This window comes from Manacus candei, unplaced genomic scaffold (genome assembly GCF_025592945.1).
Source record: "Manacus candei isolate 608988 ecotype Guabito, Panama unplaced genomic scaffold, ASM2559294v1 h1tg000021l, whole genome shotgun sequence".
NCBI classification, from domain to species: Eukaryota; Metazoa; Chordata; class Aves; order Passeriformes; family Pipridae; genus Manacus; species Manacus candei.
The window spans coordinates 3,454,601-3,687,795 of NW_026138069.1; the positions used below are offsets into that span (position 1 = coordinate 3,454,601).

The window sequence follows — 233,195 nt, forward strand, 5'->3', positions numbered from 1 at the left end:
CCAACAAGAGTCTGTTCAGCCCTTTTTCCAGATTTAGAGCAAATGTGAAGGGTTATTTTGTTGAAGCTTGTTGAAATGGATGAAAGGTAATAAATATCAGGAAGGGATGCATGCTTGTATTATCATGCCTTTGTTCAATAAAGCTGTTCAGGAGAAAAAAAAATAAATCAGATTAATTGGACTGGGTAGTGTGATAGAAGGAGAGGGGTGAAAGAAAGAGGGAGCAAAAAATGTGCGTATCCTAGTAAATACTTGTAAGCATTCGGTGAAGCTCTGCTATGTGGAGCAGTAGGACATCATAAAAGTTAAATGTAATCGAGAACTCTGTGTCTATTTTCCAAATCCTTTCCAATGCAAGTTTGATCTTTCTTGCACATTAATTGTTTTCATGACCATTTTAGTTTAAAATATCCAAGCAATGGGTACTTAATTTCTTAAAAGACTTCAGAGTATTAATTGATTCCAGCAGTTAAAGGGCTTTGTATCTTTTTCTCAGTTCTTTTTCGAATGCCTTTGTCATACAAAAGTGCTGAGAATGGGAATAGGATAGAGAAGTAAGCCAAACACTTGTGAATACTTGATATTTTTGATTTCATGTCTGGATATGAAAGGTTTTTTGGGTGTTGTTAGGGATTATCAAAACAATAAAAAATACAGTGGTTCAGACCAAAGCTTATTCTTGGCTGTTTTTTCCTCCCTCTTAAATGAAATATAACTACATTTCAAAATGAACAATTAGAATGGAAATTTGAAAATAATTATCTTTAATTATCAAATAACACTTTTTAACCACAGAGATTTAGTCAAATACAATGTGACTTGTTTTTCTAGTAATGAGGAGAGAGAAGATTATTGTCTTTCAAGTACTCTGCCAAAAATCCCTTTTCAGGTTTACAGAATCGTTTAGAGCTATCATTCTATAAAAAAATTACAGCTGAATCTGAAAATCAACCAAGTTTGAGCTGACATTTTACAAAACAAATGGAAGTGCTTTATTTACATTACCTGAAATGCACCAGCAATGTGTTTCTAGCCCAAGACAGGTGAGAGGTGTATTATTCTGTTAGCAGAAGTGGAATTGGACTGGGATACTTGCAGTGGAGAAGCAGCCAGTATGTGTGATGATGGCAATTTGTGAGCCATAATAATCTCATTACCAGAAAGATCTTTTTTCTATTGAGAAAGACAGTATTTTCCATTTTCCTAGTTTTAACTGAATCTGCTGAGACTTCAAGCACCAGGTTGAAGAGAGAGAAACATGCAAATGGATTTACAGTTCTAAGAGATTTTTTGTTTAGCTAATTGAATGAACCTTCAAAGAACCAAATGATGTGACTTTATACCACAGAAAAAAAAAAGATGGTTAAAAAACCTGAAAATCTCCCATGTTTTAAAAGCAGCTCAGACTTTGAAATTGGATGTAAGTTGCTAACTCTGTAATAACTTTTCAGATTACTTAAAGACCTTTGGTGGATTTAAACAACTGTTTGTGGGTACACCACTGGTGTGTGCAAGATGGTGCAGAGAACTCAAAGTGGCAGCAGTTGAAGCTATGAAGTCTAGGCACAGTGAACTTCCTACCATGGTCTTGAAGGAACTTCCTTGCAAGCACAGCCCCGCAGAAATACAGACATGCTTCTTCCAGATTTCAGTTAGCTTCTACTCAAGCCACATACAGCAGCAACGAATGCCCCACACTTTAACACCACTTTGTGGGTTAGGTCTGCTCCGGACTCATAAATGCAGATGATGTCTGATCTTGTTCTGAATACCTCAATTACCCAAAAACTGTCTTATGGAAGCTCCTTGGATCAATCACATGCGGTAAGATATTATGGCTTTGTATCAAAGTTTTAGCACAATTTTGTTGCTGAAAACAGGTATGGATAAAGGCTTTTGAACTACAACTTGGGGTTTTGTTTTATCTTCTTTGGTTTATATCTGTCTGCAGACTAAGTCTCCTACCAGTCAAACTATATTGTATAGCTAAGACTATACCTTTTAACTGATGGACAAAATCAAGTCCTAAGATTGTGATTTGCCCAAACTTGGCACTTGGTGGTAGAGTGAAATGTGATGAAACTTAGTCAAGTTTATTTCTCTTTATTAATTCCTGTTATGAAATAGTGGCTAATCACATTTCATGGCTTGTCAATGAATCCTGCTTCTGGTGGGTAATAACATATTTTTTGAGCCACCACAATTTTGATATTGTATATGTCCAGAGTCAACCAGTCTGATGTTCTGTTGTTGGTGTGTCGCTGAGACAGACACATAAATGTACTCAGGAAATCTACACAGAAAATATAATTGACTGTAAAAAGAGTGATGCTTAAGAGTTTAATTTTCAGCATGATAGATGATAAGAATTCTTTTTTCTGCTGTTTGCAGTACAAGGCCATAGCTTATTTCAGGGTTTCTTTCTTTATGACTGTTGGGTTTTTATGTTTTTGTTTACTATGGCTTCAGATATTGTTTTCAGATTTATTTTGACAATTGCAGTTCAAGAGGTATGCGTAAAATATTACCATTGCAAGCTGATTGAATTTATTAAACCACACGCTGGAAGCAGATTGGGAATTTAATTAAGTGCTTATCTTTTCTTGACTTTTCATTGGATCCAAAAGTAGTCATAAAAAAGGAGCACAAGAAGAGACTCTATACCTATATCTTTCCACTACAGGCCAAATTTCAAGGTAGTTTATGTATCCCACTTTCTTAAGTGAAGGCTCTGACTGCTGCAATAATATTATTTGTACAAATAAAGAAAAAAGCACTATTAGGACATGCACTCTTAGTAGCTATGAGGAAACATAGTTATATAAGTAAGGGAAAAAACGTCAGCTTGAGCCTTCGTTTAGAATTTCCTGGCTTCAGTCAGTTGATGTCTCTTGGGTGAGCTTGTATTTAATAGAGTACATGCAGTATTTAAGATCAGCTACAAGATTCAAGAAATTTTAGAGAGTAATGTTTAACCAATTATGTACCGTAATTTAATACCATTATGTAATGTGTGTGGATTGAAAGGGAAAATTCTGTACACAACCTGATGTCTATATTCATTTAAAAAAGGCAATATAGCAGATAACTGGCAGTAACTGGCACAGGGCTTCAGTGGTGATGGACACAGTTACCTCAGATTCATAACGACTCCATGGAGCTCATTTGCTTTTATATATTTCTTTCCACTTTAATTTTAAGCTCATAGTCTTTTGGCATCATTTACAGCTGAAAGCTGCAGTGTAGGAATCAATTTCAATGTAATTTAAGGCCCCTGGCTGTTAATCAGGGCCTCCATATGGCATAATAAGAGGTTATCAGAGTCATCTGTACAAACTGCAAGTATATTAGCAGTTTCTCAGACCTTTATTACTTCTGTCCAAGTCATGCATGAAGATGTGCTAGCTACCGTCCCTTTTCTGGTACCTGAACCGTAATGACTCCTATCTGCAGAGTTTGGTGAAAGTTTACTTTCATTCAGTTGAAGACTATCACCTGGACAGTAGACTTGGTTAGGTTCACCAAACAGAGAAGACCCCAAAGAGATTTGTAGATGAAGAGTTTGTTAAATAGTAGCTGTAGTAGGAAATAATCATAGTTCCCTTTTCTTGCCAGTGCTTTTCTGTAGACGAACTCCAAAGATTTTAAAAGAAAGTTTTGAAATAGGGCACAAAAGAAATTTGTACTGGCCACCTTGTATCATAGCCCCAGTAAGCCTTTTGGTATTAGGTTCAGGTTCACTACTAAATGTGCTGTGACAACCTGGTTCTGTTCTTTTTTTTATATCATTCATCCCTTGAATGCCTTATATGATAACTTCTTCCAACCCTTGTGACCCTGACTCCTTCCCCTAATAGGATTCACAAAAAAGAACAAATATGTGATTCTTCAAAGAAGAATTGAAAAATATAATTTTTAGAATTTTTCCTAAATAAGTTTCAAGAATGTGATCCAGGACATTAAATAATAATTAAAATGCCCCTAGTTCTGTTCAGAGGACTCCTTGACTGGAACAATGTGTATTGGCACATTCCTGTTCTTTTCATAAATGATTTTGGGTTTTTTTTTGTAATTTGTGAACGAAAAAGTTTAGAAATTTTTACGTATTACATTTTTATCTATTAAAGTTATATACTAGAATTTAAATATTCAATTCCGATGTCAAACAAAATAATGTTACTAGTTCACAGAATGACTTCTCTCTCTCCAGAGAGAGACAAAATTTGGACTAAGTACCTTTCTGCTAATTTTGAAAATTTAGCATCCATTACAAGAAAACTTGTAAAATGTTATTTTTCATTCATGACAAACAAGTTTGAGATTTACTAATCTTTTAAGTAAACATCACAATAATTGATTTCTGCAGGAACTTTCTTGCCTTATAATCACACAGTAATATGAGATTTGTATTACAAAAGTATGCTCCAAAACCATGCGAAGCAATGAATGTGGCAAATATCTATATAAGCGGTTCACTATTTAGGGACAGATTCTCATCCTTAGTGTCCCCATGAACACATAGACACTGTATATGTAACTTATGTTTGCTTACAGACTTCAGGGTTTTTAGAAATATGCCTATTCTGAATGCTTACCACATTATTTGCCATGAAAGTCACATGCACAGCTGAGAAAATATTGAAATGGACATTTGCCCAAATTAAAAATGTATCTTGAAAAGTGTGCTTAGAAAAATTCTATGAAATTACCACAGAAATGCATTTTTGAAGAGTAAAAACTACCAGAGGAGAATAAAAGCCCCAAAATTTGGAATTACAACACACTGTAAATAATTTTGTACACATATTTCTATAATTCTCATCTATTCATTGGAACTGTGGAAATAAAATACACAACCTTTTTCTTTCATAAGCAATACTAAGTAAAACATAGAGCTGTCACTTCTCTAATTTTAGCATATTTGTGTGACAATTGGTGACAATGCTATGAAGAGATCTCAGGATTTTTGCAAGGAAGAAGTAAAGATTCTTCTAAGGCAGCAAAGGAGCTCATCTGAAGCCTATAGATGGGAATGGAAAGATTACGATTGATTTCACCAGGATTTGGATTTAGCCCAAAGTATACACAGAAGTTCATACAAATCAGTGAACAGTCCAAGATTAAGACATTAGCCAATAATTTCCAAAGTGACTGTTGCCTTTGTGCCTCTGTTATGACACATGGTATGCTGATTTCAACAAAGTTTTGAGTACGCAGTGAAAATTAGGACCACTTTATGGAAATGTGAGTTGAGAACCCCATATTATGGGGTTATGAAAGTTTTGTTCTTGGTTCTAACAGGAGTCTTATAATATGGGATCTGTATAGCTGGCAAATCACCGTATTATGTTATTAAATAATATGTTTTGTAACCAATATAAAAGAAACTTACTATACTGCTTTTTTCTGCAATTTGTGGTATTAGTAGATAAGAAAAATAAAGTGCATTATGTAGAGGTAGGTCTGAACAGATGTTCCTGAATGGTGCAGGGGGGTAGGGGTGTCAAGGAAGGTAAAACTTTCCTTCCACTCAGATGTCTGTCTTGAATTTCTCACAGTTTTTGCAGACAGTTTGGCTCGCTTCCAACATACATCGTTGCCTGTCTGGTATGAAAAATGCCATCTGTGGTGTATGGAAGTTCTTTCTTTAAAAGTGGCCTGCTAATTATTCTTCAGGCAGGTGTTACTAAAGTGAAGTCAGGTGTCAAGCATGGCATAAATGTCAAATTGACTAAAATTACCCTATTCTTTCATGCTGTTCTTTTCCAAAAGAATAGAACGAATATTAGAGAGAATTGAAACACTGGTTGATACAGGATTGAGATGACTCGTACAGCAGTATATATTGTGGTGACACTCAAAAACTGAAAGTTAAAGGATGTGGGTTGAATAAAGTGTATAAATTTTCCCAAACAAATATCCTTCTGATTCTTACAAAGTGACCTTCCATTCCTTTACGTTTGCACTGCCGTCTAGCAAAATGTTAAGGGTCCTGGTGCTCTCAGAAATTTCAGACAGGGTAAAAGGTACTGGAAAGAATTTCCTTCTGTGCTCTGAAAGACCAGGAAAGCTGTTTGTTGAAAAGAGTGTGGAAGATGGCTGTTTTGTGTGAATGACACCTGCAAATTCTCACCTATATTCACTCTCCAAACCACTCATGCCTTAAAGCTTTTTGAAGATTAATAGGATGTTTAATGGGCCAGAATCAACACATGAGGGCTGCAGGCAGCCATTCAGCTGATCCATGAGCCCCAGCTCCCAGGACAAGCACTGCTGCTGCCTCTCATTTACAGCAGTTAGTGTGCTGCTCTGTTCCTTACATGACATCAGCCCTCCCAACAGAAGATGAAAACTCACCACACTGAGCCAGATGTTACAACACTTCTCTCTCCCTAACAGATGAGTGTTGTTAGGAGGTGAGGGATTACCAGTATAAATGCAAGGCTTCCTATTTCCTATGCCGTTTCCAGGAGGTTTTTTGCATAAACAATCTTTTACTCTTTGTAATCTTGGTGTTGAGAATGACTGACATTGTTAGCGGTTCAAAAAATGAGGATGAGGAAAGCACAGGCACATTCACTCCTTTTGAGAGTAAGACTTGGCATTGTTTGCTTTATCAGTGGTGAAAGTAATCCAACTTTCTCTCCAGCCTTAAGCAGACCCTTGACAAAATATTTACAGTAGACTGATATGATGTTGAGATAAAGAGCAGTCCTGCAAGTAACTGAATATCTAGTGCTGTTAAATTTTTGATCAACCCTGAGACATCTGGATGATTTTGAACTACCAGTCTTCTACTACGGACAGTTTTATTTTCATAAGGACTTCCTCTTGTGTTTTCAATATCATGCGTAGCCTCTAACAGCCTTAGCATATTGTGATAATGAGATGTACACAAAGCACTGGTATGCAGCATTATTGAGATGATTTCCTTTTTGGCTCAGCCAGATTCCTGTTAAAAGTCATACGGACTCTTTAGAGACTAACAAAAGAAGAATTAAAGATCCAGCAATGGCATGAAGATAAGCCTGATGAAGCTGGAGTTAGACTCTTGTGAAACTAAAAGCAGATTTTGTATAAATACATTTATGAAATATACCATTGCAATTTCATTACACAACGAAACCACAAAACCCTAAACCCCTTTTTGGCTCAGGTTGAATACCTATCAAAATCCCAGTATTTACTTTGTAGAGTGGGTTCTTCATTAATTTGCAGAATATAGGCTTGGATAAACACATTATGATTAGAAATAAATGAAAACAAAACTGAAATCTGCACCATAATTGTTTTTGTGCTGTATTGCTTTAATGGCTAAAACCTCTCCCATGCCTGCTCACATTATGGATTAAATGAGGACGAAGCCTATAAGTTTGTGACCAAGTCCATCCTACAGTGGCATTTTGAATGACTTTTTGAATAGAACATTTGACAGTTCAGTAGAGAAACTTATTGTCATTCTAGCAGGAGACTATAATCTCCTAATATATTTGCAACTATGTGCAAACACATTCCACTGCCTCAGAATAGCATAAAATCACAATGGTTTAAAAAAAGGCTTCTTCACTGAACACTCTTTATGGTGTCAACTCAGATGAGTCTGATAAGACTCTGATGACCAAGGAAGATAGGGGTTTCTTAGAAATTTTGTCAGTAAAAATTATCCTGATATTTAAATTGGCATCTAAAGAATCATGCTGAAAGTTATATGCAGCTTTAAGCAAACCATAAGCACCTACTATCCCTATTTTTGCCTATCACTGCTGTGCAGCTGTCTTTCTGAGACAAAATTTCACAGCTGTACAACAATTCAGAAAATGGCAACAGAAGAAGTGAACGTGAATAATGATACATCTAACCACAACTGCAGTTACTTAAGTAGCACTGCTTTGCTTACTGCAATTACACAAACTAGATTTTGTCTGGGACACTTGGTTTCACTCCTCTGTTTTTTAATTTCTCCTATCTGGAAAGAAAACAATAGGTGAATCTTTGTTACTTTTATTTTTTTAACACATGAATTGAAGAAACCAAATATGACTGCAGTAAATTTTATATCAAATACAATTTGTGATTTTTAGTAACTATGAATTGGCAGATATGTCTCACATATCAGCTGAATAATGGCAAATTCCACAGACTAGCATCAATAAAATCATGCCTGGGCATGGTATCTCTAAAATGAAAAGAAAGGATGACAATTTATAGAAAAAAATTTGTCAGCTCAGTTCCCACACTGATCTTCTCCAATTCAAGTACAAGGGTGTCTGAACCTGGTCTGGCATAAAACATGAAACTGCATTCTACAAGTGATGCTGTGATGCTCAAGGCAACAAAGAGATCTTATTTTTAAGGACATTAAAGATTTTTCTTGTGTGTGTTTGTGAGATACAAAATCCAGGGAAGACTTACTGATTAGTCTGAGATGAAGTCAAACCAGTCCTCTGAATTTAATTTAACTGATTTGAACTCTTTATAGATTCTATCTATGATATCTACAATATATCTGTGTTCACAGAGAACTCAATCTGAGAACCTTTTTGAAAATGTAATTCTTGTTCTCTGGAAAACTTTTATTTGAAATTAATTTTCACCCCAAATCAAGTTACAAAGTGAACCTGATCATAACAAAATCATCAACAAATAAGACATTGACAAGGCAAAACTGGAGCTTGTAGAGAACATATATATATATATATAATGTTAGAATGCTACTTGCACATTTAATTTTGTTTCAAATAGGAAGTTGGTAAAATTTTGGTCTGTCTCCACACTATAGCAGAGGCTAAGGCATCCTGCATAAGTGTGATTCAGAAAAACAAAATTAGATTAAGTACTTATGTGACAAATGGAGAGAATTTCAGTTGTCCAAAATAGCCAAGAAAAATATTGTTGAGATCATTGCCCTTCTCATTTGAAAAAATAAAATGAAAACTCTCAGCTTCTGAAATGCCAGTTGGCACAAGGTCAAAGACATTATTAATATGATAGCATCAGTACAACAAGATGCCTGTGGAGGAAGTTGAATGTGCCTCACTGGAAGCAGTGTGACTGGATGTGATGGATATCAACATTTTACATGCTATTTGCCTGGTAGTTTACACACTGTATACCTAGTAGTTTGCAATTACACTCTAAATGTCTCACTGCAAATCCCAGTGTCAGCTACAGTATTATAATGTAAGAGCAAATACAGATCTGTATGTAACCATTACATCTAGGGTCTAGCACAGAAAAAAAAAATGGAAAAAAAACACAGAAAAAAAGGGATTTATTTCTTTATGAAGTGTTTATATAGACGGTTTTCTTTGCTCACTATATTAGAGTTAAAAAAGATGAAAAATTATAAAAGCAAAAAAGTATTGGGGACTAAATCAGAGATATAGATCTACATGTTTCAAATTTCTTTAGCTTTGTGACAACACCTGGACTCCAAAGATACACCCATATTCAGTGGAACTTTCAAAATGAGACTGATGTGAATATTAACTTTCTTCTTTGAATTCTGAAGAGTTGATACAGGTAAGCCTGTATTAATTCTTGGTTTCCCCACTTCCCATCCTATTGCTTCTGCTTGCTGCATTCCAAATTCAAATATATAACTGTCCGTGGTCCAAAGGAAAGGGCTAACAATGTTACAAAAATGGCCTAAATATGTGAACAATAATTTTATTGACTGAGAGTCATGGTCTAAAATCTTCACCAATTTACAAGTAACTATAGAGAAATATGAGATCGATATACATTCTTTTTAATTGAAAAATACAAGACAATGTATTTTAAAAATTGATTGATTCAGTTTGAATATTTAGGTTGCGAAAGATTTCATAGTCTTTTAACAATGAACATACATTCCCCAGGTAGCTCATCAGTCTCTTAAAAGCTAGAGAGATAGTTCATGTCAAAATTACGGAGCTGATTCATTGCAAACCCACCCTAAGCAGACAGAACTGACCTTGAGAGTTGCATCTGGACTCTTGCAAATCTTTTTCTAATTTTCCACTATTTTGTCTTCCACTATCTTGAAAAATTGCCACAAAAGAACCACAAACCCTTAAGCGTTCCCCAAAACACTACACACACAAATCTTACTATTCTGATTGGGCTTTGGCTCAGACATTAAAACAGTAAGTGTTTCAGAACAGGTAAACAGCACAGCAAAGAAAACCTTACAGACATCTTGATCACAGCTGCTGTGTAAGTTACTCTGTAACACTGGAAGGATTCCCCACAACTTAATATCAGGGAATACATTCCATACTTATGACATACAAATTTGAAGCCTATTTCATTCCCGAACATAAAAAGAGATTAGAAACATTCATGAATATGTGGGGAACAAGAAAGAAGGAGGAAAAAGTAGGCACTTCCTAAGTGGATTTTGTAGTGGATAGTCTTTTTTTCCCTCAAAGTAACGTGCATGCATAAATGAAATTTCATATTGTTTTCGCTTACATTCATCATATAAAAAAGAGGACAGAAAAAGTGAAAAAAAGAGTTTTTCTTTGGTAAAATATGATATATATATTACTTGTAATTTGATTGATCATACTAATTTCAATCACTTGTTTTATCAAATAACTTTTAGAGTTATTCTTGCTTTTCATATTGTATTAAAAAATGTGCAGCATGAAATGAACCGCAGGTTTGAAAAATGAAATGCACTCAAACATTGAAAACATTTATCTTCAAGTTTAACAGACATGTCCAGCACTTATGGATTACAGTAGTCTTTAGTTACCTCATCATATGCTACCTGGTGCTGGGACCTCTAAATAGATTACTGTTCTAGATTTTATATATGATTTTATATATGAATTTTCACTTACTTGCTTTCCTGTAAGTTTTTTTTTGTCTTATCTTTTTTTCCCTCTAACAGTTATTTTCATATTTTGTTGTATTTATTAATTAGTTTTTGTTCTGGTTTTAATTTTTCTTCAGTTCAAATTTCAGCATTTAGTTGTTTCTGTTATCTTCCAGGGCCTTCTGGAGCTACAGCTTCATCCAGTTACCTTCTGAAAGGAATGCGGTTGATTTTAAAAATGGCCTGCAATTTCTGTTTTTATCTAATTGCTGATTAGAAAAGAATGTAGGACTTCAGTCAGTAGGACTTCAGCTAGTAGGTATTTTGAAAACTAAAGAGCCAGCTGAGATGTGAAGAGCATGCTGGAACGTCTCCAGGTAGCATGAGATTGCACAATATTGTAAGGTTTGGTTCTGAACATGTTACAGATAAATTACTTGGAGTGTATCAAAAGAATTGGAACAAAGAAGGATGCCCTCATGCAGGTTTGGGCTGCAGGGAGCACTTGGTACTTCTCTCTGGGGTGGTTTCAAGGTGGGAGGTGTGCTTTGGCAGAGGTACTTAGGCACTGGGTTAAGGGAGTAGTGAGAGGATTTGTGTGACTGTAAGAGGAAGTGTCTAATTTCAAGGATAACAGGCAGGTGATGGGCAGTGTCTTCACAGAGCCCCTGGAGCAGTTTAAGCATCAGCTGCAACATACAACAAGCAAAGGAAAGTGAGAGGTTATTTGTGGATGAGTGGTGGATGGAGACTCCCTGGGTGGAGGAGGCTGCCAGCTTGTGATTCTGGGCAGCAGAAGAAAGGCTCTTTCTTTGCCCTCAGACATGAATTTGCAGTATTGATGCACTGGCTTAAAGGCAAGGAAGGGGAGCAAAATCTGCAAAGGGCGAGCACAGAGGCAGCTGGACCAGAAGTGAGCACTCACTCTGAAGTGGTAGGGACAGTAGTTGTAGAGTCCTTTTGACTGGTGGAGAGTTGACAGTGTTCATCTCCTAACATGCTTACTAGCATAGGAGGCTTGTTGCCTGCCAGAGGCCCAGGTAACTTATTCATTGGAAGAAAAGAAAAAGGGGATTTCCACCTTTCCAAAAGTGTTTCACCCCTTTTGGTACCTAAGCTTTTTCCTCTTTTTATTTTATTCAAACACATTAATTGCACTCAGGAGTTATAACTCACTGTAGTTTATTCAAGGGAGTAATACACAGAAAATAATCTCTCCCTCAAGGACTAGGGATTTGCATGCTAGATAGAAACAGAAACTATGTGGTTTTCCCAGGAAAGAGAAATTATTCCCCATTTCTCATGATAAAGAAAAATAGTTGATTTAAGGCCAAATGATTCTTCAAGATCTTAAGTTTTAAAATATTACAGTGATTTTTATCAAGTGCATCTGCTGCTGGTGCTAGAATACATCTTTAAAAATATGTTCAGTGTTAACTTCTGACAACTGCCTTTTTGTTGAATTTCACATATATGGGAATAATCTTTAAAATTCTCTGACTGTTCTTTATTATAAAAAAAATCAGTGTTTTGATTAGTCTTGCTTGAAACGTTGTACTTCACATTCTTCCACTCAGAAATGACTCAAACAATGTCTGCTTGTGCACATGGAGTAAAGTGGTAGCATGTGCTATTATCTTATGTGTGTATCTCATATCATGAGATGTTTCAGAATTCTGGATATTCATCCATTTGGATATTTGTTGATATTCATCTGCTCCTAATTAAAAAACATCAGAGACTGTTCTGGTAATAACAAATAGTTATAATCACGGGTCAGACAGCACAAAGACCTATTAAATAGGTTATAGCATGTCTGATCAAATGATCTTGATGTATAAAGCGATCTATACTGAATCTGAGATTCTAAGCCATATAATGCTGACCTATCATGTAGGCTACAGCACAAAGCAACCTGAATCCTAGTGTTCCTAATAAACTAAACTAAGATTCTCAGAAATAAAAGTGCAAGAAATTGCACAGCAGAGCATGCCAAATAAAATTTGGAAAAATACTCGCAACAGGTGGGCAGGCTGTTCTTCTAAAGTTACTTGGTAGGCCTGCCTTGAAGATGGAATTTATTTTTCCAGTAACTCCCATCCCATCCCCTCTCCCACCAAAAAAAAACCAAAAACCCCACCACATTTTTTCCTCAGTAAGAACAAAAGGTTTAAGTATTTCAAATGCATAAAAGGATGGAAAATGTTACAAAAATACTCCAAAATGGTGTCTGCCTTATTCTTCAGCTTGCCTGAGTACCCTGATGACTGCTCCCTGACTCATTAGACAACTGGGTTGTCTGCATCAGAGCTGGGCACAAACAAGTCAGCTGGTGTAGGGCCGCTCATGGCTTAAAAGCAGTTTCTTGGAGCTGATTCAGGTTGTGCAGAGATAAGAAAACTTCAGGGAGTGTCAATAACTTCCCTAATTAAGGATTCACCTCTTTAGCAGATTGGTAGCTGAACACCCAATAGATGGGGCATACGAGGAGCCCAGCCGACAAAGGATTAGCAGTCATTTATTTAGACCGCATGCTGGTTTATTGACAAATCTTTCTACAGAGCTCAGACATGAGATGGATAAGGTTGAAGTTCCCAAGCTTTCCTCAGAAGGGTAGAATCTAGACTACCATGTTGCCCTGATCATCCTTTCTGTTGTGAATCTCTGTCTTGTCTTCAGACCAGAACAACTCAAGCCGGTTTTAGTGCTTTGTTGGGCCATTTTTTCTGTTGATGTTAAAATGGCTCAGTGCAGTGTCTAATGACTACCAGGGTTTGCACAGAGGAAGCACCAAGAGTCCACAACATGCAGCTAGAAGGGGGGGGGTGGTGGGCTGAAACCACTACTTAGGCTCTCTTTGGAACTTCTTGCCATTACGGCACTCTTCAAGAAGGCTAATAAGTAAACATGTTAGAGGACTTTCTGCTTGGGATTTAGTTTTCAAAATCAGTCAGAGCTTCAGGATGTATCTCCTCATCTGTCTTCCCAGACAGCAGAGCAATAACACTGAAAGGATTTTCCCCCTAACACTGTTTTACTACAATAGAAAAACTTAAACTGAAGTAGCTTCTAAAACAGAGAACACTGAGCTTTTTGCTGAGCACTAATAAAAATACAGAGCATGAATACCAATTCCTGCTACTCACTGTATCCTAATAGGGTTAGCCATTACTTCCAGTATATGTCTCAGCCTGTAATCTCAGCTGCTTTTCTGCAGCAACCTCTGTAAAGCTCCTCTGTCTCCAGGATAACCTCCCTCCTGTGGCTCTGGGCCACTCTTGTCCTCTTTCTGATCAGGTCTCTGCCTCCTCATCTCATGGTACATCTTTCATCTGCTACACCCCTTGAACTATCCCCTCGTGGCTTCCTTGTAGACCAATGGTCCCTTGTGGATCCCACGGAGAGCACCATTCTCCTGTCCTTCCAGAAGATGTCGCATGACCCCATCCACGTGTGGCAACTAGAAGATGAAGTACCAGGGAACTTTCCTGTCCAACCAATACCAACCCATAATATGCAGTATATACAGCACAGGCAAATAAAAGAAAAAGATTCCATCCTGGTAGAGATTGACTTTCCAGAGGAAAAAAAAAAAAAAGGAAACTTTGAAACAAAGGTACTGAAGTGCTGATGTGAAGGAAGCATCAACTGTTTGGATGTAGTTCCCTGCTGACATATGATAGCCTGCCAAAGCCATATTTTTGACATATGCACAGGAGACAGTGACTCCATGAACTGTTCAGTTGCTGCTGCTGAAATGAAGAAGTCCTCTTTCCACTTCATTCTCCCATCTCAGTTTTGTAGCTGTGTGTTCTTGCACTTTCTCCTGTGGTTTCATGCCAACTCCTTCACTCTGTGGACACTCTCTTTAGCCACTTAGTTCACTAGAGCAGTGGAGAAATATAAAACTGGTTTTTTTCTGGCTTGATTTCTTGCTATGTGAGTTTGTGAAATAAACTCATGGAGCAATCCTGTCAGTCTCAGTGCTAGGGCAAACTAAATGATGGAGGAATTAAAAACAGAGAAGTAGAAAACAGTGCTACCCACACATGTTCTAGGAGAAAATCAGCATCTGGTTCAGCTAAGGGGGGAACAGAGTCTAAGGTGCAAATGATTCCCAAGGTCAATACATTAGGTGACAAAAGAAGGAAGATAAGGAATTTTAGAAATAAAAAAAATTAAAAAATATTTTCTCCATAAGAGAAAGAAGATAGCAGATCTACAGAAGATAGATCTACCACTGTGTTGAAAAAAACCCCAACAAACCACCAACAAAAAACCAACCAAAAAACCTCTAAACAAAAAAACTCAAGAAAAACAAAGTAATGAACAATAACCTACTATAGGATCAGGAATAGATGCTATAACAAACATAAGAGGATAAAATTGTGAGACTAGTACGTACATTTATCACCAACAGACTCACTAAAGGGTGTATTATTTTTGCTGGACGTCTTGGCAACCCTTGAATAAATTGATTTTGCTAACAAGTTGAACTGAATTAAATAATTTAGAATGATCATATAGGAACACTCTTCTGTCATTACCAGTTCTGTGCAGAAGAAATGGAAAGTTAGCAGTAAGTGGCCGAGTGCATAGCATGATGTTGATTAATACTCAAAACATCCTTGTCTTCAGGTCTTTGGAGTCAGTAGTATGCTATTATTAAGAATTGTGCATTAATACATATTGCTTATAATATCCACAAATTAAACACGACTATTTTTTTTTAAATGGTACTGTATGATGTAGGGTTTATCACTGACAAAGACAGCATTGCAAATATTCTGTAATACCAGTTTTATAATAATGCTGATGCATTTAGTGCTCCCCTAATGTCATCCACTGCCAAGCATAGGTGCTGTAGAAGCGGAATGGTGATACAAAATTATTCTGACAGCTGCTTGTCACAGTGTACTCATCATACAAAGTATTTCTATATTCAAAGATACTATCACATAAACAGAGCATACTAAGCCCAGCTCCACTCTGGATGTGATTCAGTTTGCAGTGAATGACTGCCAAGGCAGACTATATGGCCCATCCCAATTTCAACCTGCCCTAATTCCCTTTATGACTTTATTATTTAGTGCTGCTTTAGTGCTTAGAGAGACCCAAACAGGAAGACTCTGGGCGTTCTCTGTTCATGGAGTGGGTGGGATGGAGCTCTTTAGAGAAAACAAAATATGATCCACCTACAGATCATGTTAGGCCAACTTCCCAATTTCCTCTAAGTAGAACAGAGGCCTTTGTTGCCTTAGTTATTGGAATGATCTACTAGTCAACAGCAGAAGCCCAGCCTCCAGACAGAACATCCCTCTGCATTTTTGATGGCAGTATAGGATGGGAAATATCAGCTTTTCTATTCTTTTGTTGCGGTGAAGAGGAAAAAAAGTAGATTAACTCTTTGCAGGAAATAAAATAATTAAAAAAAGTAACTCTCACAAAAAAATTCTGCAAGGTCACTGAATGGAGGTAGCATTGTCTGGGAAAGGATTAATGCCTCCAACAAAGGAACATTCCCGGGTGCTTTATTTTCTTTTTCTTCTTTAGCAGCAAAAAGAATGAGCACTGAAAACTGCATGCTAAGTTTCAGGCATAAGTAGACAAAGCAGCTACACTTGTCAAGCCAGACTACTGAAGCCTATCAAACACTCATAGATGCTCCAGATAAGATTTAAAATTGTTCTTCTCCTCACCAGAGGTGTAGCTATTGTAGTGCTATCAGCTATTTTTCCTTGGATACAAGCTGGAAAACACAACCCATCTTTTTCCCCTGTGAAACATGATCAAGTCCAAATTCCTTCCTTTGGTTTTGAAAGCAAGAGCTTCAGTGCAGTGATATTGGGATGACAACTTACAGTGAAATGAGGGTCCAAATAATAATTTTTAAGAAAGTAGAAAGTCCTAAAAACTTGATGGATTATCTTATTTCCCAGAATGGTGTGATACGATGTACTGGTTCCATGGTACCTGAAATGCATCTCGGCTTGTGTGGCTCCCTTTCCCTATCTTGAGTGGTCCCCCAATACAGTTCACTGATAACAATTTTTATGGGATTAAGTTTAGGCCATTTTTAACTCTGTGAGCTGATGGTGAAGCAAGATGAACATCAGTACCAGAACAATGAAGGGCTCAGGAGAGCCTGCTGAGAGGGTGTGACTGAGGTTATGGTGAGTTAAAGGAGCTTGAATGTGAGAGTAATGTCATAGAAATACTAAAGCTAATTTAAATGAACAGGAAAATGTTTTCTACCACTGCTTGCAATGAAGATCTAGTCAGAATGCTGTTGATTTGTGTGATTTTGAGTAAATTTTGAATTTTCATTTAGATTGATATTTTAGAAGTTAATAACTAGAGTTCTAGAAGAACCTGAGATTATCATAAATCAGTGAAGTTGAGAATATTAGGATGCAATTTTAAAGCATTTAAATTTTATTTTTTTTCCCCTCATATCATAATACTAGTATAAACTATATATATTGAGAGAGTGCCCAACTTTATTTCATCATCAATGCCACTTTACAATACTTGTGCCTTACTCAGTTTAAAGAAAAATATTTTATTGGTATGTCCAATGACTTTCTGATATCCCTGCTTTACTTCAGCTGAAATTATCTGGCATAGTTCCTTTCCAAAATTAAGGGTTGATTCAAAGTAAAATGTTTTTCTTAATATAATTACTGCCAGAATTTAAATCGTGGTAAAATCCTTAACAGCAGGATCTACAGTCCATTTCTTTGGCTGACTGTAAGCAGAACCGAACATCTGAGATGAAGGATTTGTTGGGACATTTCATTTTTATTTCTGACTAATCTATCACAAAGCTTATTATTTGTACTAACACTAAACATCAAGTGTGATTGACAAACACTTGACATGCTCCTTAGCTTCAGATTGAAAGCGTTGAATGTAAAAACCTGTCCTTATTCCCATTTCTAAAAGTAATTTTCTATAAGGATCTATTGTTTTCACTGTTTCTTTGTATTTCCCTAGTTTTAATTTCTTTGTAAATGAGAGCAGGATTGATGGCTTCTAGAGGCTACCTTCAGTGTAGTCACGTTAATTGAACTGCATAAAACTGAGCTGTGATAAGCCCTATTACAAAATAAAATGTTTTAGCGTGAAGAATGCTGGACTGGCCCATACAGCTGAACAAAGGAGCCAACAAAGCACACCACGGCCTTTTTCTCAAAATGCTTAACATTTTACTTTTATGCAGAAGTCAAAACCTGAGCAGTATTTTTTATTTTTCTGTGTGGAAATCTGTGTAAAATTGAGAAAGGATAGCTTGAGCTCTGCTGTTTTTTGAGGTTCTGACATTTTTGAGGGTACAAAGGGAGCTGGGGTGTGCAGTGGGCAGGGAAGGTGTGTGCGGGGCTTTCTCAACTTCCAGAAGCGGGCCAGGTAGTGATGACACATACAAAAAAGGACGCCAATGCCAAGCAAACCTCCAAAACAGCACGATGCAGAGAAATAAGAAACGGGAGGCTTTCCCCACAGAAGCCCTTAAGCCCGCAGCTCCACGGGGTGAGGAGGCGAGGCCGCGGGGCCGAGCGCTGCGGTGCTGTGGGTGGGCGGGCGGTCGGTCCGTCCGTCTGTCGGTCGGCCCGCGCTGTGCGCACCCGCGGAGCGGAGCGGGGGCAGCGCGGCCGGGCCATGGCCGCGGGCAGCGAGGCGGGCGGACCGCGGGACCCCGCGCCGGGCCAGCAGCTCCGCGCCCTCTTCTACGCGCTGCCGCCCGGCGAGAGCTCCTTCCGCTCGCTGGAGGAGGTGCCCAACTACGTGGAGAAGGTAAGAGTCCCCTCCTCTCCCACCCCCGGCAGCACTCCTCGCCCTCCTCCCCTCCGCCCACCTCCGCCTCTGTAAGAAACCACAGCCGGCCCAAAGAAACGATGTCCGCGAAAGGGCACCTAAGTGAAAATTAAAAACCTCGTGTTTCTCTGGCGGCTTTCACTCCTGGGCTTTCTGCCTATAAGCTGCCAGAGTAACCGTGCCCCTTATCTTCATGTATTTTAAATGAAGGCTCAGATGCTTTCTCCTGATACCAGGAGCTAAAGTTTTCAGAGAAGCACCCCAAATATCGGAGGGTTGATATTAATGTTATATCCATCAGCACTGACAAGCTGAACAGTGACAGCAAAGTGAAATGAGTAAACCAGAAAACATGATACTATGTTTGGCTGTTACTGTTCTTATAGCAAGCAAAAAGTCAGGTCTCTTTGAGCGCTTAAGGCAAGTAGTACAAGCTCAGTCAAAAAAAGAAAAATAAAAAGTTTCTATTTAAAATAAAAAATAAAGATTGTTTAAGAGAATTTAGAACAAATATTTGTGCTGGAACAGTGCTGTGTCCTAAAGCTCCAATGCAAGAGTACAGAGGTCAGGGGTGAGAACTCCCTTGTCAGCAGGCAGCAGCATATCTCTCCCTCTGCTCCTGCCCTGCAAGTTTATCCACTTCCAAGAAGGTACCTTTGCTCTGTTCTGTCGTGTCTGTTGTACGTATCTTGACAGTCAGCTCCTGCTGAACCCAGATCGATGTCAGCTGTTCACAGAAACCGCAGATAAACACTATTTTGCACTTGACAAAGAAAATTTAGCCCAGCTTCACTGAAGATCTGAACTTTTTACATGGGTCTTTGTAGTTCTGTCTAGCTTCTCTGCCAGGTGTACCTTGGACTGCTGTGCAGCAGCTGCTGTCAGGCTGCAATGGGGGTGTCATGGGTTTTGTGGGGTTGGGCAGTGTAACACCATCAGCAGCTTTCTTGGAATTGTAGTATGCAGCAGCCCCTCACTGATGGACGTTATCAGCAAAGGTTGCCCTTTTGCATAGGGTAAGCAGACAGCTGCTGCAAGCTCAGCATGTGCGTGCAGTGTCTGGTCGATGGACTGCTGTCCTCAGAGGTGTTTTGCAACTATCTATAGCATCATGGTCAAGGAAGACTCTAGAGCTGGATGGTTTTACCTTGTCAGCTGATATCTCCCTCCAGCTCTTATCTGCTATCTCAGTCCCTTTTACTGCTCCCACATTTCCAAAATAGTATCATTCACTCTCTGGTCAGCAGCATTCCTTAACATCCCTGGGCTTTCCTCTCCTCGGTGAAATATTAAGCTCAGACCTTGGCCAAACATGGAATTTCTTATACTGGGCACATACCTGTAAGTTTGTGTAAGGATTCTTAATACTCGTTTGAATTATAAAAGTGCCTGCAGACTTATGCTGTTGTAGAGCACTGTTGTGATACATTTTAAAGGAGTATCTCACCAAAAACTGCACTAAAAACGGGTTTCTCATTACAGTTATACTTTCGTATAATTCCTATCTTGAGTTAGCTGTACTAGATTTCCCTCCTGGCCAGTGTGTTTGTTACTAGAACAGATATTTTGAAGCTTGGTCATGTGGTTGTATGGAAGTAATTTAGGGATATAACTGTTTTGACTCTATGGCTTTGGTTTGAGCTTAGACAGTACTCATCCTTCCTCTTCTGGCCATGTTTGTGGGCCAGAAGTCCTTCTCTAGCTGCTTTTCTTGGACTGTTTAAGGAACAATTGAAAGAGCAGCATATCCATTGGAATCATCAGGAATAGATTTAATAGTGAACCGATGAGCCTTTCAAGGAGGGCTTGGAGTGATAACCCCTTGAGTTGGTAAAGATGGAGGTTGGTACAAGTGGATGTTTGAGATCAACCCTACACAGAAGAAAAAAAACAATTCTAGTGTAGACCTGATATTAAATGAAGACCTCAGCTCAATTAATTCACACTTTTTTAAAATAACAATCATGATGATGCATGTGTGAAACAAACTACTGATTACGTTTGCATCTCCTAAGTAGTGTGTGGGTTTTTGTTTGTTTTTTTTTTTTTTATTTTCCTGAGACACTGTATAGAAGATGGATTTGCATCTTGGATCTGTGATCTGTCATGTATATTAGACAGATAAGAGTATTTCTAGTACAGTAGATCACATGGCTACAACTGTGGGGGGTTGCACCTTCCAAAAATAGACAGGTGGCAGAACCTGCTAGTTCACTCAAATATTCATGGGTTTAGTGATCTGCAAAACTGAGCACTTGGGAGGTTTAGGAAATATATGCACTTTGTCGGAGTGGCTGCTTAGAGCTAGAGTTTAGTCTGTGCTGTTATAACTAGGCAGGGAATGACAGCAGTGGGTGAAGCAGCTCTGACTTTGGGAACACAATGGTTTGGTTAGCTTAACTTATGCAGTGTACTTTCTGTCTGTGGTTATATTACTTCCATTTTCAGAGGCAGGACAGCTCCTGGTCCCTACATCGTGCTCTGTATGTTGGCAGAGTTGAATGTGAAGGCCCCAAGTCCTGTTTCAAACAGGAGCAGATCAGCTGCTACCAGCGACAAGTAGAAAAGCTCTGCAGCAGCACCCAGGGAAAAGTCACCCTTTCTTCAAAATTAGTCACCCTAATCTTCAAAATTCTGGGAAAAGGGGTCTGAATCTTGGATTATCATCATAGAATTTATTTTTATGTGAGTTTTTGTCACATAAATATGACAAAATGTGAATGTAGAATTCAAACCCCTCGATTTTCCCTTATTTCTGAGAAGAGAGAGTATATTGATTTTTCTTCTGCAGGGCAGAACATTCTGACTTATAAATCTATACTGATGCTTGCCCTTCCCTTTTAAGAACACCCTTTTTTGTATGGGTATAAGATTAGACTCTGCTCTGTTGATTGTTTTTTATTTTATTTTTTTTTAATTTTCTCATAATCTACAGATAGGCATAAGGAATGCTGCTTTTTTGCCAAATATAGTTTTCATGAACCATGCATTCATAATTTTCATAATTTCAACCCCAAAATGAAATTAATTTCAATTTAATAATATTTTTTTTCTTTTCTATTTACTCTCTTGAGAGCCTAAAGACTAAGTTCACATTTAAACTCAATTCACATTTTAGGGTTTGCTTCTAAATAATGAGGCACAGAACCTTCATATTTAGTTTTACTTGAAAGTTGAGAATCTTATAAGAATCTGGGACTTTAAGAAAATAGAAACTGTTTCAAGAAAAGCAATAAAACTATGAATGTATGCTGCGTTTCAACTTAGAATATTATTTTTTTTGCAACAGTATAAAGCAGAAACTGATTTAAAATGGTCATTTGCATTCTGAACCCCTCTTACTAAGTGCTCAGAGTAAGGCTTTCAAGTTATGGATCAGTCATTCAAGTAAGCCATAACCTAGTGCAAATCTCCATTGAGTATTTCTGGTGATGGGAGAAGAAAAAAAAACCCAACAACTGGAAACAAAGAGAGAGTAAAACATAGACCAGAAGATGCAAAAAGTCTCTGGTATCTCTGACCTGGGATGCCAACAGTGGCTATTTCTTAACTTTGTGCCATTTTGTTTGTAGGGACAACTGTTGAAAACTGTTGCAAAGCTACCCATCCTAACAGGTTCTTAAATGTCTTCACTACCATTTTAATTTGAAGCAAAAAAAAAAGTAGTGATTGGGCTGGTCAGAGTATTTTTTCTCTTACTGTCTCCTTTTTTCCTGAATTACTTGCAGTATCCTTCTGTTGTATTACCTCTTATCCTTACGCAGTAGGCTCTCTGGGACAGGGAATGCCTTTTCATTCTGTTTGTGCTGCTTCTAACACAGTATGATCCTGCTTAATGACAATAGATGTTATGGTCACATAAATAATACATACTAGCCTTGACGTAGTTCATCCCTTTGATCTGCTTTGGGCAAGGCTTAATGCAGTGTATGGTAGACAGGTAGTCATTTCTTAGATAGTAAGGGGTATGCCATAAGTCTTTCCTTTTGCAAACTCCTTGATGGGCAGGAGGTTAAGGCTGTCTGAATGTTTCTTTATCCTCCTTGCTATGACACTTCCTATTTGTGAGTCAAAAAGTGCTGTCAAATGCTTGGCTGTTTCACAACTTCACAGCGGGAAGAAAATATTTAATGAAGTCAATGAGAAAGGAGTTATAATAATGTGTATTAGTATAAAATCAAGTGTTTTAACTGTTTCAGAGATTGCTGGGGAAAGTGAATCATCGCATAGAATACAGACATTGTACATTTCCCATTAACTGTTTTCATTTTGTGAAAAAAGCATCCCACTTTTTCTGTCCTGAGCCCATTCCATTTGCTGTGCAGCTTCTGCTGTTTCATACCTTCAAACTGTTTGTAGTCTGTGTTAGACCTGGCTCCTAATACTGTGGTCAAGTGTTTCTTAGTTTTTCTTATTAAATATTTTTTTTCTCTGATGGAATGTACAGCTGTGGTGATCAGTCTTTTTTGATAAATTAGGAATCTGTTCTTTGATGATATCAATTAAGAAAAGTACATTAAAAATCTTTTCTACTCTGAAATGAAGTAACTAGATAGAGCAAAACAAAGAAGTATTTATATTTTCCTAGAATGCTTAATTGATTTCAAATGGAAGGTAATGGAGTTTCTTTTTATTTCTTTCCTTATTACTGATTTCAAATATTGAAAGATTTACCACATTGGTTTTCTTGGGTGTTGTTTAGGTTTTATGCATAGGTCTTCCTTTGCTTTCTGAGTTTTTTATACCATCAGTTAGTACATACCACAAACAGGCTTTTATACGCCTAAAATGCTGTAACAGAGCAAGCTAGGCACTTAAATTAAAAAGTGTCATGTTGATATTAATCTCTGTTCATCTGTTATTGTAACCTAACCCTGTGCTGCTGAAGTTTATGAACTTTCACATTTCCTAGACGCCATAAATCTCTTGCTGCTTGCATGGTTTGAATCATCCAATTCTTCTTTGACTGAGCAATCTGGTCTATATCCATCTTAGTCTCTTTAGTGTCCCAGCCTGGTAGGAATTCCCAGATCATATCTCACTTGGCAACAAAAAATGAGCACCCTCCAAAATGCAATGGCATTTGCACAGGCAATATGCTTCTTCCATTAAAATGTTGTATAGGCACTAGCAGTCTCTCTCCTACAGCAGTGCAGTTTGGAGGGTTTCAGTCAGTGAAGCTGGATGTGTTTGCAGGTCATTTGAAGAGGGCAAAAGCAGCAGGAGAGTAATAGGTCAAGTTTGGCAATGTGGTGCCTCCCACAGAGGTGCAGAACATCTCACTGGTCTTGCATTTCTCTTGCCCTACAAAACATGGTGGGAATTTTTTGCCTTAATATAGTGAAAAAGCAATTGTCTGAGTGTTTCAAAGGTCACCTAAGAACTTTCTACAGAGCGAGGGAGGCAGTTGAAGGAACATTCGCAGACATGGAGATCTGATAACTCCTTTCTGTTTTCTTTGCCACAGGCCTTCTAGATTTTGGTGGCAGTGGCTAATATGCTGCCACTACCTTGTCATTCCTTCCACACATGAAGTACAAGGACTGTTAGGACTCCATTGTTAGTAAAAAGAGTATATGCTCTACCAATTACTGTTACTCAAGGCTTTTTTGTTTTTGTTGCCTGTGATGATGAAAATTTGAGAACAGGTCTAAGAGTCTTTCTCTGCTGGTAAAAAACGATGTCACTAAAATGTTACCAGTGCTACTACTAGTCATAACCACACTTTTCACTACTGGGTGCTGCTGTTGTGCATTTTCAACTTGCCAGTTGGTTGGGGGTGCAAGATGGACAGTGAGAATTGAATCCTCAACTAAAACAGTTTTGAATGAGAGATGTTTAAGTCTTGCTCATCATTATACTTTGTTCAGAAAGCCAGAAAATTATTTTATAGTCAGTACAATCCAAAAAAAAAAGGGGAACATTATATTGTTGCTACTTGGTCTGGAAAGAAGACATGTTGTATTGCACAAATTGGAATGGGCTGCATAGTAACTGGGTTCTCTGATGAAAACATATGGAAGGAAGAGCTGCTGCTGTTTGAAGGAAAAAGCATGGCAACAGAAATGCTGAGTAGAAATAAACTCACTTTACTATGCCTTTCAGATAATAATGTTGGATGCCAAGTTCAGAGGCTGAACACATTCAGAAAACTTTGTACATATCAAATAAAAACCAGATTCTGTTCTACCTTGTGGTTAGAGAAGCCCACAAACGTTGCTGCCCTTGTTGATTCACTTGAATATGAGAAATATGAGTTTGGAAAGACTTTTGTGTTTTGTTATGATACCTTTTAACAGTTCATGTGCAGAATATACAAAAGAAAACTATGTGGTTGGAGGTTACTGCAATGAATTTATGCTGGTGTTATGGATTAAATGGAAGCTTTGGTTGTTCTGATTTATAAGAGCTTTATCACAGTAGTAGCTAGTAAGGTGCCAGCCAATCTGAGAAGCATCTGGCTGCATAAACTGCTGCTGGAAAGGTGTAACTAATTTTATTTGTGTTGTGACTTCTTTTGTTTCAAACTTTTTTTTCAGAGTATTCCATTCTTCATTACTTTTATTGGGCTGGAATTTGCTGTCAGCTGGATTCAGAAGCGTAAACTGTCGGGTCGGATTAATGATGGCATAAGTTCTCTTTCCTTAGGTATCCTGTCTCGACTGCCAGAGTAAGTATATGTATACAATCTTGAGATTGCTTTTTAATCACTAAGAAGGAAGAAAAGAGAATTATATATTGAAGTTGTTATTGATTACCCAAAATGATTAAACAAGGCATCTGGATCTTTCTTTATGCAACTTCATTTTAGCAAAGTGTGTAAAGCCTTTCTAATCTGTAAGGCTAAATATGATACTTGCAGAATATTGTTCAGCTCTGATTCTGTTCATCTGGCTGTCACCTTTTGCCAGTTTTGGAATTTCAGCTGACTTGACCATATCTTATGTTAGACTATATATTTAAATCTGAGTTTTCTTTCATTGAAATACAGAAAGAAGATAATAAAACAAAACTGACAAACCAGGTCTATTATTTTCATTACCCTTTAAAAAAAAAATTCTATGCATATAACCAGATTGATAGAATTGTGAATATGCATGTGATCCAAAGTTCTTTGAATGCCGTCATAATCATGTGTTTGACTTCAATGGAATTGAAGAATTGTTGGAAACATGACCATCCAATCTACTCTCCGATATAAATGCTCTAAGATTTACCTGAATTAGTTCACAGTGAACAGATTTGTATTTTAAACAAACAGCCACTGTGGGTTAACTGTGGATTCCAGTAAGAGGGAATACAGCAAATTCTTTATATAAATACCCCCAAGTGTTTTTCAGAAGCTCTAATTACTTGTAAGGAATATCATGTTTGAGATCTGCCTTTGCATGATATGAGCTTCCAGATGATAGATTTTATTACATCTTTTTGGATGAGATTACATTTCTATTCCCCATGTATGAATTCGCAGATGACCATCAAATTGTATACAATCTCTTCATTATATGAAGAAAAGTTTTTATTATTTGAGCTTGACTATATGGTGTATTTGCAAGTCTTTTAATTATTCCTGCAGTTCTTTTTCTGAATTCTCTGTGGTTTTTCAGCCTTCTTAGTGTTGATGTCTCAAGTGCACTCCATATTTCAGAAATTACATCAGTGCCAAATAATGAAGTCATTTGTTCTCTATTTCTGCTGGTTGTTCTTCTCTTTATATATCCCAGATCCTTTAGCCATTCTTCATCCCTGAATACTTTTTTGGATTCTGAGGCTTACATTCCTCATTCATAGGCACTATGTTCTTATATTTGGCCATATAGAAATACATGGATTATACATTTGGTCCTCCTGAAATAGCCTGAATCCATGAAATGTTGTCTTTGTTACTTAGAGATCCCTGGTTTTTGTCATTGCAAATTTTACTAGAAATCTTTTCCTTCAATCCAGATTCTTGATAAAAATACATTAAAAGAGCACAGTTAATTTTTTTAAGCTTTCTAATGAATAAAAATTTTGACAAGGTCCATTCGGTACAAAGACAATTTCTGATGGTTATGAAATAGTTCAAATGTTGCTTCTTCAACTTAATCCAAATTTTCTACACTTGATGGGTTTACCATGCTAAATACTTACCTTTTTTTTCTGAAATATTCATAACTAAATTAAAGGGACTGAGATACCTGTAAAGAAAGTTTGAATGGTTTTGCAAGGCCTTTCGGCTTTAAGAATACTAAAACACTTCAGATACACTCTTTCCTAGAAGAAATGCTTGCTAAGAAAACTAGCATTGTGTGTGTGGAATGCAGCTTTGCAAGGTGCTGAGTACTTTTATTATTTTGGCACTCAGTACTTTGCAGAATTTGGCTGGCAGGCTATGCAGTTTTCTTTTGCAAGGTTGTTTCAACTGAGTGTACAGAATGATCTTTAAGGACTCAAAGTTTGCAGGATCAGGCGAATCTGCAAGATCAGTACACTTATTTATTGCTACACCAGCAGAAGTCTCTTCCAGGTTGCTTGCGCAGTTCTCATGTCTGGAAATACAAGACCCTCCTCAGTTCATTCCAAAAAAGAGACCTGTAAAACTTTTAGCTTTTTGGCTGAATGTGAAAGAAGCTGGCAAAATACAGACTTCCTAAATTATTTAATCTCATGTTAATATCGCAATTCTAATGGTGACTGGTTAGTGTAACACCTCTTTTGTAAGAAAGAGGAGCTGTGAATAACTGACTGGCTAAAAAAGCTTGAACTGAAAAAACCAGAACAGTTTAGCATTCTGTCTTCTGCTTCCATGGTGTGAAAGAACTGGGTCAGAAAAAAAGGGGAAAAAATAGCACAGGCAAAATCTGTTGCTAAGACTTTCACTTCAGTCTTTCCCTTTCAGGCAGAAAAAAGGTAGGGAAAGCTGACAGTAACTGCTAAAACAATATTTCAGCAGAACCCACAGCATCAGGGGAAATAGTAGTGCAAATCATTAACAGCTGAAGGTTAGATTAACACACCATTGATTGTATCCTCTCCTAGGGACTAATTTTCATTTTCTCAACTAGCAGCAATGGTTTGCCACTTCCTTAAAAAAATCTGTGGTTGAGTCTAAAATGGTGGGCTTCAGTCTATTAGTTAAAATGAAGCTTCAAATGTGTCATTGCAAAGAGGTCTTTACATTTAATGAAAAAATTAGGAGTCACAAACCAGATTCAGCCTCTAAGTATTTTTTTTCCATTTCATAGTCTGTATAACAGAAGTATTGTGTATCTTGAGGGAAAACAGTATTTATTTAGTGTTTCGTACCTTGTTGTTGAGAAAGTGCAAATCATAAATTGTTGATATTTGTATGCCAAATATTAAAAATGTAGGTGCAAGAGGAAAAGTCTAATCATCCAAGGCAATGTGTTTTGTTTTCAGGCTTATTAGACTCAACAGCATGTAGTAAGTTGAATTGCTTTGTATGTACACATCATCTCTTATAAAATAGCCCATACGTTTCTTGAATATAATTTTCTCTGCCTTAATGCATACTATGCATTCCTCTGCATGTATGAATACTAAATGTTAAATGCAATGAAAAGTAATTTGGGGGAAAGGGAGAAACTTGAATTAGTAAGCTTATTCCCAGTATCCTAAATGTTGGTGGTTAAAAAATTTCTGAGAACTTTTATTCTAAATAAATAAATAACTTTTGTAGCTAACCATTGCCAGGAGACTTTAAATGCTGCTGTAAAAATATTCTCCCAAGAGAAAGTTTATTTTGGGTATAAATATCTACTATACAAGTATGTGCATTATTTCATATTGACCCATTTTTTCTTTTAAAGCAGCAGAACATAAATCAAATCAAAAAAAGTGTTTGGGGGATAACTGAGGTAGGTACATTTTCAAACTAGTTGGGAAAGTCTCCATTCTTTATGTTCATGCTCAGTTGCCTATTTTTAGTGTTCAGCTCTGCAATACAATTCAACAGGGTATGAGTGTTCATATATATAATGTCTAACACAGTTTGGTCAATCAAGTCTGCAATGAGCTTCTTAATTTCTAAAGAGAACATTACTTTGATTTTTGAGACAGAGGAAGTTAGATTTCTCTGAAGTGTTGACCATGAGAATGGAATGAGGAAATGCTTTTTGATTGGTTATTACTATTGTGTATCTTAAGATATCTACACATCAGCAATAACTGAATCAAAGCAGTATAAATCCTCTTTCTCCTGTAGACCAATGTATTCAGTTTTTTACATCATCTGGATTTTAAATAATCTTTTTTTCAGAAGCTGGTTTGAAGAGGCAGTTTTATGTAGATTTTAGACCAGCAATGCTGCCAAATGAAGCACCTTTGACTGGCTGATACTTCTGGTTGCTCGTTCCTCCCTTTGTACCTTTGCTCCCCTTTTGCCAGCATCAGCATTTGTGTTGCCCTGTGGTGAAGGGGCCTAGGAAACAGGTCCAGAACCTCCCCATCAGAGTGGGGGAGGCTGCATCAATTCTAACTGTGTCTTTGCAAAATCTTGTGCTAGGACAAGAAATGGGCTTGGAAAAATGCAGCCAGGGTCACAGGACAAGAAATTCTCAATGTGTTTGTAGCATTACTGAGTTATCTGCTTTATAGCATATGTAAAATTGCAGTCTGAAACCAAAGGTTTTCAATTTTTATTAGTAACAACATGCAGAGCTGATTAGCATACCCTCAGTTCAAGTTGGTGCAAGCTGTTCACAACCCTGTGGAGCCAGCAGTGTCCTGACAGAACAAAAAATAATTGCTTGCATGGATTTGTCCATTTAAAGTATGTGCTGGTTTCCTGAAGTATCTACTAGATACTTTGTGTGTGACTATGGAAAATTATAATCTCATAAATTAGTGATTGTATTTCGTAGAAGAAAATTTGATACATGCAGTTTCCCATAAATTATATTTTCACTTCCAGACTTATTAGGTACATTTTTTTCTCCACATCTGTTTGACTAAGGCTTTGGACAGATGTTTGTTTAGAGCATGGTCAGATGTGTTGCTTCTGATCCAGCTGCCCCCTCAGATCTGCCAACATAGCTGCGCATTTAATTGCTCCCTAACCTAGTCCTGACACGCTAAAAGCAGAAACAAAAGCCCCCCAAGAACTATAAAAGAGGTGTTTAAGCTCAGCTGCATTCATTTTGACAGAGCCAGGTCAGGGAGCAGCTATGCATGCAATTATGCTGGCAGGTCTGAAGGCTGGTAACCACCATACTTAGGGCAGTGATGAGCAGATGGGGCCAAACTGGAAAGGTAATCACTTAACCTGGTTAAATGGGGAGTAAAGCTGCTGCACCGTGCCCTTAAACCGACCAAACTTCTGACAATTCTATCTTTCCTGTACTCACTTACATAGTCCTCCCTTTCTCTTGTGTTGGTTCAGCTGCTCATCTGATCCCAAATGGAATTATTTTGGTTCACTGTGTGAGCAAAAAGGTATTTGCTTAAGGCAGAGAGACAAGCAAACTGTCTAGGGGTGGGAATGGGGCAGCCAAGAGCTGCTAGGCTGTAAGTTCAGTCTCTATGGAACCTGCAGTCATGATCATGCCTGTGGCAGCTAGCTATGGCAATTTAATACACTATGTGTCAATAGATGTTTCAAAAAAATAGAATTTTTAATAGGTAACAAGCCTGAAGAGACAGAATCTACTCACCTCCCCACTCCACCCACTCTACAAGTAGCACTAGGTAGTTATATATTTCATGAGAGCACCCTCCTGGCCTCACTGTCCCATATACACTGTTAATTGTTCCCACATTTTGCCAAAGGTCACAGCCCTCACAGCTTTGTCAGAGGAACAGGTTTTGAAATAACTCAGTAATCTTCTGTAGGTAAAGCAGTCAGAGTAGGACAAACAAATTGAGTAAGAGGGCAGCGCTGTGCAGCAGAATCTGGTAGGATTTTCAGCAGGCGAACCTGACCCTGGAAGGAGACTTTCAAAGTTTGTTCAGTTAAGCTCATGGCAGTAACTGTCTTACCTGAACAGTTATTGTTTGTTCTAATTAGTTGTTTGGGGTTTTTTTAATCTGGTTTGCATTGGTGAATTGAGTAGAACTGAATCAGCAAGTTAGTAACTCCTGTGTGGATTAAATATCCTATCTTCTTATTGCATCAATTTAACACAGTTTTATAAATTTGGTGTAAATCATGCTGTATCCTCCAGCAAGTCCAAATCCAGCTGTGTGCAGTAAGATGCGAGTGCGTCCTATCTGCTGTCTGGTGCACATCACCACCTCCCTAATCTCCTTTTACCGTCTGCACTTCAGTGGTGAATCCTTCCCAAACACACTAGTTTAAATCTCTTCAGAGATTTAAATCTCTTCAGAGATTTAAACTATAGAATTTTGGTACTCTGGTTCCATTTGTTTGAAGCAGGGTGGAGAGCGCAGACGTGGACATGGCTGCTGGCAGGGCACAGGAGTACCAGTGAGCAGCTCTAAACAGTGCTACTTTGTGGTGATAACTAAAGAAAGCTCTGAGCCATAATTTAAAACTCTGGGCTTTCTAATAAAATAGCATATAAACTACCTTACATTAAAAGTAAGGATTTGGGAAAGTTGGGATGTTCTCAAACTAATTTACTGAAATGACTGATAGTCTGTACCTACCATAATGTTCTAGAGGTTGCTGTATTTCACACAAACCTGTCAGGGATCCAATTACTCTTCTAAGTTGTAACTTCTTATACAGAATGCATGTTCGTCTGCATCCTTAGTATTGCATCATTGCCTTTTTTCTGTACAGTGGGGCGAATAAATGGCTTGGTGATTGGCCATTCTTAATGTCAGAGCCCAGCTTTGCACCTGCAACATCTTTAGAACAAAGAGAAGCTGTCGGAGTTAATTTTCAAATATACTTGTGCTTTTCTGTGAAAGCATATACTGTGAACTAAATTTACCCTTATTGAAAATATGTTCTTAATTAGGTTCAGTAGTCTCTGTAACTCACAAAATATACCAGTTTCTCAAATCCCATAAAGATTTTTCATTCCATGTTTCTGTATTTTGATTGAAGATAAATTGTGTCAGTTTTCACACATTTTGAAAAAAACTCGAAGAAACTGCTTCTGTATAGAGTAGCTTTCTGACTGAAGCACATCTCTGTTAAAAGATGAATTAAGCTTAAATCAGGATTCCACTAGATGGAGCACAGGAGTAGCATTTTTATAGCTGGCCAACCTAGTTTCTTGGGTCAATACTTAGAAGTTATGGAAATGGGGGAAAAATGTCTCAATGATTCTGTAAATCAGAATCTGAATCAGATCTGAAAAGAATAGACTTTCTTCACCACTGGGTTTCATGGACAAAAGCACACTGTCTTTTTAAATGTTCAGAAGTATGACCAAGGGAGTTCAATATAAATTCTCATGTAAATGTTTTTCCTCTTTTCATCATCTGATATGCTATGATGTCTCACTGAAGCTATTTCATTGTACTTTTACAGACCATAGGAACTGTTACCGGTTCCTTTAGTTCTTCTGAATCCATCTAGGACAATCCGAGTTCAACAGAATACTCTTTTCTCATTACTTGTTTATATGTGACCTTTGAGAATATTATAGGCTTGTTCCCAATTTAACTTAAACTTTAATGCAAATTTTCTCACTTCAAATCAAAATCAAACCTCGAATGGAAAGAAGTTCTAACCAAGTGGTTGTATTACCCTCATATGGTGATATTTGTACAAATATTGAAAAAATCAGGTCCATTGCCTTTCAGGAGATGACATTGTAGGATCTTCCAATATTGTGTATCCTGAAGTTACTGGAACAGAATTGACTGCCCAATATGCTGGTATAAAGAAATATAACTTCCATTCTCATAAAAGAGGAGGAGAAAGCTGCAATGCCAGAAGCTCAGATGTACTGAAGGTTTTAAACTAGGATTTTTAATCTTGAAAGATAAAATGACATTAGAAGTACCTAAAGAGATTGCATAACCTTAAGGCATAATGTGTTACTGTGGATTGTGTCACTAAAGGCAGCGGAACTTCTCATGAAAATACTTAAGTTGTGCTGAATTTTTAATTGATTGCTTATTTATGTATGAATTAACAAAGATAAACAAGTGACTTGAATTATGTAGCAAGATTTGGACTTAGGAATAAAAAAATGTATGACTGACTTTTGTTATTTTTCTTCCAAAACCTGTAATTTCATGTTTTATTCCACCTACTACTGTAAATGAATATTAGTGTCATAAATTAAAGGATATAAAGTCAAGTGCAACAGGAATAATTTTGGTGAATGAAAGGTCAGCTTGGTCAGGCAAAATACAACTAATAGGGATACCTGAGTCACCTGCATTTGACTTCATTTTTCATTTGATATTTTCTTTTCTACTTGAGGGAAACTGGAGGTTTGTATTGTTTAGGCTAAAATACTGGAAAAGAAAGCCATACTAAGGAAGACGAGAAGCTTTGATTCAGCTTTTGTGTCTGGTGGGAACATTTTCTCAAAATGTAGGTGCTATTTCCTGTAATCAAGGGCTTTCCAGAGCCTGATAATAATTTCCCAGCTGTATCATTTTGGTGAATTATTTTTTAGCCTTGGGTTATTTCATGACTGGTTTTGCATATTCGGAATGGGAGAAGAGATCGTATTCATCTTGATGATAGAAAACAGGGAATAGAACTCCCACAGCTCCCTCTCCCTTTCCCTCCACCTTGTGGAAAGTTTGGCTTTGTGCTAAAGCGTGAAAAAAGCCTTGACTGCAGTGTGTCAGGCATATTTCAGCTCGATTTGTGTCAACCCTAATAAGTCAACTGACAAAGTAATAAATTGAGTGTCTGTTCAAGACCTGGCACCTGTACAGGAAATAAAAGGGGATTTCAGTTGCAGGAGATTTTCTTTATTTTGCAAATGGACCTTTTCTCGAGGCTTCTCTACCTCCTTCCCCCCTTCTTCTCTTTACTGAAATCATGTTATCAAAATGTTTATTTCAATTTTGACTGGAGTCAGTTTTTCATCTGGAAAAGAAAGCTCTATGAGTATCCTTGGAAATGGAAATCCTTATGCTTTCCACTCTGAAACAAAGACTTACAGAGCATTTAATTATTCGTGTATCCTGCTGTTACATAAATGGTCTGAATAATTTCAAATTATTGAGAAACTGCCTTTGTTCAACATTTTGAAACTTTACATTCATATAGTTCAAATCAGGCTAGGAAAACAGAATTTATTTAACCCAGGGAAACTGTATTAGTAATCTCTCACTATTTTTCATGATAATATAACCTTGTGACCAGGGTGTCTTAACATGTTTCCCTCTGTGTCTGACCTCCAAGGATGCAAGTCTGTTACAGCCCTTGAGAGCAGAACCTTTGTAGGTCCAGCTGTAGGGTTGTGTTTTTAGCTCAGGGGCACCAGGTCAGTTCCCAGTGTGACGTGAGGTGGTGACTGCAAAAGTGGTAAGAGCTGAGGCAGTTTCCTTGGGGTATTCACTTTAGGTACACAGATCTTCCTCTGTTCTTAGAAGAGAGACAACAGCTCCTGTCTCTGCCCCTTTTCCTTTTTTGTGACTGTCCTGGGCACCACGGAAGAAATTTTCTAAAGGTGTGGTTTCAGGCTCTATGGCTGATCTGTGAGTTGGAGGAAGCAAAAGAGGACCTTGTATTCTTTGAAATGGGCAGCTTTCTTTTTTTCCAATTGAATTTCCTCCACCTTTTCCCTCCTTCATTATCCCATAGGGATTTACCATAAGTAGATCTTTATTTCCACATGGAGAGTTCATCTCCCAGAATTTCCTTCTTGGACTTTTTTAATTAGAGGAAGTGATAATCTGACCCAGTGGAAGGTGAAGGGGGAAATGATTTATTAAAAACAAGTATTACCGCCGTTAAGTAAAGTACGTATGAACTTTGGAAACAAGGAGATGAGAACTGTCTCTCAGAGTCAAAACAGTTGTCTAAGAAAATTTTCAGCAGCAATGTTCAAAATCCAAGAAAATAAATCTATGGAATGTATATAATAAGGTTTTATATACAGTCTGTTTTAGGATTTATTACTCCTTATGCAGAGGATTGGACTAGATGAAAAAAGTCTTACCTATCCACTTCTGGCACATTTATGGTTATAACATGTAAATGAAGAAAAAAATTTCTTAAGTTCTCTTCAGTATTTTCAAGAAGCGAAAAAGGAACTTAAGGGAGAAAAAAGAGGGAATATAAACCTTTAAAACTCCAAGTGAACTTCCAGAATTGTAATTGAATGCAAGCTCTGGCCTTTCCTATCTATCACACTGTAAATTTTTTAAAAATACTTAGCTAAGCAACTCTTCTTTCTCCAGAATTACATAGTAATATGATAAACTACTTTAAATTAATTATGGTAATCAGCTAACGTTATGTGCTGTAGAGTTGTGATTCAAGCATGAAGGAAAGAATGTGCAGCAAATTATATATATAGAAAAATGTGTTGCAGGGTTAGCTCAAGTGTTACACCTTGGCCTCAGCCTGTGGAAAAAAAAAAAAGGACTCAAGGGTGAAATACTGAAAGCTGATCAAAAATGGAGGAAATGTTCCAGGTCACATATCTTTGGATGTACTGCAAAGGCATTATGTGTTAATAAAAGCAAAAGAATAAAGTAAGAAAACAGTACCTAATAATAACTGATACTCTATGTTGCAAGAGGTGTTTCAAATTTCCTGGTCATTGAAAATATGTTAAGAAATGCCCGTTTCTTTGTGTTTGAATATCAGCTCCCTTCTGACCTGTTGTGAAATGGATTGAGAATTTATACTGAACTTTACAGATTCCTCATGAGGTGAATTGCAAAAATCTGGTTGGACACATATAATCTTCTTTAAAAATATTTATAGAACACAGCTCTTATGAAAATTAAACATGTTCCAGGTGTGTCTGGTCCACTTTCTGGGCATAGCCAATTTGTTTTTGAAGTTGCAGATACACCTGTCCTTGCTAGTCAAGAGATGTTCTTCATGGGTGTGAGCTGCTGAATTGAAATTCCACCATTTTTTATTATATTTATCCAAGAGAAAAACGGATATGATTATAGGAAAGGTAGGAATGAGTTGCAGGTAAGAGATGAGCCTGGCTGTGGAAAAGACATTAGCTCTCTTCTTCCTGAGCAACAACAACTTGTAATGCTTCAGCTCTCAGGATAAAGTGGTGGATGTGATGCTATTATGCTTGCAGGCTAGTATTGAGAGTTTGGAATTTTCAGATGACTTTGTTCCTCCTTAATAGAGAAGGTAGCACCACAGAAGCTCAAGGTGTTTTCTTCTAGCCTTATTCAAAACACTTATGGGAAGAGGTGCTAATGCTGGAAGTATAAAAGCTCTGAATGGGTGTCTCTGCAAAAAGATGGAGGTGACTGCAAAGTTCAGTTATGGCAGAGGGGGTGGCTTGCAAGCTGAAACAACCGTATTTGCTGAGGTTCCCTTGTGTTTCAGTGCAGCTGCCTAAAAGGACAGGGCATGGTCAGACTATTTTCAGGGATCTTTTTCAGATGCGTGAAACAAAGCTTTAGAGGTGAAGGAGTATATTTCCTTTTTAAGTTTTCAGATTCAAATATTTTTGTGGCTATGCTGTAAACTATATGAAAAATAATCTAGCCAAAAAAAAAAAAAAGGAAAAAAGAAAAAAAAGACAGGGTTTTGGGGAGAAATACCATTGAGAAGTGGTACTGAAACAAGAATGAGCAACATGGACAGAGATGCATGGATAATCTTTTAGCTGATTTCAATGTAAGGTGAAGTTCCAGATGAGTCTAAAGGGAAAGAGAGATGTTGGTCTGTCTTTCAGCTGAGACTTTGCAAGGCTGGGACACCTATGTGCAATTTGTTACCACCTCTATTCAAGTACTGTCTTGCAGGTATGCCGTCTGTAATGTCCTTTGGAAGCTCCCCGAATTTGAATCCCTTAGTCTTCCTTCAACCATGAATATATTTTATAGATTTTTAAAGTCTTGCTCAACTTTGTACAAAGGTGTTGCTGATAATTCTTCCACTTCCCCCCAAAAAAATACCAACAGCAAAACATCTGAGAACTAAATTATTTTTTTGTGTGTAGAGGATGGTGATAATGATTATCATATTTTTAGCTCTTAGGCTCTAAACTCAGGTGCAGTTAATTCATTGATATATAGAAAAGGATACGTGTGGCTTTCCCACAATTAGTATCTTTTACCTACTTTTTTTTCTGCTTACTGCTTTTCAGACACTGATGCAGTTCAGTTCACCGCTGTTTCACTACATTTTCAGCAACACCACAAAGGAGAGTAGCAGGAGGAAATGTGAGGAAGCTGCTGCAAATCCTGCTGTTTCTTCTAGGAAAATGGCAGTTTAAATATATATCAGTCTGCAGTTGAGGCACCATTTCACAGCTACCTAAGCCAGTTGTCACCTGGGCTACCCCAGTGCCTACAGCTTCTCAGCTCTCATTTGCTGTGTTTAATGCTTCCTGATCCATCCAGAAACTCACCCTGTAAAATCAAAGTAATTTGTTGGAGATGGCTCAGGCTCCCAATTGGTGAAATGAGATGGCGGGGTACTGAGGAAAGGGTGTGACACTGGCAACTAAAATTTGTATTATCCTGAACATCTGTGGAGAGTTGCCACTGGGTTTGGACTGCCCATCCCAGAGCTCCTTTCTTTCTCCTTCTGGTCTTACCTCTGTGCTGTGTTAGGTCAGGGGTAGCTACTCAATCCCTGTAGTCCAGGAGCTCAGAAGGAACAAATCTGCTGTTTGTGGGCTTTCCTGTCTTTGCAAATTCATGATTTCTCCTGTCTCTTTCTGGCAACCCTGCCATTTCTCTCTTCTTTTCCAAAGGCACTGGGCTTTAGCTCCTCCTGCTGAATTTAGCCTTTTTTAAAGTGAAGTGATATGCTGAGCAGATTGAATATTTCACTGCTCCCAAAAGTCCTGTCCTCTTCCCTGTCCTTCCTCATAATGTCTTACATTAGTATTTGAGCATAATTGCTGCTACACTTCAGTCACTTCTAACCTGTGAGTTAGCAAGGATGGGTTTCTTTCAGATTTGGGAAAACAGGAACACCATAGCACCTGCAGAGCACAGGAGTGCTTCAGCCCTTGAGCATGCCTAATGGGTGGTGAGTGGGAGAAAGTTGGATTTAGAAACCTTGTAGATGTTAAGGCAAGGTTCCGCTGAAGTAAACAGTAGTATTACTTGACAAGATTGCAGAATGGGGACTCTGTTTTTGTGTGTTACAAAAAGACTCCCAGCTGAAAAATACTCGATATATAGTAAAAAGGTTCTGAAATTAAAATTGACAAAATTATTGATAAAACATTTTTTATCTCTATTTCAGTGTTTTATTCAGAAGTGTTGATTTAATTAGTTACATCTATGTATGGAATAACTACAGACTCTTTGAACTGCCCTGGGACTCGCCATGGACGTGGTATTTGACACTTCTGGGAGTGGACTTTGCATACTACTGCTTTCATCGCATAAGCCATGGTAAGATTTCACAAGTTTTTTCATGTTTTTAAATACAAAATATATGAATTGTCTATTAATAAAATGAGGTATTTGTTTTTGTTTCTATAAGTATTCTACTCTGAGCATATATAGCTGCTCTTCTTCTCAAAGGTTAGCAATGACACGCTTCTACTTTGAGCATGGAGAACAGTTTACACATCATACTCAATATAGTAAACATGATTTTGTGAAAGAAAGGAGTATCATTTTGAAAGTACCACAGTACTTCAGAAGGTACCACTTCACAGAAAGTGAAGTATCATAAAAAAAATAGTAAGGAAAAAATAGTAAGTACACAAAAATTAAAATAGAGAGCAGTAAAAAGCAAAGTAGCCAAAATAATGGAGCCCATGTAAATCACACCAGTTGTTTCTGTACATATATATGGTGAAGATGTAATAGGATTAATCCCTGTGTATCTGTCTTGTTACATATTTCTGTTTTGTAATGACAAGGTATTTTTGCTCTAGCCTTTTATACCCTATCGGAAAATGCAACAACACTTTCAATCATTCCTAATTGTGGGCCTGATTGAAAGTCTGTAGCAATGAAATAAGAATCTTCTTGTTCTTTAAAAGACTTTGGACTGGGCTTCTCAAAGCAGAGCGCCCACTGCTCACAGAAGCTGTGAGATCTGGTAATGGTACTTTATGTAGTGTGCTTTCAGAAAGGGAAAATGCTTTGATGCCAGTAGGTCAGTGGAATATATGGAAGTAGGTGAGAAAGGAGCCTGAGCTGCTGCTGCAAGGAGTGGGAGGGAGGAAGGGTCCCTCCCAGGTGGAGATGGCAGGCGAGCATGAGAACAATGCAGGGTGGGTGTAGGGGGACAACAATGGGGGGGGACAGGGAGGGAGGCGAGGAAGCAGGGGGAGCTGGAACAATGCATTGGGGGGGACATCACGGCTGGGAGCTGGGAGCTCCGCGTGGGTGTACGCAAGACTGGGAATATGCTTGACAAACAATGACATTAACAGTGCTGGCAGGGCTACAGCCTCAGGCTGAGAACTGGACCAGAGCAAGAGGCTATTCCTGAATTTTAAAATAAAAATAATTGTCTACAAGTGTTAGAAAATCGCTAGCTTGGCTGTGCCTTCGCTGGAGTCAGTGGTAAAATTCCCACTGGCAGAGAAGGGAACAGCGTCATCTCTGGGCTCCCTAAAGCAATTGGATGTATTTCTGTTCCTGCAACAACTTTACACTTACTCTTCTCTGTTTTTCTATGTTTTGAGGGGATTGCACACTTTGAAGTGAATCTTAATAGGTTTTAGAATTAAAATACAAACCAATTCTATATATAATGGAGTTGAGGAAACTGTAAGAAAATGCTCTTCTCTTAAGAAGGTCAGTGGTGAGCTATTCTATAAAAATTTACTCTTTTTTGGATTACAGAAATATTGTTCACTGCTACTCAGCAGGGAACTGATACAGCATTGTAGAAAATCACTCTAAATGGAGATTTTAGTTTAACCAACACTCTTTTCTCTGGTCAAACAATGATGAAATCTGTAGCACGGCAACACAGCTGTGAAAGTCAGCTGCATTGGAAGTTGCTGAGGAAATTTAAGTGTAGGAGATGGTCTTAAAAATCCTGAAAAATACCTTGGCATGTTGAGAAGGACACTGGAAAAGCCTCTGGTACAAGCAGACAAAACACACCCTTGTATTAGAAAGTGTGACAGGGCCTGGTGATTCAGGCTTGGATCCTAGAGCAAAGTTAAAAATTAATAGCACATGTATATCCCAGGAAATTCAAGCTATGTGGGTTTATGTGTGGGGATATAAATAATAGCGCTAATTGTTTCAAACTGAAAACCTAAAATTCAGATACATTTTTCTGTTGTTTCTTAATACTTGATATCATTTTTATACAAAGAATTATCATCATTATGTAGCTTTTCCTAGGTGCAAGCAATAATTTAGTAACTCAGTCCCCTGACCTTTTTACTACCTTATTTCATGTTGTCCGTGCAATAATTGGATTTTTCATTCTACTATTTCACAAATAGTCTGAATCATTATAGATTTTAAAGTTTCTTCTGTAGAAGAAACTCTGCTATGCAATATCAAATTTTTACCCGGGATTTGGTGAGATATTTTTTCCTCTTCACTATATGCATGTAATAGCTATTATCACAAACTGAAGTTCTACAGCAACAAAAGGAAGTATTTTTAGGTGTGATCTCATTTTGCGAAGGATAGAGTTATTCTAAGTATGTGCTTGTATTTTCCATTGTTTGCAGTAGCCCCTAAAAGGGTAGAAAATAAAATGTTTCAGCACTTATTCCAATGTTCTTCTGGGTCTGATCCAAAAACCATGGCGGTCAACGGACTACTTAGCCACTGCCTTTTTTTTGTGGCATTGAAATAAATTTATAAATCAATGTAACTTTTCCCTTTGCTTCAGTAAAACCACCCATTTTTAGGCTGTACTACTAAAAAAAGTAAGCTGTAAAATCACAGGTTTTATTTTAAACAATTTTTTTTTAGGGAAGGATATGTGTGGGTTTGAAGGATTTTTTACCAGATATTTTAATCTAGCATATATGGATTACTCCTCAAGTTTCCTCTCCAGGTGTGGAGTCCTTGCGGAGTTATTCCTGCTAGTAAGGGGGATTTGGTGGTCCCAGAGCAGTGCCGAGCCCCAGCCGTGGCCCAGCACACTCTTCCCCGCGCCCTGGCCTCACAGATACTCCTGTTGCAGACATGACAACGGCAGTAAGGAATTTGGAGGCTCTGTAAACTAATTTCTTCAGCAACCACACCTTTTAATCAGGGGAGGAAATCTAGAGAATTCCAGATCCATGCAAAAACAAGAGAGACAGCGCTGGTGTGGAGCCCAGGTCCCGGCTGCAGGATAGTGGGGTATCTGGTGGTGGATTCTAGTGTGGGGGGCTCTGCCGGGTCCTGGGGCACCCCTGGCCAGAGCAGGTCCCTGTGGACTCAACCCTATGCTCCTGTGGGGAATAGTGGGGAGCTGTAAAGCTCTGGCCCTCTTAAAGGGAGTAGTTTTTAATCTATGCTTCGTAAGGGATTGTGTCCTGAAGAACAGAGTGGGTTTGTATCAGCCAGAGGACCCTCCTCTCCTCTTTCAGGCCCTGGAAGAAGCTGTCCAAATCTGGCAGCCAGCGGGTTTAGAGAGAGAGCCTGTCTCTTTTTAACAGCAGCTTCCAACACCTCTTCTTTTGTTCTCCTTTACTGCTGGGGAATTTCCATTGCTTCAGTGTCCCTCCCTTTAGACAACCTGGGAGAAGCGAGTTTCCTTCAACAGGGCCAACCTCCGCAGCAGCTGCATTGTTCTGCCTGGGCCCCTGTGGCCGATGTCAGCCGCTCGCCCCATTGTCCGCTGGTGGCTTCCAGCCGCCCTGCGGGATACGTGACACGGTCCCTGTCAGCGAAAGGCCGAGCCAATATGAACTGATGGTTTGAGTTACATCAGAGGTCATAAAATAGACCTCAAATGATGAGGATATTCTCAGCAGATTCCCCAGCTGCTACATAAAATTTTTAGTTAATGGTGTGTCTCTTAGTAATTCTGAGTTTATTTATGGTGGATGAGAAATGAGCCTTCTGCACCAGGTGTATTCTAGAGCAATAAAGTCCAGGCTTCTCAGATTCCCCTATCCAAAAGGAGTGACCTTTTGGCCAAGGCCAGCTTCTGGAGGGGCAGAGGACAAACAAAGAAATCCTGAAAACTCACTTCAGCGTTGTCCTTGAAAAGACCATGCCTCAGACTGTGGCAAAATGTCTCAACTGAAGATGTTGAGGATTTTCCTTTCTAAGATTTCCAATAATTGGAAGTTTGATGAACTTTTCATGCTCTGTTTTATAGATTTATTTTTTTTTTTTAAAAAAGGGTGTTTCTCTTAGCTATGAGAAACATTGCTTCTGCCTCTTCTCCCAGTGAGCAGCTTTTGTTACAGTTCCTTCAGCAGCAGAGCTGACTTCACAAGTTTCTGGCTGCTCTTTCCTACACCATGCTGCACTTCGCAGCCCACTCAGTCCTGAAAAAAATATCGTGCATGGAGACTCTGTGCATAAGATCACTGAAATAGTCCATGTTAAAAAAACAAGGTTGTGTTGCATTTCTTTCCTAACAATTCAACTAGTCCAGTAGTCATAGGGGTCAGCTTAACCATGGAGCAGGACATAAGCAAGACTTACTAGCAGAGAATCTATGGGATAAGTCGAGACTTGCGAGAGAGCAGACAGAATTTTCTTAGGAGTTCACAGACAGGTAACTCATTACTTTATGAGGAACCAGAGTGGATAAATTGGGATGGGTGTCTCAAGATTTGTGCCATTAAAATGACTGGAATGTGCAATAGTAAAACCCAGTCCTATTCTTTCTGATAATGATATATGTATTGTGTAATAATAATCCTAATCTGTTATCACTTTTGACAGCAGTGCAATACCGTGTTTACTGTTGCACGAGGAGATGAGTTTAAACTTCTTAGAGGAAAAGACAGCAAGACTCAGAGTCTCTTCACCATCTACATTTGCTGATAATTTTTGGAGGGTGTATTGAAATCATATGATTGTGCTATATTTATCTGACCCATTCCTACCTTTGAAGTGCTCTTTTAATCTGCATTTTATAATGTACTTGTCTGAACTCGGTATATTAGAATGGACTTGTTAAGTAGATTTTGGGTTTAAAGTGTTTCAGATTTATGGGAAATTCATTATAATAAGATGATGTCTGACTTTTTTTATTGGAAACGTGGTCAGAGACACACCTTTTTTATTTTTTCAGGAAAATCTGTATTACCCTACAAATATAGTAAATTGCAATGTTCTTTTACGTGCCAAAGGGGTCAGGGGAAGAGATGTGGATGGTGGTGGGTTTTTTTAGGCTTGTTTTTGCTTGTGGGAAAATGTCATTGTTTACCTGACTAGAAATTCAGTACCATATTGGTTATCCAACATGAAATAAATTTAATTTCACCCTAGTGAAAGATAGAAAATATTGGGAACTGTCAAGTGACTAGATGAGGCTCTGCTCTTTTTCTTGTCACAGCTTGTGTTGATTGCAAAGGGAATTGATACCCAATGATTAAGAGAAAAATATCCTCTTCTTGTGAATTTTACAGAAAACATTTTTTAGTATTCTGTCAGTCAGTTGTTTTTCTTATTTTTTAAACAGAGTTGGGAGAGCAGGATATTAAAATGCCCCTTTACTTGCCTTACAAAAATAGCAAAAGCAATAGCTGGTTGTTGTACTTTCTGTTCCATCTTCTGATTGATTCTAGTCTAAAATCTGCAGACAACATAACATGAATTGAAAATAAATAGATAGTTCATGTGATTATGACTCATTCCTTGCCTTCCAAGTTGACTGTAAATAAACTAGATGATTTGTTATTTCTATATCCTTGTTTTTATAACTATCTTTTACCCTTCTCTTACTTTTTAGCAGTAAGAAGTGCTCCTTCACTATGTGTCTTTTAATTTCCTGGGTGAATACTGAATTTGTAGAAGACCAAAGTCAATCTTAGCAAACCAAGATGTTGCTATTCCTTCTTGTATTTAAATGTATATTTTGCTGAGAAAGTTCACCTGAAAACACCTCAGCTGTAATGACGCTTCCTGATATGGAATGTCTAGGGTCCCATAAAATTGTAGGAGCCTGCTTGTATTGTTTTCAGTTTGTTATTGTTCATAATAAGTTCCTGTTGTTTGAAAGACTGATTTCTTGTATACTGGCAAGAATAATGTCCTGATATGAGGTGAGGTTGACTCATTTAGTCTGTTAATTTTATTGTGGCACATGCAGATAGCACAAGCCCCTTCCTGTTTTACTTTAGATGGGGTGAGATAATAATTGACTTTCTGAAAAATATTCGTAACCTGAAGAACTCAGAAGATGGAAATAAGAGGGAAACCCCTAGGGAGTTTTTACTTAATTTCTGACTATCCAAAAGACATTTCCGGGTGAATGGATTTTCTAAATATGTGAAATGTCAGAGGTAATTAAAATGATGGCAATAACAAATCTGCCAGCAGGTTGGAGGTCAGACAATGATTGGCCGTGAATTTTTGGCTCTTTAGATGTGCTGTAGGATGTGCTCCTGAGTGGAAATACAATATAGTGGAGGGTAGGACATGGCTCATTGCAATAGGTGAGGAATTAAACTCCATGGTCTGGGTTCAACACTATATGCTTGCTTGACTCTTGTAGGTTTTCTGTAAATATCTGGTAATTGCTTTTCTTTCCCCAGGATTCTGGGAGAGACAGATCTCTGACTGTTATGAATTAGGCCTTGATACAAGCATAAAAGCAATCTTTTTTATTTTTATTTTTATGATGCTAGAGGCAATGTATTTTTTTAAATATAATGAAATATGTATTAGTGAAAGCGTGAGCTGACACTATTGAGACACAACTTTTATGCCAAAATTCAGGTTGTAATTCCATCTCTTTTCAGCACTGTTTATCTTTTCTCAAGCTCTCACCATGAACAGATAGGGCAAACTTCCCAGTACAAAATGAAAAAGAAACTATTCCTCCATTTTCCTTGTTTGTCATTTTATGGTTGGGAAAGTGGCAGCACAAGGTTAATACTCCTCTAAGTGTCACTTATTACCCTGCTTTAAGGATTTACATAATACGTTTCCATTTCTGAGGCTTTCTATATATAGACATGCATTAGTTAGACATGCATATGGGTGTCTGGAGGGTGGAATTTCATCTTTTTCCTACCTACAGTGCCTGGGTTTTTCCTGAGTACACAGATTAGGGAAAAAACTCTGGATATGCTTTGCACAAAAACAAGTTTGCAGCCTGCTTATTTAGTAAAACATTAGAAAATATGATGAAGTGGAAGAAGAAAGTTTGTTATAAATTAGCATGGTTTGACCATTCAAAAAGTCAGCTGTCTTCACACGTCCATATCCTTGGCTAGTGCTGCCCTCTAGTCTGCACCTGCCTTTTAAACAGGGAAAAAAATAATCCCTTTTTAGTCTGAGTGGAGACATAAGTATGAAAGCATCCAACTCGCTGTGCAGAGAAACAGTTCATTTGACATACTTTTTCAAGTGTGCTGCTGAAAACCATTGAAATGGTTCATAACACTTCTATTTTTTTAAGGTGTTATAGAACATAAAGTAAAACGTGAATTATCAAAGTTAGTGAGCGTAGAAGAGGAGAAACTAGTTCTTTTGCAATAGTTTGAAGAGTTTCTTTTTATGGAGTTTTACCTGAAACAAATTCTTTGAAATATTTCTGTTTTACAATATTTGGCCTCCTAATGTTATAGAACCACCTTCAATCAGGTGACTTCATAAGTTAAAGAGAAGGGACTGTATGTTTGCAAGTCCGACTACTCAAGGAAAGCAGTCCAGCTATGTCTGTCTTATCTTCCTTTTTCTTTTTTTTTTTTTTTGTCTTTTGAATATGTATCATACTGGAAACTTGTATTTTGAGTAAGTGAAGAACCCACCTGAGAATATATATTCCTGTTTCCCTTGACTTAATTTTAAGCCATGATTTCAGCTAAAGGCTTCTTGCTTAATTAGAGAGAAATGTAAAAATGCTCACTAATATCTGTTTCCTGTAGAAGATGCACAAAAATCACTTCATCTAGGCTCATTTTTAACCCATCTTTTTCCAAAACCAATTGTGGTGACTTTGGAGATGCTACCTCAGTTTGTGATACAGCAGCTGTGCACACTCTCTTGCTGGAGGGCTTTGTCTGAACTGGCAGGATGTTTGAAGAGGGGCAGGGTTCGTTTTTATGTCACTTCCATCTTTTACCAATCTGTTGAAATCAGCAGATCAGCAATAAAAGGTACCAAATGCAACAACTGGTTTTAATCTGCGATATGAAACTATGATTGTAAGGAATTAGATTTAGAGTAAAAGCACACACCATATAATTCATCAAACAGCAGCAGTGGTAACTATTTTTTGTCACTAAGTTTTAAAGTAGAAGCAGAGGCCTAGAGAAATAAAAGGCATTGTTGAAACAGATGACCCATTGAGATGCTTGTGCTTTCTCTGTGACAAAAAGAAGTTGTTTTTCTCCTCCTGCGCTAGTAAAAATTTCCTGGTCACTATTGCTCTGTTTGTCAGTCTGTATAGTTCTAGCATGGAGAAAAAAAATGAACAGAATGCTATTGCTCTGCACCCCTACTCGAAAGCAGCTCTTTAGCTAACACACACTTTGAAGACCTATGGTATTTGCCATTTCAAATAGCTCTTTTGAAATTTCTTTCTGTGCAGAATTTAGCTTTGGGGCCCCTTGACAGTCTACCTGAAGGGAAAGGTAAGGGTGTTGCTGTGGCATGTATGTGGTTGTGTGGCTGGGGGATGCGGAGTGGGGGCACAGACCCCACTCTCCTCCTGGGGAGATAAGCTACTCTGAAAGGCTCCGACTCTTCTCTTCTTCAGCAGGACATTGCTAAAATATCCCATTTCTGCGGTATTAGGACCAAGGACATACCAGAAATATCATAGAACAGTTTGGGTTGGAAGGGACTTTTAAAGGTCATCTAGTCCAACCCCCCTGCAGTGAGCAGGGACATCTTCAACCTAGATCAGGTTGCTTAGAGCCTCATCCAACCTTGAAAGTTTCCAGGGATGGGGCATCCACCACCTCTCTGGGCAACCACTGTTTTATCAACCTTACTGAAAAACACCTCTTTCTTATATTTAAATTGACCCTACTTCAGTTTAAAATCATTCCTTCTTGTCCTATCACTACAGACCCTATCATTGCTATTTTCATTTCTTCCATTCTCTTTGTGCAGTTTTTTTCTGTAATTTAAATACAGTTTTCCAGTGTGTATCCATGAATATGTGTATTTTATGCATGCATGCATATAAGGTTTTTAATTATATTTGTTATCAGGTTATGTGACTGACTGAAATATTCAGAACTAGCTAAAATCAAAAAAAGGAAAGAAAAAAGCTTCTCCATTTCTAATTGCACCCTCAGTTTTACTGACTGATGTGCACACCTTCTTGCAAAGAATACTGCATGATTATATTCAAATTTGAAAAGGATATTTTTTTTTTGCTAAGAATGAGAAATTTAGAACGACTTTTTAATGCAGAATAAAAGTTTATTCCACTCCAACCCCCAAATAGCAAGCTGTTCCTTTCAGGATATTACTCAGATTTCTAGAAGCTGGATGTCTGTAATAGTTTTCTTTGCTTGCTAAAATCTAGCTAGGCCATCACCATTTAAAATACTTCATTTTACATTTCAAGATGGGCAATTAACATTTAAAGTGCGTTTTGAGCAGACAAAACATTATTCTATCTGGACAATGTTCTTTGCATGTAAGTTTCCCTCAATGCATCTTTATTGCCTTAATTAAAGTATTTAAGCTGCCAAAATTGATTTTTAAGTGTAGGAAGGGCAATCTTTTCCATGCTGTATTCTGTCTAAATTGATAGCATGCTGGTGGAAGATGCAAATTAATAAAAATTACTAACCAGATTTTTTTTTTCTTTTTTTTTGATGACTAAAATAATCAGTAAATCCCATTTTGGTATAACTTTTCTTTTTTTCCCCACCAAAGATATTTATGTAACCTACAGTATTTCTCAATAATCGGTGGACATCAAATCTGAATAAATTCATCAACAGTAATTGTTTTAAAAATAAAATTACTTTTAAATTTAGATGAAGACATGCTCTAAATAGAACGTAAACATACTGTTGCGAGAAGATACCTACAATGTTCTTATGTATAAAGCTGTATGAAAGGCAGATATCCTAAATAGCAGTCACTCAGCTATTTTACAGTCTCCATAGTTGGATTATGTAAAGGATTATGTTGGATTATGGACTTGGATTTGTGTACTCGATGTTGGCCTCTGGGCTGCTTATTTTGAGGGCTACATGGGAACAGAAAATTTCTGTTTGTTACTGGGAAAAAAAAATTGTGACTAATCAAATCGTATTGCTACGTATGCATGAGGAAGTACAAGGTTTTGTAGGGTCCAGGAGGAGGATTCTTGATTCTATCTAGCTATTAATTTTCCAGAAATGTTTACAAATGTTTTTCTGAAAAAAACTGTAACCATACTCAGTCCTGATGAGGACATTATGCAGACTGTCAGTAAAATGGTGTGGGCATTGCTTCAGACAGTGCAGTGCAACCTGGACATGTGACCTTTTAAAACATGGGCAAGATTCCCCCTTGCTACTTTTAACTTTAAAATTAGATGAATTCCTTTCCATTTAACATATATCATAAATATAACTGTCATTCTAAGTATACCTCACCATTTTATTTCTATAAATTCAGGAGTGGCAAAACTCTTGCTAAGTATAAAAAGGGAAGTGCAGACTCTCAGCCTGTAATAACACTATGGCATGTAACATGTTTTCACAAGAAATCATTTCAGAAATCAATGACATTATGTTCATGCCTTCCATCACCTGGAAACGAGCCTATTAAATTGAGACAAGAAGGTAGGATTTTATTGATTGTATAGCACAGTGGTGTAAGGAAAGTACATGCTTTATATGTGCATCATATATTTTACATCCTTCTATGCTTTCTTTTAATTTCTTATAAATTTTCATCACTATTAACACATATGGATGCTGAGATCCTAAAGGGTTTGTAGTTATAAAAATAAAATCTTATATTTTTTAAGACAAGGTAGCCTATACTTTGTTACAGAAATAAAAATAAAAGGAGTTCTTCACCAAAAGCTGTCTTTGACTTTAATGTACTTCTGACTGCAGATTAAGGGAACTTTTCCAAGTTGTTTGTTGGCTAGAATTGAAGTGAGGCAGGAACAAGCAAACCTGTCAAAGCCAATGCTAAAGTCCTTCCCCCATTTGCAGCTTTGCTCTTCTCCTCATGTCTCTTATCCACTCATCGAAATGTGATTTTTTTTATTATTATAAATGTTGTTTTGGTACTAAAACATATATATTTTTTTTGATGTAAAGTTGAAAAATAAATCTAAAAATATGGAGAAATGCAGTTAAGTATGTAAGCTTATTATATCGTAAGCAGCTTCCCTTGGACCATATTGTTAAAATGAATCTGAGTCATGAACACTTTGTAGCATTCCTATGGGACAAAGGACAGAGTGCAAAGTGCCCTCAGTGCACATAGAAAATAAGTTAAGACTAAATGATAGAATATTAAGAAGCCATAATGTTAATTTTTGCTGTTTTGTTTTTAAATACTGGTATGATTTTTAAATTAACATCTCTTGTAAAAGCACTTCAACTTCACCAAGCAGAGTTAAGTTGGAAAGCATGAAGCTGGTTCAAAAAAATTACTAAGGAGAACTACATGCAACCTTTGTTTGAAGTATTTTATTTCTTGTCTAAAAAATGTTGCTAAGCAATTTCAGATTAGATATCAGGATAGAGATGTGGAAAATTTAAAGTCAGCATATCTTAAAATTACTGACCAATAAGAAAAATTAAACTCATAATTAGATAGATTAAGAAATTATTCACCTTTTCCTTTGCTCAATATGTATCTTTTATAATAACAATCGAGTCTCTTAGAGTACTTTTTTTCATAGTTAAACTGCAAAGTGCATTGCAATGGGAATGAGTTTCATTATTGTCCTCTGTAAAATAGGGGAAGGACAGCACAGACAGATTATAAGACTTTCCTAGTACAGTGGCAGAGCAAGGGACAAACTCAGGAATGAGTTCTGCAAGTGAATTTTTTTAAGAGAATGAATGATACATTTCCTGTTTTGTGACTATCTGAAGTTTAATTGGCATAAGTTTTGCTATATAGTTGATTCACAAATCAGTCTGTATTCTTACTTGTGATTTGAGTAGTTTCTTCTGAAAGTATGTAATAAATATATATATATGCACGTATAGCCTGTTTAAAGACGTAGGATATTTTGCAGGCATTGCAGATATGACTGTGTAATTAATTCAACTGCATATGTATGCTCTCTGTGACTACAGTGGTACATATTCACAGAATAAAAACTACAGTCAAAGGAATCCAGACTGCTTATTTTTATACTTACTGATATCCCAGGGAAAAAGGTAAAAAGCAGTTTATAAAACCTGGACAAAAGAAGGATGTAACTTTTTTTTGTACTCCCTTGGGCTGAATCTCAGCTGAAATAACGGACAGTTTTTGGACTTACTGAAGGAAATGATGAGTGAAGATAAATATCCAGATGTTTGCTGGCCAGATGTGTAAGGTTACATTTTGGAAAGCATAAAAGTTCTACCTGTGTCTTCTGAAAAGGAAGTTGTAAATAGTAAACATGCTAGATTTTTATTTCTACAATTTGGGGCGAAAAGGGGTTCAAAGTAAAACTTTGTTTTGCCTTCAATCTAGAGTCTTAAGAACAGATGCAGGTTGAACATGCAGATTTGCACAGCATGCAAGTGGGATTTTTTTTAATGGCCATTGTGTCTGCATGGCTAACTTAGCACCCTTTGTGCATTGTTTTTAGTTCAGGGGAGATGCAGCTTATGGAACTATCTTAATTTTCCAGCAGTAGGAAATAGGTGTGTCAAGTCGTTGAAAGTTTCCTATTTTTTGTTCCCATGTTTCAAATTGCTTATTTATGACAACAAAAAATTTAAACCTTGACTTTTTCCCCTCTTTTCCCCGCCTACGCCGAGTCTCTCCCTTCCCACCTAACATGCATATCTGCTTCTTTTCAAATAAATAGTTGGAAGCGGCTGCCTGCTCATACAGCAGCACAGCTCATCTCAGCTTGTGGCTTGCTCTCAAACTCGGGAAGAGGAAAGAAAAGTCTTGTTAAAGTCAAGTAAATAACCTAGCTGCTAGGCAGTAGGAAAAATATTGGATTTGATTGTGTATTATTCCCATATGGGTGAGATATATTTAAAATTGAAAAGGAAGCCAACTCCCTTAAAACTTAAAGTGACAGGTTTTCAAAAATTGGCAGCCAATTTTCACCTCTAATTGTACTTAATGTGAAAGGGATTTTCCTCTGCTGATGAGGGATAAGAGGGTCTTGCCACCATACTAGCAGTGGGGCAGAGGAGGCCCCTTCCAGCATAGATCTTGCTGGCCAGGTCTTTCTCTGCTTACTTGGGCTAAAGATCTCCCATGGCCTGCAGGGCCCTGGAGAGGCAGACGAGGGCTGGAGCTTGCCCCAGTGCATGGGAGGTGATGAACTGATTTATGGGAACTCCCCACTCCTTTAGGAGCTTCAAAACAAGCATACCAAGAGTGAAACCTTTCTTTTAAAAAAACAAGAAAAAAAAAAGGAAAAAACCAAAACCCACCACAAAAACCAAACTCAGCTTCTAAACAGGATTATCCTCCTCCTGGGCAGGCAGTGTTGCAGTATGTTGCAGCATGTTCTAGCCCTGCAAACTCCTTTCAATGGCATTGCCTGTAGTTTTAAATGCAAAATGCCTTGAATGGTTTTCTTGTGCTTCTGTAGACTTGTTTTATGTGTTCCCATCCTGCTAGTGTGTAAACATTAGAAAATATATAGCCATAAAATTACAGAAGTCCATTCTTTTTCTCCTTAGAAAAAATAAAGAGCTTTCAGAAATCCTTGTCTCAAAGACACCATCTGTCAACACCAAATTTCTTCAATTATTCTACTGATTTCTTCTCAGCCATGTATGAGAAAAAATAGGCTCTGGAGCCTGACCTGAAGATGGCCATTGCAAGGATGCAGAAGTTGCTTGTCTCAATTACCATGTGATGCCCAAAACATTGCTTGGAAGTGTCATGTGCTCAGAACAAGGAAAGACATTAATGGTGCAAAGAAAGTGTGAAAGTATCACCAGTTGCAATACTTGCTGTCATGAGTCTTTGCATATAGAGAGGGAGGGGGAGCTGTTTAGAAGAGAGAACAGGAGGAATGGAGAGTGACCATGAAGAAAAAGTGACTAAGTCAAGAAAGAACAAATTGCTAGTCTCTGGGAAAAAACCCTTCAGCTAAAGGCTGAGTAACCAGGTGGCCATTGGAAGCTGCCCCAGCCCATCAGTTACAGTGGCAACACAACTCCCAGGGAAGGCATTGGCTCTGGACTCCTCCACCCACTTGTGGCTGCAGTTTCCTTACGGAGGGATAGGAGAATGGGCTGACAAAATGATAGTTCAGATTTGCTAGTCAAACTAGTTGTTTCTCAAGCGTGTCATGATGACTTATCTGCATGTGTTACCAGGTCTTGCAATATTAGCCTGTCTCAAGAATTTTTTTGTGGTGTTGGTTTTAAAATAATTCTGAGATTATTTCTCCTTGGTTTTGATTTTTGTGCCTATAGGAGACATTTTTCTTTTTTTTTCCTGTTTCTTGGAGGAGGAAAATAATTTTTATAATAGTGGAAAGGGTCTAAACTACAGCAGTTGAAACACTAGGAGAAATTTTAAATATCACAAAAATGACTACAGAAGGAGAAAGCTGGGGCAGGCAAAGTGGGGTACCTTCGCATTGGAAAATGCTATGTCTGTCTGAGTGGGATATGAAAGCATTACCAGATGTGGGGAAGAGCATGGGGAGGGTTGGATGGAGCAGGGGAATGTGACAGAAAGCAGTAGGCATTGGGATGGTGTGGAGGAATATACTCAGTCAGGACGAGTTTAGGAGGAGTGATGATGGATAGATTTATGGCTACTGCATGTCAAAGTTGAGGGATAAAGCCCTGTCCTATACAAACTGTTAGAAGGCTTGCTGTTAATTGCAAAATGAGAGTTTGCACCAAAAATGAAGGAAAGCACTCTTTTTATATTAGGCACTAAGAAATCTTGTATTTTTTTTTTATATAACTAAGATGCAATTTTCCCGTAAAGTTGGGTAACGCTGTTTGGTCTTCTGAAAATACTCTAGTCTCTTCCCAATTAGATATGCCTCAAAGTTTACAATTGTCAAGAAAATATAATGATTTTCCAATGTGCAGAACTGGCAATAGTAGTTTTTACTAGATGAGTTGGGTGAAATTGTCCTCTACACGGTTAGCATGTGCCATTGCCTTTTCCTTTTCAAAAAACTATACTTTTATGTATACTTTGTATATTATTATTGTATACTTTTTACATCTTAGGAGAGAGTTAAGATTTTTCATATGCTCATGTTCAGTAAAAGGCTGAATTAATATTTTTTAGGTACGTACAGATTTATATCTATTAGTCAAGTAATACAAGCATCCCTTGAGAGGTGGGCTACTGAGTGTTAATATAATTGCTGAAAAGTTTCACACATTTTTTAGTTGGGAATAATATCCAATATGTAGTGGGTTTTTCTGTGAGGTGATAGCACAACATTTTACATATTAATCAAAATAACTCACAGAGCTTACTTCATCTTCCACTTTAGTAGGATATGGTTACTACACAAATAACTTTCGGACAGGAAGTAAGAATAATACTGTAATTAACTGAAATTGCAGGAGAACTTAGGTAGTCAGAATGTAATTATGCAAGGCAGAACTCAGTCAGGAAACAGGATTAACTTTCCTGTTCTTTTGAAAAATGCTAGATGATTGCTAATATTTATAAATGGTTTTTACACATCAGCTGAGTGATGATGCCTGTGACAGAGGAGCTGCCTTTAAAATTATGCTAAGCAGTTGGTTCCTCTGACTCAGTGATAAAGATGCTTCCTCCAGAAGCAGCTGTTGAATTTCCTCCTTGCAAGACAGATTTCCTTAATGGTGTCACATCCTAAGATCAGCCCAATCTCTACTAGTTTGTCAGGACTGTTTTGATTGCAGTATAGCCAAAGTAAAGTCAAATTGAAAATGACTGAGTAAAACTGTTTTATTTTAGACAAAAAAACCCCAGAAGTGCATATGTTATGTCTACGTTATGTCAGACACTGACATAGGAAAGTTAAGTATGGCAGAAACTGGATCAATAGTGAAATGCACAGTTATCTCTAACTTTCAAAGGTTTACTAGACTTCTGCTTACTTTAGTAGAAATAGTTTATATAACCTGTATCATGGCTGAAAGTGTTTGCCATGTGGTTCAGAAGTAGCACAATAGAGGTAAAATCAGAAATAAACTGTGCCAGAAGAAATAGAAAACAGGAGTAGCTAAGTAAGTATTGTCAATTAAAATCCAAATGCAGGGAATGATACCTAGTTCAGGAAGAAATTCACTGTATCTGTGATTTGTTCCAAAGAGAGCTTTGGAATGCTAATTGAAACCAAAGTATTGCAGCCCCTAAGTCTGACTCAGGTGAATGCTGTATTGGCAGCAGCTTTGAATGTTAAATATTAACATGGTCAAATGAGCTAGAGTGTAGTCCTAGTGTTTACTATTGATTCCTATACACAAACCACAGCAACTTTAATTGTAAGTCTGATGTTATTCTCAAGTCATGAATTTCACCTTTGATTGTTTTATTTATTTTCCTATTATTTATAAAATTGTGTTTGCAACACTTTTAAGGATTCAAAAATTAAATTGTGGACTACTATGTTAAAATTTGAAACAGGTTACAGTTGTGAGCTATTTTGAGACTGGTACTTATTTTAAAGTAAGAATTAATTTTTGTCTTCTGAATTTCTCTACTATCCATAATGGAGAGTAACTCTATGAATTCTCTATAGTCTACTACGTTGATACACTACATTTATGATATGATGACCATTAAATATGTTAGTTTGCGAAAGAGGGTATGATGTTATACTGATTACAGTTTAGTATGAAATACTTATACTGTAATTTGACACTTCAAGAATAATATTTGCATTGCAAATAAAAATTGTTACTTCTACACCTAATTTTACCACATTGATTGAGTTAGTCTACAAGGGAAAATCCCCAAAAATCCTTTGCCCTCTTAATGATCTTGAGGGATTTGTTCTGCTTTTGGCACGTATATTTTTATGAAACCTATTTGAGTAAACAGTATTGCTTGCATTAGATGCCTAAGGGCCAGTCTTTCTAATTAGTTAGCATCCTGAGCTAAAGGTCTGAGGTGTGATTTTTTTTTTAAGAAAAATCTAGCTGAAAGGTTATTTCAGCCTTTTTGGATTCTCTACAGATCAGCAAAGAGATACAAAATGTTAATCCTTCATACTAAAGTATATCTGACATCATGAGTGGTATTTCTTGGGGAAGTACTTGCCAAAACTGTAAAGAAAATGTTTTTACAGGGAACCTTACTTTGTCCTGACATCTATGCAAAGACACAATTCGCCATGAACCTTTTAATCTTCCTTTTCCTTCAGAGAATAATGAAAGGAGCCTATTCATCCTGGTCTCTTGGTGTTTTTGTGGAAAAATAATAGTTCAACTTCACAGGCCCACTCCTCATCTGAAATATGAGTAAGCCCTGGAGCTGAAGCAATCTGTGCCCACTACATATTTCTACCAGGATGCTGGACCACTGCCATTGTTAATAAGGTTGAACCTAAACCCAGCATCCACAAATGAAAGAAATAGATAAAAATACATATCAAAGATCAATGTTTATGGTATAAATGTATCAAAGATCATGTTAAAAAATATCTGTCGTGTAACTGTTGGTTATTACATTAGATTTTAAGACATTTACACTGAGAAATCGCTCCCTACTAATTTCGTAGTTGGGGAATATTCCTTTGGGAGCAATGGCAGGAAGTTTTCTGTTAATCTCATCTATTTTATTTTAACTAGAAAAGGAAAAACTTTTTTAGCCAATTTTTCTTTTTTTTTTTTTTTTTTCCTTTTTCCCTGTAACTAGGTAATAAACTTGTATCTAAAAAACCACTTGCTAGAAAGTGCTGTTATCTGTTTAAAATTTACGGAAACGCTGTGTTTTAATGGTACAATAACTAATGCTCAATTATAAAGGAATTCCTCCGGAAGAACAAGTCATGACTGCAAGTGCCAAATAAATCTAGTGGTGTGACATGGATAGTAAAATTTCATAACAATAGTAATCTGAGGGCTATGTTTTCAAAGCAGATTGTGTTGATAGTACTACAACTGGCCTTGCCATGTTTGGTTTGGTGTGTATGTGAGTTATAATGTTGCTAAACTATTGAGGATTAAACAGGATGACCCACTGTATATGAGGTGAAGACTCATGAAGTTATGTTTGGATTAGGTACTTAAAAGAAAAAATAATATCATGGCTATATGATGGTACCTCAGATTGGTACCCCGCACTGCAGTGTTGTAACCCAAATGCATGACTATCAAAATAAAGCAAAACACTTTTGTAATGCTATATAAGAAGAAATATTTAAAAACTGAAGGTGAGAGACCAATGAGGAGAAACCTTTTCAAAATAGGAATAGTATCATATAGAATTAGTTTAAAAACTGAATTGCCACAGGATTTCTCCTTGTAGGAGAAGAATTGCAACTCCACTGCTACTGTAAGTTGCAATACTGCTTGCTTTTTAGATTCAAAATTCCCTCCCTGTCCTTTTATCTTGCTGTTTTTTACCCTGAAGAGTCTTAAATCTTAAAAAGTGGATGATATTGTTTTCAGATAAGGTGTCTATGTACTTATATTTTTACTATACCATTAAATAGAACAAAGTATTAGTTTATTCTTGTAGATAGTTTAAAAATAATTTCTTTTTCTGAAAGTTCTGAATAAAAATCTGCAACAAAGTTTAATGCTCTTATTTTATTACGTATTTGCTTTTAAGTTTTGAGAAAAAATATTCCAAAATATTTTTTTGTTGTGATTCCCCCCTCCCCCCATCCCAGATATTCTGGTAAAAATGCACAGCTGACTTCTAAAGGAAGTCCATTCCTCATTTCCATTATGGAAATACAATGTATTAAACAACCAAAGTTTTCTTAAAATTTCAGATTTTCGATTAAATGAGACAGTCCTGGCAATAGAAGACATATTTTTTAGTGAAATAAGATTAATTGCTTTTAGGAATATAAGGGTTTTAGATGAGAGGTTTTTCATTCCTTTCATTTGATAAGTGAATCAGAAATTTTAATTTTCTTGTTGACTGAAGCAATGTCAGGTTTTGTAGGAGCATGATTTGCAGTGGCATAAATTCCATACAGGATGCATAAAATAAGATTGTTTTTCATCTTTAAGAAGCTGAAGAAATGAAGGACTGGGTAAATCACTTCACACTTCTTTACTGAATATAGGTGATATAAGAAGCATAAATAAAAATAGTATCTCAGAAGTAACTTATCATTTGGTTGCTGTAAGTATTAATTCCATAGCACAGCACAGGTAGTAATTACTGCAGCAAGTGGTTATTTATCAGTGTCTTGGATATGGTGATGGCACTGACATTTTAAAAGAACATTTATAGAATTCAAATTTGGTTTAACAGAATGTAGTTAATGTTCAATAATATATTAATTTTAAAATAGTAAGTATTCACTCTATAACAAATACCAAATGCTAGATTTTAAAATTCGAGGTGTCAAAATTAATTATCAAGGCATATAAGTCTATGGAAATAGCATAATTTTGAGAGGAGACTGCAAAAGCTGATATTTAACTATTTCTGGTTTTGCTGTGTATGTGTCTCAATGTGTTGGCAAGGATTGCAATTCATGTCTATTTGACAGCTGAGTACTTTAAGACTATAGGGGAATAACTCTCCACTAGTTCTATGGATCAAGTGAAAAACCCTTCCATTGTTTGGAGTTTCAGTCACTTTGGACATTTGAAAATCAGGTGGCCTGAGAAAAAGTACAAACATAGCTGACCCCGTGGTGGAGAAAGAAACAGGCATGGCAAAGAGAAGATGTTTCTAGTTTGCCTAAGTTCGTTGGACAAGAGACTGTGAACTGTTACAAGGTAAGGACTGAGGAGTGTTGCTGCTGTTGCATGAGGAATCAGAGGGTCATTTGAGTTGGAGCCTCCTTTACATGTGGAAAAGGTCAACGGAAGTGTTACTGGCGATGTGCTGAGGCTGGCTTAGGAAGGCCTTTCCCTCCTTGCCCTGTGACTTGTAATGTACTTTACGTCCAACTGTAGTGGAGGAAGTATGGAAAAGTCATCTTTGCAGGAAGAAATGTTTTTGAACCTGTACACATTTAATAGATGGCTATTTTTATATGTTTGTTACATTATAAATATATGGAATATTTTCTATTATAAAATGTCTACTTGAGACAAATGAAAACCTTTAGACATTACGAGGAGTGAGGCCAGTAGGGTAACAAAATTGCTTCTTGAAAATACATCTTTAAAGTTGAGTCATGCAATTGTTGAATGAAAAACAACTTCTGATAGTCAGTGTCCTGAAAAAGTGAGAGCATCCCTGTGATACATGTTTGATCTGAGCAACAATTTCTATTTTTTAAAAAGCTTGCATTTAAGGGAGAACAGTACTACTTTCTCATGTTTGAAAGGAGCAACTTAAAGAATACTTTTTTCCCTTGAGAGGCTGAAGAACCTTATCTCTTACAGAATAACTGTGTTCTGTACTAATTGCTCTTGTGGAATTAACTGCTGCTTATGAAGGCATCCTTTATCTAGCTGGTTTGTTTCTGATAGCCATTGAAAAACAGCTTATTACGAGCTCTAAGACTCTGAAGAGGCAGGATAGCTTGTGTTAAATTTTCTTGCCCTGGTTTGCAGTATGCAAAAGAACTAGTTGCCAGTTAGCTTGGGTAATTCTACACAACCTGTGGTCACCTAGGAAAGTCTTCACACTTGGTGACTGTTACATCGCTTTAATCAAGAATTAGTCTATTCTCCAAGGAAACATAGAATGTATACCCCCTGAAAGCATCCTGTGCTGGCTGCTGTTTCACTGCTTCTGGAAGAGTTTGACTATGGATTAGGAGAATGTACTTTAAAGCAAACTTCAGAAGTTGTGTTGCACAGAACCATGATTAAGTTTTTGAGAATGGTTTTAATTAATAAAAGCTGGTACATAATTGCTGATATTCTTTTTGTAAAGGTAAGCTTATTCAAAAATTTTTGGTTTTATAAAACCATTTTCGTATGTGTGACATAGGTCAAAGGAGAGAAAAATTTGTTTTTTTACAACATGAATGTTTTTTTACGACTGCCAGGTTCTTCCTTGATAGCAACACATGCATGTATTTCTGAATGAAAGACTTTTCCAATTGCTCAATGATCTGGATGAGTTTATTATGAAATATTAAAGTACCATTAATGTCTTCTGAGCAAAAGAACAGCTTTTGTGGGGGTCAGTGTTAATTCAGCTTGTTTCCTCACTGTTAAAATTGTCCATCATGTGAAGGATTTGTTTCATTGATCTACTCTTGCACTGGCCAAAAAAAAAAAAAAAACACAAACCCAAAGAAACCCAACCAGCAAATTCTAATTTAAGACAGGTTATCCCCCATTTCTGTACATAGTAAATGGATGTGGCAGGGACAAAATCTTCATTCCTTCTGTCTTATTAAACTTCAGAAGCAGTAGTCTTTAGTTTAATAAAGGCTCTGTCCTCCAGCTGGATTTGTGAAAGGAAATGCTCCCACACAGAGCTGATTGAAACTAATGATTCTTTTATGTGAACATGTTATACCCATCTAGATCTTATGGCACTTGTTGCAGTGAATACAGTCTACTAGTCATCAGTATTTTATAAAAGTGAACAGTATAATCTGTGATGTCTCAATACCTGTCATATTACAGACTTCTATTTATCATTTAAATAATTTGTACTGTATAGTGCTTGAGGTTTCTTTATGTTGTTGATTTCTATATTCACTTTGAAACTTAATTTAAATTCCTTATGCCTTTTGCAGTAAATGACCAACAAATGCTTCTTGCACTTTGTGCACTTTAGAGTAAAGAATATTCCTTTTTTTATTGGTAATTGCACAGTATATTATTTTGTGGTGAAAAAAATCCATTCTTTTCCTAAGGCAGAAACCCAAGTTCCTGTCTGTTTTGCGGATGTTAAAAATCCCTTGACACTCAAAGAAGAAGAGTGGGAGTATTAACTCTCAGGAACCCTTGGCTGAATATCCATGAAAAGAGTCTTCCTCCTCCCAGCACAGGGGACTAAACTTGTTAGGAATGCTTACTGTGAAAGAAACACTTTATGTAATCTTAATAAATAAAATAAATTTAAGAGCATTTTCTTAAGCAGGAGGGGAGGATTGGGAACCAGTTCAACTTTTTATTTTATTAAGAAACATACAGAGGAGGACAGATTATCTGAGGATTTGTCCAAGCTTCTAAGCACAAACTACTTTGGGAAAAACGACTGTAAAAAGAATTTTCCCGACCTATTATTAATATTTTCAAATACTTTTAATATTTGATAACTGCAGTGGAAAAAAAAAAAAGTCGTTTTTCTCTCTCTTCCAAATACTATTTGCAATGAATAGTGAAAGCACTTACACTCTAAAAATCATAATATCCTTGGAAGTAGCTTTTAACATGTTAGCAAAGAATCTCTTAATTACTAGAAATGATGGGAGTTTTTCAGTCAGGGTGACCACTCTATATAATGAAATAATATTAGTGACTGGCACATAAGAATAAAGGGTCTTGCACTGTAATTCAGTATAATCAGAGCCTCTATAGTGCTTTTATTAGTCTACATTACAAACTTTTACGGATTTTGTAGATTTGCAAACTTTTCCGAATATTCAAACATATAACCCCACTGGCTCCAAGAGTTGAGACTTTATAAATCTGAAGTGGTTCTTGGAGGTGTGGGTTATCTCAGCTGACACAGGCCTGGCAGGTAGCAGGAGATGGGGCTACTGTGCCTATGGGAATTGCTGGCCGCCCTCACTAGAGCCGAGGGCTTTGTGTGTGCCTGTTGTTAAGACAAACAGGGAAAGCGAGTGCCAAGAGAGACCGCCCTGCCTAGCTGTGGATAGATGTTATTATTTTTAAGAAGAAGCTCTCTGGTGATATAACAGGGCTGACCCTGTTAGCGGAGGCTTCATAAATCTTTCTCAAGTGAAAGTTCCTGGCTGTGCAGGTTGGAGGGCAGACAAAAGAATCAAAAGAGCCAGGATGTGAAGTCTCTGTACTGTACATGTGAGGGTTGCCTATGGGACTCTGCAATAATACAACAATAGCCAAGATTGCAAGGCACAGCTTCAGTTCACTGCCTGCTTTCAACTGCTTCTAATAACAGTTTTAATTTTAGATTCCTCATGGCGTTCTGCATAAAATCTTAAAACTGTAATTATTCTTTACCAAGAAAAAAAAGAATTAAATACCATTGAGATCTCAGCTTAGAAAATTCTCTCATTTATGTCATAGCAAATATAGTAACAATTAAAGATAGTGATTAACATAGAAAATACAAAAAAAATAGAATGACTACAATATGAATATGTTTGATTCACTTTGACTTTCCACATATTTGCTGTGCAGTGATGAAAAGATCTTTATATAATGTATTACCTGTCAACCTACAGGAGACCTTTTTAGTCTTGTTATCATCTATTAATCATTTGAGTTAGCTGGTTTGCAGTACAGGACCTTCTCAAAGCTGACTGAAGAAGCCTCCTTGGAGCATACTGATGACATGCCAATCTCATAGTCCAGAATGAAACTGAGAAACTTTCTTTGTGGTTAATACTTGCACCTGTTCAAACATGATATATGTCTATGGAATATACATAGCCTCTCTTACTCTATCAATACTGAAGCCATAGATCTTGGTGTTTGCCAGCTGTGTACTGGTGACCCTGAAAATGGAATAAATACTTTTCAGGTCCAAAAATCACAAGACTTCAGCTATTTGAGCTAACTGGGCTTACAGTTGCATTTAAGTGGTTTACATTGCAGCAGGTATTAGAGATGACCTAATCCCTAAGTCTGGGCTGTGCCTGAAGCTTTTCTTTTATCCCTCTGTGCAGTTGTGCATAAACAGAAATTACTTGTGTTACCCTGGAATCCATACTTCTTGTGCAAGAAGAAAGGGAGCACGGAGAAGTGAAAGTGTAATATTTAGACAAGTATGCAGGGCCAGTTTGAAAGCCATTCAGATTTAATAGGGAGACTTTTACATTTTTCTACTTGGAGTTGGGACAGGAACAGAATGTATGTTGGTAAAGTTTACGTGCTGTGGTATTTTTAGGGCAAATTCTCCTTTCTTTATTTGCTATTTTAATATTTCAGCATACTATCATTCCCCCAAGTGGAAAATTTACATGCGGTGAAACATGAAAACAAACGAGCAAGTCTTGATTGGCTTTGTGATTTACTTAAAATGTTGGCAAGAGCTTTGATTAAGAGTTTAAATTCACACAGGCTTAATCAAAAAGAAATTGAAATCCTATAGAAAGGCTGCTTAGCATTCTCTTACAGAAACCAGAATTGTCATCAAGAGCTAATTTTGTGTGTTTTTATCAAGAATAGGAGAAAGGAATGGAAAATAGAGCATAATGGACAGTTGAAATGTAATTAATACATGTCTGTCAGTGCACTCACAAAAAATAGGAAAAATGCTAAATAGGAAAAATGCTACATGCTGTAGATCTGTGAGCTTGGAGCAGTACTGGCCAGTGGAAGACCCAGTCTGATATGATTGACAGTTATCACCCTTGTGGGTGTAGCCTCATGACATAAGCTGGAAATTAATGAGGACAACCCTAGCAACTGATAATGGGGGTACTTAATGTTCCTGCACAGTAGGACTTTATTTGCTTATGTTACAACCTATGCTCTTCTGTTAAGTAGTTCAGAACATTCTTACTGTACATGTTGGAATTTTAAGGCAACACATTAAACCTAAACAAAATCAGACTATATTGTTCTCCTTATGACTGACTTTCATTATCAAGAATGGAAGTTCTACATTGCAGTGCACTTTAATTACATACTAGACAACAAATGGAAAAGTAGTCTAACAAGTGCTGATTGGAAGAAAAAAATGGGAAAAATAGGAAAAATTTGACTCTGCATTGAAATATTCTCTGCATTAAAAATTTAGTCAATCACACTCTTTTACACAGTCTTTTGCAGGTTAGCACACAAGAGAAATATGATTTTTAAAGATAGCGTTTCAGGAAAAGAACTTCATTATTTCGTAAGGGAAGATGGAATTATTTATGCTAGTCATTGTTGGTATTTTATTTTTGTGGCCTGAGCCACCCATTTTATAGCAAAGTTCACAGATATATAGATCTGAAAATAATTTAGCCCCATAAGTCTCATTATAGATTCCCTGACGCTCCCATGCTTTCAAGTCTGTATCGAATTTAACAAATCTAGTTTCTAATGTTTGAATTTAATTATGGAATATTTAAATGGAAAAAAACCCCAATAATTTCTCTAGGAGGATGTTATTACTGGCATAGCTAATTTTAACTTGTAAGGGTGTCAGCCTTAAATGTGTTTGTTTTGTGTTTTTGGAGGGTATTTCACAATTGTAATTAAATTTGAAATATGCCAAAAGTATGATCCTAATGGACTCTGTGCAGACAATAGCTTATAGCAATTAGGAAAAAATCAAGGTCCTCCATATTAGTATGTATGTTGCTGCCATACTAGGAGATCTTTATTTTATCCAGCTACAAACCTCTTGTATTATGGGGAGTGTAATCAATAAATTGTGTGCTAGTAAAAACTGTTCCGTGTATCACATCATATTTCAGTATTTCAGTTCCCAACAGGGGTAGAAGGTCCCCATGTTTTACTATACTGAACTGTACCTGTTCACTTCTCAAAGCCAGGTTAGGAGGAGTTGTGTTCCAATTCATAGTAATTGCAGTGACAAAAAAACCCATCAGCTTCCTTTTGAACAAAGCAAAGCATTGAATAGAAAAATCCATTTACCTAATGTTGTCATTTCCTCAGTGTCTGTGGCCCTACTATGGAATTGCAAACTGTACAAAATAAACTACATTCCTTTTAAGAAATCTTCATGAGTAAACTACTCAGATGATAGTCATAGTCCCTTAAAAAAGTCAAAGGTGGTTTTGACAATAACAGTTTAGATGCTTTGACATTGGGGCCTCAAATATGTAGACTGATTTACCAGGAAACCATTTCTAAATACAGTTGCCCCTGGTTTATATTGTAGGCTGTAGATACCATGTATGAATGCATATACTGTGCATGCGATTCTGCAAAATACATTAACTCTTTAAATCCTGTGAAAACTGGGCATGGCCCATCACCAGGTTTCAAGTATATATATATTTAGTAAGTGTTCAGAAAATACCAGGTATGTTAAGTCCTGCATTGGTAAGAAGTTTCTTGGAGTTGCTCTATACATTGTTTATGACTAAAATCATGAAGTTAGAAGGAAGAACCATAACAAAACGCAGAATGAAATGGCTTTGATATGCTTTCTGTCCAACCTTTAGGTAGTCAGGCTTAAGAGTTGAATGAAGAAAGAGATCATCTTGAGTTAATCAAGGTAATTGCTAGACATTTAAATACTGTTGCACACAAGTAATTTTTTATTAAAACTGATTTGAGAGAGTCTGCATTTAATATAAAAAGCAGGCTTTTCTACTGGCATGGGAGTGAGAACAGCAGCGTGATCTATGATGGTGGCACGTGACATGTCCAGTGTCCTAGGATCCAGTGCTTGTTTTTCTTGGCCAGTGTCACACAGCAAATTCCATAGGATTTTGTACCCCATTAACTGGGCTGGTGACAAGATCTGAAGTCACTCAGCAGACAGAAAATCAACAGCTATTCAGCATATTGCTTGCATGTGCTTGACTCTACTGTTTTCTGTAAGGTTTATTAGCTGCTTTCATTATTTTTTTGTAGTAAGTATTGCTCTTTCTGATCCAGAACAAGTTTAGACAGCAATAAAAAGAGATTTTGTGCTGCTTTGTATGGTTTTAACTGTGTTTAAAAGTAGAAGCACATGACTGTTTATTGAGTTGCATTGATTTTAATGAGTTTTCAACAGCTCATCTTGGGTATTTTTTTAAAAAGGTTTAAAAAAGGTTGCAATTCCAGAGTGAAATTTCCTCCCTAAACCATCTAAGTGAATTGGTCAGATTACACTGTAAAATAAGAGATTTCCTTTTTCTTCTTTACTGGCAAAAGTTGGCCTACTGTTTGTTTCTCAGTATTTGAAAAAATTGCTCAAATACCCATGTTGGTTTGAAAGAAGTTCCAGTTGTGTGTACTGAATTTTCTGTGTCTGCACCTGTGGAAAAGAGACAGAGAACTGCACTTGAGTTCTCACCCATTAGTGAACAAAATTCCATTTTGAGCTGTACAGTGCTTCATGTGTAATGTTTTTGTATGACCCTTACAACTAGAATATCTTATTACCTCACAAATGATATTAAATATTTCCACCCATGGGGACATTTTCTTTTTACAGTACCTTTTGCAAATATAAGTGTAAAAAGAAAATTATATATATTTAAATACATCTTTCATTTCAGTGTTTGTTGAAAGAATTTTAACAGGCAAAACAAATTTCATTATATATCCTGTCTTCATTAACAATTGGTCTGCTCCTAGGAAACTGAGAAGCATTTTAAAGTACCATTTCATGGGTGACTTTGTCTCCACTGAACTGATCCTTAATTTATATGTAAAAAGCTGCTGTCAAGAGAGGGCATGTATATACCAGATAGGTCAAAGTTGGGGGGTTTTTAGTAAGCAATAATTCAGGAATGCCAGTTAAAATGAGCAGCTTAACTTTGCAATGACAAAGAACGTCAAGAGTTTTCTTCTCGTGAAAGGCCCAGGCATTGTTTTCATGCTGCATGTTTTGGTGCTAAATGTTATCAGTAGTGAAAGGAAGATGCCTTTTCTCATAGCATCCTTACTATCCATGGTAGGAAGCAGCAAACAAGTGCTGGGAGTTAATCTACTCCTCCCACTCATCTCTTCTCCAACCACAAAAAAGTCCACATGCATGTAAGCCTATCCATTGCCAGCAGGTCAAAGGAGGAGATTCTCTCCCTCTACTCTGCTCTGGTGAGACCCCACCTGGAGTGCTGCATCCAGCTCTGGGGCCCTCAGCACAAGAAAGACATGAACCTGTTGGATTGAGTCCAGAAGAGGGACACCAAGTTGATTAAAGGAAGCCTACAAGGAAAGGCTGAGCGAATTGGCAGTTTTCAGCCTAGAGGAGAGAAGGTTCCAAGGTGACCTATTGCAGCCTTTCAGTACCTGAAGGGAGCCTACAAGAAAGATGGAGAGGGGCTGTGTCCAAGGGCATGTAGTAAGAGGACAAAGGGGGAATGGTTTCAAACTGAAATAGAGTTTAGATTAGATATTAAGAAGAAATTCTTTACTGTGAGGCTGTGGTGAGGCACTGGAAGAGATTGTCCAGAGAAGCTGTAGATGCCTGTCATGGGGTGAGATTGCCCCCCTCGGGAGCCAGGGGTCTCAGAGGTGATGAGTTTCCAGGGCAGTGTTCCCTGGGGGGCCAATCATTGCTCGTCTTGTTCACTCCTGCTGAGAAATCATATATACACAGTCTCCAGAAGTTGTTGGCAATCGGTCTGTGTCTGCTGCTGTGTGAGGGTGTAGAAGGCCAAGGAGTGGCAGAGTCTCCTTCTTTCCCCCTTCGGGGGGAAAAGGGTGGCCCTGCGGCCCCACAACTCTGCCTAAGTCAGGTTTGGAGACAGCATTGGAGTGAGTGTGTGTTGTGAAGGAAGGGATTCACAACACCTGAGGTAAGAGGGAGAGGCAAGCCCCTTGTGAGGAGGCCAGGCCCTCTTCCCCCCCTGCAGCTGGGCTGCGGGGCGCCTGGGACAGTGTATAACTGGACCGAGCTGCCTGTGCCCATGGCTAGGGGGCTGTTTTCCCTCTCACAATCAGAGAGGAGAGGGAAGGCTCAGCATTGAAGCAGAGCCAAGTGGACGGGCTGAATACAGCTCGGTGCCAAAGAGATAACCCAGGTGAAATTAGAGACGGACCGGAGAAAGGCCCGGAAGATGTCTTCACAGTAATTTAAATGAAGGACAACCGAAAACCCGGAGGAGGAATCAACATTCCAGGACGCATATGTATGATAAGCTGACTGAACTACAACAGCCTACAGAACCGAGGTATGAGATATGAGAGAGAACCACACAACAGAGATGGCATAGAACCAAGGAGAAAGGACTCAGAGCTATCTTCTTGGACTTAATGAGGAAGAAAGGATTTCAGCAAACGGCTGGAGTTTGGGGGGGGGGGAGTGTTCAGGTTCCCTGAACACTCCCATGAGAGAGAGACTGGGTACCTATCAGCCTAAAGAGTTTTTTCCTGGACTGAATTGAGGGAGAAAGCTTAAAGGGACTGATAGAAGTGTAATATATATATATATATAGTTGCTTTTAGCTTGTATAGTATTTATTTGTGTAAATGAAATGTATATACTTCCCCTTTCCTGTACAGAAGCCTCTTGCCTGAAAGTTTTCTCTTCGGTGTTGAGATAAAATTGTGGGAAGGGGTGGGGGAAGCCTGGAAATTGGATTTTGGATTTCTAATGTGGCTTAAACTGCCACAATGCCTCATCCCTGGAAGTGTTTAAAGCCAGGTTGGATGGGGCTGTGAGTAACCTCACCTAGTAGGTGTCCCTGCCTGTGACAGGGGTGTTGGAAGTTAGATGATCTTTAGGGTCCTTTCCAACTCAAACCATTCTATGATTATATGATTTCTTTCATCCCCTCTTCTACTGATTTTTTTTGGTGTCTAGGTTGATTTTTAACAGTCTGAAGCTTTGTACAGATGATAAATGAGCTGAGAGTGGTCACCAAAGGACAGATATGTGCATAAACAAATATGTGTTCAAAGAATTGAAAAAAAAGCTAAAAGCATGCCAAGGAGCAGGGTACCTTTAGTGTGCATATGTATACACATATCTCAATTTTTTCTTGGTGATTTTCAGTAAAACAACCTATCTTTCTATCTCCTTTGTACAAGATCCTTGGCTGCACTTCTGTAATGAGTTTCAAGAGATGGTTCTATTATTTTTTGGTTGGTCTTTAAGTGTGCAAAATGGTAAAATTATTAGTTCTTCTATAATGACAAGTAATTAAAATCTTGAGTTGCGTTTTGGAGGAAGTCTGGATTCACAGTCCAATCCAAGACTGTTACTGTTTGTACTGTAACCAACACCTCTTGCCATCACACCAGAGAAGAAAGAGCAGGTCAGCTGTCTGTATCCAACAGAATGACTTAAGTGCTTTAGGCGGTGGCTTTCAGGTGAGGCATCCTCCTTTCTCATCTAAGGTACAGATCTTGAGACTGTAGGGAAAGGATATAGCATAAAATAGAATTTGAAAACTGCTTGTTTGAGGTATACTTTTAGTTGTCTTAAGTTGAGAACACTATCTGACCTTGTGGGCATCCACACCTTTCCCTATGAACGTGCTGATGGGTAAAAGCACTCTCTGAACTTCATGCCTGACTTTTAGGTGTTTCTGTGCTCACTATTGTTAGGACTGTATTTTTATAACTGGGTCTAAATGCTATCCATGCTGGAAAAAGCAGGGGTTAAAAGGAAAACTAAACAGATGACAGAGCCAAGGATGACAGTCCACTTCTCTTGTTTTACAATCCCATCCAAAAACTAACCCATGGAGCTGAATTACCCTGCTGAGTGTTGTGAGTGCCAGAGTGAGCCGGCTTGTGTGTGTGGGTGTTCAGGAGGACAGAGGGGAAGAGCAGTCGAAGAGGGACTTGTGATCATTGCTTTGGTTAGAGCAAACAACCCAGATGGGCTTTGCCGTGTGGTCTGACTTCTCCCTGGAGCTCAGCTCCCCTTCCCACAGAAAACATTTCCTTTCCATGCCTCCAGATGCAAGCTGAAGCAGGACTTTCCGCTTCGGGTGAATCCAGCACAGCCAGGGTGGCACAAGGGGAATCCCTATGGGGCTGGAATTGGCAGACTTGCTTGTCCCTCTGTAAATACTCACATATCCATTATTTTTGGTGGACACACATCAACACTGCCAGGAGAATCACCAGGTCTGCAGAGAGAGCTCTTGGCTTTCCATTGCTGCAACAGGCAAGTGCTATCCCCAGGTACTACTGGCAGAGATGAAGCATCTCCACCTCCTTTCGGGGCTTTGGAGGAGGCAAGGTCAGAAGAAAATCTGTCTCAGAGTTTTGTGAGGTGCAAGTCTGTAGCTGAACCAAAGCTGCTGATTGAAGAGAAACAGCTGCCAATTCACAGGGCTGGTAGAAAGAGGGGATGACAGTAGGGGCTGGAAGAAGCAGTAGGAGAGTTCCAGATACACAAGTGTCTTTCTGTTTTTCTCCTGTTTCCCATTTCTTCCAAGATACAGTTTCACTGATTGCCACAGGATTTCATTGGGTTTTTATATTATTTTGCTTTTGTGTGAAGAAGAAAGGGGTGGATTTAGTTTTTTGTTTGCTTTTTTGTTTTGTGGGGTTTTTTTTGGTTTTGTTTTGGTTTTTTTGGGGGGGAGCGGTTCTGTTTGTTTTCTGTCATAAAAAAGCTTCAGTGATTGTCCTGTTACTCCGTCAAAAATGTGCACTGAAGCTTTAATTCCCTGGCATCGTACCAGAGGGGAAGAGAGATGAATTCAGAATAAAAACTCCATTGATAAGTGGCAACTCTGATAGTGTGTTACCATTTTCTCTTAGTATGCTGCTGCAGAGTCAGGGGTTTTAATGATGTTTGACTTTGTTACATTCATGTAAAACTTTTGGACAAGATGATTTCTAATACATCAACTACATAAAATGTGTTAAAGTTGTTTTTCTGTGCTGGCTTAAAATCACTTTTAGTTTAAAAACACTCTGTGCTAGTCTGATCCAACACTTTTTTAGGAGTGTACGTGAATCTGAAATAGAATTACAGAGCATGACACCCTGGAATGACAGCTTGTCCTAGATAACAAGAGGGGGATGTGGAGTGTAGCTACAAGATTGTCTTCTGTGAGAAGATGCTGGAAGCTTTGCCCATGTCTGACAGGGCCAATGCCAGCCGGCTCCAAGATGAACTCACTGCTATCCAAGGATGAGCCAGTCAGCTACAGAGGTAGTGCCTCTGGGATAGCAGATTTAAGAAGGGGGAAAAATAGGTGTGAGGGAAATTGCTCCAGGATTTAGTTTTTATTTCTCATTACCCTACTCTCATTTTGATTTTTAATAAAATTAAACTAAGTGGCCTGAGCTGAGTCTGGTTTGCCCATGACAGTGATTGATCTCTCCCTGTCCATGTCTTGACCCATGAGCCGTTTGTTATATTTTCTCTTCTCTGTCCAGATGAAGAGGGGAGTGACAGAGTGGCTTTGGTGGGCGCATGCCATCCAGCTAGTGTCAGCACAACCCACAAACAAATCCTTCTAATTCTGTAGGGGACAGAATGTTGACTTGTCAATCTAAAGTTTCAAGAGTATAAGGAACAGCTTCTGGCCAGGTCCAGGAAACATCAGCAGATTTTACCCTTACACATTCTTACCATTTCGTTTTCTAAAATTATTTTCTGCTTTACCTCTCAGTGGAACAGAAGCACTTAGTTTGTTTGCTGAATATTTGTATTTAAAATTCTTGATGTAAAATTAAGCTTAGCAGAATGCAGAAAGTAACCTCAAACAGGGCTCAGGAGATGTGTAAGCAGCCACAATTATTTCACATTTAAAATATATCACTGAAGAATTAGAGAGTTGTGAAATAACCCTTTTTTCCAGCAGATTTGGGTTAAAAAGAACCCCAGTCATTCAAGCACAATAAGTATTTAACTTTAGATTTCTAGTATGTGCTGTTATTACGTTCATTCCCACAACATATGAGAAAAACCTCCTCATAAACTTATAATGTGTACTTCTAGTGGCCCAGCAGGATAGAATAACTGTATCTGTTTTTTGTTAGCAATGTATCTACTAGCTGTTTGAAAAAATTCATAACGTAAAGACACTCAGAAGGGAAATAAATATTTTATTTTATCTCTTTTTTTCTAATATAAAGTTGAAAAGGAAAGTGCATCTTCTTCTGTGTGTAATAAATTCAGATTTCCTAGAAAGACACACAGATTTCTTTGCACTTATCTTTCAATTTTGTATTCAATAACTCTTTCAAAACACAATACATCATAAAATATTATTTATACAGAACATAATAAAAACCTTTCCTTTACAACCAGGTATTTGTTATTTCTGAGTAGTCCAAAAGCAGAGACATGAGGAATATCCTTCCTAGGAAGATAGGATCTCTGGTATTGCCATTTGTAAGAATGGAAAGGTTTTCTGTTTCAAGCCTCTGCTTGCTTTTATATCACTCCAATCTCCTCTGCTAAAGTCACAAAATAATGAACTTTATTTAGTGCTGACTGGTGGGTTTTGGAGACATTTGGAGACAAAATGCTGGAGACAGCATTTTGGAGAATGCTGTGATCCTTAGAGGACATAATGAACCATCAGACTAGAGAAAATCTTGCAAAAAGCTGTTTGAGTGGTTCAGATTTGAGAAGGAAGTTGACACAGGGTTTTCTTACATCGGACAGCAGAGCTGGCCTGTGCCATCTCCAAAACTGTGGCCATTCAGATGATACACAAAGTGTCTTCTCTTCAAAGCTGCATGAAATTCCAGTTTGTCATATTTGTACTCCCAGCTGTTATGATCCTGTTTTTAAAATTATTAGAAATGCCACTGCTCGAATTAAGGTACAAAAGAGACAAATGCCAAAGGCAATAGAATGGGTTTTATTTAATGGTAAATGTGAGACAGAGAAAGATAGAAAGAAATAGGGAAAAGGAGGGGATGGGGGAGAAAAAAGAGCGTGATGGAGACAGATTAAAATAGAAAAAGTATCACCACTCCATGTACCCTGGAGGCGTCCTGTTGGTCCAGTTCTGGTCTTCTTGGTGGTGAGGGTTTCCCAGAAAACATAGAGTCCAATGGATTAATATACATTCAGGAGATGCTTGGCACTTCCCCTTGGGGTGTGTGTGTGGGAAACTTTGCAGTCTCTTGTATCAAATTTGTTGCCTCACTTGGATTATGTGCAGTCTTCTGGTGGTGGAAGGCCTCATGAATGAATTAGGGGGTCACTTTGGGGATCTTTGGTGGCTTATGACCCCTTCTCAGCTGCCTCTCATGTGAATGTCCCGTGCATATGTGGTCTTCTCAGGGTGGGGGGCAGGGGTTACTCCTTTGGTTTGCTGTGGAGAGATTTCACCATCGTACACCCGAAACCCTTCTCCCCCACTACCCTCTGGGTCCATCTAGGGCTGATTCTTAACACAGATACCTTCTTCTTTCCTGAGCCTTGTTTACTTCTTCTCAACTTAAGATGATTAGACAATGGTCTTATCTCAATTTCCCAGCCATAGTCCAAACTCCAGTCTGGAGACACTGGGAGGAGAGGGGTGCTTCGGTGGCCACAAACAGACTGTTGCATCCTTGCAGTTTGACAAAAAGTCTTTCTATGATATTGACAATGTTTAAGACATTACCAACATTTTAGTCCATCATACCAGCAAAACAACCAAGTGTTTAGTTATTAATCAAGACTGGTTTTACTCTTCCACAGCAGATATCCTGGCTATTTTTGCCAGCCTGTGAAACACCTGTTGTGTTTCGGCAGAGAAAGTCTGTACTGCACAATCTGTCAAGACAGAAAGCTAAAAAGGTCCATCTCCTTTCATTTTCCTGGGAGTCTCTGGGTTTGCATGGGTCTTGACAGAAGGGCTGGAGGATTTGGCGAGAAATCCCACCACTGTGGAAAGATTCTGGACGAACAGGCTCTGAAGACAAGAAGGGTCTCCTGGGGATGGCAACATTGGCCCCTCTGGGCTCAGAGGACTTTTCCCATTGCCCAGGGTACCCGTTTGGAAAAGCCCATCTTCCAAAGTGTGTTCCCACTTGAACTAGAGTATAAACTGTTCATCTGTTGCCTGATTAGGGGAAAGGCTGCAACAGGAGATTAAAAAAGAAATTCAGACTTCATTCCATATGCAGCAGATTATCTGTGACTTTGGTGAGGACAGTGCTTGCGCAGCCCTGTTTCCAGGGTGTTTCCAGCCACACCACATACTTTCTAGAGAAGCCCCAGGAGCACAGTATTGTGCAGGAACAGGATGAATTTATTTGCCAATGTGTGGATTTAGAGACTGATCACATTGGAAAATCTTGGTCTTGACCTTGGGTTACATAGATACAATTTCTGTGTGCATCCACACTATATCTATCTATCTATCTATCTATCTGTCTCTCTCTCTCTCTCTCTCTACACATTCATGTTAGCTGTGTACATATAACATGTACACTTCCTGTGAGTTGCATGTACCTAGTTCGGGATAAGAAAGACAACACCAAGCCAATGTCAGTATTTTTCTCTTACACAAGACTTAAAATTTTAATAGTACTGCTTCATTGAATCCAGCTATAGCCAATTTTGCAAATAAAAAGTAAGTTTTTCCAGTTTTTTAGGCAAGCCCATAGAAACAATGTTGAGAAAGGAAATTGTTTCTGGCAAGTTAAAGCAGCCTGGATTGCTATTCTCTACTTCGCTACAACATACACCCACACAAACTTTGAGCTCCATTGCATCCTAAATTCCTGCTGGCTGCCTTTCCAAAGATTCAAATTATTTCTAATAAACGAAGTAATCAGCCAGCTTTTCCCTCTGAATTCTGAAATAAATGGTGTGACCTTTAGTTACCAGTTTCCAAAATTAATGGATGAATCATAAGAAGGCATACTTCATTTTTGTTTATAATTTGAAAATGTTGGCCCTTGTGTTTAGGATCTTCTTTTATTATTATTATTTTATTTTCATTATTCACAATTTTATTGTTATAAATGTGGGAAAAGTTCCTAGTGGGAAAAGAATGCTGCACACACACACACAGATCCCAAAGCCAACCCCCGCATTGAAATTTTCCTATTGCCTCACATCTGGAATGTTTAACTTGCAATCTCGACCATAACAAGAATTATTGAACAAGTTGAGCAAGTTAAAATTTTGCATTTGATAGAAGAAAGAAGTTTACCCTGATAAGGACTTTTTTTTCCCTTTACATGAAGCCACATTTTTTTTCTTAAGGGAAAAGAAAAAGATGTGCTAAGTTTTAGCCTAACTCAGGAAGTTAAACCCTGCTAATGAGAGCTCAAGCTCACACAGCTGGCTTGTAATCAGGACTGACTGTACTCCACATTGTCTTGCACATATATCCAGTTTTTTTCTTCTTCTTTTAAACAATCTGTACATTGGAGCTGGAACATCATGATTTTTCCAGTTCATAGCTCATATGTAGTGAATACCATAGAGAAGGGTAAGTTGAAAAAGTGGGTTTTGGATTGGAGATTTTGACTTTTATCTTCCATTAGACATAATTCAGAATTTCTGTACTAATATTTGGATGGAGTAAAATAAGACCAAAATAAAAATAACTCACCTAAAATGGTTATATATTTCAAAGTATGCTAAAATCAGCAGCATAAAAAATAACAAATTTAATCTGTCCCTGGCATAACTCGTCTGGATTCAGTAAATGTAGCGCTTAGATGATTTTCTGGTCCTGTGCAGGGGCAAGAGCTGGCCTCGATGATCCTTGTGGGTCCCTTCTAACTTGGCATATTTTGTGATTCTGTGATTCTCCTTTCATAATTTCTAGTTGGACAATTAAGAGTTATTATACTTGTGGAAACCTTTGCCAACCTGATATGTCTGAAATTCTGTTTATAGATTTTTGTGCAAATTGACAAAATGTAGTTCATTACAGGTGTTTCAATGTGAATTCATGTGTCCATGAGCTATGCAAGAATGTATAAAAAGTGTGAATTTACAGTTGAACAGTAATTTTTTTATATTCTTTAACTTGCTTTAATAACTAAACTGTCTAATAGAGCATTCATTACAGGATGACCTGAGCCTGATCCAACGATCTTACAGTCTTTGTAAAAAAGATTAAATTGATTCAATTTCCATTTTCCGTGGTCAAATTATAGATGGAAAAACTACACAAAAATTCCGTGAGATCATAACCACGAAGTTATATGTTTTCAAGGTTGATACTACCAAGCAGAGATTTGAGTCTTGCCAAAGGTAAACTCCATCCTGCATGAGTAAAGAAATGGAAGATCAACAGGCTGACAAGAAAGGAAAGCATGTCAGCAAGAGTCAATAAACCCACAAAGATCTACTGCATTTCTAAATAATATAAACTGGGAAGGCATTAACTGAAAGGTTTGATTACATAAATATAGCAATGGTGATTATAAGCAAGAAGTAGAATCAAGAAAAAGAAGACATGGATCATTATCAAGGCACATTGAACACTGAGGGCTACAGAGGCATAGCTTTATGACCTCACTAATGCTGAAGTTGAATAAATTATTACCAATAAGTAAATTATTACAGAGAAGATGTCCACAGCTACAGAATAGTCTTTCTATTAACTGCTGATGAATTTGAATGAGTTGTTTTGTTAAAAACCAGAAAGGTTCCTGACTACTACAGCTAGATGTATAACATGTGTTAAGCACCAGTGTTTCAGATGTGCGCAATGAAAGCATCATTCATGGAATAACTCCCAAAAAAGAGTATACTATCCTGAGAGCTTAAATCCTCCCACTCCCATAGTGATCAGATAAGTATGAAGAATGATTGAACCATTCTCCCTATGTGCTCCCATTGCCAATCTGTAAAAGAACGCTGTAAAATATTGGTGGACATATGATTAGCATATCAAATGCACACTGGAATTTTCTCATCGTCTGAAGTTCAAAACATCAGGCGTTCAGGATAAAGATGTTCGCAGCAAATGACTCTCTTTGGTGAGAAACACAGTATCTTTTTCAAAATAAGTTGAGCTCACTAGCAACCTCCTAAAGATATGCAATATATTATATTAACCTGTCTGTCACTTCAGTAGCTCAGTTTCGAGATTTTTTCATCTCATACAAATTCACTGATTTTTTGTATTTGATGTCGGTCTGATGGTGGTTTTTTTCCCCCTAGTTTAACTACACAGAGGCAGCTAAATAATTTAACAAACACAATATTGGCTGTGCAATAAACTTGACCAAAATGAATGTCATTGCACCTATGGATACCTAAAATGATTGGCTGCAAAGCAGGCATCTGTGAATGGTACAAATTTCAAGTCCCTTGATTTCCAGGTATTGAGTCTGACTCTTGATATCTAAATATATCTATAGTAACTATAAGCAAGATGGTGAAATGAAGGCATTTCCCTTTTCACCAGCTTTCCTTTTCATGACTTTCAGTCAGGTTGGTTGTCTTTTAGAAATCTGAAACTGGTTTGTGCTGACAAAGAGGTTGAAACCCATTAATTAGACAATAAAAATATTTTGATGTTGGTTTTAGAAGAATAAGTGTCCTTCCATTTTTTCTTATCCTTAAAAAAAATGTTTTACTTTCTAGTCCTAGCAACAACAGAAGCTTAATACTAAAGACCTTTAGACCTTACAGTTTTTCCACACATGCATTCCAATCTAAAGATTTTTTACAAAATAATGTTTTAAGTAGAGAGGGTTTTTTTTCAAATTTAAATATAAAAATTAGCTGTGAAAATGAAACTGATGCAATCAACTACTTTCTTGAAAAATGTAAAAGATGTCTGTCAGTCACTAGAACAAAGACTTCATCTGTGTAAGGATTAATTTGTTGTTGTCATGGTTGCTGGGAAAGAAATCTAAGTGGAAGGTAGAAAATAAGTCCCATTTCTTTTTCAGTGCATCTTTAAATACATCGGTAGAATCTCAACATCAGTTTGATCTCTAAAATCGAAATTGGGTTCAGTAGAGTACAGTGAAGTGAGACTTTCAAAGCAGCAATAAAAGCAGATGTTGAATCTCCAGCATAAGTGTAGTAAAGTGATGTCTCTAAACATGTTAAGGCTGATTGAAGAACAGACCATAAAGTTACTTTTCTTGTGCAAACTTTGGTGCTACCACGGCTTAGGTACACTTTTGCCTTTCAGTCTGAAAGATCCTTTCCAACCTAAATGATTCTGTGCCATCTATACTGATGTGGTGTGAAGTCAGGTGAGTAATTCAGTTTCTAGAAGAGAGGCACTGTCTCTTTGTTCTTGCTTCACTTGTCTAATCACTTCAAGTCCCACTGAGAACTGTCTCTGAAGGGAGCAGCCCTGATCTGGCACTCCCTGTCACCCTGCACCCATTGCTTTGTCCACTATGGAGGCTACCAGTTGAATTACAGAAATTCAGAAGCACAGTCCTCTGCCATACCACCATTCTCATCCATTCACAACCTCCTCTGGTGTTTTCTTCCAAGTCCAGCTGCCATCTCACCCTGACTGTTTTGTTGCTTGGGTGTGCATCATCCTTGAGCTGATCCAGTATACTAATCCACTATACTGCCAGAGAAAGGGATATTTTTAATTTTTCATAGGGCTAATATCCAGAGATATGGGAAATCTTGAACTACAGGTAATATTATAGTTACCTTTATTAACATCTCTGGATCATCTCATCCAGCTAAAACTGTAATAACCTTCAACACCCTTGTAGGAAATAAATGAAAGATTTTTTACTTTAATTTTGATATCCATTGCATTTTATTATCCTTTTTATGAAATGAACAGAGAACAAGATTTCAATTAAAGATTATTAACTAGAACAAAGTCAAAACATGTCTATTATAAATTTCATTTTTATGGAAGAAGGATTAATACTTTTTTAAAGTGATAAATGACCATTTAATCTGTATACATATAATGTTAAAAATTTGAGGCCCTTATGTATGCTTTAGTAGCTATTGTAAATTTGCACAATCCTACAGAATACCATTCACTGGAGTGATTCATGCTAGCAAGGTAATTTACACTCTTTATTTAATCCTGCTGTCCATGTGCAAACATGGTTGATCAGCTGGTTACCAGAATAGCTTGTTAATATATATGTGGTTAATCAGCTTATAAGTGCTTTTTACTTTTAACGATTTCTTTGTTCTTAAGTTACATCCCCTAGCCTCTTTCCTTCATGGCTCCCTAGCAGTACTGAGGCCAGACATAGCAAGTACATAGCTGATGCTTATTTATAAAGAATTTGACCTATCCCTTCTGCTTGCCCCTTGAAACTTCTCTCTTATGACCTCAACATTTCACTCAGTCAAGTCCTATAAAATTCTTTTTGTGGGAAGAACTTTTTATGAGGGAATGTAGTATCATTTTCCTTGTTTTTTGGTCATTGCCTTCACAATTGCTATGGTAGATTTGGTTGCACAGATGTTGTATTTTGAGCTGAGAATTTTTCATGGCAGTTATGTAAGACTGCCTTAATCACAACTGGCTTCCTCAGCTGTCCCTTGGCTGTGACCTATGACATCTTCCCTCCTTTGCTTCTAAATCCATTTCCTAATAGAACCCAGCAGATCTTATCTATGATAAATTGTAATTCTGGGTTGCAGCTGGAGATTTCATCAGATATGCAGTGTGTTCTGGGGCTCATTCATTAATCCAAAATAGTGGCCACAAGCAAATCCCTACATGAGCGCTTCCAATTTTAAAGTTCAATTGTGGTGGAAACTGGTCTAGTAAAATAGGTTATGAGTAGGATCCATGTTCACAGTCAGTCACCTCTGTCTGTATACCAATGGGTGACTACTGCAGAGGGGATGTTATTAGGTAACATATAGCAACATACTTATGTGGAAGTACATGGAGTATGGCATGTTTATGAATGCTCTAATTTCTTTATTTTACATTTGTATAATTTTACCTTCGAATATGACATCTTGTTAAGAGCTCAAACTTACAATCTTATTGTGAGTTGTATGTAGTCTGCTATTTCTTCTGTGTTTTAAGTGATTTTGCTGAAGAAGTATCAAATCCATCTTGACATGCAAAGTGATACAGTGAATGGCTGACGGGCAGAGGACCGTTCTTGTTCTTTGTCAAGAGCTTTACTAGTCAGTAAAAGATGGCCATGAATACAAGGTGGTGCTTTTTGACTGTGCTGTGACTGTCATAAGTATCGTTTGGGGTCATAGCAACTGGCCTACATCTAAACCAGAGTTTTCCATGAGGATGTTGTTGAGGTAGGGCAAAGCCATATCAGTGTGGCCAGCAGGACCAGGGAAGTGATTCTTCCCCTGTACTCAGCACTGGTGAGGCCACACCTGGAGTACTGTGTCCAGCTCTGGGCCCCTCAGTTCAGGAAGGATATTGAGGTGCTGGAGCAGGTCCAGAGAAGAGCAACAAGGCTGGTGTAGGGACTCGAGCACAACTCCTATGAGGAGAGGCTGAGGGAGATGGGGTTGTTAAGCCTGGAGAAGAGGAGGCTCAGGGGAGACCTCCTCACTCTCTACAACTCCCTGAAAGGAGGTTGGTCTCTTCTCCCAGGCAGCTATCAGTAAGACAAGAGGGCGCAAGCTTAAGCTCTACCAGGGGAGGTTTAGGTTGGATATTAGGCAGAAATTTTTTACAGAGAGAGGAATTAGGCATTGGAATGGGCTGCCCTGGGAAGTGGTGCATTCACCGTCCCTGGAGGTTTTTAAGATGAGACTGGATGTGGCACTTAGTGCCATAGTCTAGTAACCACGGCAGTGTTGAATCAAGGGTTGGACTTGATAATCTCAGAGGTCTTTTGCAACCTGGTTGATTCTATGATTCTGTGGGAAATCAACAGCTGTATGAACTGAAGCTGGTGAGTTGCTCTCATAGGCCCTGGTTCTGTAGTTTGGCCAGTTGAAAGACCTGGTTGACAGCTGCAGATCAAAACATTAGGCATCACACTGAAAGGATTAACTTGTATAGATTCGGATAAATGTTTGGGGGGAAACAAAAACCAGAAATTTCAGGGCAGAGCAGATATATTTCTCCATAATAATCTCATTCATCTTTTCTAGTACAAATGGAGATTAGTTAGTAGGTTAATTTTTCTTGTCAAGACTTCCTCCAGTATTTTGATGTATAACAAAAAGTTATGAGGAAAACCAATTTTTTTTAGTACTCTGCCATCAGCAGTTTTTTTTTTCTATCCAGAAATACAGAATTCATGTAGAATGTTTCTGAAAGTGACTAGGAACAATCTTCTGGATCTTTATGGTTGGTGATAATCTTGATTTATTTGAGAATGTAATGCAGATGTTTGTCATTTGTGGTTCACTCTTCAAGATGCAAGAAAACCACCCCAACTGTAGATTTCATGGTGCAGGAGATCATAAACTGTGTACTCCTTGGGTCATGAGGTTGGTAATTTATATGTAAGCTCCTAATATCCATAGGACGCCAAAGATGTGAAATTTTTCTGGAGTTTTAGTCCAAGAAAGTTGACTTACAGTCTCTAGAGAGTTGCATTGTTTCACAGGCTTTATTATCTCTTGTTGTTCAAGTCTAGGACTGCAGATCAAGAGAAGATTGTCACAGCATACATACAGTATGTACGCAGTGCTGAGGCCTCTGCACCTTGCAGGATTAAGCCCTGTCTGAAATAGCTGCTTTTCTGATCTGGTTTGATAGAGCAGATTATGATAAGAATACTTAAACTATCTCCAAACTACTAAAGTAATATAAGGCAAAATACAGAAATACATGGTATAATAGTAAATCAGATCACTTTCTGAGTTTTTGTAATTTTTATTAAAAAATCATAATTATAAAAAAAATAATTTCTTTTTATCATTAAACTGGATTAAAATGAAAGCTTCTAAGTAATTTTAATAAAAAGAAACTGTCCAGGAATCTTTGAACATGTAAAAAAATTACCAGTTCTCACATCAAAACCACTCACATATTTTCTTTAAACAGATCTTTGTCCCTGGTTAGGCTCATGAAACTGTGGGGTCTGACTTCATCTTTTTACTTGATTTCTCTACTGTGAGATAAGAGAGTTGAATGAAATGTGAACAGAAAGTTGTAACCATGCTCTTTATTTAGTGTTTTTGAGAATTCTCTAAGAAATGTGCTTGCTATGCTTCCAATTTTGAGTATGTTCATCTATTAACCTGTGAGTCAAGTAGAATATGAAAATATGAAAATATGCTAGAAGAGTGAAAGAAAAGACTGTGATGGCTGCCATAGAGTATAATGGTTTTTTCTTTGATTCTATGATTCCATTTTTAAGTGTCCTTCCGATATTCAGACTGATGATGTATGACCATTCTGCTCTTTGCTGCATTAAAACTGGGGGGGAGTAAGTAATAAATATCTTCATTAAATTATGCAAAGGCAGAATAACATCTGCATAACTGAACATCTGTAAATACAGTACACTAACATAATATTCAGTGAGATGATCACACATGGATTGTGGCTGTGGCCTCCAGGAGAAACTCCCCTAAACTACCTCTCAATATATTTTGCTGCACAATAAGCTCTTTCAGCTCAATTTTTTGCATTAATGCTTATTATATTGTACTGAAGTAATGAGGCTGGCATAAAGTGATGCAATACATGAATAAATGCTAAGTTGTTTCAGTTGTTCAGTTACTTTTACAAAGGCTATCAAGACTGTACACGGTGCAAAGTAAAACCAACATTTTTAAATCTCTGTGGTCCTGATTGAGCAAAACACTTAAACCACACAAATTGTCACATCTCTGTGTGATCAGGTTCCAAATTAATGAGACCCTTGAGATACAGCTGCTCATCTGACTTTCCTTGAAATGTGAGAAGGCTGGAATATAATGAAGGCTTCCAAGCTCTGAAGTTCTGCCTTTCCACAACAGTGGATACATGTATAAACTAGAACAAGAAAAATCTTTGAATACAGATACCCAAAAACTTTGAAATGTGTAAAAAACCATGTATTGCCTGCCCATCGTGTCATTCCAGAGAGAGATGCAACTCTGAGAAACTTATAGTGAAATCCTGATTTGAATATTACCACTCAAGGGGTTTCCTTCTATCCTACTAGGAAAGTCTCCTTCTTTCCACTGACTTTAGCTATGCTCACTCCACTTGTCATTCCACTGACAGGCCAGCCTAGTACATTTAAAGAAAATGTGCTGTGTGCAGTCACTATAACTGGTAAACGAACCAGCTAAAACCCCATACCATGTGTAAATGAAAATGTTTGCATGCCTGCAGGATCAGGATCAAGAAAAGTTGTGAAGTATGTTGTTAAAGCTATTCCTGAAATATGATCTATACTGGGAGCCATAGTATATTTTGAATTTCATACTCCTCCTCCAGAATTCCTCTTAAATAATTACAAGGAAATGAAGCAGCAATCAAAAACTATGAAAATCAGTAGCTGAGAGTTGTTCTAAACCTGCTTTAGTAAAGATATATGAAGAAGAGGTATAAATAGTTTATACATTTTTGTAATTTCTCCTAAGGCTCCTGGTAGATCTGAACTGGAATTTAGCAGTTCTTCGTGTGGCCTCATGTTCCTGCACCTGTAGTCCTTGAAGAGCTCAGACTCTATTTGAACAAGATGACATGTAAAAGTAAATAGACATAAATTCAGAATAATTTCTGAAGTTTTATAAAGTGTATTATAGGCACAGTTTCTCTGTCTTGAATATTATTATGTATGATAACAAATTGCAGTGGAGAGAGTGCTATTTTGGAAAGTATAGATAGGTGTTGAATGGATTGCTCTGAAGTCTGGTCATAATACTGTAAATCTTGTCACTCTGTTAGCTTTTTCACTAGATTATTAGAATCTTTACAGCATCAGAGGATACCCCCCAACTGGTAATATTCACATTGTTAAAAGTAATTTAGATCTGCTGGCATCCAAAAGTCACTCTCATATTAGTCCAAATTTCAAAATAAGTTGTAGTCACATGTGAAAATTGCTAGTATAGTTTTGAAATAAATTAGTGCAAATTGGGAGCTTAGAGACGTTAATTTTTTTCTTGCACCTGTGAAATACCTTTCTGAATTTATATTTATAGACTCTGAACTGTGACCCATGTTAGATGAAGGAGAGATTTAGATGTGTTTGGTGCAATTGTAGATTAATGTGTCATGCAATCTGTGTGACTATGTGTTAGTCATGCCCATTAGTTTTCCTTCAAAATTTCATCTTTTAGTGCAGGAAATATGGTTTGACTTTAGATTTTGTTTGTATCTAGTAGCACTTAATCCTCTAGATTAAGTTTTTGGGGCTTTGCTTGATTTTTTTCTTTCCCTTTTTATATGGTTTGCTATGTAATTGGTGTTGTAAAAGGCAAAACTTCTTCTGTTACACCTACCAGTTTCTCCTCTGGGTAGGCAGCATTGTAAATTATTAAATAGAACCACAGACAGTGTCATGATAAGTTTTAATGTGACAGTGAAGTGAGAGCATTGATCTTATGTAATTTGAGTCAGAAAAATCTGAACAGGTAAACTATTTGTAACTTCTTACAGCTGAATAGGAACATAAGTAATATTAGTAACAGAAAAAAGGCCATCTGGTCCAGCTTGCCTGAGTTTGTTTGACTGGTTGATCATAATCTCAACCACCTGCTTTTCCACTGAGCTCTACTTCACGAGCCCTATCCTATTCTGGTAACAAATGTATCTGTCTCTTGTACACCTTTATAAATCTTTCCTCATAACTTTGAATATTTAGACCTTATGTGGTCTTATGGCACAGGAGATCTGCAAAGCCTCAGAAGAGTTCAGAGTTGGTAGATTCTGTAAGCTCAACAGATGCACAGAAAGAAGAGCTTCTGATCTAACAGTTTGTCATCTAGTTTCAGCGAAAATATGTGGATGATTAGAAGAGTGTCGTGATAGATGAACATCTATATAGTGATATGATTGCCTCAGCCAGTTACAAAATGCAAATGTTTGTCTTGCTTTTAGATTCGAAAACAGACACCTTTACTGTACTGACATCCTGCTAGAACTATTATTATTTCATTCAAGTTTTGTTAAGGCACTACTGTGTTTCTTGTAATTTGTGGGAGGAGGGAATAAGGAGAGTATTTATTACTCGTAAACTACAGTTCTTTCTGCTAGTAGCAGAGGGAAGTAAACAACAGTCCTGTGAAGTAAAAGTTTTGTTCTATAAACTAAAGAACAAAGAAATTTACTCTTGTGCCCATGTCTTTCAATTCCCACTTGCTCTTTATCAAACATGCTGATTCTCTATGGCAGTGGTTAAATAATTGGGAATGTGATTTAAATGGATTAAAATTACCTTAACAGTCACTTAAATAATGGTTTGATCTCTTTCTGCAAAATCATGTCAACCTTTATATCCTTCAAGTTCTTTATAAACATATGTGAATTTACTGTCCTGTTGTGTTTCAGTAACTAAATCTAAATAAGGTTTGCCTGTGTTTTTACAATCCTCCCCCACCGCTTTTTTTTTTTTTTTCTATTTAATTCTTCTTCTCCCTTCTCTCAGCCTGGAGGTGAAATAAAGAAGGTTCATGTGCTATAACCACTGTCTTAGATGTTGTGATACTGGACCCTGTAGGTTATACTTGTTTGATTATCTAGGTCCTGATTCCCTAGCTCCTAGCATTTCCTCCAGGGTTTTGGCTAAAGAATTTTCTTATCTGGACTTGCACAGTTGTGCTCTGCCTCCCTCTGGCCATTGTTTCGCTAACACTGAGTGTGTCTTGGCTGGGAAGCTGAAAAAAAGCCTTCATCCATTTCTGGGGCCTGCTACTAAAGACTGTAAGTTAGTGCTGGGATGAATATGGGATAGTTGTTTAACTTACAAGTTTTGAAAGCTCCCATGCTGGGTATAGAGGTAATGGGTACTGTCATGAATATAAAATATCATATGAAATTATACATAGCTACTTACTGTTCTATATGTCTTAACAGACTGTAAAACTTTTTGCTTACAAGTATGTTTTCCATAAAAAAATCAACACTTTTCAGATAAGAGAAAGATTCTCTGTCTCCCTCTCCTCCCCTGCTAATAGTAGGAGGAGATTAGCTGTGGAGTAACAGGATTTTTTTGTAGACTAGAGTTACATTTGGCACAATCTGCCTAAAGAAGCCAATAGCACACTCATTTTGGGTCGGTTCTTAGCAATGGATTTTAACCAGAAATCTCAAAGCAGCAAAAACCCTCCTATTTTTATATTGAAAATAAAATCCCCTATCCTTGCCAGATAATAATGACAATTTATAAAGTAGAGGAGCCTACTTTTCTTAGGCAGATCTGTTTCCTATATACAATTTTAGTGGTTGAGGTAAGTCTGCAGTCTAGTATCCTTCACTTCATAGCTTTAATGCTGATTTTTGTGTGTTTGGAAAGTGGAAAGTACAAAGTACAACAGATGCATCCAGCATTGAGCCTTCAGTCTTAGCTTGTTTTATATCTTAGAGCAAACAGACAAAGGATAAAAAATAATTAATTTACAGTGGGATGTGTTAAAATGTCATTATTAATCAGTTAAATATCATTCTTTTCCATACTTGTTATTTTCTGTCTCTGAAATCCTTTCCTTTCTGTTAGCTCTGGTACTAATTATCCAGCCACTAGCTGTTGGCCTTTAAAGTCAGAAAATGCAATATCATTCAGGAGACATGTGGCTGCAAAACCCAGTGAGCATGTAGGAGGAGTGCCTTTACAGGTCAAGTGCTATAGCTGCTCTTTGACAAATCAGTCTGAATTAGCATCACAGGCGCCTGTTGGTATTCCTGCTCTCCTGCACCTCTGGCTTCATCTGTTAGCTGCTGGTGTTGCCAGCCATCGTTTTGCACTTCCAGACCTGCAATATGTTTCAGTGTTTGCTGGTAGTGCTGGAGTACCTTTGGCCCCCAAAACATCACTAGCAGAATTTATGGCACACATTGAAATGAGCTCTGTACCTGAAACTCTACCGTGTGTGGCTTCACCTGTCTTCAACTAGTAATCATTTATCAATATTTTGTGGAAAAAGGAAATGGAGTGTAAAGTAACTCCTCTGACTGATGGTTGAAGTTCAAGAGTTAGCACTAGCAGCAATGGGCATTCAAATAAAAGGCTTTCTTAGAGGCTGTTTCATGCCTTCTACCTAAATGTGATCATGCTGCTAGTACCTGGATCCCTGTGGATGGTTCCAATGTAAACACCTACTTGTGCAGTCCTAGTTGAGGCATATGTCTGTTCCCTGCTGAAGAGACAGGGTAGGGAGTGGTGGGAGAGAAAACTCTGAAGATAGCATCCATGTGCTAGAGGCATCCTCTAGATAATCCTAGCTGACACATTTGGGGGTGGGCTCTACCAGATGGGTCCCAGCCTGGTGGGGTGTAGAGGCAAGCTAATATGCCCCCTTTCTTCTTCACATTTAAATTGAGGTTGCCTGCTTTGACAGTTACCTGTGTTCTGCTCTCTTTATCTAATCTGTCTGTCTAAATGGCTTCCATGTCCTTCTTGTTAGAATGATAAATGGAAAAGGCTGTTAAAGTTTCAGCATGCTTAATAATGTCCAGAGCCAATTTCTTTGTATGACAGATGCAGGAATAGGTAATTACTTGATGGACACAGAGGATCTATGGTCAACTATGTGCTTTTAGGAATGGGAGTGCAGAATAAGTATTGACAACACAGGTCCAAAGGTAATTTATGGAAGTATCACATATGCAATAAATAAACTGCATGGCTACCAAATACAATGGAACTATCACTACTTAATAAGTGGTATCCATAACTATATTGGTTCTTTTTATTTCTGTGAGAAATATTTTGACACTTGTAAAACAAATGTATAAATAAATACGTGTGGCTAAACTCACTACATACCTGAACGTGACTTCAAAGGCTTAAGTGTCCTTTGTTTTGAGTTGAATACTATGTAATGAACTTGCTTAAAAATATGTTAAAGTATGATGGATATTTTTCAACTCAATTCACTAAGTTTTGGATCAGGTCCGTAGAGAGTACAAAATTCATGTGCATTGCCTAAAGTGTTTGCCTGTCTTTTTTGTGGTTTGCAAATCAATGAAGGATTGGGACAAAAGTCAGGTGTAAATGTTTTTTTTCCTAAAATATTTTAAAAGTTTATTTAAGGGAGGTGGTGTGCCTTGATGTCCCCCAGGCTTTACCAATATCTCTGTAAATTTCAATAGATTCATTTGCAAATCTAGTCTGCATTTCCACACATCTATCATTCAGGAACTTGGCTTAATAAATCATCTAGAACACTCTGGAGGAGAGGAGAGCTAATTCCTCTTTTATACCAGAATAACTCTGTTGACTTATCAGTGTTAATTCTTACTGATGATGAATCAAATAAATGAATGCAGGAATTCAACCTAAAAGGTAAAAAAGTTACATGAAGGGACCATGAATATTTTCTTTTAAGAAGTGTGTTTATGCTTTCAGGTTGGAAGACTTCAATTCATTCGAGTTCATCGTTTTTTGTTTTTTTTTTTCCTCCCGAGTATGTTTATTTCCCTAGCATTCTTTGAATGTATTGTTCTGAGGGGCAAAAAAGTAAGATTAATGTGTGTATGGGTTAGCATCAGTTATTGTTTTCTTCCTAATATCCTGCAGCTTTATGTTGCTTTAACGTATGCGCATTCAGAGTTTTGAACATTGTGGGAAAAGGTTTCACTGGTATCCATTCTTGCCATTAAAGTGCTTCCCATCTGAATATTGCCTGCCAAAGTATGTGGTATCCTGCAGAGCAAGAGGATGAGGACATAGATTGCAATGAAGCTGAACAGTTTGCACTTCCTAACGGTGACACCAACCATCAATCTTTTGTAAAGACAGCCCAGAATACAGGAGAATGAGAACTCTCACCCCCACTCCCCCACACAAAAAAAAAAACAAAAGGAGAATTATCTTTTCTTTTTTTTTTTCCATTTCATTGCAGCAATTTCCTTCTAAGATCCTCCAAGATGAATACGTTCTCAAATTGCATAAGCTGACATTTCAGTGGCTGAGACACTTTTGGGGAAGGAAAAATAATAAAAGAAAAGAACTGAAGTAAAATTTATTTATTTTTTAGGTTTTCTGAAGTACCTTTTTTTTTTCAAAAAGAATTTATTTAATTTAATCTCAGTTCTCTTTTTATCATCAGGCTAATGAATACAGTGCTAATTCTATAACAGTTAATGCATTTCACACATTTATACCACAGTTTGACATCAATATTCAGTAACACTAAGTTATATTATACAGGTTGGCAAAAGCTCAGAACTAAAGATTGCCAGTGCTGTAATCAGCCATATTTAGAGAGGCTTCAGTCAAGTCTGCAGCTTGTATAAAGTGGCACAGATCTGTAGAAATCACTTTGCCCCAGCTGCTGGGGATCTTCTCCTTTACACAGAAATTTGTTGCAGGTTTTATTTTAATATATAAACCTAATTTCACCAACAGGATGATTTATAGTTGTGAAATTAATGAGCCATATGCTCCTCTTTGTAGTAAAAAAAGGTGCAGAAAGAGAGAAGTGCTGCAAAAAGTTTCTATATCAATGAGTTGCAGAAGTTAACATATACTGTGTCACTCAGTCAAGAGGCTGTGAGGGTAGAGGGTGGATAAACCAGTAGGAACCCTTACTAAAGAAAGGGTAGTTGGGAAAAACTTGAGGTCAACATTGGTGGGAAATGTTTGACAGGGCTTGGGACTGGGTTCACAAATAGGATTTTATGCTATGGTTTAGTTATCCTTGAAATTGCCATGGCACCAATTTTTTTTTTTTTTTTGGTACAAATCAGAGCTATTTTAACACTGTTACACCTAAAGAATCTGCTATGAAAGCCTCAACAACTGGAAAACAGGATACCCAAATCAAGCCTCATACACAAATGAAGGAGACAAGTGAAAGTGTAAGAGCTGCTGCCGTCGTGTTTCGTCACAATCTAGAGACTCATATTTTTGCTAAAGAGGTCATCCAGAGCTCAGGCAAATAAAGCTTTAACTAGCTGCAGAGCTGCTCCAAACAACTAGAGCACTTGAAATTGGAAGATGTGAAAAACAGGTTGGTCAGGCAAGTTGGTGTAGCAGAATTTGTGTGAGATACCTGCTGTGGACTGAAAGACTTGCTAAATTCCACTATTTTCAGAGTTTACAGATAAACACAGTACTAAAACTTCATTCCTTCTGTGTTTTTCTTCTTCTTATGAATTTTTCCTGTTTGTGGGAGTGTCCAAATCCAACATTTGCATGCTAAAATTGCTTTGGTTCCTTTCTCTTCTCAATATCTTTTCACACAAAGGAATTCACATTCATTTTCTGACAGAACTATGAGTGAATTAAGAGATTGAGTCACTGTTAATTAATTTCTGAATTTTACCTGATAACCTTTATTCCTTTATGGTTTTGCCTGGTGTATATTGAGAGAGACTGTTCAGTTCCTGGAAACTGTATGAAAAGCCCACAGGCCATGGGTTAGGACTGCCCTAATGTAATTAACTGAGATTTTTACTTTGGTTTACATGGATATAACTATGCTACATGAAGTTTGGTCTGTGCAGCTTAGCTTCCAAGAGAACTGCTCCTACTGGAAGAGTCTTTGGGAATGCTGTGGCTTTTTCTAGCCTTTCCATTGATGTCCCTTGCTTATGAGGATGCCAGGAAAAAACATAGGGCTTGTACAGGTTGAAAGGACTGTTATTTTTCACATGGCCAAGCTCTGCTTTCCTAACCACATGACATCTTAAATATTTTACAGATTCAGAAGTGTATCTAAGTATAATTCACAGCCCCCCAGATTCTTGCTAAGAGGGGATATGATCTGGTCTGTTGTTTGTTCTGGGTAGCATATGTAATACTTTGGCTTATCTTGATTCTTCCCACGTTTCCCTAGCCCATTCTGGAACTTAAGTTTTGCAGATCTTATTGTGGATTTTTTTTGTGTGGGAGCAGATTTGTGTTTTCAAATGGTATGGCAGCAGATCAAGCAGGAGGTTTTGGCTTGTGCATAGACCTGGAGAGGGGTTTTGTAGAAGGTTTCTCCAAATTTTGGCTTTTAAGACATGGGAGCATATACCATGTATTACTTGATTACAAGTTAGCCCACTCATAGTTTGCTGACTGCATACAGTAACGTAAGAAGAGGGCTGAAAAACAGAGATAGTCCTGAACAAAGCTCAGAAAATCACGTCTTGGAGCACAGATGAATCCCATGCTGAATGCCAAGAGAAATCTCCTAATTAAGCTGCTGGATTATGATTATGTAGGATGCCGAGTGTCTCATGGTAGCATTATTTTCTCCTTAGCACTGGCTTTGTGACATGCTGTATTATTGCCTATCCTGGCATTACCTGGGTAGTGCAATATATATTTCATTGCAAAATGACCAAAGAAGACTAGATAATACTGAGGCTTAAAAGATGCTTCTGAGTTGTTCATTTCTCCTGACACACCAATTGCTCTGTGAGCAATGGCTAATGTATTTCAAACAGTGGTGGAACTTCTACTTCTGAAATTTTGAGAACTGGTCTCTGTCAAGGACATGCACTGATACGTGCTTCTCAGTAAAAAGAAGAAGAAAGTTAAGACAACTGTTGGAAGGTCTATAGTGAATCAAATTTAATTCACCACTTGTACTCAGATCTCCTTACAGCCAGTCTTTTGATTTACATATGTGATCGTCTTGAGAATACAAACTGCTAACACTCACTTTAGCCAACGCCACAATGTAAGGAAAATGTGTCTTATTAAAAAAAAACACACAAAAAACCAAAACAAAGCAAAAAAAGATGTACATTTCCCTGTATACATGCTTCTTAGTGTGTGGTATATAACAGAGCCTTCCAGATAAATTCCTTGGATCTAATCCTGGTCTCATTAAACCTGCACAGCTCTACTAACGTAACTGAGGAAAGAATTTTTCCTAAAGAATTATATTTCTAATAAGCAGGAAGCAAAGCCTTCTGGCAAACCACCTCTCCTGCAACTCTGACTGAACAACACTAAAACAAAAAACATAAAGCAAAATTGTCTCAGAAGACTCACAAAAGAGGGGCTACACCACAACAGACTGAACAGGAGGGTTGCATACAGATCATATCTACTTCTGTTGAGGAGATTATAAGTAATTTGTGTAGGTAGATTTCTGTTTTTACTGCGAGGTAGAACAGAATCTAGGGTTACTTCGGAATTTTAATAAAGGCATCCACTCTGGGTCCCAAAATACAGTTTTTAGCCAACTTTTATTAAAAAAAAATCTGATAATTGTCCTTTCCAGTAACAAAGTTTAGATGGTGCTCTATCTCAGTGTTTGTTCACCCAGTGCAAGTGTAGAATCCATCAGGGAATGAGATTCTGTGAAAAAGCTCTACATGAGAAGAGATTTATTCAAATTCTTAAAAAGCATCAACTGAACACTAAATTTGGAGAAGCTGTTGACTCCCTCGAAGGCAGATAGGCCCTGCAGAGAGACCTAGACAAGTTAGAGGGCTTGGCAATCACCACACACATGAAGTTAAACAAAGACGAGTGCCGGATTCTGCACCTGGAACTGAACAACCTTGGATGTATGTACAGACTGGGTAATAAGAAGCTGGAAATGGATCTGGGGCTCCTGGTCAACAGCAAGCTGAACATGAGTCTGAAGTGCCCTGGCAACCAGGAGGGCAACTGTGTTCTAGGGTGCATCAGGCAAAGCATCACCAGCTGGTTGAGGGAGGTGATTGTCCCACTCTGCTCTGCACTGGGGTGGCTTCACTTTGAATATTGTGTGCAGTTTGGTCACTGCAGTGTAAGAAAGATATTAAGCTATCAGAAAGTGTCCAAAGGAGGGCTTCAAAGATAGTAAACAGCCTAGAGGGGAAACCATATGAGGAGCTGAGGTCACTTGGCTTGTTCAGCCTGGAGAAGAGGAGGTTTAAGGGAGACATCACAGTCTACAAATTCCTCATGAGGGGAAGAGGAGGGGCAGGCACTGATCCCTTCTCTGTGGTGAGATCAGTGACAGGACCTGAGGGAATGGTATGAAGCTGTGTCAGGGAAGGTTTAGATTGGCTACTAGGAAAGCTGCTTCACCCAGAGGGTGGTTGGGTGGAGGCTCCCCAGGGAAGTGGTCACAGCACCAAGCCTGACGGAGTTCAAGAAGCATTTGAACGATGCTCTCAGGCACATGGTGTGACTCTGGGGGCTGTTCTGTGCAGGACCAGGAATTGGACTTGATGATCCTTGTGGGTCCCTTCCAATTCAGGGAATTCAGTGATTCTATGAACAAATCAATTAGAACAAGGCAGGAGGGTTGTGAGTAATCACGCGGAGTTTTTTGTGGATAAGAAAAGCCAATAGCTTAGCAGATAAATTATTTAAATACTATGTATTTTTCACTGTTTTATCTTTATAGGAACAGTTGAAATGCATAGAAAAGGAATGACTGAAAAATTTACCTTCTACGCCATTTTCCTTTCCTTGGTTGTCCTGGGGTTTCTACTAATTCTGACTGGAGAGAAGTTGACCCATGAGATGATCTCTTTTTTGCTTCTGAAACCCTACAGGTTACAGCTGCTGTAAGAAGCAGCAGATTAGGTCAGTGGGGACCACACCATGGACAAGGGGGTTCTTTGCCATATGCTTGGCTTTGTGGACTTCATTGTAATGTGGTAATCCATAGCTTAGTAAATGTAATTTTGCTGTCTTTTAAGTTTCTGGCTAGATAAATTGTAGTTCCATTCCTCACTGAATGCTAAAGGTATCTAGTCTTGTAAAAGATAGCAAGCATAGCAAAACTGAAGGCTCTGTTTAAATTTAAGTAGGTACCGAAGGGAAACTTTCACCTGTTCCCCTAGGTACAGTCAGTATTGACTGAAAGAGAATGGAAACTTTACATAATTCATCTGTATTTTTTTCCATATTACTTTAGTGCCAGGTCTTATAAGGCTGTATGCAGAGAAACCACATATTTTAATTAAAAGGTCTTATCTAATCTTTTTTATTCACTCAAGATCCATCCAACCTTTACCATTTTACTGATTTTTGAGGATTTTGTAAAATGGCTGTTTTCATTGACATCACTCTTTGAAATGACTACAGGGTTTCTTTGGCATACATTTTCTCTCTTGTTAACCAAAATGTATTGGGCTGTTCAAATTACTTATAATTACAGAAATTAACCAAAAAAAAAGTCTCATTTTGACCTCTCTCTACTATGCATTCTTAAAGAGGAATCTTATGTGCATGATGACCATTTTCTACTACCACGAAGGAAATACTTCAGAAGTAGTGAAGTATGGCCCAGGCATTGGATCTGTATTGGAGACTCATAGAAAGGGACTTGAGAAGTAATGAAAAAGTAATTTGAAATAAATAAAAAAAAAAGGCTAAGTAAAATCATAGGTTGCCTTACCACTGTGATTGTAAAAGTGTGGGAAACATTACATTTTATTTATTAGTTAGGAGGAGGAGGGAAGGAAGAAAAAGGAGACTAACATCAATAATCTACCTTCATTTAGGAAAACTCAGAAAAGAAAAGTGGGACTGCTCCAAAAAACCTGGCTCAAGCTTCTTGATAGCCAGTGCTACAAGGCTACTGTTAAGTTCCCTCAAAACCTCTGCTTCTTCAGACCACTTCCCTCAGCTACTTATTTTCTTTCCTATAACAACAGAATTCATATACTGAACTAACTCTAAAATGACAAATCTTCTTTTCCTTTTAGAATTAGTTTAAAGATACAAATCTCTCAGCTGCTTGGAGCCCACTGATTTTACCAACTGCCTGTCTGACTCTGAGACAACTTCATAGAGACTGAAAAGGCTGGGGTAAAAACTGAGGGCCTGTCCATCATCGAGAAATTTCTCTGTAGCACCAATTTTCTTTCCTTCCTCACCAAGCTACATGGCCTCATTTATTCTCTGTTGTGATTACATACTAATTCTTTTACACTTTAAATTGGATGATGAAAAAAACACTACAATGGTAATAATAATAATGTACGAAACAACAATTAACTCCAGTAGCAAGATGCAAATAGTTCGTCAGGTCTCCATCTGTTAACAGGAATCTGGGGAGCACCACACAAGGAAAGGAGGTCCTCGCTGTGCTAGGTTATGATTTGTATAACTTTCCTCACAACTACATGAAAAGGAAATGCCACTTTTATCTTCAGTTATAGTTCTTCATAACAGCAGAAGATGCAGAAGTTTTCCGAGACCATCTGGGTGTAGTACTCAGGAACTTAAAGCTGATCCTGTTGTGAGCAGGAGGTTGGACTAGAGACCTCCTGTGTTTCTCTCTAGCCCGAATTATCCTATGATTCTGTGATGTTCACTCTCCTGAATTAAAAATAGGAGGTTTGTGCATAACTGTATTGTGGTTATCTGTTTTTTAAATTGTATTTACCAATCAAGTTTGAATCATGAAACAACAAAAATTCGATTAAAGATTGTCTTGGTGGCTTCTCTAATTCCATCACCTAATTTTTTTCTGTGGCCTCACAGTAGAATTTGACTGGAGAGTTCTATAAAATTCAGTAATACTTCCTATTTTCTACATTGATTTTTTTAAATCTGTTTTGGAATTGTCTGTCTCTATCTTGATCTCTTTATTGGTCATTATGTAATAATACATATGAGAAAGTGCATGTGAGGGAGTCTTTTATGATTTCATCATCCTTCAAATAATTTTTATCATTTTCTTTCAAGTTATCATCATTAGGTATGAAAAAGTGAAACCACAGCTCTTCTACAGACATATAAAATTTCATTTCTGTTGTGGGTAGTTGGTGAGCAGTCAGTGGTATTCCCTGAAGAATGCTTGGTCTGTTTCTTGCATTTGAGAGATGTCTTCTAGGCATTATGATTGTAATATTTTTAATGTGCTAATGGTTACAGACTGAGTTTTGGGGTGATCTATTTCACACTTTTTCATGATGTTATTCTTTTGCTTCAAATAAAAAGTTATTGGTGATCAGTTTATTCAGATAAATTTTTAATACAAAAATCATTTCCAATCATCAATTTTGCCTATTTTGAAAAGGAATTTTACGTAGTCTGTGCCATTGGTGTCATCAAGAATAGGATTAAGAAGCAAGATTTAATTCACTTAGCTGTAACAGAAGAAGTCAGAAATAGCTTTAGCAGTTAAATTACTTGTGGCAGAATTGTTTGTTTATGTCCCTAATATTCCTGTGGTATATTTTTGAATGATAGATCATTTAAGCTGACTCACACATCTGAAAGGCTAACATTTTACCAATATTCAGTTACCTTATTCCATATACTTGTTAGTGTAAGAGGCAGTTTAACTGAAAAATGAATCCTAATAAAATGCCTTTTTAGTAATTCATTTTGAAAACCATTTGACCTTAACTACAATGAAAGTAGACTGTAAAAATCATCATAGATTCCCTTCCTTGAACTTCTCATAATGCTGAAAAATGACTGAGGGAAAGGAGAAAGATCCAGTTACTGTACCCTGTTTGAACAGCTGTACTTCATTGAGTGGAGGCTTGTGTTACACACAGTTTGTGATAGGAAGTAAATGCTTTTAAAACAACTAAGGAGACAGGTCTTTAACCTCCACCTTTTCAGATGCTTTGTTCACTCATTTAGCTTCTGTTGAAGTCTTGGGAAACATTTCAAATACAAATTATTATTGAATACTGAAGCTCACCTGAATAATTAATTTCCTAATGAACTTATTAGGCACTGAGATGATGTTGGAGTTTTTTTTGGAGAGATATCATTAATTCTTGATATACTGAACACTTCTTCCTTCAGGAACAAATACATTTAAAGAAGAAAGAATTCTCAGATTCAGTGTTAAGTGTTTTGTGATAGTTGAAATTACAGATTTATTTCAGCAATTGTAAGTATTTTCAAGGACTTAGAGGACATTCAAAAATGTTTTCATGTAAATTAGTAATTTGTCAAAATTAATTAGATTTAAAATTCTCAGTTTCTAGCAGAGCACAAGACTCTTACCTCCTGTGACAAGACTATTTAGTCCCCTGAAATGGTGAAGATACCTTGCGATTCATTAAGTGGACTTTTTGGCATTACTTCACATTGCAAGTGCATGTTAATTGCCAGACCTATACTATTTGATGTAAACTTGGCACCAGACAATTTCAGGACTTTTAAATACACATTATAAGATCGTTCTGTGAGTGTGATTCTAATATCCTCCAAAGGCTCTAATGGCTCTGGTGAAACAAGTCAGTGGCAATGGGAGTGTCCAACTGGCAGACAGCCAGTCCATTGTAATTTCTGTAATCAAGCTTTGTGTATACTTCATCCCTTGAAATACATGAGATCTTAAAGGTAGGTTTATGCTAAATAGGCACTATTTGGGCTACGTTGACTACACATCTCTTTCTCTTTTCCTATGATCAAGGTACACTCTGATGGCCATGAATATTTTTGTCCTAATGTCTGTCTGTCTTGCCACTTCAGACTGACCAGATATCACTATACTTACACTATACAGTGCAGAGGGGTCAACCAGATCTGCACTTAAATGAGAAAATGCCTTGAAATATAATCAGGATTTTGAAGTATTCTTCACTTCAGCACATTATAAATGTCATGCCTTCAGAAGACAGGGCTAACACTGGTTTTGCCCTTATTCTAGCAATCTTTTTTTTTTACTGTAACAATAGAACCACTTCTCTCTTTTGGCTGGGTCAAGGGTTCCCAGCACCATCTGCTTGTTTTTCCATCTGTCACTAGTGTTTTGTGGTCTGTGGTACAAGTGGGTTGAAGATTCATGCATTCCAGAAAAATGTCAGCATAAAATCTGACACCAGTTAATTTGTTTAAATTTGATGCAGAAGATTTTTAGAACATTTTGTGTCCCCTTCTAGTCTTGAAATATAACAAATGTGGTCATGAGAGCATCCTCAGTCCTTGTCTCTCTGAATCCCATAACACAGCTCCTATTGATTCGTGTTATCAGGACTCAGCTCAGGCTTTCTTGCTATTTAATTCTCATCTCACACATCCTTCTGCTCTGCCTGCAATGATTTTAGTTCCTGTCACAGCCTCATCTTCCTCAGCATGAAATTCACGCTGACTTGTGTCCACTGACAGACAAATAACCCAGCTTACCCAAACTCAGCTTTGAGTGTTAGGTTTTATTATCTGCTATAATATGGTAAAATAGCAAAGTGTAAATTGGGGGCTTAGTTGCTTTTAGCTTAAGAAAACAGGCCTTGGGAAACAAATGTTGCTTTTTTTCTCTAGTACAAACCTCATTAGAAATTATTTGTTTTGCAGAGGTTAATATAATATGGGCTGCGCACCAAGTACACCATAGTTCTGAAGATTACAACTTATTCACAGCCTTGAGACAATCTGTACTGCAGAAATACACCTCCTGGGTAAGTTGCAGAATATTTGTCAGACAGTATCAACAATATTTAGTAAAGGTGAAAGCATACTGTTTATTTTCCTTCAAAGAAAAACATAATTTAAAGATGTTTGACAATCAAAGCACAGAAGGTGAAACTGAAGAATTTGAAAATCATAAGCTTTAAAATATATCCACTAATGTTTGTACAAAAAACTTGAAAACTTCTACAGTACTTAAGTTAAAGAAGGCTAATTATATAAAATATATTTTCATAACTTTATGAGTAGAATGGGGAATTTTTTTCATTCAGTTATTCGTGTATAAGTAAGGAAAAGAAAAGAGTATAATGTAACTACTTGAGAATACGTCTGTATAACTGAAAGAATCAGGGAGAGAAATAATTGTATGAAATTGATTTGGACATGCAAATGTATTTATTTGTCCCTGCTCATTCTTGTCATGTCAGTACTCTATTTAAGTATTTAAGGGCAGTATGTCACTACTTTTACCTAGTGTTATTTCAGATATAACGTATTTGAAATGGTGAGCTGTGTACACATGCAATATAAACTGAGTATTCATTTACAGATTCAAAAATATGTATTTCCAAATGCATTCATAAATGTAACATAATATTTAGGGTTTAGTTCTGGGCCCAGGATAACTGCTGATTTCCTCAGTTGCGCTCTCATGTTCTCTTTCGACTGTTTTTTTTTTCAGATTGTATTTTGTCTGGTTGTTGTTTATTTAAAAAGAATAACTTCAAATTTTGAATTTTCAGAATTAGCGTTCAAAAGGAATATTGTGTATTTGCATATATAAATATATGCCTATAATTATATATTTACATGTATATACTCACCGATGAGGCATAATATGGGTGGTGAAGGAAACCCACAGTCCTCTGGCAATCTCTACATCCAGCATGTGAGCAAATGACTCAAAGTCAAGAATGTGTGCTCACACATGCAAATCCAGTATAACTCCTTTAACTTCAGTAAAATTAGTCTGGATTTATGCTTACATAACTGAACATGGACTTAGCCTGTTTCGGTAACTGTTTTCAGCGCGTATCATTAAATTATTTAAATGTACTAGGTTACAAGAAAATGGCTAGTTCTTCTGAAAATCATGAAGCAGTACTATTTTTTAGATTTGTTTCTTAAACTCTTTTATATAAATCCTTGTTGTTTATTTATTTAGTAAATAATCATCTGATGTTAGTGAGAGTACCTAAAATTTAAATTACTGTAATGAACAAGAGTGGAAGGGATGCATCTTTGTGACAACTCTGCTTCCTCTTTAAATACTGCTATGTTAAAGATTTAACCTTTGGCCATTTACCATTTGGGACCATATGTGCAAATGCTTAACAAAAACAGTAATTCAAAAAAAGACAAAAGGCCTTGTGTACATATGGATGGGTGCATGAGCACTTTGTCTGCCTGCATGATTTTGAGGATGATAGCTCAGAAAGCATAAAATATTCAGGAAGACCAAGATGTCTGGCCACCTTGGATTCCAAAGACCGTCCTCAGGACCACACTGGTGGCACTTGGCAAATAATATATGTGCACTGAAAACTCATTTGCTTTGTGCTAAGGAAATAAGCCTGGGAATACATTGTACTTTTGTGTGCAGTGTTTTTTTCACCAAATATTTCGTATTAGCCAAAACATGTGGTTAGTGTAAATACTGTTTTTCCTGCTCCCAGAACTTTTGAGACATATGCCAGTTTTCTTCCTGCAAAACCTTACTGTGCATGATCACAGTTCTTGCTAATTCTTACCGAACTGCTATTTTTGGATTGCCAGACTTGTCCAATACCATGAATGGATCTGCCTTGAAGCTGAAACTCAGCAAAGCCTTTAGTTACTCTCTGAGAGTGATCTAGTTGTTGAATATGTATTGTACTATGTTGTTGAATGCAGTTTGACATTCAGTTTTGTGGAGGCTGTGAGAAAGTTGTGGTGGAGGGTGTGGGATTGTGGGACTGTTCTACTGCCAGCTCTGTAGTGTTTTAAGTTGAACATTGTAAGATAAATAAATCAGCATATTAATCTACGTGGGTTGTGCTCAAACTGATAGAAAAGATGTGAAGTGAAAGAGAATTGCAAAATGTGCTTGACAATCAGTGGTGTGAGATGTACTCCTGAATTAGGAACCAAATGTGCAGTGCTTCATTTTGCATACACAGTGTTTCTTTTTCTCCAGTGGAGGGGCTATAGAGAAGCAAATCTACTGTGAAGATTAAAAGATTGTGTTGAAGCCCATTTTGTGGGAAAAAGACATAGAAAATATATATATTAGTTTTTAAGAAGAAAATAGCAAGCTAATGCAAGATAATGCTATATAAATGAATATATAAATGATGAAGCAGCCAAAGTGCGGTTGTGAAGGGAGAGATTTGCACGTGCACCTTGAAAACTCTGATTTAATGCTCTGAGTACCAGTTCTCAACTTTCCTTCAAGGGTAAGATTTAATTGCACGTATTAGATCCATAATAATTTGATAGCTTTAGACTATACATTTAGAAAAAGAGTTGAGTAATGCCTTGGTATAAAAGCAGGGGAAACATCTATATATAAATCTGGAAAGGGAAGAGGTAACGCAGTTCTTTTCAGCAGTCAGAAGTTCACTTGTCTACTGAGGAGTCTGTCAGGACTGCAAAGGATGTGGGGTTTTTTTTATCCTTACCTTTAACTCCTGCAGATTCCTCACACAAGTTCATGCCCACAAAAACTAGTTCTTGGCAGAGGTCCTGCACCACCCCCCCCCACCCTGCAGACCCTCCATCGGCAGGTGGCCCCAGAGACCCAGCGTGGAAGTGGAGGGGCTTGGCGCAGGAAGCTCAGCGATCCTGCTAAACCTCAGGAGTTTCAATTCTTTCCCTTTCTGTAGTGGAAGCATTTATAAGCTTTTACTTACAAATAAAAGGGAGAAAGGTAGAGATGCCCCCACCGGAGAGTGTGCAGTGGACATTCACTCTTCCAAAGGGGCAATGCCTTCGGCGTGGAGGCAGAGCTGCAGTGCGGCAGTTCCATATGAAAAATTCCTCTCCACTCTCACTGGGTGCCTTTCCTGTCAACTATTGTGGCACTTTCTCAATGTCTGCTGCTGAATCCGCAACTTGGAAAAGATCTGTGAGTGTAATAAACGTTTTTCTGCAGTTTTGACCCAAAATTCCATCTTGGAGCCAGGAAAGCTTTTCCTCTACAGATTAGTGAAAGTGTGTATATTCTCATGAAATGGGTGATTTGGTGAATTGGCATTTCCAGGGAAAAACTATTTAATGATTTCTTTTTTTCTGACATTGATCTTGTTTCAGTGGAACCACAAATAGTAGAAATGAATCTTTGTATGGTTTTCATTCCTCCCTAAGGGTTGCACTTCTGTAAATGATCTTTGTAATCCGTTCTGTGAAAAATAAAGCTTACATTGCAAAGAAATGTGAGGCAGCTAGGAAAGCATACTCCTTTGTCAATCTCAAATTTACCTGTAGATTTACATAAAATTTCCTTCATCTCATGACTTAGCAGGGAAATTCTAGTGAAAAGCAGGTTAGAAAATAAATATGAAGATGATCCTACCTTCTCCTCTGAATCATCTGCAAATACCACCAAATTGCCTCTGATATTTTTAGGGGAAAAGTGCATAGTTTTTTAACCCTGCTTTCAATTCTGCAACCACTTCCATGAATAATCTAAAAAACACATGGGTTTTCTCTGTGTGTGTGTGGTTTTTTTTTTCCTTTTTTAATCAATGTCCTCTCCATTCCTTTAAAAAAAATTCCTGCTGTTATCATGCCATTACACTGGTACAATCAATAATAGGAGAAAACTGAAGTAGCTTTACAAAAATGTGGCTGTGTGTCCTGCTGTGTTGTCTTCTATGTAAGATAACCTTTGAGAAAAAAATATGCCAACCCTCTGATTGTTGTGGGACAAATATCTCTCAGTGTTTTGGGGTTTTTTATGTCTTTTAGCAATTAATTACTGAGGTGGTCCAGGTTAGAGGAAGAAGGAAGAAGGAACTCAGAAAAGAGATTGACTTCATACCAGTGTTTAGAGCATTTCTTTTGAAGTATTGGGAAGCTTGCACTACATTTCTGTTTAAGGGCATGGAGATTTGTGGATTTTAAAGTCACTCTTCTGTTTAGTAGTCTTCTGCGCAAGCCAATCTGATCTTTGTTTTTTAATTCTTATATGCGTCTTATGCTGACCTCTACTCCAGAATTTCATGCCTAAATGCCCCCCCCCCGATGGCATTTAGCAGCTCCCACCCTAGATAAGAGTTGCTGTGGGTTTTTTTGTGAGTTTGCTTAGGCTGAGTGATTCTTATGGATTGAATGCCCAAATTTCATTTTCCAAGTATAGTTTTCTTCCTTTTTTGTTTTATAAATGCTAGGCAAATAAATCAGCCTTTGAGGATCAGAGTGATTGAAACAAAATAACTGTTTACTTCGTTTCTCCTAAGTTCCAGAAGCTCAGTATTCTTCTATTACCTTTTAATTCCTTTAAGTCTTGGAAAGCAACTTCCAAGACATTCAGCCAGAAACACCCCATGTGTCATTTGTGGGGCAGCTGTGATCCATGAAGTCTTTGAGTGTAGTTTTTGAAATCACAGCTGTCCCAACCCTGCCAGATGATCCTGCAAAGTCTGTAGGGTTTTGTCCTAATGCTTCAGCCCTTGTCTGGTGTTGAAGCCAGCAGACTAAGCTGAGATTTGAGGGCCTTAGTCCTTTTTGGTTCATCACAGTGAGATATGACTGTGGTGACTTCCTTGAGAGCATCAGTTACATCACAGGGATGGGGTGCTGTTGTTTCAGAGACTCAGTGGGACATCTACCTATTGAGTAGACCTATCAACTAAAACTGAGAGAATATTGTCTTTAAATGCTATGTCCAGACCTACACTAAAGGAATTCCTGGTTCAGGAGCCTGTCATGGCTATCAGACTGCTTTCGCTGATGTTTAAAGTTTTGATTTTAGTGAAAAGGGCAATAGGAATTTGGAAACAGATTTTGCTAATTTTGCCATGTTTTACATGGATCTCTTATCTGCTACAAAGATTTTCCCTGAGTGTTAAAGAGATTTAAAGTTTTAAAGATACTTCTGCTACTGTTTGATTTAGGAAAAATCTCTGGTATAGAGAAGAATTTAATTTTAATTGCAGGTGATACAATACAATGTCAGGTACAAGGGAAAAGAAAAATATAAGCCTTTTTCTGAAGGAAGCAGATTGACTTTTAATGTATGGGGGTCTCGGAAGTTTTATTCTATTGCTCAGCTAGTTAAACAATTAATTGTGGAATTCCTGTGACTTACTCTGTATGTAAGATACCAGAGTGTTTCCTAAGTAAGAAGTTTTCTGATACTGTTTGCATGCTAGCATATTTTAGGACTCAGACTTTAATGGAGATGCTGTAGGAAAGTTAGGGTGAGAATTTATAATTAACTTGGAAAGCCAAGTAAGTAGCCTTAGCCTTATGGTGCTCATATAGGGAGTTCGGATGTTAAAACTATGGTGTTATAAATTCACACCTTGCTTACTCTATGATAATTCTCCCCTTTAAGTGAACCCTTCATGTCAAGGATATGATGCTGTCTGCTCCATGTAATACACAAGATAAACATCTAATATCAGGATTTATGAGTTCTTGTCTTGATTTTTCTACTTGTTCAGTATGACTTTTGGGAAACCACTTTTGGATCAATTTATGTCTCATTTGCTGTAGCACATCTAATAGTATAATGATCAGTATCTATGTATGCTGTGTAATTTCTACATTAAGGACCTATTAGAAGAAGCAAGTATATCATGCAGTGCTTTGCGCTCCTGAGGTAGTACTTCATTATGTTATCATGAGTTTATCTAATGTATGATTTTTTTCTCCTTTTTCAGATGTTCAACTTGCCCATGGCTCTTTTCATTCCCCCTTCGGTGTTTGCTGTTCATTTACAGTTTAATCTACTTTACCAGTTTTGGATACACACAGAGGTAAACCAGGTTTTTAAGCCATACCTAAACAGTTAGCCTGGAGCAGTGTCCTGGAAATCCACTAGCAGCTGATTTATTGTGTAAGAAAAATCTTTGTCTGATTTCTTTAAGGAGAAACATCTGTTCATTTTTATTTCTTTTTCTGAATATATATTGCTAAGTTTATAAGAAGCAATGAGGCCAGTTGGTCCCAATTAGATTTAAAAGTAACTGTGAGGAATCAAAACTTTTTGCTATTTTAATAGTATATTTTCCTATCTTGCAGCTTATTAAACATTTTTGGCAGATACTGAAACTGATTTCAATTTCTAAGATAAATATTTTAGGGAAAAATATCCAAATGCCAGTGCTTCTTAAAGATCATTTAGAGCTGCAACTAAAGTCAGATATTTTTTCTTTCTTAGCACTAGTAATTCTCAGATGAAAAATGCTCTTTGATCATTTGATGGCTATTTGTTTATGACTCTACCACTTTATTTGTGTTTTGTGAGTGTGTAGACCATATCTAGTCTAAGCACATATACAGTTAATAACCCGCTGTAATTAATAGGTAGTTCCCAGACTTCTCAGGTAGTTCAACAGCCTTTGCCTTCTTCCTTGCATTACATTAGAGGTGTTTAAAGGTATTCCATGTTATAGGTCAGTAGCGTATTTCTCAGTAGCCCCGAGTGGGCTGCGGGCTAATTATTTTTACAACACTTACTTCTTTGATTATTCTGCCCATACAGAACCTTTTCCCCCTCTAGTTTCGTGATGTGATTTGTAGGACAGTTCTTTAGGAAAGCAATTTTATTTTCTTTATCTGCTATTTTAGGTGATTGTGTTGTTTAAATTGCAGTTTTTTCTTTTATACTTTCTGTCTGTTACCTTAAAAAAAAGGATTAATCAAAAAAATAAAAAAAGACAGTTTTAGTGAACCAGTAACAAACTTTGGTTGATGACATTTCACTTCTGTTGGACACATTTCTAAAATCATTAACATGTCTGATGCTCTGCAATACCAATTGAATAGGGCAGGCTTACGATAAAATTTCACAATCACCAGAACTGGCATAAACTCAAGCAATATACAGTTAAGCTTTTTAAAATGTTTTGAACAAATTCAAGCAATTTTGAAACTACTAGTATGAATCACATGGTAGTAAAGTTTCTTTGCTCATACTTTAGGTTTCACAAATTGCTTTAGTGTGTTTTGCCACTGAGAAAAATGTAATATACCTCATCTATGTCTTTGCTGTTTGAAGCCATCTCTTCCTTGGCTATGAGGTTTCTAACATTCTGCTGCACAACAGTAACTCAGTGACTCTCAGCACTGGTGCCACAGTGGACGTCTAAAGTTTCTAAAGTGAATTTCAGATGCTTATAAATTGCCTACATCCCTCTAAAGCGCTAAATCCTTCATAGGGCTTAAAAGGAATTTCCATAGCATACGTGCAATGTGCCAAGTTTAGACACTAGTCTAAACAAGAATGAATTTCAGTCTCAATGAAAAGATAAGCACTCCTTACTATTAAATTATTGTGCCAGTAGAAAAACAATGGATCTTTTGTACTGATCCAGTTGATCCACTCATAGGACTTTGCTTAATGTTGATATTGTTGATTTTTTAGCGCAGCTGAAATGAGTTGAAATATGTTGAAGTCATGCTGTAAGGTCAAATATGATGTCAAAATAGAAATAGGGTTACACCATGTATTAGCAGATTTCCTGCTCTCAAGGGCAAGGGATTGACAGAAAAGAGTAAGGAAAAGAAGGGAAATGGTAGCAGCCATGCAGGTTTATGTTACCCAATATTTTTGGTGAAATTAATATGATGCTTCACCTTTATTTTGGATTTTCTTTGCAAAAACTATTAAAATTTAACTGTTTATAGCTGTGTCATCTCTATTTTTTTTTCTTGCAGTCCTTTTGTGAATTTTAATGGTTCTAATTATTTTACACAGATTATGTTAATAAGAAAATTCTTCCTGCGAGTCTCAGTTTCCATCTGTTTCCAAACATATGAGGTTTTTTGGGGGCTGCAGACCTGGGGTTCTATGAAAAACAGTATCCTGTCTCGGTAACTGCTACTAGCTCTTGTTCTGAGAGCAGATATCATCATCCCCCAGCAGCTCTGGTGTCCTCTGGGAGCCCATGGTGGGTGCTGTTACAGGATGACGGTACATATCACTAGGGGCTAAGGGACATAGGCTTTATTATGTCCATTCTGCTGTGCAAGATATAACAGTTTGCTTCTAAAATGAAGGAGCAATTGGTAAGAAATGTTGAGTTTTTCCTCAGATTTCTGTTGTTTTTTTCATCAGTATAGATGTTTCCTTAGATATAATTTTGCCCACATTAACTGGTCAAATATGTTTGGAAATTGTCACTTTACAACTTTTGATTGTACATCTTTCTCCTTGAGGAAAATAAAATCTATTAAGATACAGGGAAAAAAATCTCTCTTTTTTTTCTTTAATAGGTGATTTTTTTTTTTTTTGCTTAGAACTGAAAAGTTTAAGAAAGGACATTCACAATTTAGTGTTTATAGAAAAAAACCCCACATGATATTTAACTAATGGGAAAGATTGAAAGTATGTGAAAGTTTCTAAGGGAAGGTGTTTTGTTTTGGGAGTCATTTACATTGAATTCAGTAATTACAAAAGAATGATCATACTGTGCTGAAATTTTCTATGCCATGTTTCAGCCTAGAGCAAAAGTTTAAAGCCAAATATGATCTCTGATATTTTTCTATCTTTCCTACTTAAATTTTACATGTGTCCAATGTTGTTTCAAGTAGTGTTAAGAGATGTTTCCTATGTTATAACTTTGACTTTTCTCAGTATTTGTTATGTTAGGTTTTTTCCAGCTTTCCTATGAACAGATCAGACATGGTCTATTTTGTTTTATCTTATCCTAAGTGAGTCATGTATTCTCCGACTACAGTATCATGAAGATCAAAAGTACACTCTGGTTTGATCTCATTTAGACTTCTGTATTTCCTACATACTTGACATGTGTTAGTTTTTGTCCTTTTGTATAAAATAGTGCAGCATTTCAAACGCTATAAATCTTATATAAAAACTGTACTGTACCATTCTTGTGGTGCTGGAATCTTTTATTATTACTTATTAGAACGAACTATTGATAAAGGAAAGGCATATCTGAAATTAATCAAGAAAAGCTGGGTATGCTAGAGCGAAAACACAACTTTGTGACTTAACATTACGCACTTGTGTTTAACTATATTGTCCCATTACAAGAATTTTTGTTATCATAAGTCTACTTTTTTTTTTTCGCTGCTTCTGTGCATTCTGGATGTATGGGCCAAAGGCCAGAGACATGAGTATCAGCAATATTGTGGCCAGCAGGACCAGGGCAATGATTGTACCTCTCTACTTGGCACTGGTGAGGCCTCACCTCGAATTCTGTGTCCAGTTCTTGGCCCCTCACTGCAAGAATGTCATTGAGGTGCTGGAGCAAGTCCAGAGAAGGGCAACAGAGCTGGTGAAGGGTCTATAAGTAAGTCCTGTGAGGAGAAGCTGTGGGAGCTGGGGTTGTTTAACCTGGAAAAAAGGAGGCTGAGGGGAGACCTTATCAGTGTCTACAACTTCCTGAGTGTAGGTTGTAGCCAGGTGGAAGTTGTTTTCTTCTCCCAGGCAACCAGCAAGAGGACAAGAGTAAGTAGCCTGAAGCTGTGCCAGGGGAGAGTCAGGCTGGACGTCATAAAGAATTTTTCACTGAAAGGGTGATTAAGCATTGGAATGGGCTGCCCAGGGAAGTGGTGGAGTCACCATCTCTGGAAGTATTCAAGAAATGACTGGACATGGCACTTAGTGCTGTGGTTTAGTGACATGGTAGTGTTTGGTCAAAGGTTGGACCTGATGATCTTGGAGGTGTTTTCCAACCTTAATGATTCTATGATTGTGTGATTATTGCACCATGTGCATGGCAATCTGAAATTATGTCAGAATTTTTCCAAAGATTTTTTAAAAATCTCTGAGTAGCATCAAGGTATTGAAATAAATTCCTAATTGTTTATTTAAATGAAAAATGAAAAAAAAAATCAACCCAAAAGCAACTGAGGAAAACATTTGGCAGTTCTGGGTTAATGATTCACTTGATCTTAGAGTTCTTTTCCAGCCTAAATTCTTCTATAGTTCTGTGATCTCAATAAATCAAGAAAAAACAATTTTTGGTTCATCCAATATGGAATAAGTCAGGAGATCTGCCTGTAGTCCGGGAGAAACATTTCTATGACCAGACAGACCATTCTCATCTAGATCATAAGGGAATGAAAAAAAAACTTCAGTCAAAGAGCACTAAAAATCTAATTTTTCAAAAGCTACTAAATGTTTAAGGACTGTTACTGACAGGCAGAAATACTGCATTTCAGTTTATTTTCACAGGTGATTCGGAAGGTCTATGGCTTATATTAAACTATATCCTTCCATTATGCATTTATTACAACCAATAAGTTAGGTGTGTTTATAACCTGATAGACACCTGTGAAAAACAGAAATTAGTTTCTGTTGGTTTAGCTGTAATTTTTATGAGATGTCAAATTGTATTTGGAAAGTATCAACTGATCCAATCCCTGATGGTAGTAATTGCAGCAGCAGATTATTCCTTGCCTGTTTGATCTTTGACATGTATTACTTTCTGTTTAATTTTCTAATTTAAGGAAAGACTGTAATCTGCCCTTTACCATACTCATGGAAGTCAGGTTTTTTAAGGCATCTCTTTTTGCCTTGTTTAAGTTTTTCTACCCCATCAAACTCTGGGAGCAGAAAAAGGTGAGGAACAACTATTAACCAGGAGTAACATGGGTGAAAACAGGTGAGGAATGGGAATAATTTTGGCAACACCTCGTGCAGACTGGAAAGAGAGACATGATATTGCTACAAATATAGGGAAAAGTACATTTTTTTTTTGTCAGAAAACACCAATTCAGTGAAACTGAAACTTGCTGAGGAAATGTATTGTATTTGTCAAAAAAATATTTTGCACTTATGTGCAGTATGTACTGGAGGTTTTTTTCTGTGTCTTTGTTTATTTTTGACTTCTACTCAGTTTTCTTTAATAAAAAGCTTTGACAGAAAGAAGTCATGAAGTCATCACACTTTCATGCCCCACATAGCCCATCTAGGCTCCTTGAGTACAGGTGAGCTGTTGTGGCCCAGTCCTAAAGTCCTTGCATCAATCAGCTCATACCTAAGAAAATGATCAGATTCAGGAAAGATCTTCTATGTTTCGTGTTGGTTTTCTGTCTGATAAGGAAATTAAACAAACAGATTTAAGAACCAAGTAAAATTAAGGAAAATACATAAAAATGTGCATACTACTTTTAAGTAGCAGTACACCTGTGATTACTATATCAATAGCAAAAGCTATTCTTGAAACTCTAGAGAATGAAAAATCTATTGGATAGTGGTCAAAAGAATCATAAGATTTTTAAGACAATGTGAAAAATAAGTGACAGCATGAGACAATAGATAAAATATTCAGTTGTTAATTTCCAGGTCCTAACAACTGAGATTGGTATATTTCTTGGCAAATTTTATTTCTGCATTTTCTTAGAACTAGTCTCATTTAAATGAACAAGAAAGGAATACAGGAGTAAAAAACATATCACAGGGTCTATTTAAAGTACTTGCAGTAGTTTTGTACTTTAGAAGCATGTTAGTAATTCATTTCATAAAACTGAAAGGTATATCTGATCAAGACATGAGACTTTGAATTTAGAAAGCATTTTAACAAAACTTATTTGACTATTACACTTTTGAGTGTTTGCACTGGGAACAAGTTAGTTTTGTTCTTGTGGTTGATTTGTGGAGTTGGAGGAAGGTCTTTAGTACAGAGCTAAAATATTCAATAGTTTTCAAATAAAAACAGACATACTTTGTTAGTAGGTTAAAAATGTCTAGGCCTTGTATAATAGACTGATCTGATTTTCTGGCCAAGATAAGAAATATGGTTAGGCTTTGTGGTTTTTGGTTGTTGTTTTAGTTTGGGGTTTGCTTTTGTTTTGTTGTTTTTTTTTTTTTAAGTTAAAAGGCATCACCAGTAAAAGGTAAAATCACTAATAATCCAATGTAATTGAGTAAAATTTTGAAGCTGCAGTATGTCTTGAATTTGATGCTGGAAGGTCACTTTGAATTCAAATACCATATGCCAACAAAACCTTTAATTTTCTTTATTCTAGTACATTGGTTCATTTAATGAAAGAGCAAAAAGCTGTAGCAAAAACCAGACACAGGTCTGTCTGATGTTCCCCTTCAAATTAGAAACACACACATCTGTCCTAGTCAGGTTAAAAGGGATCAGAAACTTACCATTCAGAAGACTTTTACTAAGAGTCATCAAAGAGATGAATGTAATTAAAGATGATTACAGCCATTCTCCTACTCTGATGTTCAAGATCATGTCTGTCAACTCTCAGTGATACAGATGATTTAAGTGGAATTCCTAGAAACAGGTCACGTCATCTGACAGCCTACTGGATACTTTCTCACTGTTACAAAGGTCCAAGAAATTATTCTGAAACCAACGGGAAATGAACTATTTGCTGATATGCATACAGAAAAAAATTTTGGTTTACAAAAGAAAGTTCTCATCCCATTGCTAAAGCTGACGCTTTTGTCATTCATAAATTCATTGTTTGCCTGCCACAAACTCTCAATTAGAACGTTTACTCTGGAGGGAAAGAGAACAAATAATTCAATAACCACTAGAAAGATAAAAATACTTTCTTCAGTGTAGACAGTGACTTTGTAGGTCCAGATAGAGTATATATACAATGTAGAAAATAAAACTTAAGCATGATTCCAAGAAACAAAGAGATCTCACTGCTTCAATCCAGCCTGTCTGCCAAAATGGCTTATTAGATTTTCTGATCAACCTGCAGGATAAAAGTCCTGTCAACATTGCATTTGCCAGAACATGGAGGAGAGCAAAGCTGACAACACTATCACTAAGCAGAAATACTAGTAATAACTGCAAAATATGTTCTACTTTTCCATGTTTCTCTTCCCCCGTGAGGGGAGAAAAGTATTATCTTTCTAGATATATAAAGCACATAACTCTGCTTTTTGTTTTAAATAAAAAGAATAACAAAAAGGAGAGAAAATAAAACATTCAGAAGAGAGCACACTGTTCCTATTCTGCTAATTGTAGACTGCACTTGAACACAATTTAATCAGGAAAAATATAGTGGGATGAGGTATGGAGTTCCTTCCTTGGCACCTAGGACCTCGGTGATGATTAAGAGTTCCGATGTGACACCTTAGTAGCCTCAGGATGAGCCTGCTATTTAAAACCAAGTTCTCCTTGGCACTTTTAAGTATCTGAGTCTACCTGGATGTGCCTTTACACCACGAGCCAGTATTTTATTCTTATCTGTCTTCTCTTTCAACCTAACTGCAAATAGAGAGAGGCAGACTTAAAAATATTTAAGTAATTTAAGTGAACTGTGTAGTGCTGTGCACTTGAAAGCACTGAATTCAACATGGAGCACAGGAGCCATGATCTTTTTCATTCAAAAGTGACTGCTCCGTGATAATAGGCTTATATTGGTGATTTGTGTTTGATGGGCAACAATCCAGGCAGAAGAATCCTTCCCTTTTCCTGTTGAAGCTGGGTCAGTAGTGAGGCCAGAAATGAAAACTTTATGGGACAAAAACATAAGCAACGACTTCAAGTTTGATCCCAATAATTAAGTCCTTGAGTTTGACTATTGGCTTCTGGTCCTTGCACCAAAGACTCTTCTTGCAAGTGACAGATGCGAAATGTTTACTTAAGCAGCAGTGGGCCTGACTACTGCTAATATGCCTGCAGAAACCTTAAAACTAAAAATCATAGTTCAAGAGTTTTATTTAGGTCACTTCTGTCTATTAAGTCTCTGGAGAATCATCAAGGTAAAAGTGAAATGAGTTACTTAGAGATGCAAGGCATTTCATCACATTCTGCATCTTGGAAAAGAATCTAAACAACTGATTTACCAAACAAAGTTAATATAATAATGAAAGGATGCCGCATTAATGATGTTAGAGATGCTGTTCTTCGTAAAAAAAAAAATAAATCTAATTTTCCATCTTAACATATTACATGTAATACTCTTGAGTTTTTCTCATTGCTTGTACTCATTGAGAAGCTATTTAAATTAGTTAAATTCAAAACCAACAGAAAATGTGAAAGACCATTATTTGTTAAAAACACAAACTGTAGGCTGCTTACTATATTTCTGTCTGTTTAAAAAGGAAGATGAAGAGCCTCACTTGGCTATATTTTAGTTTATTTCAGGACTGGCATACTGATTTATGACTTTCTGGGTTTTTCCCCTGCAATTTCCAGCATGTATTTGTCAAGCTGCTGAAAAATGCTGAAATTGTATAGCAATTTTTCTCCTGGAGTTTGTTTAAAATGCTTAACTTGATGCATGACTGAAAGTGTGACTTGCTCCTTGCTATGCTATTTGTAATGCTGCAATTAAAACAACCAGTTAGTTTTCTCTTAGTGGAAAAATTGATTGAAGCTTCCTACATGTGCTCACCTTTCCCACAAGGCTTAATTGGACCTTTAAAGAAAAAAAAGTTGCATCCACTTATTGCAACTGTTAACTTAAATATTCGTGTAAGATGACAGTTTGATTCAAACCTTGCCTTCTGGCTGAAGTGTAAAACAATGAAAAGTGACAACAGCGGGCCTTCAAGACAATTTATTATAAACACATTTCTTAAGGCTGCGTGTTTATTATATAAATATGCCCTAAACTGGACCATCCATTAAAACTAGGCTTTCACTTCCCATTCCTACAATCCAGATTTATCAGAAATTCACCCCTATGAAACTCTTTATGATCCCAAAAGGCCTGATTCCTCTGACTTGTTTTATTTCTAAATTATAAATATTGTTTTTTCACTTCTCAGTGTGGAAATCTGGCTATATCCATTTTACATGCTTACTGGAGTAGAAAACTGCCTAATCAGATAGGAAAACAGTTGGCGGCATATAAATCAGGGTTTGCTGAGGATTTCAAAGTGTGAAACTGGCAGACAAGCACATATCCTAGGAGTTCCGCCTTTCCTCAGCTTCCCTGTAGAGATTTCACATGGCAAATCTGATCACCAGAGCCATCTGTATAAATACATGGGTGTGTTGTCCTAAATTAACACAGCAGCTCTACTGGGGAATGTAATTAAGGTCTTATTTTTAAATTTCCCCACCAGACTATCTGAAATATAGATTTATATACAAGGAATAAGAAACTTGTCTTGATTTTGATGAGGAAATGAATTGTAATATGTGTTTTACTACCAACTAGTCTAACAGAAACCCCAAAGTTCAGGGTGCTCCTTAGTGATGCTCCAGGGATGAATTTACCCTCTTCTGTCCTGCAGATCAGTAACACTGTGATGTTGAAAGTAATGCTGTGCTACAAACAGCTTTCCTTATACTCAAAGGAATAAAAAAAGGCAGAACTTTTTATATACGAATGGTTTTACTGTAAGGTTGCCTGCTGTACTCAGTCGACTTTCCTTCCTAGCGTTCATGTTGAAACAGAGTTAAGTAAAGATTCATGTTGCAGTGGTGACAGGAGGAGTTGTTACACAAGATGTAAAGTTTCCCTTGGATTTCATGTCACGATTTTTTCTCATTACTTAAACAAGAACTACATTGAAGTGGTGCAGGTACCAGGCAATAAAGATTTCCCTTGGTGCTGACAAACTCTGAGACCGCAAACGGAGGTGCTTACATGCCGCAAGAGATATTGCATAATGTTCTTTTCCTTTAGACTAGGGATTGCTGTCACAAAGGAAACATCTTTATATAAGAACTACTATTGTAGCAAAAAACATTTAGTTCTCATTATTTTCAAAGTTTTCAATTCCACTGTGTTTTATTCAGTAATGTATGGAAGCTATTTCTAAACATGCAGCTTTTAGCCTGCCTTCTTTATTGCACTTGTCTTAGAGTTGCTTCAGTTACTGTCAGTAATTCTGCTTTATTATTTAATGATACCCAAATACAACAGAGGAAATATGTTGGTTTTTAAAGTAAAGAAAGAAAGAATAGATTTTTGTGGAGAATTCTGACAAAGCTTTTATATCTATTATGTGAAAGACATCTACATATCTGATTTGCAGGTAGTTTATTGAGTCCATTTGTAAGGACTTTGACAAGTGAAAAATTTATTTTGGCAATGAGATGTTAAACAATGAAGGAAGTAGGATAAGAGTTTTGTTGGAATACTGAAGTTCATCTGTGGGTCACTAGCATGGGAGTTTTGGTGCACGTGACGTGTTTGTTAATTGAGAAAGGCAAAATTGGAGACAGAGGTTGATTTAGAACTGTAGGTGTCTATATCAGGGAAACAAACACAAATGTAAATCCCCACTCATATTGGTCAAAATACAGATAAGGTTATTGTGGGACAACAGTTGAGGTATTTCAACTTTTAAGGGATTGGTAGCTATTTTTCTGTATTCCTCAAATCACTGCAAAGTGATGAGATAAAGAATATTTTATATTCACAGTATTTCCTTTGAATAATATGTAATAAGGTTTGAAATACTGTTGGTAGGGATATTGAACAATGGCATTTCATAGATTTATTTTTTTTACTTTTGAAACTACTTTCCAGTAAAAAAGTCTGATACAAAAATCACAGTAGTAGCATCTCCATTTTTTTTTAATGAGAATCCTGATTACAGGCAACAAAAACTGAGCTGATCTGCTATTCTTATCACATTTATTTTGCTTTTTTAAAAACCTTTTTTCATTCCTGAATTGTGAACATTGTGAAAATTCTTACTCTAAAAAGTCAACTTGAATACAACACTATTTTAAGCTGAAAATGTTTTTCTGTCTTGAATAACTGAGACTTAGTGTATATGCTTTGGTGACTAGTTGCAACTACAGCATAAGCCTGGTTACTGCTACAAAGAATGCTTCTTTGAAATTGAGATTCTCCAAGGAAAATGTCTGGATATAATGAAGGCATGGAAACAAGGATAGACTGACAGATGAAAAGTAAATGGGTAGGTCGAGTAACTGCTGCTGCCTTTCTCTTCTCTGTTACCTGATAGGCATTCTTTGGAGCAAGTACTGTTGTTACACCACATTAGATTTTGTTCCTACAAACTTCATTCCTTTCATTGCAATTGCAGTAAGTTCCTGTCAGCCTGACATGGCAGTGTCAGAATCTTGCCTGGCAAAAATTGTCCTACTATCCAAGCCTTGACAATTTACTTTGATGAAAAATCTGCTGAGTTTTGCCCCGGGTAAATGGTAGAATATAGAAAAATTCAACAAATTTAAACAAAATAATTATCTTCTTTGCCATGAGGTGCTGCAGAAGCCTTCACAACTCAGCTTTCCACTAATAATATGTTTCTGTTTGTTGGAATAATTAATTATATTTATAGCATATATGTTTATAAAATATTTATAAAATTTTTGGCACCAAGTTTTCCATGGACAGCATTTTTTTATGTTTTAGGAATGTGCTAAGCCTCCAGAAGTAAACTTACTGATAGCAAAGGAAATTTCTAGAAATAGCACCCAGAACCATTTTGACTGTGTTGAAAAAATATTTTGGATGTGTTTTAGACAAAGGATTTCTTTATGGATTGCTATTTCATCATACTGGATTTTTGCTTCATCAGGTACAGAGTTCTGTACTGCCTCTGATCTTAAAAGTCATGCAGTTATAATTGTTATCTCAGATGATATTTCGATCAGTGTGTGGCTAATATATCTTTGCAATGTAAGAAACCTTGACTGAAGTAGGCTCAGGCATCAGTCACTTATTATGCTGTAGAAAAGATATTTCAGTAGGTTTTTGAATGTCATCACTCCAAGAAAGACTGTTTTAAAGAATGAGAGAGGTTTCATTATCCAAAGAAAGTAATTTCTCTAGGATTAGTAAAAAATACTTTAAAATTTTATGTAGGTTCCTGAGGTCCTCAGGGAGCCCCAAGACACAAAGTTCTGCTTTAGCATATGGATGTATTATGTAGACTTTCAGAATCATGAATTTTAATTTTAAAATATTAATTCAATCAGCTGGGCATTGAGACCTGAAGTTATTAATTCTGAGAATATTTTATTATAATTCACAGGTAGGCTAAGAGTGAAGACTGCTATTCCGTACTGATTCCCTGCTCTCCTAGTGCAGATTTGGTTTATTTTCACAAAAATTTTTAAAATACTTAGCTAAAAAAATATTAAAACCAACTGGATTAAAGTTAGGTGTGGTGTAATAGAGAAATCACTGCTCTCTCAGGTGCTGGGTAACAGTTCAATCCAAGACATTTGTCTTGGATTAAGTTAAATTAGTGGTCACATCTCATACAGCTTAAAACAGTGGGATGTTCTGCTTGAGAAAGATGGGAAATGGAACTAGCATGAATGATGAATTATTTCTTTCCTTGAGGTGGTCTTTTCAGACTTGAACTTATTTTGAGGGAGAAATAAGAAATACAAATGGTCCTACTTATGTTATCCTTGGCTTCTGAGTTAAATGAAACAAAAAAAACTTGTCTCAGTATTCTGCTTTTCCAGTCAAGTGTATGCAGGATTTTAAGAAAGGTGCTACAAATGTTACAGTTCTCTCTACCTGAAGAATTTGCTCAATTCTACACCCCTTTAATTACAGAAACACTCAACCAGTTAGGTAGATGTTCTTTTTGCTGTTATTAAAGAGAAAAATGAAAAAAAAAGTATTTTTTCCCTTTTATTGTGATACTTTCCTGATTCATAACAATTTAAATATATATGATGAATGTACTAAGTCTGCTTTTTGAGTCCAGATCTACTTGCACTTGCACAACTGTGAAGAGAAATGGAACTGCCATTTTTTGTGACTTTGTTCTGTAAACATTAAATGAATAAAACTTGTATATTTAGCTTTTAGACAAATGGACCTGCTCTCATGAGTAATGACTGCTTCTCTACTTACTGTATTTTGTGCCAATCTTATCTCTATTATTATATTACAGATTAACCCTTTCAGCAGTATGAGTATTAAATTTCTAATTAAGTTGTGTAAAAGACAAAGAGATAGATTCTTAAGTTTGTTTCTTAAGGTCTAAGCATTTTTATTTAGCTGCTTTTATGCCCCTCCCTCCTTTTTAACTGCAAGACATTATGGTCATAAGACATGGTGATTAGATACCATTTTAGAATATATTGTGAATACAAATCCTTTTTGGTTAACCAGTGATTTTATCAATTTGTGGCTGATGGATTTGTGTTTGGGATTAAGGAATGGTTACTGTTTTCAGGTGTCCACACACTTCTGTCGAGCTAACCAGAGCACAAAATTTGAAGTCAGTAGTGGGCTTTCCTCCATAATACCAGAGAGTTCCTAATTTAGTATAAACCCTGCTGATACAAACTTAATTCATCCATGTTTTCTGACAAAACTTGGAAAATTAGAGTTGAGTTTATGGCAATTATGCTTTCTATTGCTTTGGATTTGGTATTAGAATGATCAAGGCTGGACTTTCTGTAGTGTTGACTCATTGCCCTAAATTGCAGCTCCACTATGAATTTATGCTGGTCTGCTTTCTTTCCATGCCTCCAACTCATGCTGGTGTATTTGTGAGCATATGTTGGATCAGATTCAGGAACTGATTGAGTTAAACTAACTGAGAAAAACAAAACAAAATTAGTTTTGATTTGCATCAGTTCCCTAATCAGGTTTGTTGTGTTACTGCATTTGTGCCGGGATAAAAGAAGGTCATTGATAGAAGGGACAAATAGTCAAAGGTACCGAAGGAGGAAGGAGTACTTGTTTCTGGGTCAATGCCATTTGCTCATGTAAAGTGTTCACATAACTTGAATCACAGAGTTGGAATCACTGGATCCCAAGAAGTGCTCATGGATACAGATAAGAAGCATGAGTGAAACAACTCATATGGAATCACAGGATCATCAAAGTTGGAAGAGACTTTCAAGATCATCTAGAATCACCCCTAAACCATATCCCCAAGTGCCAAATGCAGACACCTCTTGAACATTTTCAGGAACAGTGATGCCACCACCTTCCTGAGCAACTTATTCCAATACCTAATCACTCTTTCAGTGAAAGTTTTTTTTCTAATATGTAATTTGAACCCCACCTGGTGCAATTTAAGGCCATTTCATCTTGTCCTTTCACTTGAGACATAGCAGAAGAGACCAACGCCCACCTCACTACCACCTCCTTTCAGGAGCTGTAGAGAGCAATGAGGTCTACCTGAGTCTCCTTTTCTCTGGACTAAACAACCCCAGTTCCCTCAGCCACTCCTCATAGGACATGTTTTCTAGACCTTTAACCAGTTTTGTTGCCCTTCTCTGGGCATGCTCCAGCACCTCAATGTCCTTTTTGAAGTGAGGGGCCCAAAACACAGTCAGTACTCAAGGGGCAGCCTCACCAGTACTGAGTGCAGCAGGACAATCACTTCACTGTGACTCCATGCTATTATCAGTTCTTGATTCCCAGTTCTTTCCATGATTCTCGTAAAATCATGAACTAATAATAACAATAAGAAAAATATTTGCTGCTGGATCAAAAAGAAATTTAATTTTTAACTTGTATTTTACTATTTTATTCTTTTTTTCATGAAAGTTGTTGTAATAGTAGTACAGGGAAATGGTTTAGACAAAAAAAATTTGCCTTTTTGTCTTTTTATGCAATTCACCATAAGATAAACATCCTCTTTTTTGTATTTTCTCCCTCTCTTTTCACTTCTTCTTGATCTTATACAGTATTTTCAAGTTCATTGAAACACTATGTTTTTTAAGGTTATCACCAAACTTGGGCCTCTGGAGTGGATTCTTAATACTCCCAGTCATCACAGAGTTCATCATGGTAAGATAAAAATGGAACCTCTTATTCTTTGGTGTGGTTATTTTTTTTCAAGCTCACTATTTCTATAGTAATAATAATGTAGTAAAACTGTACTGTAAAATCAGTTTTACAGAAAGATTTCAATTTTGACCATTACATCAAAAATAGTCCCTGTTCAGTTAGAAATTTCACATTATTTTAAAAAACTTTTTTAGAACTTAAGTTTATTTTAAAAATTTTATGTTTAAGATTAATTATTGAGCAGAAATTAAGTCTGGATAACATGAAAGAATTTGAAGATTGAGCAAAACAATTCAATATTTGTAAATATGAAGAATGATAGAAAAATATCTTATCCTTCCCCGACTACTGAAATATCATCAACAAACATGCTTTTGTGTTCAAATTCAAGCACTGTAAGTGTGAAAAGACATGGTTATGTTTTGGAAGAACTGTTAAATGTTTTACTTTTGGCTGGAATTTGGAATTTGGTTTTGGCTGTCTGAATTATTCTCACTCCACACAAGTGCATGATGATTGACTTTTCATCAATATTCAGAGGCATTCAAGACTGTATAGCATACGTAAATTGGATTAAGAGTGAACTCCATTGCATACTGAAAAATGTCATGGACATATATGAGGAGTAGAAGTGAATTTCATGGATGTCCTTGGCTCATTCAATGTGCAGAGATAATAAGTTTGAAAAAATAGAGGAATGGAAGAAAAGTTTGAAACAGATTCAAATATGTAGTTATATGTACAGAGGATGTTAATAACATTTGTTATATCCTCCCAGTGTAAAGTGTTTATGGCACTGTGTAGACTTTTTAAAGAACTGTGATGCTCTAAGTGTCTAATCCTTAAAATTTGCACAACTACTGGTAATCCTGGAGGGAGACACTCTGCTCTTATTTGCTCTGCTGTAAATCTAAACTAATCCTCTGATCCTGACTGAAGTTAAGCTGAATCACTCTGGAGCTGATCAAGGGTTGTACAGTTACTCCAGAGAATCTCCATGAACTTTGGGATATGTAATTGATGTTTCTTTGCTCGTACCTTTGAGGACAGTCTATGTACAAATACATTCCCTAGAAAAACATAGGAGGATCAGTTTTCCTCACACTGAAATTAATAATAATGAAGGCAGGTTAAGATATATAACATAGAAGACAGAGACAGCTGACAGCCATTAATGAGATGATTACACATACATGTATTTAGCGTATATTTTCTTTGGTTAAAAATGGTGAAATTATTTTTATTCGCTTTTTAATTTGTCTTGATAAACATATTTTGAATTAGTTTTACTCTAAAAATGAATCCTTCTATTTCACAGAAATTTTGGGTATTACACATTAGGTTTGCATGTTTGAATCTGAATAGAAAGAGAGCAGTAAGGATGGTAAGAAAAAAGAGATTTTTTAGAATTATAAGGAGTGGTGGGTTTTAAAACTTTTATTTTTAGATTATAAGTGATGCTAATGATGATTTTCCTTCATAATTCAGTTGCATGTATTCTGTATGCCATTACTTGTCTTATAAATGATTTTTATTATAGGTAGAAATCCTTACTGCATTGACAAAAATTATGGCGGCACACTTATTATCTGGGACAGGATATTTGGTAAGCAAAAAAAGGTTTTCTCTCTCATCTTTAGTCAGTGTGGCCAAAATATGTATACCTTTGAATTTGATTGTTGGTTGTTCTTTTGTTTTCTTCTTCCTTCAGGAACATTTGAGGCTGAAGATGCAAAAGTTGTATATGGCTTAACACATCCAGTAAATTCATTTGATCCCATCATGCTCCAGGTGCTACAGTTTGTATCACTGACTCTGGTATTTTCAACAGTCAGTCATGTTCAAAAGAAAGTCCTCTCTTAGGCACAGTCCTCTCTTAGGCACATCCTTACATTGCTGCACAGTCAATTATCTAAATTATCTACATTACCTAAATTTTTTCAGTATTTCATTGCAAGACAGTAATTTCTACTCACTGCACTGAGTATATGCAGAACTTGTAGTAATCATGAAAATACAAAACAGTAAAATCAACAACTAATTACAATGGTGATTGTAATAAGGGAGAGTTCAGAAAGATACTGAAACTGAAACCATAACACCATTGAAAACTCAACCAATATTTATTATTAAGAGGTGGCCAACAAAATGAAAAAAAACCCAGGAGAGAGGAAGGAGGAGAGAAATAAGCCCTCAGTACAACTCCCTCAGTTACCCAGGTGTTTTATATGAAGTTATCTTACCGACCCAGAATGCCTATAATTACCATAGCAGAAGCTGCATTCTCGGAGAGTCAATAGGCTCCCAAGGTAGCGAGCGTCCCTGCAAAAGGCAACGTTGTCCTTTGATGTGAAACTTCACTTTTCATTTCACCTCCCAGCATGAGCTCTCTGCTTTTTATACAATTAATTGGTGAAGTCTACCTGGGCAGGTGTGGCCAGCACCATCCAGCTAGAGGCCTTCAGTCCCACCCCCTGGTTACGTAAGTGGTGTCTCTTCTGCGCATGCGTGGGTACCTTGGAATTCCGCTTGAGCACGCGCGTTATACCTCAGGGGTCTTTTCTAATTGAGTCTGGGGGTTTACTTCATCATTCTCCTCTTCAGTTTCTCCTTCAAGTGCCCTTGAAAGGCGATGAGCCAGTCATAAAACAGCAATTAATTTCAGTTTATACAAGATGCTTGCTTCAAGGACAAAGTTCTCATTTATCAGTGCTTGTTTTCTCATAACTTGGCAGTAAAAGAACAAACTTTCACAAGTGGCTGGGCCAAACGCAGACCAAAGTATCAACATCTAATTAAGCCCTGATACAGTGATATAACAGGCTTTGGATTGAATGATGTCTGTTTTGCAATATGCAGTAATGCATGGACAAAAATATATTTTTTCTGTTGTTTTTCTTCTCTAAATATTGCTATTTCATAAAAAATTCCATGATTATTTGGATACTGTTTATATCTCTTTTGCATTTTGCTGTTCAGTGTATTCCAGAATGATTTGTGTTGACAGGATTCTATAGCAGCTGTCATGGTCTCAACCAAACTTCCAGAACAAGCTGAAAATAGTTTTTTTTAATTAAAAAAGGAAAAAAAAAAGTACTTGGTGTGATGCTTCTTAGATTTATTGGTCCAGGTTTCATTTAAGCTAGATAAAAATTCTCTGTAAAAACCTGAGGAGTAGTGGAGTCTGTATTTGCTTTTCATGACTGTTCACCCAAGGAGGCATCTCAAAGAATGAGAAATTCTACCTGCATGAGTGTCTGGGCTGGAAACTGGAAGGATGTGCAACGATATCCATTCTAGTTACATACCAAGTAATTTAGTTATTGAGAGTATGTCATGTCAAGGTCCCAGTAACCAAATTCTAGATTAAAACTACCATAAATATAGCTACACAATATACCAGTAAATACTCTGGATTGATTATAGAAGGGACAGATGGAAAAACACATATTTCTCTGGGCAGAAGTCATTGTAATCCTCACAGTAAACCAAGGGCTTGTTATGGCTTCTGCCTATTTCAGCCAGGTTTTCTGCACTATCTTCATCTATTTCTAATTTATTCTCTTTACAGAGTTTGATAAATCATTTATTTGAAAGCTAAAAATGAATAAAATATGATGTTTTATTAAACTTTATTTTACTAACAGTGAAAAATTACTTGATTTTTTTTTCCAGCTACGTCCCTTGGCTCATATTTGGAACACATTTTGGGCCACACCTGGATTCTGCAATAAGCTTTCTGTCATATTCAAAGGGCCAGGCTGGGGACCAGGCAAACCTAGACTTGGCCTTCCTGAGGAAATCCCGGTGGTAAATAGAACATGCACAGGCTTTCAGTTGTGTGTAATTTACTTGGACCTCTTAATGCTACTGGATCAATGTTAAAAACTCTACACATGCTATTTTAAATTAGCAAATTAGCAGTCATAAAGCATAGGGGAAGATGAAATGGGAACAGAAACTGAAGGAAATTAGTGTTTTAGCTGTGGTTTTTTTTTCTTTTTATTTGAAAGGAAAAATATATTTTTTATTTATTTTTTCATTATTCATTTCCTGAAGAGATTTTCAAAGCTGTTCTATAGAGTACAGTAATTTCTGGGGTTTTTTTTAGCTGTGGACATGCAGACACACACACACACACAGAGTTAAACTCTGTCTCACAGTAGGTAATACATGAGTCTGACAGTAGATTGTGCAATTCTCTGTCTCCCTTTTTGTATTTGTAAGTATACTAAGGAGCAGGTCACTCTTGAAGACTAATATCTGTTTTGCTTTATACAGATCACTGGAAAAGAAGTTCCCTTCAATCCAATTGTACCAGCTTATCTTAATTGCTATGCAGTTGTACATTTTGCTGTAATAGTGGACTTGTACACTGAACTCCTTGCTACTGTGACTGTAAGTAATTCCTACCTTTATGAAATAACATCTTGTGCTAACAGTAATGACACACAACATTTTTAAATATTAAAGCATTGAGCAGAGGTTCTACAGTCTGACTCGTATCTTATTGGAACTTTGAAAATAATAAATAGATTCTGTAAAAAGAATCAACATAAATGGCTAAATATAATTCTGTATAATTCTATAATATTAAATATACAATGTTTGATAATGTTTAGTGAAGCAGTATCTAATAACCATATCGGTTATTTACAGATGAATATAATTAAGTAATTAAATTTAAAAGTAATTTTCCTGGAAGGCGTATGTGTCTGCTTCAGTTTGTAGGACAGACATCATGAGGCTTGAAACACTGTAGGTTTTAAGATGTCAAGTTTGGTCATACTGTTAGATGCCAATAATGTCCAGGTTTTAGAAGGAAGATTGCAAAGGTCTTTCAGTGTTTGCATGTGGGAAAGTTCATGTCAGCATGAGTTCAGAGTTGGAGTAACACAGTCAGGGCAAATTCTTCTTCCATTCTCCAACATACAACAGCACTGATAGAAATATAGCAAGGAGAGGCATGTATATATCACCTTGTTTATGGGCTGATGGGACCTCCCTGGTAACTGGTTCTTCTATGGATACCTGGCAGCCTCCAAAGGTGAACTACAAGGCCATCTCCACCTACACGAAGTGAGACGTTAACTGCTTCCAAGTTTTCAGATCATTCCAAGGTCCTTTTTTTCATTCCTTCTATGATGACTCTAAAGTACTAAAGCTAAAATTTTCTAGTTATGAAGCAGAATTTAATGCATTTAATATTTCCACAAATCAGTCAAAGACCTACCAAGACCTACCCAAACACCACAAAAGTCTATCAGTTTGATAGACTGTCCTTTGACCATCTTCTTAAGCTCTTTCTAAGACCTCCTTGGTTAAACAGCAGTCTTCTTGTTGTGTTTGCGTCATCCCTGTTGGCACAGGCAGGCTGTGAGCATTCCAGGGGCCTCTTGGGTTCAGCCTCTGGTCTCCTGTGGACCTGTCATGTCCTGGCATGCTCACCTGGCAATCTCCAACCCTTGGCCCGCCGTGGTTACTGTCGCCTGCCCACCTCAATAGAAACTGCAGCATGTAGCATTCCTGATATAATATAAAAGCTACTTCAGGCATACTCTTCTGATTAGTAATAAGTTATTCTACATATTGTATTTACCTCTGCAAAGGGTTACACTGCAACTGCAGGGAATTTGGGGATTACTGAATCATCCAAGGCTTAGCCTATTCTAAGTTGTTTCTGAGGACAGGAAATTAAGCCAAACATAAGAATAAATAGCTCCACTGTATACAAATTATACAGTATACATGATTGCCAATGTTCTTATATTGAGAAAAGTCTTTGCAAGATTTTCCAGTTTGTTTTTTTTTTTACTCTTTTGCTGTTGCTTTTAGCAACAAGAAGTAAGGATTATGATCATGAAGGTTTTTTCCTATTCTATTCTTTTTTGTTTTTTCCCTCTTTTGGGTCCTGGAAGGAAAAAATGGATGGCTCACGTTATTTTCTCTGCTGGTAACTGCAGCCATTTAAGAATAAGTAATAAGGCAAGTCGAAAAATGCACTCAAGCCCTGGATGATCATTAAAATCTTTCAGTCATGGAAGAAACATCCTGAAGATACACCATTTATGAACTTGTTTTAGAAAAGCAACTAGAAAATTCTCTGCACAAAACTGTGGTGTAATAAGGTAGTAAGGATAAGAAGGAGAGCACAGGGGATTAGAAGCACCTCATCTCAGGACATAAACCTTCAGCGTGGGTGTAGAAAGTGCTGGTCCCAAGGCAGAGTTCCAGCATCGCTCTGCAGTACAGTGGGGAATCTGTCATGAGAAGGAAGCTTGTGTATGAATAACTTTACTTGGCAAAAATCTTTCTTCAATATCAGTTTTCCACTACACTGAGTTATGAAATGTCTATGGATACAACTGGAACTTTCTGTCTGGCTATGAATTATGTCATAACTGTGGCATAGCTCCATAAATGGAGAAAACTAACTGTTTTCCTCATCTTTAGGTATAAGTTCCATTTCATAATAACCATAAGACACAGCACACAGCTATTACATTTCTCAAGTGATTACAGTTGCTCAGTGTTTGGTCTCACGCCCTGCAGAAGTGTTAAATTTCGCTATCCGTAATGAGCAACCATATACCTTCTGTCTGAGTGACCTACATTTAACTTGTGAAAAGAGCAAAACAAGAAAGAACAAATACATATTTTCCACAGGAGAGAGCATACTGTGTTTGTTTTCTATATAGTGATCTGCACTATATCCAGTGAATAAAAATTGCTTCTGAGCTCTACACATCTAGACCTGATCCAAAGCTCATTGAAGAAATGGGATTTGGATCAGTCCCAGAGAGAGTGCTAAGAGTGTAAAATTGCAGTACATTCAAAGCAAAAGTCTCATAGCTCCAGAACTGCATGTATCACATAAATCAAAGTGAAGTGCACCTTAAACACATTTTGTAGTGTCTTTTTTATTGTTGATAGATACTGTAACATTTACTGTGCTTTTAATTCTGTGAATATGTGAACAGTAGACGAAAAGCAGTAAGGTAGATCTCTTGAAAGTTGAGAACACAATTAATGTGACCATTAGTAGGACATCACCAAGTACTGTGCATGGAATATTGCTAAGAATTTACAATTTCTTTTTCATACAAATTCTAAGTTAAAATGAGTTCATACAGCCAAGGACACCTAACAATATAAATTTCATAGCATTGTATTAGCATTCCTAACTTGAGTGTCGAAAGTGTCTATGACAGCAGGGCATCTGTTAACTTATGAAACAGGCTGACATAATACCTAGCATTTTTTTGAAACAAATCAGGATGAGAAAATACATCTGTGTTATGCTTCAAAAGGAATAAAACAATCTGAGTTCTTTGAAATGTAAAAGTCAATTTGGAATATTTGATTGCTCATCTAAATATACATTGCTATAACATTTCCTTTGTTTAAATGAATTATTTTTTTTCATTACAAAAAACCATAAAATAATAATACTGTAGCATTCCGTTGATTACAAAGCCATGTAAACTACTTACTAAATTCTATAATCCCCTCCCCCTCCTTTTTTAAGGCTCAAAGATATATTTAAAGCTTTCAATGAAATGAAAGTCCAACAGAAATATTTTTTTTCTGTTTGACTGCAGCCAATAACCACATTGCAAAGTTGTGGCTGACTTGTAATTGGGGAACCTGCTGTGGTCCCACATGCTTCTCTGTTTATACAAATACTCCAGTATATAAATACTCATTTATTTTATATATGCATCCATACATACTATGTTTAAGTGGACCAAGGATGCTAGCTCTAATGAAGGTGTAAAAGGCACATTCTTTTCACACTGCTGCTTGCAGTGCATAGATTTAATATATGGATGTTAGTTTAGTGATATAACCCACTGACTATTTTGTTGATTTTGGTAGAGTAGTGGCTAGGAAATGGATGCCTCAGCTGCCAGCATCCACTTCATAGGGTGATACATGTTTGAAAGCAAATAAAAGAATCAAGGCAGCATACAACTATACCACTGAGAAAGTTGGAGAAGCAAAATAATAACAGTAAAATCTATGCTGCATGGCTGGTTTTCTAAAACCTGTTATTCCCAATGGCATCATGGTGTATTTCACTGCAAATTCCTTGGTAATCCTTAGCTAGGAGTACAAATGAGGGAACGCACTTTTTTTGTTGTATGTGAATGTGGTGTGTGTACCTACAGTGAAGGGTAACTTACGCCTTCTACCTTCAGGGTTCCCAGTAAGGCTTTATGCCTCACCCTTCATTCCTCCAGAAAGCTGAAGTTTTGGGAGATGGAAAGTTGCAACACTGTGCTCAAGCATTACAGTGCCATGCTTTTGTGTGAATCTGATGATAGTGGCAATTTGAAATTAACTGTGATCTGCAGGTTGTGCTTTAGAGTTCTCCAGTCCTTCGTGTTCTGGTCCACAGGGGGTATTGACCATATGGAATTTTACAAACAGTTAGTGTTCAAAATACTATGGTTCAAATAGGAGAGTGTCTGAAGAGAAATGGAAATTGGCTTGCGAAAACAAATCTATAAAATATGATCCCATTTGGCTCAGGTAGTTATTATGCCAAAGAACCCCACATAACATTTTAACCATTTAAAGATAAAGGCTTGTTTATATTTGAGTTTGATTTTTTAAGTTATAAGGTTGCTTCAATTCTTCTGATTGACTAACATACATTAAAAAGTATTTCTACTCCCCTTTTTTTTTTCCCTGGAACTGCATGTTTCAAACTGATATGCAATTTATTAATTTCCTTTCAAGTTCTTAATCTATGCTTTATTTTTCTGTGGTTAGATAAATATAGAGGGTCAAATGATAACTCTGAGCTCCATTTTTGCAAGTCTGAAAAAATGCTTAAAAAAAGTTTGCAGGGTCACAACTCCTTTCTTTCTTTGTGGAGAGAAAGTTATGTCTCTATTACAAAGCTTATAATTATTTCAATGTTCATCAACAACAATATAATAGAAAAATGATAATAAAAATTGTTACTGTTCCTGAAAATATGTTAACTTTAAAAGAGTAATTTTTAATTTCTTTTTCCTACTCTTCTGTAAATGTCAAATAAAATGTATTTTTAAGCAAAGAAAAAATGTAGTTGATAGAAATTATGGGTCAAAACACCACTAAAATATGACCCAAAAATGTCTACTTTGGGGAAGTGTTTCCATCACTCACTCAAATCCAACTCTTACTGCAGTACCAAATTTAGGCTTTAGACTTGCAGTCTAGCTAATAGCAAGAAATCAAATCATTCCCAAAATGCTCTCTCTTCACCAATTACAGCAAAAGTGTAGGTTAATAATAGGTTTTCAGGCACTTCAGTGGAGGTACTTAAAGGCAAGTAGAATGAATCAGCACCTCGGTTTTCTGAAACTGGAATCACGAGGAAACCCAGATGCCCAGGACTTGGTGACTGGTTGTTTAATGGTAGCCAGCTCATAAACATGGGAAGGCAGAAAAGTATGAAATCATGCAGCATTTTTAAACTGGAAATTGGGGACACCCTTATTAATTCACAGCATGTACTCTTGGATCCTCCATGAAAGCAAGTGTTAGCTCTTGTATGAAAACCATTGCAGTTTCATTAATTTTCCATAAAGTGTGATTTTAGCTATATATTCTAATGTAGAACTTGATTGAAATCTGGTTTTGATGTTCAGTTCTCTTTCCTGCCTAAGAGAGATACAAAACCTTACCCTCTTTTTCTCAGAATAGTGCCCTACCACTGTGGGAACATTTTTAAGGCAGTCTGCGGAACCCGGTGCATCACACTGGGAACAAAGCAAAACCTGAACCACCTGGCCAGAATGATTAGGTTTAAAAAAAAAGGTGTAGTTCTTCAACTTAAAAGTCAGGACAGTCTCTAAGGAGAAAAGTCTTGAATTCCAGTCCTCATTCCCTGGAAAACTCCTTTATTTGACAAGTAACAATCATTGAAAAACATATCAAAGCATTTCTCAGAAATTTATGGGTGAGTTCCCTTATGCCTTTGCCAAATCATGTTTTTCTTTGCTCACTTCTTGAATTTTTGTATGACCCAGTTTCTACAGGAAGCTGAAGTGGGAGTTGAACTCACTGTGACTAGATGAGCCGTTAAAGAACTTCTCATTTTATTAAATTCAAATAGAATCTGTGCCTGATTTTTATAAAAAAACTCTGTCCAAGCATTTTGTCACTTCAAAACAAATTGCTTCATGCTAACAGTGGAAAAGTTATCATCAGGAGGGATGGAACAGATTGGAAATATAGAAATGCAGTAATAAGTTTGATTTTCTCCTGGTATAAATCTGTGAAACAGAGTGGCTTGACAGGTGTCATTTGTGAGACCTGTGTTCTGGCTTGTTAACTGGTGAGGCTGCTGTTCAGCTTGCTCATTGCTGGGATTGAGTTTTCTTTGTTCAATAACTGTTTGTTAAAGATAGCTAAGTAGGTGTTTGTGATTCTTCAGTAAAACAACAGAAAGCTTTCCAACCCGACTGTGTGGTTTGATGTGTTTTGCAAACATGGGCACTCTAAGTTCACACAGCTGTAAAACTTGAGAATATCCTCCTGTGGCCTCCCACGCTCACAGATCCTTACCTTAGATCTCTTCAAGGGGTTGGGGCCACCACTGAAGGAAGCTGGGCATGTCACTGAATGGGATTTATTGAAATCAGGGCAGACATTCATAGAGTTTTATTTTTCCAATGCTTGCATTGTGGAAGTGCAAGATGATGTTCGTAAACTGTATTGCTGTTGAAGCAAGAAAAGATTCCTATAACTCAGATCCATTACTTTTGTTTTGTTTTGTTGTTTTTTTTAATGAAAAAACTAATATTTGAAACAAAGTCAAGAAGGAAATAAGAAAACTGATTAAATATTTGATTTTCAAAGGCAGTTGTGTAGAATACAAAAGAAAATTTAGTAAATGAAAAAAATTAAAACTTTACAATCAAAATAATTTCTGTTTTCCTGAATTTTAGTTATATCATTTTTATGTAAATTTTAAGGACAGAAGTCCCCATGCTACTATTCATCCAAGTACTCACACACATGTTAACATTAAAAAATGTTTTAGGTCTGATTGAAGTTAATGATATGAATTGAAGGGTTTTGTTGAGCTGGGAATTGAGTGTTTAGTTGTAATGAAGGGAAAACATTAATTTTGTTTCTTCTCAAATATGGTCATGTCATGTGAATTGTTATTCTCACCAATACATTGGTTTTGGTGTCCACTGGGATTCATACATGACTATTGTAAAGACCTGGTAGCATAAGATGAAAATAAAAGAACAGGGATGCTGGGATTTTTGTCTAGAAATAACTTGTTCCCTCTTTCTAAAGTCATAAGGGAATCAAGTAACTTTAGGAAAACAAAAAGTGCACAAGGGGATAACATGAAACATTATTTTGGAAATGCAGCATTCAGGAAACAACTATTAAGGTGGTTACTCTAGATAGATTACTTTAAAAGCAGACACTAACACCACTGAGTGAGGAATTTGAAGCTACTGTTCTGTACAAACTCAGTTTATTTTCAGCAAATTACTCTAAATGAATTCTTTGCCTACTTTTTAACAGATGTTATCACAGGGAACTGTTCTCCTGAGAATTGGCTTTATCATTCTGTCCCTGGCCTCTTTTGGACTACTTATGGAGAACAAGTAAGATACAAAACATAGGGGTTTTTTCTTCTTTCATTATGTATTACTATAATTATATGGAAATCTCAAGTGTGTCAGAATTTATATTGATAAAGAAATACAGATATACTTGGACACATATGTTGTTTTCTGTAGACTAGAAAACAGCGCATGACGAGCCAGCATCTAAATACAGGAGTGTTCCCATAGCAATTGGTGGCTGCATTTATATTATCCCTTGCAGAAAAGTTTGGGGATGGGTTAGTCATGTCTCCCACTGTGCTTGCATTTATTGGGTCCACACCTCTGGGTTTGGGACATTGGCAGGTGAGTGGGACCTGCCAGCTGTCCCAAAGCTGTTCAAGGACAGACTGCGATGATATTGTGTCAGTCCTGTGTAGCATGCCAGAGGTGACAGATATAGTGATGGCATATGAAAAGCACACAGTGTAGCTCAATATCATGTGGAAGATTGTGTAGACTTAAGACTAAATTTAATCAGTATGGGTTCAAATGAAATTGGATGTTGAGTACACAAGCCCAGTGAGACATACATTCTGAAGTAGGGCATACAGGCACTATGGCCCTACAGAAGAGTAAGTGGCAGCCCTAGTTTCTTACAAAGAAACTATTTGCCCTGCCAGAGCAGAAATGTGGAATAGAAGCTTCCTTTGAGACTGAGGGGCCAGTACTGCTTTGCACCTGCTGTTCATTGTATTTTCAGAAAGGAATACATTTTATTTTTATGGACTGAACAGTTTCTTTCAGGATAGTTAAAAATCTGTCAGTATGACATATATGTGTATAACTAAGGGAGTTAATAATGTGAATTAGTAAAATTTATAGAAATAGACCCATGAAAAGGTGTATATTATAAAAACTTAACTATAAGGTTATGAAAGATGACTCGATGCAGGACATCACAGACTAATTCTACTTTCTGTTTTTCACTGAAGTTAAAAAAGAAAAGATTGGATGTTAATCTGAATTGATTCCCTTTTCTAGGTCCAAAGCAGGAATTTTGGAAATCATCCGCTGCTTAGTCTTCATAGGTATTTACAAACTTGGCTACTTTAGGAGTCAATTTTCTTTCTTGGGCTATGCATATGAGGTAAGACATTTATTTTGAAGTGTCTATGGTGATTACTCTAGATTTTTATCTTTCCAGAAAAAGCAGAAACACTAAACATTTATATTTTGCTTTCTTATGTTTTGTTACACTATTTGAGCATTGTTTTTTTTCTTATCTCTTTATTCTTCATTTTTTATGATAATTTTGTAAGAAAATTATTTGGGTTTGCTACAGAGATGACAATTTCCATTGGAAAAAAATCATGGAAGTCTGTATTTACCATTTCTTGTGAAAATAATATATTACTGGCCATATGCTTTGAAGAGAATAATGTAAATGAATTGCTGAATTTGAATTGTTTAATTCTCCTTTTATGAGAGAAATCTGGAAATGCTTGGAGTCTGGAAGACTTAAATATAAAATATTTTGTTTTGTACTTGTACTTTACCTCAGAAACATACTTTTAGCCATTGACATTGAACTAAATATATCTATAGTCTGATTAAGTCTGGTTGTTTTTGTGTTCTTAGCACTCATTTTTATCCTATTTGTGTCTTTAGCTTTTTAATCTTTCTTTATTTTTCCAGTACAGTTAGCATTTAATGAACCTTTTAATAGAATCAGAATTAAAATAATCATTAATGAGATTCTGATCTGAATAACATTACCAAGCTCCCTACTGTTGGTCTGCCAGAACTCAGCAGATATTTTAAGGGTTTTACTTGCCTAAATGTAATTTGGGAAATGTTTGCATTATTTCATGAGTAGCCTAATAAAGTAGACAGGCTTGTAGCAACAAATTCTAAAATTTGGCACCTAATCCTGGAGGCCTTGAGATATAACTTTCAGACTTGAATTATTTGGGTATTCTAACTGAATTTTGGGAGAATTATATGTCATAGTATACACTCTCGTTACTTGCTGAGTTACGTGTATTCATACGTAATGGTGTTTCTTACTAAGAAATGAGTAGAAGTAAAATTATCATATTATCATTTCTATGGTTGTAGGGAATTATGGTTCTTACTCCATTTGTTATATTTTTCTGTCATAAAAAATTTGACTTTAGTGTCATCTCGAGTTTTCTCTGCTGTACTCTCCTATCCTTTCTTGTGTGCAATGTTTTTCCTTTTATCCTTTATATTACAGTTCTTTGTTGCTCTTATTTTAGTCCCTTGTTTGGCACAGTCCCTTGTTTGGTAGTCCATTTGTCACAAGAAACGGGAGTACCTTGCTTACAATTTTGCTTTGAAAATTCTGAAAGAATAGTTGTCTTTCAAATAATTTGCTGTTGGGGAGACCAGAATAGATAATGTTTCTGAGTGATGCCAATATGTCCACACTTGGGATTTACATTTTATCACGAATCAACAATTCGGTGATATTAATAGCTATTATGATCATAGAATCATAGAATAATAGAATAGTTTGGGTTGGAAGTGACTTATAAAGGTCACCTAGTCCAATACCCTGCAATGAGCAGACACATCTTCAACTATGTCAGGTTGCTCAGAGCCTCGTTCAAGCTGACCTTGAATGTTTCCAGGGATGGGGCAACTACCACCTTTCTGGACAACTTGTTCCAGTGTTTCGCCATCTTCGTCATAAAAAATATTTTTCTTTTTTTAGTCTGAATGCTTGTGATGAACTCCAAAGCATCCCCCATTTTAAAATAAATGATCTGCTTTTGCTCCCAATGCATTATACAGTTTCTGGATTCACGTTAGTCATGTTCTTACGTGTCTAATGGAGTTTATGTTAAAAAAAAAATGAGCAAAGAGAAACTGATGAAGATTTTTCAATTCATGTTGAGAAGTCTTCAAACATTAATGTTTTATCTCAATATCGAGATTGACCCGATCATTTTAAAATAGCAGTACCAGAAAGCATAATAAATAAATAAACAAATTGTTTCCCCAGAAATTAGGTTTAAGATTTATCCTAAAATTGTTTCTGTTCAGCATTCAAACAAGTTATGTATCCTTAATAGTATGATAGTATAGAAAACTTTGAATATCTTTTGTGGCCCATAAACCTAGAGATGCAGGTTTTTTAATTTATGCTACATATGTCCTGGTAATTTTTATCTGCTCGCTTTTCAACTTCCTTTGCTCTGTTTTACTTTCACATCCTCTTAAAAATTTCAAGAGGTATAAATTAAAACATTTATTTATTATTTTTGTTTTCCTTGTCTAAATATCCCTTGTTTAGCATACACCTAGATTTAGCTGACTTGGATCTTTTTAATGTAATATTTCTAGTACTCATAATCTGTAATATGAAATATATCAAAGGATGTCCTCCTTACATCTTTATCCTTATATGTTACCAAATAATGCCTTAGTAATCCAGCGTTCGAGAATGAACACACAACATCATGTAAAAGAATTTCTGTTGAGATTTTTTTTACCATAAATTATGCCTTCAAGGGCATAATTACTTAGGGATGAAGAGAAATTAATTGCAAGAGACATGATGGCACTATTCAGTGTTTCTAGAATTTAACAGATAATTCTGTCCCAGAATTCTTAAGCTAACAGTGCACATTGCAGCAGATAAGTGCAGGACTGATTTTACGAATGGCATGTTCAATTATTAGTGAAAAAGTATGTGACTCTTGTCTATACATGTGGGCTTTTTCTGTTACTATGTTTTATATGTTCATATTTCTCATGACTATTTTAGAGATAGTAGATAAGATTTCAGAAATAAATAACTGCAGTACTATTTGCAGGGTATTCTAACTAGCAAAAATAGGTGCCTTAAACTGCAAATGATTGCATTTGGCTCATAAGAAGGTCTGACAATTATCAGAATTAGTGCATTGGAGGAAGGCCTTCTGGGTGGAAAGTAGATGGGAAAATAAAGAAGAAATGAGAGAAAACTAGAGGATCAGTGAGAGAAGGGAGAAGAACAGAGGAAACAAGGAGCAAGCCTTTCCCACTTTCCATTAAATTAGCTCAGATGGGCGTGAAGAAAGCAGCTAATGATGGCAGTCTGAGGGGGAGGAGCAGTCCTGTCCTCTGGCTCCAGCCTCTTACCCTCTTTGCTGCCCTGCTAGCTGGGTTAGTCAGCTGGTCTAACAGGTAGCCAAAGATTTTTCTTCAGATAAGTGACAAAACTTCCTGTGGAGCAGGTGAGATTCTTAATGCTAAGGCTCAGGGAAGGTGAAAGTAAAATGAAGCTATAGGGGTGTAAGAAAGGACTTAAAGCTATATTTTAATATGATTGTTAACTGTGTCTGCAGTCTAATAAAAAAACAGCATTTGCTCTACTGATACTTCAAAGTTGTGTGTTAGCAGCTTTGGTTCTGTATGAAAATGATGTTATTTTTCTGATCATTTAAATATATTGTTCTCTCTGCTATTGTATTTGAAATCCTTTGATTATATGCTCATGGGGATCTCTTCCAGTGCCCTTTCCTTCTACAAACAAGAAAATAATTTGAAGCTATCATTATCACAAAAGTGACTACAGGAGGTAGAACAGTGCATGTTTCTCAGTATGCATTTTCTGTTAACCTTGTCCTGAATGTATTTTGTATGGATGGTTAGATGAAAGAAGTAGTGGTGATTGTTTGTGGTTGGTGTGTTTGTTTGGAGTTTTATGTTTTGTGGTGATGTATGAGGAAATTTTTAGATCCTAAGAAAATTGTTTCTTGGGTGGAGGTCAGTGAAAACCTCAGAGAGAGAGATATATTTGGCTGGTTTGAAGAGCCAATATGTTTCTTTTTGAGAATCTGTGCTGCCACATCCTATACTAGTTAGTTTTCTTTAGGCTGATTACTTCATGCCTGTGTAATGTGATGATTGTGTGTATTACTAAAGCCAAATCATTTTCTGTCAGACTGGGCCTGGAGCCTTCTAACCACCTGGAGGTAGCAGAAAACATTGCTTGTATGTTCAGTTATGTGACGGTTCAGCAGGCATGATATGTAAAAATAAATCTGTGATGATGGTACACCTCTTCAAAGTGTTTCCATCCAACTGCTCCGGTTTGGCATCAACCTGCATATTCCATGAGCTGAATTTGGTCAAGCACTGGCTGTTATTTGACAGTAGTACTAATGAGGAGCAAGTAGAAATGAAAGCCATTGACATGTTGTTGGAACTCTTGTCTTAAATATTTTCAAAAACTCTCTTAGTGGCTGCAACTCAGTACTGAGAAAGACTCTTAAACTAAGGGGCTAGGAGTGAGGAAGCTGGAGGAGGAAATAGATGTCTGTCTTGATGTGCTCATTTATCTGGCAGGCATGCATTAATTTACAGGTAGGAAGGACAAAAATCTAGGACAACTGTCATGGAGGAAAAGAGACAAAAAGAGAGACTGTATATACATGTGATGTTTTAAATTAATAACTTGTTTTCTTTTTTGTTTTATGTGGGTGTGTGGTACATTAGAAATATAACTAGCTTTGGAAGTTATACAGAATGTTGTGCTGCAGGGTATAGTTCAGCCCTTAACTAATGAAGGCAGAAATAAACTTTGTTGTGGTCGAATTGTTTATTTACGCCTCCAGAGTATCTGAACTTGGTAGACTCAGCTGTTGCAAAAACTTTTGGAGACAGTATTCTGTACCAAATGGACCGCTTCTCTGATCTTTGATGCAATTCACGTGTTTCTTATGGCATGGCAACTAATTGGTCTGGATAAAATATAAAATATCTCTTTATTAAAGAACTGATTTACACTGTATCCTGTGTTCCACAGAAGTCCCTCTTAATGTGATATATTACCACGCTACTTTTTTCTCTTTTCATCGTACAAAGAGTTGCTGTTACCTCACTTGTTTCTTAGTGTAATTTACCAGCGTTGGAATACTGACTTATGAGTACTGACTTAAAACAAACATTTACTCATAAGAACTTATTTCCATCAATGATGGTTTTCTACTCTGTAGCATTTTTCCTTGGTCCCTCATTATGATCATGTGTGCCACATTTCAAAGAGCCGCATATCCCATATTTGGTTTCCATTAAGGTTAAAGCTCCATACCCTGTGTTATGATTTATGGCCTCAGCATTTATGCAGCCTCTGTGCCTTAACTAGATTGGCTGGTGTATTTCAAATGTATTTTAGAAATGAAACTGGGGATGGAAGGAAACTCTACTGCCTTATGATAAAAAACCTTGTCAACACACATGGAATTAAATAAACACAAGTTGTAATAATTTTTTTCTATGTTAGCTTCATTCAGAAGAGTTTGCTATGCCATGCAATGTGTCCCAGGGACTGGACTTTTAATATTCTTGACAATTGCCCTAAGGGGAATAATGTCCCTTAGAAAAAGTCACAGTAAAATCTGGCAGTGGATTAAGTTAGTTTCCACTTAGGTGTGACAGCAGAGTCATTACTGATTTTAGACTTAGCCAGTTTGAGAGTCGGCTTCACCACCATCAACTAAAGACTATGATGTATAGTTCCAGATGCTCCGGCCAATTGACCGTAAAATTGCTCCACATTTCTGGCAGAGCAGTTGAGCTGGAGCTTTTAAAATCTCCACTCTCTGAGCTCAACACCCTCCCCCCTCTGCTTAAAAGCTGCTCATTATTCTTCTTCTGCCTGCTGATCTTAGCAAAAGAAAAACTTCTGGAATCAATTAGAAGTGTCTGCACTTGATGAGATTTGCACGTGAGTTCGGAATTGCGAGGCTTTGATAGTGTCAGCCAACAGCTGCAGTTTCAGGTGGTAAAATTGGGGAAGGAATTTTCCAGGGTTTATTTACAATCATAAAAATAAAACAAAAATCAAGACAAGTTGGAAACCATCTAACATGTTGTTAAAATGAAGCCTGAATTGGGTTACATATTTATTTTGTCTCAAAAAAAAGTAAACTGGTGGTTTATTATCAGGATCTTTTCAATTACCTTGCAATTACTAGGCTGTATAGAGCAGTTGTAATAAAATGCAAGCTATGGTCTGCTTGCTGTAGTTTTAAGTATGAAAGAAGCATCTGCTATTACTTTTGTCACTTTAATTGCTTGACAAGACAAGGAGGTAGTCATACTTAATGGAAATCAGAAGCATGCAGTCAAAGATAAAGCCAAGGTAGTACTGTGAAGATAAAAAATACATATTCACGTATGCTGTCTGAAATGTTGTGTTTTTTTCTGTTAACACACTCATAGTTATAAAGTTTATTTTCTGACCCTTCTTAGCCCAAAGCAGTTAGTGATTGGTTTGAAACTGTATGCAGTGATTTGGATTTTAAAGATAACAGACATGCCAATGAGATTATTAACGTTCGGTTATCCATCTGAGGGTGTCTTTGTAAAAATGAAGCTGTACCATTTCACACACATTGTTACCGAGTGGTTTGGTTCATAAGTCAAAGCATAACTTTTCTAAAAGCCAGTAATGCTACAAACCCCGTCAAACTACATTCTTTTCTACATCACAATAACACATGGATAATGATAGAAATGTCCATACCAGTGAATTGCTTCACCGACATTAGTCCCTGGTGACAACTGAGATATTCCACATGGATAGATGTTTCTGTCTGTGCAATTGCAGTTCTAGTACTAGAGTATTAATGAGCAATTTTTTTTTTTTTTTTAATGCACAAATGTGTAAATTTGTTTCATACCTGGTTTCTTCCACAGAGGAAATCTAATCTGTGCAGTATTTTTTAATTAATTTTTTTCTCCCTTTAAATTTAGAGCTTAAAGTATTTCCAGCAGACACACTCAGAGAATGCATGTTGGCAGTGTTAGTTATCAGTGTTAGCACGGAGGCACCTCTGCATCACAAGACAAGCAGTGCTGGCATACACTGGAGTGAGAGGCAGGCATACATACAGACCTTGAGCTGTTTGGGTTCTATAGGAAAGGTGCAAAGGCAATTGGAGCAGACGTGTTTCCTACTGCTGACAGAGCCATTACTTATTGGTCTGTTGACACTCTCATACATTTTACGTTCAAAGATGATTTAAAGGTATAGTGGAAAGTACATTGCAGTCTCTAAGAGTCAAAGGTAGGGTAATAAAGGATGGGTGATTCCTGTGTCCTGAAAGAAAGATACTGGCTTGTCTGCTGAGATTTTCCATCCACGCAGGTTGTGTGGGGAGAAGCAGAAGATGCAGTCCAATGAGTGCAGAAGGTATCCCCAACCATGTAGAACACCCTAGAGCGGGGAACCTTCCAGCATCACTGTACCAGGCCAGGATGTGTATGTTCTCTGGGACCTGGCTGTCTTTAGCCCATCAAGCTCACCTCTATGTATGTACTTGTTAGGACAACCTGATATGCAAAATTAAATAGCGCGCCACCAAAACTATTGTAACAGGCAGGTGGGAATTATTCTAATCTGAAAGAGAGGAGAGCTGTATCTGCATTCCCAAGACCATGAAGACAGATGACTTAGTTTGAATTTTATCTTCAACATGGCAGGCAGAGGGATTGAATCAACTTTTAGGAGATAAGAACTTTAATTAAATGAGCTGTTTCTGATGTGGAATAGATCTGGATTTGGCAGGTACAATGTGACCACAAAGAACCAACCTAGTGTTTAAAGCATTCTGGATATTTCTGTCTCATAAGATTTAAATAGAGAAAACCCAAATGTAAAACCCACATGCAGTCCAGGGTTACTCAATGTTTATGTCTTGCAAGGGAAATGGAGGTACAAGACCCTTCTTCCCATAAATGTCCCTTCCCACTTCTGTAACAGTGAGCAGAACACAGCAGCTGTGAAAACTTAGCATTTCTGCAACAGAATGTCTGTGTAGGATGCACAGAATTAGACTGTAACATAGGCCATTGGAAATCTAAATCAATACCTGTATGTCAGAAAGCAGAAAGTCATTCAAAGTGTTCTATAATATGTTTTAGTACTTTTTCTTTAATCACAAATTCTATCTTTTATCTTTTGCTCAGTCTATTTTTTTCAGAAGCTTCCTATGAGCAACAAAGAAAGAAAAGCACAGTAAACATTGAGCCTCTGTTTTTCTACTAACAGTACCTGAAATAACCACAGAGCCTGAAAACTAGTTCATGACATCTGGGCAATTGCATGCTAAATTCTAACCAGCCAGCCCCTTTTGTCTAAAGTGGGCAGATCAGTAAGATAAAATCAAGCTGTTATCTGTGCTGTCATTTATTTTCTGTATCATTCCCTTGTACAAGTTCTGTTTTCTATGATGTTTAGAGTGAGGGAATAAGGGAATATAGAGAAAGCAACAATGCTATATTTGGGTATTGTGGAGCACAAAGAGAATGTTTTAATTTTTTTTTTCTCTTGCCAATGCCAAATAAAAATTGCCTGATGAAAGAAGATTAGCAAATGCTATGTTTAACAGCTGATTACCAAATGCAGAACACACAAAACATCTTGTATGTTTAAAAGTTGGAAATAGGTGTTATGAGAAAAAACTAAATGTAAAGCTCTAGTTATCACTTGAAACCAAGGCAAAATAATGCAGCAACCCCCTATAGAGTCTGGGAGTGATCACATCTGTCCTGACAGAATTTGTTTGGTTTGTCTTCATGTGGAACCCATGAAATGCCTGGAATAGGTTGTTAATTTTGCTGATCAGAAGCTAATACACAGTTGAAAATGTCTGGTTTTAGTTTGAATATTTTAGATTTTTTGGAGAAGAGGATGCTATATTTTGTCCTTAGCTATTACTTGAATTCACTGCATATCACTATAAATCTTTAGATCTATTAATTTCTCTTCTTGTTCACTTCATGTAGTTTGGCTACAAAGAATGGACAGATATTAGGAAGCAGTTAAAAGTGGCAGTGAAACAGGATGCTAAGAAGCAGAATCTGGCCATTAACTGCATTGTTTTATACCTACCTGTCTCCATAACTCTTTCCACTTCCCTTTCTCTGAGGCCAACACAGTTAAATTATAATATTTTGGGGAACATACCTGCCTTTCTGCATACATAAAAGGGCCTGTCCCACTTCTATGCACTAGGTAAGCAGTGAATAGAGTTGCCATCATCCTAGTTAAGTTCCTGGTCACTTTTTTTCCTACACTTACAAGTGAAGCCTATTAAACAGTTGCCTTGTTTAGAAAACTCAGGAGTTTTTATATGTATACGTAATATTTTTAAGTTCTATGTTGTCTTCATCTGAGAACATTCTAGAACAGGATAAGATGTGTTCAGGAACATAACTGTAATAACTTGATGGACCATCTTTGCTTCTTATGAAAGTGTTGCCCTAAGCTGAATCCATTCCAAATGTATCCTCCATACTATGTGTATGGATGGTAGTTAGCTTCTGGGGTTATCTGAGGCTTATTGAAATACATCCCTTGACCATAAAACATGTAAAAAGCAGAAATTCAGCTGTCAGACTTGTGAATTGGACCTAAAAATGTGTTACCAAGATGCCAACATCTGAGAAGAGCTTCATAAATTTTAAAATTAGACTACAACTTGCTAGAATTTGCCATGCCCTCTGGATAGCAGTCTAAAACGTGCAGTTTGCTGAAAAAACATGGCATATGCTTTGATATATTTTAACAAGCACTGAAAAAAATTTGAGACTTTTCTAACTAAAAGGATACAATAGTCCTTTCTCCTTCTCTTCCCTTTCATTACTTTTTTTTTTTTTAATCTATGCGTGAGAAAGGAAAAGATACTAAAGGAAATGGAGAGAATTAAGGAAAATTTTATTTTGTGGTTTATTAACCAAATCAAAATAAAACAAAACCTACAAAATATTTTTACATCCTTGGAAACTGGAAATTACTTCTTTTACAAAATGGAAGACAAACAAAAACAATTGGGAGGTTAGAGCTGAAGTTAGAATGTTTCATTCTGGCTGGGTTGATACACTTTTTTTTCACTTTAAATTTTGGGGGTTTTTTCACCCCACTATTATAAAATAAGAACAGTCAAATACCAGAAGAAATTATTGGCCAAAACAAAAACATCTCACTCAAACTTCATTTAAAATAAAGTCAAGAGCCTTCAACTTGCCATGAGTCCATTAATCTCGAAATTACACATTTCAAGAAATAAATTCTTTAATTGTCAGATCTATACTTCTAAGAGCAGAGAGAGGTAAGCAAGTGGCTACCTGAAGCTCTTGCTGTTGCAGTAAGAAGCTTTCTATTAACAGAGGGAAACTGGATATTTAAAAAAGCAAAAACTGTCTAGTTTTAGCACAGTCCTAGGTATCACATCCTGATTTATTTCTGTCATTATACATTACCCAAGGGTAGCTCACTGGAAACAGATAAAATAATTCTAGAGTACTCTGATTAAGAATAGTGATAGAACCAATACAGTTACATAGCCTTAATTTGTATATAACTTGGTGCCGTCATTCCTTGATTTTTTCAAGGATCTTATTGGATTATTTATCACCTTCTAAATAATTGCTAATTTCTACCAAGTTTTTATAAAAAGTCTAAATTCCCTAAATGAATCAATTCTGCTCATTCCAGTGATGTAAAACTGACAGTTTCACTCCTGGTTCATGAAGAGCTAAGGAGGCAAACAGGTTCTTTAGTGGATCCAGGTTTATTGTTTTGGCTTTGTAAGCTCTCTGCCTTTCAGAACTTATTAGCATCAAATAAAAATCAAAAGCATCAGATTGCAAAAGTAACAAAAATTATAGCTGTGAAAGCAGCATGCAAGCAAAACTGGTCCATTTTTCCTGGACAGTCCACATAAAACCTGCACAACCAACTACTTTACATGCTCTACCTTTTTTATTTTGATCTTTTGGGAGATCAAATTACATGATCTTCGTGCTTTTCTTTTGCTTTTTGCAGTAGTCCTTACTATTAAACTCTACACAAAAGCATATTGCGACTGTAAAATATTTGGGCATATGTGCCAATAATTTCAGAGAACCCATAATAGATTTGGCGGCGGAGGTTCTGATTTTCAGAACTGTTCATGTGTGGACAAATGTTTGCCTTTTGGCTTAGATGGAGTCTTTAGAATGTAAATCATCTTTGGAAAACTGTCGTTGAAAGGGAACCATGTTGCTAGCTTAATTGTTAAGAAAAAAGGCAGGCTTGATACCCTTCAAAATTCTGCTGAATGTCAACTCAGCTAAGAGTTTTGCCTTTAGTCCAAAGTGTGGTCTCTTTTGAGGGAAGGACTTGGAAACTGGTGACTGTCAAGTATATTATCAAATGCAACATTATTCTTTGTTGAACAGAACATGCATGTTCCAATATTAGCCAGGTTAAAAGTGGAGTGGAAAGAAATGGCAAAGGGGAATGGTGGACACAACAGACCCTCTCCAGTCTGTGTAGGGCACAGCTGGTCCAAAGGGTACCTGTGATGATCTGAGAGTGTGTTAGGGTAAGGATGGAAAGTAGGGAGGATTTTGGAGAATGTATTCTCCCAAACTCCTCTTATTACTTCCTTTGTTAAGGAACTGAATGATAAGAAGTTGCTTATATGAGCCCTTCAATATTGTAAAATTCAAGCTTTACAAGGAGAGTGGAAAATGAGAGAAAAGCCTTGGGTTTATACAGCATTATCTGCAAAGCTTCTATTGTATCTTTCCAGCCCAGATGCCCTGATTTCTAAAGTATTTTGTCATGTCCTTGCAGGTAGATTATCTCTTTGTAGTTTGGGGCAAGGTCATGGAATCATGGTTCAATATGCTATAGGCACATACTTATCTTATTTTCCCAGTAGTCATGAGTTCCTGAATCAGTGATTTAAGCCTAAACATGGTGCTGGATTGTTCTGTCCCAAACTACAGAGAAGACATTGCTATTGTTAATATTCATTAGCAAAAGTTTTCTCCTTTGAAATTTGTATGAAGTCATCTAAAGTGCAGGTTCAGCTAATGTTGTACTAATGCCAGGCAAGAATGCTGTATGACTTTTCTCCACCATCGTTTCCCTATTACAGTTAATGCAGTCCATCTTACTGAAACCAAAAAGCTATTGCCAGTACACCTCTTAAATTATTCTGAAGCTGCCAGCTGTGCCATTTGCCTTTGATCCTTTCTTTCATGGTAATTGTCATACTGAAAGGTAAAACTAAAATATATTCTGTACCAAGTGCCACCTCTTCATACTTCTGGAGGCTGTTTGTCTTCATGAGATTTCTGCAGATTTCACATGCTATTAATAGTCTTCTCTATGTGCTATTGCTGCCATCAAGTGCAATTATATAATTATGCATGTGCAACTATTCATGTACAGTAATTTTTAAGTAATGCCAGCTCTCTGGAGCTCCAGCATTTTTGTACTTCTTAACTTTAAAGAACACTTAGCATTACATGAAATGCATGAAACACCTCGTTGTTTTATTTTAATGAGAGGACTAAAAAAATTAAAAAATTCTGGTTGAATATGCACTTTGAAGTATGTTGCTGACCAGAAGAATAGATTGCCTTGTTAATAGATGATAATAGTTTAGTGACTTGCTTTTATGTTTCTTTACTCTCCCTGATAAGATAATTGAGAAAAACTGTGGAGTCATCAATGTAAATAAATCCTTTAGTAATGAAAACAATTATATTTCCCTTACAGGTGTTATTGTACGCTAAGAGAAAGACCTTTAAGATGTTCTTTGGACTAACGTGGTTTAAAAAAATGATTTTCAAATATGAAAATCTATATAATTTCTGATTCAAAATTTTTAGAGAGGAAAACACTTTTCAACTGTTTATTTAGTGCTTTAGGAATGACGCTGTCCATTCACTCTACAGCAGCAAATTAGTATTTTATTGTACTAATGAGAGGTTGGACTGCAAGTAGAAAAACACTTCATCAGTGCGTTCACTGTTGGCAATGTGCTGCTTAAAAATAAATATTTCCTTTATTAAATCTGAAATCAAACTAGTTGGCATCCAGGTATTCTAATAGTTGTACGAGATACTGTCAAGTCCCAGAACAAAGCGACAGTCCTGCTTCCAGGGATATTCGATGTAAACATGATATGAAAGACAGCAGATAAATGTGGACCAGTATTAGGACCATTGGAGGAGAAATCACAAAGCATTTGTCTGAAAATTGAGCATAATGGGAACTAACAGAATTAGGGAAGAGAGAGGTATGCTGAAAAGATCCTTAAAATGTTGAAAACTAGCTTACTTTTGAAAAGGGTGCTAATGAAAATGTACATAGAGAGGGATGACATAGCCAAAGGCACAATCTAAACCCCGCTTATTTCAGTAGCATTCTGGGTGGACATCAGTAAGTTATAAAGGTTTTGGCAGAGAGAATTGCTGTGTTGGAGATATGAGAAGACAAGGGTCCGGATGAGAATTCTAGATAGGACCGATTATCTCTGGTATGTTGTTAGAAAAGAATCTGTGCATGTGGATATGGGGAGTCTCAGGAGAGGTGGGAATTGAAGATGATATATAAACAGTGATGATGGTATCTAGAATTATAGGGAAAGAAGGAGGTAAAATTTAGTTGAAAATAGAGGAGATAAGTAATTTAAACTATATTTAACCTAAGCTAACATTCAAACAAACAATAATATTGGGAACAATGGAGTTTATTTGGTGGGAAGAGGGGAATGCGACTTGAAGAGATGAGTGGGATCTGCACAGAGATGATAGATTTATGCTGGCATTAATACCTAGAGGAGTATAGAAAGAGAACAAAGACAAAGCTTGCACAAAAATGGCATATCTGAGCTGTACATGATGGCTTAAAAACTTGATGTTACTGAGCCCTACATAATGGCATAAAATAAACTATATTTATTTATAACTTTATTTATATTAAAGATCTACACAATAGATCTTTTGAATAAAAGCAAAAATGATAGAAATATATTTCATATAAAGAAAACTGGTCAAATATACAACAGGTTAATAGATTTCTTCTTGCTGAGTTCATGGTGGTAAGATTTTTTTATTTTTTTTTTAACATATGAAAATAAAGTTTTCTGGCAACTGGGACTAAATGGGATCCCTGGTCATATGGCAGTAGAGTGCTCTAGTACTACAAAACGACTTTACTATTCTCAGAGAGGATTCATCTGTGAGATAGAAAGTTTTCCACCACCAATGTCTTCTGCAAAGGCAGGAATGAATTGAAGTAGTGTTGAGAATTCATTAAAAGTATTTGTGATAAATCAATAGCCATGAGAATTAAAGATCAGGGTGCTAAGTAGTATTTAAATCTTTGCTATTAGCTGTCCTGACTGATGCGTGCAAAACCGTATAGACACTTCCCGTTAATCTGGGCAAAACTTTATTTATTATCTCTCTTCATATGAAAAAGGGCCCTCTAAAATAAACCTATTTAAAAATATTTTCAGAAAGAAGGAAAAATCTCCATAGAAACCCTGAAGTAATATATGAGCAACAATAAAGAAAGGTTTCAGGAGAGAACTTCAAATAACTGAAGTGCTAGTGAGACATAAGGACACTGGAAGACTTTATGGTGGGAAGGGCTGAAGAAAAATAAAGTGAAGTTGTGTGAAAGAATGTAATACAATGAAAGGAAGAAGAAGAGAAAGCAAAATAATTTGTCAGGTAAATCAAAGATGTTACGGAAAAAAGGATTGCTAAATGGTACTGCTGTCACATGTTTCTAGGAATCAAAAGTTAATATCTGTTCACAGGACTGCTCTCATGTAGTTCCTTCTAAGACTTCAAAATAGCGGTAAAATGAAAGTGAAAATCAAATCAACCCAAATACTTGAGAAGTTTCATAACAGCAAGTTTGGTGCAATTTTGAAAAATTAAATAGCATTCCAAAGCAAGATAATCTGAGTCGTTGGGATTTTTCTAAACAGGAGAGAATGAAGATGTATAGGCAAACATTTTTGGTGAAAGTACTACACACTCCCTTTGCAAATGTTTTTATTTTTTAACAACTGTAACCCTTTGCGTGATTTGGGACTATTCTGGATCATCTATTATGCCTGAGGGAATGACTCTAAAGTTTCATTATGAGAAGTATAGAGACACTATTCTTTTTGCATTAATTTTAATATATGTGTGCATTTTTTAAAGTAAAAGACATTGCACATTAACGTATATTCTTATATATTATAGAACCCAGAAGAAATTAGCTTCTTGAAAAGCAGTGCAACAGGAAAAGTCTTAGATGATTATAACACCTACTGTGAAGTTTTGCATTTGATATTGCTATTTTAAATGGCTATAGTATGTACTTTGTGCGTGAGTGAAAAACATAACTTGGAAATATTTACATCTGACTGATCTATTTTAAGTAAAAGACATAGATTATTTAGGTGCTAGTGAGAAGTGTGAATATTGTGATTGGCTACCGCACAGAAACTTGCAGACAGGTAGTATGTGGGGAGCAAATGAATTGCTACTGTGTAAGCTTAAAACTGTAGATGCAAAAGCTAAAATAATATTTACCTATACATGGTATAATGAATCTTTATTGGCAACTGGTATTCACAGACTATTTGAAAGGCAGTATTGGCCAGACACAAGTTATTTGGCAGAGATCTTGCCTAGTATATATTTGCAGAGCCTGTCTGAATAAGGATGCTGGCGGGTTTATCCTGATTTCTATTCCAGGTGACAAATTTCTATCCAAGCATATGAGTGATCGAATATTTTCCACTGGAATCTGGGCACTGTAAAATTTCTGAAGTGGAGTAGAAAAATTGAAGGATTTGCTTAAACTGTAATAGTCTCTGCATACCAAGATGACAGCAAAATATTTCCACTTGGACAACATCAGGGTGAACTGTGCTGAATTGAACTAAACATTTTCTGGAATACTGATGGTATTTTGTTGCCACTTGTCAGTGGCATCTTCTCTTAAACTAGAAGCTGTGATCACCATAGTCTTCAGGTAATTCTGTATGAAAATTAAGCAACAGCACTGGAAAGTATTGATGCACTAACTTTATATACTGAAGCAAAGACCTTGGTTCAAACCAGATGAAAGCTATACCATAACCACATTAGCTTATTTTTTTCTGATGCTAAGCCAATTAAGAAATGGAATAGTTTCCATTAGTTTATTTGTCTTTCCTGGAACAATTACAATTACTAAACTTTCCTAAACTATACAAATGTGGAGTCTCCCCTTGTGACAGGTTGTTTAAATTTATAACTGAAGTTAGCATTTCCATCTCCAATAAAAGCCAAACAGACATTTAATTATGGTGCGTGACATTTCTGACTAAAATAGAGCCAACAGAGCCTGTCAGACAGCCCTCATTGTTCATGGATTTTGAACAAATTGGGGATCTGTGAATTTATAGCCAGGTTTTTCTCTACTATTGTTTAAAATAGCACACATGGAAAACACGCCATGGGTGTGTTGTAATTCAGCTTTAATGATGTAACACTTGGTTTCAGTCAATTGTTGGAGGATCACAGTAACACTGGTTTAGTGCTTCAGACGTTGCATGTTCCTTAGCAATTATAGTCCAGCTTTCAATAATGGCTGTTGGCGGGGTATCCACAAGTGAAGTCATAGCAATTTTGAAAAAGAGCTAATAAAAATACACCTGCCTTGTAGTGGAAAATGAGCCTTTAATATCTTTACTTTGAAGTTGAGTGAAGCCCACAGCATTAACGAACAGATACCAGTGTTATGATGCAGTAATCCACTCCCCCAGGGAAGTCAGGAGATTGAGGTATGAAAGTCTACTATTTTTTAGTCACATATTTTTTAGTCACCATAACATCATGAACAAAGAATGGGAATAACAAGGTGATAATAAAAACTGGAAGGAGTGCTAGCTGTAAAGTTAGGAATATGCAAAGCCATCCCAAGCCATAATTCAGGGATGCTACTTACGGCTTAAGTGATGTATAATGAGTCAGTTGTTAGCTTTAATACAATTCCGTATTTAAATATATCCAAATCCACTTTTTGTTGAAACAATATATAGTCTATTAAAATAGGATTTAAGAAAAAGAATGAGAATTTTTTTTTCATACAACTTCTCAGCTTTCTATTCTGGATCAGTTTAGCTTTTGACAACATTTTTCACAGCCACTGAATATTTGCAGCCATTAATAATCTTCAGTTGGTTTTCTTCACCAAAAGATCTAGGGTGGATTCATTTTGTCCTTTTGTTACATTTTCTTTTATATTCTCTCCTGATATACTCCATATGTTTTGAATTCTTTTTCATTTTAGAAAGCATGTGTAGTTACATCCTTGCACCATATACAGTCAAGTTACATATCTTTCTAGGGCAGTCCATAATGCAGTAGTTATATGCAGTTATAAACTTGTGTTTGGAAGAAGTGTAGCAAAATATATTTTCAGTAAATGGTGGGAAAAAATCCAACCTCTTTAACTACTTCTAAAAGGAGAATAGGAAGTTGGAGGATCTGTTCCTGCCTATTACTAAATTAGCGACTGCTTAGGCAAATGACAGAATCTTTCTTCGTGTTGGTTTAACTGAGTGGAAAATGCATCCAAGAATGCCCACATTATAATGAGTTTTGATTACTGTTTTAGCAAAGACCCTCTAGAATTATCCTATTAAAGGCCTTAAGCAACTGGATGTTACATGGTCGAAGGAAACCAGTTCCCGGTGTCCACAGCTTTTTTTTTCCTGCACAAAACTCCACTGCCTATTGTGACACACTACTCCCGTCATGCAGATGGCTGTACTAGTCTTACTATGGTGAACATGCCTAAAGAGACTTCAAGCCAAGTATGTATAATAACAGCTCAGCTTAGGCTTGCAGTTGCTCTGTGATATGTTATGCAGCTGTTTTGCAATCACTACTGTTGAAATTAAGATCCAAACTGCAAAAAAAAATTGTATAGGTACAGACACAAATGGGCCTGTTATCATAGTTGGAATAGAACAGAAATTAATATGATTGGTATATTCTTAGCGCAGTAAGATTTATCTGGAAATTGGCAGAGCTGCTTCCGTATTAATCGCTAGATATAATTTATGAAAAAAAATTTTAAAACATTTTGTCAGAAATTTTTCTGCAACCCGAAGCAGCTCAGGAACCCACAGAATACAAATCCTGCAGTTAGACCTTCAGTTTTAGCCGTGTTAGAGGTTCCTCTTAAAATTATCAGAATTTGAACTGTATACCTTCAGGGATGGATGTTGCTTCTCTCATCCTCATCCTCACCCCCACCAACATAGTACAATCCTCTAAGTGGAGAGGTGAAAGATAAAGGGCGCTTAACCCCATGCTGGCCTGATCAAACACTGTTCCCTGCTAACACAGGAAGAAACATTCATCAAAGGGATATCACTTGAGTATGTTCCTACAAAAACACGCACACATGCTTAACTTCATGTTAATGGGACTATTTAGGTGCATGAAGTTAAGCATGTGTTTTAAATCTTTGCTGGATTGTAGTCTGTATTTTCCTTTCCACTAACCTGAGCCTTTACGCAGGGTAGTTACCTTACTGGTCTGAAATGCCGAAAATTCCCTCTGTCTATGGAGATTTTATATGTCTGAATTCCCTTGTAGATCATCCCTAGTTGCCATGGGATTTTAATCTTATTACATCTGTGTTTTCTAATTTATGTTTAGGGATAGTAGCACATTTTTACAAATTTCAAATAACTTGTATGGACTTGCTACTTTTCCAGAGCAAGTATTTATATAATTACTTTTCAAATATAGCCCCTGTAATAGCTACTTATTTAAACTAAAAATACTATTAATAATGATACAGATTTCTAACCTTTGTGCTAGTTTTTACTCTTAACTAATGGTCTTATGGTCATTTCTACTTTACTCTTTTCTATAAGGAATCTTCCCTGCCTTGTGAAGAATATTTATCTATTCCATGTTTATGTAGGCTGCATATAACCAACTTTAGTGAATATGGACTGAGAAGCATCATAATAAATTTATGTATTAAGAAAAATGTGTTTGCAATCCCACATATTCAGCAGAAGATTTCAGCTGGAAAATGTTTATAAATTAATTTCCCAATGTGTTGATAAGCTTATTTTTCAGAAGGTGAAAGGAAGAACATGAGAGCAAAAAAACCAACTCATTATAAGCTTGCTGTGCCCTTCATACTTGTGGTCCCACAAACCCAAGTCACCAATCCAGTTCACAAAGAGATTCTGAAATACTTATTTCCCCAAAGGGAATGAACTGCAACATAATAATTCCTGCCAGATAACTTGTGATCATTCCACTTTTTTTCTGGAACTTCCACCAACTCCATTCCTCGTGAGTCCAAACTTCTTGTATTAATCTTCATATCTTCCATGCAAATTCTTACTCTCCTCTATGCTCCTGACTGCATGGAGTTGTCTCTCATCACCTCCCATTTCATTGGAGAGGTCCATCTTGAACCTGTGCCTGATGGTTCTTACTCCTGTCATTTATTGAAGTGACTTCTTGAATTATTATTTATTAACGTCTCCCTCAAATCCTCTCTCAGGATCTGCTTCTTTTAGGGCTCCTGAAATACAGGGACCAGTGTGTTAGAGTGTTAGCTGAAACAAAAAAAACCTTTAGATGTCTGCTGGCACATGCTACAAGCATCCCTCACAATTGTCTCTCTTATTTGTGAGCTCTTGTTTGTCATTATGGGTTATAAGCTCATGAGAAAAAAATGCATTTTAAGGTTTGTTTGTAATTTTTCACTTACTGAAACCCAGATCTTAATTTCTGCTGCAGAAGTTGACTGTGGTAAAATAGTGAACTGACAAGGCTACCCAAACTGAATTGCTGAATTGTGTCTTAATAGGCACTATTAGTGCTATACATGGCTTAGTAGGCGATTTTCAGCCAAAGATACATTATAAATTTGCAAGAAGGTATCTGTGACCCCTATTAGGGCCCTGTCCTGGGTCATGCAGCAGATGTGTTGTGGTGGCTGAGAAGGAGAAACCCTGAAAGCAGTTACACACTACATTTTGTCCTGGAAAACATCAGGGAATTCTTCAAATATTACTAGAAAGCATTGTTATAATGAAACCCTCGAACCTCTGTACAAGACTAGAAATGGAAAGTAACAACTAGGAGAGAAGTATATGGCTGCATTTAAGTTGGGAGGACAGAAAAGAGTTGTAGATAACAGCTCAGGGGCACAGACCTTTCATGCTGAGAACCGTGCCTCAAGCAGAGGTGTTAAATTAGTGTTCCCAGGCTGAAAACTTTTACATCACCATGAAGACAAATTCAAGCTTCCTGCCCTGATGGAGCCATCTGATGGAAGTTTTGAGCAGGGAGTTGGACTATGATCCTATAAATGAGATGAGGTTTTCTGAAGAGGAAATAATGCAGCCATATACACTTACTGAGGTTTTTTTGAAGTGAAATGTCACGATGAGGTATATAAACACTCTGAAAGTTTCTTGGATGCATGATTTATAGCTACTAGACATACTAAGGAAGGCAAATTGTATATTGAAAGTTGAGTAGTTAATAACCAATGACTAAGCATTAAAAAGATGGCCAAGTAAGAATTTTGCTATTTTTGGTAAATAGCTGTGCTTGCAAGTTTACATGTACACCAAACTTGTGGCACAGACTGATAGCCACTGAACTTGAGCCTCTTGAAGCGTTGCATTTTCTTGGATCTGTCTAATAAAGCCATTGCCATTTATGTGTCCAAATCGGTTTAATGTGGGCATAAGTCCATGGGAAGAAAACACTGTATTTTTGCATTTTCAATCATAAATCAGATAGATTTTTAGTTTTCTTCTTTAATGTTTTACATTTAGAGTGGCGCAAGTCTCAGTGTCATAGCTTTTTTGTGTATTTTGGAAATTACACCTGGCAGCCTGACAGAAAGCTGTCAAAGTAAACAACCAGAATTAATTACCATTCAGTAGTGTAAAAATTAGATAGGAATGTGAAGCTCATAGGAACTCCACAGAGTAATATACTACTTTATAGCTCTCTATGTTAGGTGTATAAATAAATCTTTTTAATACACTTTGTCAGTATGGAAGTAAATTGTCATTTTAAATTAGAATCTCATTAGTGAGCTAGCATACACCTTGATATAAGAAATGCACTTATTTTTGTATTGATGCCATGTTATTGAATTAACTGTCAGTGTTCTCCAGTCAACTGAACTAGATAATAATCAAAAAAGATGTGAAATTATTCTTTTCATTTTGGATTTGAACTTTCTTATACCTCTTCCCAGTGCTGCATACCCAAGGGAAAAGAATTCCTTTATTAAGTCTGAAGCCTAAAATTCCACTGCCTCAGCTCTTAGGAGAATTTTAGAAAATGAAAAACCCTGCCTACAAGAGGGGCTGAAGAAGGGAAAAATAACCAGTTCACAGGCCTTGGGGGATTAATAAGTCTTCCCATATTCCTTGGAATCCCATTGAACTAAAGTTACAAGGAGGCCATGGAGACAAAGATCTTGTGTCTTTTGGTTTCCTGATCAAAGTGGAAAATATAATTTTTTGGATAGCAAATGGTATTTTTCCCTACTTATTTTATCTCTCAATGTCTATGCCACCGTTTGTTTTATAGATTGGAAATTTAGAACTTCATGTTAGCAGCAAAAATTTGTCAAATAAAAAATGAATTATAAAAGTTTTGATGCTGTTATGGTTATGACATCCTACATATTGAAGGTACAAATTTCTGTGTTAATATGGGAGAATTTGCAAAATATTTCTGTAATCTGAAAGTACATTGTTTATGTCCATGCTGGAAAGATTGAAACAGGTTGTCAACTTGAAAAAGGTAGAATAGGAAAATTAGAGTCCACTCATCTGAGAACTGACATGATAATACTCCTGCAGTGTGATTATTTAAAAAGGATTCACCTACTGAATGCAACAGAAGGGTTGGCTGAACTTTTGTAAACCTAGCTGGAAGGATAGAAAAGAGGGAAAGGTCAGTGGAGAATGTGTATACACTTTTGGATAAAAGGAGCCACTTTCAAAAATAATTTTCAGTCTAGCCACAATTAGAAGACAAATATGAAAGGGTGGGGAGCTGTGGAACAGGCCTGCAAAGGAAACAAGAAAAGAAAAAAGTGTGAAAAAATTCCAAAATATATTGTTTATAGTCCAACAGGAAATTAGCAATAAAGTCACAGTGTTTGTGAGTAGAGTTGAAAGGAGAAAATGGACAGCACTGAAGGGCAAGCTAAGGTAATGCTTTCACTTTCCACAAGCAGCAGAATGCAAAGGGTGGTGAAGAAGGAGTGTTTCTGAATGTGAAAGGGTAAGAGCAAAACTGTGATGTGTGTAGCTATGTGCCCATCTTATTTTGGCAATATAGCAGGAAAAATGGGTAAGTTCGGGACTTTTACATCTAGAAATTGTGTGTTTTTTGAAAATACCAGACTCTGTATTAAAATAACTTAAATCAAGCATTTGGAATGTGTTGCAGCCTTATATTGGGTTCTGTGAACTGAGAACAGAATGCAAATGTGAAAGAGCATCATAGGTGCTACTTAATGTATAATGGTACCTGATGATCTCTTTATGTCAGTTATGTGAGCTGTTGTGTCACCATGGTGGTTTACTAGCACTCATATCTGCTTGCACTTGACTTGCACAGGTAGAACTGTATAACAAGGTACAAAAAGAGAGAAAGAGCCTGTGCAAAGACTTTGTTGGTAAAAAAGGCAGGGAAGGGAGCAGAGAATGTAAAACTTCTTATATAGGAAAGAAATATGTGTTAATTTTCACTTGTGCATTCAGGCATTCTGTCAGGCCTCTTTGTGTGCTTTCCATGCTAATACTGGTTTGACAATATTGTAAGGCTCAATCTTTTATTCCAGTAAAATATCACTTTACAGGATTCCTGTTTTGTTCTTTTTTTGTGGAAATTCCTTATAGAAAGATGAGAAATTTCAAATGTATTGATGCCTAAAGACATAATGGCAGATGTGGTTTCAACTCAAAAAAGAAAAAAAATGGCATAGACATCTCTGTGAGGGATTGTTGAGTATGGTTTGTTGTAGTGCTGTCTAATTTAAGGCATCAAAGTCTTTTTTTGGAGCTGGCTCTAACTGACTTCTGTAAGTCCATCTGTCACGTCCCATTAGCATGTGCTAGTTGCAAAAGCATTTGGGAACCAACAGTGGATTAAATACTAAATGAAGTTTGGATCTACAATAAAGGAAATGCCTCCAACTACCAGAGGGTCCTTCCACAGAAAATCAAAGCCCCTCTTTCCCGCTCCCAAAATATGTGTCTTTTAACCATTAGCTTATGTCATTATTATAAACTGATTTTTTTAAATATAATTTAGTGCATACGAGTTTAAAGATTCTTCATTATAGACACTTTCTGTCAATAACTTTTTTTGGTTTTGACACTATGAAGTTTATTTGAATGTTGCAGCATAATCTAACATTGTCACAACTTTGAGACATATCCAAGTCTAAGAGCAAATGACAATTAAGATTTAGGAGCAAAATCTTGTCAGATTTGCTTAATTATAAACTTTTTAGGGAAAATGCTATGTGTTCTTTTCATAAATTTTAATCTTATTGTTTGATATATATATTCTGAGCAATATATTCTACCAATTCAATATTCAGTAGGATTTATAAAAAAATGGACTACATGGCGCTGAATGTATTCTTTCTACTCGTGGTAAAAAGCATCCATCAAGTCACTGACATCTTCTTCCCCTTCAGTTGAAGTGTGGTGAACCATTTGTTAAAGTGCCAAGAAACATTTAAAAAATCAAAGGTAAAGACAAAAAGGTCATTCATGGCTATTTACTCCCCACTGAAATGAATATCAAAGAATGTTATCTGTCTGGAAATTCCCCTTTTGTCCACCTTTTTAAAGAAACAAATGGAGAAAGTAAGAGTAAACAGACATTAACTTAGAAAGGGGATTAATAACTATGTGTTCATATATATATAAATGAAAATAACATACACATATATTTCTGGAACACATAAAGTAATACACATGCACCAACATTTTGTATATTAAATAATAGAGTATACAGTATAGGTCATAGGAAACTCATTAAAAATGAATTAGTATTTATCTTCATAATGATGAGCTAGATTATCACTCATCCTTTTTCTTGCCTCTAGACTTTCTTCTGAAGTATTTTGAGTTTGGTTTTGCCTATCAAAAATACAGTAATAATGGGGTCACAAATTACTAGCTCTCACAGATGCATTGATGTTTTTTGATATATTGTTTGGCATTATAGGTTTGTTTCACCAATATCATGACTGAGAAAGCAAAAACCTTGAAAAATGGTCACTTAGCTTTAAGTATTTTTCAGGGTCTTGCAAAAAAAGCATCCTAAGGTCTTTTGTGAAAAAATGCAAAAAAATATATTGTTTGAAGTGAGCCTGAAATCACCAATTGTTCTGTGCTATTTTTTTTCCTCCTGGTGTAAACTAATAATGAGTAATTAATGTACAAATTTGCTTATGTTATTTTATCATGATTTTTCTTCTTACTGCTCCTGTCTAATCCTTTTTACTGAATACCCACTGAGTTCTGATTCGTCCATCCAACACCATTGGTTTTATTATTATGGATATATTGATCTTGTCTTGAGCTGTTCAAGATGGAATATTCTTAAATATTAAAATGTCATTGAATTCTTGATTTAGGCCTTTTGATTCACACTTCTAGATTCTAAATTCACTTGTTATTCCTGCAGCACTGCTGTGTGGTGTAGCTGTCAGCTGCAGTATTTTCAACGAAGATAGGATAATTAAAAAATTTAGACAGGGATTAAGTTCAAATTTTATTTTTTTGTTTTAGGTTTACTTCTTAAAAGCAGCCTAGTAAACAGAGTACTGAAATAGAGACCCTTTGAATACACCTTTAGTCATCTTTAACCAATTTGGTGACAGGTGCATAGACACACAGACTGAACCACACGTTTGGGAAGTAAAAACTAACAAAACTGAGAATAATTCAGGCAGAGATGGTAACATATTAACAGCATACTTTTCTACTTGGGAATAGTCTCTGCACTTCAGAAGTGCAAAATGTGAATAGTATTCTAATTTTTTTTAAAAAAAGAAAAAACCCTGAAGTGATATTTGGTGCATTGTAATTGATAGTATTTTAAAAATAATCGATTCCCTCCCCAAATCAAATTCTCAAACTTTTTAGCTTATGTTATTTATAAGAAGCTTTTGTTATGGAGTAAGAAGCTGTGACATTGGAAGGGCCTCTTAGCTAATGATAGTCTTTTCCTAAAGTCAACAATGACAGCCATGCAAAAGAAACTTTTATGAGTTTCCACAGACTTAAGTGTAGTTATAGATACTGTAGGAGTGTTGTCAAACTGCAAATGGTTTAGGAAATAGTGACAGTAATGATTCCACAATTGCTTTCCAAAATCTTTAAGTGGCTGATTGTCTTGAGACACTTTCCATATCCCTCAGAGAACTCAGAGTAAGGCAAGGCGAGGCAAGACAAGAAATTCTGATGGTTTCCAGGGCCCTGCTGCTCCAGGGCTAGACGGTTTAGACTGTTTAGTAGCTTTACCACAGGGAGACTTGGCAGTTGCAGCCTTGGCTGTCTTCCTTGGCTAAAATGCACCAGGGCCACCACTGTGCACAGCAGATGAAAGGTAAGATCATGGATATACAAGGAACTTTGGGATTGCCCTCTAGCCTCACACTGTTTTCTTCATCAATCAAGAAATGGGTTGTTATTTTAGCCAGCTGCACTCCTAGGGATTCAAGGACACCTAAAATTCATTGCAAACAGTAAGCAAAGTAAGAAAAATTATAAAAATAACTGGAATTTTTTGGCCCTTTGTTACTTGCCTTTTAATAATCCCCACAGACCAAAAACCCTTTGCTAAATATTGCTGCTGTTTAAAATTCCATTTCATGGCAATCGATGCACTTCTTTTTTTTTCTGAAAAAGATTAAAAACTAAGCAAAACCTCAGGTACATGAAGCACAACAAAATGCAAGGCTTGTTGTCTTGGTGGAATGTCATGATAACATGGCAAAGTCAGTGTTAGGTTGCTTTGGTGCCTGAGTTAATACACTGAAATTTCCTCAGGCTGCTCATGGCCTTTGCCCTCCTGGACAAGCTATCTGTTTATTGACAACTTTTTACAAAGTGCAAGAAGCATTTCCTTCAGGAAAATAATAATTTCAAACCCCCCCACAAACTCCATAGCAGTGTGACATAGTTATTCTAGCAGAAATCCAACTTTTAATAATACCTTTGATCAGATATTTAAAAAGGAGGTTCAGTGAACATTTTGCCCAGTCCTTTCGTGAGCAGTGATACTGCACCAATGAATACATTTCACAAGCATTTGTGTCTTCTTTACCCTTATACACAACACAGAAACTCAACTCCCTCCTTGTTGTCCCTCCCACTTGCAATTATCTCCAGCCCCTGACTGTAGTAACCCATCCTTCTCTTGTCCTCTGCCCAGTTCTTTCCCTAACATACCAACAGGGATTTCAGATACAGAGGAGATGGACCAGGTTCACCCCTAATGCAATACTGGAAGGGGTAAGATGGAGAGCCGCAGATTCACAAGAAAAGGATAAGTGAGATGATGGGTTGGTCTCTGAACAGCACAGAATACCACCAAAAACTGAGAGAAGGGCTGCAAGAATCACAGAAAATGTCTCTAATACTTCTGCCTTCCCCAGGGCAGGGTCAATAATACTTCCTAGCCATCCTGGCAGATCGGTTGCTATACCTATTCCAAAAACTTTCAGCAGTGGTCATTCCCCAGGCAATGCATTTCAGTATTTAATTGTTCTTGCAATTAAAAGAATTACTAAGTCTGAATCATACTTGCTGTCTCTTGTCCTGTCTAATGGGGATATATTTTTATTCAGTTTGTTTTTCATGCAACTTAGTTAGTTGTTATGGTTTACACATGTATTTGTAAGGATATTTTTATACATATATCTCTATTTATAAATAGTTTATTTGACCTTTTGTTACAGCATGTTTCAAATATTTACTGTGCATTCCATCTTGTGTTTGGAATCAGGAAATATTCAAGATTTAGGGCAAGTTGTATCATAATATTCTTTCTTCATAATGACAGTTTTATTGTTTTGCTTTGTTGGTGTGATGGGGTTCTTTTTGACATTTACTTCCTTAAGGGGTTTTAAGGTATTATGACCACTCCTTAACTCCTTTTCCCTTAGGTAAGTTTTCCTTAAAAACTTACAAACAATTATGTAAGTTTATTGAAGTTTCATTGCTGAAGTGAAGTTCATTGATTTTATTTCTTTCTTAGTCCTTCTTCCTATCCCAATCCTTCCAATATCCCAAGGTAATATTTCATGGTCACTGTGGCCCCAGTTGTCAAATTATGTTTTGATATTCTTGTTGTGTTACTTTTGAAAGTAGGAACTAAGTACAGAGGATCATTTCTTCTTACTGTTTTTACACTCTCTGTCTCAAGAAATCATACTGTAGTAAAAAAGCTTAAAGGACAAGGCAATTTCCCCCCCCCCCCAAAAATGTCATTATAGTTACATTTTTGCATTGTTACCAAGACTCATATTATGGATTTTACCACTTGCTCACAGAAAACCTTATATTCAATAAAATAAATTATTAAGCAACCCAGATGTTGGACATGATCTTCAGTAATATCAACTTGGTCTTGTCAAGTCTTGTCAAGTAGAATTGACTCAAAATGGAAATGCAGACTTTTATGAAGATTTGGTATCACAGTGACTATTTTTCTAGTCTCCTTGGGCAGAGGCAATAAATTTTCATATGTTCCAAACATTTGCAGATAATTTTTTTTAACATTATCTGTAAGTTAAACATATAAAGTAAATTAAATCAAATATTATCCAGAACAGCTCTATTAACATCTGATTTTGAACTTAATCTTGAATGACGTGCTATAAACAGTAAGAACTAAATCACATGAGAATCAATTAATTGGCATTATCGAGAAGTCTGTAAAAATAATTACTAAAGCAAAAGACTTCAAGATTCTGAAGCATTGCACTACCTGGAAGACAAGCAGCAGGCAGCAGAAATTCTTTAAACCAGGAATTTTGCCAAACCTTCTCGGGATGAAGTCCAAATGAAATTTTTTTTAACCCGGCCAGATTTTCCATACTGAATCAAGGAAATTGTAGCCCAGCAGAGTCCTAGGAGCCCTTGCATACACTTCATTGCGAGTGAATGTCTGTCTTTTCTCTTTTAATAGTGTCTATATTAGATACTGACAAAAATGTGTGTTAACAGACTGACAGAAAAAAAAAGATGTGAAAATACTGGAAACGGTACTTGCATAACACAATTTATGATGTGATGTGCATACTGTAAAAACTGAGGGTTTGGTGCTGCAAAAGTTTACATACGTTATTAACATTATGTATGTGAATAATTCCTGGAGGATTAGATTCTACAAGTCTCATTCAAGTCACTATTATTTGAACTTGTTTATGACTGCAAGTCTCAGTTTGCTTATCAGCAAGAATGAAAATGCAATAGCTTTCTGAGATCTACAACAAACACATTGCTGTTTGTTTATTATAATGTTCTTGTAAGCATTTGTTTTCATAATGCTGCAAAAGAGTTTCTTTCATTTGACAGTCTCATCTCAGCACATGTACACATTTGAGTCGATGATTTGGACTTAAGTTGTCACTGGTATGCTTTAACCATTATGCTGAAATTCCAAAATAGTCCCTAAACTGAAATGTAATCATTCTTTCAGTTAGCAGACCTGAAATTGTCTCATAATAAATTAGGTGATTATAATTCTTAGATCTAGGTGAGAAATGAGAAGTCATGCAGGAGCAGATAAGAGAAAAAAAGAAAAAAAGAAAATCTATATGCAGCATCACCTTAGTAAGTAGATCATGATGGCTAAAATTATGTGCTGACATGAAAATGGGCAAAGACTAGCCTGTTCTACTGTGTCTGCTGGGGCAGAGGTCATTCAAATGGTGATGACTTGGACAGTGCTATCCAATTGTAATGGGGATAAAAAAAAGGATGAAAACCATTGCTGATGTGACTGTAACCATCCTGTTAAAAAAAAGAAACCTAAATAACCACAGCTTTGATCACTTACTGCATCTGATTTTTTTAAAAGCTTTTAATGTTTATTTCCATAAAATTATGGACTAAAAAAGAAATTTTTTAAATGAAAACCAAAGCTGATCCACCAAATATGAGCCAAATTGTTCAGATATATAGCTGCTCTCTGTTGCAGGTGCTTCGGAAATAATTACCCTGAGAAAGAACAGAGATAGATTTTATGATGACATGTAACTGATGAATGATGACTTCAATGTAGAAGATGATTTGCAGTTTTGACTATAAAAATGGTACATACACCTGGCCATGTATACTGGAAGCATTCATATGCCCAAGATAACCACCTAGAAACATGATTTAAATGAAAATTTTCTTACTGTGGGAGTCAGACGGGGCCCCTTGTGGGTGTATGCATATATGTATATGTGGGCTTATGAGGGCTAGAGCTGTACTGAATGATGAGCACAGAAAAATATTTTTGTCAGAATGGTGTAATTTGCTGTCTACATATCCTTGGTATGAAACTGATTTCAAATACCTAAATTATGGAGACTTCTTACCCAGAACTACATTCCAACAGGTGTTGTGGGTAAGGTAAAGTTATTTAATTGCTACTCTTTCATGTAGGGGCATGAAAGCAGTCATACAACATGGCAGAGCATCAGCGAGCAGCAGGTCTGTAAGATTCCTACTGGGAATGCCTGTGATATGAGGAAGTCCTTGAGAAGGTGGAACCTGACTCTTGTGTTGCCTACCTATAATTACTGAAACAAAACTCAGGGGAAAGTTTAAAGCAACTGTCTTTCAGATGAGGGACTGTTCTCTAATAACATCTGTCAGATTGTGAACATAAAGCCGGTAGTCCTGGCTGGGTTTGATGCTGATGTGCGTGGTCAGAGGATAAATACTAGGTCCTGGTTGTAACTCAGTGTTAGATTCAGGCTTTTCTGCCACTGATCTAAACCTGGTTCAAACCACATTATGATTTTTATCCAGTTTGAATAAAGTATTTTTAAAGCATGACTTCAGGACAGGGCATCTTCGGCAAATACAGCTTATTCATGGATGGGGCAACGGTCTCCTCTCTCTGATGTACTTTTTTATTCCCTCTTCTCATAGTTAGTATATTAAATTGTTAAGTAATAAATTCATAGGCTCACTGACTAGCCCTCTTCAACTTGTGAAGGTTTTGAGTGCTCAGTCACAGATATTTCTTCAGTAGAAAGGAGTAATTGAGTCAGTAAAAACAGTCATTGCCTAAAAAGGTATGTGTTTCACTATTTACACAAAAAAAAGGGCACTTTGTCCATTTTCTCCTTCCTGGAGATCTTTTTTGGTGATCTTCTGTCAGTTGCTGGAGGGTCAGAAGTGCTGCCCAGCAGCAGGACAGACTAAACTCTTCCCTTGCACAAGCTGTGACAGTTCAATATGGACAGTGCCTTTCCAGCAGCCCTGGCAGGTGTCATTCATGGTGAAATCTGTTAGTTTGTGGAATTGCATTTCTAGCTCCATTCCTCGGAAATACTTAAAACACATCTTTTTGAGACATTGGGAAATGTCTGAAAAGAGCTTGTTGTCTTTTTTTTGGTTTGGATTGGTTTTTTGTTTGTTTGGGTTTTTTTGTTGTGTTTTCCTTTTGTTTTTTGGTTTTTTTTTAAAGCATCAACAAACCTATATAGAACATGAGCACTCTTAGGGCTTAGGATAACTTCACACGTTGCTGGGACTAGAGCTCAGCAGTATCTGTGGCTGAGAAGAGCTGGTGGCTTGGTGGAAGGCTGCAGGAAACCTGTGCGTGTGTACGGTCTCACCCCTATCACTTGGGCATGGATGTTCTGTTGAGGTTTGAGTCCATCCTAGCAGGCCCTTTGTCCTTGTTATAGGCAAGTCCATCCTTGTGTGAAAAGCACCTTCAGGGTCAGTCTTGGTTATCAGTGTAAGCCCTGTTAGGGACTGTATCTGTGCTGTCTGTGTGTAGCTCTGAGGCTCCTCGTCAGATCTACCTACCCTGCAGGCAGTGAGTCTTTCAAGAGGCTGTAAGTGAAGATATAAAACATACCCTATGGATTAGGTTATGCAGCAGAGATATTTCATGCTTCAAGCAGTGTATTGCAGCCACTGAAATAACAGTTTTATTAACATATTAATTTTTACTGAACAAATATAATTTTAAAAATTTAGACTATTTAACTGATGTACTAAGAGCTATTACCTCTAGCAATAGACATTGTGCATAATCATCTTTCCCCTCAGTTTGTGAATTGGAAATCACTGGAGGCTGGGAGGGTGTTCTGGAAAGATATCACTGCATGCTTGCCCTGTACTAGCACTCTTCCTTAGGCATTCACATTTTTGATTCTACTAAGTATTTTGTTCATAATAATCTTAAGCAATACACAGAACAAAAGGAAACCTGGCAGTTTTTGCAGGCAGTTTTTTCATTTTTATGTTATTTTACATACCTTGCATGCTCGTTGTGGTTTTTTTTATTCAGTGCTACTACATAAAGATATCTCCCAAAAGAAAATCAATTGGAAGTGCTACATTTTCTTCTTTTTTCCAAGCTCTGTCCCATATCTATCAAAAAGTCTCAAGTTTATTCTGAACTTGTCTCCCTTCTGAAAAGAATTTCCAAATTCCGTCATTCCTAGTCTCTAAAGGTATACTTGAATAAATAAATAAATAGAGTCTTCCCCTTAAAACTTTATTAGGGAGCCACATATTATTGTTTTGAGGTTTTTGTTTTATTGCCAGTTAATTATTAATACAGTCTGCTTTGAGTTATCCACAGAAACTTGTCTAAATTGTAGATGTACAACCTATATAAATGCAGAGATGCTGAACTTGATGGCTGCAACCTGGATTATTAGCTCAGTCCTGGCACTTGACAAACATAAGTATACTTTTTCTACAGAGTTTTTGCCCAAGAACAGGCTAGCAGTTCTTGCTCAGTAAGGAACATAAAGTAATAAACCCAGTGAGACATGGACTGCACACATGACCATCTGAGATCTCCCTGGCCATGTCCCCAGTCCAGGGGAGCTAGAGGTGCAGAGGAGCAGCGGTCCCATGGCTGTCTGTAATATTCCTTAAAGGTACTAATTCCAGGAACACTTGTAATTTGGACTGTTACCTTATTCTTTCACAAAGAGACAGCTCATGTCTCAGTTTGTGCCTATACCAACAAACCTGTCTCCTCCCTAAATGTTGTTCCTGGTGAATCACAATCTAAAAGTACCATGTTCTGTCAGTGTAGAGTCGTGACGGTCGATAAAGATACAAGGAGTCAGTTATGTGCAGAAAAGATGTCTTCCCCCTCTTTATTTTCTCATCTCCTTTTTTATACCCCTTGCTAGCAGCAAGCAGTATCCTTATTTTAGGTAAGCAAGCAACAGCATTTTCATTGGCTAGGTTCTGTGGGCGATACATTTGGCAAAGCTCAAGACCTTATTGCAGTTCCCACATCCTAGGCCTGCCAACTTTACAGTCTGCCTTTGTTTTCTCCATTAGGGCTGCACACTGACTTCCTTATCATCAAGGATGCACCCGAAAATTTTCCCAGTCGATATCTCCATCCTGGGAGCTAATAGACCCGCTATTAACCCCTTCAATTCTTCCTTTCTGTAATTGTGTAAGAAATATTCCCTGTGTCATCTTTTGCAGGGCCCTTTGCCAACACGACAGTATTCTCTGCAGAAAGTTGATCAAACAAAAAGAAATCTTTTTTTTTTTTTTATTCTGGCTAAGGACAGACCAGGTTTCACCTTGATTGACCCAGTGTGAACTTGTCTCTGTCTTCTACTCCTCTGTATTTCTCTACTCCAGATAGTATCCCAAATGCCCAACATTATTGTAAATACCAAAAAGGTGACAGCATTTTTGTTACTCTTCAGTTAGACAATCAAAATGCTGTCTCAGAGATGTGAAGAAATTCTAATGTGAGGAAGAGACATAAATACATAAAAAGAGGGATCAGGACAGAATCAAACAATAATACATGCTTAGGCATATTATTCTATACACTTATAGTATAGAATTGAAGCTTTAATAATAATTGCCCTGTGGAACTTTTTTTAAAAAAGCATCATCATTGCAGAGTAGAACACAGGATGTACAAGATTTTCTGGATGAGGAATAGAGGAGAGACCATAGAGACACTGAAAGACACTTGATCTACAATTCTTTTTTCTCAAATACAGGAGATTTGTGGGCTCCAGGCTTCAAATGGAGCCCATAAACATGAAAGAATTTTTCCTGCACTTCAACGGAGGAAGGTTTTTCTCAAGGCATGATTTTCTGATGTTTTGATATGGTAGGGACTTTTGGTGGTTGCTGTGTGTGATTTCTGTGTATGCATCATTTCCTCAAGTTTAATGACTTTATTTAATGGCATAAATAATTCCTTTAGTAAGTGTCTTCACGTGAAGAAGACATTTTCAGTTTGACCTGTGTAAGAAATGGGTATATTGGAGTATAAACTGAACTTTGTGCTGAAGGTCTGTTCTGACACCTCAGGTTTTCTGTACACTTTTGTACAGATTTGAGCCTATAAAATTACAGGGTTTAGATTTTTTAAAAGCCATTTACTGTTCTTCATACTGATGGAGGTAGAAAATTTTGCAGTGTAAATAATTCTGAATGAAAATCACCTTATTCAGATCCCAAACTTCATGGGACAGCTCTTATCTACCATTGCTTGTATATACAATGCAAAATTACTATTAATGAGCTTAATAGTAGCCTGCCTTCCATATATTTTGTTGATAAACATACCTTGAAACCGATTAATTCTGTTTAAACTGCATAAGGTAATGTCAGATGCAGAGATTTAAATTTATTATTTATTTATGCTTATTTTAACTAATAAACGAGACATCATCATATAAGTAGCTTTCCAGAAAAGCAATTCTGAAGTAAAAAGAAACATGATATTTATCATTCTGAATGATAACAAATAGAAACTGCACTTTATTTTAATAAGATAATACCTTTATGTACAAACCTCCTTAGATACCTTGTATAATAAAATAGCTGTTGCTTTTGCTTGTGGAATTGGGTGTGTGGTGATTATATAAAAATGAACATTCTTCTGCTTCTAAATGTGAAAAGCTGACCTTTTAAAAACACTTTAACAAGTTTTAGTGTTATCATAAATCTTACCAATTCTTTAATGTTGCAGTTTTTTGGTTGCATATATTACACCAGTTCTACGAGTCAACTTTTGTTACAGGGAAATTTGGGCCTGGGGCCAGGTAGAGCTTTGGAGAGCTTTTAAGTTTGAGAGCCTGTTTCACAGCTGGAAAGCTCCCCAAAGTGTAGTGATCCCAGAAGAATATGTTTCCCATTACCCAAATCTCTACCAAATCATGCCTTGTAGCTCTAAAATAATTAAGACTTTGGAAGCCCCGAGAGGTCTTTTTTGATCCATGAATGAAGCTACCCCAGGTTCAAATAACTAAAACCTGACTCCCTCTTAACCAATGAAACACAAAACCCCTCCATTTGTCAATGTAACATAAAGAGAATGCTCAAAAATGTCAGAGCCTTTACACTTTAATGGATTCAACCCCAGGACATGTCAAGAGTTTTGATTCCAATTGTTGGAGATCAGACTGAGGTGTCTGTGCAAGTCCCAAGGGCAGAAGAATCAATGTATGATGTAAAAAGATGTGTTGCTTTATGTTGAAGTTTGAATGATGATGAAATTCATAAAATCAGAAGAAATCCGTCAAGTCCCTTGTGCAGCTATTAGTAATACACTCTTTAGCAGAGTAAGAACACTGTGATAAATTTTAAGAATTGGGCTACTGCTACTGCTATAAGATAGAAAACAGTTGTTGGAAAAGGTAGCATAACAAGGTGTTATGAAGCCTTTTGATTTATTTTGTATTCAATTAAACTTATACAATGGCTATGGAAGATATCTTACTGAAAGAATATGTAGAGACATCAAGCACTATTACTAAGAAGAATTTCCAGATTCACTAGAGGTAGAAATCCACTGACATGAATTTTGCTGGAAAAGTAACAAGATAGGGTTAATATGAGTATCCAAACTTCTCTGAGGTTCAGAAAGAGAAAAAGGATGGTATTTACAGGCTGTGATTCCTACAAGATAAAATTTGTAGGAAACATAATGATAACATAACTTTCTTTTCATTTCTTTTAGTATTTATTAGAAAAATTGAAAAAGTTTAAAAACTTTACACTGGGATATATGCAACAAAATGTAGTTTCTAGTCTACCTCTTAAGTCTGTGACTTGAAAAAGGGGAAAATTTTGCAGGATGCTAACTTCTGAAAATATACTTCTGTATTCTTGTGCTTGTTTAGTGATTTGTGGATAGAAAAAGAAATATGAAAAAGAAAAACAGAAATAGAAAAAGAAATTGGGATATGTGTTGTGAGGGAAGAACTAATGTCACGTGGACATCTGAGAGTCTGAATGTATTCGCAAATCAGCCATACATATAAATTTAACAATACTCGTTTATAATTGCTGGTGAAATATTAATCCCTCAGTTATGGGTACCTACAAAATCTGAGAACTCAAAGTGTATTCCTTAAATTGAGAATTTTCTTCTGAAACCAGTGTACTGACTAGAATTTCTGATGTCTAACAGGTGGCACTAATTTATTATAATTCCATATTTAATACAGCATAAACACTGTAATAGTTAAAGCATTCATTTAAGCAGCTAAGCTGTAAGGAAATTCATCAAATACTGCAGAAGTATTTACACACCTTCCTTTTAGCATGTGCATATTTATGGTTGGACTACTTACTGGATGATCATACTGAAATAAATGTGTTTTAAACAACACTGTTAAGTTGGCCAGTGTGCCTTATTTCTGGCCAGATTAAAGTATTCTTTTATTTCACTGTTCACTGCTTAGACCCTGTTTTGGAAGAAGAGATGCCAACTGATGAAGACTCTTTGCAAATACAGTTATGTTCACCTCATGACTTCCCAATTATGAATCAACTGTCAGCAATTCTGGACAATGTTGTTTTATAGATACCTAATCTGGTAGCTAAAGGATTTACAGCCTCAGAAGAGACTATATGAAACAGTTAGATCTAAGATTGTCATTAAAAATTCTTCCTTACTAGCTACTGGAAGTACCCAGACTTCAGTTGCCTTGCTTGCTTATTGGTGCTGCAGTCTGAACATACCTAAGCCTGGTGGGGACCAAGACAAATTACGCCTATCTTTACCAGGGGGACTCTAATGCCAATATCCCTTTTTACAGAATACTGTCCCAGCTATAACAAAACAGCTGCAGCATCTTGAAGGGAGCTTGAACCTGTCAGTGCCATGACATCTTATACTTTCCTGAGCAACACCTAAATCAGAAGACTTTCCTATCCCAGGAAGTGTTCAAGGCCAGGTTGGATGGCATTTTGAGCAACCTAAATCTAATGGAAGATGTCCCTGTCCTTGGAAGAGGATTTGGACCTAGATGATCTTTAAGGTCGCTTCCAACCCAAGCCATTCTATAATTCTATTATTTTATCTGCTGAATTCCTTTTTATGCAAAGATTCATGTTGAAGTTGCCTAAAAAGCAATAAAAGCATGGACTGGATTTAGATTTCTCAAGTCAGTGGTCTGTAGAGTCATCTTTGCCTTTATTGGCAGACATTTTCTCTCATTTTTTACATCTTTTATTGTATTATTGTATTCCTGTGTAATTTCAGTATGAATGAAAGAGTATTTTCCCTTTTTCAGTATATTTTTTTTTTTGTATGGCAGTTGGAGCATGCAAAAGAACTCCCTTGGATTAAGGAGAAAATTGAAGTAATCATCCTAACCAACTTATGACTTTATAATAGACTAATTTTTGAAGGGGAGTGCAGTTTTGTAAAAGCTTGGTACAATCATTACCCCCTGCCTCCCTGCCTACATTTGTAAAAAAGGGAATCTTGCTCAACTCTTTCAGGCACCTGTTTGTGGATGTCTCACCTTAGGAAACCTTGAAAACCTGACCCTAGAAATAGACTTGTACTGATAGATGATCAGTTAGATCCAGAAGTGTTCAGTTGAACTACAAATTGAAGCGCTTTTTCTCTTTGGAGAAAAGGTATTTTCCCGTGATTGTTGGTTGTGCTTCCCTGTTTGGTGTCACAGCCCTCTTGGACCTTATTTTGAACACATTTATTTTCCCTGTACATTAATAAGGTGTCTAAACATCTCTGTAGAGTGAGTGGCATCTGGGTTACAATTTCGTAGCAGGTGCCTAAAGTTAAGGCATTCCACTGTGGATCCTGCCCTGGGTTACATTTGAACCTGTGACCCAGAGATGTAAAATTCCATGTTATATTTCCTGTCTTTTGAGTCATCTAGCTCCGTCAAACATATTAATACTGTTGCTAAAAATGTACTGCATATTGACTGTTGACAGGTTAGACTCTTTTTGGCCATTTGCTTCACATATTACCAAGATTTGTACATCAGACCTGGCAGTGTTATTCTTTTGTGCTTATATTTCAGGATTAAGTTAAAGTTTTCCAGAAGAAATAGCTGCAATAGAATTAGATTTATGGTTGCATTTTTTAATTTTTCTATTAGTCACTTTTAAAATTGTAAGTGAAATTTTCAGCTGGAGTGAATCCTTTCCTTACAGAGTTGCCTTAATAAATTATCTTTCATCTTGAATGTGAAAAGAAGTGCATTGATTTGTGCTTTGAGATTGCATAGATTAACTTTGACTTCAGGTTTTCATCTGTTGCATTGATCATATTTAACAAAAGACCTACACAGACAATATGTTTATCAGAACTGGATGTTAAGCATGCTGTTTCGTGAATTGTAGATAGTAGACATTGTCAGTAAGCAGCCAATTGTATTTTACTTTATTTTATTTAGTGTTGCCACATGGGAAAGCTGACAGTTAAAATCTCTTGTGCTCATTTTTCAGGAACAGTGTGTTATATTTATACTGATATTAGAAATATTTATACATCCAACTATCAGAAAACAGGAGTGTTTGCTTTTCTTAAAGAAAAAAATGAGTGGAGTGGGTGGTTTCTGGATGAAAACAATTAATCTTTCTCTCCATGTGATGAGTTAGGAGCAATAATTTCTAATTTGAAAATTTATATAAATAATATAGAATGATGATTAATAACATTCACGAATAGAGTTGGATTAACAAATTGGTACTTTTTAAATTATATTGCCTTAAATTTTATAATTAGAAGTTCTAATATGTCTTCAAGAGCAATTTTGGTCTGAGAGTCAAGGAAATGGCATATTCTTTTATTTGTTTTTTTGTTTCTAGAATAGAAATGGCTTGGTTATGAGTAAGTTTATTTATGTTTTTTGTTTATGTTTCTTCCTCTTCCTCCTCCATTTAGCCTTCAGACCTACCTGAACAAACACACTTTCACTTCCACAATCAATAATTCATTCTGACTTTCAGCATAATTCATATTCCTTGCATTCCTTTTTAGCAGTGCACACTTGCTCACTCTTATAACAAAAAACATGCATTGTGGTTAGACACAGAGGTCACCACTAGTGTTGTGTCACAGGTCACACAAGATCACTTACATTCTTTATCAGGGTCATTTCTTCTCCCTGGGTGGGATATGACCTTTTCTTTTTCTTAGAGAGGAAACACCACAGATGTTCACCACTCCTTTTTCAGAATTTCTACTGCATCCTTTGCAGTCATCTTTCATGTAAACTCACAAAACAACAAGGCATGAGTCCCCTATAACTTATCCTACTAGTTACATTCATTATTCAAGCAGCAAAATAACTGCACAGTGTATTTGAGTACACTCATGATGTATGTAAAAGTTAATTGCCTATATTTATAAAATTCTCAAAGTGGTTATTTCTGGATTCTCATAGAAACATATATATTTTTCTGTTGCATATGATTTCACACTTCTTAATATATCTTGATTTATTACTATAAATGTTATTTGTATTTCTTCTTTTTTTTTCCCAATGCTTTTTCAAGATCTAAAAATTTAAATGAAATTATTCTGGTTAAAAATGTTTGCAGCTTTTTGTGATGATTTTTTCTCTAGCTAAATGAAGCTCTTTTACCATTTTTTCAACCATAGAAAGGCAATGTTGCCAGTATTTTTTATTATTCTTGTGTTTTATTGATCCTAGAAGAAAATAGGGTATTAATTATGCTTTCACCACTGAGTATTCATCTTTCATGGATGAATGATGTAACACCTAAGAAATTCTGTTGGTAATCTTCCCATTCATGACTGAATTTCTTGCCAGTATGTGTCAGCAACATCCCACTTCTAGGTGGTTTTATGTCATAAGCATTTCCTAGAACATATGTCATTCTCTATTCTTTTTAGTCCTAACTTGCCCTTTTTTTTTTCCAAAAAGTTGGAATAAGAAAGTAGCAGTATGAAAAAACCCCAAATAACCAACCAAATTCACAGCAAAACTTTATTAAGAAGTTTCATCTTTTCAGATGCTTTCTTCCACTTTTTAAAAAGTGTTGGTTTTTGTTGCATTACAAAAACAGTAGATGTTTCTAGTTGTTGTGTTCACTTGCTTCAGAAAGCAGCATTTATTATTTGTTTTGAGGCATCAGGACAACTACTGAACCTTTTAGGTTCTCTCTTGAGTGCGTGTGTGATATGTGATACAACTCTGGCTACATTAGAAAGTTGCACAGCACAACAGAAACTAATCTCTAGAACAAACTGGTTGGTGCTGAGAATCTCAGTCTACACTGTGCGTATTTTACTCTGGCCTGGCTCTAGCCTGGTCTGCATGCCCAGCTGCAGCTGGAGAGTATCAGGAGTGCTGCCAGAAGGCATCTTCCAGTCGTGTTTAACCACAAAGGAATCCAGTTCTAACACTCCAGAGCTGCAGTGTGAACCAAAGCTCAGCAAGTGGGGATGACCAGGAGATATAATTTTGGAGTATACTGAGCTCAAATAAAACACTGTGGTAAATGCATTCTTTGCGCCTTAGCGTCTAAGTACAGCAGAAATTTGGTGTATATATATTCCAAGAGCAGAGTTCATTATTTTTTCCTCTTATCAATATCCACTTTTTATTCTTATATGTTCTGTCTCAAGGTTAGTTTGTCCCTTCTTGCAGTCAGGCAACAAGGATCTGTTTCTTATGTTGTTTTAAAGGCTGTATCAAACAAGTTAGGAGTTTTGGTTTACGTTTTGAGTGAGCTAGGATTTTATTCCTTAACTGGGTATTCACAGAGAAAACAAAGGGAAAAGGAAAAAGATAAGGATCATGGGAGGTGATGTTTCTCATAGAAAAAAAAAACAGTACAGCTGAACCCATGTCTAAAAATTACTGACTCATACAACAAGCATAAATAGGTAAAGTCAGTTCACTGACTTAATAGCACCACCTTATGTTATTATTATTTGACTTACGGTAATACCTAGGTGTTTGTTAAGTTTCAGTATTCCATCATGCTAAAAGTGTGTCTTTTCCATAGTCCAGGGACAGGAAAGAACTTAATGAATATGTAAGACAGAAGGAAAAAAGGTCAATGAAAAAAACAGTCCTCATTCATTTTACAAAAACTGCAGTAGTTATGTTACAATGTATTAGCAAGGTGTTGGAATAGGTTAGGTGTTAGGGTAGTTGAAGTGAATAGTACCAGGCAAACATTATTTTACAGTATTTGCATGGTTACATTCTTAAAGTTGTTTTTTCACTTCACCCAGTAAAGCATCATATGTATATATATCATATATATATCATATAATATATCACATATATTATATGTGAGGAAATATGTGCAAGTGATTTCATATGATTCAGGTTTATTCAACAGCAGAACGACTGTCTTGCTGAAGTTTGGATTATCAATTTAGACATAGTTAATGGATATTATCATTTAAGCTAGGTATTAGCTGTTCTTATAAAACCTGTCACTTTATAAAACAGTGTAGATGAACGCTGTATGATTTAACTATGATGTTCACATCACCACATTATACCACACTTACTTCACATATACACTTCTTGACAAAATACCTGTGTATGACTTCCTTTTTTACTTAGCATTTCCTTAACTTGACACAGGAAGTTACAATGGAGTCAAACTTGCCCAGCAATGCCATTTCCCTTCAGCCCAGGTGTTACACCTTAAAGCCACGTGTATTTCTACTCCAAACCTTCTAATACCTTTTTTTTTTTTTAATCCTGAAGGTTCAGGATGCACATGCATATCATTTGTCTCTAGTTTTGAAGAGAGAATATTTCATAATATTTTCAATACATTTTTTCATATAAATCAAAATTTGTTGTGGATTCGATAAGTAATGCTGGAATAGATTGACAAATCATTCTGTTTGGTGAAAATCTAAATGCAAGAATGTGTTGATTTCTGTAAATGGATTAACTATGTGCAACCTTTGAGCACAAAATTATGAAATGCATGTATCTAGAGGAGCAGCAACTTGTCATCACTCTGCCCAACACTTGCATCACATTGTAATCCTGAAAAAGCTTACAGCCTTATTTCCACTAATTTTGGTAACTTACTTTGGCTGTTGCACAGTCCACATCTTGCAGAGTCCCAGTATTTAATTTTAAAATTTATGTGCTTTGAAAAACTGTATAAGGCAAGAAATATTCTTTCACTTTTTATGCTGTAGCTCAGATTTACATTTTTAGAGCTTCCATCAGCTTTGGCAAAATGAAGATTAGCTTGATCCAACTTCTGAAGCTGGGTGCTAAGCCAAGACTCTGGTAGTCAGAGATCTGCAACAGCATGTTGCTGCTCTATTACCTGACACTTTTGGCCCTATTGTCGAGATTTTTATACACTCTTTTTATTTTCTTGTATGTAGAGGGCTCATATTTTCTTTTTCTCTGGATCAGATCCTATTTTCACTTACCATCATTTGCACATCACTAAAGGCATTATGAAGCAATTAAGAATTCCCTGAACTCATTTCTACTACTCTGGGCATATGTCAACAAACAAGTGATTGAGCTGGCTTACCCATGGAAATTCCCATGTCTTATGACTATTTCATCCTAATTAATAAAACAAGCCTAAATTTTTTCAAAATGCAGATGCTTACAAGGAGTAGCCTTTGTTTCACCCCATAAGTTTTCTCAGCACCTGAGCATTTATTCCAAGTGAAAAAAATTTTCACGTAATATGCAGGTGTACAGTTGAGCATTACCCCAGCTATAATCAATCAAAGTATGACCGGTCCAATTATTCCACAAATATTATTTACTGAATGAGTATCTGTGGATTAAGTTTGTCACAGTGTAACTATCTCTGCTGTAAATATAAATGAATTGTGAAAACAGATCTATTATTAAGGGAAGCCTTTTTCAAACCACCACAATCTCTTCTCTCCTTGTTTCTATAGTTGCTCTGAAAGCAATATTTAAATTAATTTATGAAAATGTTACACATTTCAAATCCAAAATTTGCAGAAATGAGTTCCTCTTTAGATATATTTTTGAGAACATCATTTTAATGTTATATATTATGAAGCATTTAAAAAATGGCTTTGAAGGCCATAGAAAGGAAGTAAGTTCATGTAGATAGCTTAACTGCAGAAGAAGCTGTATTATTACAACAGGTAGAACTATCCACAGAGAGAGAATGATGCAGAGGAAACAATGGATTCATTTTTACTCTTTCAGCTATGTCTACTTTAGTTTTTGTTTACAATTAAGTTCCTCAGAAATTGTCCCATGGTGAAATTTCATCCGTGAGGTAGAATGAAACCTTTGCAAATTGAAGGTTATCGAGGTATTTTAGGGTTTCCTTTTGTCACACAGATTAAAAAAACGAAATGGAGAAAGAGAATGGAAAAGTTGGCAAATGGTCCTGTGGTAGTAATTTTTGAAATATCCAGAAAAAAAAAGAAAAAGGTTAATTATAAAACACACTGAATTAAAAAACTAGAAAGGTATGCTACTCTAATTTTCCTATTTCAAATGGAATAAAAGACAATGTTGCTAATTATAAAGTATCATGTTGTTCATTCAGTCAAAAACAGTGGAAAAACCAGATGCTATAATTTTGCTTTCTGATATAAGTTAATTTAATATCAGATACTTTAGAAGTAGTTTTTTTACCAGTGGACTATTTTTAAAAATTAATATTTTTGAGATTTAGCACTCTGCAAAAAGGGTGGTTTTTGTTTGGAGTGGGAGACGAGGTTTTTTCCTTCCTCTTTTTTTTTCCTTAGTATCTAGATACAGTTTTCAACCTTTAAAAAAAATCACAGTTCCTCCCACTTTGTTTCTCTTTACTCACATCCCTATTGATGCTCATTTCCAGGGAAAGAAAAAGGAAATTAAAGGTATGGGGTTTAGGGAACTTGACACACTTTGCAACACAACAAGAAATAAACTGAACTCAAACTACTTTTGCAATTTGTTGTAACTGTTTTCAGCTAATCCTCCAAGGCTTTTCCCTTGATACCAGCAGAATTTCCCACCTTTTTTAGGTTCACTCTGTTGTCAGGGGCCTATACAGGCGTGTGCTTCAGCTTGACAGGTCACAGAAAGTATAGACCAGCCATTCACCTCCAGCTGCCCCTCCACTCAACTTCCTCTAAGCAATATTGGCTTCTGCAACTAAAAACTGCTTTTTACATATAATGAAATTCACAAGTGCATTGGAGGAAATGTGATTTTTTTTTCTGCCCCCACAATTTCAATAGCAGTTTATTCCTTTAAAAGGCAAATTGCAGAAGGGAATAACTTTGAAAGCAAACTGGAAATATAAAGACAGGAAATGAGTCTGTGACTGTATAACAGAGTTCATAAATGGGTCCTTTTTTGGTATGAAACTGGGCTTTTAAAGTAGAAAAATCACCTACTTAACAAAACCATTCGCTGTTTCAGCACTGCAGGAGCATGAAATAAATCCATGTTTCTTTCTAATATATCATTCAGTCTATCAAACTATTTCCAAATGACTTGAGTTCTAGCAGTGCAGCAGAAGGTTCCATACCTCTGCTGGGATGGTGATTTTTTTAATATAATCCTTTGAATTTCCTTGTTCATTCAGGTTTACAAAGATGCCTATAAATCCTCCCTTAATCTGAAAGTGGGGCAAGCAAACTCTTTCTCAAATTACGAGCTACAGACACTCTAACTTCCCTCAGAAACCCCTTTCATTTCTTCTGTAGCAAGAATTTCTGCATTTTAATGCATTCAAACCAAGTCTCCTGTATAAGTCTCAGAGCAGCTGTACATGCTCATTCTACATCAACAGTTATTCAGAATCACCAGGATTGTCCCTAGTCACTGAATTACAGTGCTGTCAAGTCAAACAGAACTGATAGAACACCTAAATCACTTTATTAGCATGGTATTAGGAGAACTCCCTTGCCTACACTGTTTAGAGCAGTGTGCAATCATCAGAGACTTAAAATTTTTCTCTAGCTTGACTCCATTTTCAAGGTGAAATAGGAATAATCAGTTGTTTTTTGTGTTCCCCTCCCACTCCCCAAATTAATAAATAATGCATATTTTCAAACAGTTCTGTAGGCTTTAGACTGAAATGACTAAAAAGATTCCTTAGTTTTTCTGCTTGAAAAATATTTTTTTCTGAACCTTAAGACGAGACACTGCCAAGCATCGTTCCATAGTCCAGTGCTCCATCACAGTTTCTTACTGCTTTATGGGAACAACTTTTCTCCTAATTGAGAGGTTTAAGAAGAAATAAATATTGCAAATTCTGTTTATGCTAAATGTAAAAAACTCTTGGGAACTTTCACAGATTTGCGTTATCTCACACTGTGTTGTGCATGAGGAGGTGAAACTGCTGCATAGCAAGTGTACCTCGCAAGCAAATGGAGAATAAAGGACAAAATCATTGTGTGCATTAGATGACTAGGGGTGATTCCTGGATATACAAAGTGTTTAAAAAAAGAGATGGCGGTGTATGAACTGGAGATGGTGTCGGTGTCCTGTTTAGTCCATGTGGCTGAGGCTAGCAGCTATGGTGGATGACTGGGTTCTCTGCAGGTTCAGATATCTGCTTTCAGTAGAACCAGACTTAACCATGGAACTTCAGAAATCTTTTCCTTTTCTTTATGTTTTTCTCTCTGCATAGAAAGCACCCCTGTGCTCTAAATTGTACTTTATTACTGTAGTCTAAAGGTATTGTGATATTACCTTAAGGTATGTGAACATCACACTTAAGATGACTGACAAAATAAGAAGAACATCCTTTATCTCAGAAAATCTCATCTTGGTCTTATTTAGCCTCATCAGTTTTGTGTTATTTTGGAGTGTATTTTTTTGGTGAGGGTTTTTTTGGTGGTTGCTATTGTTTGGTTTTTTTTGCTTGTGTGGTTTTTTTACCCTTGTCAGGAGATATGAAACAGGGATTGATAATTACATTTTCACTCTATGCAGAGGAACAAAATATACTGTGATCTCAAACCATGGTTAACTACTAAGAATGAAGCTTTAGAAAAATATTACGTGGGCAAGAGTGACAAGGAGGGTGCCAATGAGAGTTTTGTTGTGTTTTTTTTTTAATAGTAAAGGTGTCACTATGCTGAGTCATTTTGCTATGTACCTGAAAATGGCTATTAAAAAAGCACGAATTGTATGTGATTTGACATTTATTAGTGGTCAGCAAAATCTGTGAAGCTATCATATTCCTTCCTTCTTTTAATTTTATTTTTAAAGGAAATTTTATCCATCCGTCATGTTAGAAAGTGAGTAGTTTTCCTCTCTTTTGATAGGTTATGTAGGAATGGTATTTTCATTATTCTTGTGGATGGGAACTTTGAGAAATGTTTGAATTGTCTTCATTGACATATGAATTATATTTTTTTAAGGAAAAAAAGAATGGACTGAATAACATCTTAAACTTATTTAAATGTAACTCTTTTAATGCTGTTTTAGAGGAAAAATGTCATCTTGAGTAAAATAGAATAGACTGAAAACATCTTAAATTTATTTAAATATGATATTCTTTACTGTGTCTTATGGAAAGAGTTTCTTTTTTAAATTCTGAGCCAAATTCCACCATGTTGCAGTCAGACAGTTTGCATTAGTTTTAATATTAGTGCAAAATATACCCTTCTACAGTACATTTTGTATTTAAAAATAAGATGCACAACCTATCTCATAATTACTCCAGGGCAATTAAGAACATTTTAAATTTAATAGTCACTCTTCATCCAATCTTAGACTTGTTAAAACATGCAACTTTTGAATTGTTTGCAAAACTCAACCAACTCAAAGTTGATTGAAATATTTTCTTTCCATAATATGTTTGTTCATTATTTTTTTAAAATTTATTTTCAGAATGTTCATATGCTTAATAAAGCATGAAGATTTTTGTGACTTTGCATCCTGGACAGTGTTCACCAAAGTGTGTTTGAAATGAATCAACTTAACTTCCAGCCAGAGGAGCATGCATATATGCTAAGTTTTGGATGCTGGAGCAATCTGTATTAGCAGCACTACTTTCTAAATGACCGGTTCTGTTTTTCACTTAAAAGAAGATAACTTAATGTACTGTCTATCAACAAGATACTTTTATCAGATGTCTAAGGGTTTTCAAATTCACTCATGTGTAGACTATCACTAGAAATATTTTCAAAGTTGGATAGGCATAGATACACATCTGACTACCTTTCATGCAACTACATCCGATTTCTGCATCGTATCAAAATTCTCCTCTTGTCCCTCTGTCATTCACTACACTTAATGCTTCAGGGACACCTGTTCCTAAGACTCTGAGGTAGCCAGCTGGGGAAGTGGTCTAAGCCACTAACATTTCAGCTTCTAAGTATATACCAGACAAGTTCAGATACAGCTCTGCTGCTCAGACTGCAAAGTCTCAGACAAGTTATTTCTCTCTTACTCTGCTGGAATATACTAATTCATCAAGGTTCAGAGCACAGTTACCTAAATAATGCATCAAAGATTATCATAAGTGAATTGATTTACAGGTACCCTAATTTGGTCAGCATCAAGTCTGCCTATTTCTTAGGTGAGTAGGAGAAGTGAGCTTAGCTACTTTTTTATTGACTACTGGGTCACTGGCTTAACCCATGAAACGTATCAAAAGGGTAGTAGGGGTAATATTCTTAAATCTGTCTGAGACTTGAAAAGAAGATTAAAGTTCACCATGCTTTTCTGCTGTTTGATTTTCCCCATACTTTTAAAACTAGGGCCCCTGGTGATAATGAGAGGGCCAGAGTACCTTCTGTGGATGTTTGCACTCTAGCACTTTTAGGTGAAGCTCTCATTTTTGAGTCAACATTTTCAAAATTCTATGAAGAAATTGAACTCAATTCTGAGGACTAAACAGAGTGATCAAGCCACAAAGCTGTAGTCTTTGTCTCTCTATTTCAGTGTTCATTCTGAACATATAGAAAGTATAGGAAGTCTCCTCCAATTTTTACTTTTAAATGAAAAGCATTTTCAGGTACTCAGATCCAAAGGAGAACTGAAAATATTTAAGGGTAGGAAAGAATTTCCTTTGCTCCTACATCTTTGAGAGACAGGTCTAAGCTTCCTATTAAGTAGTTTAGGTAGATAACTCCTCTGTTTGCCTGTATTTACAGACTGGGTTTTTTTGGTGCTTCTAAAACTTGATATGTTCTTTATGGAGCCTGCACATCTCAGGAAGAGTATCTGAAGGTGTATTTGGCTTCAGGTGTTTGTCTACAAAGGTTAGACCTCTGCTACTGAAAAGGTAAAAATGAGCATTACAAGGGTTTTTTTGGTTTGGTTTGGTTTGGTTTGGTTGGGGTTTTTGTTTTGTTTGTTTATGTCCAAACCTTTAAATTTGTTAAGTTCTCTCAAACATCAGGGAAATCTGTAGTTCCATGGCTTTATGTATTCTAAAAGTTCACTTCCTATCATTGAAGCATCATATTTTTGGCAGGACTATGCTTCTAACTTGTAACTTGATTAACAAAACTCCCAAGCTAGCCTTAGTTCAAGCCTAGATTTCTCTTCTTCTTCAAGAATATTATTCCACATCTATTTGCCAACTGTTTTCTTCTGACCTTCCTGTTGTTGAAGCCTTTATCCACCCTTGAGAAAGCTTGCAGATCATCTTGCAGATTTCCCTGGACATACATTATCTCCTACGCTCCAGGCTTTTTTCCCTCCTGTAACCATCCTGGTCTCCCCACCCAGCAGTGCTATGAACTCCTGGGCTTCGAGACACATTCTCTTTCCAAGTGTCATTAACTTGGATGCTAGGTAGATAGTTTAGCTGTATTATCAATGTTATTCTTTCCATGATAATGTTTTTTGTTTTTTTGTTTTTGCTTTAAAGTAAGAACCATGATTATGGTTTAGCCTGATAAGGAAAAAAATCATTCCTGTATTCAGGGTCTTGCTTGTCATAATTTATGCTGAATGAGTCCTGGAAGAAAATATCTATGTCGAGAGAGAAAAGGAAGATGAAATTGAAGATTATATTCTATAATTAGGCTTTCATGATGGAATTAGTAGAAGAGATTAATGAAATTTAGCCTGATTTTTCAGAGGACCTTCAAAATTCTGTTCTTCATCAATACAAAACATAAGTGAACATCTTCTTGCATCACAGGTTAATGATTTCAACTCAAGGCCACCTTCAAGACCTCCATACTGTTAATGAGGCTTTGGTGAACATAGAAAAGGAACTATGGCCAGCATGTCTTGAGCTGTAGTGCTTTTCAACTTGCTGCATATATAAATTTGAGAGAAGTTTGTTTGAGAACGATATTAGTATGGCTCTGAACATTTCAGGAATTACTTCTCAGAGCTGGGTGGGAAGTCCAGAGGTTAATAGTGAGTTATGGTTATTTCTGAAATTCTTAAGTCTTATCCAGTCTGAGAACTTTATTAGGGACAAGAAAAATCACCCTAAATAGCTCTTTGCCATTGTTTTTTTCTCAAGAAATAGAACTGAGGGGATGTGGCCTTGGAATATCCTGATAATCAGTTCAGGCAAGAATTGAAAGTTTTAGATTAGGTAACTCTTCCTGCTGAGGTCTCTTGCACCAGAGTGTCTGTTAAGCAGATGAAGAAAAGTTGCTGGAACTCATTTTTCTAGAAGAATGTCTTCACATTTCTTCACCCTAATTGGTTACCTCAGTGCACAATAACAAGATATTGAGAATAGTGTTCAGAAGCTGCTGCTCTTGATCCCCTGTTACCTCTTTGAGCTGTCTCATTAAGGAGACGATGAGACTACAGACACAAGTCAGTTCAGGATTTCACCCAGTGGAACATACTAATTTTAACAAATGGAATTTTCTCTAGTTTACTGGTCCTTCTGGTTACTTTCTTACATCTGTCATCTGCTTACAGTTTTGTGACTGCTTATGTGAATCTAGCTGAACTTTAAAGAATTGCAGATGTACGTGTATTTTTGAGAAAGGCATTCCAATCATTCCTCTTAGAGTTAAATAGTCTTTCAAATATCCTTCAAATACATAATTCTCTCTGTGGAAAAGCTTTCTGCAGCATGAGAGTATTTCTTTGTTCAAGCTAGGTCATGGTTTTAGCACTGATAATACTTAGTTAAGTAGTCTTAGAAATTGTAAGAAAAGTTCTATGTATATGATGTCTTGGATACCTCCCTATGTGTAGATCATCTTCATATATTTTTCATTTCATATACATTCAGTTACCTGAATGCATTTTCTTGTCCTCTACACACAATTCCATTGCCTTCACTTTCTAATGTAAAGCATTCTTAGGAAAGTTCATAATTTTGCTTTAGTTGCTTATGGTTGTATCATTCTGAGGGGCTTTTTCCGAGCTTCTGTCATGTCAGATTCTTAAAAATAACAGCATCAAAAAGATGAAAAGGGGTGAGGACAAAATTACATGAACAAATGAAAAAATCCTGAGAAAGGAAAACTAAAACCTAAGTATAACACCTGCTTAGAATTAATCCCATTTTAACATGTTATAGAGACTTATGTGAAATTTGATGACGGCATTATTTTTTCCTATTTAGAGATGAATGCATTCTCTAATCCTTTTATGCTTCTAGATTTCTGGACAAAAATGCCATACCAATATATCTAGGCATCAAATATTTAACTCTGAGTTCAGACGTTATTGAAACTTTAGGTTAATATTATTTTACTCAGATTCTGGAAGCACAAGTGAGATGAAATTGCAAGAGGCTCACCATAAAGCTTACCATAAAGCCATCGAGGGACATTTAAGGAAGCTGAGACTTTGGCAACAAATATATTGTGATTTAGTGTAGCATCTCTGGTTTTCAGCAGGGAGCTGGTATTTTGCATATATCGTCTTTGTCCTCTACACATTTTCAAAGTTTCTCAAAAATCTAATTATTAGTAAGAAATAAATAAAAAAAAAGGAAGAGGTACTATTTCTGTGATCTCGTTTCTCAACCAAAACCTCTTTGCCCCAGTTCAACCACCTTCTTTCTGCGGAATTTGCAATTCTAAGCATCAGCGGCAAAGCAATGAGCACGTGTGCCTTATCCAAGGGCATTCTCATGTACTCTGGTAGCTGATCAGTTTCTTTTCAGTGCTTCCACTATTAATGGCATGATCACTCTGCTTTCTACTTCCACCGCTTTCATTCTCCATATAAAGTGTACAGAAGTTTAGTCACATTTAATGCACAGAAGGAAGCATTCATTGAGGGGAATTCCTCTGTACATTACAACATTCCACACAAGTCACTTCCTGGGCAGATAATACATATTTTGATATTATGTCAGTGCTAAAATTTGATAATGAACACTCAAATTACCTTTGTTTTATATTTTCATTTTTTACTATGTTGCATTTTGCTAAGAAATACATCCTGAATGCGTAAAAATTAACATCAAATACAGGAAAAGCTATTTAAATTACATTTTGTCTTCAACAGTGAATGACCTGTTAGAGAGAAGAGTAAATACCTTTCTGCAAAACTGAAAGATAAAGGATTTCCATGAATTCTGCTACTTACAACAATCTGTACAACGTGAAAAATTCGATTGCACTTCAACTTCATTCTGAAAGGCATTTCTATCATCTCTCTTTGAGTGAAATGGTCTAATACATATCACGGAATCATAGAATGGTTTAGGTTGGAAGGGACTTTAAAGATCCTCTAAAGATCATGCAGTTCCAAGCCCCCTGACATCAGCATGGACACCTTCCACTAGGCCAGGTTACTCAGAAACCCATCCAGCCTGTTCTTGAACACCTTCCAGGGATGGGGCATCCGTAATTTCTCTGGGCAACCTGTTCCAGTGCCTCACCATCCTCACAGTAAAGAATTTCTTCCTTATATGTAATGTAAACCTACCCTCTTTCAATTTAAAGCCATTACCCCTTGTCCTATCTCTACGTGCCCTTGTAACAAGTCCCTCTCCAGCTCTCTTGCAGGCCCCTTTTAGCTACTGGAAGTCTTCCCAAAGCCTTCTCTTCTCCAGGCTACACAACCCCCAGCTTGGCTTGTCAATAACTTTTGATATCAGGTTATTGAGCTGCTGAGTATAAGCTGTTGAATTTGAGTTTGTTTGCCAATAAGTCAACAGAACATTTTTTCAACTGACAGGAAAATCATGACTCAATGGGAGAAAAATTACTTAAATAAATTAGTAGTAAAACCAACATGATTCTAACTAACCTTGTGTCTGTTCTTTTATATACCTTTTTTTTAAATCATTCTAGAACATCCTATGGTGTCAGATGGCAGATTTTGTAGCAGAGAGCTGACCACAATTTAAGCTGTTCAGCAATTTCTAAGTGTCCTTAAAACAAAAGCACCAGCAGATCTTTGCACAACAATGCAGAGAGAGTTTCTGAAATAAAGGTGACTCCTGATTTTTTTTTCTTTCGATAAATCCTGGTAGCACACCAGGTGACAATGTGTGCTGCACATCCTTTGAGCACATCACAGAACTGGCAGCTGAGAGTAGGGTGGCTGTAAGTCTTTGTTAACACTGACTCTGGTCTACTCTGGGACCAGCACTGCCAGCCCTGGTGTGATTTAGAAAGTCTTGAAAGGTTGGGGTTATGGAGGCCTGTCTCTAGTTACATCCACTCTGCCTTAGGCTCTAGTTCTGTTTCCTTACAGGCAGGATCATGACCCAGTGTGAGTAGATTGTCTAGGTACGTATGTCGGTGGCCTGGCACTATCCTGAGGTAGCTGTGTAATTCTTGAAAAACAACTTAGGAGTGCGTTTGTATGCATCTGTCCCTGGGGGAATATTGCTGGTTTATGCTTTATGTTGTTTTATACCTGGGATGGAGAGTGGACAAGAATCTGATCCTTTTGTTAGCATTTTAATTTTTGTGTTAGCACATAGGCAAAATATACATGTGCTAAAGAAAAAAGCAGAGAGTCGTTCTGACAGGTTCTTAATATTTTGTTGGGCATCCTTATATTGTTTAGACTTCTCTGAATTAATGGAGCTAAGATTGAATCAAATGATGCTCGAGACGCATTTGCAAGCTGATATCCTATTATTTAATAATGGACAACTGATTAAATTCTCTCCCTAATCCACTTTGTGCCATGCACCAAAATTGTGAGGGAGCAAAAAAGAGCATTTTGAAAAACTGAGTAGATAGAAAGTGCTATACTGCACTTGTTATTTTAATACTAATGGGGTAGTGTATCATATCAAAGCAACTCATGTTGAATTTGAAGTGTGTTGGAAATGATGATTTAAAGACGCTCACACAAAACCACCAATAGCTGTGGGCAACCAACTGTGCAAATCAGAGAATTGCTGCATAAATTCTGGCATTGTCAGTCATTCTTGTTCAAAAGCATGACCACAAAAACTGAAGTAATACATACCAGCAAAAGCCTACTGAATTATATTTGAGGGACCTATGCTAGAGAAATGACTAGCCGGTATTTGCCAACTTCATCTTCTCTTAGCAAGACCCCAAACAGCCAGCCTGTGTCACTCACCACATGAGCTCCAGGGCAGACTGTCCATTTCCTCTTTATTCTATTATATTTTTTAAACATGAAAAAATTTGCTTGAAGCAGATCCTAATCTCTTATCAATAGGAGAAATAATTGGCTTTGATTTCAGCTTCTAGAAATAAGTATTATGTTATGATTTTCCTGTCAGCAAACACATTTTTAAAGCGGGAAATACTCTAAAACTAGGCGACAGAGAAGATGAAATCAAGCGGAAATGCATTCCTCACAGGAGATAGGCTAGTTTTTTTCTTCTTTTCTTTTTTTTTCTAAGCAGTCATTAAAATCTGTTTCTGAAATCTTAACTTTATCAACTGCAGATAGGAGGGTGGAAATATGTGTGGAAAAATTCTTGTTTGAATTAGTTCCATTTTCCCATAACTACAGTTGGGATGCATGATAAAATTATCAATGAAACGTCCTAATTTGATCCTTAACCAAAGGGATGTTGTCCTATGAATCATCTGTGTTTGTGGGAGGCAACACTGAAGCTAACAGAGCAGGAATGGGACCCAGATGTTTTCGGGGAAGCTGGTTGCACTGTAGACTGTGTGTATTACCTAACGTAGGCGACCATATGGAAGAAAAGGTTGGAAACATCCCATTACAAGTCATATATCACTGAGCTGACAGCAAGGATTTCAGCTTATTTTTATTTAAATCATGAAAGCAGCTGCTCAGCTGTCCAGCTGTATAGAATTTAACCCTTTTTCTGTCAAGTGAATTTTGCTTTATGAAATGGCAGCCAAAGAGTTTGTTGTGCTTGCAGAAATACCCACGTTACAGGGTGCTGCCATAACTCTTGCCCCATCCAGCAGGACACCACTAAGGATGGCAGAGCCTGCCACTGGATGACAGTGTAGTCACTCTATACACCTGGACTTCATGAAACACCATCAAACCTCTTCACCTGCAGAGATTGCAAGGAAAGGCACATGACTATGTAAAGGGAGTATTTGTAGATTTTTTTTCCCCTTTTGTTGCACACCTTTAGAATTACTAATTACTAATATTTTTTTTCATTCTTGTGCCCTTCCTTTTTATATTTTTCTTTTCTGTTATTATTGATTCTTCCTTTCCTTAATTTTCTTTCCTCCTCTCTTTTTCTGTGTCACTAGTACATAAGATACTCTGAGGGATTGTCCCTTCACTGCTTCTCTGTCCTATTATATACACTGCATATTCTTTACTGTGGTTTTTTTACGTATTTCATCTTTCCATAGATTTGACGTTTATTTAAAAGGAACGCTTAGTTTGAAGAAAGGCTGTTCCCATCAATAGGAAACAATCTGTGGCTTCCAAATCAATCCTTCACCACATGTGTCTCAAGTAACTTATTGATTTGTTATTTTTTAGCACTCTTTTGTTAAAGAAGGAGAAACCTAACAGTTACAGTTAAGTAACAACCATACAGTAGGTACAGACTTTAATTTCCTGTGTAGAAATCTGTAGAAGAAATATAAGGAGTATCTAGCATAATACTAAACCAGATTAGTAGTTTTGGCATGCTAATGCATACTAAAGTAAGTTTGTCTCTTACTGTTTTGGAGGCTATATGCTTTATTGTGTGCTATGTCTGCCCTGCTCACCTCCATGTCAGAGTCCTCAGTTTTTCTGTCAGAGCATGAAGGTTTTCTTATTTTCCATCCTTCCTGTTTTATATTCTAGTCATAGTCCTTAAAGTCTGCAGAATATTTTAGAAGGATTTCTTTCACATCCATCAGTGTGAGCCTTTGGCATAATGAAATGGTGTGCTTACATTAGCATTTCTATTTGATACAAATATTTACGTCCGGATTAATTCTCTCTTCCTTAACACAGTGGAAACACAAGGAATTTCGCAGCAATTGCTTCCAAGTAGTACTTTCCTTCAGTTACTGCCAGAGAGCTCCTGGTGTAAACACAACCCATAAGCTCCAATCCAGGCACTAAAATGTGACTCGGTAACAGCATTAATAACTAGATACCTTTAGAAAAGGGGTAGGATCAAGAACTGAGATCTTTCAGTCAGGATAAGAGCAACCGAAGGTGTTGCACCTGGCCACAGGAAGTTCTTCATGCCCAGATACTGTGAAAGGCAGCCAAGACACTGCCCTCATGCAGAAGTAGTAGCTTCTGTAATAATGTTCTCTCCATGTGATTTCTCCAGTTCCTGGAGGTTCGATTTTCTTGTTATTCAAATGACATCATTATTTTTTACTCTCTTTTCCTGTTTTCACTTCTTTTTCTATCTCCTTAGGCTATTCTTCTGAGACACGCAGATGTACCTAGGATATTATCTTCATACCTATAACAGGTGGTCTGTTTTTTGCTAAAAACCTACTGTTCTGACTTTCTGAGGTTTCCTCGTTGTTTTATCTAGTTCACACTCATGCACTGTGTATAAGATAAGGTTTGAATCTCTCTGTTCCTTAAAACTTCCTTGAATTCCAAGTAATAATCCAATTGCTAGCTGTAGTTGTCTCCTGGACACTTCTGATGGGGGATTCGCAACATACTGCCCCCTCTCCTGCCAAAGCAGCCTTTCTTTCCTGGTGCAGCAGTGTCATGTCTGTGTCTCTGGTAGCATCTGCTCCTTTCAGGAATGACTTGCATCTGTGGGTAAACTCTGATCTGCTCTGATGGCATATCTTGAGCAGCTAGACTTGCAACCAAAATATGCCTGGAGTATTATGTTCCTTCAGGGGGCATACAGAAAAGGTTTCAGGTTTTTCTGAAAAGTTTTGCTTTACGAAAATATGACAGTTTTGGTGAAAACAGTTGTTTTTTACTTGCTATCACACATTTTTCATTGACTTTCTACAGAGTTACTGTGTTTGCATTATTTTAAAACCTGTTTTCTATCTGTGGCTGTTATAAAGGACTTGTCTTTATAGGCATTTGAAGTAACATCATCTTATTTTCCTTCCCAAATATGATGTCTTATGGATATTTTCTGCAGGTTGATATATCCCTGAAGTTTCATTTTTTATCTAGGGATGCAAAATTCTTCAAATCTCTGTTGCTCTATCTGATAGAATGTTCTTTCTCACTTGTTTACCAGTTTTTATGTAAATCTAAGGCCTCAGACTAAGCAGTAGTTTCAAGGAACCACTGTTTGTTCAATATTTAGTCACTAGGGCTTTTTTTGGTTTATCTCTTAAAAAAATGATCCAAGTTCTTGACTGACTTTTTCCTAGTTATTTACCACATTTTTAGATAGTGCAGCTGGACTGGAGAACTTAAGTTCTTTGTTTTGCCTCTGGCTTTCAAGGAGCTGTGTTCTCTTTTTCTCAGCTTCTCATATGTGTTTGCGAACTGAACTAGTGTCAGACCTTTGCGATTAAGACAACTAATATAATTATTAGTCTGTGTGCTAATGTAAAATACAGTGCGGAGGGGAGGGGAAGTTAGAGAAGTCTGTCTCCTGGTTACGTGGATTACCATATACCTGTTTAGGCAGCTAGATGTCTTTCAGGCTGTCTTGGCACTTTTCAGGGCTGCCTCTTGTGGGAGAGATTGGGGTCTCCTGCAGCACAAGAGGCTGCTTTAAATCCTGGAGTCTTAACACAGAATTTCAGCCGAAGAATTTTACCTGACTTTACTGGGAGGTCCTCCAGGTGGCAATGCAGACAAACTAACAGGTCAGAGCTTGAAAATATGGTGCTGAGAAGATCTAAAATTTAGATTACCAAAGTGGTCATTTTAATTGTGTTTATTGTGAAATGTTCATCATTTGGACAGAACTGATAAGTTCACTTGAATAAGAATTGGGCACAAAATGAAGGGGATAAATTTGGTTTATGTAATTCCATTAACATTACTAGTTAGTAAGATTAAAAGATTACATATTATTAATGTTTAAAAAAAAGCCCCAAACTAACACACGTTACATTTAAAGGCACTAAAATTAGTCACTTTGTTTTTTATGGTGCTTCATTCTCTACAGTCATGTATATTGGTAGCCATTATTACTTGAGGAATGAATACAAAATGTTACTATTATGATTTCATGTGATTTGTACCAATTTGACAAAGTTAAAAATATGTGTATAGTTACAACAGATGGAGATGTAACTTCTGGATGATTTAAAAATTTTTACCCTCAAGAAAAAAACAGCTAATATGTTTAAACTAGATTTTCAGACAATTAATTGCATGTCTGACAATTAATATATAATGTGCTTATATATTGTGATTATTTATTTATCAAAAAAGTCTAACTGGTGATGTCTCAAGTTCTAATTCATAAACTTTAATTTGCAAGAAAGCCAAAGCCAAAGTCTTCTAGCAGGAAGAAAACAAAACTCAACCCTAAGTTACATAAAAGCTTTAAATAAGATTTTTCTCTGTACTTGTTATAGCGATGTTGCAACAGCAAACAAAAATAAAAACAAGCTCCCAGTGCCAACCTACAGGAATTGATGATTTAAATTACTATTACTTTTTGTGGTTTTGTGGAGAGGTGATTAACTTTTGCAGCAGTCACTATGTCCATTCCTTAGAGTACCAACCTGGCAAGATTGCTTTGTCAGGAAAAGAATTTTAAAGGCGTTTAACCTTCTCAATGAGACTTATATCCCAAGTGCTCCAATTTGAAGCTACCTGTAAACCTTTTTCAGAAAAAAAAAAAAAAGGCATCTCATCTTCTGAAGTTTTATGAACGGATATCTGATTTCTTAAAGAATTTTTTTTTCAACCTGATCCACCATCTGTTTGAACTCCAATACTAGGTTCTTGCATGAAAGGAACAAATACCTCACTTTAAATTGGCCACTCAGGTGGCTAGTGTTGATAAAACCCCACACAACTTTTTTGATTTGAAGATCTGGAGGTTTTTTTCTAAGATACAAGATTTAGGACTTATAGCTGAAATTTACTACATGAATTTTATTTTTCTGAAATGTTGTACCTGTTTATGTCAATTCATTTGTTTGGATTTCACTTTTACTTGTAGTTCCATGCCACGCTGCTATTCTATCTGTACAGAAAACCTTCAAAGGAAATGTTCCTGACATACGTGTTTTGTTTTCTGTCTTTTTTTTCTGTATCCGTTAATACGAGTGCTGCTTCAGCTAAACATTTTACAAATAAATGTACACAAAATTTTTGTGACAAATTACCAGACCACACAATTATTTACAGAAACCACACAAATGTTTATGTGAATTTAAAAAAGTCAAAAATTAATTATGTGAATTACAAAAACATTGTGTGATTTAGAAATGTTCCTCCTAGAAAATTCCAAAGCACACTCTAAGCTATATATAGTCATTTGAGAAACTCTGATATGGAAAATATATTTCTATTTTGTAGTATGTTTTTAGATTTTAGCAAGAGCATAATGAGAAAAGCTGACTCTTACACCCATGAATTTGAGCAACTGTAATTCTGTTCTATGTGTGTGCCTTTGAGTGCCATTATGGTATCTCTGATATTTTCTTTTTTTGTATAGAGCTATTGTAGATTTTGTGATTTTGTTACAGACTAATGCAACTTAGCAATGCATTTGGGGAAATATTTTTAACTTCTGTTATGTTCCGTAAGTTTTTCTGGACAAAATATTTGTTTGTGTAGTTTCTTATCACTATGGGAACTGAACTTGTTTCAGAAAGTTCCTCCAGTCATACATTTCTAATACCCCTAGCCCATGAAACTCCTGTACATTTGTGTTTCATATTGTGGAATTGATATATATAATGCATTTTGTGTGTGTGTGTGTGTGTATACGTATAATATTCTCATCACTACAATACCTGAGCAGCAATGACCATCCAAGTTCTAAGTTGAGCCACCATGTCCACTTCGCATAGAGTTACTTACAATACCCATATTTGTCCTTTAATACCATAGTTAGAGAAAATTGAACCCTACCTGTCGGCTTCTCATTTGCACTTCCTACTCTGTCTCTTGGGGGGTTTTATTTTATTTATTTTGTCTTTTGTGTGTTTCCTTTTGACCCAGATGCTACTCTCCAATGAGCTAAGCTTGTTGAAATGACCTGAGTTTTTAGTGACAGTTTTCTGGTGGGCTTTCAATGACATACTAATTTAAAGTAATGGTACATCATTTTTGTCCCTATTCAAAGAGAACTTATCAGTTATAAGGCAGTTTAATGATATGACTATATAAATCCTTAATACTGTTTTCGTTTGCAAAATTCTTTCTGACCTTTTTTTTCCCATCATAATTTATTCTGATATAACTATCCACATATTCATAGATTTGGTCCAATGTGTGCTGTCCAAGAAGGGAACTGGGAATGTGAGAGGTGAAGGGCTGATACAGGATGAAAATATACATGTAGTTCCTACAGCAGGTGGGATGCCAGGCTAGGCAGGAGTACACAAATACCATCAGAGATTTCCACAAGCTGCTGTGGTTAAAGGGCAGAGTAACAAAATAAAGTGATTGAAGAGGGAAGAACCCTCTTCAATCAAGAAACCAACAAGGGATTATTGTTTATTTTTATCACTGTGGTGGTGAAATTCTTGATGTAATAGCAGGATATCAAGTGTAACAATGGAAAGAAAAAAAGAGACACGGAACTAGGAAAGAAGTTATAACCATCAGTATTTGAGGAGCATTTTCCTCAGGAGAGCAGCAAAAATGGAATTATGAGAGTTCTGCTGCTGTTCTGGGGAAGAGCAAGTGTTCATTGTGCTTTATATGTTTATTTGTTATCTGTCCCAAGAGCATGTTTCTGTACCTTTTTAAGTTTTGTAAGCTTAACAGGTCACACACCAACATGCCAATGCTGTTGACCTCTTAGTTTTTTGTTATCTCTTTAACATTAAAAAAATAGTACTGACTCGATATGTAGGTAAATAGGCTTCCTTTTACCACTCATCCTCTATGAATATTTGATTCATTCTGAATGGTACTTTTTCCATGGAAGATTGTAGGTCTTCTCTTTCCTCTATAAGGCAACCTTATAGAACTGGTAAAGTGGTTTGCCTGCTTGCTATTGCTTGAGAAATAGGAATTTAGTCTCACTCACTTCCATTCAAGTTGAAAAAGACTTTTAAGGTTATAGAGTCCCAGCACTGCCAAGTCTGCTATTAAACCATGTCCCTAAGTGCCACATCTACCTGTCTTTTAAGTACCTTCAGGGATGGTAACTGCACCACTTTCCTGGGCAGCCTGTTGCAGTGCTTGATAACCCTTTTGGTGAAGAAATTTTTCTCAATATCCAAACTAAACCTCCTCTGGCACACCTTGAGGCCATTTCCTCTTGTCTTGTTGCTTGTTTCTTGGGAGAACAGACTGACCCCCACCTGGCTACAACTTCCTTTCAGGCAGTTGTAGAGAGTGATAAAGTCTCCCCTCAGCCTCCTTTTTCTTCAGGCTAAACATCCCCAGCTCCCTCAGCCACTCCTCATAAGACTTGTTCTAGATAATTCACCAGCTCTGTTGCCCTTCTCTGGACTCGCTCCAACACCTCAATGCCCTTATTGTAGTGAGTGGCCCAAAACTGAACACAGCAGTCAGGGTGCAGCCTCACCAGTGCCACATAAGGGGACATGATCACAGCCTTAGTCCTGCTGGCCATGCTATATCTGAAACAAACCAGGATGCCATTGGCCATTGGCCTTTTTGGCCACTGGGGCACAACATTGGCTGTTGACCAATACCCCCAGGTCCTTTTCTGCTGGGCAGCTTCCCAGACTGTAGTGCTTCATGGGGTTATTGTGACCCAAGTGCAAGACCTGGCACTTGGTCTTGTTGAACTTCATACAATTGGCCTCATCCCATTGACCCAACCTGTCCAGAACCTTCTGCAGAACCCTCCTGCACTCAAACAGATCAAACATTCCCACTTATCGTGGTGTAGTCTGCAGACTGACTAAGGGTGCACTCAATTCCCTACTACTGAGCCCTGGAGAACCCCACTGTGACCGTCTGCCAGCTGGATGTAACTCCACCACCACTCTTTTAGGGACCAGCCATTCAGACAGGTGTTTTTACCAAACAAAGAGTATGTCCATGTAAGCCATGAGCAGACAATTTTTGCAGGACAACACAATATTTATGCCAAAGAATGTTCCCAGTCAACAAAGCTGTAAATTTCCATCTGATTATGTCAGCTGGAGAATCAGGGTGGTTGGGTACTTTTAAAACTGTGTGCTTTTGTCTGGTAACCAGTAGCTGTAAAAAGTGCTGTATTGGACTTGATGGACCAAAAAGGCTCCATTGGACTCAAGAGATGAGAGGCAGTTCTTGTAGGCTGCTCAGGGACTGCCTTCCCAAAAGTTGTCAAGTACCTTGTCAGGTTTGTACAGGGTAGATGTCTGGATTACAATAGGATGTCTTCATACAAGGTTAAATGTGTGTTTGACGTAAATATAATAGAAAATTGCGATAATAATATGATGCAGGCACCTCAAAGATTTGTAATAAGACATGGTCTGTAGGAAAAGCAGAATCCATATGGAAATAGCTAAATTATTTCAATTAATAAATCTATTGCATAAAATCCACATATTACAGAAAGGTTGAAATCTGTTGAATAAAATTAGTATAAAAAGTGTATCTAAACATACTATACATAAACATAGAAAAGCTTTTCATGGGGATAAATCATTTACAACTGCATTTTTTTAATGCAAAAAAACCCAACATGAAAGTGAACTCAAATCTAGAGATGTATCTTTTAGGTTGATAAGTTCTTCCTCCCCTCATCTTGGTAATAGTCATATCAATCCCACACAATAGTTTCTGTGCATTTTGACAGAATAATGATAGATGTATATGTCTCTACACTTATTTCCTAATTGCAGATATATATGTCATACTACAAATTTTATTTCATTTTTAATGAACCACACATTCTGCACAACTCTCTGATTAAAGTTTTGAACCATAAGAATGGAACTCTTTTTTGATTTGGTTTTTTAAATTACTATATCCCATATATGTGCTTCGTAAAGTGAACATGGCTTTGTGGAGATAAAATCATTTATATAGGTCTGATTGGTTTCGCATATGTTTTTTTACTCTAAAATTGGTGAGCTATGTTAAAGATATATAAATAAATGTTACTTCTTTCTCTCTCACATTTTCCAGGCAATTATATTTCAGTACTGAGTATGAATTCACATAGGAATCAACAGACTTGGAATTCATAAGACTGACAAACCACTGGGCAAAATTACAAAACTATAAAAAATAAATTTTTCATTTTACACTCATTATGTGTTCTTGTTATGGATGTATGTGGGAGAACAGCTTTACAATGAGCCCATTCAAGGACTGTTTTGGAAACGCTACATAGGAATACCATTGCAAAGTGGCCTTTACCATTGTTCTAGCCTTTTGGATGATCCCAGAGTCCAGCTCACCCCACGTGGATGCAGTGAACTGCTGGGAGTCACCCCGCATGCTACGGTTCCCCAATATTTTGGCATGACTCGTAGCCTGATGAGCACAGTAAAGCATGTTGATCCAGTTCCCCTTTGTGGATTAGAATCAGCCCTGTAAGACAGTCCCACAGAAAGCCGCTAACTACAGCTAGAACAAACCTGTGCATTTAAATTAAATAACTGTGTGTGTTTAGTTAGTGAAGAACTCATGTTTGTCTATTCAAAAAGACAACATCTGTGTTCAGACTTGTTTGATTCTTCTTCCCTTTTTTTTCTCTAATCCTGAATGCATTTACATAATATTGCAGACTGATAAGCTTTTTTCAGTCTATGGGTAGCTCAGTCATTTCTTTTTCTCTGATTAGTGGCAGGTAGAGGTGGGTTTTTTTAGCCAGTTAGCTGCTTCTTTATTCAAAAAATCTGTTCCCTCTGATGGTGTCATTATGGTTACAGTAGTAAATTCCATTATATACAGACTCATCTTGTAGTATCTGACAGTATTTTCTTTAACAGTCATGAGACTCAATGCCATACTCCACATTTTCTGTAATAGCCTCTCCTCAGGTTCTATCATCTGTCATCACTACAGACATGTCTATAAGTCTTCTATAAGATTATCTTGTTGCTGAACCCTTTTACTCATCTGGACATCTTTTTTTTTTTTTTATGCAATACTTGTTCTCATAGCTGAAAAAATGAGTGGACTTCTATCAGGCTTTCAGGGTTAATACTGCATTTTTTATGTCTGTCCTCCTATAGACTTCAGTAAGATTACTTTTGTGAGTAAGGGTTGTGAGATTTGTTCTTGTATCACACACACATGCATATATATACGTATATGAATTTTTCAGAACTGTGCCTACACTTCTGCAAACCTGTTTCCTTTCACTATCTGGCTTTAATAATTATTATGATCACACACTTATTTTCTGTATTTCTGTATGATTCAGTATTAAATATGCAGACTTTCAACAAAAAAAAAGCAATTTGTTTTTATAGTACTGCTGAAAGAATCATTTGTCTGATGTATATGCATAACTGCAAAAAGCTTCTATTCTGAGAGTGCTTGAAGAATGTAAAAAACAGGAGATAATTTCAACAAAAAATGGAAAAATTCCTTATGAGTTAGTTTAAGAGTAGAAGAATAATTAAAAGAGCTAACACAAAATATTTCAAATAATTAAACTAAAACTAGATATAAATATATCACTACCTAGATTAATTCTAGGTTAATTAGTCATAGGAAAAACCTCTTTGATCCTTAATGAACAATTGAAAATGGTTACATTCTTATTTAAACAGGTAGTGAGGAATTGGTTCTTATTGTCAGAATAGGACACTTTATCTTGAGCTGCCACCTGACATTTTTAAGCACCTGTCAATTAGTTTGGAGAAAAAAGGGAGGATTGCTCACTTTTTAGTTGCTAGAGTATCAGATTCTATGTTACAAATACTAGGATAAGAAAGCAGAAAGGTCTGGCAAGGAAGTACAATAAATGAGTGGCTTAAATACAGTAGTTCTTTTTCTGAATTTGTGACTTTTTTACAAGCCCAGACTTGCTGATTTCTCATGTAAAACCACTTGCTTCCTCTTTCTTTCCTAAAAGGATTCATAGGACTCCTTCACCGTCTTGCTGGTGGTTTCTAAGAGAAGAGCAGAAGCCTGCATGACTGAGCTATGAGATCACCACTTAGAGCTGATCCTTAGAGCTGATCTTATCCTTATGATTTAGAAATATTGTGTCTTCCATGCTGGACTTGACTTGATTTCATCAGCTCTGGTTTGAGGAAGGGCTCAGACCCTCAATAACAGTACATTTGTGGAAGCTGTCAATCCAAAGCTATTGCTCTGTCTGGGGAAAGTACTGGCTAGGAATGCAGCTTGGCTTTTAGTGCAAGAGCATTGGTAATGTAGTTTGATCACTAGGTTGAAGTAGAAAAAGGTGTCTAGTGTGTAGGCAGCAATCAAGACATAAAGAACAAAAAATTTGGGGGATCGAATGTAAATGAAAGGTCTTGAACAATCGGTGGGAGAGGGATTGCTCTGAGGAAGACTGGTCAGTGGCTGTTTAAGCAGCCTGATGGGAGTCTTGAAGGGAACATCATTTAGATGTCTTGTGGGAAGAATTCCTTTTTAATTGTCTATTAGGAAGCATCACCACTTTTATAGAACTGCTCTTTTCCAAAGGTTTTTGCAGACATCGGTGCTCATCTGCTTACTTCCCTTCTTGATGGACAGATGTTTTTTCATTTCATAGGAAAAGAGGCTGTAACTAAAGGGGCAGGCACTGAATGACCACTGCAGGTAACAAACAGGTGCAGCCATGAGCGAGACTGACAGAGCAGTCCTTAAGCAAATAAACTAGTGAACTGTAAGCTTAACTGAGAGTGCTTCTGCTGATTAATTGAGCAATTAATGACCATTAAATCCAGGGGGTTTACAGTCTTATGTATATGCTGTTCTGCTGTTTACTTATCAGCTGTAACTATCTGCTATTCAATTTTTGCTTACATTAATTTACTGTGTTGTAATTTGACTAATGAAGTCCATTTAAGAAATATTTACATAACTTGAAAAGGTAGAACTGAAGAAAATTTTTGAACAGTGTCAATATGAGGGCTTCAAACCAGCTGTGTAACCTGTGCAGAACAGAAACATAGACTTTTGACCAAGTATATCTATGAAAAGATCATTGGACATCAATATGTATAGGCAAAAAATGGCAGACATGAATAACTACTAAATAGTTACTAAACATTATCATAAGCCACATCCTAATGTAATGTGATTTCAGTGATATTTATGAGGCAGTTGATGTTAAATACAATTCTGGACCAAATCAATGTGTAATATAACTTTGCATATGTGTTCTCTTTGACTTCAGAGAGTTACACTGGGAATAACTATGGCCTCACAATTCAAAATCAAATCTGTATTATAACAATCAGCCTGCTTTCTGATGGAAGAAACAAATCTTTCTAGAAAATGCATTGGATGTATATATTTTTTATATCTGCTTGAGTTTCTGTGTACATATATCTATATACATACAAACGCACACTTCTATGAGTGATCTTTCAATAGTGAAATAGTCTCTGCTTTCATAATTAAGGTATTTATACTGATCACTAAATTTCTTCTCAAGATGGGAAGGTGGAGAGCATTAGTGCATGCTTTCACCTTTTTATAGTTTGAAATCCAGAAAAAAATTCCTTCTTGAACATTTTTAGTGTTTAAGCAACCACTACCTGTGCTGCCAAGGCTTATTGAAAGCAGCTGGATGCCTGCCTCTGTCCTCCCCCTTTCTTGGAACTGCTGCCAGAACAGGTAGTCAGAAACAGAAAGCAGAGAAATATTTGAGCATCTGTGCTCTCTCTCTCTCTCAGGAAAACATCTGTGGCTTCCATAGGAAGCACTCATTTTTTCCCATCAGCCAAGACTCTGGATACCCTTGGGTCTGGTTTTGGCACAGCAAGCCAAGTAGGATGCAGTTTATGGCTTAAAACTTACAAGAGAAGTCGTTCAGGCAATCCCATCCCTGGCAGAACATTGAGAGAAATTCCCCAGGCTGCAAGCCACATATGGGTCTCTGACCTTTTATTAGCACACCATGGGAGAGGTTAACAATTGTTGAGACTCCAGTCCTCCCTTTGACATACAAATACAACAATACCAAGTAGCCTTTCCAAGACAAGCATATTTAGGGCACAACATGCTTTTTAATCCAGGGTTCAACATAGGGGAAAAAAATGAACAAAACCAAAAACCCAACTCAAAAACTTAGAACAAGAAAAGGATATATTCATAGGATACTGAAACCTCAATTGGTATTTTTTCCAGCATTCTGCCATTGTTAATAATATAGTGATTTGTGAGGGTTTTTTAAAACCAATCTAATCATGAGATGGAAAAAAATTCTCACACCATTTTTAGCTGTTCATGTGGTCAGTTCCATGAGTTATGGAATTAAGATTGCTCAATAGCTGGAGTGAAATAAGAAATGCATGCAATGATGTGATTTTTAAGGATGTCTGTTGTGTTTATCCAAGTACGTAAATGTTGAGATATTAAAAAAAAAATGGATTCAGAATTATGGATGTGAGGTTTGTCAGAGAAAAAAAAACACAGAGGGCTAAATCTAAGTCTTTTTGAAATGTCTTTGTCTTCTCAGCATTACTGTAGTGAATGAAACTATCTGGGATTTTAGTAAAACAGGGATTGGAAAGTAACTCTTTTTTGGGGAAACAGAGTAAATACTTGTTTTGCAGCTAAGAAACTGTAAAGGCTAAATGTCTTGCTCTATGCTGCCTAATCTATGCCAAAGAATGCAGATTGAATAGCCCAGCATCCCAGGCTTTTACCATAACTACTCAATTACTCTTTCAGTCTTAAAGGCAAATGATTTTGACTATGCAGTCCCATGGCTTTAGTGTGGAGTATGGTGAGTGTAAAATGGGAGTGAACTAGCTCATGCTTCTGCCAGCAGCCTTTGCAGCTATTGACTGAAGAGCCAATGCAAGCTGATCTCAAATGTAATAGTCCTATGACTACTCTAACGGGAAGCAGGTTCAACCCTGTCCACTGGTAGAAACATTATATTCTGCTTTTCATACTTCTACTAAGGTGAAAACCACATCTGAGACTGAATCAGAAAAGTCTTATGCAAGGTTGGTTATAGCAGAAAAAAAAGTTGCTTAGTTATGGTTGCTCCACATGCTAAGTAGTCACATCTTTATTAACCACTGTTTGCAAATTGGAGCTTAGCAAAAGTTAGTTAGAGGTGAAGAGTACTTTTGCATTTGTTGGGAATAAACAAAAATACTGAGCTGGTGGAGAGCCTGCACTGAAGAAGGATCAAGTACAGCTACACCAGAGACACATGCCTGTCTAACCATTTACACAGCAGCTTCCTTACATAACTGATTCCAGCACTATGTCATCCCTATAGCCATCCATTATATAATGAAAGTTTTAGTTAGAAAAGATATTGTTGTTTCCATTACCCTGAGCACTAGCTTATCATCTTTTCTTTTTGTATTAGTCTTTTACATGGCAGAAGATTGATCTTCTTCCCTTTCTGAGTGGTTTTTTGTTTGTTTGTTTTTTGTTTGTTTGTTTTCTCAAGAACGCACAGCAGAATTGCTTCAAGCTTTCCTACAAGTCAGCTTTACTAAACCTTTTATAATTCTTGTAGTCTGCTTCATGACTATATCCAGCTTATCTATGGTTTCCTTAAAGACTTCACCTACTTTCAGTAGACTGGATCAATACCTGTGGACTACATGAAAAGCTTCTCTTAATATCTTCTGCATTGATCCTGACATCTTTTTGTATCACCACTGTTTGGTTGAGACATGCTTTGTTTACAAACTCCTCTAACAATTTTTTTTTTATGTACTCCTCCTTAATGATTATTCCTCATAGCATACTTGGTTTCTCTTAAGTTTAGTATCTTCCATTTCTATTAAATCACACATTTTCTTCAGCATTTCCAGATTTTTAAAAATCTACTATAAAATCTCCCATTTTTCAGGAAAAGAGAGATATTTCATATATTTTTGTATTTTAGAAATATTATGATATACATGACTGATTTTTCATCTAAATTATGATTATCTCTCATTTTGTGATATAGTAATTTATTCTTCTTTCATGAATGCCTCTTCTAGCACTCAGTTCTGTACCCTCCAGAAAGAAGTTTCATTTAGACCATAGTCCCCTAGTTTTCCTAGTAAAAAGTCACATAGATTACTTCCATTAATTTTTTTTCTTTAACCTAATTAAATAATACAATTACATTGGCTTGACATAATGAGTTGAAATATGAATGATTTAGGCCATTTGAATACATCTGTAGTTAATGTCAATAACAACTTCTTTCATATAATTGAAAGATGATGAGTTTTGGGAACAAATGGGAGTTTCCCCAGACAAGAATAGAAGCAACAAGCCAGCACACAGGAAGAGTGTCTTGAGAGCAGGGAAGAGAGACACCAACAGCCAGGAGATCTACTTTTCCGTGTAAAGGGATGGACAGAGGGCTTGATTGACCTCAGCACATTCTTCTTCTTCTTGAACTTAAAAACAGTCACAGTTCACTGCCTTTGGCCTCAAAAGAAGGTTGGCCAACAGGATGGGTGTGTTCTGTCTATCTTTGACTTGGACATGTATCTTCCATGGCAAGATTTTTCCTTTATGGTATAAATGAATATTAACCCGTTTCCTTCATTCAAAAGTTGGTGGTTTTTTGGTTGGTTGGTTTGTTTTGATTTTTTTAATGCTGAGAACAACCTTCCATTTTCTCCATTTTTAATTAAAGGATTAATTTCTCCTTGCAACGTTAGGTTTAAGAGCAGTCTTAATCCTGGGTGACTTTTAGCCTTGATCTTCCCCTGTCTGTCTTGAATGCTGTTCTGGTGTTCACTCTACTAGAAATCCTGTCCGCTTGTCACTCAATTGTTTTATCCCTCTCTGCACATTCTTAATCCTTTCTTTCACATTTGCTGTTAGTCACAGTAGCCAGCCTTTCCCCATCACTTCTCTTCAACATCTGCAGCAAAGTTTTTCCCGTCAGTGATCTAATGTCTGTGGGTTATAATTAAAGGCTGGGATTACTTTTTTAATATTTTTTCCTCACGCACAATGGAAAAGTTTCCATTTTGGAGCTCCTAGCTAGTCAACTTTTTCTCAAGAGAATATTTAGTATACTAGTGAGTGAAGATCATTTTGCAGCCCCCTTTGTCAGAGCTCTCCAGGCTGACAGACTGCTCTTGGTTCTGTTCATCACCCTGCCAGGGTGCTTATGCACTATAGCCACACTCTGAAAGGAAGGCATCTATATAGAAACAAAGATTATTTTATGTCTGCTAATGATAGAGAGCTTGGACACTGACTTACCTAAAATTTTTCCTGCAATTTCAGTATATTATTTTATTAAACTGACATAAAAAATGAAAGGATTGAAGAGATTGAATTATCTCTGTAGATGCTTATCTGGGAAATGTTACGGAGCCAGGTACTATCCAGTCCAAATTCTGAAATGTTATGTTTAGCAATTTTTCTTTTATGTTCAAACTACAATTTTTTTTTTCTTTAGCTCTAATTTTTCTGTATTTTCAAGCAAGGATGAAGGCATAAAGGAGAGCTCCCTCCTGCATGCATCCTTTAAATGAATTTGCCCTCACAGGATAAGCAGTCTGGTACTCAAACTTTTCTTAAAACCATGACCATATAAAAAGGATACCCTTACTCTTATATATGTGCTCAACCTTTCTCACGTAGAATATTGGAATTTAAAGCATTCAATTCTTTAAGCCTAAGAGAACAATATAAATTTGATAAAATCTAAGATCTGTGCAGTAAACTATCAGTTCAAGTAAAATTAGCCTTTTTTTGGTTTTTTTTTTGAATAAGGGAGGTTAAACTGCTCTTTACATATAATTTAAATAATATCTTTTAAAGTGAATTACTTCTTTGCAGATGACTGGCTTACCCTCCAACTTGTGTTTGAGCTAGAAGTGATGCAGTGGAGTGTATGCAATTATGCTACAGCTGCTGACAGGCATAAAGTAAATGAGATGTTTCATCTCAGTGGGTACATTTCCTGTTTAAATGTTTAAGAAAATAAACTCAACAGCTTTAGCCAAACTGAGACCGGGCTATCTCAAATATTTCATTTCTGCAATGAACATCTATTAATAACTCTTTCAATCTCATTTGGCCTAAGCCTGCAAAAGATTAAACTGGTATGTTTACAGATTGAGTAAATTTTGTCATCTTGTTTTGTCATCAGTTTTGTTAACTTTTCTGAAAGCTTTATTTTTAACTGTTGATTGATAATATAATAATTGAGAAAATTTCCATGGCTGTTGTTTCTCAAATTTGGGGGGAAATGGAGGCTGAAAAATTACATAACATTTGAAATAAAAAAGGTGACATTCAAAATTAAGGTCTTTGAAAACTGTTGATCTTTGAACTTGTTTTTCAGAACTGTGTTGTCAGAAATGAAACTAAAGCAATATGAAAGATTCTAAAATACTGTTGTGCTCTAGAATGTGTAACAAAGTGTGAGTTTTGTTTGCAGGTTTTATGACATTTTTAAGTGATGATGATAATTCATAAACACTATTTTTTTTTAGAAATTATTTGCAAAATAATGAAACAGACTTGGTTCAGAAGTTATTTTTAGATACGCATTGAACAGATAAAAAGAATTTTTCTGTTTAACATGGTTTTACTTTGAGGACAACTTGAAATAGATAAACATTTTAGAATGATCTAGAAATTTAGAGATGGAATTAGGTAATGCTTTGGAAAGTATTATCAGATGTTTCAATAAAATATTTTAAGACAAATTTCATACTGAAGAGATGCAGAGAGTTTATATATATGTTAATTATTATGATGTTGATACCATCTCCAGCTTACATTAGCTCATCGTGAGGTGAAGATTTAATAATTATTAACATGTTTTGGAGTTCCAATTCATATGACTGACAGCAAAGCTTCCCACTTTAATGGGTTTTTTATCTTTTGGGGAATGAGGTAAAACCTTCCTAATCCTAGTGCTTAGGTTGTGGATTATTCTGTGACTCAAGAGAAAAGGTATTTCATAGGTAACAATTCAATAGGATATATTTATCTCCACAAGTGATTTGAGAGACTGGCTTCTCCTAAGGACATGATGCCAGATAACATGGTGAATGCACATAAGGCATTTTAGGTCTAAATATAACTGCAGTATCACTGCTGTGTAAAAATCCCCACGTATTTAACTGAGGAATGTGACTTACTAGCTTGTGTGCAATGCCAGGAAAGACAGAGTAAACCTGGTGCTGTGCTGAGATTTAGCAGCTTATGTGCTTGCTAGCTCAGGCATCTCTGCAGTGCACTTGATTTCATAGTGGGGATGTGTCCAGCTGTGAAAGCAACTGAGAAATGGATATCTTTCCTCCAGATCTTTCTTTCTCTTTCCTGCATAGGTAATATAAGCCTTTTAAGGTATGGGGGCTTTTGCAGCCTATGTTTTCATGCATTATCCAGCTTTAGAGTCTTAGACTATATTTTAATAAAAAAGGAATGTTTTAAACATTTAACATAATAAAAGGGAGATATACATATATATCTTTCCTATTATTTTCTCATTATTTGTTTGTAATGGAGTGTAACTAGGGAGGTGTATCATAGAAACAAGAAACCATTCTGTGGGTGAACTATTAATATGCTTTGTGGGTGTTGAAGATATTTGGCTTAATCCTGAATGGGCCAAAAGGGTCTTAATCACAGAATCATAGAACAGTTAGGCTTGGAAGGAACCCTTGGATCATTTGGTTCCATCTTCCCTGCAATGAGCAGGAACATCAAATACACACCTTGTTTTAGGTCAGGGGAATGCTGACGTGAGACGTGCTGCACCAATAATCTCAATGCATGTCATGAACCCTTATGGAGGTTTTCCAGACATCCTGCTGCTTTTACAGAAATCTTGAACAAAAGCTGTGAAGTCACTTTTATTGTAGTTGTCTCTGTTCCCTTGTATCCACATTTTCTTCACCAAAAGAAAGAAAAATTGTCTTCCCACATTCTTCTACATATATTTCCAAGTATATGGGAGTCATCACACAGAGAAGAAACTGTGCTGTTTCTTGGTTTCCCTTTCCAGCTATTATTATTGCAGCTTTTTGCTAGTGCAATCTTCTTGATCTGTGCACTGTACGAGGTTAGTGATTTTTGCATCTGCTGTTAATGGCATGACATTTCTCTACAAGACTGCTCATCTTGAAACATTACACTGAGAATGAAGATCCATTCATTTGTTACCCTAATCCTGACTTCCAGAAATAGTCAACCTCTATCCCTACTTCTGAGAAATATATTTTCTATCTCCTCTGTGTATTTCAGCACCTGTAACAGTCCTCTGTAGAGAAATGGGAAAACAATGGTGGTATTAGTGAAAAATACATCCTTTGGGTACTTATGAAATATGAAATAGATTTTTTCAACCATTTTGTTATCAATATTAGTTTTTTTTAACTGTTGTATCAGTTAATGATATCCATCTTTTCTAGGAAAGGACAGTGAGTGACATTACTCAGACACAGCCTTCTCAGACAAAGTCTAAAAATTACTCTATCATTACTATTGATAGTATGAAATGATGTCTGGTGGCTTTGAGGAAGCCATGTACAGATTGTTATATAAAGAATTTAAAAAGAGCCTTAATGGTGTTTGATTTGAAGTATCAGTTAAACATTTATCCTATCACATTGACAATTTTCAGCACACATTGAGAGAACTAATTGTTTATCATATTTGCCAGTACCAGGTCCACTTTATGATGTGAACAGCCAACTTAATGAAGTACATGGATGTGCTGATCTTCCTGAGCTCTCTCCAGAGCCAGGAATACATTCCCCAGCACTGAGATATTCAGAGAATTCAGTGTCATAAACATGCCCATTTGCATGGTGTTGTACCCCAGAAAGAGCAAATTCATTGAACAGTTGCAGGCTGTCTCTGCAGCAAAATTTGAAGTGAACATGTCTGGGCGGAATCTGACAAATGTCAGAGCATCATTGAATGATTTAGGAAAGTATCTGAGGTGTTGTGGTTCAAGACTCTTCCCCCTCCTTAAAGCAGGAATATCTTTGGGCATTTGACTACATTTTTAGACGAGTGTCTAAAACCTTCTAATTCCATCCGGATGAAATCTGCAAGAAGAAAGACACTATGTCTAAGCATCTCAGATATACAAAGACATTATAGAAGAGAAAATGGCAGAAAACATTAGTGTTCAGCAACAAAGCTAATCATGCAGAAGTGGGTGCCTGAATTTAGCTAATGATTTTAAACTACTTTACAGCCCAATAAACTTAGATTGCTCCAGTGGGAATTTCCTGTGAAGAGCAGACTCAGTCCTGCAGTCAATCCATTAGTTAAGCTATCTTTGTTCTTGTGAATAATGTTATTTGCATTTCTGTAGGCTTATTCAGAGAGAGAATGTGGCTGTATGGAAATAGACTGTATGAAAGGAAGTAATGTAAATATTTGTAAGAGGACAGTACTCTTCCAGAAGTCTAAAGGACATTCTATAAGTAATCTGTAGTTACTTCAACAGGTAAATGTAACAAATGTTTATACTAAGAGACAAAAAGTTTCTGTTTATCTTGGCTGAATGCATGGTTGGGAGAAATTCTGCATTGAGGCCTGTTCCATATATGACTACTGTCCACAGTAATTTTTAATTTGAAGACAGAATTGAAACTATGTTCTTATGTAATATTGCTTGTGGGAGAACTTTTCTCAGTATAAAAATAGACAAAGGCATAATATCTCATTTTCTCTTTTTATTTCAAAACTGGATGAATTAGGAAGCTGATATGTGAATATTTTTATCAAAGGACAAATATTAATGGGTTTGGAGAATATAATAAGGAATGCGAATTTCTGTGACAAAAATTTAGAAAGAGAAAAAAAAACCAAAACCAAACAACCAAGTAAAAAACCAACTGTTAGAGTGTGAGAGTGTTGGACAGAAAATACAAAATACCTGCACATAGGATTCAGGAAATATGTTTTCCTGAGGGCATTAGAAAAATACTGGTCAACTATAGTTCAACTTGTCTGGTAGAATGCTCTTTGCTGCTTCCTGCTACCCACACTATTGTCTGCTCAGAGTTCTGGCACATATCATTGCAGCTTTCCATTGCTGACATCACCTGACTGCACGATTCATTCAAGTGAGTTAAGCCTAGTAACTCCAAAATATGTAGCAGCAGTCAAAAGAAACTGAACTCCAACCTACACAGCAAGTTTCTGCTTGGTAGCCCCATACAGCTGGCTCTGTTCAGGGTAGCCAGTGTTACAGCAGTAGAGCCAGCCAGAATTGCTGTCATTCAAGGGAAGATGTGGCCCCTTAATTTTTTATCCTGATGTTTGGGTTTTACTTAAACTCCCATCCCCCACAACCTTGCAGAATTATTGTTTCCTGAATACATTGTTTCCACAAGTACTGGCAGTCCTGACATTGATAGGCAGTGAATCAATACTTTTATGGAATCATGAAGCCAAAATGGTTCTGCAGATCTGCAGTGTGCAGTATGTGGTTTTGCATTTTGGATATAATAACTGCAATTTGAAATACTCTCCCACAAGCATCAGTTGCCTGCTTTAGGAAATTCACAATAGAGACTTTAATTAGGAAAGAAGAAACTGCATCATGCCATTTAGAAAGGAAAAATTCACACAAGATTTTTTTTTTTCCAGTTTTGGGCTATAATAGCAATAACTGTCTTTAGCTGAGGACATTTCCTGGGGCTTAATGGTCCATGGCTTTGCTTCTTCGACTGATCATCATCATCTCCCAACAGTCATTAATCCCCTACAAATGCCCTGCACCTCAGTCATTAAATGTGCTTAAACGTGCTTTTTCTGAAAATGAAATACTTCTATATTTAATGCATCTTCCAGGAATAGGAGTGATCTTTCTGAGGTGACGAATGAAAGAAATTTAGTAACGTGTCAAAGAAGTACTAATTATGACAAGTGGATAAGTTCTGTTTCTGGAGATAGCACGACAAAGAATTTTTCCACAGTAAGAGCACGTTAGGTGTAAGTCATCATTTTACATATGTCACGATTCACACTCATCCCAACTGCATAACAGCAATACATAACAGGAATACAGGTAGTTATTCATAGTTAGATTTTTTCTGCAGAGTGTCTCAGTATAAAAAAAAAAGCATCTCACAAAACATGGATAGTGTGTGCCTGCAGCACTGCTTAGAAAAAACTTTCCATTCCGTAGCTGTAAAAATAGAGCTGTGCAGTTTTACAAGGTGTTTGTGATAATGCAAGAAAAAAAAAAAGAAGTTAAATCTTTTCTACCTAAGGTCTGAAACTCTTAGAAATAAATCTTCTGGTGAGCATTTTATGCGTCTCTTACAAATAGGTCCTCAAGCACAGCACCAACTGCATCATCAGATTTTTAAACACAGTAGACTGCCTACCCTTGCTCAAGTAGAATTAAAGCCTTCAACAAAAGCAGTTGAAAGGAATTTGTCTTGATTGAATGAGAATTGAATTTTATTTTATTTTATTTGAATTTTTCTTACTGATACAGTGTGTTATTTTCATCCTGTGCTACTAAGAATGCATAGCTGTCCCAGATTGTGAGAGAGATCAGACCTGATCCTGTCACATTGCCTTCACTGAGTGAAAAATTAGTACCTTTTAGGTATTATGGTAATTTATTATTTATGTTGAACATTGTAATCTCATGTACCTCAGTGAGTGACTATGTAGATAAAACCAGAACTTTGGGCATGCATTGCTAAATGTTGAATGTTAAATGATGTTATTTGTAAAATTGGAGCTCTCCTAGTCAATACCTTTTGATTGCAGATTAACCTGAAAAAAGAATTATTATAACCTGACTTCACAATTTCTTTTCAAAATTTTCTGTTCCTTCAAACAAACAAAAAATCACACGAACAAAGTATCTTCCAGTATAAATGGAACTCACAGTAAAAAATTTCATTTACTTCAGTAACCAATAACAACTGCCTTAATTTTGCAATTTTCTAAGTTAGAATAATTTTTCTGTGTGAAAGTCAAAGGTTTCTTTCAGAAAATTTTAAATACAAAATGACACATACCCACATGCGCACACATTTTATCTGGCTCTCCTTCTTGTTTTTTTGGACAGAGCTATTACCTGATTTAGACTTCACTCTAGAATTATTTCTACTCATCCTAAGGCAGTTTTCAGCAAATAAACTAGTGAAAAAAAGTTCTTAGATCTCTCATTGAGTTCTCTGACTAAGAAAAAATAAAACTGCACAGAGCCAAGGACAAGACAAAAAGTATTACTCCTTTAAGTTGTTTCCAATCTACTTTATATCTCATCATAAATAGCAGGCTGGGGAATAAGCACTGATCTATTGTACTGCAGCTAGAACACTTCTTTTGCCATAGATTCTGTTTAAGGCTACTTTGGTTATTTGTACCTATCATGTAACTTACAGTGTCAGCATTCTTCAGACCATTTGTCAAAATTCAACAGGAATGCACACAAGAAAGAGTCAGAGAAAAAAGAAGGCCTTTTTTCCATGAATTTTTTTTCTGTGAAATTTTTTCACTTTCCTAAAGTGCATTTATTAGTATGCCTAGAATTCTTGTATAATTTTTGTACATAGGAGTTCTCTGTTTTCACCCATTCATTATATTTGCAGATAAGTAGAATTAAAAAAAACCACAAAAACTTTTATAATGTTTCTCATTTTATATTCTGTGTTGCAGGTCTTGTTTTCCCTCTGTGCTGCATTCTGGGGGATCCAAATCATGAAGCGGATCACTTCGTTCAAAGATAAACGTCATTGAAAGAGCAAATCTATCTCTTCAATTATGGAAACAGCACTTTGGAATAATGTTCTAAGTTCCTTGGAATTAATCAACCATGAATCTTACTGAATTGCAATCAGTTCACTTATGATAGGAGAGGTTTGTGATTTGGTAAGAATGTTTGAAAGCTTCTTTAGAGGGTGTATTCATTTTTATTTGATTTTTTAAAGAAATATTTAATTTCTCCCCAATTTAAATAAAACGTTCATTCACAACATGGGTTTTTTACATTCATAGGATTGCAAATTTTTAGAAACCATGTAAAACTAACTTCATTTTTGCAATAATTTTGTTAGTAATTATATGTGAAAAGTATTTTTCACAAGAGGAATTATTAAAATCATATTTGTTGTAACCTGGTATAAAGTGACTGACTGTCTTCCTATTGAGGCTAAACATAAACATATGTGAACGTCGGTTTTTCTGTAATGATTGAATTACACCAGAATCTCCCTGTCATGCCCAATTCAGTGCTCATAACATACAGCTACATGAGGATGAGTAGTCGTAGCAAGAAAATGATTAAAAACAGCATGATAAAATAACTCGAACTAGTATGAGTTGAAACATCTTAAATAAAATTGGCTGATGTATGTGTTGTATAATGCAGACATGCCGTTTAGGGTGAATTATTTATGGAGTACACCTGTGTTGCCAACTTTAGATGCTGATGAAGCCAGAATTTACACGTGGGTATCCCATTGACTAAGGTTACTCATGTGACAAAATATTTGCGAGGCTGGGCTCTTAATTTCTGGTAATTTCCTGCCTGAGTTATGTCCGGGGAGATGCACATCTTGTCTTTCAGGAGCTGTTGGAAAGACGGTTTGTACTAAGATAGGAAAATTAAATACAAATGGTAAAGGGAGTCTCCAAACAGCAGGACTGGCAAAAATACTGGATCTAGTTTGTTTTTCTTTCCTCACACTCATCCAAAATTTTTTTTTGGCTCCAAGCCTTTTAGAAGTGCTTAAAGTCAAGTAGCTAAAAAGTGGAGGCTGTCTTGCATGCTTCAAACTAGTAATAATACCTGGATTTAAGAATGAGTTTAAGTTTGTGTTGTTTTTTTTTCCCATTTAATTTTCCTTTAACATGTTAATGACAGTCTAACAGACATCTCAGATTTAGACAGATAGCCTAGTTTTAATTAACCAATATTTTCAGTCTCTAGCTGTAACAGATGCCACTGTCTACATAATTGGATGTTTCCAATAAATTTTCAGAAACACAGTAATATTATATAAATAAAATTGCTACAATCAATGAAATTAGTATCATCTTAATTTTGTCATAGGATCATCAAAATGCTTGGGTTGGAAGGGACCTTAAAGATATTTAATAGAATATTTAATAAAGTAATAGAATCTGATTCCAGAAGTACAACACAATCTACAAACTTCTTTGGTGATCCCATAGGTTAGCATACATAAGTTTTCCAAACTTGTAATGGTGACATCAACCTCACAGGAATATTTTGAGGTCAGTTTAATATAACAAAGAGTCATATTGGAAGTCAGTTTCCATATCAAAATAAGTCCTTCAAAGAGACAGGAACAGGACAAAAATTTAACATCTTCTGCATTTAAAATTTGACAGTCTTAGAGGGACAACAATGAAGAACTGAGTAAAATTAAATTAATTTCAAAGCTATGCTAATGAATGTCATGTATTTACATGAAGTAATGAAAGGAATGTAATTTCGAAGGCAAATATAAAATGTGTCTGATGAAGGCAACCTAGTCATTAAAGCAAAGGCCAAATAAATTTCCACTTTTCCAAGGGTTTTTAAATCCCAATTTCCTATTTCCAAGGACTTGCCATTGTGTATCAGCATTCTTCATTGCATATTTATCAATAGGGTCTGAGAACACCCCCTCTTGCTGAAGGCTTGAACAGACCCCTCATGGGTGTTGGAGACTCATGCACTTTACAATAACATACCCTGGGTATGTATAAGTAATCCTTTGGATACAGACTGGAAGCTAGGATTTGCCCTTAATGGAGAAGAGAGTTTCAAGGACAAGCTCATAGAAACACCCGTGACTGCATCATTGTTTCAGTAGCTATGTGATATGTAGCTGTAGTCCTGTCTACTTGCCTGTAACGAATTTTTTAAAATATAAATTAATTCATATTTTAGGCACCTGACACCACTATTGGATCTAGTTCATGCTGTCTTTATAGCCACTGCATAAGTGAAATAATCCTTCGAAAGGTCTCTGGGTTTAAATAATTAAGAGACTCTGGAGACTAATTGGCCACTGAATGGAATTATGTGGAGTTAATATACATCATACAGTTAATTTAATTAATTTAATGCAAACAGTGTTCATTGCTAGCACATATGGGTGATATTTTGGTAAGCCACTTATTCCTCTCACCTTTTTAGTATTCCATTTAGTATGGGATTGAGTGAAATCAGGTGAGTTATGTGAGGAAATTAGTGAACAAAGTATTTATGCAGAAGTAATAAATTTTGTGCGAGTAACTATCTTTCTTTTAGCAAACCAGTCTTTCACATCTCTGGAAAGAAAAATATTCTGCAGACTAACAGCCTAGCCTCACATGTCCAAGTGAGGAACTTCATAAATAACATTTGTAATTTGCACTATTGCATAAGACTTCCTTTTGGTCTTGTTTGTCATTCAACTTCACAGGGACACACCTTAGGAGAAAAGTGTAGATAAACAAAACTTTTTTTCATCAGGATTATGAAAAAAGTGACTTCCCCTGCTCCTACCAGCTGTTGTAATGTCACATCTCTACACATGGCCTTTCCCGGACTATGTACACAGCAATATCAAGTTACTGAAAACCCAGAAGTAAGCAGCTGAATCCTGTGTCGCTTGGGATCTGACCCTACACCATTCAGGTCATTGAAAACTTGCTGCTGACCTCAGGATCAGGGCAGAGCATTCCCTGTATGAAAACAAGAATGATGCAATATTTACTGCAACTCAAGCTTCGGTGCAGTGCATTGATTAAAAAGTAACGGAATTGCAGAATTACTTATTCCTGAAAGTAGCTAACATTGTATCCTTTGTGTTATAATAAAATCAGAGCCCTTTGGAGGATAAATGCTGACAGCTAAAGCTGTAAGCTATGTATACCAGATACAGAAGACTCAGGACCCCTTCCTCTTGTCTTTCCTGTCTTCAGCTTTCTCTCAGATCTGTGCGATTAGGGACATTGTTGCTTAAACCATTATCTGAAAGGAGGTAGTTGATCAAATATTTTAAAGCTACCTTTTTACAGACAAATATCTGTGAGCTTTCAGACATTTATGTTGTGCAATTAGAAACTACTAAATTGTACAGCACCAATGGTAATAATTGTTTGGACTTTTCTTACTTGTTCTTTAACTAGGGATAAAGAAAGAGCTAAGTCTCAGCAATGGAGTTCATCAAGAATAGTAACTCCTAGAGAATGCTCAAAGCACTGCCTATTATGCAAACTCTGCTGCCCTTAGTTGACATTTTTCTTAAAACTCTGGCTCCTGGAATCATGTGAATGAAAAAAATATTTCTGCCTGCTGAAAATAAGAACTATAGAAAGTTCAAAATCTAAAAGGCAAACAAGAATATTTTAAAATATTTTCCCTTTTTAAAACACCCTAGTGATTGCAGGAGGCTTGACTCATGGTTTTTAAACTCTTGGGATTGCTAATGCTGAATGGGAAAAAACTTTTCCTGTAAAACCTCTGGTTCCAGCACAGGCGTATACAATGACCATGAGGCAGTTTTGCTGGGTTTCGTAGTTCCGTACTGGCATTTGACCAGCAATTCAGTTTGGAAGTAAAACAAAGTGGGCCACAAGCTGGCTCTCTGAGGGCCCCTGACCCTCAGTAACTCCCAGCACATGCAGACCTCAGCCACGGTATGTCCTGTTGCCTTCCACCCCCAGCAGTTCTGGGCCTAGAAAACAAGAGATGTCCTGTGGACTTCAGGATTTTCTCTTTCTATAGGGGAAATAAGTGTTAAAATACTGCATTTGAAACTCAGATACAAACCACAAGGTAAAGTAAAAATAAGGTATGCTGGAGAAGCACTTCCATATTAGTATCAAGGCCAATGGAAAACTTGGCTCGGTTCTTTGTCAGTTTTGCCCCACCTATGGAAAACAGCAGAAAAATGTGGAAACATTGAGTAAGACTGAACTGTTGAGTGTCCTTGTGTTTATGGTTTGGCACAGAAAAGTGATACGAAATGAATTCTCTCCACCCCACCCCTTGCTATATTTTTACTGCTTCCTCCTGTATTCTTTCTTCCCATTTCTCTCTCTCTCTTGTGTTTATTCATCTTTGTAAAATATCCTTTCCTGTCTTGCTTTAGGTTTGCTATGTGTGGAGGTACATATGGCATATTTCATATCCACAAATATTTCATTTTCTTTTAATAGATGAAACCAAAATTACTTACCTAAAGGTGCCTACTTTCTTTACTGTTCCTGTCAGTCAACAGACTCTTCTAATATTCAAAACACACAATATATGGCTCATGAATTGTTAATGTTATATTTATTTATTTCATATGTGTCTGCCTAGTGTCCTCTAATGATTCATTTTCTATTTACACTCCAGTAACATAGCAGTGTTCTTTTCCCTATTTCTACTTCCTCTCCTGTTTCTTTGATATTAATTCCTTGGAGTTACTTTTTGTCTCATAGCTGTCACCGTCTTTTTGGTTCAGGGTGTACCACTGCAGTTTTTATGGACCATTTTCTAACCTGCTGGTTTTAGCATGGTAGAGAGCCGAGTAATAATAATGTTTATTAAAAAGAGATTAAATGAATAAAGAAAGTCATGGAACATTTTAAGTACTATGGAATTTGTAGTGTTTCTGCTACTCACATTTTTCCACAAACTTTGAATGTAACTACTTATCAGCACATAAATTACAATTATAGACATGTTTACCAGGAAACAAAAATACCATTAAGACAATTGAGCCACAATTTTTAGATCAAAGAATAGCTTATTAACTTACAGAGTGTGATCACGTCTTTTGCTAGTGTCTGTCTGCATTGAGGTCATGAGCCTGTTATTTGAAGATAATGGCATTACTCTTTGCTTCAAATAGCAGCATTTGCGATTTCAGATCTAACAGCCCTTTACCTTCTCTCCACTCATGACTCACCGCTGACTCATTACCTTTAATCATTCTGAAAGCACAGGTTTTATTTTTACTCTTCTTTTAATCACAATGCAAAAAAAAAAAAAATGCTTTGAAGGAAGGTAAAGTGTTATACACTGCAGCAGTGTAGGTATGTACCAACACGCTTATTTTTGTAAATCTTCAAGTATCCCCAGTTTCTTATCCATGACCACAAACTGAATTTCACAACCATGTCTAACAGAGGAAAGCCTGATGATCAGGGATTGGTGGGAGCAATTAAAGGCAAGTTTCTGAGATTCTGACAGCAAAGTTTGTCATTGAAGGTCAGATCACCTTTGGTTTTATTTATATATTATTTATTTTAACTGAAATACAGCTATGAGAAAGAAGTAACATATTCATGACTTCATGGCCAGTAATAAGATATACAGTTGAATTTTTTTTTCCAGCAATATTCCTTTTATTCATGGGAAAATCTAAGAGCACCTCATGCCTATAGTTAATTATGGTTAATTATGCCTGGTAATTGGACTATGATATGTGTGTTAATGGACTTATTAATGAAGAATATTGAACAGTTTGTGATACAGAAGAAGAATTATTGCTCAGTATTGTATTCCTCATGTTTCCTTCTTACAAGAAAGCCCTGTGATAGAGTTGGAATTTAGCTTACATAGACATAGAAACTTGTTGTACAGTACTAATCGCTTCCTGCTTGCATCCCTTTATGGAAACCTGTGATATTTTCCCAACCAGCTCTTAAGATGCTGCATCTCTAAGTGTGGCTGAGAGACATCTGAGCATTGGCAGAGGTGGGCGTTGTAGCATGTCAAGCAGCCTAATCAGCATGAGGTGATCAGTCTCCTTTCCAGGCGTGGAAGCAGAGATGGACTGGGGCAGCAAAAGTTGCAGAGTGAGAAAGGAGCACAAGCTATTGCAGACTCTGTTGGGGCAGCCAAAGGGGATGCCCTGACAGTGGTACAGCAGGACATTCACAGTGACAAACCTATCAGGCACAGAAGTGAACAGCACAGAGTCCTTGTCATTCAAAACAGAAATTTAGTAAGAGCAGATATGACAGAGAAGGTGGTCCACAAAAAGTTCCTGTAGTGGAACCTCTTGTTGTGGTTATTATTCTTTCTTTGTGTTTTTCCTGTTTAGGAATTTCGCTGTTAGGTTGTGTCCTGGTTAAGTGTAAAGCATATGGGTCTTCTAATACATAACAGGGATTTTTCTAACAATACTTGAGTAAAAAAGATGAAATGGTATTCTGGTGTGTTGCAGCATTTGACTGTATTCACAATACACATCTGTACAGTCCTGTCTGATTCTATTGCACATATATGCAAGATAATGAAATTAAGCAAGATAGAGCACTGGACATTGGAGTTGTTAGAAACACATCCACTAAAGAAGATAATTTACTACATTTCCTACAGTAATTTTCTCATTTAACAGGATGAGTCTATAGGGTTGTATGCAATGCTTGTGAATCACCATCAGAAACCACTTGCTTAGTGGATGCAGAAGTCCAGTATTTTAAAAAATGTATTTCTTTTGAATTTTCAGAATGAACAAAAGTTAAGATACTATTTCTTCTAGATAATATTTCATGAACAATATAGTTGTAGGCAGTGTAACAAAGAGTAGTAGCTATGAAGCTAATTTTTATATGTATGTTGAAGAAATTGTCAGAGATTTCTTGCAGTCAGATTTTAGAGAGAAACAGCAGTAATGACTAATAAAAATTTTAATAAGGGCTAAAAAATACTAGTCAACATATTATTAATATAAGTAAAAGCAATTCAAATTTTTAAGTTAAGTTGCACAGTCTGAGCTCAGTCATATTTGCCAAAAATGTGCACTGGGATGTTTTTGTTTTTTCTGGAAGATTTTCTGGAACTTATGGAAAATGTAGTTATGTAGTCTAAATATACTCTGTGGAAAATATTCAACCGTAAGGTCCATTTTCCTGTTGAGGAGATCTCAGAGAAACAGAATTAATTGTGCCTGAGTCCTTGAGCTTGTCTGGTTAGAAGATTTCTAAGATGTGGAGATTTATGTCTGAATTCTGACAGAATAGGCTATGTAGATAAACTTCTGTGTTTTCTAGAAGGTAACTTATCTCTAGTAACTGCAGTAATTTCTGGGTACCTGCAGTCATAACCTCTGTGTTTTTACTGACTACATATGCAGCAGACACTAAGGTTAAAAAGGTGCAAAATAGTAACACGACATGGCTTTGTTCTTACATTTGGCTTTTTTCCAAATAGGGAGAAGTGAGCTAAAATTATGTTGAAAAATATTTTACTTTCATAGTTTCTGTATCTTATTTGCTTGTCTGGAGAAAATATGTTAATTTTTCAACTATGCATTGGAAGTCTTACCAAAATTTTCAGCTTTTCATACCTGTGGTCACTGAGATGAGAACTTGACATTTTATTTTCTTTATCCCTGTAGCAAATATGGAGTTATAGACTAGGTAAAGTCCTGTACTTTAGATGTTTGAGAAAATCTGATTAATATTATCCCATTAATGATTTTCCTATGGCAATTGCTATTGAGGAATGTTGCTTTCGGCTTTATCTCACTGGATTCTTTGAAAGGTCTCAGTGCCTTTCTTACACCTTCTACAGGGAAAGCACACAATGGGGAAAGCCAGGTAGGCTGAGGACCCTAGTATCATCTCCTATATATGGATTACCCATGCAAGATTTTTTAAGAATCAAAAGTGATGCTTTACAGTTAAAGTCTGCTTTCTGGCTTCCCATTATACAGAATCTCTGCAGGTGGTCACTCAAGTAAACTGCTTAGACATCATGTGTGAGAACCTGGGGTCTACTTTTCTCTAACGAGCTGAGTTAAGATGAAGAGAGTCTCACAAGTAAGGTTCCTGCTGTCAGTAGTACATAAGAGAAGATTAGTAAGAGGTGAAACAGTAATTCCTCCTCGCAAGAAACAGCAGGTAAAAAGCAAATGGAAAAGGCTCTTGCTGTGTTCCCTAGGAGATATTTCTAGATTGTATGTACTCAGGTCATGTTATTTCTGGTGGGAAGAAACCTTGCAACCTGTAGTGTGTGCCCATACTTGGTGGTCTCTAGCATGCCCTGATTCATGGTACTTCTTGGAGGTTCCCATTATCCCAAAGCAAAACTGACCTTGCAATAAATAAAAAGATAAAATTAGGAGGCAGAAGCAGCAGTTTGGTCCCATTCCTACAATAAATCACTAGAAAGAACCTGATCTTCACCTGATGTAAACTGAGTAGCTGTGCTGACCTTTGTGTTTGGTTGTTTTTTTCTTTTGTCCCATTGAATTTCCTCACATCCTAAACTCATTAAAATATGGCTCAGCCAAATTGCCTGTAAAAAATGGTTTGAAAGCTAAGTGCAGTAGCATATTGTACGTTGTGTAGCTTCAGTCATAAATATTTTACAAAGACAGCACAAAGGTTCTCTAGACTGGGAGCCACAGACTTGTCTGTAGCAGAACTATTAAGCTGTCTATGTCTTTGGGTTAATGCACAGATCAGGGATTCTAGACAGAGAGAGAAGACTTCCTACAAGAGCAGGAGGGGTCTAGGCTGGGCAACAAGTTATTCAACTCTTCTTTTCTCTTTGGTCCTTCCGCTAGGTGCTTGTAAACAGACTAACAACCTTTTGAACATATATGTTGCTCAAAATAACTTCAAACTGGAACAAGGTTCACAAGCAAGTCATAGGGAGTCCTCAACATGAGAGTTGTTTGCACTGACATCTTGTGGTACAATTTAATTTGGGGATGGATCCTGATGCAGTTTTTGACAAACTTGCACCAGTGAAAATACTCTACTACTTGATCAAAATGACATTCATCACACAAGCTTACACAGATTTATAGAAGTCACAAGGTTTTCTAAAGATGGAAAGCCTCCCATTCCCAGGTGCGTTTCCAAGAATTAGGTGCTACAAAATTTTTATTTATTTGAAAATAAATAAATAATTTCTTTTCTTTTTTAAAGTAGCTTTCCAAGGCATGAGAACTAGTAGACTCATCTCAACATCATGTGGTAGAGCCGACACAGTAGTTACAGAGAGTTTTCCTGCTCTATTTCAAACAGAAAGAGATTGTTCAGAACAATGAAAGATTCCAACATTCATACAGAAATTATGTGGGTTTTTTCCAAAGACTTAAGGGTTAGACAAAAGAACAAAGTATCTACTTGGTCAGTACAAAAGCTTAAAGATTTCTGTAGCATGGGCAAATAGCTGCGAAATCATTTTACTCATAAGCTTTACTTCTCCATTTCAAGCAGTGCTGTCATGTTTTGACAGATCATTCCAAAAGCAGTAGTAAAGCTTCACAGCAGACTTACTCCAGATGCAATACAAAAGAACAGGAAAAATGAACATTTGTAAAACACAGTGCAGTAATGTGTATAGTGGGCTGAAGAGAAGATAGGCCATTTTTTTGTAGTTGAATGAGCAGAGAGCAAAAAACATAACAGGAAAGTGCTTATTAGCCCAGACACTCAGTAGGTTCAGTCTTACTTTCATGTTCAGTGAAACTATTAGATGTTTTTGATCTAACAGTAAGGGTTTAAAGAATAAAAAGATTTGCACTCTTTGGCTGGCAGCTGCTCATTTCGAAGTCTAGATTAATGAATTGTGCTGTCATGATGGGATTTGAAGTAGTCCAGTGAGTGAGGCTTCCCTGCTGCCTTTCTCTTTGACTACATTACACAACCAACTCTCTTTTATATTTTTATAGTGACATCTATTGGAGCTTTGAAGAATAATCTTTTGAAAAAAAATCCAAATGTATATCAGTAAAAGAAAAATTGTTGGACAATAAAAATTTCAGGCAAAACAAAAGCAGATACATACCTGTCATCAAAATACACACAAGAATGAAAATTCTGAGGCAAAAAAAAGAAAAATGTGGCAGGAGTTCAAATCAGATTCAAGAAGAAAATTGCACCAGTCTCTATTTTGATGATGGGTGAACTTAGGAACTTACCCAGCTGTCTGAAGTTTGTTTAGAAGGAACCCATCAACCAAAGCTGCAACCTCTAAGTGAAACAAATACAGTATTTGATTGAATTCACTATAGAGACTCAAGACTTTGACAAGTATTAAGAGGACCAAATCTAACAGAGTGGGCACAGTAGCAGTTAGCCAGTCAGCAAAGACCTGGCAAGCCTTCCTCTTAAGAAACGGATGTCTGTGCTGTCAAAGGGACAGAACCATAATGAGTATTTAGAAGGAAATTAGCTCTGGTTTTCCTAAGCAAGCCATCTTCATGGGTTATATTGTGAATATGGCTTGTGTCTGTTTAGAGCTTCAGACAAGGGTCCTAGACTTGTCCAGAGATGTGAGACTGATATACAATGAGTAAGTGTGGCCAATGAGTTTGCATTACACTAAATTACCCAATGTATTTACATTTTTTTTAATGTGTATGCACTATGAAACAGCATTCAGTCCCTGGTGTCACAGTAGGCAGTGCTGAGTAATGCTACCTCACAAAATCTCCCGGAGAAATTCGGAGATCTGAAATGCACAAGGAGAGTATGCTGTGGCAAGTTCTCAGGACAGCACCTTTCTCTTCTGTTTGTTCCTTATTCTCCTGAGGACTTCCAGAGTCCCTTAACGCATAGCAGAGGAATGCACCTTATTTTTCCTCAACCCACAGCTCTACATAACATCTGACCCACGATGAGTATCTTCATATGAAAGTTTCATGATTATTTGCTAGAGGCTGTGACTTTGGGACCTTTTTGCTGGCTTCTTCTGTTCTACAGAAAATGATAAATAATTCCCCATAAATGAAGTAAGAGATTTCTTCATTGCCTCAGATTATAGATTTTGGTAGGGTTTTATTTTGGTTTGGGTTTTTTTGCATATGATTTGATTTCAGTTAATTCCAATTTTTAAAGAAAATTTATTTTCTCAAGCAACCAAAGCTTTATATTACATTTTACTTCTTGATATTGTTTCACATATCTTAAAATCTAGTTTTGCTTTTATTTATTCTGGTGTGTAGCAACAGTAGCAACACAGTTTATATCCTATTCACTCCATTATGGTAATAAACCAACAACTCAGTCAGAGAGCTAGTCAGAGAGGGATCTTACTATGAAATGAAGAGGTGAAGTATGATCTTGGAATAGCAAAGGTAATTGACTCAAACAATCTGAATGCAAAAGTACTTGAGAAAGCCTCAAATTACTGTTTCCTGAACTGCATGTTTTTCAAATTTCTATGCATAAACCACATAAAACAATGCATTCAGTTATTGTTTTCATATAGATCATATATCCATTTCTCCTGCTGCTGAGTGAGAAATGTTCAATTTTTACAACCAGTGTTACGTCTTTCATTCTTATTCGGGCTTTACAGAACTTGTGGGACATATAAAATGGTAATGATGTTTAAAGACACTTTTTATAATGAAAATGTATCCAAATTAATCTCACATTTCATTTATTTAAGAGGAATTCTATCATGCTATTTGGTATTTTCAGATTGTCCTTAAAAGAATAAAATAGGATGTAATTAAGTAGTTTACTTAGCATATTGTGACTTTTCTATGCAAGTATTGGTACATAAAAATAGTCCTGGTTTGGCACTGTGTCTGTTTAGCTTTTATGGGCAGTTTTGGTGACATCAGTTCAGGTGAGAAAACACTGCAGTCTCTTTTCTCCATTGAACTGTGCTTTCAAGGTCTTTGATTGCACAAATTACTATAAAAGGTGAATACTAGAAGCATCAAAGTTTCTTTCTCTAGGCTTAAAGAGAGATATTCAGGGAGAAATTTCTTGATGTGAAATGAGTAAACTCACTAGTATCTGTCCTGGGAACTTAGCAGGTAAGATCACAAGAAACAGAGGGACAGGAATACCACAAGGGAATTTTATATATCTGTTTCTGGCACAGCCAGGAAGTTCTGATATACCTGACTATTCTCAACCAGAATCTGAAAGGGTTTTTAGACCTCCGTGTACTGCTCTTTTATCATACAATTGGATGCATTAAGCTCAGAAAGGCTCCAGGCTGATTTGCACAGTGCTGTGCTGATAAGCTTCTTGGAACATTGTGTACCGAGAGCACAGGACAGAGACATCCTGCCTGAGCCTGTCCTGTCTTATTAAAATCCATCTTCATCTCAGCTGTGACAGAGCACAGCTCTGTGCAGAGCCACCTGGATTCCTGCTACATCACTTTCCCCAGTATTCAGGCTGTGGGGGTAGCGTGTTAGTTCAGGTACATCACCAGATCCATGTTTCCATGTTGGTGCAAGGTAGTAGAAAGGCCCTGCATTGAAGTAATGACACCCTCCCCATGGCACCTCAACAGCTTGTACAACCGGAGCTGCAAAGATAAAATAATATATCGTCATCATCATCATCATTGTTATTTTTGTTTCATATAAACTGAAGGAAGAACTTAAGTACACAGGGAAAGATCTGATCCTAACTAGATGAATAGTCATGCTAAAAATATACTAGGAGTAAATCTGAAAGAAATGAAGAAAAGGGCTCATCAACAAAGAAAACTTTACCTAGGAAGCCAGACACTAGTAAAGATCAGTTGAGAGCTGCAAAACATTGAGCTCAGAAGCTGTAAAAGGAATGGAAAAATAAATTCAGGAAGTATGCGTACGTATCCAAATGCATGCCTTGTTTCAGTTTTAAATTAAGAGGAAGATATAGAATGTGAGAGGAAAATGAGGACGATTCATGAGTTTGAATACAGAAAAAGGAAATAACTCTTGGAAACAAAAGTAGGTAAGCTTAATGAGTTCAACTTTGGGCACACATTCACTGTTCAAAAGTAATGAAATAATAAGGATGCTTTCAGCTCTGGAGAACAACAGATAGTGCACTTCTATTAGATAAAAAGACATTATTGAAATAATTTGACGCTTATTAGTCTGACCTCAGTATAATTCAAAATTGTTTAAAAAATAAAGAAAAAATAAAAAGATGCAGGTAAATAGGAAACAGAATAAAATACAGCATGATTAACAAAAGCAAGGTCATTTCAGACTAAATTGCTGCCATTTCTACATGGGGTAACTGATTTTTTTAGACAAGAGCAGTATAATGCATTATCTGTCAATACTTCAACAAATAATTTTTGCAAAGTTGAGAAAGATTATGATAAAGGCGGTAATTATAAAGCATGTAAGGAAAAAAACCAAAATGGATTACTAAATGCACTAGAAAGAAAAGCCTGCTGAAAGGGAATATGATTGTGGTTTATAAAATCACACGTAGAGACGTCACCAATAGGGCAATGCTCATTAACTGCCTTTAATGTTGAAAAATTTAACTAATTTCAAATGAAGTTATAGGCTGTTAGGTTCAAAAGAAAATGAAGTACTATTTCATCCACCATATAATTAAGCTGTGAAGTTTACAGTTATAGAATGCTATTAATATAATGGTGTTTATGAAGTTCAAAAATACTTGGATTTATGGAATAAAAAAAATCTATGGGCTATTCAAGAAAAAAATCATATACTTTCCCTAAGCATCTAGGCAGAAGGGAAATTTTGGCCTCATGCAGTTCACCTGTTCTAATTTTCTTAGAAGAATCTTATAAAAAACACCCTGGAAGTTAATATTAGAACTCTTTGAGACTCAGTCTTAGGGTTATTATTATTTAACTTTTTTCTTATTACCTTGGCACAGAATGTTTAGGTGCAGAAATGAAAATTGGCTGATAAAGCTACAAGATATCAGGACAGACAGATCTGGATATAGTATAATCTTAAAGAAATAAAATAACAGAAATTAAACTCTAGTAATATAAACAGCAATGTCATTCACTGAAGGGCTAATGAAAAAAACCTGCTGTTAACTCAAAACATAAGTGACTAAGAGTAATTGAGAAGGAATAACTGGGTTTGCTAGTCAGTTCCAGGGGGCTCTAAAGGATTGAGAAAGGAGGTGGTGTGCAATGACAAATTCCTTGTTAAGATGGAAAAGGCCTAATGCTGTTTTTACAAGATGCTGATGAGACTCTGTTCATATTACCAAAATATCATTTACAGTTCCAGTCACCTATATGCAAAGGCAGGCAAAAAAGGTTATTTAAAGATTGAAAAAGGACTCATCTTTCAAAGAAATAAAACACAATGTAAGAGGCAGTATGATTTCCCAGGCCGTCTGCAGATTCCATGGTAGTTGATTGAGGACAAAACAAATATTACTTTCAGACTGACATAATCATCTGTCATAGGGAGGGAAGAAGAATGAAAAACCTTGCCATGTACCAGCAGGTAGTCAAAACACAACTGGGATGCACACCAGAACCAGGGAGAACAAAAAGGCAATTTGAATATAACCTTTGAGTCTTTAGGGATTAAACATGAAAAGCAGAAGTTGGTAAATTAATTGGCAAAGAAGCCTTAAAATACAATGGACAAAGTAATCATCAATAAATTTAGAATAAAAATGTGAAAGTAGATGTTTTGGAATTGCTTCTTAATACAACTGGTTGCGTTGTATCCCTTGTCCTTCCTGTCCTAAACAGAGTAATTCATGCAGTCTTACAATATAATATGAGAGAAAGAAATGAAATAGACACTTCCATTCTTATCATCTCTTGTAAACACAAAAGCAGAATTATTCAACTAACTAAAAACTCACTAAAACTTGGTGTCATTAAGCATAGATGCCTTGAAGGTCTTATTCCTTATTGGAAGCAAATCAAAGTGAGAGACAGCAGAATTTTCCATGCAATCGTGTGGGTAAGTGACTTGTGGGGACAAGGAGAGTGCTAGTAGAGACATTAAAGATGAAAGTAGTGGAAAATTAAGATTTCAGATTTTGGGTGTCTTCTAACTTCTCTACTAGTTGCTATTAAGAGGTATCCATTTCCATAGGAAAATTTACATAGATTTACATAGGAAATAGTATTGCTGAGTTAGACTTTTTAATGTTATCACTTGTATACATTCATATACAAGCTCAAAACTTGATATTTAACATCAGATTTGATCAAGGTAAAATCTTTTGCAGATGTAATTTGGTGCTTGCAGCAAGGAGGTGTTGCTAAAGGATGATGTACTCATATTTACCAAGTGTGATTCCGTCATCCTGACACCTAGTGTGCTTTTCATTCACAATGGGTGTTTATATTGAAATGAGGTTTTATCTCTACTGCTCAGAATTTGTGATATTGTAACTGTTTCTATTCAATTTACATCACAGACTGTGGACTTTATTTGTGTAGTGTAATACAGTGTATTTTATATATATCCTCTGACTTGATTGATATTGATACACTTACTGTAAGGGATTCTTTCACAAAGATATCAAATTATGTTTTCTAGACTGAAATCAGAGTGTTTGCTTACCAGTATGAGTCACTGTTTTTCTTTTTCTGTTGTTTTTGTTTTACCCTGCAGTGTAGCCTAGATGAATTATTTGGTTTTCTGGGAATCTTAAATAGTACTTCATTATATTCTGTAATTGTTCTACTTTTTGTTTAAATATTTTAAGATACTATTTTTACAAACATCAGAGCTCTTATCATATATTTAGGAAAGACACCAACGAAATATTTCATTAAAGAAGGAATAGAAATTTATTTTGGTTCTTATTAAGTGAGGTAAAGCTTACTTTGCTAGCATTTTCCCCCTCCTCTCTGTTTATATTGCTGTGATATGTACGGGTCCTTTGCAGTTCATTCACTATTTCATACCGTTAAGAACTGAACACCCTATTCTCATTCTTGTCACTGTATTTCATTTTGTTTACTACTTTGATTTCCTTCAAGATGTTGCTTGATGCTGTGTTAATCCATTGGCTTATTGCTATTACATTATTTCACAGCTCCCCTTTGTTGCTAAGCTCCTAGATAAATGAATCACATGACCTTGGCAGTTTCCCTCTGTTAACACTGCTGTCATTTTTCCTTGAAATTTTGCTCTTTGAATTGTAACAAACAGTAGGTCTAACTAAGTCTCTACAGTTGGATGCTTGTAGATAATTTGGGCTGTTAATATGACTAGGTGGAGAAATTTGGCTAAACCCAGTACAACGGGAACCTGCTGCCCTCAATGTAAATGATTGTGTTGGTTCAGTGGGGGAGTTCTGAGGAGGTTTTTTTTGTCTTCCTCAGACTTTTAACCAGTATAATGAAAAAAGGTATTTTACTCTGGAGGTACATGTTATGACATGCTAATGTCTACGTAATAGTAGTATTAATAGAGAACAACTCTGACTCTTCCAGTCTTTAATCAAAAATATTTTGGTATTCTAATGGTGGGTTTGAGTTGGCTTTTTTTTTTCTGGTGTGAACTAGAAAAAAGAACCTTTGCCTTTAGCTTCCCTGGAGGTTTGTTTTGTTGTGTTCTTGCTTTTATTGTTGTTGTTGTTGGGTTTTGGGGGGGTTTTCACATTATTTTTGCCCTTTCCTCTGCATCTTGCTGACCTTTTTGATTTATTCTCAGATCTTTTTTCTTTATGAAACCTTGAGAGAGAGTCAGAGGCCTACTTTTAGAGATTGGGATTTTTGGATTTTTTTTTGTTTAACAGCTGGGGGTTTTGTCTCTTGTTAGAAATAGGCATTTAATATTCTTGACTATTATTAAGATAGCTGGTAATACAACATTTCTCTTCATACCTGAGGACTCTTTTCTTAAAATAATCTGTATAGTTTTAAAGTAGCCTCTAATCAGACATAAATTTGTAGAGAAGAAAATAGTAGAAAGTCAAATTTGGTGGCGGCCACAGTCATTTTTCTGAGCCTTGTTAGTGACTGACTGGCCCAGAGGGCTGTAGCTCTCTTTTTTGAACTTCCCTGGCAGACACTCCTTCTTAATGTGCTAAATGACAGTGTGTTATTATGTCTGTGCCAATCTGTTATCTCTTGAGGACAGGGGTCATGTCCTAGAATTAAAAACTATGAATGGCATTGCAAGAATGGCTCACAACTTTCTCTCCCTTTACATATTAATTAACTTAGTATAATTTAAGTTATAAGTGTCTCAGTATGTGTCCTGAACATTATTTCTACTGAAGTGTGTCAATTTTCATTACATTAAAGGAACACTCATTTAATTTCCTATCTCACCTCTGAGCCCATTTTGTTAATGTCAGGATTATTCTTACATCCCTCTGAGTCTTAAATGCTCTCCTTATTTTAGTATCATCTGCAAATTTAATGATATGACTTATTACAGCTTTATCTAGACCATTGCATAAAATATGAAAACCTACTGGTGTTAATCTATAGCCCTGTGAGACTTCACTTCTCAGCTGATGCTGCCTTTCCATTTTCTATCCAATTCCCTGTTTTTCTGGGTACTGGTTGGCACCCTGGTACTGCTCACCCCTGAAGACAGGCAACTGCATCAGAACTGAAGGCAACTGAACTTTATAAGGCTTTACAGGAAAATCAGATGCCCTAAAAATCCAAACCAATCAAGGGTGGGAAAGAGTCAGACTTCAGGATACAGACCTTCATATGTGAATGCTGGGTCACAAGTGCTTGATATTGGAGAAAAGTTTTAGTAAAGATTTACTCTATCCACAACAAAACTTTCTTAATGATAACAATGATCCATCATTTTGAATTTCCTCTCAACCTTTTTAAAAACCCAGCTATGTCAAGCCTCTTGGTTTATCTAGGCTAATAACATTTTTCATTTTTAAAAGTAACCAGATTTCTTTAACATGATTTACTCTTTCCATATCCATAGTGACTCATAATGATTAAATAGTGCTTATATAATTATATCCTTTAAAGTGATCTATAAATGTAACATCTCTTAAAGATCAGACTCTGAGGAATAAAACTTCCTTGATTTATCTCTAGAGATAAAACACTAAAGGTGTTCATGGCAGGATTAGGCAAGAGACTGGGAGCTCTAGAAAAGAGGTTTAAAATTTGCTAATGGAAGGGACTTCCATTATTTTACCAGGAGTATTATGGCATAAAACACTTGTGGACTTAAGAGCAGAAGAGCTGAGAGTCACATTGATTTGAGTGTGTGAACAAACCGAGAGAAGGAGCTGTATGAAGCATTTGTATGTGAAGATTAGAGACTTGTGACCATGAGCAAATGAAAGAAGACACCAGACCTTGTAGCTGGAGGCTGGGGAGCCTGGACTGGCCTCCAGTTCAGTGAGCAAGAAGAGGATGAAGCTAGGGAAGCCTGTGTGTTCATGTAAATCAACTGTATCATCATGTCAAGAAAGAAGGAAACTGAAAGTTTGAATGCTTTTTCTGAGTAAATTAATACCTTAAGATGTGAGTTTTTTTTATTTTCCCCTGAAATGTTCAGTACATAGAGTCAGGGCTTATAGTTTGCCTTTGTTTTTTGAGTCAATAGTGAAATACTGTAAAATACAAATACTGTAAGTCCAATTGCAAATCTGGCTATGAGGTGTAATAAATCATATTCTTCCTAATTGCTAGAACAGTAGTGGAGAAAAAAATATATAATTTCAAAAAATGTCATGCATTCTGGTCTGGATGTGGTGGGGCTTTTGGGGGTGGTTTATTTTTTGTTTGGGGATTTTTTAGAACTGTACTTTCACCTTTGAACTACAAATGTCTGAGATATCTTCTGTTGCAAATAGTAAAAATCTGGAGAGCTCAAGTTCTCAACCAAGAGACTAAGCATAAAAAGACAACTGAGAAGAGACTTAGTGATACATTAGTAGCACACAGGGTGTGGGTAGAAAATCACTGCTCTCCATAGAGGGAGAGGAGGAACAAAAACTCAACAGCAAAAATTAACCAGTAGACATTAAGTAGTCAGAGCGAGGTTCAAAACAAAACAATGGATGTGGTCCTTCATATATATAGCTGATCTGTAGAACCTCTTGTCAAAGAATAAAAACTTATATTGGGCGCTAACAATGAATGCCTCATCTATTAGCTCTATGGTGGCTAATATAAAGGAAAAAAAGTGCATCTTGGAAGAGGCTTAAAATGAAGCACTGAAGGAGTTGGAGGCTGGTAGAAAGCTAAAAAGTGCTCTGTTCTTATATTTCCTCCTTTGACATTGGCTTTTTTCCCCTTAGCCAGAGTAGCTGGTTTTGTGTTGTGTTGCGCTGCAAAATGCCACAGAATACCTGTTTTCTTGGCTGTGGGGAGGACAGAGGTATGGTGACTTCATTTTGATCTATACCCCTTTCTTCTCTGTCATGACCTTCAAGACATGCATTAAGACCCTGCAACTGAATATTTTATAGTGCTGGTGTTGAAAATTGCCAATATTAGAAGATGTTCACTAGTTGTAATCTTCTAAATTCTTCAGTGGTGAGGCTGGTAAGTGGAAACCCTTTATAGGGAGAAGGAACATGAACTGCATATATATTTCAAATAGCTGCAGCTACTGTCCTATGCTTTCCTGGTGGCCTTTCTTAGTCTTTCTGTTGTACTAGTCTTTCACCTCAACTGTGTGTAGTTCTAGGCACCACAATATAAGAAGGTTGTAAAGCTACTAGAGAGAATCTAAAGGAGGGCTACAAAGAGGGTAAAGGGCCTTGAGGGGAAGTCATATGAGGAGCCACTGAGGTCACTTATCTTGTTCAGCCTCGAGAAGAGGAGATTGAAGAGTGACCATAAGCAGTCTACTATGAGGAGAAGTGTGGCAGAGGAGGCACTAAACTCTCTGGTGACAAACAGTGGGATCTGAGGGAATGGCCTGAAGCTGTGTCAGGGGAGGTTTAGGCTGGATATTAGGAAAAGGTTCTTCAGCCAGAGGGTAGTTGGCCACTGGAACAGGGTCCCCTGGGAAATGGTCACAGCACTAAGCCTGACAGTTCAAGAAGTGTTTGGACAATGCTCTTGGACACATGATGTGGTTCTTGGGGCTGTCCTGTTCAGGGGCAGGAGTAGGACTTGATGATTGTATGGGTCCCTACCAGCTCACAATATTCCATGATTCTTTCACAAATGCAGCTTGATAGAGTAGACGCATAAGAGAAAACAGAGGGAATGTTGGGGGTGGTGTTAACAATGTGATCCAGGCACTTCTAAGCCTGTTTAGGGACTCAGTAGCTCCAGTATTTGATTTTCAGGTGCCTATGGAACTACCACCACCACACCACCCACTTACCCCTTCTTTTGTATCTTCCATCATGCAGGATGATGGCACGAGGGGAAAGTGGGTATTAAATCCCTGTTTTTATATCTTGCACCTTCCATCTTGGGAACTTACAGTTCTCTCTGTATTTAGCCTGTGTGTGGGTGAACTCTAAGGAGAAAGTGTGGGAGAGCAATTTTACAAGGCTGGAAAACTACTGTTCAATAGCCTTTAGGCATCTGCAGGACCTTTTCCCAGCTGATACACCTTATTAACAGCACAAGCTAGGTATTTATAGAGCCACTGCATCCAGAGTTTCTTTCATAGGCAAGCTGTTCATACTCTGCAGGACCACAGCACTTGGCGAAGGAGGCTGAGCAATTTTTATTGAGGCAGCAGTGTGACCTCATACCCTGCTGCTAACAGAGGCATAGCAGCAATGGAAGATTAATTTTCTATTGCTTTCCCCAGAGTGTGAAAGTGTATCTCTTTTAAGTTCAGTCTCAAATAAAAGAATGAGATGGAAAAATTCAGCTCTGCTTTCACTGTTCCCCATTTATTAGGTAGAGAAACAATTCTATTAAGTTAGATGATACACAGTTACAATTAATCTTATATTTTTATCAACTCAATAACATTTTCAAGTCATTATGAAGGAAAATAATATGCAAATCCTAAAGAAGAGGAGAAAAATAAGTTCTGAGATTTTGTTTCTTTTACATTCACATTTGGTATTAACACCTCCTAGTTAGAAAATGCACTGTATTGTTTTTATAATGCCCTTTTCCAGTCTTGGGATGGACCATCAAGATAAAATCACGAGATGTGAACAAAAGGACTGTGTAGTACACTTCTTGCACTTAATTTAGTTCATAGACTGGTAGAATAGCTGTAACTAATGAAGACAGCAGGAACAACATTGCACATCAAAATGCAGTGTTTTAAAAGCACTTTGGCAGAATTCAAGAGTGCTGGGTTCATAACAGCAGAAAGTAGGATCTGATATTTAAGAATTATACTAGTAACATAGACCAAAGAACCGTCTACTGTAGTACTCAAAGCTCAGTCCATATGTGATGTTGTGGAAGCTGATAGCTTAATTTGTACATTCAGAAACAATAACACAATACTAATATTTTTTCTCATTTAATTCATGTCATTTTATGCAGGAAAAAGAGTAGAAGTACAGAAAGATCTTCTTAATGAAGGGGGGGAAATTTGTAAAGGTGATACTGTTTATTCTTCACAGAGGATGTCCATAGATTCATTACACTATTTGTAGACCTCTGAGGTACTGAGTGTTGTAAGAGCAGCCATGCTCTGAAGCCTTCAGGCCATTCATGACAGTTCTCACAAACACTGGGAGGTGTTTCCAAACCTCTTCAAGCAAAAAGAAAACAAAATGCTTGGTCAGAAAATGGATTAATTTTGGGTTTCTTGTCTACTTAGCTCTTGGGAACTCTGAGGCAAAAGCTTACTGTAGGTCTCTTCTACTGAAATCCCAATTCAGTATTTTTGGTAAAAGAAGTTACAAAAACTACAAAAGACTATTTTGCTTATCTGATTCACTCCTTGGAAACTTGGTTCAAGTTTGCAAAATAAGTAACCTTGTTTATATTTTTTGGGTGCTAACATAAACTGAACATTAGTTCTCTTCAGATGGTTAGATGAGGGAATAGGTAGACCAGATGACATTCTTGAAGTTTACCATTAAAAACATTTTTCACCATCAAAGAATAATTCTGCAGTTCCTCCTCTACTTTCTTTTGGGAAAATTGGAAAGCAATCTTTTTGCTGATTGCTTCATGCAATGATTAAGGGGTTGTTTGTTTTTTTGTTGTTGTTATTTAAATTCTTTAGGTACTTTAAATAAACATTGAAAAAGTAAATATTTTTATCTAATTGTACCTGATAGCTGAAGTGACAACCATCCTGGACTCCCAGTTTTCTCCATGCCTCTCACAATCAGAAGTTTATCAGGAAAAAATATTCTGATATAAACTAGTCTGATATAAACTAGTTTGGAAGTACCTATTGTTCTGTAGTGAGTGGTCATTGTGGGGCTATCTTTAACTCTCATTCCTCACTTCCCCTTTATGTAATGAGAATTGCATCTCTTGGTGTAATTGCATCAACAATATACATGTCATTAAGATGATGCAATGTCCTCAGATGAGGATGATGAGGTGTACTTTGGTTTAGTTGTTGGGAGCAGCATCTTTACAAATGTTCCTTTCCCAAATGGTTATACTTATCAGTGAGCAATTGTCACAAAACAATTGTGTCTGGCCTGAGGGTACACGTGTAAGATGATTCTTATGATCAGTTCCCTATAGAGCTGGTGCTAAACCTTGGCATTTTGGAACAACAGGATATTTCACATAGCTATCTTAGTTTATACCTTTAAGATGAAATGTAAAGCCAAAGCTATATAGGCTGCTATCTGCTTTCTCCTGTTATGCAGAATGGAGAGCACAATGCCTGCAAACAGACCATTTGCTTCAATCTGAGCAAACATGTCTCTTCAGAAGACAAAACCTGTCTTCTGAACCAACACATTTCCAAGGAGATTATTTCTACTCTAGGGTTATTGGTCAAGTCCTACTTGAAATCCTGGTAACAAGTAGAAAATAAATTCCAGTGCCTCAGAAATCTCCAAAAAGGAGAACTTCATTTAGTTTTGTTGGAGGTTTTGTTTTTAAGTGTGGTAATTTGTACAGGCATTGGATTTAAGGAAAGAGATATTTCTGTTTTGTGTGTTATAGGTAATACTATTATTATATTAACTTTCAGTCTATTTGCCCTTTGTGATTGTCTTAAAATATATTTTATTTTCCTTAGTTAGAGAAAGTTTCTCAGTTACTTGGGACAAGCGATTTTAGAAAGAGTAGATTAAAACAACGTAGTTTGAGAAGGAGTGTCTGCTGTAGTTGTACAACTGAAATAATGGTTTAGAGTGGAACTGATAAGAAGCTGGATAATAGGCCAGCAAACAGGATGTCTGCAGTCCATCAAGGACTAAATGAGGTCTATATAAAGCAGCAGTGTAATTGTAAAATCAAGAATCGTAGACTGGAAAAGATAAAAAAATAACATTTAAAGATATGTCATAAACAGACCATGTGGTTCTGATAAAACACTCAAATGACACTGTATTTAGCACATAGGTAAAGCAGATAAACCAATTCAAGTCTTAGTAGCTGCCTGATGATATCCAGTAAAAAAACAGTCAATCTGTAAGGTACTGATTCTCTGCATATGAAGTAGAGCTGTGGCTTTATGTTCAAGCTGTTGGAGATGTAGATTCTTGTAGTGTTTGGAGCCAGTGCGTAGGGCTATGCTAATTAGTTATGTTGTCTGAAGAAGGAATCGACCTGACAAAGGTCAAATCTTAAGGACAGCTGAACAAATATGGCCTGTGGTTGGTGCAGAAACAGTTTCTCCTCCAGTTAAATCACTGTAGTGGATTGGTAGTGTTTGGATTGTTGATGTTTGCTGCAGACATTGGAAGAGGCAGACCCAAGAGGTAAGAAGTAATCAAAGTGGAGCATCCTTTTCGAGAACCACCGCATGTTCCAGGACACTGTGTCTTCATCAATAACTTTGATAGATTAATTCATATTTAGATACCAAATTCTGCCTCTGGAAGGATTTGGAAGCCATCAGATGAAATGTCCCATGCTCTCCAGGAATTAATACCTGTTAGGGCTCTGGTGTCTATGATCCACAGAATTATGATCCAAAGAATTATCTGTCTCTCTGTGGGGAGAGGTATGTCTTCAGACACAGTTCCTCAGCAGATAGTTGTCTACTAATGTCTTGGATCTGTCATCTCAGGCTTACAGTTACCAACATGTCAGAAATCCAGGGTTTAAAATAAAAACAAACCACAAAACCAAACAAATCAAATGAAACAAAACCAAACCAAAACATCTCATCATCTCAGATCCTGTCTGAAGATGTAGAGAGAGGAGTAGCTTCCACATTGTGTAAACAGCACATGCAGAGAAAAGAGAATAGAATAGTATAGATCTATTTGAGTATTGCTTGTTCCTCAGACATTTGAATGGAGTCTGTCCTTCTTTTGGTTAACCTTAGTAGTAACTACTGTTCTGAATGATTTGTTCTTTGATTAAAAAAAATCTAGCAAATGATGCATGAAGTTTATAATTTCAAAGGGGTTTTTTGCAATTTTGGGGACCACATTTTAGCTTTAGTAAAGTATTTTGTTAATGATGTCTCTAAAGGAAGTCCATGCCTTATGCTAAGCATTCAGGCTCCTACCAAAGACGAGGCAAGACATTTTGAGGGAAAGAAGGAGGAGGTTTACAGAACACTTAATTTGAGCCTCAGTTCTGACTTTAAAGCATGACAAAAGCTATATCCACTTCATTAGATACAGCAAATAATTGCAGGATTATCATTCTATCCAGGTATAAGCTTTGTTAGAGGTAGCATCACTCCACATCTTCACTACAGGGAGAGGAGAGGCCTCTTACATACTAACTGCCTTGAGAAGGAATCAAAAAAGGATTAAAATTCATAAGTGTCCTTTGAATTACTATTTTTAGGGTATGCAATCTGTATTGTAGCTTCTTTAGCAAAGGGCACTTCAGAAGGTCAAGATCTATTCAGGAAGCATCAGAGATACAGTTCTCATGGGACAAAACACAGCAGTTCTTCCAAAAATAAAACCAGTTACGAGAAATAACTTTTTTTTTGAATTTTATTTAGGGCTTTTTAAAGCTCATCTACTGTTATGTTCTCTGTCTTCCAAAAGCTCTAAAAATTGTCATGGAATGCACATTCTCTCTAACTGGCTATTCAATTTTTTTTTTCTTTTTTTGAAGTCTGTGAAGTACCATAACTTCCCATAAACTTCACAATGTGGATATATAGTTTAAATCAAGAGCCAAGTGTTGTGTGATTCAGCCTACAAAAATCCCATTTGGGCACTAAGAAGAATTACAGGCATAGAACATAAATACCAGGCAAAAATCCAGATGGTTAATCTTATGTATATAAAATAATTAAGTACTACAAAGTATTTAAATTTTCCAGGTATTCAGCTTTAGTCATTGTGGGTTTTTTTTGGTTTGGTTTTTGGGGTGGGATTTTTTATGCATTTAGGGAGAGAGATATGTACACTCTGTTCTGATCCAAATTTAAGCAGATAGATATAGTTCAAATATTTAAATTTCTTGGAAAACGTCAACTTTTTAAGGCTTCAGTTGGTCATGGGATAGAAGATGGTGATCTTTTTCCTGCTAATTTAATTTCCTGCTAATTTAAAAGCTGGAAATATTTGTCTTTCCTCTAACTAATTTTAATGTTTGAAGCAAGTAATTCCATCTGTTTTACTCTCACCTTAGACCAACCAAGATGTTGCTGCCTTTTGGGGAAGTCTGAGGGAGTGTTTATGTTGTATTCAAAGTCAGCCACGCAGATGTAGATGAGCCCCAGAGGGACTTACAGCAAACTGCCTGGTGAGGTTCAATTCTGGGCCCATCAATGGAGGAAGGACACACCTAATTTAGTCATACAGGGCTTTGTTTCAAAGGTTTTCAAAGATATTCACCTCTCATTGATTGCATATAAAACATTATATCTTTTAGAGAGGCCTGTTAACTTGATCCCAGAAGGCACTTTAGCATTTTCCTCCCTTAATATTCAATTTCCAGGATTTATAGTGCTGCTGAGCACTGTGAAAGTGTCATCCATTTGCTTTTGGCAATGAATCATATGTGGGATATTTTTTGTTTAATAAAAGTTTAAAAACCAATGGGGAAGTGTTTTGTTTGTGACAAAAGTTTCTTTATAGATAAAGCAATACTATACAATTAAGAAGCTTATGTAGTGTCTAAAATATATAAAATTATTCTTCTTTAAATCAAGTATAAAAAATACTCGACATGTCATCACTTAAATTTTAGGATCTGTAGAGAGCCTTGCTAAATTGAATTGCATTGACCTGGGATCTGTCAAAGAATATGAGAAAAAAAAGAAAATTTACTACCAATACAGGGTTCAAAAATGAGTTGAATCTAATGTGATGGAAAAAAATTAAAAAAAAAAAACTTATTAAAAAATAGCAGTCAGTATAATCTTGATGCAAAAGTTATTAATAGCTGCACACTTGGGCTAGTACTAAAAACCCTTTTATTTATTCCTAAAACCTAGCTTTCTACAGAAAAAAATTACACTAAAATAGTCCATGGAAAGCATGGG

The 233,195-nt window shown here is 36.6% G+C and overlaps 1 protein-coding gene across 2 annotated transcripts; it reads left to right on the forward strand.

The window, feature by feature from the left end:
• Positions 1-18,194: 18,194 nt before the first annotated feature.
• AGMO (alkylglycerol monooxygenase) lies at positions 18,195-207,425 on the forward strand. 2 transcript variants are annotated; one of them, XM_051785980.1, is made up of 13 exons: positions 18,195-18,598; positions 25,159-25,289; positions 37,911-38,062; positions 96,790-96,893; positions 102,771-102,866; positions 117,636-117,702; positions 119,243-119,308; positions 119,414-119,493; positions 121,378-121,512; positions 121,984-122,100; positions 129,247-129,329; positions 130,314-130,419; positions 206,719-207,425. In XM_051785980.1, exons 1-13 carry the CDS (start codon positions 18,218-18,220, stop codon positions 206,797-206,799), a joined length of 1,599 nt encoding a protein of 532 aa, XP_051641940.1. In that variant the 5' UTR covers positions 18,195-18,217; the 3' UTR covers positions 206,800-207,425. The 2 variants fall into 2 exon arrangements, with proteins under 2 accessions (XP_051641940.1, XP_051641941.1); XM_051785981.1 differs by lacking the exons at positions 121,984-122,100; positions 129,247-129,329; positions 130,314-130,419; positions 206,719-207,425 and adding an exon at positions 121,814-121,883 and having other exon boundaries at positions 121,378-121,541.
• The last annotated feature ends 25,770 nt before the right edge of the window (positions 207,426-233,195 follow it).

Bases quoted from the DNA above. Each gene is read 5' to 3' on its own strand.
- AGMO (XM_051785980.1), top strand. From the start codon at position 18,218: ATGACACATACAAAAAAGGACGCCAATGCCAAGCAAACCTCCAAAACA. The intron at 38,063-96,789 runs GTAAGATTTCAC...TTTGTTTTGCAG, and splicing joins CTTTCATCGCATAAGCCATG to AGGTTAATATAATATGGGCT. The intron at 119,309-119,413 runs GTAAGCAAAAAA...TTCTTCCTTCAG, and splicing joins TATCTGGGACAGGATATTTG to GAACATTTGAGGCTGAAGAT.